At 44.4% G+C, this 254,789-nt stretch overlaps 1 protein-coding gene across 7 annotated transcripts; it reads right to left on the bottom strand.

Annotated features, from left to right (window-relative positions):
* Window positions 1-98,530: 98,530 nt before the first annotated feature.
* Window positions 98,531-248,320, bottom strand: DYRK1A (dual specificity tyrosine phosphorylation regulated kinase 1A). Of its 7 annotated transcripts, none has more exons than XM_047874945.1 (12): window positions 248,302-248,320; window positions 194,143-194,228; window positions 139,114-139,310; window positions 132,700-132,819; window positions 130,511-130,699; window positions 126,219-126,366; window positions 121,787-122,073; window positions 119,099-119,245; window positions 116,911-117,051; window positions 108,123-108,429; window positions 107,283-107,407; window positions 98,531-101,869 (listed from the first exon to the last, which is right to left on the bottom strand). In XM_047874945.1, the coding sequence occupies exons 2-12, from the start codon at window positions 194,150-194,152 to the stop codon at window positions 101,249-101,251; spliced, it is 2,292 nt and encodes a 763-aa protein (XP_047730901.1). In that variant the 5' UTR covers window positions 194,153-194,228; window positions 248,302-248,320; the 3' UTR covers window positions 98,531-101,248. The 7 variants fall into 7 exon arrangements, with proteins under 7 accessions (XP_047730901.1, XP_047730900.1, XP_047730903.1 ...); XM_047874944.1 differs by lacking the exon at window positions 248,302-248,320 and adding an exon at window positions 246,848-247,558; XM_047874947.1 differs by lacking the exon at window positions 248,302-248,320 and adding an exon at window positions 246,848-247,558 and having other exon boundaries at window positions 132,700-132,792.
* Between the last annotated feature and the right edge of the window lie 6,469 nt (window positions 248,321-254,789).

The following is a 254,789-nucleotide window of genomic DNA, read 5'->3' as shown; positions in this document are numbered from 1 at the left end:
CCCTGCACTAGATAGCCCCAGATGGCTTAGCTTTCAGTATTCGCTGTTTTTAATAGTTTCACTAATTCCTATGTTGGCAGCAATGAAATTTTGCCACCATCCATACCCTTGCCTCCAGGGTCTCCTTACCAAACACATCCTTCTCTCGTCTCCTCTCCCACCACTAAGTCCCATAGCAAATAGACAAGTTATGAGTTAGGTGCCTTCTAGACAAATGAGGTGCTACTGTACAAGCACTATAGTCTCCTTTACAGTAGGAGAAAAAGCCCCCAAAGTGGTTGGGACCTTTGACCGAAAATAAGTGCATGACTACATCTTGCCAGCTCATCCATAAATACTTCAATCAGCTCCAGCAGGTTATTGGCAACTTGCTTTTAACCTGAATCCGTCTCTACCTTCCCTGAAGCATGCACTTAGGACCCCAGGACAAAAAAATTAATGCTAAATCAAGTAGAACAAAATTAGGGAGGCAAAGAGATTAAACCATAACACTTTAATTCAATGGCTTTATTTCAGCCACATCCCTCTTTTCCACTATTAATTGAAAGATAATTCACTGTATTTGTCTTCCCTAATAAAGTATCACCATACGAAGGCCTGAAATATTTAATATGGCCCAATAAAACATGAAGTCATTCTGTGAGCCATTTCCTAAGATAGAAAGAACATTATTCTGGAAGGTTCATCAGTTCAAAAGTCCAAAGAAAGCAGTGCCTAAACTTTGGTAGTCTTTTTAATCCTGAATCTATGAAACTGAGGATAAATCTTAATCTGGTTTCAGGGCTGCGTGTCTTGCAGACATTCCTGTTTCTATTAGCCTGGAAGTTCTCGTTCTTACCATCACACAGAACTGTCAGGAATTGTTTGAACAAATCCTAGCCACTCTTAGATCCAACTCATCAAGCTGGGGTGTCATTGGGGCACATGTTGGTGTTCCAGTTCCAGTATCCACTCCTAGAGAGAATAAGTCTTCTAAAAAGAAACAAGGCACACACATAATTGACCTTCAGCATTGTTCCCAGAAATCCTTTTAAGAAGCTGAGTTTTTGATAAGATGCTCACATTCCACAGAGAAATAAAACGCTTGGTTTTCAAGGTGTATGAAATTCGCTGATGCTGGGAGCAGGCACATACGTGTACCACCATTCTCAGGGATCTAAGCTGCCAACGAAAACTAGACAAGGAGAGAATTCCACTCAAAAGATTCTGAAAGCTAGTAGATGCCCCATATTTTACTGTTCTAGATTAATATTTGTTTGACTGAGTATTGACCCGTGAACATTTTAGCACAGTGGGCAATGTCCTAGGCAGGTTGTTCTAAAGATCAAGAAATAATGACATCTTCCTCTGCCCTCAACAAGCCTATAACCTCACGGCAACCAGCTCTTACCAGGTGACCACACTGTGTTGAGTGAATCAACCCACAAACCGCACAAAAGCCCTGTGAGCAAATACTGACGCCTACTTTACAAATAAAGAAACTGAGGCATAAAGAGAAAAATGAACTCACTCTAGTTTTAGAAATCAGACAACCTAACGGAGAGGGTACAACAATGTTCTGAAATGTAAAAAAGCAAACCTGTTTCTATGTAAGCAATCACGAATCATTTCCCAGGGAATAAAGGGACATTTGTCCTGACGTTCTTGGAGACTGGGCAGGATGTAGAAGACACAGACCCAGAAGGGAGACTTCCTTACAGTCTGAGGAGCCAACATGGGAGAGAGGCCAAAGATAGGCACGCACAAAGCAAGATTGGGGGAGAGTGCCTAGGCCCCCCTGGATGGGATGGATGGCTTGTTGTAGGATTTGATAAAATATGCATTTTGAAAACTGGTGCTAAACTGTAGAAGACTGGGAATTGCAGGATAAGGAAGAGAGACGAAAGTAAGCACAGTAGGGCAGCATTAATTAATAAATCCACCATAGCACTTAAAAGGCTCTTAAGTCTGAGGATTGGTTTTTCAAAACAATAACTTTCAGTGGAAAAAAGCAAGACGTCCCTGCCAAAACTGCCAAACACTTTGAAATGATTCAGGGAATCTATACAAAATGGAATAAATCATTGGTGGGATTTCAGTAACAATTGGTAGTAAGCTACATGGCCAGAAAAATCACAAAACAAGAATTATTATAGGAGACATTTATAGATATTACATAATACAATGCACAAAATAAAGTTTTATTCAGACAAAACCTTTAGATGACTCTTTAGAGATGAACAGACAGAAAATAAGGAAAGGCACCTTTCAGAAAATCCTACCAAGGCCGCTGACTTTTCCTCCTGATAAGTAACTAAGATTTGCTCCTGAAGTCAGTGTCGTCAACCTTCCCACCATGCTTTTTGGAAAGGAAAGCCAGGAAGGCCTCAAGTACTGGTTTGGCTCCTGACCCACCTTTTGGTCTTTTTGTAACTCCCTTTATTCAACTCCAAGTACATCTGTGCACGGACAATGAGACGAAAGCATGCTACATGCGAAAGCACAAATTATGTATTGAGAAATCACTACAATGCCAAATTTTTTTAGAAGAAAAAACTGTATCTTTAAGAACTCGCTGTGTTAGGGAAACTGTTTACATATTGAGGTGTTCCTCTTTTTTTTGACTGGAACAATAAAAAAGAAATTTGATATGGCCTTGGTTTCTTGTGTGTGTGTGTGTGTGTGTGTGTGTGTGTGTGTCCAAAGAGTCAGCCTTTTCTGCCGATGAGAACATAGAGTCAGCCTTTTCTATAGGTAGGAACAGGAATTGTCTTCGAAGCACCATATCCCGCCACAGGACCAGTCAGGATGCTGGACTTCCCACCATACAGTCCAAGAAGAGTATCACAGGTTTGAAATGATCTCTTCTCTCTCTCTCTCCCCTCCCCTTCCTCTCCCCTTCCTCTCTCCCACCTCACCTTCACCTCTCTCCATACTCTGCCTATGGCCAGATCCCGGCAATGAGTCAGCTCTGCTCCATCCCACACGTGCCCACCCAAGCGGGACCCATTCAATACCCATTTACCATTCGAACCTTCTGGAACTCAATTTTTTAAATATTTATTTATTTATTTATTTATTTATTTATTTATTTAGAGAAAACATGAGCAGGGAAGGGGCCGAGAAAGAGGGAGAGGGAGAGAATCCCAAGCAGGCTCCGGGCTGTCAGTGCAGAGCCCGACACGGGGCTCGAGCCCACAAACCGTGACATCACGACCTGAGCCGAAACCAAGAGTTGGACACTCAGCCGACTGAGCCACCCAGGAGCCCCCCTCATGGAACTTGAAATAATGAAGGGGACCTGGGGACCTGCAAGGCAGTTCATCTGGTCACTTGCCACAGCTCAAAGTGTCCGGAGAACTTTAACAACACATGACAAAGTCCAACGTTCAACAAAAGAAACGTTCCTAAAAGAGATTTTCGTGCTCTCGGTTGTCCATTTTGCATGGGGTTGGCTTTGCCTGACCCCAGCACCTCAGCTCTGGCTCCTCAGATTCTCCAGGAGGAAGCCAGTGGCTTGGCCAGCCAGCCCTCTCCACGGAGGCCTGAAGGAAGCCTGTGAGTCCAGCCAAGTTTTCAAGTGACGTGCTGGTCGCCTTACACTGTAAGGTGAATGAAAGAACTGCCATGAAATATACTTAGGTTCCATTCTTTCCCAGAGGCTTCCAGGTGCTGAGACAAGACACTTAGGACACCCTCACTATCTCGTCCCATTTTTCCTAATGGGACCCCTGCCCAGTATCACTGTTGTGCCCGACAGAGTTATTAATCTGTCATCTGTCATCTGCACCCCTGTGCGCATCAGTCCCACTTAGCGCTCACCATGCCCCACAGAGACCCACAGAGGTGCGTCCATTCCCTGGGGTACCCAAAGGAGGAGCCCCCATCTCTGCTTCTGGCTGACTCCCATGGAACCACCCTCCACATTGCCACAGAGGCATTGTCTAGAGCAACTCCCTGACTGAAGCCATACCTGGAGCCACACCATCCACTCCAGTGGTTTTCAGACCAAGCTGTAGACACTTTCCTCTGAAGGAACTCTCAAACGGAAGCTCAATATTTAAATCAGACAAAAGCAGAGTTCCCCTGTTGCAGCAGGAGTAGAGATTCAGAGGCCAGTGCCTCAAACCCAAGTACCCTGGGGCCCCTGTCCTCAGAGCACAGATTAATAATCACCACTGTGCAGCATTATGTCCAAAGTCCTTGGCTGGGCCTACAAGGATGGGCAGGTTCTGGGCCCCAGGACACTCTCCAAACCAATATTCCACCTTATTACACTCCTTCTTAAATGTCTACATCCCCTGACAGGGCACCCCTTCCCAGGCCACCTAGACTTTGAAAACACTGTTCTTTTGTCCTGGAATGTGAATCCAGAGCCACCAGGAGGGCTCAGACATCTTTACCGAACTCTCCCTGATCTCAGATGGCTTCTGAAGCTAGGTCTTCAGAGCTCATAAACCAGCACTGCACTGTGTTTTAACTTTCTTATCCATCTTATGCAGTAGACAATAAACTCACAGTCAAAGATTATTTCACTCTTCTTTGTCCCCAGCACCTTCCATAATGCTTGGCACTTAGTTGGTGCTCAATGCTTATTTGTTGGATGGATGGATGGTTGGATGGGTGGGTGGATGGATGAGTATGTGAGTAGTGGATGAGTGGGTGGATGGATATTTGAGTAGTGGGTGAGTGAGTGGATGGCTGAATAGACAGGTAGATGGGTTGGCAGGTGGATGGATTGATGGATGGGTGGGTGGATGGAGGAACTGGCAGGTGGGCAAGCAGATGGGAAGGTAAATGGAGGAAGAGAAAGAGTAGGACATTCATAGTTTGTCATTCAAGTGACTACAGCAGCCACTGAAACACCTACTATTGGTTCACGGTTGCATTATAGTTTGAAAATCTCACTCTTTGCTAGCTGGGAAGAATCTGGTGCTTCCTTCATCTATGGTAGGGTGGTTTCTTCTACCAAATCACATCATCTGACATTTTGGCAAAACATGCTATACTGCCCATATCTTGGCACACCCTTATGAGTGACTTCTATGAAATTCATTAATTTACAATTTTAAAGAAGTCCTCTTGTCTTATCATTGTTCATGACGGTGACCCATCTATTTAAAACCAGTAGGCTGCAATTCAGCCCCAAAGATCAATATATACCCCACAGCAAGGCAAGTGCGTCCACATTCATCACTTGGGCAGGCCCCATCAGGAGGGATAGACACTGTAGCCAATGGGACTCAGAAGAGCACAGTCAAGGGAGATTCTGAACATCGAGCATCTCCCCACTGCTAATACGTTCCTACGTGTTACTTTGGGTTTTCTTTAGCCAGCACGATGCACACATCCTTTTACACGTGTTGCTCAAACGGTATGATCTTTCTTCTTTCATAAAGAAATATATTATTTTGGGTCTTCTCGACAACTGCTTGGGTTACAACTTTTCTAAATCACAATGTCATGCTTCATTTTCTCAAAATCCCAAAGTCATCTCTAGAAAGAAGACTTCGGAGCTAACTTCCATCCCCAAGGGATCCTTCGAGCAGACCACGCCCCGCCTCCCCTTGACTCCTGCATCAAGGAATCCCAAGGCAAGAAAACGACAAGACCAGCTCCTCAAACCATGCTTGTCCCTACCAGAGCTGGGTACACTAATGACAAAGCAGTCTTTCTGAAGGCCACAGTCAGTACATTTTAAATCTCAAGTCCAGCTTCTTTCCCACCAGGGTAGTCTCAAAAAAACACTGTTTTTTATAGACTCGAGGCAAGCAGATGACTCCTCTCCTTTTTGGACTCTGGCTGTATCATGGGCGCAAGCCACAACAATAACAACCACCACTCATGAGCACATTAGCATATGGGTGCAGCGTATTCCATATACATTACCTTTAATCCTTCCAGCCCTGCATGATCAGTAACAAGAGTTCCATTTTCTAACTGAGAAAACAGAGGTTCAGAGATTACAATACTCAGTCCAAAATTACATTGCAAGCTGCAATTATAATCGCTCCATTATAATGCTGAATTGAAAGTTATACCGTCAGTTACAGAGCATACTGAGATGATCCAGTGTCTTCATCCTTTCAGGTTGAGAGGAAGAAACAGCACCAACCAGCACTGCCCACGTGATGACAGGGTCATTAAGGTCGAGCCAGGAGGGGGCAGCAGAACAGTGGCCAAGGAGTCAAGGCCAGCAGGGGCTCAACGCTGGCTAACGTTGGAGGAAAGCAGCTGGTGGGGTGTCAGCGACTTCCTCAGTAGGGCCATTCCGCTAGGCCTGGCTGGGTCTCTCTCCAAGCTGGCCATCAAGTAGGATGTCCCAGAGCGTCAGCAGGCAGAGATGGCACAGACGGACCAGGACATGAGCAGGTCTGAAGACCAAACTCCCAGCATGCCCACCCCTACTCCAATGCTACCCCACATGTGGGCAGTGACTCTACTCTGCGTTGGCCTTCCTCTCCAGGGGACATGCAGGGATTTCTTGGGACTGGTCACTGCACTGTAAGTCCCTGAGAGGCCCGGTTGGGTCTCTTTTGGCTCCTCTTGCCTCAATGTACCTAGTAGGTACATGCTTAGTAGGCATCTGCTAAGTGGTGAAACCAATGTTGAGGCCTTGGGCATGTGGATCTTGTATGTTCATTGTTCTAAGCGCCCTGCTCATGCCCAGAGGCAGCGAGATCGGGGTCTCATCCAGGCCCGCACAGGGATGATTCACCAGACCCCTGTCTTCACCTTTACCTGGACAACAGCGGAAATCTTTATCTACCATTTCATTGGGCATCTTTCCTTACGGCGTCCTCCCCAAGCCAGCTGGGTGACCAGTCTCATCTTGACTAAATGTCCCAGTTAGGATTCCATGTGAATCCACTCCAAACTCAGAGCCTTCAATCAATCATTCATTTTGTTCATGGTTTTGTGAGTCAGGAATTTGGAGAGGATGTGCCAGGATGGTGTGTCTCAGATCCTTGGGCCATCAGCTGGCTGCCTCAGTTTCCTTAGCTTGTTCTTTCCCCGGGTGGCAGCTCATGGCCCAGGACGTCCACAGGACATGAGCTTTTCACAGCGTGGACATCTCCAGGTGACCCACCTCTCACAAGATCGAACCTCCAGGAAGCAAGAAGCCCCAGCTGCTCCGTGAAGGGCAGCACCAGGACATGAGCAACTTGTCACCACACCGCGTTGGCCACAGTCCCTATCCCGACCCCAGACTCTAGGAGGCCGAGACCCCACTGTACCGTGGCGGAGGGGCAAGTTCATACACCACTGCGGTCACCTCAGAAAAGCCCCAACCTGCCACATCGAAGCTCACAGCAATTCCCTTCCACTCCGACGCTGGGCTTGGAAGGACGCGGTGAAAGGCTTAACTCTCTCGGCCCAGGGCGGCCACTGTCACTGCCCCCTTCTACACCTGCCTGGTCAGCACCCACCTTGACTTCATCCCCCATAGTTCACATACCTCTTCTCCCACAAAAAAAAGGGGGCGATGAGAAAAACAGAACCTCATCATATTAATAACATTCCCGTTAGAGCAGTGTAGAGGCTCCCTGATGACAACAGTCAGGATCGCTATTCCTGTCATCCCTGAGTTTTTACCTTATTGTGGAAGCCACAATAAGCTTGACCGATAAAACTGTATGCACATAAGAGATAAGCAACCGGCTAATGGGCCTTAACAAGCCGTGGATGGGAGAAGCCCGAGATGAGAAATGCAGGCCGACAGCTGTTCAGAACGGCCCTGGGACGCAGCTTGACCAAGGTAATTGACGTCAACCGGAATCCAAACAAACGGTCTCTGGGGTCTTGTCCACTCTTTGAAATGTAACAGGGAGGCTTCCAAGGCCAAAGATCCTAGAGAAACAAATTAGGTGAAACCTCCCCGCCCCAACCAACCATATTGCCAGAAATTGGAGAACCAGTATCTTGGGCTGTGCCTTCACCCACCACAGTCCAGGCCAAATGGGATGCTTAGTCACCTGCAACTAACATATCTGTGCATGGGGAGATAGTCCTCTAGGCGACAAATTCTGCCTCTAGGCAGTGATGAGTTGCATAAGGGCATACGAGCTCCTAAAAGGAAGGGAGCCTTGGCCACAATTACTTGCCAGAGCCTGGTCCCTAAGGGCTCCCAGGACCTAGAAGCCTATGATGTTTGCACAAAGCAGGCAGCCGGGGATCCCCGCAGAACCCAAGAGGGGTGCAGAGATGGACAGCAGAGCTGACAGGGGACAGAACAGAAAGACTCTGGCGTGAGCCCCCCACCAATTTCTCGGTTTATACATTGTGACTGTCTCAGGGATCTTTTCGACTTAAAAACATTTGGCTTTTAACGTGTTGTTGTGTTGTTGTTGTTGTTTTTAATTTTCATTGTCTCAGGAACCACAGAATTCAGACCATGGCTTTGGTTTAATCATAGGCTGCTTGAAATGACAGGAATAAGGACGATCTCAAAACACACACCTGCAAGAAGAATCAGGGAGAGGCCAGAGGGGAGCAAGAAAGACCTCGGGGCTCCCTTGGAGCTGGAGGAGGGAAGCAGAGGGACACTCTTCCGTCCACTCAGTGTCAGTGGGCCTGTCTCGGGCCCCAGAGGAAGGAGCTAGCTGGCCACTGAGACTTGAATGTCCCACTACCCCACATTGACCCCCCCCCCACTAGCACCTGTAGTAGGTTGAATGGTTTTCCCGAGAAATTCACGTCCACCCAGAACCTCAGAATGTGATCTTAATCGGAAATAGGGTCTTTGCAGATGTGATCAGTGAAGGATCAAGGTGAGGGTATGGGGTGGGCCCTAAATCCGATGACCAGTGTCTTATAGGAAGAGGAAAAGACACACGATACGACGAAGGCCAAGGGAAGACAGAGGCAGAGCCCGGAGAGCTGCGGCCTCAAGCCACAGAACCCGTGGAGATGCTGGAAGCTGGAAGAGGCCTAGGAACCGAATACATCAAAACCCCACACGTCAGATCCGCAAAGAAAGGGAAATCCGGAAACAGAACTACAGACACAAAGGAAGGCAGCCAAGACAGGGTTAGCCACACTGTGGGGTTCGGGTTCTAACGTGGCTTCCCTGATCTCGGGCGACACCAAGTCCGTAATTCTCCCACCTGAACTGGAGCCATTTGAGTTGGGCGTGGGCTCCACCAAGAAGACACGGCTGTAGCGTCCTGAAGGGGCAGGAAGGCGTCAGGACAAGAACGGTCCGCCTCTGTAACTTTCCCTGACAGGCGCTGTCCCTCGTGTTTCGTGGGGGAATAAAGTGAATGAGAGAACTGGCAGTGTCTCTTCAGGCTCAACAGGAGGCGAGGTGGTTGCCGGGGGCACCCACTGTAGGCGAAGGTGAAAGCTGAGGGCTGAAGCGGCTGCCCGCCTAGAGCCTACGCCAAGGTCAAGCCCAAGGACAGCTCAGAGCACAAGGGCTGCAGGCATGTGGCATGACCCCCCCCCCCCCAAAGGGGATGCCGTGCATCCCCTGGAACACAATCCAAACGCGAGCCACGTGTATAGCATGCGGTGGTCTCCACTGTCGGGCAAATAAAAGGCACTAAACTCCCCTCCTTTGGAGGGAGATGATGAGAAGACGAGGAAGGTCAGTCATGCTCGGAAGCGCCTTCTAAAAAAGGAGAAACGAGCCCGTGGAGTGATACTCGCTCTTCTTGTAAGCCTTCGTCTTTAGTTACACTCTCCCAGCGCATTCTTATTTTATTTGTCCTTTATTTATTTTGAGAGAGAAAGAGAGCACAAGCAGAGGGGCAGAGGGAGAGGGAGAGAGAGGATCCCAAGCAGGGTCTGCCCTGTCCGCACGAACCGTGAGATCATGACCTGAGCCGAAGCCAAGGGCTGGACACTTAACTGACTGAGCCACCCAGGCGCCCCTCCCAGGGCATTTTTTAAAAGAAAAAAAATACACAGTGTTGAGGTCTGTTACGTCTTCCCTTCTGGCTACACCTGTCCTCTGGGGGCCAAGTCTGTCGGCGTGAAGTTCGAGCACAGGCTCAGGAGGGGCTTTCTGTGGGAAGCAAGGGTTCCCTTGTTACCCACAGACCTTACGGGGCCCCGTGAGGAAGAAGGGAGTCGGAGGTCCTTCTGGAGTCTTTATTCTTTGGAGGAAGGAGGGCAACGGGAAAGATTCCACCAAGAAGGAGGGAAGGTCATACGGATTTTGTGCCCCTGGGCACTGGAAGCAGGCCAGGTTCTGCTGGACTGCTGGACAAAGTCACCCTGCTTAGGTGGCACTGGGGCGTCACAGTCTTCCACTCACCGGGGGCTGCTCAAAGGGCAGGCCCGGGGTTCAACCAGGTAAGTACCAGGGGTCACCTGGAGTTGGGCCATGGCTCCCCTGGGGGCAAGACCAGGACTCCCCTGGGGTAGGGCCAGGACTTACTGGGGAGCAGGGTCAGGGCTCACGAGGGGACTGGACAAAGTCAGAATACTCTGGAAGACACATCATGTTGCCCGCTGTTTGGCAGAGGACATTACTACATCCTCAACATCATCTAGCAACGTGTGGCTTCCTTTTTCGTAAAACCCTATAGCACACAGAGATCTAGAGCTCTAAGGGCTTATACCAGGAGATCGTCCCACCTCTCATCTCCTAGCTGAAGGCCAGAAGGAGCCACAGGGGGCCGAATGTCACTTTTCCAGCAGTGACAGTCAGAAGCATGACCCAGCTCTCCTGCCATCAGTACCCCCGCATGTTTGTGTGCACCTCGCACTCACAGCCAGGCTGTTCCATGGCGCCAAGCACACCAACCCTACCAGTTCTTTGAACACAAGGTTCAGGTGGCTCATGGCCCAGGAAGGAGGCCCAGCTGTCAGTGTGTCTGGTCTGAGTTTTCCGAGGTCACCGGAGGGGAGCTGACGGCAGAGGGAGAGACTTGGAGGACAGACACGGCGCGGGGCTTACGTGCACCCGCTCCGAGCTCAGGGAGGAGGTAGGTTTGCGTCTGCCCCGCTCGGTGCACCTCTGGGCAAGTCAGTCAACCTCCTTGAGCCTCGGCATCTCAGCAGAACCTATCCCCTATCCTGTGTTGCCAGCACGGATGAGATGCTATGAGCACACGCTTAGCTAAGTGCCTGGACCACACTAGCGTTCAACAATTACGGTCAAGAAATAGTATCACCAATCACTTCCGAGTTGCTGCGCTGGAAAAATCCAAGCTGGCATCCTGAATTCCCACCCAAGAGAGGCTAAGCAGAGAACCCCAGAGGAGGGACAGAAGAGTGACCCATGGTTACCATCTCATCCCACGGCCGGCCTTCCATTACCCGTCCTCCTACCCTCATCGCCCAATGGAAACCAAGTGGAACCATGCTCGGGGTCATCGCCCCCTGGTCCTCCCTGGCACTGTCCCCTCACGCAGGGCTGACAGCGGCATTCACAGCACGGAGGAGAAAGGTTGCCCAACTCAAATTCAAAGGCAGATCCATTTTTTTATGACCCTGAAAAGTTTGGGATCACATCCCCAGAGGCTAAATATCCCCTTCTGGAACGTGCAAAGGGAGAAAGCGGATTCCACACTCTGACATTCCAGCTCTTCCAGACTTTAATGTCAACAACCTCCTGGAGGCCCTGCCTGCAGCAAGGAACTGAAGCTGAGGGAGGAGTCTGAACCCCTTTTCTCAGCCTTCCTTCAAAGACAGTCATTTGGACAAAGCGAAGCAGGCTGGCCACGTGTATGCTTAGCACAGAAAATTCCGCGTGTGAGAGCCTCGTGTGTAGGGCACACACAGCCACGCCACGAGGTGGCTTCACGAACAGCACCCGGTGGGCTAGCTTTACTCGTCCCCATTTCTGAGATGAGATAACTGAGCTCTGAGGGGTTCAGTGGCCTGTCCCCGGCTTCAAAGTTAGCAAGCGAGGGAGCTGGGAGCCTAGTCTACATTCTGACCCGGCCAGCGTCCACACAGTGCAACCCGGGCGCGCTCCCGTGTATGTGCAGCCCCCTCCCACGTCTGAAACTAAGATCTCCACGCACCCAGTGCCCATTAGCCGACAGAAAGTTCTGGGAGCTTTGAATGCCTGAATGGTAATAACTTATCGGTAAAATAATTGTTCCTGGTGCGTCTGGCTGTCGAAAAGGCCTGTCGGTCTCATCTGTCAGCCCAAATTAAGAATGTCAGCATTATTAAGACCGAGCGAACTTCAAGCAGCAACTTCCAATTATTTCATTAGCAACCCTTTGCTGCGTGTCACCACCCGAGACGAATCTTTTGGGCACGATCGAAAGTTATCATTTCTTCCCCAACGTGGCTCTCATGTTAGCTAATTCAGCCCCTAAAATAAGAAGATGATGCATATTGGGTTAAAAAGGACTGAGAATCCTGCAGAAATAAAAAGCACCCTTCTGCTTTCTAAGAGAGCTCTCTTCTCAGAGAGATGGCACCCAGTCCTGCGTGGATGAAGCATGTGGCTGCGGTGGGCACCAGAGAAGTCAGGATGCTCAGCGTTTCGTCACCCAGTTCGGCCCGGATTGCCCAAAGCCCCCAAATCCTGGCAGCGGTATAAGAACAGGGACAGTGCCTGGGCATACACCCCCGAAGAACTGAAAGCGGAAGATCTAAGACTGTCCCCCTGGGCCCTGAGCTGTGGTTTCAGCACGAGGGGGAGCACAGCAGAGGCCCCAGGACGCCCAGCCTCCCGACCCGACGTGATAGGGTCGAGCCAGTCTGCGGGACCCCCCCGTGGGGCCACCCCTTTCAGCCACCTCGGCTCATTTTCACAGGGGGAAACTGAGGCCCAGAGAAAGACGAATGCGCAGCAGGCTCAGGACACAGGGCCACCAGGCTCCAACTCCACCTGGCCCCTGAGGCCAAGGCTGAGGGGCTGGGGCCATGGCAACCCTTACAGAAGGCACGGCCGGGCTCGTGCTGTGCGTGGAGAAGGTTCCTCTGGGAGCAGAGGAGGCTGGGGCTAACGAAGGCCGACAGTGGAGGGGTGCCCGGGTGGCTCCGTCGGCGAGGCGTCCGATTCTCGGTGTCGGCTCAGGTCACGGTCACATTCTCTGGCTTTCGTGAGTTCCAGCCCCGCATCCGGCTCTGTGCTGGTGGCACGGAGCCTGCTTGGGATTCGCTGTCTCCCAGTCGCTCTCCGCCCCTCCCCTACTCACACTGTCTCTGTCTCTCTCCAAAATAAATAAACTCTCCAAAATAAGTAAGTAAGCTGACAGGAGGCTCCCCAGGACGTGGTGCTGGCGGCCCGGGACAGGAAAACAGAGGCAGGAGTCGGGGTGACCCGGGCTGGAGAAACAGGGGAGTGATGTGACAGGTGGGGTGAGTCTCACAGTGATCTAAGGTCAATTCGGGGCAGGCCAAAAGCCCGCTGAGCATCTGACATTTGAGACTCGGCTTACGGATTCCATTAGCCGGCTCTCCCTCCCCATCTGCTAAGTGCAAACCCTGTGTTCACTTAAGTCCTCGGGAGGCACATTGTTTCAACTCTGCACGAAGAAAGCCTGCCTTGGATGGAGGTGCAACACACGATGCTCTCAGCTTCCACAGAGAACCACGCTGCACCCTCAGGGGGTCCCCGGGGCGCCCACCTCCCCACAAGGCTGAGGGCGGCTCAACGCAGCAGATGCTGGGGCGGGGGGTTCCACGACTTTGCCAAACTGCAGCTGAAGACCGCGGTCATCGCCCTACTTCTGAGGCTTTTATGCTTTATGTTTAAATAATTAGCTCACGGAACTAATAAAGAGTCCCTCTCTTCTGGGGCGCCTGGGTGGCTCAGTTGGTTAAGCGTCTGACTTCGGCTCTGGGCACGATCTCACAGTCCGCGGGTTCGAGCCCCGCGTCGGACTCTGTGCTGACGGCTGGGACCCTGGAGCCTGCTTTGGATTCTGCGCCTCCCTCTCTCTTTGCCCCTCCACCACCCCATCCCACCCCCCGGCACCGCACTGCCTCTCTCAAATATAAAGAAACTTAAAAAAAAAAAAAAAAAGGAGAAGAGACACAGACCCACAGAGAGAGGAGCGCCATGTGCCGACAAAGACCCACAAGGGAAGGTGGCCGTGGGACGGTGGAGCCAGAGACTGGAGTGCTGTGTCTACAGCCAAGGAGAGCCGAGGGCTGCTGATGGCCACCAGAAGTTCGGAGAGGGGGCAGGGCCCTGCCAACACCTTGATTTCAGGCCTCTCGGCTCCAAAAGTGAGAGAGAATACATTTCTGTCGTTTCAAGCCACCCGGTTTGTGGTCCTTTGTTACAAGAAATGAACACAGTCCTTCACATGGGAGCCAACACCTCCATGACCTCCAGGCCCCTCACACCGCTGCCAGGGTCCAGAGCCTCCCACCTGCCGGGCCACTCTTCCTCCTGATACCCTCAGGGCTTGCTGCCTCCTTTCAGGTCTCAGCTCAGATAACACCTTTTAACACGTCCCTGACCACTCTCTCTAGACACAAAAGCCTACCCTCGCTTGGCTCTCCGTATTCTTCTCTAGTACCTGTCTATTATGGGCTGAATTCCCCCCCACAAAAAAATTAGAGTTCTAGGGGCGCCTGGGTGGCGCAGTCAGTTAGGCGTCCGACTTCGGCCAGGTCACGATCTTGCAGTCCGTGAGTTCGAGCCCCGCGTCAGGCTCTGGGCTGATGGCTCGGAGCCTGGAGCCTGTTTCCGATTCTGTGTCTCCCTCTCTCTCTGCCTCTCCCCCGTTCATGCTCTGTCTCTCTCTGTCCCAAAAATAAATAAACGTTGAAAAAAAAAAATTAGAGTTCTAACCCCCATTTACTCACAGAGTGGCCTTATTTGGAGATAGGATCTTTACCGAGGTGGCCAAGTTAAAATGAGGTCATTAAGGGTGGCCTTAATCCAATGTGACTGGTGTCTTTATACAAGAGGAAATTTGGGGGGCACCTGGGTAGCTTAGTCAGTTAAGCGTCTGACATCAGCTCAGGTCACGATGTAGTGGTTCACGAGTTTGAGCCCCACATCGGGCTCTGCTGACAGCTCAGAGCCTGGAACCTTCTTCGGAATCTGTGTCTCCCTCCCTCTTTGCCCCTCCCCTGCCCACACTCTGTCTCTGTCTCTGTCTGTCTCTCTCTCAAAAATAAACATTTTTTAATGTTTATTTATTTATTTAGAGAGACAGAGAGAGAGACTGGGGGAAGGGCAGGGAGAGAGACAGAGACAGAGACAGACAGAGAATCATCCCAAGCAGGCTCTGAGCTGTCAGCATAGAGCCTGATGCAGGGCTCAGTCTCATGAACCATGAGATCATGACCTGAGCCAAGGTGAAGAGTCAGACGCTTAACCGACTGAGCCACCCAGGTGCCCCTTAAAAATAAATAGACATTAAAAAAAAATTTTTTTAAGGGGGGAAATTTGGACAGAGAGAGACACAGGGAGGGGAGACAATGTGAAGACACAGGAGAAGCCGAACGCCAACAAGCCAAGGGAAGAGATCTGGAATAGCTCCCCCTCACAGCCCTCAGAAGGAATCACCCTTGTTGAGCCCTTGATCTCAGACTTCTGGCCTCCAGAAATGTGAGACAAACTTTTCTGCTGGTTTGAGCCACCTAGTCCATGGTATTTGGTTTAGGCAGCCCTGGAAAACTAATACACCAGGGGCACCCGGGGGGCTCAGTCAGTTAAGCGTCTGCCTTTGGCTCAGGTCATGATCTCAGTTCGTGAGTTCGGGCCCCGCATTGGGCTCTGTGCTGACAGCTTGGAGCCTGGAGCCTGCTTTGGATTCTGTGTCTCCTTCTCTGTCTGACCCTGCCCCGCTCCTGCTCTGTCTCTCAAAAAGGAAACTAATACACTGTTTGACCTGTGGCATGGTTATTTATTTTCTCTTTCCTCCCTATTAGAATCTAAGCCCATCTGGGCAGGGACATTTCATATTTTATTCACCACCCAAGTGCCTGGATCCGTGTCTGGTGTGAAACTGTTGTGCAAAAAATATTTGTGGAATAAATGAATGAATTTGTAGATTGCTCACTCTGTGACTGGCACGACACATATGTTATATACAATCCTGAGGCTTTTTTCTTCCCGACACCAAATACCTGGGGTCTTTTCTACCACCGCTTCTCCGATCGTCCAACACCAACTGGGTGTCCAACGAATCAACTCAACTTGACAACATGTCCCTGGCGTTAGCATCAGCTCCCATGAGCTAAAGGGCTCAGTTCCTCAAGATGGCTCCCCAGTTCAGGCATCACTCACAAATCCCAAGCCCCCAGTCTTCTGACCAACCAAGAAATCAGAGCTTCTCAAGACCACCACCCGTCAGGTTTGGTAATCCTTTGGAATGACTCACAGAACTCAGGAAGGCACTTTACTTACTATTACCAGTTTGTTATACAGGATACAACTCTGGAACGGCCAAATGGGAGAGATGCAGGGGAGGGGAGGAGGACACAGAACTTCGCGCCTTCTCTGGGTATCCCACCCTCCCGGCACCTCAACAGTGCTCAGCAATGTGGACACTCCCTAAATCCCATTGCTTAGGGCATTTCATGGAGATTCCATTCTGCAGCCATGATTGATGAGATCACTGGCCGTTGGTGATTAATTCAACCTCCAGCCCCCCTCCCTCCCCAGAGGCGGGCAGAGAGGGACTGAAAGATCCAGGCTTCTGCTGTGGTCTTTCTGGCGACCAGCCCTCGTCTGCTGAGTCACCTCATTAGGATGAACACTGCTCCTGTCACTTTTATCACTTTTATTCCAAGGCTACCAAGGAGCTCTGTGCCAGGGACTCTGGACAAAGACCAAATATTTTTCCCGTGATGCCACAAAGCCCCCCAAGCCTGCAAAGCGAGCAGGATTTTCCTTGTGCAAGGCCCCAGAACTCTCTGCGGCACACCGCAGCACATGGTCAGGTGGGAATTCAAAGCTGGGTTTGACTTCTTTCCTCAGGTTTTACACCAGGGACACGACAACTAGAAGCTGGTTCTTAAGCAGAGGGAGAAGAGTGACAGGTTCAAGACGCAAGTAGAGAGACCTTTGTTACCAGCCATGCACTAGGGCACAAGTGCGGTCACCATCCATATTACATATCCGAGACTCTTAGGTGGGATAAGGATGACTGTGTAGGCTTGATTAGTGCTCTGCTTTTCAGAGTTTTCACGCCTGAAATGCTGAGTTTACCAACAGCTGCTCCAGGTTATATTATACTAATGGGACGTGAAATGTATAGCACCAATTTTAATATTTATTCATACAAATTAAGAGAGATCGTGTAAGAGAAGAAGGTATAACGCAGCCAGCCTCCTGGTTCTGCTAGAGAAGAACCTGGTTCATTTCTCTTTTTGTTAGGAAGCAGAAGCTGCCTGCCCAGGTCAGGACCTGTCCTGTGAATGGCTGGTGAATCAGTCAGAGGACCCAGGGCTCATCCCATGCCCAGCACCATCCTGTAGCTGTTTCTTCCCCAGTTGTGATTGGACTCTGCCAGTTGGCAAATAAGGAGCATTTTCCTCCACGAGCATCTCACCTGCTCAGAATGATGCTAGGAAGGAGCCTGTTTGTAGCGCATTGTATGTCTAAGATATCTGCTCCTACCAAATTACTCCCATAAGCTCTAAATCATAGAGACCTGGGCTGTATTAAGCATCATCCTGGGGGATCTTGGAAAGGTGGGGATTTGCCTGGGTCCTTTGTCTCTCTACAGATTGAGAGGAAAACGGTATTAGTGAGGGTTTTCAAGAGAATCAGAACCAATATAGATATATAGACTTATTATAGAAACTGGCTTACATGACTACCGAGGCCAAGAAATCCCACCATCTGCTATCTGCAAGTTGGAGAATCGAGAAGACAATGGCGTAATTCAGTCTGAGTCTGAAGGTGTGACAACCAGAGGAGTGGCTGGTGTAACTCCCGCTCCAAGTCCAAAGGCTGAGAACCAGGAGAGTCAATGTCAAAGGCCAAGAGAAGATAGACGTCCTAACTCAAGGAGAGAACAGATTCGACATTCTTCTGCCTTTTTGTTCTGCTCAGGACTGCTGTGGGTTAGATGATGCCCACCGGTGAGGGCAATCTTCTTTACTCAGTCTGCTGATTCAAATGCTAATCTCTCCTGGAGACACACCCAGAAATTGTTTCTCCAGCTATCTGGGCACCCTGTCCCTTAGCCCAGTCAGGCTGACACGTACAACCAACCATCACAAGAACACAGCCCTAAGCCTACAGTCCTGAGCGCCCTGAAGCCCCGACTCAGGTTCCTCCAGCATCGGGGATTTGAAGTGCTGATAAGTTTGGCCTCAGAGACCCCAGGGATGGAAGCACATCTCCTCTTGCCTCGGCATCCTCTCCTATTTGAGTGAATAGGGGACCCCACTCAGAACTGGCATGCATCCCCTTTTCCCTTGGTTACAGGTAACTTAGACACCCAGGACGGCTTTGAAAAGGAGATGTGTGACACGGTACGTAAGAGTAAGTTGGAATCATTATTATTGTGCCTGCCTTTGTTTTTGTGCAAGCAAAATGGGTCTGCAAGGTTGTGCAGGTAACTGCAACTTAGGTTTTCCCATTAGGAATCCACAAGGCCCCTGCATCCTTAGAATCAGGAAGGAGGCAGGGCCTGCTACCAAATCCTCACCCCCCACCCCTTCTCCCCTTCTTCTCCTTTCCCTGCTCAGTCACAGAGGTTCTAACTTCTTTTTTTTTTAATGTTTATTTATTTTTGAGAGAGAGATAGCATCGAGTGGGGGAGGGGCAGGCACAGAATCGGAAGCAGGCTCCAGGCTCTGAGCAGTCAGCACAGAGCCTAATGCGGGGCTCGAACCCACAAGCCATGAGATCATGACCTGAGCTGAAGTCGGACACTTAACAGACTGAGCCACCCAGGTGCCCCTGGAGGTTATAACTTCCGTGTGAACCACACCTTCTGACAGCTACTGATTCAAATGAGCATCTGTCACTGACTCAGGCCAAATGGCCAAATCCAAATTACTTAAGTTTGAAGAAGGTCTCAAAGTAGCCATCAAGCAAACACAAACCTGGAGACACACAGACCCAAGTGGCTTCAGGACTGGAACCTGTCACCACCAGCATTCTCATACACAGCTCTATCTTCCTGGGCAGGAGGGTCACAGACCCAGGTACTGGAGCCCCTGGAATGAGAATGCTGCCTTGTGAGGGGACCTGGCAGGCCACAGGTGCTTTGAGAGTGAGACAGTTAGGAGTTTAAGAATGCCAAGGCCCATGGAAGGGGGCAAGGTAAGGTTCAAGATCACCAGAGCACGATCGTAAGGCCTGGGAGCCAAAATCAGGGGGCCTCTAGGACAGGAAGGGCTGGGAAAACCCACAGACAACAAGAAACACGTGGCTTAAGTTCTCCTGGAGAAGTAAGTTCTCCTTAATCAGAGAATTGTAAAATAAAAGTTGAAATGCACAGTGCAGGTCCTATGCTGGTATCCTATGACATAGGTCATACGCTTATCTCAGTGAAGAATTTTGTCAATAATACTGAAAAATATGTTGCCTTACTTGTCAGGATGCTTTACATTTGCTATAGTTCAGGGGGAACTTGCTAAGAACTGGAAAAATATATTTACCTCCAGGAGGTCAGAGACTTCCTGCCTTGAAACGGGTGAAGAATATCACCAGTGTTGGGTCGACAGATTTTTTTTTGGTTTGCAATGTATATAAAATTCCATGTTCTTAATTCAGCTTTGTACTTCTTACCTCTATGGGGTAGGTACAGTAAACTACCTGTAAGAAATAGAGGATGGGAATAATATTAGCTTCTATGGCAAGAAAGCTGGGTGCCCAGAAACTTATCCCACTGAGTGTGGGGTTCGGCAACATTGCTTATAAGGATGAGAAGGTGTAAAACTAGCCTGCTTTAGTTAGGTAACCTGGGCAAAATTAATTGTGTTCACTTTTTGTACATTATCCACATAATGATCTCAAAACTACAATTTGCTTTCCTAGAGGCCACAGCATCTTTTATAATTTCTGGGTTTTGTCCCTGACATCACTAATTGAGTCACTGTGCATCTTTCATTCAAAACACGGTTTTGATTGTCAGCTCTGAGCCAGGCGTGTGCTGGAGAAGAGGTTACTGACCTAGGAGACCAGTCCAGGAAGTCAACAGTGGAAATCAGGAAGTGATCAGCACCTTGGTTACACTCAGTGTAGAGGAAAGAGGGGGCCTAATTCACATTTGTTTTGTGAAAGGGTACATCAGCTATAAATGGTCCCTAACCACATAATTGATGTCTTCCAAAATCCAGTGAGTAAGTCAATTTTGTCAAACACCATTCCTCTGAAGATCAAGTAAGGTGGCCATCAACAGTTAAGCAGAAAAGAAGACTGAGACCTTTGTCTAGAAATTCAATTCTATTCGATAAATATTTACCTTCCTTGTAATAGGTATTGTTTCCTGGCACTAAAACTTCCATAGTGAACAAAATAGGGAAAAATATTTGCCCTTCAAGAGGTATACTCTACCCAAGGAGACAAACAACAAATAAACTAAATATGTAAGATACATAGTATTTTTAGATAGTGCTCAGTTCTAAGGAGAAGAATAAAACAAAGAAGGAGGATAGCAAAGTAGGGGGTAAGCAGCGAAAATTTTAGATGGCGTGGCTGTGGAAACCAGTAGAAGAGATAAAATAAAATTTTAAAAAAGAAGTCAAACGTAAATTGGGCAGGAAAGGAAGAAAAAAGGAACAAAGAACAGTTGGGACAAATAGCAAGATTAACAGCAAGATGGTAGATTTCAACCCATTCATATCAATAATTATATTAAATATAAATGATCTAAACACTCCAATTAAAAGTAAAGATTATCAACTTGATAAAATAAGCAACACCCAACTATATGGTGTCCATAAAAAAATGCATTTTAAACATAGAGACACAAATAGATGAAACATTAAAAAATGGGAAGAAGTATGCCAAGCAAATAATAGTCATGAAATAACTGAAATGATTACATTAAAATTAGATATAGTAGATGTCAAGATCAGGGATATTACCTGAGATACAGAGAGAGATTTTATAAAGATAAAAGGACCAATTAAACATGATTAATTACAAAGCTTAAAACTATATGAAGTAAAAATAAGAGAACTGAAGAAGTAGACAAAGCTGCAATTATAGTTGTATATTTCAAAAATACTGGCATAAGAAGAAAGAGGAAAAAAAGAAAAATATATATGATACTGAATTTGTAGTTTAAGTTCTCACACATTATTTGTCAATTACACTTCAATTTAAAAGAAAAAAAGGTTGGGGCACCTGGGTGACTCAGTTGGTTAAGCATCCGACTTTGGCTTAGGTCATGATCTTGTGGTTTGTGAGTTTGAGCCCCACGTCGGGCTCTGTGCTGACAGCTCAGAGCCTGGAGCCTCCTTCGGATTCTGTCTCTCCCTCTCTCTTTCTCTGCCTCTCCCCTGCTCATATACTCTCTCTCTCTCTCTCTTTCTCTCTCAAAAATAAATAAACATTAAAAAAATTTTTTTAATAAATAAAGAAAAGAAAAGAAAAAAAATTCCTCACAAAAAAGTCACCAGGTCTGGATGGCTTCACTAGTAAATTAGACGAAATAAGAAACAAAATGCCAGTCTCTTCCAGAAACATGTAGGAGGAAACACTTCCCTACTCATTTTATGACAAAGATAAAATGAGAAAAGAAAACTATAGTACAATATCCCTCATAAGGTTAGATCCAAAAATCTGTAACAAAATAATACCAAATAAAATCCAAGAAATATATTTTTAAAAAATTACATCAGGACCAGTGGAGTTCATTCCAGGAACACAAGGTTGCTTTCCCCCTTATATTGATAATAAGACAAAGGTGTTCACTCACTGTTTCTATGCAGCATTCAGACCTCAGAAGATCCCTCTGGGAGCTCTGAAGCTAGGATGGCCCTTCAGAGACGTCCAGAATTAACAGCTAATGGGTAGCTGGGTGGGGTGCCTGGGTGGTTCAGGCGGCTAAGAGTCTGACTCTTGATTTCAGCTCAGGTCATGATCTCCCAGTTGGTGAGATCCAACCCCACATTGGTCTCTGCACTGTTAGCACAGAGCCTGCTTGGAATTCTCTCTCCCTCCCTCTCTCTCTGACCCTACCCCACTTGATCTCTCTCTCTCTCTCTCTCTCTCTCTCTCTGTCTCTTAAAATAAATAAATAAACTTTACAACATGGTAGCTGGGCTTTTCTATCCCCACATCTATCATTCATTGTGTCTAGAATGCCACAAGGCGAGGGGTATATGGTTTAGCCAGGCAGCTCCCTTCAGCTGAGCTCAATGCCTAGGTCGAGTGTCAGCTGAGATCCATTATCAACCAAACTCCTGACGGGTGGGGGTGAGCACTCGGTCATGAAGGGGGGATCCGGGCGGCATCCCTATGGGAAGCATTTACTAAAGCTAAGCGTATGTGTGCCCTAGAACCCAGCATTTCCTCTCCTCATGCACCAAAAGACACGTATCAGAATGTTCACAGCAGCACTATTCATAATTGCCCAAAAATGGAAATTACCTAGATATTTTTAACAGTCAAATGGCTTCGTGAATATAATGCATGCATAGAATGAAACGTTAAATAGCAATGCAAAATAAACAATCACTGCTATAGTCGATATTATAAATTAATCTCACAAATATAGCATTGACTGAAAAAAAAAAAACAAAACCAGAAACCAAAGTATGTGTACTAGAAGAGTTCATTTATTTGAAGTTGAAAACAGGACAAAATTACTCAGAAGCCTACATATGCTCACTTCTGGAGCGTGGCAGATCTTGGAAAAGTCAGAAGCGGGAGGTAGTTTTATTCTAATTCCTCATCTGGGTCGTTATTACATGGGTGTTTTCACTTTGTAAAAAAAAAATAATAATTGGGCTCTACACTTACGATCTGTGCATTTTGTGTACATATTATATAATTCTACTTAAAGTATTTACTAAAAAACAGTAAGTCACAGGCTGGGACTTTTGCAAACGTATAACTGAAAAAAAACAAAAGGATTCATATCTGTAATATATAAAGAACTCTTGAGAACTGGTAGGAAACAAACCCAATGGGAAAATACAAGGCAAAAGATACGAACAGCCCATTCAGAAGACAGCGAGATACAAGGCCAAGAAACCTATAAAAAGACACCCAATATAAATACTAATTAGGGAAACACAGATGGAAACACGGTGAAATATCTCATAACTATCCACTTTGAAAATATTTCAAAGTCTACCAGGTCCGCTATCGTCGCAGATGTAGAGCAATAAGACAGCTCCCACCCCTGGGTCATTTGGTGAAGAGTAATTTGGCGCAATCTCTCTGGAAAGAAAACACCTGCTCCTCGATCTACTTCTGGGAAAGTAATAAACTCTTGCAGAAGTTCCATAGGGAAAATGGCACAAGAAGGTTATTGCGTTATTTGTTTGACAATAGAAAAAAACCCATCCAGTATGACATTAATAAATTTTGAAAACATGCAAAAAAAAACATGGATTCCCACATGGGATGCTAATAGAATTTTTTTGTTCATTTTTTTTATTTAAAAATAATTTTTTTATGTTTTAGTTTTGAGAGAGAGAGAGAAAGGGTGAGTGGGGGGAGGGGCAGAGAGAGATGGAGGCACAGAATCCCAAGCGGGCTGCGGGCTGTCAGCACAGAGCCCGACGCGGGGCTCGAACTCACGCACCGTGAGATCATGACCGGAGCCGAAGTCAGATGCTTACCCGGCTGAGCCACCCAGGCGCCCCATCCGCAGGATCGTTAAATGCCGTTAAAAACAAACATCACGTTCAAGACGGCGGTTACCTCTGGGTGGGGGACTGGGACGAGGAAAGGATCCTAGAAGGGTATACTGGGAGCTATGCCAGCGTGTGCGCCGTGTTGCTTCTTGAAGAAATAGGATGCACGTGTGACAAAATGTTAGCACTCCACAGAGCTGGCTGGTAAATGTGTTGAGTGTGTTATGAACTTTCCTGAATATTTGAAATACTGCACATTTTAAGAAAACCGTTCACCAATATGCCTCTTACTCCGGTGACTCTCTCTCATGCAGATCCTCTCTCCCCAGCCACCCATCATCACAGCACGTGCAGTGTCTCACGTCCTGTGTCTCCCCCCGCCATGTCTCACGTCCTGTGCTTCACATGGCCTGGGTCACTGTCAACAGGGAGGAAAGAATGAACAGATAACAGACCTTCAGGCTTCTGCCCAGCAGAAGATCATATGAGTTGCCGTCTATCTCTTTTTGAAATGGGCTATCTCCCGCTGACCACTAGGTGGGACAGCAGCTTGCCAGTTGCTGGATGAATAGAACGCATATAGAATTCTCGAAACAGCCTCTGTTTCTGCAGAGAAGACCATACTCGGAAAGCAGTTAGCAGAACAGCTTAGGGAGGTGCTTCCTGAGTTGGGAAGCAGCACCTCTTCAAATTCCTGCCGATGATATTTATTTTGGGGTGCAGTAAGTAATACGCTCCTACTCTACACAAATGCCAACTGATATTCAACTAACTGGAATTCTCTCTGGTCCAGAATCGTTCTTTTCTGGCTAACTATGGTTGGGACAAGGAAGAGAAAAAATGGAAAACGGCACTTATTTGGTTTATGCGCCAGGAAGCAAATTAGAGCTTTATCTCATAATAACCCTCACGCCCACCCTTCAAAAAGGGACATCATTTCACTGTTACAAAGAAGGAAGCAAAGGCTCAGAGATGTTAGGTGCCTTACCAGCATCCCAAAAGGGAACAGCAGACTAAAGGTTTGAACCCACTTCTCTCCACCAACATAGCCCCCTTACTTTCTACCAAGCTCCCTCTCCAGAAAGCCCTTGGAGAGAAACTCTGAGAGGGGGTGGGGAGGGGAATGCAGAGAATATATTTAATATTATTTAAACACTTCTAGGGGCACCTGGGTGGCTCAGTTGGTTAAGCGTCTGACTTCAGCTCAGGTCATGATCTCACGGCTCGCGAGTTCGAGCCCCGCGTCGGGCTCTGTGCTGACAGCTCAGAGCCTGGAGCCTGCTTCGGATTCTGAGTCCCCCCCGCCCTCTCTACCCCTCCCTGTCTCATGCTCTGTCTCTCTCTGTCTCAAAACTAAATGAACATTTTTTAAAAAATTTAAACACTTCTAGGCATAGCTATAATAAGAACAGGTAGTAAGAAAATCTAAAAGGTCAAATAAAATAAAAATTATTATAACTTATTCTTTCCACAAAATGGTTTTTAAAGAAGTGAAATGTCTACAGAACTCTTCTTAGATATCAAAACTGAAAACAGAGCCCTGGTATAATCTTTCAACACAGGGCTTGGTGAACCAGAAACAGACTTCCACAAGCATGTCAGATTCTCCCAAGCACTGGGTGTGTGTGTGTGTGTGTGTGTGTGTGTGTGTGTGTGTGTGAAAGAGAGAGAGAGAGGAGAGAAAATTAGTTTGCTAAGGTGGCCATAACAAAATACCCCAGACTGGATGGTTTAAACAAAAGACACTTATTTGCTCACAGATCTGAAGGCTGGGAGTCGGAGATCAAGGGGTCAGCATGGTTGGAGTTTCTCCTGAGGCCTCTCCTTGCTTCTCTCATAGGCCATCTCCCTGTGTCTTCACGAAGTCTTTCCTCTGCATGTGTCTGTGTCCTAATCTTCTCTTCTTCTAATAAGGATACAGTCAGACAGGACTAGGACCCACCCATCTTACCTCACTTTAACTTAATTACCCATTTAGACAGTCTGCCTCCAAACATAGTCACTTTCTGCGGTACTGGGGGTCAGAACTTCGACACAATATGGGGAAAACACAATTCAGCTCATAACAGACAAATCGTAAGATGTGAAGGACCCAGATCAGGGCTTTTTGGGGAGGAGGGTCCATCCAAACAGTCATAGATGGTGACGTGGCCTTGTCTAGCCACCAAACTAGGAGACAGCCATCCTCTCTAGAATTATCCCAAATGACTGGCATCAGAAGGGCATCATCACTAAACTCCTTTTTTGTTCTCTTAATCCTTTAAAGATAATTATAACGATACGGGCGCCTGGGTATCAGTCAGTTAAGCATGGACGTCGGCTCAGGTCATGATCTCACCATTTGTGAGGTCTAGCCCCACATCAGGCTCTGTGCTGACAGGTCAGAGCCTTGACCCTGCTTCGGATTCTGTGTCCTCCTCTCTCTCTGCCCCTCCCCCGCTCGCTTGCTCTCTCTCGCTCTCTCTCTCTCTCAAAAACAAACATATTTTAAACTTTTAAGGTGATTGTGACAAGGATCCTCTCTAGGCTCTCTAGAGAGATTCTAGAGCATTATACGTTCATGTCCCCAAGTTCCCACATAAAAAAAGAGACCAGGCAACTTGTATATTACAATCAAAGATGTGGAACTCCTACAGCAAAACAGGTGACAAGGTATCCCAGTGAATCTTACAAAATGAGCACCTAGGGTAAGCCATCAACGGCCAAACAACCTGTATGAGTTGAGAATCTGAGTGGGAGGGAAAGGAGGGATTCCAACAGTCCAGACAACAGGAAAACCACACCGATGGCCCATATTCACTGAAAACACAGAGGTCTAATCTGAGAATAGTAGGATCCAGTTCACGGGCGAGGACAAGGGGACCATGATACGCTATTCTGACCATGATGGACCAGACTATAAGCCCTCAAATATAGCATACTGAACCTTCCTGTCAAGACAAACGCCACAGTGGGAAGAATAGGAACGAATAGGCACAGAGAAAAGATCCAGCACAGAAAAAAGAGGGGGGAGGGATCAGAACGTCAGATCTCAGGAAACACAAGGCAATATTTTTTTCTTCACTTTGCAAAATCAGAGGAGGAGGGAGTACTGGAGTCATGAAGCTAGAAGACCTATCCTGACCTATCCTTCACTCTTATACACAAGCACACATTTCACTTAGAAAGAAAGAAAGGAAGAGAGAGAGAGAGAGAGAGAGAGAGAGAGAAAGGAAGGATGGAAGGAAGGAAGGAAGAAAAGAAAAGAAAAGAAAAGAAAAGAAAGAAGGAAGGAAGGAAGAAAGAAAGAAAGAAAGAAAGAAAGAAAGAAAGAAAGAAAAGGAAGGAAGGAAGGAAGGAAGGAAGGAAGGAAGGGGGGAGGGAGAAAGGAAGGAAGGAAGGGGCAAATTTTTCAGAAATAAAAACTAAATTAGAAAGGACATCAGAACCAATACACAAAACAAATAATGGCTTAAAAGAAACAATGTGTAAAAGAGGGAATTTTAGAAAATCAAAAAGAAACGAAGAGGTTCCACTGCTGGTCAGGATGTAAGAGATCACAAAAGACACCACTGAGCAATGAGGAAGCACTCGATAAGCTTTCAGATTGTTTTTCTTTAAAGTCACTGAAGATCCGCAGATTCAAAGTTTAAGTAAAGTAAAAATTAGAGAGAGATTAGCTCGTCTTAGTGAGTGCGACCCAGTGGTCCCTTGCATTCCTGGGGCAAGTTGTTAAGCACGGGAGCAGGGGTGGGCAGAAAAGCAATTGTCAGGGATAAGGGGAAGCTAACTGAGAATTTAACAGCCGATGTGTAGACTTGAATCTGGAGGAACCCAAACACGGGTTGGACATCCCTGAGTGCCGACAACTCTCTCTCACAGAAATTTACTGAGTGAATGGTGGCCAGGAAGTCAAAGGATGACACAGGAAAGAAGAGAGCAATTTTGTGGTGTCATGGTGCTTACTTCTCACAGGTGCCGGAGGGAGGGGGATCCCATTCTCAAGACATTTCAAATTGAAGGTGAGCTAAATTAACTAGAGTGGCAGCCAGGAGTCTTAAATCAGCTCAACTGAATTAGTCCTAATCCAGCTCAAAGATTAGACTGTAAAGATCACATCCTGCCCCAAGATACCCAACTCACAAAAGGACAAGCACTTTCCAGAAACAATTATTACTACTTTCAGTCTCCACTACTCTATTATATGCAAACTGCAGCACTTAATTAAAAACCAAACAATAACAACAACGACGACAACAACAAATTACGAGACGTGTGAATAAGCCAGAAAATACGACCCACGATTAAAAGGGAAAAAATAGTCAGTGGAAACAGGCCCATAGATAACCCAGAATTGGCATGAGCAAATAAAGACTTTAAATTTATTAAGGTATAAGTGTGAACATTTTTAGTGGAAATATAGGCAAAATGGGGGAAAATATAAAGAATTTCAGCAAAGAAGTGAAAACCCCAAAAAAAGACCCAAATGGAAATTGTAGAACTAAAAAATACAGTACCAAAGTAAAGAATTTGATAAGTGGTCTTAATAGCAGACTAAACAAAGGGTCTAGTGAGCTTAAAAACATGTCAGTAGAAATTCTCTAAATTGAAACATAGAAAAAAGTACGAAAAAAGTGAGAGAAATGTGAGACAATATGGAACAATCCAACATACATGTAATTGGAGTCTCAGAGGAGAGGGGGTGGTGGGAGGAAGAGAGAGAGAAAAAAAATGAATCAAAATAACTATTTGGAAAGATATTAGCTGATATTTGTTTCCAAAACTGATGAATGACACCAATACATGGACCCAAGATTTAGACCACCATGGGGCACCTGGGGGGCTCAGTGAGTTAAGCCTTCGACTTCAGCTCAGGTCATGATCTCAGGGTTCGTGGGTTTGAGCCTCACGTCAGGCTCTGTGCTGATGGCTCGGAGCCTGGGGCCTGTTTCAGATTCTGTGTCTCCCCCCCTCTGCCCCTCCCCTGCTCGTGTTCTGTCTCTCTTTCTCTCTCTCTCTGTTTCAAGAATAAACATTAAAAAAAAAATTTTTTTTTTTTTAAAGAATTTGACCATGGTCTCTGTCCATTTCCACTTGTCCTGTGTCATACTTCCTCTCATGACTGGTAGAATGGGAGGAGCTACAGCAATTTTGGGTATCTCACTAAGGGGGTTGGGTTTACTATTAGTTTGGGTTTAATAATATAAACGTATGTGGTTCGCAATCACTTCCATGTCAAATTAAGTTATTACCAGCTAGTGTAGTGCATAAACGATTTCTAGGAATACTCCTGCCCACCGTAACAACTCACCTGGCTTGGTGACATGTATGTCACAATATATTTGCCTTGCATGCCTCATCTATACAGTCTTATAGGAGAAAAATCCACCTGAACAAGACCTAGAGTGGTTAACCAGCATGATATTTTGCAAGAGTTATGTGTTTTCAGGGAGACTGGGTGGCTCAGTTTGTTAAGTATCCAGCTCTTGGTTTCAGCTCAGTTCATGGTCTCACGGTTCATGGGTTTGAGCCCCACCTCGGGCCCTGGGCTGACAGTGCAGGGCCTGCGTGAAATTCTCTCCCTTTCTCTCTGCCCCTCCTCCATTTGCACACTCTGTTCTCTCTGTCTCTAGATAAATAAACTTTTAAAAAAGAAATAGGTATGTGTTTTCTTTACAGGTTCATTGATGGAGTATGTTTAACCACACGTATAAGCTGGCTTTTCTCTGAAGAGTCTAATTATAGAGAGATGCCATTACAAATCTGTCCAAGCCTTGCAACTTGGATATAATAATATTATAAGTGCTCTAGTCTATGTTTTTAAAGATTGAAGAGAGAAACCCAAACACAACAGGAATGCAAAAAAATTATTCAAAAAATTAATGAAGCTTAAATACGCCATTTAACTGCAATTTGAATGGATGTCTTGGAATGTTTCAATAAAACAAGTGAGAAATTATAGATCTCCCTTATATGTACAAAAAGTGTCTTTTTTGACACTTTAAAATTTTTTAAAGCACTGAGAGAAAAATACACATAAAAATTACTAGTGGGGGACCTGGGTGGCTCCGTCGGTTGAACATCCAACTCTTGATTTTGGTTCAGATCGTGATCTCATGGTTCATGGGTTCAAGCCCCGCATCAGGCTCCATGCTGACAGTGCAGAGCCTGCTTGAAATTACCTCTCCCTCTCTTTCTGCCCCTCTTCCACTCTCACTCTCTCTCTCTCCCGAAATAAATAAATAAACTATTTTTTTAATTACTAGGATACTTTAAAGCTATAAAGATGAAAATGCACAACAGAAATTACTCCAATATTGAATAGAGAATTTTACTAACAAAAAAAGTTTCGATTATACAAAAAAACAGTAAACCATTAAGACAAAGAAATAGATTCATAATAGAAATAGTACATTCTTGAATAATTTGATATCCAATCAATAATGAGAAGTGAATCAGAGGAACACATTGCAACCAGACTTCAATTTCTTGCTTATGGGACACTGATGCTGATAAAGATCATCTAAAAGCCCTAACATGGCACCATAACTGGGACATTGATGACCATCTGGTCAGTGAGAGATGTCAATTCAAAGAATATTTATGAATGGTCACTCACAAGAAAACTTGAAATGCCTTGAAATCGTAAAGCTCATGTGTGAAAGCAACTCACTAAATATTGTCCCATTTTCACAACAATCCTGAAACTTTACCTGACATTGCCAATAATGAGTTGTAAGGCTAAAGCCAATCGATCGCTCTTTTCTCAACTGTCAATAATAAACACATGCTGGTCACAGATTCTAGGAAAGACTGAATTACCAATCTATTCTCTCTGTTTAAATGTATTTTTTAAAAAGGTTTATAATGTTTATTTATTTTTGAGAGAGAGAGAGACAGAGCGCGAGCGGGGGAGGGAAAGAGAGACAGAGGGAGACACAGAATCCGAAGCAGGCTCCAGGCTCTGAGCTGTCAGCACGGAGCCCGACACGGGGCTCAAACTCGGGAACGGCGAGATCATGACCTGAGCTGAAGTCAGACGCTTAACCAACGGAGCCACCCACGCGTCCCTGTTTAAATGTATTTTAAAATTGTTGCCATATGAGGAGGAGAGCAAAGAAAATGCAGTCCAAAAAAATATATAAAGAGGGAAAGATAGATAGGGTGCCTGGGTGGCTCAGTTGGTTGAGCTGAAGTCAGAGGCTCATGAATCATGAGGTCAAGATCTCACGGTCGGTGAGTTCGTGCCCCATGGGACTCCGTGCTGACAGCTCAGAGCCTGGAGCCTGCTTCGGATTCTGTGTCCCTCTCTTTGCCCCTTCCCCGCCCGAGCTCTGTCTCTCTGTCTCTCTCTCTCAAGATAAATAAACATTAAAAAAAGAGAGAGAGGGGCGCCTGGGTGGCGCAGTCGGTTAAGCGTCCGACTTCAGCCAGGTCATGATCTTACGGCCGTGAGTTCGAGCCCCGCGTCGGGCTCTGGGCTGATGGCTCAGAGCCTGGAGCCAGTTTCTGATTCTGTGTTTCCCTCTCTCTCTGCCCCTCCCCCGTTCATGCTTTGTCTCTCTCTGTCCCAAAAATAAATAAACGTTGAAAAAAAAAATTTTTTAAAAAGAGAGAGAAAAAGTGGTGGTTGAGGCAGTTAATTAATAAAATATTTGGTTACTTTTCTGGACTTTTTACTGTGTGTGTTATTAAATTTATGATTGATAGCGATTTTTTTCTCTCTTACATAAATGTGTACTGTCATACCAAACCCTACATTCATAATTTAATACTATTTGTTTTTAAAGCTGGTCCCCCAAATACTACAAGCTTCGGGACTCACAAACCTAGACCCACCCACGCGGAGGGCTGGCCCAGTCTCTGTGGGACCGGCCACACTCCCAGTGACGGTCGGGGGAGGGGATGTGAGGACACCCCCTCCAGGTTGTTTCAAATATATCGCCACTGTCTCTTATTTTTGTTTGCCAGTTTTCTTTTTATGATTTGTCTTTTTCCCCCAAAAACAGAGGTTCAGAAGGGGAGAATTTTCAATGATCTCAAGATCGTTGATCTCGTTTCACTGTTTTATAATTAAAGCCAGAGGACGGGACTTTGGGCAAAACCACGCCCAATGATCAGAAAGATTGTCAAATACAAAGAGAGTGAGACCATGGGATGAAAACTACCAGGAGTTGGGGGGTGCCTGGGTGGCTCAGTCAGTTAAGCATCCAATTCTTGATTTCAGCTCAGGTCACGATCTCATGGTTCGTGAGGTCGAGCTCTACATTGGGCTCCAGGCTAACAGAGCGGAGCCTGCTTATGATTCCCTCTCTCCCTCTCTCTCTGCCCCTCTCCAGCCGTCGCTCTCTTTCTCAGTCTCTCTCAAAATAAATAAATAAACATTAAAAAAAAAAAAAAACCCTACCAGGAGTGGTTTAAAACAATAGGGAAAATGTGAGTTGTTCTCTGTAGCGATCGGAGGGCACCATGGGGGCCACGGGGATGCCCACCCCTTTGAAGAACTCCAGCGAAGGGGCGCCTGGGTGGCGCAGTCGGTTAAGCGTCCGACTTCAGCCAGGTCACGATCTCGCGGTCCGTGAGTTCCAGCCCCGCGTCAGGCTCTGGGCTGATGGCTCAGAGCCTGGAGCCTGTTTCCGATTCTGTGTCTCCCTCTCTCTCTGCCCCTCCCCCGTTCATGCTCTGTCTCTCTCTGTCCCAAAAATAAATAAAAAAATGAAAAAAAAGAACTCCAGCGTGGCCACTCTCTCGTGAGGTTACTCCTGGGACCATTTACCTTGGATAGTTTCCACGATGGATAGTTTTCAAAACCATCTGTCTTGACAGCTGGGCCCACACCTCAGAAGTTCTCCTGAAGAGGTCAGGAGATGCTGGTGTAATCCAAGTAGACAGTGAATAGAGAGGAAACCTGTGTTGGCAGCAAAATACACAGACAGTGCGTTGTGTTCTGGAACAACTGGTAACGAAAGTCCACGGGGTGCTCACTCTGTGCCAGACAATTCGCGGGGCGTCTTCCCGACGTGCTACCAGAGTTAGTCTCTGCCCAAACCTCTGAGGTAGACGTGATCGTGAGGAGAGGCCCACACGTAGGTAGGCCCACACGTGAGGAAACGGACCCTGAGAGGGACAGGCTGGAAGGTCAACAGCGGGGACTGGACCGTCCCCCACCACGTTCCAGCTGCCCCCAATTCCAACCCTTCCTCCAGCCCAAGTGTTGGGTGAAGGCTGGGGTCTCTGCAAAACGGTGCCATATTCTTCCAGGCTGAGTAACGGACTTTCTCAGGAGCTCGTTTAAGCAGGTCCAGGACCCAAAGCCCAAAAGGAGGTGCGTCGTAAGTGGAAAAGTTAATTCCCCGGAGCGAGAAGACAAGGAGTCTAGGCTTCTAGAATGTGCCCCTTGCCAGCTGGGACCTGAATTTCACTCCCTCGGTGTCCCTCTTCCCACGAGCAAAACCAGAATGATGTCAGCCTACATGTATACAGACCGAAGAATGAGGCAGGCATTGATTGGGGCGCCTGGGTGGCTCAGGCAGCCAACTTCGGTTCAGGTCGTGATCTCGTGGTCTACGAGTTCGAGCCCTGCGTCGGGCTCTGTGCTGACAGCTCGGAGCCTGGAGCCTGCTTCGGATTCTGTGTCTCTTTCTCTCTCTTTCCCTCCCCTGCTCACACCCTGTCTCTCTCTCTTTCTCAAAAATAAATAAAAAACATTAAAAAAATAAAAAATAAAATAAAAAGAATGAGGCAGGCACCACTCCAACCTCTCACAACCCTACCATCATCCAACTTCACAGATGGGGAAACTGAGGCATAGAGAGGTTAAGGAACTTGCCCATGGCCGGGAATTGAGCCTGGAAGCCAGACCTCAGGTCTTCACTCCCAGCCACTGTGCGTGCATGTGCCTTATACGAGCGCGAGAACCGAGGAGGGTGGTCTCTATCACGGCTTCTCAGCATGGTCCCTGGGCCAGCAGCACGTGGGAACTTGGTAGGCATGCAAATTCTCAGGCCCCACCAGAGACCACTGGGTCAGCAACTCGGAGGTTTGGGATGGGACCCCGCACTCTGCCTTTAACAAAACCTCCGGGTAATTCCGATGCTTGCTCAAGTTTGAGGACCTCTGCTCTAAGTGACCTCTAAGGCTCTCTGAAAGCTGAGCTGAGGAGGGAAGGGGCAGAAGGCAGAGAAGTACCAGGTAAAGCAGGTCAACCAAGGGAGAAACAGAGATGACGTAAACACAGTTCACGGAAGCACAGGCGTCGATCATGACAAGGCCATTCTGCTCCAAGAAAAGCAGCGAGGGCGTCCCATGGCCAAGCAGGTGTCTGAGAGGCTGGCCGGAGGCGGAAGTGAGCGGGACGGGACAGCCAAGCATGCACGGATGAGGCCTCCAGTGAAACCTGGCTGATCTCACCACCCCAACCTCTCTCGGTGCTGCTGTCACTGCCCCTGACACTTTGAGCCCCAGGACGAAGGCTGTGAAAGTGACAGCATCCCAGAGTGGGAAGCATCCTGGGGACCATTTCACCCAGCAGGACCACTTCTAAAGCAGAGGGTAACAGCTGTGCCACCACCACCCAGAAGGGCCATGTGGAAAGACAGAACAAAAGCCACATGTTCGCTAAGAGAAATAAGCCAGGCTGGCCAGAGAAGCACCCCAGGAGGGGCTCCAGCCCCTGGGAATTCCCGAGCGGGTGGCAGGACCCACAAGTGAGGGAGATTGACGTTCTGTGCAGGGAACTTTGACAATGGGAGACAGAACAGGGCCCAGAGGATAAATCCTCCCTCCTTCCCTCCTGAAGGACGGTTCTGAGTCCACAATGGACCGGCCACCCACTTGGCCTCTTTGGCCGGGTTTGTGAAGACAAACCACCTTGACTGCTTGTTTTCCCTCCCTGCTCAGTCCCTTTATCCCTCCCTCCTGCTTCTCTGGGATTTTCACTCATACACCCTCTCCCCCCAAAAAGTGTTAATTCATCGTATCTGTTCTTCCACTTTTAAAAGGTGTATCAAGAAAACTGAGCTGGGGAGTCTAGATATAAAGTGCAGCCAAATCTCCAATCATTAGTCATGGAAAGCGTGATGATCATAAAATCAGAAAACAGTCCCTATTTTCCGCTGAAATTGGAAAAGGAAGTGCCTGCATGTGACATGGGCTCAGGGCTAAAGGCCAGGGTCACGGCGAGGCAGGAATGAGCACAGAGTGGCCGCAGCCAGGGAGGATCTGATGGCATGTGGGTGGGCTGGATTAAGGACCACAGCTAGGGAATGGTGAGCAGAATTGTGCAAATCAGGATGTAAGCAATGCAAAAGTAAGTTTCGGGCACAGGCTGAAATTGGGTTCTGCTGCAAACGCCAGAAAACTGCCATGAGCAACTTTTTCACAACTCTGGAAATTAACCAAAGACTTGCAGCAATTCCAGGGGATTTATTCCCAAAAAAATGACTGAATCTCGGTAAGAAATGGGAGCTCCGTAGCATTTTCACTTGGTCCCTAGACCCCTCCTCCTCTTCCCAGAGGAGGCCGTGGGGGCGTGGGGCTCCCCTCAAAGCCCCATTCCCAGACACTGTCCCGTCTGGAAGTTCCCTAGAAATCCCAGTGGCCCACGTGACCAAGAACAGAGACCACGTGCGTAAACACACACACAGCGGCTGCTGCCACCAGAGCCCGGGGGGTGTGATTTCCAGAGTCACCACGACATACCATTCGGTGTGTCCAGTTTTCAGAAAAAAAAAAAAAAAAATTACTAGACATGTAAAGACACAGGAAACATGGCCCACGGGGGGGAGAAAATCAACAACAGTCAGAAACTGCCCCCGAGGAGGCCCAGATGTTGAACTTTCCAAATCAAGATGTTAGCTCAGCTATGATAAATACATTCAAAGAGCTGAAGGAGGCAGAGAAGACAGACCCGGGGAAGAGAGGAAGGTGTGAGTGTTACAGGAGGTGGGGGAGACGCCAGTCCTCGTGTCATGGAGTCAAAGCATGAATCTCGCCGACAGCAGAGAGTGAGCAGAGCCCCGGAGCCTATGGAGCGAAAGTACAAAGCTCTCAAGAGTGAGAGGGGTCCCGACTGGGTAGCCATCGAGGAGGTTTGTCCCTGACCTTTTATTGGGACCTTATCAGAAAGTCTGTGAGACTCCACACATGACCCGTAGCCCAGGCAGGTCTGGAATACCTTTGTCCTTTTTTTTTTCCCCACCCCCCCTCCCCCCACCCCATCGCTTCTTCACCCTCCCACCGCAGCACCTGCCTCCCCCTTATCTCTCCCTGCCTAATGTTAATCCCTTCCCTACTCACGAGCACCATGTCACGACAAATAGTTAATACTGATAAAGAAACGGGTCGGCCACCTGGGTCGGCTCGGTCGGTTAAGCGTCCGACTTCGGCTCAGGTCACGATCTCGTGGTTCACGAGTTCAAGCCCCGCATCGGGCCCTGTGCTGACAGCTCAGAGCCTGGGGCCTGCTGCGGATTCTGTGTCTGCCTCTCTCTCTGGCCCTCCCCGGCTTGCACTCTGTGTCTCTCTCAAAAAAAAAAAAAAAAAAAAAGAAATGGGGATTAACATATATCTATATATATATCTATATATATATATCAATTGATTACATATACTGAAAAGTACAATATCTACCATGAAAAATGGATTCGTGGGGGGACACCTGGGTGGCTCAATCAGTTAACCATCCTCCCCAGTGCATGCTATAAACAAAATAAAGAAGTAAGTAAGTAAATAGACTTTTAACAAAATGCATTAGTGAGGCTCAGGTTTGAAGACAGGTCAGTTGAGATTACACAGGCTGAGGAAGAGAAGATTCTCAGTCAACTCAGACACTATGACAGAAGACCACGAACCAGGTGGCTCAAACAACAGACCGTGATTTGTCACAGCTCTGAAGGCTGAAAGTCCCCGATCAGAGAGCCTGCATGGTCGGATTTTTGGTGAGAGCTCTCTTCCTAGTTTACAGATAGCCGTTTTCTTGCTGTGTCCTCAAGGGGCAGAGACAGCTCTGGTCCCTTTATCCCCTTATAAGGCCACCAATCTCATCATGGGGCTCCACTCCCATGGGCTCATCTAAACCCAGTTACCTCCCAAAGGCCCCATCTCCAAACACCATCACACTGATGAGCAGGGCTTCAAGATATGAATTAGGGGGACCGAGGAAGATGTAAACATTCAGTTCACAGAAGCAAGAAAAGAGAATTTTTTTTTTTTTTTTTAATGAATAGAGCCTCAGAGACCTGTGGGACACCATCAAGTGTACTAACATACACGTAATGGAAATCCCTGAAGGCGTCCTACGCCACAGGACATTTGCACCTACGACTCCTCTGCCTGAGTTGCTCTCCCTTACACAGCATCAGCATGGGCTCCCTCACTCCCGTCTTCCAGGTCTCTGCTCAGCTATCACCTCAACACTGAGGCCTTTCCTGAGCTCCTCATAGGAAACAGCCACTCCGTACCCCTCCTCGCCGCCCACAGGCACCTCGGGTCCTCCTACCCTACCTTATTTTTCTCCGTGGCCGTCACGCATGTGCTATTCTCTGTATCCACTTGTTTATTGGATTGTGGTCTTCTCCCTCCACTGGAGGTCGGCTCCAGGAAGGCTGAGAGTTTGCTGTTTGGTTCCCTGCGAGACTGCCAGCTCCCGGCACGGCCCTGCACACCAACGGATGTGCACTAAGTCTTTTCCGAAAGAATGAACTCTGTCAGCCCTAAAAACGTCTATCTGCTTTGATCCGGCAAACTCACTCCTGGGAATTTAAGGAAAAACTTCAAGAGAAACATCACATGAATGCAAATGTTCATTGCCACCAAACTGTGTTTGTTAGGTCTCATTTTACCAACCGCATAGGGAAGGCTAATTATAAGAAACCAGCATATGGAGCCAGGTTTTTAGGAAAGGTTCCTTGGAAGAGAGAGTTCTGAACAGACTCTTGAAGAGGCAGATTTGGTTGAGCAGAAGAAAGACCCCAGGGGAGCAATGTGTCTGACAAAGGAACGAAACCCCGGAAAGATACCTGTCATCTGCATCATTGTCCCCCTACCCCGGGGGTGGGGGTTGGGGGGGTGGAGTTTCAGGACCAGAGAGAAGTTAGTGGGTGAGGGGGCCGGCAGGTCACAGATCGCACCTGAAATTCAGTGTGAACCTGACCGAGCTCTCCTCTCAACACATATTGGAGAATCCCAAGATGCTATAAATGGAAGGTTTGCACCTTACGACAACTGTTTTAAAATACCTGCAAATGTGTAAAATATCTGTGACTTCCTCTCCCACATCAGGAAAGTCACTCTGCACTTGCTGGGGGATCTTGTCAAACACAACACCCACCGGGGCTTCTGACACAGAAGCTGGTGGATACGCAGGGGTGGGGCTTCTGCCCCTGCCACACACCCCCGCACCTATTAAGGGTCCCTTATCAGATCATTTGGGGGCGTGTTTGCGACTGTCGGAAAAGATTTTCGAGTAATCTCAACAGAAAGAACGAAAGTCATTCCTCTAGATGAGGAAAGCCTTTGACGGGCAAACTGTTCAGACGAAAATATTTGAGGACACATTAACAACAACAAAATTCTCAGGCCGTGGGCTAAATCGATCAAAAGGCACTTCCAGGGGAATCTGTCTTCAGGGGTGAGTAAATTACTTGGGCACACGTAAATCTGAGCAGTCACGTGAATTTATGAGCACCTACACATTTCCTCAGTGCGTCTTTATGGGGACCTGTGTCAAATCGGGTCACAGGCTTCGTGGTCCGGCAGAGCCCATGAGAGCAGTTTCTGTGTTCAGCAAGTCTAGAGACATACAAGGTGTACAGGTCCCAAATCCCTCACCTGAAACTCTTGGGTGCTTTGTAATTCAGAATGTTTCAGATTTCAAGAAGATGGTGGTACAGAACTTTTTTTTAATTCAAGTTAGTTAACATACAATGTAGTCTTGGCTTCAGGAGTAGAACCCCACGATTCATCACTTACATAGGACACCCGGTGCTCGTCCCAACAGGTGCCCCCCTTAATGCCCATCCCCCATTTAGCCCATCCCCCACGCACCTCCCCTCCAGCAGCCCTCAGTTTGTTCTCGGTATCGAAGAGTCTCTTATGGTCTGCCTCCCTCTCTCTTTTTATCTTATCTTTCCTTCCCTTCCCCTAGGTTCATCTGTTGTGTTTCTCAAATTCCACATTTAAGTGAAATCATATGATACTTGTCTTTCTCTGACTTATTTCACTTAGGGCTACACTCTAGTTCCATCCATGTTGTTGCAAATGGCAAGATTTCGTTCTTTTTCACTTACACGTAAGTGGTGCAGACTGTATATTTATGGCGGTCCAGGAAAGTCCGCCCCAGCACCGTGTAATCAAATACATCAGCATTTCCATAGCGAGACACAAATATTCCCACTAAGTGAGATGTACGTAGCCTGAGTGCGGGTCATGAAGTGCTACCAAAAGAGCTTGCTGCAATGTTATGGAACTCTTCCTTTAAAATCCAGAATTTTTTTTTTTTTTTTTCAAAAAAGAAAAAATCCAGAGCTTTCTGGACTTTAGGATTGTGGGTAAGCGGTGGTGGGTTGAGGAAATGAGCTGTTTCCAGAAAGGCCTGGAACTGTGGGAGACAGCGCATGTGATGCAGCTGAATGGGGATCAGAGGACCTCGAATGCTCAGGCCCTCAGCCCCACAGGCCACATAACGTTCACACACAACACACGTGTGATCGAGTGAGGCGACGAAGCGCCTGTGATCACCAGCCCCGGGAGGACCTCGGGTAGGCTGACAGTCCAACTGGAGAGAACGGGGGTTGGCGGCCGTGGGATCTGGGGCGATCAGGGCCTACTCCGGGGCGGGGTGGGGGGGGGAGGCAGGTAGAGAGCAACAGCAGATCTCAGTCTGGGAGAGAACCCAGAGCAGGACCGGAAGCCAGTTTGAGGGCAGTTTTGCTTTAGAGCTTGCAATTTCAGGCCTTTCCTGCCTCCCCACAAAAACCAATGGCAAAGTCTTCCATATCTTATTAATCCGTTACAGCGTTGGATTTAATTCTGGGGCACGTTGAACTGCCGAGCTCTGCCTCAGGGTGAGCGTGAGCCAAGGTCAGAGTGGTCCCGCCAACACCCAGGCCGCACCCACCCATCACCTGCACCCCACATCAGTGACCAGTGTCTACAACTCAGCCTGATGTCCGCCACAGGAGCCCCCGGCTGCAGGAATGGTTTGTAACTATGCTTGGCAACGGGAAGGTGTGGTGTTGTTTCCCAGTGTAAGGATACCTACGTGAGTTCGCCAACAATTACACAAAGGAAGCCAGGCCCCGCGAGGTGAGGCTAACAACAGCCGTTACTGTCTAGCGGCTTCCGGGCACCTGACAAAGAAGAACTCACTGGTCCTCACAACAGGCCGGCCAGGCGGGCACTGTTGTACTTCCATTTTACAGAGGAGGAAACTGAGGCATAGAAAGGTTTAATGACTTGGAGAGGTGCTGCTGGGATTTACACTCGGGTGCCCATGCTATTAACGAATACACGAACTGTGGTTCAGAGACCCCCATTCGTGCACTTTCCACCCAAAAGCTTCTGCTGGGCTTGCCGCCTGTACGCTGACAGGTGACGGAGAGGAAAGGTCATGAAAGACTACGGTGGGTTTTTGAAAATATTCCTCAAAGAAAACAGCCCACTATTGTCTTCAGCCTCTTCTCAGCAAACCCAAAGGTAAGGCATCCAAGCGATTTGGAAGGTCTCCACTTGTCAGTCTTACGAGTTTAACCCCAGGGGAGTCCCTGAGTCCCTCCTCAGCACAAGCTTTGCCTCCTTTCTTACTCCCTGGACCTTCATGCAAACCCCACAGCCTGGGGCGCCTGGGTGGCGCAGTCGGTTAAGCATCCAACTTTGGCTCAGGTCATAATCACTTGGCCCGTGAGTTTGAGCCCCGCGTCGGGCTCTGTGCTGATGGCTCAGAGCCTGGAGCCTGTTTCAGATTCTGGGTCTCCCTCTCTCTCTCTGCCCCTCCCCCACTCAGGCTGTCTGTCTGTCTCTCTCTCAAAAATAAATGAGGATTAAAAAAAAAAACAAAAACCCACAGCCTTCACAGATTCTGCTCACGGCAGCAAAGGGGCTCCAGACCAAGCTCCTTGGAGAGACACCAACAATTTTATATTTGTGGCCTGCACCACATCTAGAGACAGATGAAGGCCTGCTGAGTCTCCTCCCAGAGCTACTCAACTGTACTTCACTTAGAGAAGAAAATCAACTCTACTCAAGTGATCTGAGGTCTATTTAAGTGCATTTTTTAAATGTTTTTATTTATTTTTGAGACAGAGAGAGACAGAGCATGGGCAGGGGAGGGGCAAAGAGAGAGGGAGACACAGAATCCCAAGCAGGCTCCAGGCTCTGAGCCATCAGCACAGAGCCCGACGTGGGGCTCGAACTTACAGACTGTGAGATCATGACCTGAGCCGAAGTGGGACGCTCAACCGACTGAGCCACCCAGGCGCCCCTTAAGTGCATTTTTAAGGTTGTATTCTGATAAAGTTAGGAAGCCAGAACATAGCCACGGTGCCTTAAAGTCTTCCTCTGGGGGTTGAAGCAAAAATAAATAAATTAAATAAAATAATAAAATATAAAATGAAATAAGTCAACCCCTGAAGTCTTGAAGGATCATGTGGACTCTCCTGTAGGAATTTTTGAGGCATTAACACAGCACTTTACATTGCAAATACTCTAAATTCCCCTCTCTCCCTCTCTCTCTCCCTTCCATCCTCCATGGAGCTCCCTTCTGGCCCTGTAGCCCTCACTTTTTCCACCTCTGGCCCCCAGCAGGTCCGCCTAGACACTCTCTCCTGGGTCAAGGACACCCCCCCAACCCCACCGTGCCATCGGCAGCCCACTGGGAAATATAGTCTGGTCTCCTGCCCCAGCTGCTTTTGTCGCACATTGGAGTCGTGGAGTTCTATGGAATGAAGTGTCCACCTTGTTGTCCATAGAGTGCAACCAGAAGTTCTAGAGGCACTTCTATAATGCATTAGGCAAAAAGGCCAGTGAAAACAGGGGGCCCCTGGGGGTTTTGAGGAAATACTGATTATATCATTGATTAGAAAGCGGAGGGGACCCCAAAGGACTCCAACCACTTATAACTAAAACGGGCAGAACCTCAGAAGTTGTCTGGGTGGGAGGAAAACTCGAATGGAGGTTTCTTAAGGTCTAATCAATGCTGCTCCTTGTGAACAAGGAGGTAAGAAGAGAGCAGAGCCAAGACGCTTCTCCTGTGGGGACACAGCCCCCTGGCTGGGGGCTTGGTCAGGGGGCTGATTCTCACGACCTGGCTCATGGGTCGGTGGTCAGTGCCCAAAAGGTCAGCTGCCATGCAGTGGGCAGCATGTCAGGCCACCGTGAAGAACACAAAAATGCCAAAGGTCTGGATTCTGAGTCAAGATGCATGCTCCAGCAACCACGTGCAAGCCAGGGCACGAGGCAACCACAAGCATCTGGGGACGACGCCACTGTGGAATCTAGGCTGGATACTGAAGAGCAGACACTCCGTTTAGTAGGTGTCAGCAGGAGCAAGGATTTGAGGCCGAAAGGCACGAGGCTGGCTTGAGACGAGAGCAAGCACCCGTGTTGGGGGGGGGGGGGGGGGGGAGCATGGAAGTAACGCATGGAGAAGTTTTGAACATCAGTGTGCTGCTGGTTAGTCAGCTCGTGGCCCTCAGCTGCCAATGCACCTTCCCTCCTGGGCTTCGTGGTGCCGGGGCTGGAGGTCCGCAAGCCACCTTCCTGCTCTGCCAGCTGCTCCCTGCGCTGACAAAGGGGGCGCCGGAGGGAGACTGCAGGGCTGGAGGGGGAGGCGGGGAAGGGCTGTTTCCTGTCTGCTTCCTGTTCCTGCCGGCCTCACCCGGGCAGCCCTTCGGCATCCTGGGAAACGGCGTTGTTGCTTCCGTTTGGACCCAGTTCTGGAGCTTTCGATCAGCAAAACCAGCCTCATTACGCACCCCGGGCGAGGCGTCAGCCCAGGCTTCAGGACCTCCTCCTTAGAGCCTTAGAACCTCAGAGGTTCAACTCCACGGCGCCCTCTGCCAGTCTCCTAAATTTTAATTCCAATTTCTTCACTTCCTACCCCCAACTGAAGGGAAGGAGCGGCTTCCTGCCGTGGCTTCCTCCACAATATGGAGCTTCACCCTTCAATCACCTCGTTAATAAAGAACTTAACATCTCCTTGACAGATATTTATATTAAATTCTACTAACACAACGGCTTTGATTTCTGTTTCCTGCTTAGACTCTAATAAAACCAGAAAGGGAAATCACATCTCTATGTGACAAGAACTCTAAATCCACAAATTTAGAATTTCCAACCTTCTACTTAAAACAAGTTAAATCCCACGTCGTGTGTGTTCCACCCGTCAGGTTAGACATTATCAGGGCCCTATCTCCCAGTCCAGAGGCAAGTAAGGACTGAGGGAGGCTTACACAGCACCGGCACATTCATCGGTGAGTTCACTCAGCGGTATATACAACCTAGCCACTTTGAGATTCCTGCTGTCCACCCACTGGCTCATGAAAGCCCGTGCTTTAGAATAATGGCTAATCTGGTTAAAGACTGTGGCTATTCTAGACCTGCCACAACAAAGATTACAAACAGGGATTGAAAAAAAAAAATCTAGCCAAACTACAAGCAGATTAACCACTTGCCAGAATAACGATGTGCACTATTCAAAGGAAGACAACAAAAGCCAGATACTCAACAATGTGACATTCACAACCACAAATCACAGCAAATTAAAACCACGATGAGATATCACCACATACCTATTAGAACAGTAAAAGTTAAGACCCTGGCGATACCAGGCATTGGTGATATTGTCAGAAACTAACTCTCATCCACTGCTGGTAAAAATGTGAAATGGGGGCGCCTGGGTGGCTCAGTCGGTTAAGCTTCTGACTTCGGCTCAGGTCACGATCTCACAGTTCACGAGTTCGAGCCCCATGTCAGGCTCTGTGCTGACAGCCCAGAGCCTGCAGTCTGCTTCAGATTCTGTGTCTCCCTCTCTCTCTCTGCCCCTCCCCTGCTCGCACTCTGTCTCTCTCAAAAATGAACAAGTGTTAAAAAAAAATTTTTTTTAATGTAAAATGGAACAACCACTTGGAAAAGTTTGACAGTTTCTTGTGAAGTTGCATTTACACTTACTATATGACCCAGACATCCCACCTCTAGGTATTAATCCAAACAAAATGGAAATACGCTCACAAAAAGATGCATCCTCGTATGTTCCTACCAGGCTTATTCATAATAACCAAGAATTGGAAACAATTCAAATGTCCATCAATAGGTGAATGGGTAAACAGATTTTAGTGTATTTACACAGTGTGATACCACATGGCAAAAACTAGTTCTGATACACAGAGGAAATTCACAAACACGCTGAGTGGAAGAAGTCACGCACAGAAGAGTACAGTTGACCCTCAAACAATGGAGGTTAGTGGCGCTACCCCCCTACACAGTCAAAACACTATGTATAACTTTCGACTCCCCCAAAACTTAACTACTAATAGCCTACTGTTGGTCATAATCCTTACCAGTAACATAAATAGTCAATTAACACATATTTTGTATTGTTACGTGTATTACGTGCCATATTCTTATAATAAAGTAAGCTAAAGAAAATGTTACTGAGAAAAGACATTTACGGTACTGTAAAAAATCCACATACAGGTGGATGCCTGCAGATCAAACTCATGTTGTTCAAGGTCAACTGTACACACTGCATGACATTTATGGGAAATTAACCCGTAGTGATAAAAATCAGATCAATTACACAAGTCCAGGATGTGGTATAAATTAGTTGGGAAAAGACACTAGGGGATTTGGAGATGGGAGTGGAAATATTTTGTCTGTCACTGTGGGTAGTGGTTACTACAATGTGGACAGTAAGTTTTTATAAGTCACCAAACTGTACGTTGAAAAGAGTGCATTTTTATAGAACTATCCTACGACCCAGTAATTGCACAACTAGGTATTTATGCAAAGGATACAAAAATGCTGACTCAGAGGGGCACATGCACCCCAATGTTTACAGCAGCGCTGTGAACAATAACCAAAGTACAGAAAGAGCCCAAATGTCCATCGAGTGACAAATGAATAAAGAAGATGTGGCATATATACATACAGTCAAATGTGAGTCCACGATCAAAAAGAATGAAATCTTGGCCATTCGCAACAACATGGATGGACCAGAGTGCATTATGCTAAGCGAAATAAGCCAGTCAGAGAAAGATAAATATCATACGATTTCACTCATATGTGGAATTTGAGAAACAAATTTATATTTGTTTACATAAACAGATGAATACAGGAGAAAGGAAGGAAAAATAAGATAAAAATAGAGAAGGAGGCAAACCATAAGAGGCTCTTCAATACAGAGAACAAAGTGAGGGTTGCTGGAGGGGGGATGGGCTAAATGGGGGATGGGCATTAGGGAGGACCCTCGTTAGGATGAGCACTGGGTGTTGTGTGTAAGCGATGACTAACTAAATTCCACTCCTGAAAAAAAAAATAATTAAAAAAGTGAAAAAGAAAAAAAAATAAAAATAAACAGTGCATTTTTATATGTTAATTATGCCAATACAGTTAAAATATATGTCTACTGGAGGAAAATTTGTCCTTTCAGTGAGTTGAAGATGGGTCAGAAAGGAATGAGACTAGAGGCAGTGGTCTCAGGTCACCACCCCCCCCCCCCCCCCAGCAAGCGGGAAACCCAGGCATCCTTCCTGGGTTTGGTCTTTCCAACCAAGCCCAGGCTCAGAGCGCAGAGTAAAAGGACACGCAAATTAGCAATCAGGGATGAAGGTGGTACAAACACCCAGCAACTGATACAGGTTCCGCAAAAGGAAAAGAGTGAATTTGATTAGTCACTGGTACACCCAGCCAGGCCCTACGGGCGCCACGCAGTGCGCATAAACAGGAAAAACAGTTTGCTGGCTACCGCACTAAGCCTGCTGTCACAAGGCAGTGGAGATGGAAATCACTAGAGTTTGGCAAACGCGTGGATGTGAGAAGGAGCTTCGGAGACAACCTGGTCTCGGCAGCCTGGGTTCCTACAAGAACGTCAGGGTGCGGGGAGGTCATGAACCAGAGAGATCCACTCAGAAGACAGGCTGTGGCAGAGAAGGGGAAGTAGTTAGCCTGGGAAATTCTGAGCTCAAGGTGCCCACAGGACAACCAGGCGATGCCCAGCAGTGACTCAGAACATGAAACACAGGAAAGGCCATTGGAACAACACATGCGGGTTCAAAGGCCACTAGCATAATCCTTGTTCTTTTATACTGAGTGCCTTGGCAACTGCTGTTTCTTTTGTGTGAAACACTTTCCCTCTCCCCCACATCTTTTCTACTTTGTCTAAAAGACCAGTTCAAATGAAACCATAAAAGTGGTCCTGCACTTATGCAGGCAAAGTCAACAGCTTTGGCCCCCGGGCATCTTACCGTGCTAATTGGGAGGGAGTGGAAAGGCTGGACTGAGAAGAGCCTGAACTCTGGGGTCAGAGTGATCTGGGTTTGAATCCCCTGCCAATCATACTGGCTGTGTGATCCTGAATAATTCACCGCGTCTGGAGTCTCAGAGTCCTCCTCGAAATGGAGAGAACATCAAACTCAAAAGGTCATTGTATTTAACGAATAAACGCCTAACTGCGGCTGCCTGGCTGTGGAAACCGTGACATCGTGTGTTGTAATTGTTTAAAAGACCTGTTCTCTCTCCCCTTCTAGACCGAGTGCCCCACTGGGCTCCCTGGGTCTCCTTGAGTAGGCGCTCACATCATGCTTGGCGCTACACAGAGCTGGAAAAAGACGTGGAGGAGGGACCCCCGTGGTCCATTCAAGCCGGGGTCATTGGAATCCTGAGCAGGTTCCGCTGTGAATTCACTCAGAAGCCACATCTGTGTTTTGGAAGACGCAGCAATGAGGCCAGCAGCAGCCTGCCACCTTCTGCCAGAAAGGAGAGAGAGAATGTCTGCAACTGTGAGTCACTGTATAGGTTTCACTGCAGATCCACCTTGGGGAGCCCGGAGGCGGAGCCGGGAGCGGGGAGGGGTCTTGAGGGTCGATCCGTGTTCCCCAGGGGGAACCAGAGTAGAAGGCAATTCAGCCTGGGCTCGGGTACTGCGGGGAGGAGAGGGTGGCCTCTGCAAGGATGTTCCTGGGAGGGTGCCCTCGGGGCGGCGACAACCTCCCTCAAGCACCACGACAGCAGGGACAACGAGGATGTGACGCCGCATGGCAGAGTTGCATCCCCAGAGCACCTCTGGGACCCTGGATCCTTCTCTGGAAAGCCCCACTCTGGGGAGCTAGACTGCACGTTGCTGGGGACCAAGGAACAGAGTCCCACAGGACAGGAAGCAAGGCACAGTTAAGGTGCCGGCAAGCCGCAGACTTAGCAGCTCGGAGGCCAACTGCGACCCGAACCGCGAGACGCCCAGCGCGACCCCACCGAAGTGCGCGCGAGGACACAATTCCGCCGGCAGCGCCCCTCCTCCCCGGAGCGACGGCCCGGCCCTCGGGGCGTGGCCCGGAAGCTACCGACCAATCCGTGTCGCGAGGCTTGGTCGCGTGACCGCCGGTCGGGCGAGGGTTTCCTGCCTTCCGCCTCGCAGCTCCGCCCAACGCGGCGAAAGGCCGCTGCCACCACGCCGGCGAGGAGCTTCTCGCGAGAGCAACGCAGACATCCTGGCCTCCCGTTGGTCCGGCGCTGGCTGGCACCGCGCCCTCGAACCGAGAGCCGTCAAGTGCCGTGGCTCCGGTACAAGTGATGGAGGCGCCCCCAGGACAGCAGGCACGTCGGGGCTGCCTTGGCTTCTTCTTGCCGCATCCAGCCAGGCCCCGGGGACCCCGAGGCCCTTGTACGTGCACTTCCCGGGGCCGGAAGCGGCGACCGGGTTTGCAGGCGTCGGTGGGGGCCTCGGCTCGCATGATTTCCCGGCTTCTCAGAATCTTTGTCGCCACTTGCCACTACACCCACTGAAAATCTGAGGCACGAGAGAACATTCCAGCAGGAAATACGGGGTCAACCTCATCTGAGATGTGATATGAGCACAGCTCGTGTTTGCGCGTTCCACGGTGCTCAAGCGTCTCCCCAGAAGGGTTCACCTGTCCTTTAACCACCCTGCAGGGCGCGCTTTGTCCTCCCCATTTTAGAGACAAGGAAACCGAGGTGCAGACAGGTTTGAGGAACTTGTCCATTGCACAAAGCCAGGCTTCGCATCTCAGCGTCTCCGACCGGAACCCTCCCCACCTTCCGGCTGCTTCTGAATGAGCAGCCTCAGGACCTTGCTGTCTGGGGGGAAAGGTTTGGCCAAATGCCACCATGCACTGGTCAGGGAACCGGCTGCGCACTTGATCCCGTGTCCCCGAGGCGCCAGCCACCGAGCCTAACCTCAGATGTCCAGTAGAAGACAGCCTGTCACCGGTACCCACCAGAGCCCCTTCCGTGTTTCCAGCCTCCCCTGCTGCACCTGGTTCCCCAGTGCCAAGCTGGCGTGGACCTGGAGGAAGGAGGAGGCAGACCGTGGACCCCAGCTGTGGAGACAGTGCCCTGGCTATGAAAGGGCCACTTCGTAGCCACGGAGTGCAAAAAATGGGCTTCCTCAGATAAACTTCTCCGAGGGAACTCCTAAGGGGATATTAAAATTGTCCCATTTATATTCATTCATATCAGATGAACATTCGTTTCAGGCCCAACATGATACCTTCGTGGAGCCAAACAAATCTACGTAAGCCACTTGCAGGTGAGTCAGAGCCCACTACCACTACCATTTAAAACATCCCCTGGAGGGGCGCCTGGGGGGCTCAGTCGGTTAAGCATCTGACTTTGGCTCAGGTCATGATCTCACGGTTTGGGAGTTGGAGCCCAGAGTCGGGCTCTGTGCCGACACCGCGGAGCCTGGAGCCCGTGCTTCGAGTTCTGGGTCTCCCTCTCTCTCTGCCACTCCCCACCCCGCACTCTCTCTAAAAAATAAAAAACATTTAAAAAAAAAAAAAACATTCCCTGGAAATGCCTGAAGTTACCATTAGCAGTTCTCTGAGATTAAGAATCATCCTGTCTAGATTCATTGACAAATGAGATGTATTAAAGCCCTGAGTTTCTGATAGAGGGGAGGTAAATTAAAGCACTGGGTTCCTAGGAAGAGGGAAGAGAGAACACAAGGGGAAAGGGCCCCCCCCCCTCCCAGGAGGGACTCTAGAGAGATCTAAGCGGGATCTCTCCGCTTAGTGCAAATCCTTCGGAAAGTGCAAATCCCTAGTCAGTACTCCCCAAGCCTTAGAAGGGTGCTCTTTTGCCCTCTGGGGTTCTGAGACCAGATGAACCTACTCAGTGTTCACAGCCACCTGTGGTCACACTCTGGGGATATGAATCCGAAGGCTCTCTGCTAACCAAACTTCCCTCTGAGCAGCAGAAATCAGAACCATTTCTTTCTCCCGTTCCAGGAAGCAAAGCACAGCCATATTCAGAAAATAATGAGAAAGACCATTAAGTCAAAGGAAAAAGGAAAACAAGTCAATAAATCAACTGTGTATGGCACTACAGAAAAGATTAAGAACGCCAAGGTGACATAAGCATTAAACATTGTTATTAATCTGGGGAAACTTGATTCCAGTCACAATGTTCTTTCCTCTACCAGGCAGTGTGCACCTCTACGTGAATTAGGAAAAGGCATCCCTTCCTCAAGATACGTTATTGCTGTCGGCCGGAAAAAACCTAGGACGACCTCTATGAGAATGGTGTCCCTGAAGTTGCTCAGTGCGTGACATGCGCCACTGTACAGGGTGGCCGGGAATGCAAAGCACACTTGGATATCCTTCATGGCAGAGGGTCATACAGGCCACTGATCAGGCTGAAGCTTCCCAAGCGCCAACTACAGTTTCCTTTGTGATCAGGAGCTGAGATAAAAGACAGGTGTCACAGATGTCTGAGCAGCCCCTATATCTGTAGGGCTCAAAGAAGTAGGGTCTCCTTTGGTGACCTCAGGGGCACTCACAATACATAATCACAGAGGGGCTGTGCATCCTGGCTTGTATGCAGCTGCTGCTTGCCATCATATGACACTTAATATTGTAGGTACTGTGAAAAAAAAAAAAAAAACCAGGGTGCCTGGGTGGCTCAGTCAGTTAAGCATCTGATTTCAGCTCAGGTCACAATCTTGCAGTCTGTGAGTTCCAGCCCCACATCAGGCTCTGTGCTGACAGCTCAGAGCCTGGAGCCTGTTTCGGATTCTGGGTCTCCCCCTCTCTCTGCCCCTCCTCTGCCCATGCTCTGTCTCTCAATAATAAATTAACGTTAAATTTTTTTTAATAAATAAAAAACACATAATTTATTAGGTTTGCCTTTTGCCCAAATAATCTGAGGCTTGTATTTGATGCTGATTTGGGTCAACTGGTCCACATGCTACGTATCATACTATAGTTATGTTGTGTAGAATTATTTATTTTCAAAGGCGTGGATTTTGAAACAAAATCCACACAGGGGTCGTGGGGAGTGGTTATAGTCTGCATAGCCGTTGACCCATTATCAGTCTTCTCGTGAAACGAAAGTCTGTCAAGAGTGCTTTATATTTTCTCAGACGATGAAAACAAATACTCAAGGATATTTAGAAAGAGCAACCATTTCTGGATGTATCCTTCGAAGGAAAAGATTATTTTAAAAACAGTTTTTCTAACACTAAGCAAAGAAAAAGAGATAAGGTCATATAAAATAAAGACAGCAGGAAGGGGACTAACACGAGACACAAGGGCTCCCGGAGGCTCGTGCTGGTGTTGTCCATGGACACAGGAAAGCACACGCTGCATCTGGGGATACGGTGAAAAGCAAGTGGCATTGAGTAAAACAAGTAATTTTTTTTATTCAGCTACCACCAGTCTATTAGAGAACAAATTTCTTCTTTGGGGACACAACTGTGTTACGCTGTACCGTAGATTAGCATTTTCCGAGATTGGTGACTGTAATATTTCTGTCCTCACATGTTCTTCCCGGATGTTGCCGTACTCCCTTCAGGAGGTGATGTCTCTGTCCGCCTCCCCTTGAAACTCCCCTTGGAACACAGAGCCTTCGTGAATAGAATTCGATGTCTAGAGTGCCTCGGGAGCAGCACTGCCCACTCCCAGGGCCAGGCCACAAAGGCAGTTAGGGGCTCGGCCAGTGTCCTCAGTGCTCTGGAGTTTGTCCTTTCTCCACCGCGCCCCACACACACCTCTCCTCTCTCTCCGTATCTTTCCTTCCCCATCTCTGCCTCTCTCTCTCCCCCTTGAAACCCAAGCACCTTGCTGTGAGGTGCCCAGAGCACAGCCTGGCCCTGAAAGAGCTGAGGTCCAGGGGCTCTTGGAGGAGGAAAGGCTCTGGGAGAAACAGGGGAGTAAACTGCAGGACAGAGATAAAGGCAACTAGAAGTCCAGGGAGAAAATGTTCTCCAGGAGAGGGAATGAAATCTCAGTAAATGAGTTGGCTCTGCAGGAAACAATTATTCCACTGTCTTAATACTGAGAGTAGATGGCGGGGGTGGACGGGGGGTGGGGGAGGAACAGGTGGGGCAAATAGAAATTCTACTCTCGTAATAGAAAAATCAGCAGGTCATGTGAAAAAGAGGGGTCTGAGGAAATAACAGTATAAGCTCATATGGAGGTATGATTGGCAGACTAAAGGTCTCCAAAGATGACCAGGTCCTAATCCCTGGAACCTAACATGACAAAAGGGATTTTGCAGATATGATGAAGTCCGTGACCTTGAGGCAGGGAGCTGATCCCAGATCATCCAGCGAACCCAGTGTACTCACAAGAGGCCTTGAAAGACAGAGGGGGGGAGGCAGGAGGGTCGGAGAAGAAGAGCCACAGAAGCAGAGGTCCAAGGGACGTGCCTGATGGAGGAAGGGGCATGAGCCAAGGAACACGGGTGGCCTCTAGAAGCTGGAAAAGGCAAAAAGACACAGATTTTCCCCTGGAACTTCTAGAAGGAACCATCCCCACCAACACCTTGACATTAGCCCAGTGACACACATTTCAGACTTCGGACCTCCAGAACTGTAAGACAATAAACCTGTGTTGTTTTAAGCCACTAAGTTTTTGGTAAGTTTAAAAGCAGCCATGGGAAACCAACACAGGAAGAAACGCCCAGAAGGAAGAACAAGAAGGGTTGGAAGAATGTCCTGGGAAGTGTGATCATGTGGGGAGAGGGACTCTAGTCCGTTACCCTTCCACTATATGCCTCTGATAACTTTGGTAAAAACTGTACAAATTCAACAAGGGATCCTGACGTAGCAGTGACTCAGAGAGGAAGACGTGAGCAAACTGTCTGTAGTCCCCATAAGGAGGGAGCCTGAACACTTAAAACCACAGGGTTCCACGCGCACCTTCTGTGTGCCCCCCCCCCCAACACACGCAAGGCATTAGGAGGGACTTCAAAAGATGCTCAGGCCCCAGCACTCGGGGGTCCGTCACTCCCACTTGCCTCCCACCTTGGAAGAGCCAGAGCCAGGCAGCACCACCCCGGTGGCAGGGCCCCAAGGCCAGCAAGCGCTGGGAGTCAGCGAAGATGGGGATGGGTTGGTCAGAAGGAACTGCTCGAGCTGCCCTGGAAGAACTGGAGTTGGGGGATCCAGGCACAAGAAGACAAACGCCAGAAGAAGGAAGCGAGAATCGTGTGTTGGGGGACACTGGAGACGAGCGGAAGGCTCCATGTGGACGGGACCCGCCCCGAGGACAAGGTGTAGAGGAAGCATACAACCCACAGCTGCAGGTTTGCACACTGTCGTGTACAGCTAGGCGTGCCAGGGACGCTGACATGGCTCAGACCCATTCAGAGCAGTAACCTCCGGTGGGCAGGTCCCAGCTTGAGCCCGTGACCCTTCCCGTGAGATGCCATCTACTGAGAATTCACTCTCTAGGCACTGGGAATCCTGTGACAAGCGGCACAGCCTGGGAGCCTCCCTGGGGCTCACATTCCAGAAGGGACTTGATGGTGAACACCTGCGTTAATGCCCGAGGGCGCTGAGTGCTTTGAAGGCAGGCAAGGGAAGCGGGTGTGCTGTTTCAGATGGTGGAACCAAGAAATGACTGAGAAAATGACACTCGAGCCAGAGGGCACGGCAGTTAGCTGCTTGGGACCTGCCTCAACTTACCTATCGTGGCCCCGTGGGTTAGCTATCCTCCAGAACCAAACGAGGTTCCTTCGTATCTGTCAGTAACACTGATGACAGCCCCATTGCCACAAAAACCCATTCCAGATGTTTGCTCCCATTTGCAAAAGCTACGGCTCAGCTGCCCCACTCTGCTCGCCACCGGCACTTATGAGCTGTTTGCCACACTAGGCTGGGCGATCTCCAAAGACAGACGCAGACACATGGTGACCTTCCATATCAGGGCGTTGAGAACATGGCACGTTCAGGAGCTCACTGAACACGCTGTTCTCCCGCCGATCCCTCCTGCAGCCCCTGCTCGCTATATAAGGCTGTGCAGCCACACTCATATAGACACACAGTCATCAGCACGGGTTTGGTGTTGCTATCTTTGGAAATAGTACACGTCTTTTGAGCCTCACTGAGGGCATGTCCACCTGTGGCTATCTTTTGGCAGGGCGTCAGCCTTACAGAGGCACGTACATGCCCACGCCACTCAGCAGAAGGAATTCGGGCACGTGGCATTGGAGCCCTGAAGTGGTCCTCCCCTTTTTTAGGGACAGAGGAGGTAAGACTGGGTTGAGAGTTCAAGTCGACTTTCTGAGCGTTAGCAGCAGTGGCTCCTATCCACTGTGCTTAAAGATCAATTAGGTGCGTATTGAAAATGCAGATCCTGAGGTCGCAAGACCCAGAGCTTCAGATTCAGTCTTGTCTGAAGAGGAGGCTGGACTTCTGCCATGCCCAGGATGCCCCGGAGCTCCAGATGCTGGTGGTCCACACGCCTCGAAATCTGTTTTACCACCAAAACCTAGTGTTGGGGGCAAGTTTTTTGAGATGCCACCCCCAAGGCTGCCACAGTCAGCTGTAAAGAACACGGAACAGTTTCGTGTTAAAACCAAAGCACAGGGGCACCTGGGTGTCAGTTAAGCGTCCGAATTCGACTCAGGTCATGATCTCACGGTTCGTGGGTTTGAGCCTCATATCAGGCTCTGTGCTGACAGCTCAGAGCCTGGAGCCTGCTTCGGATTCTGTGTCCCCCTGTCTCTCTGTCCCACTCCTGCCTGTGCTCGCTCTCTCTGTGTGTCTTTCAAAAATGAATAAACATTAAAAAAATAAAAATAAATTTTAAAAAAACCAAAGTGCAAACCCCGCCCGAAGTTTAAGCAAAGAAGAGGTCTAGAGAGATGCTTGTAGAGAGGGTCATGTTTTTCAACTTACATCCCGGAGTCCCAGGCTCCTCCCTCCAAGATCTGCCTTCCCCTTGGAGTTAATGGAGTTTTTTTTTTTAAACCAAGATTTCCAGGGGCTTCTGGCTGGCGCAGTCAGTTAAGCATCCAACTCTCGATCTCGGCTCAGGTCATGATCTCACAGTCCATGAGTTCAAGCCCCGAGTCGGGCTCTGAGCTGATGGTGCAGAGCCTGCTTGGGATTCTGTCTCTCCCTCTCTCTGCCCCTCCCCTGCTTGTGCTCTCTCAAAATAAATAAAAAATTAAAAATAAATAAATAAAACTCAGATTTCCATTATACCCACCAAAATTCCAATCCTAGATCAAAGTCTCTTTCCTTTTATCTCCTGAGTATCACCAAAATTAGCTGATATTTGCAAAAGAATGTTAATAAAACGCTGCAGAAAACTAGGGGAATCCTTAAAAATGCAAATAGCCACGAAGGTGCAAGTTTCCAACATGTAGGTTTCTGGTGCTAACACGAGCCCCCCCCCCACCCCCACACACCCCTCCCCCCGGCCCCTGGGCTGCTGCTGGCCTCCTGCTGGCCTCCATCTGTCTCCCAACCCTTCTCTCCTCCGAGAACCACTGAGGCCGGAAACAGAAAGATGGCTTCTTACCCCACGTGCCCACCCACCCCTACCCTCCCCTGCCGGTGCCCCCAAGGCGCTCTGGTCTCTCTGGCCCCAAGCTCTGGGCTCCAGGCTCTGCAGGGATGATTTCACGCACCCCCCATTCAGCACACGCCTGTCCCTGCGTGGGTAAGCACGATATACCTGCCACAACAAGCCACATGTGTGTCCCCTGCAGAACCGCTCTGGCACTGCATGGGGCGCTGCATCCGTGGAATACAGCAAAGACTTGAGAGCCGATCCCTTGGAATCACGGCCAGTAAAAAAAAATGTCAACGTCTGCAGGTCAAGAAGGTCAAGAAGTTGAAGACTACTCTCCCCTTCGCCGTCTCTCGGGGTTCCCTGCTTCGGACACACGCCGACCTGAAGTCTTAGCCTCGCAACCAGCTCTTAGCCGGTCGGAAGAGACCACGGCCGGCCACAGCGATGAGATTTCCATAGCAAAAAAAGAAAGACAAGAAGTCCTGACACGATCAAGTGTTTATGTGGCTTTAGTGAGTGAATTCACGCGCGATATCGTGTAACTCCATAACATTCGATTGCATTTGGACATTTAACGGATCACCTTCACTGAAAAGAATCGGGTCCCACCGAAGGGAGGCTGTCCTGGAAAATCCCGGATGTGTGGTTGCCGTAGTAATCGATGCCTTCTAGAACAAATCCACGCTTGGCTAATTACAGCCTTCTATTTTTAAACTCATCTACATTCTTGTCCCCCCCCCCCCCCCCCAACATTTCTCACGCTACTTCAGCAATAAAATACTGTTACTCTTATCTGTACAGCCTGTGCTGATCTCAAAATAACTTGTTTCCAGTTAGCCCCTGCGGGAGGCAGCGGCGCTCAGTCGGACAAGAGACACCTTTGAATGAGCCCCGAACGCTTTACGCCATAGGGATACAAGGGCAGCACCGATCCAGGGGCACAGCCACCTCCTGAGCACCTGGGGTCTGGGGGTCGGGGAGAGGCCTGCTCAGCGGTCTGCCCACCACCTCCCTGAGCCAGGCCCAGGCCCCCACCGCCTCATGGGAGGTCCTTTGGTCACCAGCTGCAGAAGGGACGGCAGAATAGCCCCGGGGCCCACATGATCAGTCCGGAGCCTGTCAGGGCATCACCCGGCCAGGTCAGAGCCCCACACCCCCAGCCTGAGAAAATGCTTCCTGCAGCCCCCTACTCTCTGGGCTTCTGACAAAAAGCCTGGCCGCCCGGGGTCCTGCTAACTCCGTCTGAAGGCCTGGCCCTCCCACGGCAGGGCGGTGGGTGTTGTGGAAATAGACGAAGACCGGTGGTGAGAGCAGGCAAAGATCATCATTTACCCGCAGCTTGCTCTAGCAAGGGAGTCGGCCACCGTCACCTGCTGCCTTCGCTGCGAGGTCTCTGCTGACAACGTACCACAAAGCACGTGCCTCCGACAGTCCAAATTTACACGTTCAGAGAGTTCTAGAAGGCAGGAGTCTGAGATCATGGTCTCTGAAGAGCCAGGCTCCCTCTGAAGGTGCCAGGGAGAATCTGTTCCAGGCCTCTCTCCTAGCGGCTGGTGGCTTGTAGGCACACTTCGACATGCCTTGGCTGGTGAATGCCTCACCCAGGCCTCCGTCTTCGTGTTCACACAGCGTTCTCATCTGGGTCCAAATGTCCCCTTTTTATAAGGATACCAGTCATATTGGATTAGGGGCCCCCTCTACCCCAGTATGACCTCATCTTAACTAATTACATCTGCGGTGATCTTATTTCCAAATAAGGCCCCATTCTGAGAGAGGGAGGATCAGGACTTCAACACACGAATTTCTGGGGGACACAGCCCGTAACACTTGCTCTGGCAGAGACTCAAAAGCAAGCAAAGCAGGGAGTGGCAAAGCTTTATACTGGACCAGGGGGAAGGCTCCGTGTGGGCCTTGGTCAGAGGGTGTGCGGGCAGCTAACCAGAAGGGCGGGATCCTTTGGGATGGGTTTCTCAGGTTGGCTGAGTTAGAAACAGAGGCAAAATCTAGGGGAGCTGCGAGTCACTGACCAAGTCCTGACTGTTTGGGGCTGGTTGCTGCAGACGTTTTATGTTGGTTTTTTGGGCTTGTTTGTTTGTTTGTTTTTTTAATGCTTGTTTATTTTTGAGAAAGAGTGCGAGCAGGGGAGGGGCAGAGAGAGAGAGGGAGACACAGAATCCGAAGTGGGCTCCAGGCTCCGAGCTGTCCGTACAGAGCCCAACACGGGGCTTGAACCCACAAACCACGAGATCGTGACCTGGGTGGAAGTCGGACGCTCAGCTGACTGAGCCACCCAGGCAGCCCGAGGTTTTATGTCTATATATATAGACAGAGACTATATATATATATATATAGTCTCTCCATTGTCCATTTGTATATTAATTCTCTCAGTGCAAATGCCACATTCTGCCAGCCTCAGGCTGCTGCTGGGGCCGGTGACCTGGAAGGACCTGCAGAGAGAGTCTGGAGCAGGTGGTCTGCAAAGCCCAGCACTGGAAAGGCTCAGTGCCCCCCCCACCCCCCACCCCCCCCCCACCCCCCCCACCAAGAGCAGACCCACGATGGCGCAGCCCCACAGCGCAGACCTACTCAGGACCTCACCAGAGCAGAGGCTGAGTACCCAGGGCCCCTTCCATAATCTTCTCTTTCTCTTCCCACCAGTCTGAGCAGCTGTGGGGGAGGAAAGTGTAGGCACACTGGCCAGCCGTCCTCAGGCTTCCAGATCGTAGCACCCCTTTCAGGACTCCAAAGAGCTTTTGTTTATGTGGGAGACAACCATCGGTATTTACCACGTTAGAAGGGAGAAATTTGGGGGGCGCCTGGGTGGCTCAGTCGGCTAAGCGTCCGACTTCGGCTCAGGTCATGATCTTGTAGTTCGTGGGTTTGAACCCTGCGTCTGGTTCTGTGTTGACAGCCAAGAGCCAGGAGCCTGCTTCGGATTCTGCGTCTCCCCCTCTCTCTACTCCTCCCCCGCTCATGCTCTGTCTCTCAAAAATGAATAAACATTAAAAAAAATTTTTTTGGGGAGGGCGCCTGGGTGGCGCAGTCGGTTAGGCGTCCAACTTCAGCCAGGTCACGATCTCGCGGTCCGGGAGTTCGAGCCCCGCGTCAGGCTCTGGGCTGATGGCTCAGAGCCTGGAGCCTGTTTCCGATTCTGTGTCTCCCTCTCTCTCTGCCCCTCCCCCGTTCATGCTCTGTCTCTCTCTGTCCCAAAAATAAATAAACGTTCAAAAAAAGAAAATTAAAAAAAAAAAATTTTTTTAAGGAAGTGAGAAACCTTTCAAATATTAAGCCCATTACGTGTTAATGTACGTAACTTATTTTTATGAAAAACATTTGTTTATTTATATTTTCCAAAAGAAAAAAATTCCAGAGATGGTAGTATTTTAAATGTATGCAAGGCTCTTGAATGTCTGGCTGAATAGAAGCCGAAGTCTCATGTCTGCCTCTGCATTTCAACTGTTGTGATGTCACACATCACGCAGCCTCTGGAAAACCCCACGTCCTGCTCGTGTGAACAAAAGCTTATAGCGTGGTAGAATTACCAGGAAAAGGAGTTCAGCCTAGTCCCCAGGCTCTGCCATAGACTCATGCTCAGTAGCTGAAGCAGAGATCAATCAGCAAGCCTGCAGGGAGGAGGGGGAGGGGTGTCTGGCAATGTGGGAGGAGGATTAGAAACCATCCAGGCCAAATAGACTCAAGTCTCACAAGTTAGGGAAATGCTCCAAACCTGAGCGAATAGAGAAGAAATTTTAGACCTGAGTCAAAATTGGGGACTTTCAAGATCTTAACCTCCCGCTTGAAAACGCAAAGGTGCTTGCTCGCCCATTCTCTCTCTCTCTCTCTTTCTCTCTCTCTCTCTCTCTCAAAAAAAAAGTGAGGGGCTCCTGGGTGGCTCCGTCGGTCGAGCTTCCCACTCTTGATTTCCGCTCAGGTCATAATCTCAGGGTCATGAGTTGAGCCCCACATCAGGCTCTGACTGGGTATGGAGCCTACTTAAGACTCTCTCTCTCTCTCCCTCTCTCTACCACTCATGCTCTCTCGCTCTCTCTCTCTAAAAAAAAAAAAAGCAAAGGCAAATGAAAAAAATAAATAATGTTTGTTAGTTCAATTTTCCCCCCACTAGTTCCTAGATTATATGCAATTAGAAACTGACTTAAGTAATGGATGCTGGGGGTGCCGACGTTGTCTGGGTGGCTCTGGGGGCATCCGGGCCCTGGTTCGACCCACCACAGCCCATGGAGCCCAGGGCTGTGAGCAGAGGGACAGCCACAGAGTCCACACCATGTGGACAGCCACACCATGTGGGAGTGTCTTCCTTTTCCAGCCTTCTCTCTCCTGGTCCTACCTTCTCTCCTTCTTCTTGAACTCCTCTTGGCATTTTCTTCTCCTCTCCCCCTCTGACTCTACGTGTACCCCAAATCGTAGTTACCCTGACATTTAAGATGCAAGCAATAGCCAGCCACTTACTAGAGTAGATTAAACTAATGCCCTTCTTTAAAACGGTTGGTTCTATGTTATATAAATTTCACCTCATTTTTTTTTAATTTTTTTTTTCAACGTTTTATTTTATTTTTGGGACAGAGAGAGACAGAGCATGAACGGGGGAGGGGCAGAGAGAGAGGGAGACACAGAATCGGAAACAGGCTCCAGGCTCCGAGCCATCAGCCCAGAGCCTGACGCGGGGCTCGAACTCACGGACCGCGAGATCGTGACCTGGCTGAAGTCGGACGCTTAACTGACTGCGCCACCCAGGCGCCCCTAAATTTCACCTCATTTAAGAAATATATGAATGCCTTATTTTAAGCCAAGTTTATTTTTTAATTGTTTAATCCTAGGAAAAGTATTTCATCCATTGGTTTATTTATTTATTATTTTCTAAATTTTTTTCATCCATTGGTTTAAATAAGGAAGAGTGATTTGGAACTTCAGAGTTCATAAAATATGATATACAATATATGTGTTAATTTAAAATTTTTTTTAATGTTTATTTTTGAGAGAGAGTGAGAGAGCACGTGTGCACGCGCATGAGTAGGGGAGGGGCAGAGAGAGAGGGAGACCCAGAATCCGAAGCAGGCTCCAGGCTCCCAGCTGTCAACACAGAGCCTGACATGGTGCTCAAATTCACAAACTGCTAGATCATGACCTGAGCAGAAGTCAGAAGCTTAACCGACTGAGCCACCCAGGTGCCCCTATGTGTGTTAATTTTTAAAGAAAATTTAATGAATCATGTAATGTTTCCAGAGGCTGTGTTCCAAATTATTTTATTTTATTTTAAAATTTTTAATGCATTTTTTATTTATTTTGAGAGACAGAGCAGAGCACAAGTGGGGAAGGGGCAGAGAGAGAGGGAGACACAGAATCAGAAGCAAACTCCAGGCTCTGAGCTGTCAGCACAGAGCCTGATGCGGGGTTTGAACTCACATACTGTGAGATCATGACCTGAGCCAAAGTCAGACACTTAACAGACTGAGCCACCCAGGTGCCCCCCAAATTATTTTAAAAGAAAAGAACAACAGGGCCGCCTGGATGGCTCAGTCAGTTGGGTGTCTGACTTTGGCTCAGGGCATGATCTCATAATTCATGAGTTCAAGCCCTGCATGGGGCTCCATACTGACAGTACAGAGCCTACTTCAGATCCTCTGTCTCTCTCTTTCTCTCTGACCCTTCCCTACACCACCCCCCTTAAAAATAAAAATAAACATTAAAAATTAAAATGTCTAAAAAAATATAAAGAACAAATTAAGCATGGACACAACCATAGAGAATCAAAGATACTCAACTCAATTCTCAAAATGCAGGCTTGGTCACTAGAAGTCACCTGCTTGACCAACCTGTCACAACCAAAAAAAAAAAAGGATGTCCAAGCAAGGCATCTATCTCTATCCCAAAAGCACAAAGATAATCATGATGAATTTGGGGGAAAAGTAGACATATACAAGGATAAAATTAGAAATTGGAAGTAATGGTCAGCTACTGCTACAATAATGCTGCATAACAAACAACCCCAATAGCCAGTATCTTGTTCATTGAGTCTTAATCGTGGTGTTGCAGGTTGGCTGTGCTTTGGCCGATCCAGGCTGCAGTTTGGGCTGCAGTTTGTGTTGTGGTCTCTTCCCCATGTTCTTTGCATGATAAATAGCAGGGGCACAAGAGGCAAGGAAAACCATACAGGCACATCTAAGACCTCTGCTTGCATCACATTTGCTAACATTCCTTTGGCTGAAGCCAGCCAACCTGGTTTCACCCAACATCAATGGTGTGTTGTATCCGCAGTGAGAGGGGAATTGTTGCCAACCGATAATCCATCAACTTGGGGCAGAGAGAGCAGGCGAGACAAAATTGGTAGAGCAACATCTTCCAGAAAACTTGAACAACATGTTGCTTTGATTTAAAGGCTGGTAAGGAAGAGACCCTGTAGGGGAACCGTTCACTGAGATTCTTCTAAAACACTAGTATCTTGAAAACGGAGATTTGTCTCTAACTCTGCATTTTGGAACACGTATATTAAATTATATCAAATAGAAAGAATGTACTTTTTGTAAGAAAAATTCTAAATCAAGTCACCCCGCCCGAGGACAAAGAGTGACTAGTGGCCATCGTCACTCATGCATTTTTCATCCACACTTGAGTGTTACTGGACGAAAGTTGTGTGCCAAGTGCTATGCTGGGGCTTGGCGGGTTGGGGGGGGGGAGGTGGCGGGATACAAGGATGGAAAAGACACCCTGCCAAGAGCACTTAGTCCAGTTGGGGAGGGGGTAAAAAAGAAATAAATGTCCATGAATAACTGGAACTTAAGACAGAAAGTGATAAATGTCCATTTTTAACACATAGATAAAATGCTCCGGGGAGTTAGCAGAGGGAGCATTACTTCCAGATGCTGAATAATGACCATATCTGGTTGACGTGATTACAAGAAACTCCCAGAACTTTTGAACCAGCCGATAATCCATTCAAACTCTTTGTTTTACAGAAGAGGAGACTGAGACTCAGGAAACGCAGGAAGTAATGCAGGGGTAAGAGAAGTTTTCCCTCCTTCCCTTCTAAGTGCTTTGGCTGCTCTAATAATTAAATAGACATGAGGCAGGAGATACTAAGAAGAGAAAATCAAACAAAAGTTTAGTAATCTGTATACCTCCTGGTTACATGAGAGAGACCCAGGAAAACTGAGTAACTCTCACAAACAGGCAAAGCCACCACCTTAAATCCCACCTTCAGCCAAAGTCCAAAGATGCTGGGCAGCTGGGGGGAGTCAGTTATGGGAGGTGGCCCAGAAAAGCACAGTGAACACAGTAAGGTTGTTTTATAGATTTAGGTCCCCGCCTGCTCCAGTGATAACGGTCCGGAGATCTAGCCCTCCTGCTCTTCCTGGTACCTGGAAGGAGACACCTTACACGTGGAGACCTCCCTCATGGACGCAAATCTCTCTCTTTTTTTTTTTAACGTTTATTTATTTTTGAGACAGAGAGAGACCGAGCATGAACGGGGGAGGGGCAGAGAGAGGGAGACACAGAATCTGAAACAGGCTCCAGGCTCTGAGCGGTCAGCACAGAGCCCGATGCGGGGCTTGAACTCACGGACCGCGAGGTCATGACCCGAGCCGAAGTCGGCCGCTTAACCGACTGAGCCACCCAGGTGCCCCAAATATCTCTTATAAAAGGGTAACTTCCACTCGGTTTTCAGAGTTTCTCAAAAACAACCAGCCTGAAATCATCCCTGTGCCAAAGAGACACATGGTGGGGGGGGGGGGGGGGGATATTTTCTCCTCCTTCAGTCCCGCTTTTGAAACTTTAAAGAATTTTCACAGTCCAGAAGCTGAATTGGTAGGTTGCTCCCTATCTCGCTGAACAAATCACTCAGTCCTGAGAACAGGTCAGTTCAGTTAAACAGCTGTGTCCCGTTCCAGGAGAATGTCTTAAAGGTGGACCCCCAAAGTTAGGAGAAATCAGGTGTCTAAGAAGGCATTTCCATGGGAACAAAAGAAAAACAAAGGCTAGTGATTGGAACAAATTATAAATCAGTTTCTGAGCCCAGGGGGCATCCAGTCAAGAACATTTCTAGATGTCAGGCCGGTAGCATCTTCAGATAGTGAGCGCAGGTGCTGGCAATCTGACAGATCTCTTTGAATTTGCAGTTTGCCTCTGGTGATCCTTCTGATGGGTCTTCCACAGGCATCACGATTGTGTAAACATGAGCTTTTACTTTGATTTCTGTGACGTTTATATCAAGTTGTTCATATTCAGTTTGTGGGACTTTGGGCGAAAGGGTAGTTTTTGGTTTTAGTGATTCCAAGTCAAAAGGTGGGAGAGACCTGGAAATGGGAGTTTGGAGATCTGTGGCCAGGTATTTGAAGGAGCTGGAAGAATTCAGGATCCAGTCCAGTTCCAGGTAAATAAAACTTTAAACAGAATTGGAACTTAATATCCACCAGTTGCATTAATAGTTCTTATTGAAGTAAGTTTTCACTCCAAAATAACCCTATTTCTACCAAAGATAATTACAGTAAAATTAATTTGTTTGAAAAATAAGTCTAGTCTGGGGCGCCTGGGTGGCTCAGTTGGTTAAACGTCTGACTTTGGCTCGGGTCGTGATCTCATGGTTTGTGGGTTTGAGCCCCACGTTGGGCTCTGTGCTGACAGCTCAGAGCCTGGAGCCTGCTTCACATTCTGTGTCTCCCTCTCTCTCTGCCCCTCCCCCGCTCATGCTCTCTCTCTCTCTCTCTCTCAAAAATAAACAAACATTAAAAAAAGAAAGAAAAAGAAGTGTAGTCTGAATAAACTTGACCTGATTATTTATATAAGTATAGCAAGAATAGTACCTAACCATATAGACTCTTAGTCTGTTTCACTGGAACTTTTCATAAGGAACCTCAAATGGGACTTTTAAAAGCCTCCAAAGGCCGGGAAGCCAAACCAAGGACTTGCCAGACTGGCCTGCAATACCTATAGATTTAGGTGAATTCCTCGCTTAAGGATCCCAAAATATCCTAAGGTTCCTGCACTTGCCAGGAAGTGACCTTCCTTAGGCACCTGGCAAGACTTCTGGGAAGTCTGTAAGCAGGGTACTAGACCGTTTTTCCAAGGGACTTCATTGGCTCCATAAAGTCAACTTTAGTTCCTTAAAGCTATTTGGTCATATCTGAATCTACGTACATCTCTCTCAAATATGCCATTCTAGTCAAAGCCTTGGTAATAGAACCAATTTCCAACTGTTAGAGAACAGGAGAATAAAGAGAACAGGTTCTTATTAAACTTACGCAAATAACTATCTTGCCATAAAAATAAGAATACTCAGTGAGAGTTTCTGAATTCTGGAGAGATTAGGTAGGGAGAAAAAGATAAATGTTTCATCTTTGTTCACAAAGGTGCACTTTACCAAGTTACTCTGAGATATATAGGCAGCTAGATCAATGATCTGATCCTAAAGTTATCAGACACCTGAATTCAAGGGTTCTTTCCACGAGCCTCACTAAAGATGAAACCAAAATAATAATAGTAAAATTTTAAAAATAACAAAAAGATGCTTGCAAAAGCATTACAGTAAAACAATAACTGTAAATGGCAAAAGATTTTTATTTTATTACTATTATTTTTTTTAATGTTTATTCATTTTGAGAGAGAGAGACAGAGCACGAACAGGGGAGGGGCAGAGAGAGAGGGAGACACAGAATCCGAAGCAGGTCCCAGGCTCCAAGCTGTCAGCACAGAGCCTAACGCAGGGCTGGAACCCACAAACCATGAGATCATGACCTGAGCCGAAGTCAGACACCCAATCAACCGAGCCACCCAGCAGCCCCTGGCACAAGATTTTTAAATGGCCATGGACCTTTTATTTTATTTTATTTTTTTCAACGTTTATTTATTTTTGGGACAGAGAGAGACAGAGCATGAACGGGGGAGGGGCAGAGAGAGAGGGAGACACAGAATCGGAAACAGGCTCCAGGCTCCGAGCCATCAGCCCAGAGCCTGACGCGGGGCTCGAACTCACGGGCCGCGAGACCATGACCTGGCTGAAGTCGGACGCTTAACCGACTGCGCCACCCAGGCGCCCCCACCATGGACCTTTTAAAGATCTGATGAGAGTTCATTATCAAATTTGCGTATTTCTGTAACATGCAACATTTCCAGATAATAATCGAATTACAAGTGATAACATTGTACTAGGACATATCAGAATTCTAGGAATTTCATAAAATTTCCAAAACACCTATGTTAATAACATTGTCCACACAAACATCACAAATCATTATGAAACAATACTTAATTATCTCTTTGACCAAAGTGGTAATAAAAGATTTCAAAGGTTACATAGCCGTGGGCAAAATTAACTCTTAATATTAAGACCCAGTTTTCTCAAGCAATCAAAGACCTGCTGGTAAGGAACACAGGAAATCATTTTTAAATGTTTACTTATTTATTTGGGGAGAGTGCGCACAAGCAGGGGAGGGGCAGAGAGAGGGAGGGAGGGAGAGAATCCTAAGCAGGCTCTTCACTTCGGCACAGAGCAATGGGGCTCAGTCGCATGAGTCATGAGATCATGACCTGAGCTGAAATCAAGAGTCAGACACTTAACCGAGGGAGCCACCCAGGCGCCCCAGAAAATCATTTTGATAAAACACGAAGTCTTTGCTTTTTAGGCAGATTACTTCAAAGGTAAAGAAAAACAAATCTCTTATCAGGAGCGGATCAATAGTCCAAGAAAAGTTTATCCTTTTAGTAGCTGAAAGAAAATCAGGTTTTAGCTTTACATAAATACGCTACTGATTTTAAGCTTAATTTTATAATCCTTATAATCAACTCAGTACATTTTTAGCCCCCTTGACCACACAAAATAAAATTCTCTTTCTCTTCCCAACTTTTTTTACTAATTTTACTTTAGGACAATTTTACCTTCTTTTCCCTTCACAAAAATCCATCTTCATATCTTATACATTTTCTTATCCAAAAACATCTTACCTTCCTTGCATACAGACTTGTTTTCCTTATTACTTCTAGTAGCTGTAATCACATATGTTAGAATTCGTAACCCTTAGAAACCTTAATTTCTAGCAAAACTAAGAAGTAAGCACTTGTGAACAGCCTGTTACACCCACATTCTTTAGATTGGCAAATTTATGAATACATTTCATAATTTCTAGAAACATATGCCTTTTTAAAAAATAGTACCATCTTTCAGCATGGCGCAAGACATGTTTACTAACAGACCCGAATATCTTTAGTTCTTCTGTAAGAAGAAGCCAAAAACAGATAAACTTAGGTTCAGTAATTGATTGGGTATTCAACGACTTTTTCATCATCTAACTCCGCAAAACTTTAAAGTTTCAAGTTAGAAAGAGAATTGAAATTATTTCTAAGGACACATACCATAAAATATAATTATTGCTAAAAAGTTTACCTAAAAACTCCTTTCCACTAACTCATTTGCTCCCAACGATGATGCTTAGATTACTCACAAAAACTCGACAAGATATCAGCCATCATCCAGGTTACTTTTCTTGCTGATGAGTTTTGTAAAAGATAACATGAATTTGATTAGTCCACACAAGTAGTTGTTAATCTGAATTACATTTGATGTCTCCATGAGGACACACATATTAGACTAACAGACTTCAACAAGCTTTCATTTACCAAAGATTATCCTGCATCACGAAATTCATGAATTTGAAAAGCATTTGGCTTGGCTTCTATATTTCTGAGAGTTTTAGAATACCCAGTCCTTAATTTCTATAAGTCCTTGTTTGTTTTTAACAAGTTTGTTTTTGTCCAAGTTTGTCCAAGTCCAAGTTTGTTTTTGAATAGAACTCTTCACAAATGAATGTTGCCAATACCATTCAGAGGTAGAAAAATATCACATCTATAACATACGTACAGAGACACACATGAATATATAGACACAAATGAATATTAGAGCTTTCGTTTTAAAATTTTAGCCATGAAATGAGTATAATAATGCAAAACCCCCTCATATAGGAAAGAGCAGTTGGGGCCAAACTGAATTTCTGGCAGATGGAATAAATTAAGGTTACCTGTTGAGATGGCTAAAGCTTCCTCTACTAGTATTGGTGGAGAAGACATTTAAGATTTTTCATTTGCCCAATTTCCAAAAACTTTCTTTTTTCCCCTCTCTCTTATGGGAGAAACATCTCCCTAAAGTTTGAATTTCAAAGAGTGGCTCTTAGGTCCTAGACAAGATGGAGATAGAAAGTCTATATCACAAAGGCACAGAGAAAGTATCCAAGTTTTCCCAAACATGGAGTTTGGGGGGGCATATTTGCCTATAACCAGGGGTCTAGGACAATTTAAAGTTTTCCTTCTTTTCCTTTTTAATGTTTACTTATTTTTGAGAGGGAGACACACACACAGTGAGAGTGAGGGAGGAGCAGAGAGAGGGAAACAGAATCCCAAGCAAGCTCCAGGCTCCGAACTGTCAGCACAGAGCCTGACATGGGACTCGAACCCACGAACCGTGATCTTGTATGACCCGAGCTGAAACCAGACACTCAACCGACTGAGCCACCGAGGTGCTCTGAGCTTTCCTTCTTTTTCTTAAGGTCAAGACGATTCTGTTTCCCATGTCTCAATGTCTACAAGCATTCTGAGATGAAGAGGTGACGTCTGGGGACTGGTAAAGCCAGGTGGGATGGAATTGCTTCTAGAGCCACGTTTCAGGTTTTGTAGAGCCCGGCAAGACAAAGCAATTGTTTCCAACTGCCCCCCAAATTGAGTGGTGGTCTGAATGATAGAAGTGTGATACATCCATCCAACTGTATTTCCTTTCATTTGCTTCTCTATCTCAGGGAGATTTCCAGCGAAGATGGCAATCAAATGATTTTTTTTGTTTAATGTTCTAGAAACTCAGGGTTTAATACATTACATCTTCCAAAAGCTGATGTAAAGTATTTAACAAGGGTCTGCAGATGCTCTCCTCCTTTCTGGTGCAAAATTCAACCTTAGGCCAATTTATTTTAGGGGGGAAAGCCTCTAATGCTTCTATCAAGCCTTGAATATCAGCCTCCAGCTGAGCCATTTCCTGGTCACTTGTAGGAGGACCTGAGATGTTCTGGCCATCTGTCTCCTCTGTGAGAGGGTTTTCCCCAGGGGGGCAGCTGACTTGTCTGATAACCATAGTGTAACCATGGGAGGAAAGGACAACCATTAGCAGCCAATCCGGGTCCTAGTGTGTGGGGTTATGAACGGCCGCTCATCTTCCCAACTCCTCTCTGCACTTGGTAGGATCTTCTGAAAGAGGAGGCAAAAGGCTTTATAATTTAGAAGATCTGTTGCTGCCCAGGTGACGTGAAGTCTTTGTGGCGGGGGGTCCAGGATACATCTATCAAGAACATTGTATGGGAAGGCCTGAAGCTGGTGGGGCCTGATTACAGAGGCCTGGAAAGTAGGAGGAATTGTAAGGAACAGCAAAGTGAGCCCTGCCTCCGGTCCCGAGAGCTTCTGCTAAAGCCACTTCCTGGCACTTCATACACCTCAAGCCTGGAGAGCAGACCCTGCTCTCTATAAATCTTAGGAAGAAAGGGAAGTTGAAACAGGCAGCTGGGTGTTTATGGGATTGTCTGGGGATGTTACAGGAGTCCTGGGATGTAAGGGAATTTGCTGAGGAGGTGGGGCTAGATTTGAGGGGGGTTAGACCAGGGGCTCAGAGACTCAAAAGATCTTCTGAAGGGTCAAGGACAGGGATTTGGGGGTAAAGGGGTATATGGGAGCGGGGAGAGGAGCGGGGAGAGTCCATTAGATGTGGACTCTAATTTTTGCTCTAAGTCTAATTTCTGTTCTGTCATCTTTTGAAGAGAGTCCCTAAGGCTAGCTGCTAATACTTCTTTGTGTCCACTTTTAATTTGGTCTTTCCATAGGTACCAGTAAGACCACTGTTTAGGATAAGAGCGCTCTAAAACTTTTTTTCAGATATAGCAATTTGTCCAATAAAAGGATTCAGCTTCTGGCCTTTGACAAGTAGGCAGTTAGGATCATCTTTCAATCTCGATCTGCAGCTGAAACCAATAAGCCTTTGAACCACTTAACCATGGACGCAGGAGGCGGCCCAAAGGAGAGGGCTAAAGATGCAGTCCTCACAAGATCCAGAAGGTTCGTCAGATCCCAGCGTGAGTCCAGAAAGCAAAGATGTCACAGGCAGTAAGAATGCTGTATCAAAAACGGTGTCTCCAGTCCCCCATGGGAGCGTGAGACGGGGGTGCCCGGGTGGCCCGGTTGGTTAAGGGTCTGACTCTCGATTTCGGCTCAAGTCATGATCTCAAGGTCGTGAGATGGAACCCCAATTGGACTCCATGCTGGCAGCGTGGAGCCTGCTTGGGATTCTCTCTCTCCCTCTGTCTCTGCCTCTCTCTCTCTTTCTCAAAAAACAAGAGACAGAGAGGAAATGTGAGAGGCCTCCAGTCATGGAGCCAGTAATCTGTGGCACTGGGGGGCCGGCCGAGGGGGGGACCCTGCCGGAGGGGGATTTTCCAGCACTCAGCCCACGTTGAGACAGCGGTCCATTATGGACAGGAGCCCTCATGGCGAACTCCCCTGAGAGCTGGTACCATCAGAGAGAAGGGACGCCAGCCACAAGTCCAAGTGTGGCCTGTACTCCGACCCGGCTGGCTAAAATCAGGGGGGCCCATGCCCCCCCCCCTTCCAGATCCAGTCAGCTTAACATCCTCTGGCTGGCACAGACCAGAGACAACATCCTCACTGGTCACAAAGCCAAGGTCCGGAGACACAGAGCAAGACAAAAGGGAAACCTCATCCGGATTTTCTCACGCCGCACATTAAGAGCGTTAGCTAAAGCCTTGGGTGTCTCCGAGCCAAACTAAAACCCAGAGTGCCGCTGGGTTGAGGACTGCTTGATGTTCTCCGGGTCACCTCTTTGTACAGTCTTCTCTTGCGACTGCCGGGTGACCTAATGTCAATCTAACCCGTGAGCAACGTACCCTACCGTGAGAGCCTTAGAGGTAGGTGACACGGGCCCTAACAGCTCTGAAGGGCTTGACCCGTGCCCACCACCTGCGTGGCATGGCTTCTAACATATCCTTTAGCAACGGCCTTTCCCTCACGTGCACATCAACCACGGCCAAGTTTATCTAAACAGACACAGGTCTGATGAGGCCGGCTCAAACAGCAGGCCGCGGTGGGGCCTGGGCCTGTGTCCTGCCCTCTGCTGTCCCGCCTTATGACAAAGGACACAACAGACAGACAAAAACAGCATTTGGGTGAGGCACATGTTCAATAAACAAGACCTTTTTTTTTTTAACACGGAGTTGCCATGCCCAAGGAACGAGCTCCACAAAGATTTTCTCCTACTAATCTAACTTGAGAAAAATGCTCACTTCCACTGCACCTGGCAGGCAGAGGGCTGGGAGACGGACGAGGTAAGAATCTTTGCTTCTGCCGTAGGGGCGGCAAAGCTTTCCCTCCTTCCCTTCTGGGTGCCTTGGCTGCTCCAATTAGATTGAGAGAAGACAGAGTAACAGGAAAAAACCAACCAACAAACAAGAGCTTCATAACACGTATACCTCCCGGTTACGTGGGCGAGCCCCAGGACAAAGAAACAACGGTCAGAAATGGCCAAAGCCGTCACTTTAAGCTAAAGATAAAGATGCTGGGCAGCTGGGGGGCGTTGGTTAGGGGAAGTGACCAGGAAAAGCACAGTGAAGAGGTTGTTTTGTGGATGTAAGTCCCCACCAGCTCTGGGGATAAGAGTTTCTGGAGATTTAGCCCTCCCCCTCTTCGTGGTACAGGGAGGGAGACACCTCACGCGTGGAGATGTCCCTCAGACACGCAAATGTGGCTTATAAAAGGGTAACTTCGCGGGGCGCCTGGGTGGCTCAGTCAGTTAAGCGTCTGACTTCGGCTCAGGTCACGATCTCACGGTCCGTGAGTTCCAGCCCCGCGTCGGGCTCTGGGCTGATGGCTCAGAGCCTGGAGCCTGCTTCCGATTCTGTGTCTCCCTCTCTCTCTGCCCCTCCCCGTTCATGCTCTGTCTCTGTCTCAAAAATAAAATAAACGTTAAAAAAAATTAAAAAGAAAAAAAGGGTAACTTCGCTTGGGTTTTGGAGTCTCTCAGAAACAACTAGCCTGAAACAATCCCTGTGCCAAAGAGGCACATATTGGGGGGCATCCTCTGCCCCCCTCCGGTGACATTCCTACAATCACACAGCCTGCAGTAAAGGGGCCAGGACTCAAACGAAGTCTACTGCCCCCCTTCTGGGCCTCCTTCCGCTGTTTGCTGTGGCGCTGTTTCTAGGATCCCCGAAGCTGCTTCAGTTCAGCAACAGTTCAATTCCACACAGTGACAAATGAGAGTCCTAAGCGGAAGGCGGTTACAAGAACTGGGTTAAATAAATACCAACCCATCAGAAAACAACAAAGAAAACATCAGCCCCAAATTTACGACCTGCAAGGGTTTTCCCTACTTTTTTCTGCCATGGATATTCATCCAGACCCCTTGTTCTCTGACTGAAACACCCAGAAACACACCGGTCTTTTCCTGGCACGCGGAAGGGAGATGTTTTGAACGATCCAACGTGTCTCTTGTTCTAAGAACCCTTTAAGGATGTGAGTTATGGGGCCTTTCTTCCCGCCTTGGTTCCTTTAAATTATGCTCATAGCTTGGCAAAGAACTCTTAACTGCCTGGCCCATTAATCAGGCCGAGCCATAAATTTCCTGCCTCATTGCCCTGTGGAGAATCCGTCTGGAAGATGTTCACGCTGGAGTAGTTTGGGAAGCTCCCACAACATCAATGGCCTGGTCGGGTCAGCACCCCCCTGCACTCCAGAGCCCAGGGGGAGTGGGCGGGGCCAGCCAGGACACCCGCCTCGGCCCTCCACCGTGGCTGTGTGGCCCCGACCAGCCACTTGACCACGTGGGGCTCCACATCTGCAAAATGGGAAGACTCACATTTCTCTTTCTGGATTGTTTTGAAGGTTAATGAGATAAAGTGTATGAACCAGAAGGTGATGGTTAAAAGACCCGGTAATGACAGCAGTCTATCCAGGGATGCAGCACAGCCTTCCCCCCAAGGCCTCCTTAGCCTTTGGTCTCGCTCGGCTGGAGAAGGCCCTTCCTTCCCTGCCTTGCTGCAACCTCCACCTTTGTCATTCAGCTGCTGCTTGAGGGTGCCCGGCAGGCTGAGTCGGTGAAGTTGGATCTCAGGGTGGTGAGTGAGAGCCCCACACTGGGCCTGGGGCTTGCTCAAACGGGAAGCCCCTGCACCATAATGGCCGAAGAAACGGTGGGCCTGGAATCTGCTGAGAGACCCCAACCGATCCTGTCTCTTCCTGTCTCCCTGAAGTGCATAACAGGCCGAACAGGCCACCCAGAGGACCGTGAAATTTGCAAACCCCAGCTTGAGAGGCTGGTCCTGGTTTCCAGGGACACCTTCCTGCAGGAGCACCAGAGACCCTCACAGCCCGAGGGCACTACTTTTCCTTTTCCTCCAGTATCTTCGGCCACTGCCCCGAGTTTTTCCCGAAGGGGCACCTCTCAGGGTGAGTCTTCAATGGCTGAAGCGTCTTTGCTCTGTTCAGTTGTGAAATAGTAATACTAGGATTTCAACCCAGATGTGTAGGGCATGGGTACGGATTGAGACTAAAGTTTATTTTACTTTATTTTATTAAGTTTTTGTTTATTTTGTGTGTTGGGGGGGGGGCAGGGGCAGAGAGAGAGGGAGAGAGAGAATCCCAAGCAGGTTCCACACTGTCAGCGCAGAGCCCAATGCGCGGCTCGATCCCATGAATAGTGAGATCACGACCTGAGCGGAAATCAAGAGAAGGATGCTTGACCAACTGAGCCACCCAGATGCCTCCCGACTAAATTTTAGTTCTGGCCACAGCATCCGATGGGTACCACCCCAGAAGGGCTGCCTACTTCCAAGGAAAGCTGTCACATCTCTCAGAATGAGCTCTTAGGGGCGCGTAACTGGCATATACTTAAACATGTAACTAGATGGGTGGGGGAAGCAGGGCCAGAATGAGCACGGATCTAAGATTAGCAGATTAAGCTTGACTGAATACAAGAGCTCTGTGCCTTCAGAGCTCCCAAACGCTTGCCCCTACGCGGGAATGCTGCGGTGCCCTGCTCTTGGTACATCTGTAAGGCCTAGTCTTTGGCCAGAAGCTCTGGATCTCTCTCTCTCTCTCTCTGGGCAGAGAGTCCGACACAGCCATCCTAAAGAGAGCACATCTCTAGCACCTATTAACCTTCAAAACAAAACTGCCAGTTTTTTTACCGGCAAAAATGGATTTACTTGGGATTAGCAGAGAATTGCAATCGGGGACAAGCCACAGCAAAACCGGAGGCAAGTCCAATGAACAAAGGGGAGGACCGCTCTTCTAGAGAGGAAAGGAGCTGTGATCAACAAAAAGCCCATCGGGGTAAATGGGAGTTCAACTGTCGCGGCTTCTCATTGGCTGAGTGGTGACTGTCTCTCATTGGCTGGGCCAGGGCAGGAGAAAACCTTCCTTCCTCCCTCTGGGTAGCAAGACAGTATCTCCGCGCAAGGTACCTCTCTTCCGGTTGGGTCTGGGCGTGAGAGGTCCCCCTGGCGGCCTCCCGACTCCATTCTAAATGAGGATTCCTGATTTTCACGCACCCATCTGAAAGTCAAGGTCATGTGGATTCCTAACCCTACCTCAAAGAAAAGCGTGTGTACTAAAAATATATATATATTTAGTTTAGATAGATTAGTTTCACATTTGCTGTTACAGGATTCTATAATAAATGTAAATGAAGTAAAAAGACTCCTTCCACTTTATTACACGTCCAAAGTCAGTAAAGCAAGTGTAGTGTGGTTCGCTGTAGACCTCTGGCTTCCCCAAATCTTTCTCAGAACGTACTCATGGCCCTGTATCTCTTCTTAAATTAATTCCTGCTTCCTCCCCTAATTATTGCATAATTCAGAGGCGTCGCTTTTTAAAATCAAGTCATTATTCCACCAGCAGCAAACGATAAGAGAAAGAGGGGGGATATGTATAATTTTTTAAAAAACATATTTTGGTGCCTCTTGCATCTCAAACATGGCCTCGCCAAGGATTACACATATGAGACTTAACCCCTCATCTTTTTTGATTTTTTTCAAGGTGTTAGATCTTTTCTTTACCGGTTGTTTTCTAAGTTAAAGTGTACATAAAGTGGGATGCACGGACCTTAAGTATACCATCCAATGAGTTCTGACAAATGGATGAGGCTGCGTGACTCAAGCCCTTATCGTAATACAGAGCATTTCCATCACTGAGGAAAGTTGACTCCTATCGTTCCCATGAATCTTCCTGCCTACCCCCAGCCCCAGAGACAGCCGCTGCGGTGGCTTCCGTCAGCATAAATGGACTTCATACGTAGAATCAGTGTGCACTCTCTTGTGTCTGGTTTGTTTCACGCCACATAATGCTTTTAAGATGCCTACGGTTTCATGTATCAGGAGTTTGTTCCTTTCTGCAGCTGAGTAGCATTCCATTGTATGAACACATCACGGTTCCTTCATCCACTCTCCTATGGATGGAAATTTGGGTCGTTTCCAGTTTTTAGCTGATAGTAATAAAGCTGCTATGAAGGTCCTTGTACAAATGTCTTTCTTAGTGGATATGTTTTTACTTCTCATGGGTAATCTGGAAGTGGCATTGCTTGGTCATAGCGAAGGTGAGTGGTTAGCGTGAAATGAAACAGCCATTTCCCCAAAGCATGGCGCCCATGATGACATATGACAGCCGTGGTGACCACATCCACCACGACACTGAGTGTTGTCCGTCTTTAATGTTAGCCATTCTCCTGCAGCGTAGGGGAGAGAAGCTCATTATGGCTTTAATTTGCATATTATTGATGAATATTGAACACTCTTTTAATGAGCTTATTGGCTATTGATATTGTTTCCTTTGTGAAGTCTATGTGCAAGTATTTTTTTTAATATTTTTTTTTTTATTTTTTGAAGGAGAGAGAGACAGAACATGAGCAGGGGAGGAGCAGAGAAAGAGGCAGACATAGAATTCGAAGCAGGCTCCAGGCTCCGAGCCATCAGCACAGAGCCTGACGCGGGGCTCGAACTCACAAACCATGAGATTGTGACCTGAGCCGAAGTCGGACGCTCAACCGACTGAGCCACCCAGACGCCCCGTGCAAGTATTTTTTTAATGTTTATTGTTGAGGGCGGGGGGGGGGGGGGGGGGAGAGAGAGAGAGAGAGAGAATCCAAGTGGAGGAAGGGCAGAGATACAGAGGGAGACAGAGAATCCCAAACAGGCTCCAAGCTGTCAGCACAGAGCCCGACAGGGGGCTCCAACTCATGAACGGAGAGACCACGATCTGAGGTGAATCCAAGAGTCGGACACTTATCCAGCTGAGCCACCCAGGGACACCTCTGTGTAAGTACCTTGCCCCCTTTTTAATTGGGTGGTCTGTATTCTCATTATTGAGTTGTAAAAGTTATTTTCCTAGTTTTTTCCTCTATGCTTTCCTTTACAAATGTTATAGTTTTAGCACTCATATTCAGGTCAAGGATCCACTTCAAGTTAACTTTTTTGCATGATGTGAGATAGGACTTGAGGCTCATTTTTTCCACATGGAAATCCTGTTGCCCATTCATTGGAAAGACTATTTTCCCCCCATTGAACTATCTCGTCACCTTTGTGGAAAGTCAATGGGCCATGGAAGTGTGGATCTACTTCCAGAGTCTATATTCCATGCCAATGACCTATCTGTCTACCTGTCTGTTGACACACAGTCTCAGGTGCTATATGTAGAGACAGCGATGAATCAATAAGTTGACAGTGGTTGAAGCTGAGTAATGGGCACAGGTAGTGAGTTCATTACCCTATCCTATTTTTGTATAATAAAATGCTTTCTAAAAGAGAAAGTTTTAAAACGCATGGGGGTGGGGGGAGGGATGGGACGTCTGGCTGGCTCAGTAGGTGGAGCATGTGACTCTTGATCTTGGGGTTGTGAGTTTGAGCCCCACGTTGAGTGTAGATAGTACTTAAAAATAAATGTTTTAAAACAATAAAAATAAAAAGCACGGGGAGGGGGCGGTGGAAAGGTTAACTAACCTCCCTTGAAATACCAGAAACGCAAATTAGGACACTCTATTTTCACATCACCACTTTGATACTTCACAGCAATCCTCCATTTATCTTGGTAATGCTGAGTTGTAGTTTTATGTCCCCACACAGAGACACACGCCATCTGCTCCAAATAGATGGAATATTTCAATGCAAACAATATCACACAAGAACATTTTGGACAGTGCTTATATTATCCTGAGGTGAAGAGGCCTTTCTTAGCAGGACAGAAAAATCCAAAACTATAGAGGAAATGCTTGACTTCTAATGACATGAAAACATATCACCTCCATACGTCAAAAAACAAAATCACAGACAAATTAAAAGATGAAGGGCAAGCAGGAAAGCATTTGCAATATATAAAACAGCCACCTGGTAGTTACCGTAATCTCTTAAAGTCTCTTTAAAATTCATTAAGAGATGTAGGGGAGCCTGGCTGGCTTAATCAGTGGAGCGTGCAACTCTCCACCTCAGGGTGGTGAGTTCGAGTCCCACGCTGGGTGCAGAGATTACTTACACAATAAAATCTTATTTTTTTTAATTTTTTTTCACAATAAAATCTTAAAAAAAAAAATTAAGAGGTGCAGACTTCCACTGCATTCGTAATGTTATTTGTACGTGTCTGCTGAGTCGATCTGCAGATCTGCAGATCTAAGTTGATCTGCAGAATTTTTATACCTTTTTTTTAATGAGACATTTGATAGTAAATCCAGGATGATGAAAACGAACCAAAACAACAGAGGAGCAACCCCTTAGGAGACCGACAAAGAGGTGAATGAACGCTCCTACCACTAACCAAATGTGATACAGTGATTTGCAAGAAGAAATACGTATCTGGCCTTTGTCCACTGTTCCCGGCACACAGTTCCAAAACTTGGAATCTCCTATACAGGAACCGCAGGGGCCTCTTTTGTTACAACACTTAGTTTTGTCCCCAGTCCCCGAAACAGCTCCAGAGTGGCAAAGGGGAAGTGGGAGGCTTTTGTTATTTATAACAAACCCCTCTCCGCGGAGTGACTTTTGGAGAGCCCCCGAGGGCGGGGGCTGGTTGCCAGGGTAACCATTCTGCGATCACAGGGTTGGAACTCCAAGCCCCGCCCCCAGCTCTACGGAGGGGAGAGGGGAGAGGGGCTGGAGATCTGAGCTCGGTCGCCAGTCCCACCTTTGTAGTGAAGCCCCCACCGGAGCCCAGGAGGACAGACAGGGCCCAGCGCTTCCCGGCTGGTGAAGATGGAGAAGGACGCACCAGGACGGGTCTTGGGTGCTGTGCCCCCTCCCACATCCAGTGCCCTACACATCAGTTCCAGCGGGCTCTCCCTGAGTTACACCCTTTTTCCAATAAACAGGTAATCTAGGAAGTAAACTGTTTGCCTGAGTTCTGTGAGCCACTCTGGCAAATCAGTCAAACCCAAGGAGGGGGTCATGGGAGCCTTCTGATTTATGGCCGACTGGCCAGAGACAGGTGACAACCCGGACTCACCAGGGGTGTCTGGGGTTGGGGGGGGGGGTGGGCAGTCCTGTGGGACAGAGCCCTACACCCGCGGGATCTGACGCTACTTTTAGGGAGACAGTATCCGAACTGAGTTGGCCCACAGGACACCCGGCTGGCGTCTGGAACATTCCTCGGACGTGGGGGGAACCCCTCTCCCCACGGCAGAATTTGCTGTCGGAACTTTTACCTCGATTCTAAAAAGCTCATTCCTTCCACATCACGACGATTCTAATATTAGCACAAGTCCCACAGACTGTGGGGTCCATTCGTGTCATGGCTTTTATTTTCATTCTTCCCACGTTTCTCTTACAAATTAATGGTCCAGGTGACACTGGCAATATGTGAGACTCGAGGACATACGGACAGCGGTAGGTATTAAGCGGCCACTTATCGTACTAACAGAATTACTGCCTTGAAACAATAAATGGCTAATACTTTTGGCTAAGGGAACAGAAAAGCCCGTCCCCACGAACTGAATTCCTCATGGTGACCCCTGCCGAACAGCTTTGTCACTGGTCCCCAAGCGCCCGGATCCTCATCTTAAGGACTTTTCCTCCAAAGGCAGTGAGTCTCTGAGTCCGCGGGAAGAAGGCTCGGTTCCTCCATCGCCCGGAGCACAGGACCGGGAGGGGATGAGCCACAGGTGGATGGGAGGCCCCTGGCTGGAGGGCCTGCGGGCGGCCTCCCTACATGCACTCCTGCCTCCACAGCAGCGCCCGTGACAGTGGCCCTGCTCACGTGGGCCGTGGTCAGGCCCCCCTACCGTTCCTTGCCCTGTAGAAACACGTCAGCCCCTCCCTTCCCTGCAGTTTCAATGAGACGCCCGAATACTTCGATTTTACAACAGAGAACGTAGACGCCGAGAGGCTTTTCCCCCAACGTCTGGTTGTCCGTCCAAATGGTCAACATCTTTCTGGTTTTAGACCGAAAATGCCCGAATGCCCACATCTCCGACCCGGCTCCTGGGTTTACTGCGCTTCCAGAAATATGGAACGGTTTGGATGCCGGACCCGGAAAAGCCTCGTGTCAACTTTATTTTGCCTACTTGTTTCTCTCATCCCCTCCCGGGTGCTCAGGAGGAGGGGACCGACCTCGGGTGCCCTGGGTAACACCTGGGCCCAGCTGGGACCCTCAGATCCTGATCAGACACGCCACCCACAGCCCGGGCCCGGGGAGCATCCCTGCCTTCTGTTCTCCACCTCGGCCTCCTCCACACCCGTTCTAACTATTCTCCCTTTGCCCACATGGATTGGCATGAAACCCTCAACTTCTGCATTTTCTCAAGAGACGCCCAGAAGCGCGTCAGGAGGGGAGTGGGTCCCCGTACCCCCTTGAGCACCCAACAGATCACAGAAGGGAAGAGATCCCAGCTCGTCACCTTATCACCGCTCTTCCCTTCTCTCCTCGCGGAGGGGCTTCGAGCGGGAGCCGAAGACCCCGGCAGCCCCTGCTCAGTCGCCCTCGCCACCTGCTTCAGGACTAACGACGGCACCACCGCCCTCTGTCTCAGCACACGGCTGTCGCCGAGGGTCACCCGGAGTGAAGTCAGGAGGGCCGAGGGGGCCTCGGCGTCCGTCCAGCTCTGATCTCACGAGGCAGGGCGTCCAAGGACTCCCGATCAGCTCAAGAAGGGCAGCCTCTTGCTAGGGAGTGCACCTGTTACTAGTGAGCCCCAGACCCACTGCACTTAAGAGAACCACACTGCGTAAACCAGCGGCTCCTGGGGCTGACGTGACCGAGCTCTGTTTGCCACCAAGTGACAAACACGTGGCTCGCTGTCTGCAACAAAAATCCTTTGGAGTCAACACAAAAATAATTATGGGCTGACCTGCCCGAGCCCTAGACTTAAATTGGGTTAGACGAACTTTAGAAAGGAGACTTATATACGATGAGTGTAATAACAAGCCCGTCCCCCCTTACCCACGGAGGGCACATTCCAAGAAACCTCAGGGATGCCCAAAACCCGGATAGTACTGAACCCTATAGATACTATGTGTTTTCTTTTTTTTTCTAATGTCTATTTTTGAGAGACAGAGAGAGAGAGAGAGAGACAGTGAGTGAGTGGGGGAGGGGCAGAGAGAAAGGGAGAGACAGAAACCGAAGCAGGCTCCAGGCTCTGAGCTGTCAGCACAGAGCCCGACGCGGGGCTCGAACTCACGCACTGTCCTTCATGCACAAGGACAGTAATTCCCGGAGAGACTGTCACGAAGAGTGAGGTGGCCAATATGAAAACTGCATCACTGGGTAAGAAAGAGTGCGCTCCCTGCCTCTCTGCCTCCAAACCCTCTGGCCAATGTGATGACCCTAAAACAGGCGTCACTGCCCTCTCCTGTGGCACCAGCCCCTTAGACGACATCTCAGGAGCCCATGGTGTGGCCTCGGGCGCCCACTCTGCCCTTGCCCCCTCCGTTTCCCCTTTGGATTTGATGCTCCACCAGTCTGATTTATTCAGTGCTTGTGTCGGTTTCCTTGGAGGCTCTAACAAGTTACCACAGCTTGAGAGGCTTCACACGATACCAATGTATCATCTTCCAGTTCGGGAAGTCCCAAGTCCAAAATGGGACTTGTTGGGTTCCAATCAAGGTGTTGGCTGGCCCGTGTTCCTTTCTGGAAGCTCTAAAAGAAAATCCACTGACTTGCCTTTTCCAGCCTCTAGAGGCCACATGTACTCCTTGGTCTGTGGCCCTTCCGCCATCTTGAAAACCAGCAACACGGGCCAAGAGCTTCTCATGCCGCCATTGCTCTGGCTCTCCGTCTTCTGCCTCCTCCTCCACTTACAGGAACTTTTATGATTATGTCGAGCCCATCCAGATAACCTGAAAAACTCTGCATCTCAAGGTCATCTGATCAACCTCAAATTTCATATGCTACCTTAATTCTTCATTGGCACGTAACTTAACATATCAAAGGTTCCGGGGACCAGAACACAGACGTCTTTGGCCGGGTTGGGGGGACATTATTCTACCTCCGTCAAAACACCGTGGCACTCACATCTCTCTGCCTTTACCTACGCAGCTCCTTCTGCTGAGAATGCCAACTCCCCAATGCCCATTCCCATTCCTCAGACTCATGTATTGTTGAAGATACTTCTCAGGTGTTACCTCCTCTGTTAGTCTATTCCTCTTCTGAACCAGTAAAACTTTGAATCATGCTGATCCTGTGTTACGACGGTTATTTATGCGCACCAGCCCCATTAGACGGAGAACACCCAGTGTCCACCGTGTCAGGACCTTTGCTCACTCAACAGAACTTTGGCACTACGAGGTATTTATTACTTTCCTCTTTGTGGATGGAGGGCCGTATTTCCAGCTTGTCTGTCCTTCCTGGGATCTACTTGTCTGCTCCTAGACGACCACCACCACGCTGGTTTTATCGCAGTGGCTTTATAGAACGTCCTGACACCTGGGAAAGCAAGTTCCCCACCGCCACTCACCCTGTGCCCTACTGTTCGTCTTCCTCCTGCGTTTCGTGGCTATTCTCTCAGGCGCGGCCTCTCCTATCCTGATGGTGGTGGCCACCCAGGTGTGTCCGTGCACCAATACTGATCAAAGCGCACACTTGAAATACGTCCATCAACGAGAGTCTACGCTGAATGCAGCTACCACTTTGGGAATTTCGCAAATACGCAGGTGGTTAGACTAAAACTAAGAATCTTTCTTTTCCTTCTTTATGAAACTAAGTACTTGACCCCATGTTAATAATTTGGCTCCTTTGGGGGTGCCTGGGTGGCTCAGTCAGTTAAGCGTCCAACTTTGGCTCAGGTTGTGATCTTACTGCTTGTGCGTTCGAGCCCCACGAACACAAGCAGTAAGTGCCGACAGCTCAGAGCCTGGAGCCCGCTTCAGATTCTGTCTTCTCTCTGCCCCTCCCCTTCTCATGCACGGCCTCTCTCTCTCTCAAATGTACACATAAAACATCTTTTAGAAATAATAATTTGGCCCCTTTGGTACTAGTCAGTGCTGTTGGCTAAGCACCCCGCCCTGGAAGCCTTCTCGGGTACACCCAGCAGCTTGCAGGGAGTGCCCTGCAAACGGCTTCCGTGGCACCCCCCTACCCTGGGTGGCTCACAGTAAAGTGCCAGCAACCGGGGGGGGGGGGGGGGGGGGGAGGGGGAGGGGGAGGCCTGTCACTCGCCTTCCCTCAAGCAGTGTCAGGGAAGAGAGCGGCCAGCCAGGCTCCTCCTCTTGCGGGGCTCGTGGGGCACCTCCTGGAGCAGCCTCGAGGATTCTGAGATGCGATGCCTCCCTCCGGCCAGCTTCCCACCACAGAAGGTGGATCTCACGTGAGCCCTTCTGGTGAAGCACCTCGGCAAACAGAGCAGAGCCCCGCCTCGGTCTGTGGAGCACAGTCATGACTGCACCCCCTCCAGGAGGTCTGGAGGTTAGCTCCGGGAGGGGGTCCCTCTCAGTCCCAGGTGCAGAGACCGCTGCCTATACCGTATACTCTTACGGCTCTTAGAGTTCTCTCACTAGCCAATCACCCATTACTCTGGTTAATAATTCTTTTTAATTTTTTTTAATGTTTATTTTTGAGAGAGACAGAGGGTGAGCAGGGGAGGGGCAGAGAGAGAGGGAGACATGGAATCCAAAGCGGGCAGCAGGCTCTGAGCTGTCAGCCCAGAGCCCCACCCGGGGCTCGGACTCACAGACCGCGAGATCGTGACCTGAGCTGAAGCTGGACGCTCAACCGACGGAGCCCCCCGGGGGCCCCTGGGTTCCATCTTCTGATGGGACCCCGACTGACGCATGGCTGGGAAAACGATTCTGCAGTGAACGTCAGTGGTCTTTCACGGAAAAGGAAGGACGACGGAGAAAGTGGTGCCACGAGCCCAGAAGAACCAACCGCTGTGGACGTGGCCCCCGAGGATCCCCGAGTCCTGGTCCTCATGCTGCTTTGCAGTCCCCTCCCACACTGAATACGGCTGACCCGGTGGCCCAGGAAGATACTGTAGATGTGGCACGTTGTCAGCACAAGCCACAGACATTTGTGGCTTCCGCCTTGTGCTCCTCATGTGGCTGAAGTGAGGTGCTATGTCATGAGGCCGCTGCAGGAGCCCTCTGGAGAGGCCCACGTGGGGAGGAATGGAGCCTCCTGCCCACGGTCAGTGGACGGCTGAGGCCTCCAGATAAGAGCCCATAAGGGAGCTGCCTTGGCAGGGACCCTCCAGCCCCAGTCAAACCTTCAGATGACCGTCGCCTCCACTTGAGCGACCCCACCCCGAGGTCATCCAGTGGAGCTGCTCCCAACTCCTGGCCCAAGGAAACCAAGAATAATAAATTATTTGTTTCTTAAAGCCACTAATTTGGGAGTGGGGAGGGAATTTGTCATATACGTTACGTAGCATTAAATACCAAATATGCATGGTCTCAGGGCGTCTCCCACAAAACGCCTGCTACTTACAAAGGGAAAATCAGTAAGTTTACAATGGAGAAAATGGAAAAATACCACTTTAACGAAGCGATCAAAGCATCACCAGTACTGAGATATAAGAAAAGCATACGCCTCCTGATATGAATTACTGAAAACAGCACGTCATCATTTCCTGGTGTTCTTGCCCGAAACGTGCAGTCATGATTCAATCACAAGAAGCATCTCACGAGCCAAAACTGAGGAAAATTCTACAAAATAACTAGTCAGAGCTCTTCAAAAATGCCAAGGTCATGGAGGGGGGGGAAAACAAGACCAAGGCGATGTCTCAGGAGGAGACTAGAGATATGTGACAAATCAAGGCAGCGTGTGGCCCTGGGTGGGACCTGGTCCAGAAACCAGGTGAAGTTTGAAGAGATCTGTAGATTAGCTGTGTCAGCTAGTTCCCCACTTTCGTGACTGTATTAATGACCACATAGTACGTTCAATGTTGAAGACACAGGATGAAAAGTATCTGGGAACTCCCTGTCCTACGTTCATAACTTCTTAAAAATCCTGACGGTATTTAAAAATTAGAAGTGGAAACTAGTATCTTTCAAGAATGAAGGTACGACTTGTTTCCAAATATCAAAAAGCAAAACAATTTACTGCTGCAACAAAGAGGAAACGAAAAGGTGTTCTGCACGCAGAATGAAAATAGTCCCAATTAGAAGTTCAGGGATGCGGGAAGAAATAAGGAGTAAGAAAGAGGGTAAATCTGAATTTGGGTGAACCCTACTGAGTGCTGACTGTATAAAAAGCAAGCATAAGTCTATTGTGGGTTAAAATTATCCAGAATTAAAATATGGTAACAGCATGTAAATTGAGGAGTGTTTACAGTTTAGAATATTCTGAAGCCCCTGCAACGTCTAGGAAAAGGGGAGACACGCTTAAGTAACGTTAGTCTTTGATAAACAAACGTCACACTTTAAATCTCTATAGTAACCACCAACGATAGAGTAGAACACTGTATAACTTACAGACTAATGAGGGAATTGAAAAATTGAAATGGAAAAATACAGTTGAAAATAGAATTGCAAAATATACAGTCAATCCAAAAGAAGAAGAAAATGCACAGGAATAGACACAAGGAGGGGCGGGGGGGAGAAAGAGGAGATAGACGGTGCAATCCCAAATGACAGATAATTCCAAACATATCAGTACTTACATTAAATCCAAGTGGACAGAAGGTCCGGTTAAAAACAAAAAGACTTGCAGACTGGATCAAGAACACATCCATGATATATACGAGACACTGTTTTTGCAAAGACACATCAAAAACATAAGGATATAAAAAGGCTACGAGTAAAAGGGTGGCAAAGGTTACGCGGTGCAAATACGAATCAAAAGAGGGCCGCCGTGGCTGTACTAATTACAAAGTAAAGCTGAAGGCAAAAATGGTGACCAGACAAAGACGGGACATTTTCTTCTCGGGGGAACCCCGGATGCATTCTCACTGAAGTGAGGAATAAGAAAGATACCGCTACGTCTCCACAACCGCACTGCCCAGTATCGTTAGACGCGGGCGAATGACAAACAGATAAGCACCGGCGGGCAGGTACAAAATATCTGCAGGTGGCATCGCCACATTCTGGAAAAATACGAAGATCCCACGGACAAAACCATTACGACACAATGAAAGAATTTTGTGAGACGGCGGGATCTAAAACTAACGTAAAAGCCAACGGCCTTGGGACGCCAGAGTGGCTCAGCTGGTTAACCGACTGACTCTGGGTTTTGGCTCAGGTCACGATCTCACAGTCGGTGAGACACTGATAGCCGGGAGCCTACTTGGGATTCTGTCTCCCTCTCTCCCTACCCCTCCCCTGCTTGTCCTATCTATCTAAATTAATATTTCTTTTTTTTTTTTTTAATTTTTTTTTCCAACTTTTTTTTTTAATTTATTTTTGGGACAGAGACAGACAGAGCATGAACGGGGGAGGGGCAGAGAGAGAGGGAGACACAGAACCGGAAACAAGCTCCAGGCTCCGAGCCATCCGCCCAGAGCCTGACGCGGGGCTCGAACTCACGGACCGCGAGATCGTGACCTGGCCGCAGTCGGACACTTAACCGACTGCGCCACCCAGGCGCCCTAAATTAATATTTCTTAACAAGCCAATGGCCTTCATGCGTTCATAAAACAACCGGCTAGAAGATATGTGGAAGAGAAAAACCCCACTGAGAGCGGAAACAAAGAAAAACCACCTCGGTGTAAAAATAACATGCAACATGGAAAGCTTTTATGCAAAGAACTTTGAAAGACTCCTGAAAGACACGGAAAGTGAGGTTCACAAATGAAAAGACGTACCATGTTCCGGGATACAATGCTAATTTCACATCAAAAGAAGTCCAATCTCCCAGCTCATGATGTACAGCATTTTCTTCTGAAATTAGTTATTCAAAAACTCACATGGCGGAGAACGAGCCAGGAAGGACGACCTGAAGGGAAGAGGGTGGGGCTGCCAGATGTCACACAGCCTCAACATCAAGACTGCGTGGTTGTGGCAGGTGGACGGACTTACAAACCAGCGTCTGGAAGATCCCAGGAACTGTGTGTCACCGTACGACAGATGACAAATGCGGGATCTTTAGCGGATGGCGAAAGATGGGCTTTTTAATGAATGGTGTGGGGACACCAGGGTAGCCGCCTGGGAAAACAATACAGTTGAATCCGTGCCTCACCCAACACACAATGAGAGCAACTCCAAACGGATCGAAGATTTAAATGGAAAAAAAAAATGAAACCATGAAACGATAGTAGAGTGGGGAGAACTTTTCTATTGCCCCAAATACAGAGTACAGACGGTTCTAGGTTTAAGGGGACTTAAGTAACGGAATGAAACGCAACGTCTGGGCCCTAATGGGATCCTACTTTGAACAGACCAGCACTAAAATGTTATATTGGGGACGGTGGGGAAACTTTGACTTTGGACCTGTCGACAGGAACTGTTCATTTTGTTCGGTGTGATAATTATATTGTTTAAGCAAGAAACTGCCGTTAAAAAAAGAAGATGCTTACTGAAGTAACGTGGGGTGAAATGTCACGTCTCCAGCGAAGAAAAGATTATAAAGTCGAGGTGATGTCGGCAGATTATCGCAGGGACTCATAAAGTCTCTGAACACTTCTGGTTTGGGAAGTCTGTCTTTGCCCAAAGTTTGCCTGTTTGTCCTCAGCACAGTTAGGAACTGCTTTACAGTCTGGATTTTGTCAGAGCGGACATCATTCTAGAAAATACCAAAGACAGCACGAATCGAATGCTGATGCGGACACACACCCCCAGCTGTGCTGCATGCGGCCGGTGCCCGAAGCCCCAGGATCGCCACTGTCCCGGCGGCCGGCCAGGGCACCTGCCAGGTGTTGTACGAAAGGGAAGGAGGAAACCATTCCTCCCGAGGACAGAGCGAGGCCCCGAAGCCAGGTGGGAGGACAGCAAACGGGCGGAATCGTCCAGGAGGAGTCCTGCACGGGCTGCGCGCCCAGAGCTTTCCGGGAGCAGCCTGGGGACGTGTTGGGGTCCTGGGCTGCTCCACTTTCTTGCCTCTGCAGGGTTGAGGCCCAGGCCAGGGAGGGGGACAGACCAGCGGGTCCTGCAGGAGAGCCGACCGGGAGGCCTGGAGACAGGGCCCTTCCAGCTGCAGCAAAGAGAACTTAACTCCCCCCACCAGTCTTGGGGAGAACTGGGGGGGGGGGTCGTAGGGTGGGTAGGGGGACTAGAGAAATTCCGTTTTGTCACCAAAACCGTGCTTTATTCGCGGGCTGGTGTGGTTTGGGAGAATTTGGTCATGCAAGAACAAATCCTTCCTCAGGGTAGACGGTCCAAGGTAAGGAAGAAGCAAAGACAGACTCACTGGAAGCATCTCACGTGGGCAGCCGGCTGGTCCCCTGCAGTCCTTCCAGAAAGACAGAGTCGGTCAAGGTCCTGGAGGTGGTTTTAAGCCCCTGAAGTTTCCTTTGACCATATGCTGACCCTTGCTGTCACCTCCCCAACCCAGGTTTGTATATTTAACCTGGAAGGGCGTTGCTTTTCATCTTTACGAACCCCTGAGCTGCCGCCGTGACACGCTGGCACGTGGCCATTTCTTAAAAATCGGCTTTGGGTCCAAAACGCAACATCCTCTTGGTGCGGTTCTCCCCGATTTCCCGGTTCCCCTTCACCCACTTTCCCAGTCCTGGGCCGTGGCCCCCTTCAGGCCACAGCCCCTCGCCCGTCCACGCTGACCCCGCGGCGGCTGGCACCCTGCCTTTGGCAGGCTCCCCCCACCCGCCCCCGCCTCAATGGCCCACGGGACTGGCTGGGGTAGCTGGTGCCTCTCTCCAGCCTGAGAATGTTCCGCCAGGTACCAGAAGGAAACAGCATCTCCATCCTTGATGCCCTAGCAGATTCCCTGCTGGAGGGATTCACTTCCAGCTTGATTAGCAAAAACCACTTTCAAAAAGCTTTTTGGGGAGAGACCTTACTGGTCTGGCCGGATTCCAAGATTCAACAGGCCGGGCATCTCACACCTACTTTTTACACCAAGCTTTGGAGAGAGCAGAAGGGGGGAGGAGGTGGGGGGCGGGGGCAGACGTTAACTCTGACACAGGTACTGGGGCGCCGAGGGGGCACACGCAGGTGCCACCCAAGGGTCCTGGACCGGGGGGGGGGGGGGGACGCCGGCGAGGACCAGAAGCGCATCACAGGCGGAGGCTGAAGCAGGCACATTTGAGAGGCTCGGGATCAGGAAGGCAGGAGGCTGTGGGTGGGGGTCAGGTCTTGGATGAATCTTCCAGAACCTCCAATGATGTCCGGGCGGTGGCACGGGTAGGGTCTTAAATAGAACAGGCCAACGTCAGTATGCGACAACTGTCAGGGAAGGGTGGGCGGGGCACGAGCGGTGGCAGGCGGCTCCAGGAGGCAGTTTGGGGGAAAGGGGAGTAGACTTCAGTCTACAAACCGTGTCCTTGGGCGGGGTGCTCAGCGTGGCTCCACGCAGCACGCTGTTCTAAGAGTTTTGGGTGTATCCACTCATGTCATCCCTGGGAACCCACCGGGTAGGCAATATTCTCATCCTCACTTTTTTTTTTTTCTTATTTAAAAAAGTTGTATTTCTTTTTGAGAGAGAGACAGAGCGCGAGCAGGGGAGGGGCAGAGAGAGAGGGAGACACGGAATCCGAAGCAGGCTCCGAGCTGTCGGCACAGAGCCCGACGCGGGGCTGGAACCCACGAACCGCGAGATCGTGGCCTGAGCCGAAGTCGGACGCTCAACAGACTCGCCACCCAGGCGCCCCTTGTGCCCGTTTGAAAGACGAGGAGGCAGAGACCCAGGGAGGTCGAGTACCCTGGCCAGTCCGGGACGAGGAAGGCATGCGGTGTCCGGCCCAGACTGGCACGTAATGGACACGTAACGGTGGGAACCCCCACCCCCCCCGGATGGTGTCAGGCCAGGCCAAGATGGGGGGTGGGGGGGAGACTGGCACAGAACGGGCGTGTTGCCCGCCGGCGGAAAACGCTCCCGTTGACTGCTTCCGGCCCCAAGAAAAGGGCTTCTACAGACGCTCACAATGGGGATGCCACCCCGGGCTCCCAGAGAAGACCAGTGAAACACCGCCTGGTAATTCAGGGGTTTTTACAGTCCTCGAATCACTCCCCCGCCTCTTCCCTCTGACCTTGCCAGCAACGCCCGTAAACCAGGGACACTGTCTGGGGGCCCCACCACTCCCGTCCCAGGGGAGAGCAGGATGGGGCTTAGCGCTGAACACACACCAGAGCGCCTCAGACTCCCTACCCCTCGGTAGGTCCTCACATCTCACGCTGAGGACGCTCCGAGGCAGGTGTCCCCGTCCCCGTTTTAGAGTTGAGGGAGACTAGGGCTCAGAGAGGCCAAGCAACTTGCCGGAGGACACACAACCAGTACAGGGCAGACCTGGGATTCCAACCAGCCTGACTCCAAAGCCGGTTTGCTCACCACTGACTGTGCTAGGGACAGAGAAAGGTCTCCCGTGCGGGGCATCTGTTCTGAGCAGTCCCTATAAAGGAGTTTGCAGAGGCGTTAAGAGCAGTTTCTGGTCTGCTTGCCTGGGCTTGGGGGCTGGCCTCATCGCTGCCACTCAGGGACACTCTTTCCTTGGGGCTTCAATCTCCTCCATCTGGGAAATGAAGGTCAGGACAGGACCCACCCCCCCTCGCCGGGAGGTTGTGTGCATTAAACGCAACGTGCCCAGAGCTTTTGTTGCTTCTGAACAGGGACTGTTGCGGTATCACAGAAAGAGGCTTGGTCTCTGTCCCCCGTGTCTGACCCAGAAACCCTAAGTCCCTTGTCACTCCTTGAGTGACAGGAGCATCGCTGGTTCTAACATGATGACCCTTGGGGGGCCCTGGACAGCTTCAGGATGGGGGCTGGTCTTTCTAGAGAAAAACCAAGCTTTGACTAGAAGCCTAGATCTTACTTTCCGCTCACCCCCTGACCTCCAGGGGAGGAAGGCTGGAAACTGATGTGATGAATCCTCCCTAAGACCCACCCCCACCCCCGAACGAGAGGATTTAGAGCCTCTGAGCTGGTGAACATCCATGTGCCAGGAGGCTGGTGTCCCCCAACTCCACGCGACAGAAGCTCCCGCACTCGTGACCCCTCTGGATCGCACGCTCTTCATCTGGCTATTCGTTCGTGTCCTGCATAATAGCCAATAAACATAAATAACGCGCCCTCTTGAGTGCTGTGCACTGTTCTAGCAAATCACTGAACCAGAGGAGATCGCGGGCACTGCTTCACAGCTAGTCGCTCGGAAGCTGGCTCGGGACTCGCGACTGGCGTCTGAAGTGGGGGCTGTCCTGTGGGGCCGAGCCCCCTGCCCGGTGGGCTCCCGCGCCGACTCCAGGTAGACAGCGTCAGAACTGAATTCTTGGGACACCCGGCCGGTGTGTGCAGGGGGTCAGAGAATCGGTTGGTATCGGGAGGAAAAAATAAACGCCTCCACTGCCCTTGTGCAGGCAAACCGACGGCTACGCGAGCTGAGGGCAGACGGTGCCAGCACACAAACTGGGAGCCGCAAGCTGGTCGTCGGGCTGGCCTTCCTCGCTGCGGGACACGCAGCTGTCCTGTAGGTGGTTCCCGCGTCAGAACTTGCTCCTGTACCAACAGACGGAGGCACAGAGGTGGCATCCTCCTCCCGGCTCAGAGACTCTCTGAGGAGCAGAGGCAAGTCCCCAGGAGCAGGGCCAGAGGGTCGTGGATCCCTGCCCCAGACTTGCCCTTCGGCCGCACTGACAGGGGAGGCCGAACCCCCGCCCACCCCTCAACGCTTTTGCTCCATCGATTGAAGGGGGAGGCAGAATTTTTCCTGAAGAGGCCAGATGTAAAATATTTTGAGGTTTTCTGGGTCAAAAGCCAACAATCTAGGATACTGTGGATTTACGTCACAAAAGGAAAAAAAATTAATTGGCGAAACTCAAATATAATTATTGAGCACATTTCTTGAGGTCCACTAATGAGTGCAATTTTCATTCTTTTTAGCGGGGGCTTAACATTTCACTGAATTGAGGCGCAAAGCTAGAGTTGCCTCTCGTCAAAATCGGCTGCCCGTGTGTATCTGTTAATGCTGACCTGTAATAAGACTTCACAGGTTTCATCGCGGAGACAGCCTTCACGTGGATGGGTGCCTCACATCCGTACCGGGCCGTAAGCACGGGATTTTTAGCCAAGCACACTGACCATCTGAAAGGCACTTGTGGAACTCTGCTAGATTTTTCTCTCGAGGCTTATTTACCTTGGGGCAGATTAATCGCTTCCACTGAAGGGTCAGGCAGGAGTTCCGCAATGGAGGCTGGGTGGATTTTGCAACATGGGAATTTCTTGTGGGTTCGCATTCACGTCTACAAGAGCACCTGCTCGAACTGCGGTGGGAGGTCCTACACCTGCTGCAAATGCGTGTGGAACGGAGCCCTCGCTTTCGGTGTTAACTCCTGACAACACGGCAAGTGTAATGAAGCAGGGTGATGTTATTCTGACATTAGCTCCTGTGGAGAGGACTCTACCTGGTCTGAATCCCGCGTAGAAAACACTGCTTTGCTTTGTGATTTTAGACGGAATCAGTGAAGAGGGTCAGGTCTGCAGCCAAAGCTAATTTCCAAAGCTCTTCGGGGTTGGGGAGCGGTGGTTGAGGGCCGTGCTTCCCATTCAGAGAAAGTGCAATCTTCTTGGTCCTCAGCTCAAAGACTGAAATAAAACCTCACCTGAAAAAAAACTACTACACCAGCGAACTGTCGTGGGGCAGCCCATGTCCGGATATCACGCTCCTCCTGCTGATAAAACTCCACAGACCCGGGGATGGTTCAGTCCACAAGAGCGAACGCAGCTCACTGTTGACAATACTGGGTTCGAGAACGCTGGACTCGAATGTTCTCCGCAAAACACCTGCTGATTTAAGCGATACAGTAAATAGCCAGAGGCTCTAAAATCTGGTATCATCACAAGCTTTGGAAGCCTTTTCTATTCCCCACGTATTTTTTTCCACCGTCGATTGCGACGCATCTTGAGTCAACCTCAGGTTGTACGGAACCCGTTTCCTCCACTTGGAGAACGTTTTTGGCCGTCGATGTTCCACCCAGGTTGTCGACGGAGCTGGAGTCTTGAGTAACTCGTCACTCGGCACAGACTCGTCAAACCACCGAGCCTTGCTGGTGCCACAGGTCACCCCCTGTACCAAGAGTCAGGGAAAGCCACTCAAAATCACTCGCCTGGCTTTTCAACGGGCTGTTGGCATCGCCCACAATATCCTCAACCCTTGGAGAGGCCGTCGTCAGAGAAAGGCTAACAGTCCTACACGAATTCACTTTCCCTGGGCACAGTTCTCCAGCCGCCGCATCAAAACATGGTTTAACTGACCCACTGCGGGTCTGTGGTTTCCCCTGCTTGGCTAACGAACGAGCCAATCAGAAACGCTGGTTGTAGCAACACTATCGTTTGTGTGTGTGTGTGTGTGAAGAAATTCTGTGATTAGATACTCAATTTTAAACTTTCCCATTTTTCTGGCCACTGCTTTCTCGTGAGTTAGAGATATTTCGGTTCAGAGGCGTCACGCCAGCATCTATGGCATTCTTTAGGACAGCCACCAACCACATCAAGGCACTTTATCAGTAACGAACCAATCCACACTCCACCACGCCTGAGAGGCATGGAGATATCCGAAGTTTCCTTTCCACCCTCCTTGTTTTGACACGATGGGAAACACTGGTGAGAAAAAAACAAAACGTGGAGGCACGGCCACACGCGCGGCACTCAGAAGCCCAACGGGTTACAGCCGTGTCCCAGCTCTTTGTGATCCCCCAGGCAGGAAAACGACCCGTGCCACACGCTCTCTGTGGCAGCTCCTCAACTCTGCCACCATAGCATGAAAGCAACCGCAGAAAAAAACGCAAATTAAAAAAAGGAATAATCTGATGGTCTTCCAATAAACTTCACTCACGGATTCTGAAGTTTAAATGTCACGCGATTTTCACATCGTGAAGTATTCGCCGGACGTTTCCCGACCGGTTAAAAGGTACAAACCACTCTTACCTGGATGGGCCATGGGAACACAGACTGGCTGTGACGTGCTGATACTTAGTCTATGGCAACGGCAGGAAGCAGAGGCCAGTCAGCCCGGCCTTTCTAGAGCTCTCCCGCTCCTGAAGGACCCACCACCGTGGAAGGAGTGCCAAGGGCCTGATGCCAGCCACGGATTGGGAAATGCAGGTAACAGTAGCAAGAAAGCAAGCGGAAACATTTCAGGGAGACAAAAAAAAAAAAAAAAAAAGTGAGGCTTCCCTGGCGATCGCTGGAACATGACACATCTATTTTCTCTTCCACCCCGAGCCTATTTTTTTACCTTTGTTCAGAGAATCCTAGAGGGCCTCCCTACCTCTTGGTCCAGAGCTACGGCCCAGGGTCCCTCCCACATGGCAAGGTCTGGATGAAGGATAACATACGGTGCCTGGAGTTGTGGGCACGGATGGGGACCGAACGCCACACGGGACAACCAGTTGCTGTGAAGGGCTACCGGGCTTTTGGGTCACAACACCCCGGAGCTGCCGCCAGGTGAGGGATTGCTGGACCCTGGAAACCAGAAGCAGGGAAGATGACCCAGGGAAGAGGGGGAGGGGGAGGGGAAGGAAGCAGCACATTCTCCGTCTGGATTCTTCAGAGCCTCCTGGAAGCTATTTTAGTTGCCCAGTTGGGTGAAAAACTCCAGATACATCTGTTCATTTCCAAGTTCACGAAAAGCCTGTCAGAATAAAAACTTTTAAGCACCACGGTGATTCATCAGGACAATGCAGGCGGTCTTAAATAACTAAGCTTCTCTTAGCCCCTAAGCTGAGAATCTGGATTAATTGAGATTAAATTAGTCTCACCCAGAACTCTGCTTCTGGTGGTCCGACAACTGGAGGGGGCAGCCAGCGGTCGGTTGTCCTGGGGATCTCAAGGTCAAAGTCAACATGGAGAACTTCCAGCAGGCTGCCCTAGAGGCCAGTCGCGGGCCAGTCGGGCCATCTTGACCAAGTTGCTTAAACTCTTCGGTTGTCTCAAATGTAAAGGGGGGCGCTGACCACTGCTTCTCGAGCGATCACGCTTACTTGCCGCCCGAGGACCCTCGTAAGATGCGGATTCTGAGGCTGACGTGGCCAGTCCCCGGACCACCGAGTGCTGAGGGACGAGACCATCTCCACCTCCCCGAGACACCCTCAGGGTCATGGAAGGCATGATGGGTAATAAGTCTTGGAACAGACAGGCTTCTCGTGTTGAAGTGCCCAGGCTCTGCTCTTAACCCCCTTTCCATCACCTCATTCACCATCACCTGCCTGACGAGGACCCACACCTCCCACCCCAGGCCGGACTTTCCCACCCTCAATCCGTTCTCTGGCACAAAATTGCCCACTGGACTTCTCCCCTCAGATGCCCTGCAGGCCCTCAATGCTCCGACTCCTGTGACCGAACACATGAGCATCCGGCCCGCCGGCTCTCCCTCAAGTGCCCCAGGGCCCCGCGGCCGGCAAGCACTCTGCCCCTGCAAAGCCGCCGAGTCGACAAGTTGGAAGAAGCCCGGCTTGTCTCCCTCACCACCTCTCTCTGCCCCCAATCCCAGAGATCGATCAACTCTCCTTCCCAAGTATGTGGACCCTACCCGTGTATCAACAGACACTGGCAAGGCCTCTCGATTCCTCATTACACCGGGCCTCGAACACCCTGTTGTCTTGTCCTAGGTTCTAGAACATTTCCACCACCCCATTTGCCCATTGCATGACTCCCATCTGCCCATTAGATATCCGCTTCGGCCTCGATTCCGCAGGGAAACTTCCCTCAGCACCTGGACCAGAATACACTTGACTTCCCGGGAGGTGTTCGCCATCTATCTGCTTCCGCTCCCCAAACCAAACAGTGACATGCCGGTTGGTGTCACCCCTCGGACACAGCTAAGTGCCTTGCACATGACAGGTGTCGGGACTCCTCTCCTAGAGTCCTCACATCAGTTGCCCCAAGATCCCCGTTAATGTTCTCCTCCAGGATGAACTGACTGCTATCTTTGGTTTGGGGTGTCTTCCGTAGGAAGTAGGAGGGATGTTTCTCCTGGTCTTCATCCAACCAGTAAAGGAGAGCGCAGCCTCGCTCCTCGTACCCGGCCGCTCCTGGTCACCCTCTGCTAGGGCCAACGAGACAGGACTCGCAGGGGCAGGGCCGAGCCGGGGAGAAAGGCCGGTTGGTAATCATGCACGTGGGAAGGCCTCAAGCTTGAATCTTCGCAGCCCCTACACGATGGGCGGGGGACACCTCCGGAAAAGCTCTCAGCTCCGGGAAGGAGGGGACCAGTCTTGCCAGCGTCCACACCCCACACGTGGAGGAAGCCCTCGGAGAGAGTCAGACTCGGGTCAGAGGGCAGTGGGAAGCAGGTACGTGCCGGGTAGGCACTGTGCAAACAGCAAAGCACCAGGCAAGTCTGGGATTGGCGAGGGAGGCCAGCCCTGCCCACGCTGCCCCAGAGGGGTGAGGTCGGAGCTGCACCCCTGCAGGCCAGGCCCCAAGGGGCAGCCACGTGCAAACAGGGCAGGCCCAAGACCGAGAGCTGTCAAGAGGTTTGCTTTACAGGTAGACGGCCGTCTGTTACCTGAACTTTAGCTGGGGGTGGGATGGGGTGGGGGGTTTCTGCTGCTCCCCAAAGAGTCGTCTCTACCTCAGGTGAACACTTAGACCCCATTATCAGATCTATGGTTTTCATCTTTATCCAAAGCCACAGGCCCATGTAGTGCACATGTCCCGGTGAGGGAACGCCAGTCATGTATATTCTAAAGCGAATGAACTGGCTTTTTGCCCTAAGAAAGTGTTGTCCTTAGGCTTGTTCTAAGGAAGGGAATGAAAAGGGAATCACGTTGAGGGACTCCAAGATGTGGAGGTAGACAGTCTCCTACCGTATCAACAAAATGAATAGAAAAGAAAAACAGAAAACCAGCAGTAGCTAGCCCCTCATGCTTTCAAAATGTGGGTTATAACCAGTTAAGTTCTAAAAGCTTCCCCACGGTTATCAGTTTATGAACCCAGGAACCGATCGTCTACTTCTCCTGTTTTCCCCCTAACTCTGAAGGCTAACCACTCGACACGTCTGCCTCGGGGTGGCGACAGGGACGAGCGGAGAGGGGCCGCTGGACGCAAGACGACCAGGTCTAGCCACACTGCCTTTCCACAGTTACTCCTCCAGCCTCCTTGAAGCTGTAGAGGAAAATTCTACTTGAAAACCGTCCTTTATGAGACATTTAAATGTCACACGTTATCTCAAAGCAAACTACAAAACGTACAACCTCAGAATCGTAAGACAGAGGTAAGTAGCAGCAAAACGAAGTACCGAAGGAGAAGTTACGACCCAGTGGCAGACTCCAGGAATAAAAGAAAACTGGAAAATAATCCTGTTGAATCATCCACAGAAAACACTACTCACCTGAGTTCCCGGGGTGGCTGCTATATTCACATACAGAAAAAGGAGACTGATTCGTGCTGCAGAGGCGAGCTCTGTATTCAGTTACGGATTCCATCTTTCGAGTGCTTCCCATGCCGAGCTATGATCCTTACGTTCGTTACCAGCTCACTGAAGCCTGTGTAGAATCCCATAGAGTGGATACTACGGTTACTCCTCCTCTACTGAAGAGGAAAGGGAGGCTCGGAGAGGCAAAGCCACTTGCCCAGAAGAGCAAGGACGGGACCCGATTCTGAGCGGACAACCACGGGGCTTCCCCAACGTCTGCTTGCTCAGACCAGGGGGCCAGCGGCCCGGAGAACTCCTGCGCTTCACAAAGACCAAGTGGGGCCAAGGCGTGAAGGACGATGTCCCCGGCCCGCTGTTGGGACACTTAACACGTGTCATTCTCACGGGACCTCCGAGGGCTGCGGAGAGGTCACGTCAACCCAGTTCCAAAAGGGAAGATGCCAGAAAGACACAGACTGTTAAAGTCTGAGGCCCTTACATCTGACCATTTCTGACTCTGTTGGAGGCTTGTCTGTGACATTTTATAATGCTGTGTAAGTGATGAGTCTTAGTTGCTCGTTTATATATATTTTATACATCTATATGTATAAAATCTGCAATAATAAATCTACACTTTAAAATCTCTTTACTAGAGACTTCTGTCAGAGGAGCCGCAGGCACCTCCTCGCCCTGAGAGGCGCCTGGCTATACAGGTGCAGGATCACCCGGAAAGCTTCCCCTAAACCACAGCTGCCCAGGCCCCACCCCCACCTCCTCCATCCGTCACCAGCAACTCTGCCATGATTTCTCCTCCCCGCTTAAAAAAAAATGCGTATTAGCCAAGAAGATTCCCACTCTGGTCCTCCGCTCCTTCAGAAGCCAGGGGAGCTGAACCTGACCGCGGCGGGGGGCGGGGGCAGAGGGCGGCGAGGCTCAGGCCCCGCCCGTGGGGGGCGGGGAACTCCCGACACGAAATTCACACGCCTGAATCCCCACCCCTCCGACTTCTCAGGAAGAGGACATCATCTCAAGGTGGGAAACCACGAACATCAAACCGCCTTCAGGTTCAGGTCAGGAGACCACTAGGTGTGCAGTCACAGGTTTCCGCCCGCCGAAAACCTTCCCACGTCCGAAATGGCCGAAGACCCCCCCCACCCCACCCCCCCACCCCCCGGAGTCCTGGTGTTCGCTGACCCGGGAAATGAGGAGTTTCGCTCTCACAAAAAAGGCCGTTACCGTGCTACCACGGGTCTTTTTGCAAACACGAGCGGCACAATGCAAACGTGCAGAAAGCGAGGGATACTCGCCCCTGGTTATCCCGCGTGTGCTGAAATCCGAACGTTTTGGTTGGCGACGTAGCTTTCTTTTTGTCTTTGGACAAGATTTAGGGTAAGAAAGTGGAAACAAATTAATATCGATAAATACCTGGTGCTCACCGAAAGTCGTGCAAGAGCACCCTGGTGCTCACCGCTCACTTGGAGCAACCGAAACCCGGGCGGGACACAGGCTGCGCGCACACCAGCGAGGAGGACACACACAAACCGATGGTCCACTTACCTTGCTCAAGGAGTCTGCACAAAAAATATCTAGTGCTTGAAACACAGGGACATGTAAAACTACGAGGCCAGGTGACCCCCAGGGGGACGAATGTCGGACACAGGGTACTGCTATGCATTTTGAGGGACGACAAAGAAAATAAGCTATTTTCTTCGGGTCTCTTTTCTTGCTCCTTGTCCTAAAAATTACTTACTGTTATGTTTTCACCCTGGGAAATGAAGTCTAGCGAAGGAGATCCAAGATTAAGAAAATGAGAGCTTCTGCTCTACTCTGACACCAAGGGCTTCTCAATGCGGGGCCACCTGCTGTCCCAGGGAGGGTTCGAAGACATCTGAAGACCATCTCAGGATACCACAATGGGCCCTGCCCGCGCCTTAATCTTAAAATTTCAAACTGTCTTCATATATGGCACTAAAAACCAACCTCTGGTATCTGGAACAAACCATCTGACCTATCAGTTCCGGTCACCACTACAGAACTGGACATAAAAACGAGTACTGAGCTTGTATTCTGAGAGCAAAGTAAAGGCCAAAAGGAAACTGGAGAAGTGCCCTGGAAAAAATTTGGCATTTGCTATCCTGTCTTTGTATTTTGTTTATGTATTTTTTATCATATGACTTACTGCAACAGTCAGTTTCACAACACAGGAGCTGAGGAGGAGGGTACAGGGACAAATGCAACAGGCATTTCGTGGGTCTTCTAGAATTACCGCAGCCTTAAGGATTTTTTTGCAGGTCATTCTAATACTCCTTAAATAAAAATATGCTTAGGATTTTTGGAGTCTGATCCCATATAAACGTGCCACTTACCGAAGTTAAACAAAATGCTCAGATCCTAAGAAAAAAACTAAAGCCAGGTTTTTTTTTTTTCTTTCTGATGAAGTCTAACTTTGTGCGGCCAACTTGCCTTTTACGGAATCACATTTAACTTTTAAAGTTAAGTTTTCTGCCTTCCTGAAAGCCACCCTCATATATACTTACATATTAATTTATAAAAGGAAAAGACTTTAGGTTACACGTTAATTCACTGTGGCAGGGGTTCCAGACTCCACACAACAAAGTCCCTGATTCGCCCCCCCACGTGGATCTGGGGAAGGAGGGACAAGATGACGTGTATTTCCTCTTGTTTCCCAGAAGGTCCAACCCTATTCAAAGAAAAACCACCGAACCCTCACATCCATTCTAAAAACTACAAGCTATTAGCACTCTGAATAGGAGAGAAACCGAATATAGTAATCACTCATATAAAGAAATGATTTTGAAAATCAAAATGATCAAAACCAAAACCTCCAATTTTCACCTTCCGGGATTTGGGAAGCCTAGGTCCACGCCGCTACCATTTCCTTCTGACACATTTGACCAAACTTATACTCAGTATACCTACCAGACCCATTACCTGGACCAGGTTAATTGCATAGGAAGATTTTTTTTACTATGTTTACATCTTTCTTAATTTTAAAAAAGCATAGTAAAGAGTCTGAGGACAAATTATTCAACTGTTTATCATACATAAGACCGCATGACTATGATACAAAGGGGGGTTCTTTTTCATTTAACGTTACAATATACACAGCAAGTCCGGACCAGATCTTACAATCTGCACACAGGTATTTAACCTTTTCCATGCTGTTTATGTTTTACAATGCACAGAAGTCCTGTAACCAAACCGTGTAGTAAAGCACACAAAACTGGACTGTAACATAACACAGTATGCAGAAGCATTGGATTTTATGATTTCCTTTATGTAAATAGCGGTTTAAAAACTGCTTTCGTTTTTGGTGCTTGCTAAGATGTGGCAACCAGCACAGAAAAAAATGACCTGACCCATATAATATCTTCCCCTTATAGTCCTAAACAGCAGTAACTACTGATTCCTTTTGATATTGCTATACTCAAGATGATATCCTTTTATTCACTGTAAACTTTTATGAACTACCAAGTTCAAAAATCATCCACAGGCTTGACATTTAATTACAAAATAAATATGGATTTCCTGATTAACAACAAAAAAATTTTGTGGATTATAAAAACGGTATTTCCAAGTTTCCATTCACATTCACATAGTTTTAAGCCTTTCTTTTTGTCACTGTTTACATATAAAAACCTGCTTTTTGTTCAGAAAAAATTGACCTAGTCAGCCACATGGAATTGACCAATAAAAAGTAATGTGGTGTTCTGCTGAGTTGTTTTGAACAGGGTTATCGGCAGAGGTAGATTACTGCTTCTTTCCTAGGCTTCTTTTGATCCTGGACAGATAAATTACTTATCTTCATTCTCCCAATTCAACCGCTCAAAAGTATAACACCCTAAAATTGGTCAATTTAAAATGGGAACACAAATTTAGCAACTGCCAGACTGTGTTACATTAAGGCAGCATAATCTCAAAACTAGGCACCTGTTAAACACCAGCCTGTTCACTTCAGGTCACGCATGAGAGTTTTGCTTTACTCGTGCTCATATTTTGGACCTGTTGGTGCAATCAAGGTCTTGCTTTCAAGTTTACAAGTAGGTTAATCAGGAATACAAGAATCGACTGCTGGTTCCATAGCTTCTGGATCCAGTGTCCCTTTACCTTCAGAAGCCTGAACACATTTAGAATGTAACAGATGCTGTCATCTTGAATTAGATGTCAATCGATTATGTTCAGAACACAGATTGCTGTAGGTGTATTGGCTATGGATTCAACAACAGTTCCAGTTTTGTTTAAGCAATAGTACAGCCATAATTTTCAACTGACATTTAAAAATGGTCTAGTTACACCTTGTGTCAAAGTGCAGGACTGCTACATTATTGGTTACAGACATCTATGTGCTATAAAAACAGCTTTGGTACAATAAATTATCAAAAAAGAAAATAAATTTTTGTAAAATTCACAGCATAATTGTGAGGCAAAAAAGCAGTCACATAAAATTCTGCATTTTTTAAAAATGTTCAGGATGAACAGAAGACATCTTTGTGCAGAAGAAATGGTGGAGATACCACGTGCCGAGAAAAAAAGCAAAAACGAAACAAAAAAAAAACAAAAACAAAAAAAAAAAAACAAAAAAAGTAAAAAGCAGGAAGGGACACAGCTGTAGCTATTTCCATCAAAGCAAACCACTACTTCTGTGACCTTCAACCAATAAGGAAGTCAACTTTATGACACACGCAAAGTGACCTTGCAATACCTTACAATTAGTGGGTCACAAAAGTCTATTTTAAAAGAAAGGCCTCTTGAATTACCCATTCTCTGTGTTTTCAGCATTAAGGACTGTCTGCAAAAGCATGTCCAAAAGTGATTGCATCTGAAATGGTAGGCTCTTCTAATTTCGAGTCCAAATCCATAAGGCCAAAGGTTATCCCAAAGACCACCACTCAGACCTCCCCAGGACTGGCCACGACTGACCCGTTGATTGCTTCTCAGTGCACCTCGGTTAGGAGACCAGTCACGTTCCATTACTATCTACCGTGGCCTCTCCAACAGGAGACCCACGGGATCCCATGTAATTGCTGCTTTGCTCCTCAGTAGGTTCAGACAGGAGAGTTCTGATCCCCGCCACTTAGCATGCTCACTGTGCCTTACAAACAAACTCCAAAACAACCGTCCCTTCCATACAGCTGAAGGTGATGTTTGTGTCAGCTGGAGGTCCCTCTTCCTTACAGTACTGCGTTTCCGTGCCCAAGTGTGTTTAGAGGACTTAAAAACCCAAATATCCCACCCCCCACCCAAAACAAAACAAACGAGGGGGGGGGGAGGGGGGTAAAGGGAGGAAAAAGGAAAAAACAAAAAGGAAAAAAAACACCCTCGTGGGGCCCTTTATGCAAATTATGTGCAGTGCCTTTTTATTTTAAAATTAGTTGGCAAATGACCAAGACCAACATCTGAACATTAACTTCTGTGGAACAGAAAAGACAAAAAAACCCACTACGGCTGGGGTGTGGCAAGTTAAAATGGGGGAGGCGAAAAGAGGACACCTCTGCGCTCTCCGTGACGACGGGTTTGTGGACATGGCTCTTTGAAAAACTTCATTGTCCCTTTGCAATCTTTTCAAGTTAAAAAAAAAAAAAAGAAAAAGAAAAAAAAGTCAGCTTTGCCCTCTTGTAGCGGTTCAGTGTGTTAATCTCCTTCTGATGCAAGCAGCTTTGCACTTTGTTTTTTGGAAAAAAACACCACTTCTATAAAAACACACAAGAAACAAACTCAAGTTTCAATTTAGTCACGAGCTAGCTACAGAACTCTGTTGCACACAAACTCCTGTCATGGGGGACTCTTCTCTGTCAGCTCCTTGCCTCATCGTCAGATGTCCCTCAGTCATGTAATGTGTAGAACCTGTATTAGCAGAAAATTGGTACGCTGAATGTCCAGCTAGGCCAGTCTCTTGGCGGGGATTGGAGTAGACGGTCAAATTAACGTCCATAGCTCCATTCTGTCCAAAGTCCAAGGTGTTAGCAGCCACCGGGCGATTCTGGTAGGCCTGGTTGCCTTGATTACCGGTAGAGGAGGAGGACGTAGAGGAAGAAGTAGTTGAGGAAGACAGGGATGTCATGGAGTGGTGACTATGGCCAACCTCCATAGAATCCTGGGTAGAGGAGCTATTCGTTGGAGAATTGTAGACCCTTGGCCTGGTCCGGTTACCCAAGGCTTGTTGTCCGTGGTGGTGGTGGTGGTGGTGGTGGTGGTGATGGTGATGGGAACTATTTCCATGGTGATGATGCAATGCATTCTGTTGAGGGGCTACATGAAAGGTTGTTTCTTGAACGGGATGAGTTTCAACAGTAACCTGTGTAGGAGCTTCAGTGCCTGACCAACCAAGGGGAGCAGGAAATTGTTGACGCACCTGTAAGAAGATTTTCGAAGCATTTATTCAGAGTACTGTTTCCAAGCTTTACTTAATTTTCAATCGAAAGCTAGGACACCAGCATTTATGTTAATTAGAGAGAGGGGATTTTTGAAACTTTTAATGTGTCACTTCTAGAACACAAAATCCCGGGCCGCCTGGGTGGCTCAGTAGGTTGAGCATCCGACTTTGGCTCAGGTCATGATCTCACCGTTCCTGAGTTCGAGCCCCGCCTCGGGCTCTGTGCTGACAGCTTGGAGCCTGGAGCCTGCTTGGGATTCTGGGTCTCCCCCCTTCTCTCTGCCCCTTCCCCGCTCACACTCTGTCTGTCTGTCTCTCTCTCTCAAAATTAAACATTAAAAACAAAAAAATTAGAACGCAAAATTCCAAGTTATGTTTGAGTGAACCAGTATTTTACTGTGAAAGCTGCAATTTTTAGCAAGCTATACCCATAAACAGGCTCATGTATTTCACTGGCCACTTTCTTTCCTGGGATGCATTGTTTGGGCCAGGGATCAGCAAACTTTTTCTGGAAAGGATCAGATAATAAACATTCTTGACAGGTTCGAAATGAATTCCTGGCTTTCCTGTAAAGCCCCTCTTCTCTCCATCTTTCCCGTTTCAGTAAGAGCACTCTTTTCATCAGCGGCTCAGTAACTCCTGCATCCACACCATCAGCAAGTACCACGGAGCGTGCCTTCGAAAAGGCTCCAGCCTGGCTGCTTCCCTGGTCTCCACCACCATCCCTTCTCCCAGGCTCCTACCGTCCACCGCTCACCCACACTGCACAACCGCCTCCTAAATCAGCTCCCACCTTCCATCCTTGTGCCTTTGTTCCAATCCATTCTTCATAACAAGAAAAATCTTCTCAAAACACAAATCCAATCACTCTCCTATTTAAATTCAAATCCTTTAATGATTTCTCCGTGCACTTATTAGAAAAACAAAATAATGCAAAATCCATAGGTGGTCTGCCTCAGGGGCCACCGTTCGCCTCGCCAACCTTGTCCTCCAGCCATCCTTCCTCTTGCTACCTGGGCTCCAATACCGGGTCCTCCTCCTATTCCTCCACCCGGTAGTCGTATCTTTCCAACGTCTCAGGGCATCTGTGCCTACTGTTCCTTCCTGCCTAAAATGCTCTGACTTCTAATTTCTGCTCGGGTGCTTCCTTCCCATTTCAGTTCGAGTCTTCTCTGACCACTCTGGCTAACACTGCCTCAACTCCTGTGGCAGCAGCTACCAGCTGTCCACATGGCGGCACTACACTTCCCAGCCTCCCCCGTCCTCAGGTATGGCCACGGGACTGAGTTCTAGTCCGTGCAACACGAATGAACGTTTTGATGTTTTTATGTCACGGCCGGACCTGGCCCACCAACCAACACCTCCCACGTCCCGCCTGGTGGATGCCAGCAGACAGCCAGGCCCTAAGGGCCGGAGTTATTCGCCCAGGACACGGGAGACAGCCATGCCACTGACCTGAAAGCCCTCCCGGGACCGCTACCCAAAAAAGAGACTTCATACTCCCTTTGGCTACCATATTTTGTGGGGTCTATTACCAGCCTGGCTTACTCAAATCCTCATGCATCCCACCCAACAAATCGCCATCCTAGATCACATCCTGATACCTTTTATCAGCAGTACTTGCAATTTCTATTAATTTGACTCATTTTGTTTATCTACTCTGTCCTTATGAGCTGGAAAATATGTCTTTTACCAGGAGCTGACATAAAGCGTTTCTTTCTCAGCGGAAGTGGTCTGGAGAGTCAAACTTTAAGACACACCACTGAAAACAATCCAGTAGAAAAAGAGGCAGAAAGTTCTCAGAAAATACTGACGGCTCTTAAACTACAACACTACTCAAATTCATGTATAAATAGAAAATAAGCAGGGTTGCCTGGGTGGCTCAACTGGTTAGACATTGGACTCTTGATTTCGGCTCAGGTCATGATCTCACGGTTTGTGGGATCGAGCCCTGTATCGGGCTCTGCACTGACAGTGTGGAGCCTGTTTGGGATTCTCATTCTCTCATTCTCTCATTCTCTCATTCTCTCTCTCTCTCTCTCTCTCTCTCTCTCCTCTCTCTGTCTCTTCCATAAAAAGTAAATAAACTTAAAAAAAATTTTTTTAAAGAAAAAAGAAAAACAAATAAGCAAAATAAAAATATCTTCTGTCCAATACCATTTTTCATTTCAGACTGATCAAAGGTGATCACCCCCCCCTCCCTGATTGTTCCTCCAAAGTCTTGCTGGTGGAAGGCTAAACTGGCAAAACTAAATGGAGAGCAACTGACAGCAATTATAAAACTTACAGATCACATCACTCTCTGACCTGCGATTTCACATTTAGGGGTTCCTATCACAGGTACACTTAATGTGTATGAGTGACAGGTCTGTGGCATTCTACCATCATCTGTAATAGTAAAAAAGACTGGAAATTAACAGGGGAAATGACTTATGGAATATCTAAACACGGGAGTATCATGTGAAGAAGAAGGAAGAAAAAGTTCTCCAGGTACTGATGTAGAAAGAGCTCCAAATATATATTAAAAATACACATAAAACATATAACGACCCCCCCAAAAAACAAGCAAAAAAAACAAACTCAAAACATCAACTTGTGCATGGCACGCTATCGTTTGTGTACAAAGATTAGGAATCTATATCTGTATGTGGATATGCATACACTATCTCAAAAAGGATACAAAAACCAATAGCGACATTTAAGTGAAGGTCTGAAGTGTAAGTGGCAGTGACCAAAGCCGAGAGAGGGGAAAAGTGTTCCAGGCTGAGCACAGAACATGTGAGAAACAAGAAAGAACGTGGTATATTCCAAAAAAATGACAAAAATCCAGTAAGACCAGAGCAAATAAAGAGGAGAAAGAATGCCCTGAAAAGGACCAGACCGTGGCAATCACTGAGACCTTCGCAGGAAGTCTAAATTCCCTTTTAAGTACAAAGGAAAGGCCAAACACTGGTTTAAAGTAGGGAAAAGCCACATCAGACTGCTTTACTGAATGTTCATGTGCCTGCAGAGAAGAAAATGGCGTTGACTGCTGAATGGAGTTAGATGCTGGAAGACCAGGTTAGAACATTCTTTACAGTAAGGCGGGCTGGAGACGGTTGTAGCAATGGGATGAAGTGAAGAAAATAAAAGCACATTTAGGATATTCAGAATTCACACAATTTACTATTTGATTCAACTGTGGGATGAGGAAAAGACGAGTCAAGGATCAGCTCCCCAACCTAACCCCGGGTGTAAGGCTTGAACAAATGGGTGAATCTAGGGCCATCTGTACGAGGAACACAAAAGAGAAACAGAGGCCCAGGGCTCAGGAGCGAGGTCCAGGTCAGAAACAAAGCTGGAGGAGGGACCGGTGCCAAGACGGTACTGAGGCATCGGACAGGGTGGGCGAGGTCAACCGGCAAGTGGGCAAGCCTTGGGAACATCCGTGTCTACAGGGTGGGCAGAAGAGAATCCAGGAAAAGAGATAGGGAAGGAAAGGCCAGACAAGTGAGGGAAACTCAGGGGGCATCCTGTCGAGGGAAAAAGAGGGCAAGTGCCTCAAAGGGCAGGGAGGAGCCAAAATTGCCCACGTGGGTGAGGAGCAAAAAAAGACAAGCCTCTGAATGCCCGGCACCGGCCTCCTCAGTGGCGGCCGCAGGTGACACTTGCAGCAACGGTGTCCCCCGCCGGAGCAGACCGAGGAACTCTTCACGGGTCCAACACAGCCACCACAGGCTAGCACGACGTAGGGCCAAACAGACACCAGACAGACACGGGCCAGGAGGAGGGCTGGCTCCAGCTGGGAGAGACCTGGGGGGATCAGATGCTGACAGAAGAAAATCAAGCGGACCCAGGAGCCAGAGGCTGAGCAAGAGGTCAGTTTCTAAAAAGAGTAGAAGGGGCAGTGGAAACAGTGCCTACAGAGAACAGGGGAGACACGAGGAATGGCGAGCCCGCCCAGAGGCTGGGCACTAGGAACTGGCAACGGCACCGACCATGCCAGCTTGCTGCTTGTGGTCTTCTCCCGCAGCGCCCAGCAGCCCCAGCCACGAGAATGGGGCGTGATATCCAGCAACCTGTTCTGACTTCGCTTTTACCAAGTGATACGCCGGCCCCTGGTCACACAGCACCGTGACACAGTGCCCAGTGTGAGTTAGTATTTTACAAAGAGTATTTCATAAATATTTTTACTACCAACATCTACTTCATCCCATTAAAAATACCCGATTACAGACTCTTCTTTAACACATTTCAAAAACAAACGAGGGGGGCCTGCATGGCTGTCGGTTGAGTGCCCAACTTCGGTTCAGGTCACGATCTCACCGTCCGTGAGTTCGAGCCCCATGTCGGGCTCTATGCTGACAGCTCGGAGCCTGGAGCCTGCTTCAGTGTCCTGTGTCTCCCTCGCTCTCTGCCCCTCCCCGCCTCAGTCTCTGTCTCTCAAAAGTAAATAGATATTAAAAACAAAAGCATGTCCATCAACCGATGAATGGATAAAGAAATTGTGGTTTATATACACAATGGAATATTACGTGGCAATGAGAAAAAATGAAATATGGCCTTTTGTAGCAACGTGGATGGAACTGGAGAGTGTGATGCTAAGTGAAATAAGCCATACAGAGAAAGACAGATACCATATGGTTTCACTCTTATGTGGATCCTGAGAAACTGAACAGGAACCCATGGGGGAGGGGAAGGAAAAAAAAAATAAAAGAGGTTAGATTGGGAGAGAGCCAAAGCATAAGAGACTGTTAAAAACTGAGAACAAACTGAGGGTTGATGGGGGGTGGGAGGGAGGAGAGGGTGGGTGATGGGTATTGAGGAGGGCACCTTTTGGGATGAGCACTGGGTGTTGTATGGAAACCAATTTGTCAATAAATTTCATAAAAAAAAATAAATAAAATAAAAATAAAAACAAAAGCAAAAAAAAAAAAAAAAAAAAAAACCCCAAAATAACCCCAAAACAACATGGAGGTGAGAGACCACAAACTGATTCGGAATCAAGGACCATTAGTGACCAAAGATCACAGGAAGCGGTCGGAGCACAGTAATGAAGAGCACAAGCCAGGGAAAGTTACTGAACCCATCAAGGGTCAGTTCCCAAAGTTAAAAGGGAAACTCAAACAGCGTAAGGCTCCAAGTGCTACTGTCGTAAATGAGATAAACACAGCGAATAACAACTGGAACAGTGGCTGGTATGCACCCAAGAAATGTTAGCTGCTTCTACAGAACGAGGGAGAAAACTGCAAAGACGTGCTTCCTTAGTTACGGACAGGGCGGAATTCCCTACACACGTGGAAGCTACTGAGACCCCGTGGGGTAAACGACACGACCATCGGAAGTGCGCTTGGTGCCCACCGCGGCCCCGGCCGGCTGCTGCGGGGCCGGGCCTCCACGGCGGGGAGCTCACCTGGGGACTGTGAGTCTCACAGTCCATGGCCTGGACGGCAGCTGTGAAGTGCCCGCCGCTGTGCCGGTGCTGGTGCGTCGGGTCTGACCTGGCTCTCCCACTGTTGCTCGTCCCCGACGATCCACCTTCGGGATCACAACACAGTACTTGTAAGTCTGAAGTTAACTTTGCTCAAGTATGTATTCCAACACTCACTTAACACCGAAGGTACGGCACGCACAAAAAGCTGTATGAACCTCAAAGCGTATCAGGAAGTCATCCAATTCTCTAAGTTCTTTCACACCGACCAGTGAACTAATACACGACAGTCTGGTTTGGGTTAAGTTAGGGGAAAGTTCAAGCACATGAACAAAGTATCTCTACTTAAGAAACCAAAGGAAAACTTTGGCTAAGAGGGGCGCCTGTGGGGCTCAGTCGGTTGAGCGCCCAACTTCGGCTCAGGTCACGATCTCGCAGTCTGTGGGTTCGAGCCCCGTGTCGGGCTCTGTGCGGACAGCTCAGAGCCTGGAGCCCGCTTCGGATTCTGTCTCCCTTTCTCTCTGCCCCTCCCCTGCTCATGCTCTGTCTCAAAAATAAATACAAACATTAAAAAAAAAACATTAAAAAAAAAAAAGAAAGAAAGGGTGTCGTTTCCAACTGCCAAGCAGAATTTATCACGGGTAATTAAGTATCAGAGCTTGGGGTGAGGTGAAATGTTTCACTAACTACAAAGGGTAGATTTAGGTAAAACAATGCCTCCCTATCCCCACAACCAATTCTTCAAAGACTTTACAGTAACCCCCACCTTGGAACAAAAATAAGAAACGCTTCCAGGCCTCCCCGAGTATCAGAAGGACCGACCTGAGCTGGAGGACGTGCTGGAGGTGGTTCCGGAGGACTGTGACTGCTCCATCGCGGGACTCGTGGACACGCTGTTACTTGTGTTTGTACCTTCGTCAGCTGTCTTCTTGAAAAAACTGTGCTGCAGGGCATAGTATGGTTGAATTCGAGTTTTGGGGTCATAATCAAGCATCCTTAAAATGAGGTCTTTGAACTTCAAGTAGTCAGCCACGGTATGACCCGATTCCCCAGCACGACGCCCACCAGGTCCTCCTGTTTCTACTCCGAGAATATTATGAAGTTTACGGGTTCCTGGTGGTTTATACTCCTGAAGAGAAGATAAAAAAAAAAGCTTTCTCTAAATGTGATGGAGTATGTAAAAGCCTGCATAACTTCAAATATGCTTAAATATGTTATATATTGAGACCTTTATTAAAAAGAACGCTTTATACTCAGATTCTCTGGATTTTCACACATCACTATTCCAAATGCGCTTGTTGTTGGAGAAATTCAAAATAATTTCAAGACCAAAAATGACTATAAAGACCATGTAGCCCAGGGGTCAGCAAACAAAGGCCTAGCCTGGGCTGTTTTTCTACAGCTTCAGCGATGAATGGGTTTTATATTTTTAAAGGTTGTAAAAACAAACAAACACAACCACATAATATGCAATAGAAGCCCACAAAAGCCTTAAGCTTTTACCTTCTGGTGCGACCGCTGCTCCGGCCCAGTGGTCTGAATCGCTTTTCTGCCTGATACACGTGACCTTGGATGCACTTCCTTTCCTAACAGTGGCTCTCCAAAGCTGTGGTAATCGCTCCAAGTGAAGATTCACTGGTTTAACCCTACACGCTCGGATTTACCGTTCTCATTTCGTTTATTTTTTTAAGTAATCTCTACACCCAGTGTGGGGCTGAACTCATGACCCCAAGACCAAGAGTTGCATGGTCTTCAGGCTGGGCCAGCCAGGCGCTCCCCCACCACTTTCATATTTAGATAAAGAAATTAAAAGCATTTAGAATATGCTGAGTAATAAATTAACACGTGTTGAGATTTTTCTGAAAACTCCTTTTTTAAGAGATGGTGGTAGAACCCTTAAGACGCTTATGAATATTGAATTTATTCAGAATGGCATCACCGATTTTTGCTTCTAGTGACAACGCAGAAATTCGTAAGAGACCAGGCTCTCACTCTGAAAGCAAAAACAAGCCGGCAGGTAGGCCACAAAATCATTCCATTTAAAAAACCCATCTGAGTGCCAAGAACTAAACAAATCAGAGTTGACTGAATTCCAGAAAATGAGAAGCCCTTTCTAGGAGAGAAGAGACCTAAGGTGAGGGAAGGAGCAAATGCCAGAGATGTGGGTAAGAAGAATCCAGCCCAACTCTGAACCAACTCCTGGCAGTGTGGACGGGCCAAAGGCGGAGGGCAGGCGGAGAGCCCAGACATGAGCCCCCGGGGAACTGAGCGGCAGGACGGACAGACTGCCTGGGGCAGCAGGGCTGCAGAGAGAGCACTCAGGTCTCCACAGACACTGCTTAAAACCTAGGAAGACAGTGGAGAAGAGAATCTAGGTGGAGCGAGCAAACAAACAAAGCAAGGCCCAGATTCAGCTCAGCTACAAAGGAGATGGACGGAGTCCCATATGACGGAGTAAGAGGCGCATCTCTTTCTGGAGGGAGGGTTTACTTCCATCACAACTGTTCTCAGATACAAAGTCCAGCGTGCATTTAAAAAACTACAGACACAAGAAATTTTAAAAAGATGGGTCCATAATCAAAGTGAAAAAATCAGTCAGAAGACCCACATAAGTAAACCACCCAGATGCTGAAACTGGCAGGCCGGCATTACAAATAACCATGATAAACAAATAGGTAAAAGAATTTAGTTCAAAAGGTGCACATGTGTGAATAGATGGGGGGTTACAGAAGACCCAATGAAACCTTTCCCTGAAAGGTAAGTGGAAATGCGGAAATGTTAGAACTAAAATATGCAATATCAGAAACCAAGAATTCACGTAATGGTTTTAACGGCAGACTGGACTCAGCAGAAGAAAAAAAAAAATCAGTGAATCAGAAGACAGAGCAAAGGAATTATCCAAACTAAAACAAAAAAGAAAACAGCATGAACAAACTGGAGACCTCTGAGATCATGCAAGGCCTGTCACACACATTTCAGTAGAGAACTAGAAGGAGAAGAAAGACTGAAGCAACACATACTGGAAAAGACACAGTCTTAGGAAAAGCTGACGAAAGCGATCAACCCACAGACCCAAGAACTTAGCAACTCCAAGGAAAATAAATACAAAGAAAGCTATACCTGGAGACATAAGAGTCAAATTATTGAATAACTGAACAAAAACAGAAAACATCAAAATCAGCCAGAAGGAAGGGGGAAAGGGAGAAACATTACATATAGGGAAGGACACTTAGAAAAGCCACTGGCTTCTCTTTAGAAACAACGTGATACACAAAGCAATGTTATAACCTCTTTTCTCTTTTGCTGAAATGTCAACCTAGAATTCTACATCCATGGAAATGTCCATTATCTTCCTTAAGAAAGTAAATAAAGATATTTTCAGATAAACAACTGCTGAGAGACACCATCAGCAAAAGTTATTCCCTACAAAATAAAAAAGTTAGACGAAGTTCTTCAGGCCGGAAGCCAAGAAGGGTGGGAAGGAATCAAGAACATACATAGGTAAACAGAGAAAAGACCTTTTTAGTATCTTTATTTTGTGTGTGTTTCAAAATTTCTTTAAAAGTCCCTTTTTATTTAAGCAGTCGATGTGTCTGCTGTGAGGGTTATAACATATGCAGAAGTGACGTATGATGCCACGTGCACAAGAGGTAGACAGTTAGACAAAAGGGCATGCTTGATCGAGTGGTGTTACGTGAACGTCAACTGATGCATTAAGGGTACACATAACACTAAAAATTACACACAGGGTAAGAGCTAAAGGGTCAAGAGAGGAGATGAAATAAAATACCAGAACACCAGAAAGTACTCCATTGACCCAAAAGAAGGCAGGAAAGAAGGAATGGGGGAAAAAGGTGAGACAGAGAACAAATATAACAGTTAAAACCTAAACTTCCGAATAACTAAATGGGTTAAAAACTGAACGTGAAAAAAAGAGACTATCTGACTGGATTAAAAGGCTTGACAACTAAATGTTGCATACAAAAGCCGTATTTCAAATATAAATACAGACAGATTTGACGTTAAAGGGCACAAAAAGTACAGACTATGAAAATGTTACGAATAAGAAGGTTGGTACAGATAGTGTAATACCAGACAAGTCTGACTTAACAATTAGAAATATTACTAGAGATAAAAAGAGACATTTTCTCATAATGAAAAAGTCAATTTATCACAGTCACAACAATACTAAATGGGTACACACCTACTAAGCGAGCTTTGAAACACATAAAGCAACGAAAGGGAGATTAAGACAAATCCAGAATTACCACTAAAGGTTAACGTTCCCCTCTGTCATTGATAAAACAAATATCCACAGGCAGACACATGTACACACACATATAAAATAAGGATGTAAGAGATATGAAAAAAAAAAAAAAATCGAACAACCTGACCTATACTGACATCGGTAGACCACTACACCAAACAACTGTATAAAATGCAATTCTTTGCAACGGCACACAGGACATTCACAAGGTGAGATTACCTGCTATATTCTAAAACAAGTCTCAATGAATTTCATTTAAAGGAGTGAAATCATGTTTTCTGACCCATGATGCTATTGAATTAGAAATCAGCTAACAATAAGATACCTAGAAAATCCTCAAATATTTTGAAATTATACAACAACATTCTAAATAACAATGAGTAAAAAGAAATCACAAGGGAAATTAGAAATGTTTCAAAATCAATGAGACTTAAAATATATCAAAAGTTGCTGCATGCAGCTAAAGCAATAGTTAGAGGGACATTTATACCATTAAATGCTATGAGAAGAAAGTTTTAAATGAATGATCTAAGGTTCCACCTTCAGAAGCTAGAAAAAGCCAATTTAGCCTAAAGTAAGGAGAAGAAAAAGAACTAACAGAGAAAAGCACCAGTGAAATAGAAACAAGACGAAGCAACAGTAAAAACAAAACAAAAGACTGGTTGTTTGAAAAGACTGGCAAATTTGACAACCACTAGCAAGAGTAATGGGAGAAAGGAGAAAACAGGAATGACCGATATTAGGAATACAAGAGAGACTGTATCACTACAGATCCTCTAGAAACTACAAAGATAATAATGAAATATTAGGGGTCATTTTATGCTGACGAAGCCAACAACTTAGATGAGGACAAGTTGCTTGAAATCCATACCTACCAAAATGGACTCAAAAAAGAAACTCCAAATAGCCACATATTTACCAAAAAATGTGAGCTACAATCAATAACCTTCTAACAAAGAACATCTCCAGTCCTGATAGCTTCATCGATGAACTCTATTAAACATTTACAAAAGAAATAATGCCAATCTTATACAAACTCTTTCAGAAAAATCAAGAAAGAATACTTCCCCAATAGTTTTATGAGACCAGCAGAATCCTGGAATCAAAACCTAATGAAGGCATTATATTAAAACTTTAGACAAATATTCCTACCAATGTAGACTAGCAAACTGAACCCAGCAATATGTAGGAAGTGTGGTTTATCATAGGTTGAGCTTAATATTCTAAGAGTTATTGATGTATTTTACCACGTAACAGGGAAAAAACCATATGATCATCTCTACAGGTGCAGAAAGCATGTGACAACATTCAAAACCCACTCATGATTTAGAAAAACAAACAAGCAAGACACTTCCCTAAAAACACAGGAAACTACTCCTTCAACCCGACAGAGCTACGAGACACATACACGACGAGCACCATACTTAAATAGGTATGCTTTCCCACAAGATTGAGAACACGGGGAGATGTCCGTTCTCACCAAAACTACTCAATATACGGAGGTCCTAGTCAGTATGATAAAACAAGAAAAATAAATAAAGGCATACAGACTGAAAGAATAAAACTGTTCATTTGTGGAGGATGTAAGTAGAAAGCCCTACAGAATCTAAAAACAAATAAAAAACTAGAACAAATAGGTAAATGTAGCACGATCTTAGGATACGAGTTAATATACAAACTCAATTCTATTTCCACATATTTTCAATGAAAGTAGAAAACGATACTTTAAAAATGACATTTTAATGACATTTAACGATACTTTAAAAATTGTATCAAAAAAATCAGAAATTAAATAAAATGAACTAAAAATATGTGTGAAATTTCTGCACTAAACCCTACAAAATGTTGTTGAGAAGAATGAAAGACTAAATAAATGGGTAAACCATGATCACAGACTGAAGACACAATACTGTTAAGATGTCCATTCTCCTGGATGGACCCTTAATGCAATCCAAACAGAAACTCGAGCAAGATTTTTTTTTTTTTTTTTTTTTTTTTTACAGACTTATAAGCTGATTCTAAAATCTCTACATAAATAAAAAGGACCTGGGGAACAGGGAGGGGAAAAAAAAAACTGAAACGGAAGAAAAGATGCTGGTGAATTTACACTACCTGCATTGGGGACTTCCCACACGGTATGGAACCAGCACTGTCGTACTGGTTCAAGGACTGACAAAGCAATGTAACAGAACAGGGTGCAAATACAAGCCCGCACAAAAAAGAACAATAACTGAATAAAAGCACCCAGATTGACGGGGAAAGGCAAGTATCCAACAAACGATGCTGTAACTCTAAGGCAGGCATCTGGGGGTGTGAACATCAACTCCTACACCTCATTCCATCCTTAAAACTTAATTCGAGATGAACCCCAGGACTAACCATAAAAGCTAGGATCAAAAAATCTTTTTAAAGAAAGCACAGAATACCCTCACAAACTTGAGGAAAGCAAAGATTTCTTCAGATACAAAGCCTTCGCTAAAAAAAGTTGACAAATTTGATTTCATTTGAAAATAGTAAAATTTCCCACTCATCGAAAAAACACCACTAAGAAAAGAAATAGTAAACTACAGTCCAGGGAAAAAATATGGACGCATGTATGACGAAGCACTTATATTCATTATGTGTAAAACAAGAACAAAAAAAACTCCAACTCAATTAAACAACTCAACAATAAATGAGTAAAAGACTGGAAAGATGGTCACAAAAAAAGCTCTACGAATGCTTAAAAAGCTCATACCATTAGTCATGGGGAAATAAATGCAAATGAAACCGCTACGTACGTCCGCCCGTCAGAATGGCTAAGTTCAGAAAGAGAGACCACGTCAAATGGGGAGGATGTCACACAACTAGAACCCTCATACTCAGTAGGGATGTAAAATGATGAAAAAATTTGGAGAAGTGTATTTTCTCATGAAGATCAACACTCATATACCCTATGACCTGGCAATTCTACCTCTAGGCAATGACCCTAGAGAAATGACAACACACGTGTACAAAAGATTTATGCAATAATGTTCCCAGAACTCTTATTCATAATAGTTCCAAACTGGAAACAACCCAAACGTCCACGGACAGGTACATACAGATAAACGACAACATTTTAATTCGATAGAATACTATGAAGCAGTAAAATGAAATAACTGTTGACACACACAACACGCATGAATTTCCAAAAATGATGTTTGTTAAAGTGAAGGAAACAAAACAGTAAATACTATAGGACTACATTCATATGAATTTTGCCTATGAACAGGCAAAAACTAACCTAGGACGAGAGAAATCAGAAAGTAGGGGTGGGATGACAAAGGGTCACAACAACATTCTGTTATCTTATTCTAGCTAGTGGTTATATTATTGTATCTAAACCATACTTCAACAAATCAGCATCTTAATTCTTCATCCACTTTCCCCACCAAAAAAACACATACACAGAGTATAGATATCATTACTAGGCAGCTAAAAGGGGCTCTTGACACATAGGTGAGAAATAACAAGTAAAAATAAAATCACTGAGAAAATAAACAGTACAAAGATACCCAACGACAGCACATGCAATGAGTTCATACTTATGGTTAAACTCCCGAGTGCAGCCTTCATAAAGTAATCGTTTGGTTCTGGATTTGAGTTTTTGGTTGGTGCAAAATTTACCTATGTCCAAAGACAAATACTTATTTTATACTTTAAGTTTCTTAAATGAGTTGCTAATTGCAACTAAGGGAAATCTTATAAAACCCACAGTTAAGTAAGAGGTATTAAATACAGGTTAAGATACTTTCAATTTTAAGAAGGGAAAAGATTTATCTACTCTTTTCTGAAATGCCCCCCCCCCATAATTTTGTTAAAAAGTAATTATAGCTCAGTTTGGGAGAAATAATAGGTTCCAGCCCATAGTAGCTTCACTGTGGTTTTATAAGGCAGAGATGTGCATGGGATGGGATGAATGTTTTCTTTAGAAAAAAAGAAAAAACTGGCAGAAAAAAAACAACAAAAAACAAAAAGATTCCAAATGGAGAAAGCAGTAGCCGCCTGTACTGCGGAGAGAGAAAACACGAAGGAGGTTTCATGCCCTCCAACTCTATTTCAAATCGACTGGCTGGAGCTACCTTGAATGCTGGTGAAGCTAAGGATCCCCAGGCTGTGCTCTGGTTCAAGGGGAAAGGGGCCATGACTGAGAAGCTCGCTCCGTGGATAAAGGCAAAAGGATTCAGGATGCTTGCGTGGTGTCTGCCATCCCTTCCTTAGCGGGAGGAGGCTGACTGTGACTGCCAGATATTGCCCTGCCTAGAGCTCAGAGAATAAGGCAGAGTGCAGTAAGTTACAACCAGGTATGAAAGATACAATTACGGATGTATTTTTAAATCTTCTAAAGAAAATCGTTTGGTATTAAAAGCCTACGTGAAGGTGAATTAAAGCCAAGAACCATCACCTTCAGTTCACTGGAAAGGACACCTGGTGGCAGCATCGCTAAAACGCAAGGGGCAAAATACAAAGTGGCGCGGAAATCGTCCTAGGTGGCAACAACGTGTTTTAACTACAACCCCAAGGTGTCTGGTGCAAAGATCACACACCATCGGGTATTGATACATCACGTTCATCTTACACCAGAGACAAACTGGATTACAAAACACATGATTATTTTCACATTTATATAAAACAAAAAGTAGATCAGGATGCGAAACTGCCATCGTTCACTCTGTTAAACTGACGCAGTCTAGCGATCTGAAACCAGAAGAAAATTACTACAACAACCTAACATTTTGAAAACCTTAATTGCAAGGGTTTTGGACCGACATCCCTGCCGTCCATGCCACCGAGCTAGGAACCAGAACTGAAATCTGCCGAAGGATTACGGAGTCGGTTGATACTCTTGCCACAAATCGCCCAAGTCAAAAATTCTTTTCTCCCGTCGGAACTAATTGTTTTGAAAAAGCCGTTTACTGCAATCCTGACCTCTACTGCCCACAGCTGCAGTACTGTTTACTGTGACGTCGTTATGTACACTCACTGTGACAGACAGAGGCTGAACTTTCGGATTCTACTGCTGAAATGAGGCACGGTGATTTGATCAGCTGTGTCACACGGCAGACATACGGTTTCCAACATGAAGCCTTAACTCTGCCCATTAAACACACACTCGTCCATACAGACAGTCCAGGGCAAACTATACCCAACTTTTGAAGAAAGCAGACGCCTAGGTTATTAATGAAATTGTTAACGGAGACACTGATTTCAAGTAAATACAAAGTGAGCTACCAACAGCTGCAGTGAAATAAGTAACACAGGCTAAATAAATAAATATATATGTAAAAATATAAATAAATAAATCAAGTTTCCCTATTTTACCCGTTTTCCATCTTTGGTCTTCTTTAAGTTCCAAGTGCCATCTGGCAACTTCTCAAAGAACTTTCTTGCTTTTGGTGCTTGGTCAAGAATGTGAGCAGGTGGAATACTCAGAACTTCCACTATTTTATTCATCTGATCTACCTGTATTAAAAATAAAAACAAAAACGCCTGTAACTTCTGTAGTACATCCTGCTTCTCCTCACCAGTTCATTCGTTCATCCATAAATTTTATTATTTTCTTTTTAATTTTTTTTGTAACACTTTATTCATTTTTGAGACAGAGAGAGACAGAGCATGAACAGGGGAGGGTCAGAGAGAGAGGGAGACACAGAATCTAAAACAGGCTCCAGGCTCTGAGCTGTCAGCACAGAGCCCGACACGGGGCTCAAACCCACAGACCATGAGATCATGACCTGGGCCGAAGTTGGATGCTCAACCGACTGAGCCACCCAGGTGCCCCTCATCCATAAATTTTAAACAGAGCATCTTGCGTGTGTCAGGCACTCCTCTTAGGCATTGAGCACACGATAATGAACAAAAGAGATACAGTCCCTGCCCTCCTGGAGCCCACCATTCCACACAGGGCAGGGCAGACAATTAAACAAATGAACACATAAAATCAAATAACCATCCAAAAAAAAAAATCCCACAGGCTTAATAAAGTGTGGACCAAATAAAGTATATTTTTAAGTGCAGGTTCATTCACTCAAATACCAAGTGTCTCCTATATGCTAGAAGCCATGCTCAGTAGAACATAGCAGTAAACAAAACAGATAAAAAAAATCCCTGCCAAAAAGTTCATATGATAGGGGAAGAGATCACTAATGAACAAACACATAATGAAATACATTATGTCAGATGACGACGAAGAACCATGAGGAAATTCAAAGATGGAGGGTGAGAAGGGCACTGCAACCGAAAGCAGGGTGTCACCAAGAAGAGGGTATGACAGCAAAGACCCAGGCAGGGAGGGAAGGAGCCACGCGCTCCCTGGGGAAAGGGCATTTCAGGCACGGAGAAGCACTAATGCAAAGGCCTTAGTACTATGGGCCTGTGGCTACTGTTTCCAAGGGACCACAGAGTAAGGCTGCGTGCTGGTCCAGAGAGAGCGAGGGGAGGCAAGGTCGCAGAGAGAGCGCAGGAGTCACAGGGAATGGGGATTCTTTGAACCACTCAAAGAACTTGGCTCTTACAATGGGTGAGGTGGAAGCCACTGAAGTTTCACATGATTTAATAAAATACGGTTAATTGTATCTCATTATGTTTTAGTTAGAATTAATACAATTGAATTTAATACCGTGTAAGCTCATGAGAAAGATCCTGATTTACAGAATAATATTAAGGATAACAAAACAATACCAAACACACACTATGCCAGTTACTGCCCAGGAGTAGCTCACTACTCCTGTAGTTCAAGTGAATTAAAAGGATGGAAGGGACAAGTTTCCGACGCCATATTAAGAGTTGTATAACCCTGTGTAAGTCATGGTCTTTCTTTTCTTATTTATAAATGCATGGACTGATCAAGATCTGTAATGGTTAACTTTTCCTCAAAACACAAAAAAACCCACAAGGTTTTAAAGCCAATGGAAGTCCAATTCCTCTGACTACAAGAGAGCATGGCCTCTCCCGTGCCCTCCTAGGCACTGCCTCTGACTTTCCAACACCTTCTGAGAACAGACCGGAAACCCATGAATTAAAAGAATTACATATAGCCTGTAGCTCTAAAATTCTATAATCGTAATTCACCCTAAATTACTCAGATCAAATCTCATCAAGGCTGCCAGCCATCACTTCTTAAATTCTAAGTCGTACCCTCAAAATTTACAGCAATGTTGACACTGTTTTCATAGTGGCCCTCGTGCCTTTGTTACCTTTTTCCGTTATATCATACTTAAAATCTGCAACATTTAAACCAAAATGCCAAACATTTTCTAATCTAACTTATTGTTCTCCTTATTAGCAGATGAAAAGATCTCACTTCCCATCTCAAAATCCTAAACTCACCATTATAATAATTGAAAAAGTTTTTAAATGAACAATATAAATTCAAAACTGACCCAACATTTGAATATTTAGCTTGATTATAAGCAGACGTCTTTTCCTAAAAAAAATTTTAAGATTACACAAAGATTAAAAAGGAAATTATGAAAACAGAAACAGAATTTAGAAAGCAATCATCATATACCTCATTGGCTCCACTGAACAGAGGTTCTCCAGTGTGCATTTCAACCAAAATACACCCAAGGGACCACATGTCGATAGCAAGGTCATAAGGCATTCCCAGTAGCACCTCTGGAGACCGATAAAAGCGACTCTGAATATACTGGTATATCTGAAATATATTGCAATATCATATTAATTCCAACATAAGTTTTGTTTAATTGTGCTCAACACTGAATTAAGAACATTTATCTGGTATCAACAGAAAAAATAATTGGCTAACTCCTAAGTTGGGGTTCCATTTACTGATTTCACCTTTATGCTACAAGTATCATTTAAATAAACATTTCAAGAGAGTGGTTAATCACACTGTGAAATGCAAAACATACAATTCAAGCCCTTTCATTTAGTCCAATCCTAACTGGCAATCAAGATACACCTTAAAACAATTATGTTTTGTTAGAAAAAAGACATTATTGAGAATAGGGTCTCCCTATTAATTACTCTTTCCTGCCATGGATAGCACTTGGTTTGCCACTAATTTAAGGACTAAACTGTATTTTAATTAACCTACAGAATGTATTTCAGCATCAAGTCAAATAAACTCAGTACAATGTAAATGAAAATTCAGACATCTACGACTGTACTGGTTTCACAGATGTATCTGAGAAACACCCCCATATAAAATGCAACCGGAGGTCATTCCTGATCAATCACTTCTTCTCTGCCCTGTCCTCCTCCACCTCCATTTGAGAATTCTTAGGGAAAAAAATCTTGAAATGGATAATTTTCAATGAAGTAATCTGAGAATGTCTCTAGAGACCAATTCATTTTCAGCCATCATAAATTTGTATTTAGAAACATCAGGAAAGCAAACAAAGTTTTATTCAAAAAGAGAAAGAAAGAAACAAAATCCTCCTAACTAAAGCTCTTCACGCTTAACAGTCCAATTAGGTGGCCAGCGGCGTGGTGCTTTCTCACGGATGCTTTTGTGGCTCCCACCTAAAACTCTAGCTGAGTCCCCAAAAACAATTTGATGCCCCATAAGCAGATCAACCCCAAACCTAAGGCCTTGTCAGAATGAAGAAAGTGAAATTCAAAGGGAGAGGTAAGAAGTATTACGTTTCCGAGTTTGTGGAGGGCCAACAGCATCGGTAAGCCCCAACAACTCCCTACATCTCAAAGGTCTCATTTCCCAGCTTACGTCTGTCACTCGTCTATTCGGTTTGGTCAAAGCAGCGGCTGGGTCATCTACAAGGTTGTGCACCCAAATCCCCTGCAACACACCTGCCCGGCCACCTTCTGAGACGGAACCAGTAAGTGCAGGGCAGGGCCACTGGGTGCGCGGCTCAGAAAGGATCTCTCACTCTCACCTGACACGCTCACATAGTTTAAACCTCACGGAGCTAAAGGGATAGTTGTCTCAATTTGGCTGGAGAGGCACAGTAGTGTTTGATATTAGATCACAACATAGGATTTAGGTTTAAAAGGTGAGGGCGTAGAAATTTTCCAAATCTAAATCTATTCAAATGACGTTCAAGATGGGCATGTATTTCCCATTCACAATATACTTCATCCCCATCAACAACTACGCACATCTCTTGATTTTCAGAGGCATCTGAAACCCCAAACTTTGCTTCCCACTCCCCTAAATCTCAATCAGTGATCTACAGAACACTGCTACCGTAAGACAAGTTGTAGAAAGTAACAAAAAGCCTGATAGTCCTGTTAACTGGCTATGAACCTCCACGATTAAATTAACCAGCCATGCTTAAAACACAAAAAGATTGTGCAACAGAAAAGTTGCACAGGATAAGAAATCCAATCGGGAAAAACAAAAAGCGGGAAGCCAACATGAAATAGTATCTGAAAGTCAGTTGTGGCCTTTCCTTTTTTCCCCCGCTAAGAAGTGCAGTTTCAATACTTTCAAGTAAATAGAAACAGTGTCTGAAGTGAGTAAAACATCATCAGATGGGGATCTGACTTCCTTTCAAGAAGAGAGCAACCTATCCCTCCTATTCTATATGCAAAACCTGCTGTTAAGGGTAGCTTTCATTAACGCCAGAAAGAATAGCAGGAAAAATCTTTCCTCCATCAGCTAAATCTAAATCCATTTATTGCTATAGACAGGTCTGTCTTCAGCAGTCTGAGAAAAACCAGTTTGGACATGTGTCAGAATGTATACAGGGCAAAAAAGATTTAAACTTATTTATCAACACAAGTATACTAACCAACTCTGTAATTTCTATACAAGATCACCATGTGTAATGTAAAATTACCCGTATTTTTCTTAACTTACCAGTTTTTGGAGAAACACATTTATCTTGATCTTTAGAGAACTATTTCATAGCAAGGATTCAATGCTCTAGTATTGGAATAGCCCCAAATTTATACTAAAACCTCTACTTGGAAAATACACAGATCCACGTGATATTTAATTCGCTCATCTCCTATTCTCTCTTTTAGGCACACAGGTCATTTTTTAAACCCCGTTTTAAAAAACCAGTACCTTCTCATTCAAAACCTAACTATTTGCATTTGAAGAGATACTTCCCCCAGACAGGTTTCAACACAATGCGATCCAAGCAGCACATTTTAAAGATAACCATCCTGTGATTACCTCTGAATTGTATACACATTAATAACATCTCAAACATCTACCTACACTTTTACCTAATTCTACTTTAATACACAAGTCCTGAAATACACTTACCCTCTGCCCCAACTGACAGGAACTGCCAAAGTCAACGATCTTGATTGCACTGCGTTTGGGGTTACAAAGAAGGATATTCTCAGGTTTTAGGTCACAGTGAATGATACTAAGTTCTGGGGTCGCGAGGAAAAGCAGCGCAGTGCACATCTGTTGTGCAAACTTTCGTGTTAGGTTCAAAGAGACACCTCGAAAATTGGTGTTCCTCAGCAAGTCATAGAGGTTGTAGGACAGCATTTCAAAAACTAAACAGAGATGGTTTCGAAACATAAAGTGGCGCTTCAAATGCACTGAAAGAGGAAGAAAAAGTTTCATTTTAAATTATATATACCAATAAGATGAGAATAAGGTATGCATGCATGAACTCTCAAACAGTCTAACAACATTTCCACGTCAAATGTAGAGTGAAAACCAAGTTAAAATTTGGAGATCGGCATTCTGCACTAACAGCACATTCTGTAACCAGTCAGGAATATCTAGATTGTTCACCTGCTAATTAAACAGGTGTTGTGCCTGCCAATCAGCAATATAACGTGAGAAGTATCACCAAAATGCTTAGTTTAAAAAAAAAAAAAAAAAAGAAAGAAATCAGGTCTGAAAACACACATAGCAAACTGACAAACAATACTGAGAATACTTCAGTGACTTTCTGCTCATTTCTATGAGAAAGTATTTTTTACTCCCTGAGAGCCCAACCTCACAACTTCGTATAAAGCCCCACCCACTGGGATCTCCAGGTTGTGACCATGCTGCTGTAGGCGGCTCTCAGGCTCTGATATATATCCATATTCCGCTTTGCTGAGCCTTGGATCTCACTAGTAATTTCCTGTAACAATTGTCAAAGGAAGGCACAGATCTTTTTTCTTTTAGGCAAATACAACAAGTATGTGAAAAGCATGCTTTACAAGAATTAGAGTTCATAATCAAGGCATTTGATTATGTTCATCAAACTGGTACATGGGATATCTTGTGCACAACTGAAGGTTTGGGAAAACTTGAAAATAAAGCTCAATCACAAGAAGAAATTGTAAGCAAGCTCATGAATGAGAAAAAAGAGTATAGAAGCCATTATATGTGATCGGTGTTGACCTCTAAAAAGGCTTAATACACACTAAATTGCTTCAAAGATTGTGCTTTTAGTATTAACACTGACTGCACATCAGATGAGGTCATTCAATAAAGTGCTGCCCTTCACTATAAAATTCTTATATATACCAAGCTGAACACTTGTTACTCAACTGGAATGACATAAAACAACCATCTGTCAAGGTTACCTTCATTTTGGTCTCTTAGTTTCATAAAAAAAAACAGGTTTCTCTACAGATCTATCTGGAGTAACTATGACGGTATTCAATCTCTGGTCCCCCAAAATGGGGGATACATTGTGTGCTCCTGAATGGCCTCCCCAGAAGCAGGGCCCGTCAACATTGGTTTCACATCATCCTTGATACAAACAATCCAAAGCTGGGATAAATAATACAAATGCTAAACGGCTCTATAGGAGTCTACAGTACAACTCAACACTCTGAAAATAAAAAGAATCCTTAAAGGTTACATAAGAACGTATAACATCTGGGGCTCCTGGGTGGCTCGGTTGGTTAAACGTCCGACTTCGGCTCAGGTCACCATCTCCCTGTTAGTGGGTTCGAGCCCCACATCAGGTTCTGTGCTGACAGCTCAGAGCCTGGAGCCTCTTTTGAATTCTCTGTCTCCCTCTTTCTAACCCTCCTCTGCTTGCTCTCTCTCTCTCTCTCTGTCTCAATAATAATAAAAAAAATTAAGAAAAATTAAAAAAAAAAAAGAATGTATAATATCTGCTCTTAATCAGTGAAGTGCATAGGTTTAATACTATAAACAGAGCTCCATGGGCAAGAAGACACCCCAGCAACATGGTCAAGAGTTTTAATTTGATGAAGCAGTAGCCACAAAAAGAATGTAGAAAGTAACTGATGTCAAAATTCCAGTGTAATTACAAAAATTCCTTTAAGAAACTCTGTGATTACAAAGTTCTTCGAATGGAAGATCAATCCACTTGGTTCCACCTGACTTCCCAATTCATTACTCATTTACTGAGTAACTACAATGGGCTGAGCACTAAAGACATTGTCAAAGAAAGCTCAAACACAAGTATATTTATGTATCTTTTTCACCGAACTTTGGAGATACAGTTGTGTTATCTTTTTAACTGAACTTTGTTGAGGGTCAGCAAGACTTTGTTCTAAACCTAAAGTGAATTTTAACTAGACCCATGACAGACACCAAATAATCCACGTGAGCAATTATGCTGCATGCTAAAGAAGACTTTTTTTTTTTTTAAGTCTCAAAGACCTAGGACTACAAACTATTAGAATAAATTATTCTTATCAATTACTTCAAAACAAAAAGAAGTTACTGACATCACAAAAGAGCAATATGACTTTGAGACATCTTAAATTTTAAGTATCAATTCTCCTGGCAGGGCTATGTCTAATTTTAAAGTTTTTGCTTGTTTTCCAATATAGAGCCTCAGTTTCTTGAAACACTGTGCATTCACCACCTTCCTAAATAAAAACTTAAAAAAAAAAAAAAACACGCATCCCCAAAGCATCTATAATAATTAATGCCATTAATAATCATTAAAGTCAGTTTATTAAAAACAAATTGACAGCCATTATTATATACAACTAAATAACTAACATTTATTGAATGCTTACTATAAATTTGCCATGTTTTCTTTCCGTAAGACAGAATTCAAATGTAATGCCATCAACATTTTCTCTACTACTTAAGCAAACACTCAAAACACAAAACACAAGAGTGAGGAGGAAGATGTTCACAGATTATGAGTCAAGTATCCTTCAAATGTCCTTCTTGAGCTTCTAAGCCCTTTGAATGAAAACAGGCTCAAATTTACACGTTATAACTGACACTGAACAGTAAATGTTCAGTGAGTATGAAAAGTTTTAGGGGCACCTGGGTGGTTCAGTCAGTTAAGCATCCGACTTTGTGGCTCAGGTCATGATCTCACAGATCGTGGGTTGCAGCCCCGCGTCAGGCTCTGTGCCGACACCTCAGAGCCCGGAGCCTGCTTCGGATTCTGTGTCTCTGTCTCTCTGTCTCTCTCTGTCTCTGTCTCTCTCTCCCCCTCCCCCACTTGTGTTTCTCTCTCTCTCTCTCAAAAATAAATAAACAAAAAAAAAAAAAAAAAGAAAAGGGTTTAAATAGACATGTTATTACTATGGATTAGATCAGGTTTTCCCTACAGAGAGGAAATTAAGAAAAAATAATAATATTAAGGTCATTTTACTGTAACACTAGGGAATGAAGGCGGTTTCATAAAGGAAATCTGATCTTGGTATCTGAAACTTACATCTTTAAACATTTTTTGTTTCCACCATTTTGGGCACACTAAAGAATCATAATGCCCACTTATTCATAAAAAGATATTTATTAAATAAAATTTAACCTCATGTTTATCAAGTCAGGCCAGCATTTCTGGAAATGAGTTGCTATGTATACATGCCTAGAGAAACTTCTATAGTTAGTTGATCCTAAGGTCTCAATCTTAAAACTTGATGGTATTTTATATTTACTCTTGGTAGCAATTTGTTTCTTGGCACATAGAATAATGGGATCTTACAATCCTTGGCATCTTAGATTTGACTGAGAACAGTATTAAACAAGGTATATTCAGATGTTGTTGGGCCCATATATCAACTGACTTCACTATTTCCAGAATTTTTCTCTTTTTTGTTTTCAGGAAAAACACTGTAAGACAAGGAAACAAACACAGGGTCTAGATTCCAGCAGAGGTAGGTTCAGATGCTAGCTGCAGAGCCCCTGGGATCCTGGGTATGTTACACTTTGTAAACACAGTCTATAATCTAAGGACCCCACCGCTTTCCTTACAGGACTACTCTATTACAGATGATGGAAGAAAAGCACAAGGAATATGATAGGAGTTCAAGAAATAGTGGCTATTACCTCTTTTCTGTTGTAATAAGTCTTAACAGCATCTAATGCTGTCAAACTGACAAATAGCCGGAGGAGGAGTCTGAGAACTTGGCTCAGACATTCCAAAACTAGTTCTATTATTATAATATATTTGGCTTACTTCTAATTTCTGAGGGTAGGAGAAACAGTTAAAGTTGCTAAAAAGAGGACCCCTGGATAAAGTGCATCATTACAGCAAACAAATGGCACTAGTAAGTTGCAAAACATGATACTATTCTTGTGTTTCTAAATTATACACCAGGAGGAATGCACATTCCCCAAGATTTAGAATATTACTGCCAGATCGAGCAACCGACAAAAATCTATGCCCTCCAATAGAAATAAACAGTTGAATTTTTAACCTATCACTTTAAAAATTAACATATTCTCATTCAAAAACAACCATGAACTCAAACTTCTGGCCCATGTGAGGGCACATGGCTTTGTGTGCCTGTTTGTTTACCTATGTAGTATTTCATTTCAGTGTCATGTTTGTTCATGAGCTCAAGAAGTCGCACTTCTATCTGGGCTTGATTCAGAAAAGCCTTCTTGTTCTTTATTATTTTAATGGCAACCCATTCTTGCTCCACACGATCATATGCTTTTACAACCTAAAAGAGAAAAAAGATAAATAATTCTCTACTAATGGCAACAACTGCACGACATTCTACATTTAACTTTAATTGTACATTTACCTAATTCTCATTCTTCTCATCTCCCTAAGATGAGGTCCTGTTCGTTTCCATTCAGTCTCATCCATTTACTACTTTACAGTCAACTTTAAGTCAACCTTTTCAGTTACATTTCTTTTGTATCCTTACAGTATTTCTAAATATCCACAATATTGCCTTCTTAACAAAAGCTAGATTTCTCCAGAAACAAATTTACATCATGACAAGTGCTTTGCTTTTTTACCTTTTTTACTAAATGACACTATAAAACAATTCTCCTAACCTTTTAATGGGAGAAAAACCTGGTTTAAATCTCAAGTATATGTGTAAATTATTTATTTTTTAAAGTTTTTTTTAATGTTTATTTATTTTTGAGAGAGAGTACGCATGAGTGGTGGAGAGGCAGACAGAGAGGAAGACAGAGAATCCGAAGCAGGCTCCACGCTGTCAGGGCAAAGCCCAAAGTGGGGTTCAAACTCACAAACTGTTGAGATCATGACCTGGGCCAACGTTGGACACTCAACTGACTGAGCCACCCAGGCACCCCTCAGGTAAAATATTTAAAATAAGGTTCTGAGTCATTTGAAAAATGCAGAAAGCTTCCTAACCTTAAGTTAGATTTTCACAAACACGGGTATATAACAAAAGAATAGGTTTACTTAAAAAAAATAAATCTAATACAAATTACTCAGAAAGTTCCATGATATAAGGTAAAAGCCACAATTAGTGGATTTTGATAGTTTTAAAGTAGGAATCAATGCTAAGGAAAGTGGAGTGTTCATAAGCAAATCACCATGTACACCTCTCATCTTAATTTTACTCATTTAAAAGGAGTTTCACATTACTAACAAAGAGAGTTACATAAAAATTAGGAAATCGGGGCGCCTGGGTGGCTTAGTCAGAAACATCCAACTCTTGATTTTGGCTCAGGTCATGATCTCACGGTTTGTGAGATCAAGCCCCAAGCTGGGCTCTGGGCCAACAGGGTTGAGTCTGCTTGGGATTCTCTCTTTCCCTCTCTCCTTGCCCCTCCCCCATTCACGTACTATCTCTTTCGCACACACACAAAATAAACATTTAAAAAACTCAGGAAATCAATACATTGATAAAAGAGAACTATCCACAAATCAGAAAGAGCAATCTGATTAAATGTTAATTTATATTTATAATACATACAATCTGAATAGGCAAGAGTTTTTATACATTTTCTAGCATATTCAGAAAGCCTGGAGATAGATGTAGGTAGAACTCCAGGTAATTCCAATTTGGAGGCTGAGTACCACTAGAGGAGAGGAAGAGAATGGGATGCATGAAGATTTACATCAGTCACGGTTAAATATATCGTCAATGGTATATTATAAATGGTCCAATTAAAATCAAACTTGGAGGGGTGCCTGGATGGCTCAGTCGGTTAAGCGACCGACTCTTGGTTTCAGCTCCAGTCACGATCTCGCGGTTTCGTGGGTTCAAGCCTCACATCAGGCTCTGTGCTGCCAGCTTGGGATTCTGTCTCCCTTTCTCTCTGCCCCTCCCCCACTTGCGCCATCTCTGTGTCTCTCAAAAAAATAAATAACTTGTTAAAAAAAATTTTTTTTAATCAAACTTGGAATGAAAAATGCAATTATTTCTGGTTTCATCCAATTCTAGAAAAGAGTATCTACTGTCTTTAAAATCGGAGGCTACCCCTATAAACATCTGACCAAGCGGTTTTGATATTCTTCTGTTTCACTGACTATATTGACGGCACCAAGAGTTGCAGTTCTATGCCCGGATCCTAATGGTCTCCAGGACAAAGGCCACTAATGGGCCCAACTATTTACTGACTTAGCAAATAGTTAACCAGCTAAATGCTAAAGCAATGGTTTCCGACCCTGAATTACACATTCAACAGGCAGCCTGAAAAAATACAAACACGCAGAATCCAGCCACAGAGATTCTGGTTTAATTGGTTTACAGCCCAGGTAGCAGTCCTTCCCCCCCAACATCCCCCCCCCCCAACCCCCTGCCAAAGCTCCCTGGGAAATTTCAATGTGCAATCAAGACTCCTAACCATTGGTTAAAGAAATGAAGGAGCACCTTACTTGATAAGGATCTGGCAGAGTTCAGAGAAAATCTGATCAAGTCATTATGGAAGACATTACCTGGTGAGTGACGGGTCCTGAACCTGAACACGCGTGAGCCTAAGGCAGGCATCAGTCTAACCTGATGAGATGGGAGTTTGAGGTCAACGGGTCTCAATTTTCAATCGTTTAACTATGCTCACTTGCTCTTAGGAATTAAAGTATGAGAAAATCAAAGTGAAGGGGAGGAGAAAAACATCACTCTGAACTCAAAAGACTACATATTTAGGGAAAACCAAATAACCAAAATGGAAAACGAAGTTTAGAGAGTCGGCTGTATGGCACAATTTCCACGGTGAACAACACAGGGGTTAGAAAACTGTCCTACTGAAGGCAGCTGCCCAAGTAGCTGGTGTGATTTTCAAGGTGGAGCCAGCAATCCCTGGATCTAGGGTGCGTGCGGCCTTACTAAAAGCTGGGCCTCAGACACGCCTTTCCTTAGGAGACCCTGAGAGAGAAGGAGCTGCTTCTGACAAAAGAAGTAATACTTCATAAAGAGGGACTCCCCCAACACTGAGAAACCCCTAACTCAAAGAAAAAGAGGTTACAAATCAAGGAGAAGGTCCCTGAGTTCTTTACAAGTACTGCAACTACTTGGAATTTGAAAGCGGGAAGGGGCAGATACTATACACAGGTGGCACCAGGGCCTTGAAGAGCCACACTGGAATTACAGAGGCCTCCTAGCAACCTTGTACATATTTCCTTACAGGTTTAATAGCTGAAGATTTTTCTGGGTCTTTTCTGGGTGGCTGCTAATGGCCCACAGTACATTTTTTGTCCTAAGTGTGATCAGACGCATGCACAGGCTGAAAAAAAGGCATTATTTTTCCTTCTCTCAGAGCAGGAATGGGTAAACAGGAGCACGCGGGTTCCATAGTTTTAAAAGGCCCCAAAACAAAACAAAACCATTTTTCTTTAAAGGTGGTTCAGGAAAGTCATTTTGAAACCCATTCTATCCTCATCAATGAAAAGTCCAAAGAAGTGTTTGAACTGCAGGTTAGTAATGGCCTCACCACACAAAGGGCGTGAGGCAAAGGAGACTGGGATCAGCAGTAAATCATACCTCACACCAAACAGAGCTTGGGGACTCAATGAGATAGGACTGACAAGTGGGAGCAGCTAGCTGGGCAGGTCCACAGCCACAGAAAAAGTTTCTTAATGTGCAAGGACGAAGGTGTGATGGCTCTCGGTCTGAGCACAACTGATGCAAGAGACCGCCATATTTAGGGTTTTGTGCTCTACGCTGAGGCTGGGTGGGCAGGTGAGGACGGAAGGGCTGTGGGTGGAGACGAGGCCAGGAATAAAGAGAAACACCGAGTTCTATTGGGGAGCCCCTTCCTCTCTTTTCCTGCTAGAAGCTGCTAGAAGCTGCTAGAAGCTAGAAGCTAGAAGCTGCTGAATGATCCTTTCCATCACAGTCACGGTATCAGCCGTGCTGGTACTGGGAGAACGGGAAGAGGAAACCCTGAAGACCATGTGCCCACTTCAAGGCCTGATAACAGAAGGTAAGTTGAGAGAAAAACCAGGACACAGCCCCTGGCTTTCCCAGCCTCTAAAAAAGTGGCAGGGCACCTGCTGTGCCAACTGAACTCTTTTCTTTTTGAAGAGGCGTATCAGATAGGAAGGTAATTATCTCTTGCATCCATAGTGAAGAATCATCCAGAGACCATACACAATCCATATGAAAGGGGCAATACTACCTGTTAGCGATTCCGATCAACTCATGTATCAGTAAGGTAAGTAACTTGATAGCTCTGGAAAGTAAATATGGGAAGTCTAATGGAGTTTTTAGAGCTGATGCAGTTTTACTGCCTTTGAAGGACCATGATAACCCCAAATACTCACATATCTGTTGTTTACATCTATTTACAGACATTGAAAGTGTACTACTGAGGAAAAGGCATAACAACATGATTCACTAGGAAGCTCTAATTTAGGAAATACAGCATTTTCCATTAAATTACCTGTCCAAAGGAACCTTTGCCTATCAAGGAGTCAATTTCGTAACGATCCATCCACTTCTCTCCGTTTTTTACAATATAATCATAGTTATCATCATCATAACCATCATTGTAAACCTTCCGCTCCTTCTTATGACTAGAATCGTCTCCCTGGCCCTGTTGGTGTCTTCGCTTCTTTTTTGCATAGTAAACCTGAAATGAGAATGTACCGGTGTTAAGTGTAGAATTTAAATCTTTGGGGGTGAGGAGGCGCCATGTGCACGTGCGTGTGTGTGAGATATAGATCAAGAGTATACGTGAGACAAATGTGCCATCAGGAAGAAACTGATGAATTTTTATTCCTTAGAACAAATACAAAAAAATGAAATAAAGAATTTTCTATAGTTGCTATTTGAATTACATAATGACACTGATATATAACCACTGAAAAACGTCTATGGTGAAATTCACCTTTAAATTATATTGTTTATACATCTTATCAACAGATGCTAAGTGACTAGTCAAAGTATCCCATTCAAGAAGACTAACAGAGTCTGATTTATATTGATTTCTTAAACTAGGATATAACTTGTATACAATGAGATGGCATAGCTTGTACGAGTATAATATGAGGGATGGGGCAGGGAAGGGGGTGTGTGTGTAGATACTGATGTAATCAACACATGCCAAACCAAATAAAGAGCTTTTTCATCCTATCAACTTCCTGCATCCCCATTTTATATTTGGTCTTAAGACAAAAGGTTTTAAAAATGAAAGTTTAGATGGGTGTGAACTAAGATTTTCCTAATACAAAAGGCCGTCTGAGACATTCCGGTTTTGAAGCCTATAATAACGTAACAATTAATGAAAACCGGCCGCTCCTTCCCCTTCCCCTTCCCCATACTAAGGGCCGTAAACCCTGTGGCTGATCACAGTTGAGTTCTTCTCCTTCTATCTATTTTTCTTACAAAATTGTTTCTAAAGCCAGTTAAAAAATTACAGGTAGACTAGGCAATAGTTCAAGTAATTGGTAACTGAGGAAATTATAAATTACACTGCACAGAATAACACCAGAAAAATTCTAGTTTACAAGGTGCCAAAATGGTTAAAAACCTGCTTCAGCAAAGCTACTGGGAAACTCTGATTTCACCACAGGTTAACAGCAGCTTTGTTAATAACCTCCCAGATGTTAACAAACTGACATTAATAAACTGTTAACAATTTTCCAGATAATCAAAACTAGTTTGGCACATCTTTTCTAACACACTGTGTACAAAATCCAACGCAGAAATGTTCATCATTGAGTGCATACTAATCTTATCTTGCCACACTGCCACAGTAATACAACTATACTGGCATTAAACAGCATCAAACTGATATAAACTGTACACATGCATAAGAACATGCTTTTAGTTAAATGGCTCCAGAGCTGGAACGGGGCAAGCCTTTAGTATGAAAGGAGACAGGGCTCACATGAAGAGGAAAGGAAGCATAGACACATCCACTCTTCTCCAGAAAAGCTCATTTCATAATGAATTACGGAGCTAGAGCTGCGGCTAGAAGCAGATGGCAACCAAGCCAAAGGTCTAAGACACCAGAAAAATAATTTTTGGAGCCAAAGGGCCAAGGTGATATGAGTAATTCCAAGTGCTATGTTTTTTACTCTATTTACATCCACCAAAAACGCTTTCAAATATTTACAATAAAGCCACACACATAAAAATTTAAAAGACAATTTAAAGCCACAGAAATAGAGACCTATCAAATAAAGTAGGCCAAATGCCTGTTAACTGGGTATTAGATCTCACTCTGAGTTTCCTGACATCCATGGCAAAAACAGAAAGACATATAATAATTTACACAAAATTCTAACATATGCATAATTTTACAGTGTCATTATTCCCTCCTTTTCTCCTTTCTTGCTTTAGAGAAGAGTTATTACAGAAACATGATCTCAGCATATATTAAATACAACTTGGAAAAAAGGGAAGTCATCCTACAATTATCTTAATTTTTTGCAGTCCTTGTTAATATAGTTTTTTTCTTTTACACAATTATATTACCTATAAATCATTAACACTCTGGTCTACACAATAATCATCAATATTATAATCACTGGGAATAAAGTTTAGTATATTTAAAAAGGCCACAAAATAACTTTTCTTCCCTGCTCTATTGCAAGATATGCTATTAAAAGAAATCAGTCATCTTACCTCATTAATATGCTTATATGTTTTGATCAAGTCAACAGAAAGTTTTCTCAGGGGAGCAGTTGCTGGATCACGGAAGGTTTGGGGCATCCGCCTCTGTAACATGACAATATCAGGCATCACCTTAAATAGACAGAAAAGACTAGCACTTTAACTATACTGTACTGGTATAAATCCCCTCTCTTCTGTAACCTGTGTACAGGTATTAAAAAAAAAAAAAGACATCTACATTAGAAGATCATACATTCTCTCTCAGTTATCTCTTTCGCCTGGATTCCAATGAAGACCACTGGAACAAAGAAGTGAAATTAGAAGATAATGTGCCAGCTGTGGCTTTCGATCCCGTTCCCCAAATTAAAGTGGGATCACAGACACACCCATGAGTCCAGGAGACACACACGCCACTGCCCAAGAGGGCTTCTCCATCATACAAGGAAAAAGTTCTTCCGAATTATTCCTAAAGCCCGATCTGGTTGACAAAAGGCAAAGACAAATCCAACTTTCAGCTTCCTAGGACATGGTGTCGGGACCCGCTGGCACCACAAAGCAAGGCGGCCACGGGGCAAGACTGGAGCCCGGCACTAAGGCGTGCAGCCCCCCACACCCTCGACCCTGCCTTCTGACAAACACCTGCCCTGTAAGCAAGGCGGAAACCTGCGTTTGTTTCTTTAACAAAACATGCTCTCCCCGGTAACACGCCCCAGCTTACTGTCCGCATTCCCTCCTCGCCTTAGCACTTAGCGCCACCTGACATACTATATTTACGCATTTACTGGTTCTAGTTTTTTCCCCTTCTCCTCCCATTACAAGAAAAACTCCATGAAGTCAGGGATTCCTTTGCTCAGTGGTGTATTTATTCCCTTTGCCTAAAACAGTGGTGGGCACATACGATATGTTTCATAAATACCTGCTGAATAAACCAACGAATCCACAATACCGAAATCTCTACTTACAATTACACTAGGAGGGGACCCCAAGTAAGTTCCAGAGAACACTTTAAAGCTCGTGAAACTCTTTTAAAAACTAATTCCAACCACATTCGATTAACAACCTCCCCACTCGAATCCTAAACGGTATCCCTTTTATCCTGTAACAGGTGGTCAGAGTTCAGCTGTGAGCTTCCTGCTCGATGGGAGGGGGACCAGAGCAGGGGCATCCTCCGTACATACACCAGGAATGCCTCCACTAGTGCGCCATGATCCTGGACTGTGGTCCCAACAGGGCTTCTTGCCATCAACAGATCCTCAAAACCGATGACGTGCATCAAGGTACCTACAGTCACCATCACCAGCCATTCACGGATTCCTGTCTAGCTCTTGCAGACAGCGATGCCACAAAATCTAATGACTGAGCCAGATCCCCTGGCACAGCCCCTCTCCAAGGACACTCAGGTCAAGGCGAGGGGCTGAGAGACAGCAAATGCATCATACCAAGGCCTCACCGAAATGTCTGGGGTCTTGGGATAATTAACCACGTCAACCCACACCAACAAAACAGAGGGTTGGTCTGTAAGGTGATGGTGGACTTAAGAGTCACCATCCCCTTGGTAAGACAAGATGGGAGCGATCGTGGCAGTTTTCCAGGTGCATTTTCTCTAAAACTAACATTAACATTGGTTTCCTCTGCCTCTATACTCAAACTCTAAAAAGCTATTATCCAGAGAGTAATTTCACTGAATTACTGTAGTAGGCTATTAATTCATTCTCTGTCCTCATGATCTTTCCCTCCTTAAAGTTCGAAATAAAGTTTAAGGGGGTAAAACTCTTTGGTGGTTAGAACTATTTGTCTGCAAAGATGTCAGCAATTAATAAGAAAATCCAAAGTACTTAATTTTTCAAATATATGTTGTTTTATCTTGCTAAATATAAAGAGCAGGTACAGTGAGATGCACAGGATATTTTATTCTTATACTGTTCCTTGGAGATGTAATTTAATCGAGTAACAATACTGGTAATAAGCATGTCAATTATTTTTATGTGAATGAATGCTATAAGCAGTTAAGATAATGAAAAAGGTTTGCCTTAACATATTTCCTTCTTTATTTTTTAAGACCCTGGCAACGTTTTCTCATGCAGGGAATTAACTCGGCAAGACCATCCTTAGAGCACCGGAATGCGGCTAAACCCCACCATGAGATCTTACAGAACCTCAACCAGTGAGGTATTTCGTTACTACTCTAAGAAAAGTTTGGCGGGAGGCGTAGCTGCGGTTAGAAACAAATGAATGACTTAAGTGGTTGACAGTAAAATAAGAGAAGCAAGTACTTGCTCCACGCCCTGTCAGAAGCATACACAGATTTCTGCATCGCTCATGGAATCCTCTCAACGATCTCCTAAGAACGAGCAGTGTTCTTGTCACCAGCTTGCAAGTGGGAGACCGGAGTCTAGGATGTGAAATGCTCGGCCGGAGTTCTGCAGCTCGTAAAGGGCACCTGTGAGATGGGAACTGAGACCGTGCGAAGTCCTGGGCCCTGAACCACACGACACTGGGCCAGGAGCTCCTTCCTGGTCAGGGGAAGGCCTCAATTCTACCCTCTTGGCCGAGTCGCTTTTAGGCTATTTGTAGGGCAACATCACGGAGTTGTGCTTAATAAATATCAAAAAAAAATAAGCATGTGGATTTATTACAATTAGTTACACACAAAACTGTGACTGGGTTCTTTAAATTTTTAACTTGTCCATTTACAGTTCCACTGGTGTTTCAAACATGGGACAAACAGAACCAGTGACTCCATCTTTCCAGGAGCAATTATGCTCACTCAAAAACACCAAAATCACACAATCAAGACAACGATTTCAAATGTACAGGACATACAAGAAATTCGACAAGAAGGTAACTTGGACTCAGTAGCGATGGTTTTCCCACACTCGACAGGAGTGTGCGCTAGGTGCTTGCATTTTATAAAATATCACCAACCCCTTCCACAGTTGGCCAACTCTGTCTATGAGGCCAAACTGCCCAGCTAATTCTAAATACCGTGCTTTTCTTATATACTTCTTGCAAAAGAAGTTAGTACTTTGGGAGCATCTGTATATGTAAACCAGAGGTATTCTGCCCACCAACAATCAGCCTTCAGACCAGACTGCGTTTCATTGCTTCAAATGGCACCTCGTACAAGCAGGTGCTCAAACTATGTGGAAAGAACAAACCAAGTAACACTCCCTCCACTAACTTTCACGGCGATTTCAGGCTCGGCAGCCAAATCTTCTGTGTTTTGATACCGTGCTGCTTGCTAGAGCACAAACCCAAAATTAGGAAGTGACTTTTCCAAACACTCGGTTACGCATCTATGCTAGACTCAAAGCTGAATCCTGAGCGTTTGACATTTTTTCTCCCTTTCCTGCTTCTTGTCACAAAGCCAGGAGCACAGAGAGGACCGGAGCGAGCTCCCTTCTTCCCTGGAGCCGGAGAAACCCACACCCCCAGGGCTCATAGCTCCTGGACCCCTCTGGGCAAAGACACAGATCACAAAGCTCAGGAAAGCATAATGTGCATCTCCTGCTTAAATCAGTTCTGAGAGCTCAAACTGTTTTTTTCCTGAAAAGATTACACAGCGTAAGCTCCAGGACGTTACTTAAAAATTGTCTTCTAGCTTAATAATACCTATTCCATCCATTTTATTTAATATTTACCTCATAGTTTCATATAGAATGAAGAACTAGAAACCCACATTCTGCCTTTCTTGCTGTTTTGAGAGCTACTGAAACAGCTGAAAAGCACAGGTAGGGCATACCTTAGTCTAGTCTGAGGACTGTGCAAGGTATGAGAAAATTCTAACAGCACAAAGGGACTCAGCAATCCCAACACCAAGCATACTTTTCTACAATTGCTTTTACTGCGTTTCTCTTGCTTCCTGAATTTACCTTTTGGACAAAACTGTTTAAAAACCTGTATAAAACACACCACTCGCATAACCAGAAATAAAATGTTAAAGTTATTAGCTCATTTCAACTTACTTATATAATAAACCTTAAAAACAAACAAACTAGGATGTTAACAAGAAACAACAGAAATCAAATAATAAAATTATCCAAGTTTATAGCCAGAGATAAGTTTAGAGCAGTGTAGTGTAAGGTCCCCATCATACATTCAAGGAGCAGACAGAAGGGCCACCTCCTGCAACTACGTGAGTCAAGACCCCGGGCCCATGTCTTAGGACTTGCAGACCATATGCTACACCAGCCCACAGTTTCAGTGTTTTACGCTTCAGTTATAAGAAAAATCTCTTCTCATCTGCCTGATTAGGTTCAGAAATTTCTGGACTATGGTAGAAATACCTGGCTGAATACTGTTATTTAAAAGACAGCCTTTTTGGGTCGCCCGGCGGGGCTCAGTCTTAAGCGTCCGACTCTTGGTTTCGGCTCAGGCCGTGATCTCACGGTTCGGGAGTTCGAGCCCCACACTGGGCTCTGCACTGACAGTGACACTGACAGCAGAGCCTGCTTGGGATTCTCTCTCACTGCTTCTCCTATTCTCTCTCTCAGAATAAATTTAAAAAAATAAATAAATAAAAATTTAAAAAGACAGTCTTTTTACATCATATGAATCCTTTAAAAACATTTTGTAACTAAAAAACAGAAATATTAAGTGAATTATTTCTGACTTTAAAATAACCCACAAATAAGATGTCAGTTGTATCTCAAAACAGGTGCTGTGCGGACCGAATTACCTACTACAATTACCTACTACAACTAAAGGACTAGAATTTTTTCTAGCCCTCCATAGATGCCAGGGGTCATACAATAGAAAGGGCACTGTGTCTAAGAAGAAAGAACCTGGGCTGCACCCCCAAGTCTACGGCGTCAACACCTGGAGAAGTCACAGGTGGGAGCTCAGGCCCTTCAGCTGGAAAACAATAAAAACAGGCACCCTGCCTGACAGGCTGCTTTTGAACATGTGAGAAAATGAATCCAAACATACTCTGTTTCTTAAAAGTACAGGTGATTCTTGAACAACATGGGAGTCAGGGACACTAGCCACGCTCCCTGTGCAGTTGAAAATCCACACATAACTTCTGACTCTCCAAAAATTTAGTTACTGATTAGCCTACTGTCAGCCAGAAGCTCTGCCAATAAACAATTAACACATATTTTGTATATTATGCACTCTATTCTTACTATGAACAAAGTCAGCTATTAAGAAAATCCTAAGGAAGGGAAAATACATTCACAGTACTGGGCTGTACGTATCAAAAAGATCCACATCTAAGTGGGTCTGCGCAATTCAAGCCCATGTTGCTCAAGGGTCAGCTGCACAATGCAAACGAATCATTGTGCTTTTACTATTTTTTGGATGTACCACGGAGCTGTCTTCTGGTACACACTTGCCAAGTTTGAACACTCGGACCACATGCTCCAATTCTCAAACACGCAACTTCTCAACTTACTGCATAAAACAAATTCTTAAGCCTTGCCATAATTCGTCTTAACTATGAATGTTATTCACGCGCTATATATATTTTATGAATGTAAAGCCAGCTCAACTGTTGACAAAATTCTTCTTATAACACATACAAGGGTGTCCCTTCATCATGATGTTACTTAACTGGAGCCAGGTGCTCATTAAAACCACATACTATGGAATTAGAAATAAATAATCCAGTGTAAGAAATATATTGAAATTTCCCAAGGTTCTGATCATCACTTGATATATTAAAAGGCCTAAAAAACAGAGGCAACCCAAATTCCTAAGGGCCTTTTTCAGTGGTCATCACACCCTCCATCTAAGTGGGGAAAGAAACTTTACCACAACTATAGTCAGTACAAAAATTCTCCCCAAACCAAAAATCAACGTAGTGAATGCAGTTAATTCAGGAAATATGCAAAACACACACGTACATACACACACGTATATGTGTGCATACCAAGAGATTTCTGCATTTATTCTGTTACACTGTCCATTTTATAAACAACTGTTGAAATCTCTAGTCTGAATATTAAAATGACCAGTGCGGTTAATTTGCATTACATTTTTCTCTTCTCCATTTTAAGGAGTTTCATATTTATTGCAATGCCTGCGCGCTGAAGTTGTTTATAATGGCATAAAATCCGCTCTGCTTAAGTTTGGAATCTGACCTGTTTTCCTCTAACTTATAGTCTTCTCCTTAACCACCTTTCTATAAAAATAAGCTCTCAGTTTCTTTATTTTAACAGACATTCTTTAAAATGAACTTTTCCCCTCCCTATTACAGAAGGAGAGAATGTGGCTATGGTTGGTGTATAAGTGTTTTTTAATCGAGTGGAAGAGACAGAAAAAAGAAAAAGCTGACAAACTTGAACGCAAACTTCCTGACATCCTATCTCATCAATCCAGAATCTCGCGTATGGCACGAAAAAGTGAAAACCGTCAAGCCGTTTTTGCCTATTTACCATTCTACCACACTCCCAACAAATCACTTCTGAAACATCACGCACTTACCTGGTTAGTGAGAGGTTGCTGAATCTGGTCAGAATAAGATAAGGCAGAAACCTGTTGGTCACTTATGTTTGGCTGGCGACGGTCACTGTACTGATGTGAATGGGGCATCTGTCCAGCCATCTGAAGGCCAGCAGCATGGAATGAAAATGACGGTGCGAGCCGAACAGATGAAGGTTTGCATGCTGAAGTCTCTCCTCCTACGAGAAGACAGTAAGTGAGGTTGAAAGGATGTATTTATATCCCAGTGTCCCCATCCTTTGACCTAGCTGACAGTCCTCTCCACAAGGACCTTAGGATTTGGGAGTTTCAGTAATAGTAAAAGTTTTTAAAACCACACACTGCAAACAAATAACTATACTCAACACAACAGTTCTAGATTCAATGGGATAAAATACAGTGACTAAGGTGTCTATAAATCTGTGGTAAGAGAAAATCTTGTCTTTTCATAAACCACTAGGAGTAACAACCCTTAATACTTATTTTCACATAGGAGGTTTCCATCGAGAACTTTGAGTTAAGTAAGTAATCTTTGATTTTCTGAGAAGGGCCTCTCCAGTGGATCAGCTCCAGAGAAACTAACTCAGACGAGATCGGGCGTGTTCAGGGTGCTGTGGCTGTAGACACAGAAACCAATTCAAAGGAACGCCCCTAGGATGCCGCTTCGCAGCCACCGGGTGTACGCGATCGATATTCCAGCACCCCCCAAACAAGTGAAAGATCTGTCCTCAAGGTGCTCACCACCGACACGGGTCATTAACACCTGAGCATACAAATACACGGATACAAATTCACAGGATGCTGGGTTCCTCCAACTCTTCCGACACAGTCCCGAGAGGATCCAGACCCCGCAAGCTCCCCGCGAGTACGAACGGCCAATAATCATCCCACAGGTAAGGCTGGGACCACGGTCACGATTTTCACGGTAGAAATGGAAAATGAACACTTGGTCCATACAAGCATTGGGTAGCTGGCAAATAAAAGTTCATTCTTCCTTGAAAAGAAGACGTTTCTTCTTAAATTTAACCACACTTGTAATCTCAGACGAAAGCCAAAAGGTGAAGCGCCGAACCCTGGCCAACAAACCGAGGGCCCAGAATTCCCGTGCTGGCCTTCCTGAACAAACCAGCTAACTCCAACCAGACAACAGGCCATGTCGTTCAGCACCTGGGTACTTTTCCTCAAGTACTGTTTTTGAGACCTACAACAGCGCAGGCCCCACGGTAAAGAGCCCGGACACTCGGCCAGGCTGCTGCACTTTGGAACCTGAGCTCCACGCTCCTCGACCGCGTGGCCTTGCACACCTCATTTCGCCAAACGTGCAAAGGCTGTGGGGACGGTGTGTAAAATACTCGGAACAGCTCTGGCGGCTCATGAACGGCCCACACCGGCCACGATGCTGCCCTGGGCCGTGCGGTAACGGCTGGTGGGAACAGCACCCGTCTGGCGGGGCGAACAGCCTCTTCCTTGACGGTCGCCTAGACTCCCCAAACCGGAGAGAGCAAAGCTCGGCGCCCTCCAAACACAAGTGCCACTTCTCTGCTCCACCAGAGCACACGGCACCGCCTTCCACCCAGTCACCCGGAACCAGAGCTCCTGCAGTCAGAGTTCTCTGCCCCCAGAGACCAGCCTCGGGCAAACAGCTGCCCAATCTGGCTGCCTCCACCTCCCGTAGAACATTCAAATACAGCCCCTCTCTTCATCTCCATGAACCCCTGTCTCACTCAGAGGACTACAACAGATCCCCACGAGCTCTTTTTTGTCTTTATTCTGCCCATTTGCAGCTCTGGATCCCTTCAGTAAAATGCTAGAGTGACTCTTCGAAGCAGCAAACCTCGAGTCCTCTCCCCATTACTGAAACTGGAACATAACCTGCCTTGGCACGGCTCTTAGACCTTAGCTTCTGTCCCCTCCGTTACAGCCTGAGGTCCTTAACTGACCCACAGGGCATGATCAATAAATAGTTGCTGAATAAGTGAAAGGACAATGCCACTATCATGATAGATGGGGTGATTTTCTAAACATTTCATTACTCATACTAAAAAAATACAGTCCATTCAGATACACGGGACAACTCTGTTCAGCTAAAAAACAAAACAAAACTAAACTGGGAATTTAGCCTAAGGATATAATCGATGACGTGCACAAAGACACGGAAGAATGTTTATCCTGGTATTGTCCGCAACCATTTAAAAAAAAAAAAAAAAACACGGAAACCTAAATGTCAAATAATGGGGGGAAAAGGAGGCTTTACATCTACATGACAAAAATACAAAAACCAAACAAACTGGGAAGGAATATAAATAAATTTAAATATATATAAATAGGATTAAGTTCTTTGATATATAAATAGCTCTTATAAACAGTAAAAACACTAAGGCACTGAAAGGCAAGTTACTTAACCACTCTAGGTCTTAGCTTCCCTATCTATGAAACAGAGATACTATTACACTAACCCTATTCCCTTAGGTTTATTATGAAGTTTTCAAAAAATAAGACACAAGAAAGCACAAATAATGGATCTTGGTACTTTACAAAATACTAGCTTCTGCTTCTACTACCAGTGTCCTTATATACTAGGTTTAAACTCACTTATTGTAATATAGCAAAAAAAGGATAAAAATCATGAGTATAGAGCTTAAATAATTATCAATTGAACTTGTTAAAGGGGAGAGGGGAGAAACATGGGCATCATCCCAGAAACCCCCCACATCACTCTCTGACCCCTCTCAATCAATACCCAATTCTCTCTACCCCAAAGTTGCTATCTTGACCTCCAAACCCAGATCAGTTATAACTTTATGTAAGTGGGTTTGTTCACTTCATGTTGCGCCTATAAGCTGCAGTCTGGTCGTGATCGTTACTTCATGGTAACCCGTCTGTCCTACTTCCGACCGACACTTGGATTATTTCCAGTTCAGAGCTATTATGAACCACGTCATTAGGACGAGTCTTGAGTCTTGTTAAGGGTCTTTCGGCACATACAGAGATGCTGTTCTGTTGCTCTTCTGATTGCTGTAGTTTCTAATTTCTGTAGTGTTTTTAATTGCTCCGTTTCTCCCCTGGAAGTTTATGAAAGTCCCTTCTGCTCTGTTCCTTCACTGACACCTGGAACCCTCAGTCTTCCTAATCTCAGCCACTGCTGGAGGTATGTGGTGGCTCTCCACCAACACATGAGCGTGTACAAATTTCCTGGTGGCTACGAGCAGCTTTTCATCTATTTAAGGCTGCTTAAAGATCCACTTAGGTTGCTTTTCCATTTTTCTATCAAGAAAGACTATTCCTGATACATTTCTAAAATTTAAAACATCCTATTTTTAACACATATTAGGTACGAGCCCTTTGTCGGTTGTAAGTGGTCTGCATGGTCACTCTCTTAAGGGTGTTTTTTTGATGAGTACAATCTACTAATTTTATCAACTTTTGCTTTAGAATTCGTATTTTTGGTGTCCGTTTAAGAAATGTTCCCTTATATCCAAGTCATCAAGAAGTGCTGTTATCTTCTAGCAGGTGAGTTTTCACCATTCACATCTAGATGGGCAGTGCTCTTGGATTTGATTTCTGTGCATGTGTACCACAGGAATTCGGCTGCATCCCCCCCCCCCCCCCATAATGGATATTCAACTGACTCAGGACCAATTATTACAAAGACAAACTTTCCCTGCTGCTCTGCAAGGCATGTGTATCATAAATCACATGCCCGTGCACGCTTGGATCTGGTTTTGGATTCTCTACGCTATTCTACTGGATACAGACCTACCTCGATTTCTTTCAACCTTGTGCCAGAACCAGCTTTACAAGTTTTAATATCCAGTAGAGAATTCTGTACTTCCTCAACAATGGTTTGGGTTATTCGTAGTCCTCTGCATGTCCGTATATGGTTTAGAATTAGCTCCCCAAAATCACAAAACAAATAAGCCTATGTTGGCATTGTGGTTGAAACTGCACAGCGTCTCTCTTCAACGGTGCTGCTCGACAGAATTTCTGGCCATGATGAATTGATCGGCATCGTGTAACAGGCTGCCATAGCCACTAGCACTTCTGGACGTTTGAACGGTAGTTTTGCCTTCCCATTCCTTATTCTTACCCCCACCTCATTCTTCTTGCCACTGTCCCTCGAACCCGGCAGTGCTCAGAGAGGGACACAGGTACTTACTTTCCTGTCTTATTCCCAATCTCAGAAAGTAAGCTTTCAACGTATCTCTAGTACTGCGGTTGATGTAGGTTTTGTTTTTCCTTGATGACCATTAACAAATGAATCAAGTTCCTTTCTAATCATAGTTTGCTAAAACCTTTCCCTCACAAATGGATGCTAAATTTTATTAAATGCTTCTTCTGCATCCATTGAAATGACAGGAGTTTTCTGATCCACTGTTAATGTGGTAAAATATACAGATTGATTTTTGAATGTTAAACCGACTATGCATTTCCTGGAACACAATTTGGTCATAATCATCCTTTTGTGATGGACTCACTGATGAAACCATCTTGACTTGGAATTTCCTTTGTGGGTAGTTTAAAAGCTAATAATTACTTGAAAGTTGTATTTCTTTAAGAGGACTATTCAAATTTTGTATTTCTTGGTATGTCTGGTAAATTGTATTTTTCTAAGAGTATGGCTCCTTCGTCTACATTTCATATGCACTGGCATCAAGTTTCATTACAGCCTCTAAGCTTTTCTATCAATGTAGGTGTAAATCTAGTGCTATCTCCTTCAACTCAGGACTGGCTAATGAGGCCATCTCCTATCTTTTGAGTTTGCTAATTTTATTAAGTATCCTCTCTTATGTGGGTTTTCTATTTCTGCTCTCGTCTTGTTCTATCAGTTAGCAAGAGAGGTGTATTAAAAATATCCTGGGGCATTTGGGTGGCTCGGTCAGGAACCGTCTGACTCTAGACTTCAGCTCAGGTCATAATCTCACGGTTCATGGGTTCGAGCCCCATGTGGGGTTCTACGCTGACAGGGCGCAGAACCTGCCTGGGATTCTCTCTCCCCCTCTCTCTGCCCTTCCCCTGCTTGTACTCTCTCTCTCAAAATAAATAGGTAAACTTAAATAAAAACCTTTTATCATCATAAACAGCCCTTCTTTATTTCCAATAATGCTTCCCTTTTTTAATATGGCCACACCACACTTTCTCATTCTTTGTGTGGTATGCCTTTTGTCCACTTTTCGCTGCCAACTTTCCATTCTCTTACATTTTAGGTTTGTCTCTTGTAAACAGTATGTACCTGGGTTTCATTTGTGTATGTACACTTATAACCCTTCTATTTACTCCAACTATTTCATGTTCCTTTCTTACCTTCTGCTGGACTGAGATTTTTATACCTCCCAGACACACAAATTATTTTATTACTTTTTAGAGATCTTTTTTTTTTTTAATGTTAATTTTTGAGAGAGAACGAGCACCTGGGGGGGGGGGGGGGGCAGGGGACAGAAGATCCGAAGCAGGCTCTGTGCTGACAGCAGACAGCCCGATGCGGGGCTAGAACCTATGAACCTTGAGATCACGACCTGAGCTGAAGTCAGATACCTAACAGACTGAGCCACCCAGAGCCCCCACTTTTCAGTTATTTTATATGCTACAGTATAGATTACCATCCTTGACTCATCAAACTCTCATTACTCCTTTAATTTGTATACTGTTGTTGCCTCGGGCATGTACACACACACCTACGCACACATACTCACAATCACAAAATATCAACAAATCATCCAGCATGAGTACAATCAGACTCAAGGATACGCTTTGAGGAAGGGATGGACAATTCTGTGACATCCAGATAGCTATGAAAGAAATACAAAGAAACTGACAGCTGCTGCTTGATTATTGTAACTATCCTCCCAAAATATCTGTTTCATTTTCTCAATCTAGATCCCATCAATTAACGGATTAACTGCGTGCATTAAATTCACCAAGCACCGAGAGGTTAACGTGACACTGTTTGGAGGTGACAATGCCACCCATGATCTAGAACAGTACTTCACAAACATTAATGTGCTTACAAATCGCCTCTGAATCTTGTTAAAAATGCAGGTTCTGATTCAGTACATCTAGGGTAGGGCCTGAGGGTCTACATTTCTAACAGGCCACCACCAGACGATGCCAAAGCGGCTTCGAACATCATCTAAAAAACAATTTAATTGCTTAACTTAATGAAAGAAAGCTATTTCCAACTAATCCAAGTGGCACATAACCAAACCTCAGCTAGAATTGTGACTATACAATACACCATAGGGCTGGTTTCCCCCCCAGAGATTTGCCTTCCTGGTTAATTATTTGGGGCTTTATATTATTATTAAAACACTAATACACACTCCTGTACGTAAGGGTGGTATGTTAGGTGACAAAGAATCCAATGTTCTTTTTAAATTTTGCTGTAGGTAATCAAAACATGGACTAACAAGAAATCACTTTATGTTTTTCACTTGTAGTACTATTTTTTTTTTTAGCTACTTACTATACCATCTATCACAACTACTAACAGTCCCAGTGATGGGGCCTCGTAACTATGGTCTGTATATAGGTGTGTTTGCCACATGCTCACTGTCTCCTTTCTGAGTTCAACTGTTATGCGTGCAACGCAGAAAGATACTCAAGTTTCATTTCCTGCCACAAGTATTTAAGTTATCCATTCATTCATTCTTCTCCTATGACAAGATTCCATTCAGGAAGACAAACTAATACGAGAATTCCTTCTTTACCTGATTTTATAATCAGGCCCATCGCCACGGTTTTTAGTCTTTCCAAAGTTTCCCTCTTCCCTTTCTTTTCTTTTATGTTTATTTTTGAAGGAGAAAGAGAAGAGAGAGACAGGATGCACTAGCATGAGCAGGGGAGGGACAGAGAGAAGGAGTCAGAATCCAAAGCAGGCTCCAGTCTCTGAGCTGTCAGCACAGAGCTCGATGCGGGGCTTGAACTCACGAGCTGAGCTGTGAGATCATGACCTGAGCCGAAGTCAGATGCTCAACTGACTGAGCCCCCCAGGCGCCCCTGCATCTTCCCTTTCAAGTCAAATGTTAAAAAGAACAAGGACTCAGTTCATCCTATGATGTTAATAAAGTATTAGGCTGACCTGTAGGAAACTGCTAATCTTAGACCTCCTCTGGCCTACAAAACAGCCATTTCATATGGTTTAACGTGACATCTATCTATACCATACTATATGTAATCCTTGTCCAACTAAACTAAAAATTAGCTTTAATATTTTAGCTCAAGAATGTGTCAAAATACATGCTGTAGTATCAAGTCTTATAATATTTAATTCAAAATTATCTTCATAATCATTATTTGGAGTTCAGTACCAAAATAGTATTTTAAATTGCTGCCAAATAGTGTAAAAGTATGGAAGCTGGAAAAAGTATGCAAGTGGGGTCCTGTGCGCATTTTTATATCCTTCTGAACTATATGGAGCTTTTTTACCGTAAGTATGTTTTTGAATTTTCATAAAAATTTTGTTGGTAGTTTACAGGAAGGAAGGGAGGGAGGGAGGGAGGGAGGGAGGGAGGAGAAAAAGGAAGAACAACTAGCAGTAGCTTTCTCATTCTACTCCAGTTACGATGTTTCAGCAAACACCTAAACCAGGGACCATAACACTATAGAAATTAGCGGTGATTCTTCAGAGAAGCATTCCATGAACAGATCTGAGAGACTGGGAGATGGCGAGACTCAAACAGGCAGCCGGACACAGAGAGCACACGTCAAAGAGAAAAGCCTAGGAGAAGACCCTCGGCAAAGAAAAAAGCCATTTATTTATCTCAGATGTGAGACCCACAAGTAGCTCCACCTGTAGCTAGCTTGAATTTCTTTTGTTGTTAATACGTTGATAGGGGACCATCCTTGTGACATCTTAAACCACATTTGATTTTAAAGAGAAAGTACGGTATTAAAGACCAAAAATAAATGAAAATAATCCAAGCTAATTAAAACTATAACATCCACAAAATGTGGAAACTCTTAGGAGGCCAAGCTTCTGAGACAGACTCCCCTGAGAAAGGAGGGGAGGGCAACCAAGATTATGTAGGAAAATGTGCCAAGATCACTTGCAACAAGGCACACCCATAACAAAGGAGAAGAATGTTAAAGGAATAGCTGACTGCACTTAAATGATGGCTACAAACACAGGTCTGTGATGAAGAGGGTAACTGGATAGGAGTTCATGAAGAAAGTTTTATTCATCAAGGTATCATCAGTACCAAGAACAGTGCCTGCCACGTGGCCTGCATTCAACAAATATTTGTTCAGTGAAATAATGAACTGAATCTATCAGGAATATTTAGAATATGAAGAAATGGTTGAGAAGGGAGAGAGCTGAAGGGAGTAAGGATGGAAGAAGTATTTTTAAAATGAGGGGCTCATGAGTCAGAAATAAAGAATAGTCTAATCACCGCACAGGCTAGAGCTGTTGCTCGACAATTTCTCTTACTCGTTTTTATATCCCGAGCACATAGCACACTGCATGGCTCCACGGGTGTTAAAGAAATACATATTAAAGTAAAACTATGAAAATAAGATACAGTCAAACTACATTAGGGCTCCGTAAATTACCTAATGATAAGGACAAATAGATTTTTTATTCCCTTCTAGTTAGTGGACAGTATATGTCATGACAAAATGAGTGTACATACATAACGTGTACACACACACACACACACACACACTTGCTTTAACCTACAAGCCAAAATAGCATATTCAGTTGTCTACAAACACAACGAATTTGCTCATGTAAGATCCAAATAAATGTTGAAATTTTTCAGTCTGAAACTTTAATTCAATTGTGAAGAATAACTGTGGGATAGGGATAAAAACACGTACTTTTAAAAGCCTATCACATCAATGCCTCGTAACTGACCTACCTCACGCACCATGAGCAAAACTGGGCAGCTGCACAAAAGCACTGTTTTCAGACCCAAGACGACAGGCCGTGCAGATCTGTGATCCCTGAGAAAAATGAAACAAACCTGGGGGGCCCCACAATCACTCTGGCTTTCTATCTGGAGACAATTTCCACAGTCCAGTGTGGGGAGAGGGGGCCCAAACACAACAGAGGGGTCTTGCTGAGTGGGGAGGATGGAGATGGGAGGTCCAGGCTGGAACTGGTAAGGCAGGCCACAGAAAGGAGGGAGCTCTGCACAGAAGGAGCTCCATTACCCTACACCTAGAAATCCCCTTGATTCTTTGGCCAAATACTAAGCTGCTCAAGTGCTGGGTACAGGCCCCTGCGGGAGGCGAGGCAAAAAGCATGCGCCAGGAGCTAGGAGCTGAACAGCTATTAGAACTCGCACAGCACCAGGAAACGTAAGTGCTCCAATCGGCTAGGGTGGAGAAACCCAAAAACACCACGGACATTCAAAGCAGACTTCCCCCACAAAAAACATCCAAGCTTCAGCAGTAGAGCCATCCTGGCTGCCTTCTGCCTGTCCCAACAGACACTGAAACATACCTTCAAGAATCAAGACAGTGTGCAGCCTGCCAGGGCAAAATTCAACACCTTTCTAAGGACAACAAAACCCAGAAGCTCAACTACCTAGTATTTCTAATGCCTGTATCCAATCAAAAATCACTTGATAGAGGGCGTCTGGCTGGCTCAGTCAGTAGAGCATGCGACTCTTAATCTGAGTTGTGAGTTCAAACCCCATGTTGGGCATGGAACCTACTTAAAAAAATTAAAATCACTAGGCACACAAAGAAGCAGAAAAAGGAGGCCTGCTTCAGGAGGAAAACAAATCCACCTATAGATCCAGAAATGACAGAAATAATGAAATTGGCAGAGGAAAAAACAGGCATACAAAGGCTTCAAAATAGAAGGAAAATGTAGACAAAATAAGAAAAAACAGCAAATCTTCTAAGTTTATTTATTTAAACAATCTCTACACCCAAGACGGGGCTCCAACTCACGACCCAGAGATCAATAGCTGCACGCTCCTCTGAGCCAGCCAAGTGCCCCCAAACAGCAAAACTGAATAAAGAGAAAACTATAAAAAGGAATCAAATGGTAATTCTAGAAATAAATAATATTTGAAATGGGGATGCCTGGTTGGCTCAGTTGGTAGACTGTGCAACTTTTGATCTCAATGTCATGAGTTCAAGCCCTACGCTGGGTGCACAGATTACTTACAGAATGAAAAACTATGAAAAATTCACTGGATGGATCAAACAGCAGATTAAACACTGCAGAAGATCAGTGAATGTAAAAACGATGCAACAGAAATTAACCTAACTGAAAACAAGTATAAAATACAATGGAAAAAATAATAATAAATGAGACAAGCATCTAAAACCTTCACAACAAAATCAAGCAAACATTCCTATCTAGAGGAAGTATTAAAAGGAGAGAAAAATTGGGGAATGAAAATTTATGAAGAAATAACAGTTGAAAATTTTCCCAAATTCAATGAAAAGTATCAACCCACAGATCCAAAATCAATCAACCCAAGCAGTATAAAAATACATAGGAGCATCTGAGTGGCTCAGTCAGTTGAGTGCCTGACTCTTGATTTCGGCTCAAGTCATGATCCCATAGTCGTGGGATCAAGCCCTGGGTCAGGTTCTGCACTGAGCACGGAGCCTGCTTGGGAGTCTCTGTCTCTGTCTCTCTCTCTTCCCCTCACCCTGCTCACATGTGTGAGCACCCTCTCTCTTAAAAAAAAAAAAAAAAGCATGTGCGCACACCCACACAAAGGCACTCAATTGTTAAAAGCACTGATGAAGAAAAAACCATAAAAGCAGTCAGAATGGGGGGAAAATACACATTCACATACAGAACCACTGACTTCTCATCAGAAACCATGCACACCAGAAAAAAAAAAAACAAAGCAACATCTTAAAATGATAAAAGAAGGGGCACCTGGGTGGCTCAGTCAGTTAAGCGCTGGACTTCGGGTCAGGTCATGATCTCACCGTTATTGAGTTCAAGCCCTGCACAGGGCCCTGTGCTGACAGCTCAGAGCCTGGAGCCTGCTTCCAATTCTGTGTCTCCCTCTCTCTGTGCCCTTCCCCTGCTTGCAGTCTCTCTCTCTCTCTCTCTCTCTCTCTCTCTGCCCCTTCCCAGTTCACGATCTCGATCTCTCTCTCTCTCTCTCTCTCAGAAATATACAGTAAAAAAAATTTTTTAATTAAAATGATAAAAGAAAAAAACCTTTAACCTACAATTCTGTATCCACCAAAACAAGCCTTCAAAAGGCGGGCAAAACTCTTCCACAGACAAATGAAAATAAAAAAAGTCTTCAGTAGCAGACTTGGCACTCCAAAAATGTCCACAGTTCACAGAAGGAAAATGACACCAGACAGAAACGGAGATCCACACTAAGGAATAAAGACCAACAGAAATGGCAGATACGTAGACAAATAGTAAAGATATTTCTTGTCGGTAGTGTTAAGAGAGAACTCATTGTTTACAGCAAAAATAACAACAAACTGTAGAGTTTACATCATTTACAAAAGTCATGCAGATGACAACCACAGCACCAGGTATAGGACAGATAAAAGGCAAATACACCACCGTGTAAGTTAAGGGTGCACGTGCTAAGCTCGCAAGCAACCACTAAGACGGACCAGATGGACAAACAGACAACTGGAACACACAAATTCTTACTTAACTCTACACTAAACGGGTCTTAACCCTTTCAATTACAGAAGGCAAATTACATTCTTGCAGCAGAAATAAGAAGTCAAGAACTTATTTTTAGGAATAGCATCTGGAACACACACAAAAAAGATGAAAATAGCCACCCAAAATATAGCTGCTGGATTCCATAAATTATTACACCATACAAGGTATAACATGTAATATGTTTATATTTATATGGCCCCCAATATTCTAAAATTATAAAACATTTTTAAGTGGTAAAAATAAAGAAGCAGATAATAATACCTCCTGGTATTTTATGGGTTATCAGTAATCATGAAAATTCCAGGTAGAGAAAGCAATATTTTTTTTCTTACAGTACCCAGAATATAAAAATGTTTCATCAGTAATCAGCCCATTTAAATAAAAGTTTTCCCCACTTTGTCAGAAACAAGGTGTTAAGTAACCTTTGATCCTTTAATTTCTAGAAATAAGGTGGGGGAGGGGTCTTGAAACAAAAAACAGGTAGACAAAGATAAGTTTATGTCTAGAGACACTGTAACAGGTGAGATTAACCTCTTAAGAAATCAAGTCCAACCTCTTGGAGAAAATAAAGATCTGTGACTATGTAACTCAGCCTGGTGGCTGGTTGGTGGCCGGTGGTGTGATCGGAAGCCCAAGGTCTACCTCCTAGTGCAACGGGACTGAGACGTAAACCCCACCAGGACATCCCCCTTCGTCCAGCTTTGTTCACTGTTGAATCTCCGGGACTTACAACAGTGCTCAGCACACAGAAGAAGCTCCAGAAGGAAGTGCTGCCCAAGTGACTAAATGAGCAGTTGAACATAAAGAGCACAGACAGTCATAAACATAAATGTGCACCCGCCGTTTGTAAAGTGTATCTGCCACTAGATTTAGAAATCCCAGAACAAGATGGAAGGTTATTAATACGCTGCAATATATTAAACATAGAAGTTGCAGAATTTTAGGTACGACTACCTGATACATGATTTTAAATAACTGTGACAAAACTTTTGAAAACTGAAAAAAGATACTTTACCAGAAAAAACATATGTGAAAGAAAGCAACGTATTTAACACAACAACTGAAGTAACGGTCGCTTGTACAAAGTGTTCACAAACATCCTGTTGAGGCAAATGCCGTAAAAAAGTTTATCTTCATGACTGCAGTCACATGATCCTTGCTGCCTTATAATTGTCTTAAATTTACAAATACTGTAACTACCCCCCCCCACACACACACCCCAATCCTTTGGGAGAACATAAAAAGTGAATTTGTTTCTAACCGAAGTTTAATTTTAGATGTTTCACTGGACAGCCTTGCAGAGGGGCAGAAAAAGATGCCTCCTGGACTAGCAGAATCCAGGTAACAGCACAAGGGAAGAGCTAATGAGCCAGGACCCGCTGAGGCAGACTTTTCAGGAAATATCAGTGCCATCACACCAAACCCGTGTGTTGGTCACATACACAAGACCTGAATTACGGGAGTTTCTTTCCAGCCGAGGATTAAAATAACATCATCAGGGGCGCCTGGGTGGCTCAGTCGGTTGAGTGTCTGACTTTGGCTCCGGTCACGATCTCACGGTTCGTGGGTTCCAGCCCCACGTCTGGCTCTGTGCTGACAGCTCGGAGCCTGCAGCCTGTTTCCGATTCTGTGTCTCCCTCTCTCTCTGCCCCTCCCCTGCTCATGCTCTGTTTCTCTCTCTCCCTCAAAAATAAACATTTAAAAAATATATGTATAAAATAAATAAAATTAAAATAAAATATAATATAAAATAAAATAAAATATCATTAATTCGACGGGTAACCAATCAGGGTAACCTGAGACCAAGCCGCTAAGAAAAACATCCACAACCACTGTTGAGAAGATCTAGAAGATCAGGGCACCTGGGTGGCTCAGTCAGTTAATTGTCTGACTTCAGCTCAGGTCATGATCTTGCAGTTCATGAGTTCAAGCCCCCCGTCAGGCTCTGTGCTGACAGCTCCAAACCTGGAGCCTGTTTCAGATCCCGCCTGTTTCAGATCCCATGTCCCCCTCTTTCTCTGCCCCACCCCTGCTCACACTCTGTTTCTGTCTCTCAAAAACAAATAAATGTTTAAAAAAAATAAACAAACAAATAAATAAAAGATCTAGAAGATCTACACAAGCTGTGACACTAGCTCCACCAAGCTTCCAGACGAACATCAGAGAAAATGGGCAGGTGACCGAGGTCCCGACTAGACGGCAGGTCCAAAAGCCAGCCTCTTCTTTAACGGGAGGAGGCACCCTCTCACCGCAGCCACTCGGGCCTTCAGGAAGTTCAACTTCCATAAACACTCCTAGTGTTTTACAAAGATGATGTCATTCATATCGACAAATTTATTAGTCATATTCAAAGAACGAATTCTTCCAAGCAAGCTGAGAAACTATGGCTCCGACCACACGGTGCGGCTGACCCTGAGATTCTGGCGTGGCTTCCAGTGAGAGGAATGACACCAGGGACCCTCCCCAGCTCAGCACGATTGGTCTAAGTCTCAGAGCGGTCTCTCATACAGGCCCCACCAGCTCAGGGACCCTTACTTGTGGTTTGGCGACTCCAGTCACCTACGCCAGGTTATCGCAGCGGTCGCCGGCATGCCAAACAGCAAAAGGGCAGCCAGACTGGCAAGAGCATGACAAGTGCATTCGACAAAGGCCACTCCCTACTTGCAGTCAGAAGAAAGGGTTTTCCCTCACTTCTCCCAGGTCAGTCATCTGTGGGACAGCTAAGGGGGAACACTGGAACAATCCAGACAGGTAAGTGCAGGTTCCAAGCTGTTCATAATCACTTTTGTCAAACCTTCTGGTCCCGGGCCCTGCTTTCTACATCCCTACAGATTCCTCTATAGCATGCAAATAGCACATTCATTTAGAACACAGAAAAAAATGAGGAATCCATCCGGAACATTCATCTTGCGATCCTGACATACGCTGGACTAGAATTTAAGCCCTCCGCTCGCCTGCCTTAGCACAAGCATCAAGTGCAGCATGGCAACAAACAGGTCCCTTTCCTCATACATGAAATAGGATTCGTCATCTAGTCCAATCACGTAAATCCAAAGCACAGAGGCCTTCCCTTGTACGATGCCATGGATGTGAAATGTTACAGACTGTTGCCAGAGAAAGAAAAGGCTGCTCAACAGTCTGTTTAGAGCTTAAAAGAGGCACTTTAAAGAACGGTGGTTAAAATCTGTTTCTTTTTTTCAAAAAAAATCTATACAGAAACACAGTAAAATGCTATTTATCTAGAAAAATGTTAGAATGTTATGTATACACCCATGTGCACACACATACATATGAAACTTGAATTACCCAGAGATGGGCCCTCTCCCACCCTGTTCCAGTTTTCTTCAGATCTCCTGACCATAACTTTGTCAAGGCCTACATAAGGCACACTGAAGTTGCCTTCCAAAAACCTGGAAGTACAGAAAGAAGAGAAACTATATATTACAATGCATCTAAAAGCTGAAATAGTATGAAGCCATTAAAAAGCTGAACACAGCCTGCTTAGCTGCCTTGCCCTCGAGGAGGAGCTGCTGTGCCCAAACACGGAAAGAGGCAGATAGAAATAGGCAGGAACGTCACCTACCACAGGCCGCCCATCACCTTCGACTATGCCACAACCACGGCATTTTAAGAAACGTCTAAAGATGCTACTAAGTTTCAGGCACAGAAGGTTTCTTTGGAAAGAAAGCTGCCTCAAACTTTCCCTGATCTTTATACCACAAGCAGGCACAGCAACAGCAGCTGGGGGGGGGGGGGGGGGGGGAACGACCCAAACCACAAAAACTCAACCCAACACATTAAAAAAAAACTTTCCCTCTCTCTCTCCTATCCCAAGCAGAAAAGAGAACCATACACACACCCCTCACTCTTTTTTAGTTCTGGCTAAACAGCTGTAACATACAAGATATTTTTAAATCTAGTTAAGTACTTGGGTACCTATATTGAATTGCAGCATAATACTTAAAATTACCCGATGAGGCAATCGTTTGGCTTTGTGATTCCAATTAAAACACTGTATATTTACGGGATTTTCCATTACAAAATGGCCAAAAGGCAAGATATTCATCTGACCAAAGACACTTTAAAAGTTAGGCATTGAGCAAACTGCTATAACCGTTCGATAGAAGTTATAAAATTTAATAACATAAAAAAAGGTAACCCTTCATTAAAAATATATTTATGTGGCAAATAAATACATCATTTTAGGGCTCATCGTTAGTTTTCCTCCTTCCAAGTCTGCTGTGCCAAAGTGCTTAAAACTTGTACCTGAGTTCTATGCCAGATGGAAACAGTACAGAACCCGTTACTGTCCAAAGTATTCTACAGTACCCTTAATATATTCTCTAATAATACAATTAACACCGAGATATGCCCCTCCCTTCAGAAAGGACAAAAGATGCAATTCTCACAAACGAATAATAAGTATATGAGAAAAGTAACCCGAAGTCAAAAAGTCAATCAATAATAAGTAACAAGGAGACTTCATTTTTACCTCTCCAACAGGCAAATTTTTTTTAGAGCACCCTGAATAATAACTATATGGATAAAACAAGTGTCCATGACCCTTTACTGGAATACTCTTAAGTAGTCAGAATTTTTGAAATGTAATGAAAGTGAAATTAGTGCTATTCACTGGACTTTCAGTCCGTGCCAAATACCGTTCCAGTGTGCCTTGGTACCCCCAGCAGCTCTATAAACGAGGTGGCATCATTATGGTACTCGTTGCATTTTACACGGAGAGAAGCTCCAGTCAAGCAGCTGGAGAGGGGCCCCAAGTTCCCAGGTTCACACATTAAGAAAGCCAGACTGACCGCCGTCTCCAGAGAACACTCTCGTCGCCACCCTGAGCCAGGCCCCAAAGCCAGGAGTGAGCGGAAGAGTGCTCAAGAGACATGGAAACCCCTCCTAAAAAGTGAGACTGCCGAAACCCTGCAAAGGAGCGAAGAAAAACTGAACCGGCGAGGAAACCAGGGGCCAGGAAGCGGCACCCAGCCTGCGTGCCCCTTCCCAAACACACCCTGCTTGAATTCAAGTGAAAACGGACCGGTGGGTGGCTGTGGCAGAAGAGAGAGGAAATTACACAGGAGTCTAGAGAAAACGAGTAGACTTCACATCAAGTTTCACAAAACAGAAAGGCCAGTTCTCTAGTGTCTCTAGTTTTGTAAAGAGCCCATGCAAATGTCCTGTGGGAGAAGGCAAGACTAGGGAGCGGGCCACACTCGGGCGCCAACCTCCCTTCGCAGACTAATCTTATGACACACTCCCTCCCTCGGAGGCACCGCCACACTCTCTCAAGCACACCCCCCTCCTCCTCTACTTCCAACCTGAGTGCCTCAATCACTTTGCCCCATCCACTCTCACTTGTCTTGCAAGGAGTTCAAATGTCGCCTCGACTTTGGCTTGGAGAATACAGACAAAGGAGCAGGTTAAGGACAGAAGGGCAAGCCGGGCCCAAGAGTCTTCTCGCCAAGCTAAGGAATTCAGACTGTGTGAAACCTGTTAAGAGAGTGCCAGGGAAGGTGTGCCAGGAGCGACACAACTCCAGCTGTGGCTTTGGTTCTAGCCATTCACATTCTAGAGTGCCGAGATTCAATTTTGCCACTTACTGCCTAGCTACTGTGTGACTTTGGGTAAGTTAATAAAATCTGCGCATCCCTTTTCTATCTGCAGAATGAGTTAATAATAGTACTTGCACCTTAAGATTATTATGAAAATTAAAGAGCTAATGTTTAAAGTGGTATCTGGCACATTTAAGTACTCAGTAACTGTTCTATTATTTAAGCTGATCATAACGGAACTGGTGTGTAATAGGGGCTAGAACAGGGAGAGCCCACAAGCAGAGATCAATCAGGGACTTATTTCAACAGTTCAAGCACAGGACTGTGGGAGCCTTCAGGAGGGAGGGTAATGATAGAAAAGGAAGGAGACATATGAACAGACCCTCGGAGGTAGAGGTGACAGGACCTGAGTGCTCGTCTAAATATGGAAGAGAGGAGACAAGCCAGATGCAAAAATGACTCAGAGGTTTTGAGCCTAGGTGACTGGGAAACCAGCGATGACGCTCAGAAAGGCAGGCAAGGGTACTAAGCTGAATGACGATAGTTCCTTAAACGTATTATGATCTGAACTTTAAAGACTGACTCCTCGTATTTCGCACTTTATGAGGCATGTGATAGTTAAAAAACTTTGTTGAAAAGAGAAAGGAGAGTGGGGCGCCCAGGTGGCTCAATTGGTTACGCATCTGATTTTGGCTCAGGTCACGGTCTCATGACTCGTGAGTCTGAGCGGGCCCTGTGCCGACAGCACGGGGCCTGCTTGAGACTCTCTCGCCCTCTCTGCCCCTCCCCCACTTGCACTGTCTCTCTCTCTCTCTCTCTCTCTCAAAATAAACTTAAAAAAAAAAAGAAAAAGAAAGAGGAAAAAGTACAAAAGCATGAAAGGAGAACGAAAAAGGTAGAGCCAAGAAAAAGAAAACTGGCCCTGGGAGCAGCCCGTGTAGCAGCTACATGACCGTGGTGGGATGCCCCGTGTCCAAACAGCCCCTCTCCGCCCCTCTCCGCGGGAATATCATCACTCTTCATCTGGGGCGGTTCCAAAGTACATACATCACTCTCCTCTCCTGTCTCCAGAGCACTGTCCTGGGGAGCCTCTGTTTCTGACTGAGTAACCCAACCTGCTCTAGATGCCTGGGCAGAAAAAAGAGGTTGAACGCCCCTGAATGACCATGTCCACAGTCGCTTCCAGTGCCGACATCACGCGACATGCCTGAGCAGACCACCGTCGGGAGTGTACGAAGATGTCGCGCTTCCCAGTGAGATGAGCACTATGTATCTATCTATACACACGGGAGAGGCGCCCAACTCCGCGCAGTCAGGAGCCTACCTCCACCATCAATACCAGTGACTTTGTGGTCACTGGATTTCCATCAAGTCCTCTAGGTTTGGGGCGCCTGGGTGGCTCAGTCGGTTGAGTGTCCAACTTGACTTCAGCTCAGGTCACGGTCTCATGGTTCTTGAGTTCGAGTCCCACATCGGGCTCCATGCTGCCAGTGCAGAGCCTGCTTGGGATTCTCTCTCTCCCCTCTGCCGTCTCTCTGCCCCTCTCTGCTCATGCTCTCTCTCAAAATAAATAAAAATAAACTTTAAAAAAATAGTAAAAATAAAGTCATCTAATCTTACCTCTTAAGTTGTTTTGGACACCACACTTTTTGACTCCCTGCACGATACCACACAGGGACATTGTGCCAATGACTTAAACATTTTAATATTAGAACCGTTGATGTTTTCTATTAATCCTACGGATATGTTCATAATTTCTATTTATTACAATACTTTTAAAGATGATCCTTAAAAGCTTTGTTTACAACATCAACGCCTGACACCGTGAAGCCGTAACCTCAAAAACTGGTGTTGTTTCTCTGCCTCGCTTTGTTCAGATTCGTTACATCCAGTGACCTCCACGAGCATCCAAAACTACTACAGAGGTGCTCCCATGCCTACGTCTCCCCCTCACACAGAACTTTACCTCCCATGAACAGTACGCCCCGTAACACGAGACACTATGTAAAATGCTGTTTAAGAACCCAACGTACGTAAGGGCTGAGGGATAATGTGGGGGAAATAATAACGGCTCTATATTCCAACATGTAACAGTACATAATTTTATAATGCCAAGTATCATCACAATGCTGAAAATCAGATTTGGTTAATTTTTAACACAGAAAATACTTCTTCTCATAGCTGAATGACACCAACGTAAAAATGGTGATACGTGCCAGTAACACTTCTTCCTACCTTCCACCTAAAAAGATGTTTTCCTTTCTTTTACAAATGTTTTTCTAGCTGAGGCATAAATGACATACATCAGTTTTTGGTACACGATATAATGATTCGGTCTTTTCTGTTTTTAAGTCGCTAGAGAAACCACTTTTGAGGCTTTTAAAATAACCCTCCACTCTCTACTACCTAAAATGAGGGAAAGGAGTAGTTATAACACAATCCAATCAGTTTATGCTAGGGGCGCCTGGGTAGCTCAGTCGGTTAAGTGTCTTGACTCTTGATTTCAATTCAGGTCATGATCTCACCGTTGGGTTTGTGGGGTCGAGCCCACTGGGCTCCACACTGACAGCACGCAACCTGCCTGAGAGTCTCTCTCTCCCGTCTTTCCCTCCCCTGCTCGTGCACCCTCTTGGCTCTCTCTTCCTCGAAATGAATAAACTCTATGCTAAACGAACTGGATTTGGGCCTCTTAAAATGGAATCAAAGAACATGCCTCTTCAAAGGAGAGGAGACAGCAAGACAACTCTCCTCCACTACCGGGGCTGCAGAATCCACTCCCCACCGCCTCCTCATAAGCGTCCTCCAGCAATTAACCCCTCAGTCTCCTGTTACCTTCCACCTCTCTCTCCCCGGTTCTATCAAACACAGAAACATGCCCTATGTCCTCACTATAAAAATAAAACCCTTCCTCGAATCTACATGCTCCTTTAACAACCAATGTATCTTCTTCTAATTCATTTACTCACTCATTCATTCAACAAGTATTTACTGAGCCCCTGCTATGCTCTAGGCCTGAGCTGTCCAATACCGTAGCCAATGGAGCACTTGAAATGAGACTAGTAGGAATTGAGATGTGTTGCAAATGTAAAACACACACAGGATTTCAAGGACTTGGTACAACACACACATACACACACACAAACACACACACACAGAATGTAAAACATCTTATAAATAACTTTTAATTTTGAGATACTGTATTTTAAATATATTGGGTGAAATAAAATATATTACTAAGGTTAATGGTACTGTATTTGCTGTTTTTTAAACTGTGACTCCTAGAAACTTTTTTTTTAATACTTATTTAAAAGAGAGAGAAAGAGACACGCACAAAGAGACAGAGTTCATGCATGTGGAGGAAGGGCACAGGGAGGGAGGGAGGGGGAGGGGGAGGGGGGAGGGGGAGGGGGAGGGGGAGGGGGAGGGGGAGGGGGAGGGAGAGGGAGAGGGAGAGGGAGAGGGAGAGGGAGAGGGAGAGGGAGAGGGAGAGGGAGAGGGAGAGGGAGAGAGAATATCCCAGGCAGGCTCTGTGCTGTCAGCACAGAGCCCAACGCAGGGCCCAATCCCACAAACCACGAGATCATGACCTGAGCTGAAATCAAGAGCCGGCTGCCCAACTGAGTGAGCCGCCCACAGTACAGTTCTAGACAAAGTCTGTGGCATTAAGGACATAATATGAAGATGAGCCAAGTCTCCAGCCTCCGAGAGCTGGTATTTTATTGCCAGTGATGGGCGGAACCCTCAAACAACAAACGAGTGAACGTGAGCATTTCAGAAAACGGTGTTCTGAAGGCAGTAAAACCGAGACAGAGAAAGTGGAGGGGGGAGGGGACCACACAGCAGCACAGGCCTCTCCCCCTCCATCCCTTACAACAGAGAAGGCAGCCAGGCTTCCTGTCCAGTACGACCTCCGCAGACCGCCAGTGGCCGTCTGGAACACGCCCGATCACAGATTCCAAGGCTCCACGGCTCCAAGGCTAAGCTGAGCTTCAGGTGGAAGGCACGCTCGCTCCGTCAGCCGCGCCCACCACGGCTGGGGAACAGGCACGAGGGCCAAGCACGACCCGCTTCTATCTGCCAGCGGCGCCTCCCATCCATCCACACAGGCTAGAAACCTCTGCCTTGGTCACTCTCTCACTTCCGCCTCCCTACGCGCCCGCCCGCACACACGCAATCACACTACGTTCTGTGGCTCCAGACTCAGAAACGTCCCCACAAAGCTATCTGCTCGCTTCCGCGTTCGGTCAACTACTTCTCAGAAGAATTTGAAGACAGGGGTGTCTCCAGTAACTGCTCCTTCTCTGGTCTCCGCGCCTGAATTCTCCCCAATGCTGTCACCTTCGTTTCCTCAGAAAGTTTCAAAACCCCCAACACTTTCAAACCCCAGAGCTTCCAGGTTGAAGCGTTTACACTTCTTGTCTCACGGACCGCCTTTCTCTCATCTGTTCTCTCGGCTGCACTGACGCTGCTCCCTGTCAAGAGGTCCTCCTCTTTTCTGCTCCTAGAAATCCTGAACTCACGCTTCAAGACCCAGATCGAATGTCAGCTTCCCTAAGGAATCTTCCCAGAAGCTTAGAGCGAACTGCTCCCCGGCTCCATTCTTCCCCGAGTCTTCTGCCGTTTCCACAGCAAGGGTGCTCTGTGCCCAGAAACGGCACCACCTCACAATCAGAACCCAGAGGGAAGGTCTGGTCTCAACTGCGCACTCCCCTAACGACAGCAATGCAAAGGCTTCACGCGGCCACACGATAAACGAGTGCGTGCGTGAAGCCGACGACGGCCTCTGCATCCCCTGCCCACGACACTCTCACCCCCTCGTCTGGAAGAGGCACTCCTCATGGGTGCCCTACCGCCCTGGGCTGGACTACTGAGAGCACCTCACCCAAGCTCTACGCAAATGATTTCTCTGCTCACCCACTGAACTATGGGAAGGCTGGGATATCTCACTCATCTCTACCAGGCCAGCACATAAAGGCACCCAATACATGTTTACTTAACGAGTGGATGAATAGATCCTATGAGTTATCGACTTCCCCGTCGCAATTTACATACAGAAGAGGCACCTGCTACCCAGAGAGGTTTAGGGACTTGTCCAAAAAGGTCAGTGGCCAAGTCCAGACTGGAACACAGTCTCCTATCATATACCATAACATGGGACCGTATCTCCTGATGGAAAGTTTCCTCAAGTGTTCGTCATTCCTTGGTCATGCATAATCTGGGCACTCACCACAGTTTGCGGGTATCATGAAAGAAAAAACGAAACAAAACAAAACTACACCACCGACTACAAAAGCCAAACGGCAACAAAAATTCACTCTTCTTACTCCTTGGTAACCAGGGCTTGCTGGTAACCAGAGCTTGAACAGTCCAATGTTCCTGTTCAGTCAGAGTTTAGAAACTTGAGGGGTCACTCCTGCAAGATGCAGGGACACTGAGAGCATAATCACACAGATACTCACTGCAAAGTGCCGGGAATGGCACCCCCACCAGACGGGCCTCTGGCTCAACCCTGGCTGTGTCCTCTGCTGCCTGGCTCTTTGGTTCCTACGTCTTTTTCTAGCATAGGCTCCAGCTTTCTAATCAATTCTGGGGCAAACGTATAGCCCTCCATGAAATTCACATTCTTCTACCCAAGTTTAACTGAGCATCAATTTCTGCTGTCTGCATCCAAAAACCTTGACTATCACATATAAATGAACAATGAACCATCACCCCCACCCCCAGAAAAAGATCATGGTGGGCGGGGCAGAGGGGATGTTATTTAGCAGAAACACGGGAGAATGAGCAAAGGAACAATGACAGTAGTAACTACATAGCATAAATCAGTGTCTAACTATGTTTAGTCACTTGCCATATGGACTAGATTGCTCATCAATAACCAAAGGCATTTCTTTTTCCTGACTGATGCAACTCGCCTCATTCAGCTTCCCTGCAGCTAGCCTCCCCTGCAGCTAACATGGCCCTGTGACTAAGATCCAGCCAATGGAAGATCAACATGTGATGTGTGGTGCAACCAGGCCTCACCCATAAAAATCTCCCCTGTACACATGCTTTTTCCCAACCCAGTAACTGGAAGCTAAAACCCAGGGTGATGACCTGTGGATACTCTATGTATAGAACATATGAAAAATCACCACCATCCCTGAATAACTGTAGAGAGCAGGACAATTTTCCCCTGGGGTAGAAGTCAGTGGGCTGTTACATGAGTAAGAAATAAATGTACAGATTTAAACCACTGATATGTTGGGTATTTTTATTACATCTGGTAGCCTACCAAAATGAATACAGATATTAATATCTACCTAGAAAGGCTAGTATATACTTAAATGTTGTTTCCAAGTTTGAAAACATTGATCACACTTATGCCACTTACAATTAGTAAGGGTCTGCACTAATACAAAGTTACCTCCCCAAAGTTAAGAAATTTGTTTTTGATTTTGAGAGGGTAGACTTTTTCTTAGAGAACAGGTAAAAAAGCAGAGGGTGAGACAGAAAGACTGACATGAGCCTTCAAACCAAATTAACCCCTGTTACTGATATATATCTGTTTTCAGTATCTGAATTCAAAAAATCTCAGTATACAATTTGTTTTTCCAGAAGAAATCATGACCTATTCTAGAAGCATGTTCTTATTTTCTATAAGTTTTCATAATGAAAACAGTTATAGTATAAAAAGTGCTATGTACTCAACAGCTTACTTGGGGAGTTTTAAAAATACAGAAGACACCCTAACCTCTAAAGATTTGGACTTTCTTAGGTCTGAAAGAGGACCAGACATCAATATTTTTCAAATACTTCCCAGGTGATCTGGTTACAGGGCCTCTCCATTAGAACAAGAATTTTGAGTCAGATTTGTAAGATTTAAAATAGTGATGATTATGGGACACCTGGGTGGCTCAGCTGGTTGAGTGTCTGACTCCTGATTTCGGCTCAGGTTACGATCCCAGGGTCATGAGATCAGGCCCTGCATCGGGCTCCACGCTGAGTGTGGCACCTCCTTAAAATTCTCTCTCTCTCCTTCTGCCCCTCTCTCCCCTGTTCGCATGCGTGCACGCGCTCTCTCTCTCTCTCTCTCTCTCTCTCTCTCTCTCTCTCAAACCAGTAATAATACAATAGCGATGATTAATATTTGGTATAAGGGATAATTTTAAAAATCTACAGTGTCTACTCATCAACAGAGAAGTTTCTATTAAAATCCTTTCTGCAATATTTTACATTAACAAGTAACAAATACTCAACTGTGCAATCATTATTCTTTGCATTTTGAGGAACAAAGTCAATGAAGAAGTCACAATGTGAAGATCAGAAATACAAATTTTTTTTGAATTATTTGGAAGAAGGTAATACAGACAGAAAAATCCATCTCTTAACAGCTCTTAATAACTAATACTTCTGAAAAGTGGGACCCTAGGGAAACAAGAGCAGCTTTCATTATCTACTTTATACATGCTTTTATTACTTTATCATTTTAACGCGCAGCTTTTAAATCACCATACACAACTCACACTTACTAGAAAACACCAACAATAAATGCTCTCAGAAAACATAAGAGACTCCCCACCTCAAAGCAAAATTAGTCACCCCCCACCTCTTGATTTACCACAGCGATCCATCCCAAACCCAGTGGACAGAAACTACCCCTTCACTCCCAAAGTTCCAACCATCTGTCATCACTGCTGGCTACTCAGATCAATCTTTATTTTCTAGCTTTGAAGCTGAACCGTACCTTCAAGAACAATGGCTGTCAAGGTCTTGAGCAGGGGTCAGTCAATTTTTTCTTAAAGCCAAAGTGTGAATATTTTAGACTTCGTGAAGCATAAAGTCTCTGTTGAAATTAATCAACTCTGCCCTTGTAGCACAAAGGCAGCCACAGACAATACCCAAACCAGTGAGCGTGGCTGTGTATTTATCAAAAAGAGCAGCAGGCGGGATTTGGGATCTTGAGGCATCAGAAGCAGTACGGTTAGTATGAGGCCCCCTGAAACTATCATTCATACACACACGCACACCCATACACACACACACGTGTATATATTTATACATTACACATAGTTACGTAATAGGAAATATTGTAGTTAGATAGGTAAATAAAACATGTGTTTGTGTTATCGTATCTTTCACCCCATCTATAATACAAGGTCCTTAAGGATGGAACTGCTGCTTCATTCACGGACAAATCTTTGGTGAACGAACATGTAACACTCAAAAACCATTACTGCCTGACTCAGCTCATGAGACTCAAAACACAGATTGAGGAGGGGGATACAAGAGTTAACTTCTGCTATTAGAAGACTAGAGAGATTATCACACGTAAAGCTGTGCCCTCTCTTCCCCTCCTAAGCCATCGCTGTCATGAACAAGGAGGACAAGTGCTAACAAGGAGGCATGGTCACCTAGACTAGTATCTACTGCTAGAACAGTGAATCTCATCAAAATCATGCACAAGAATTACAGACAGAACACCCGCAGGGCAGGAGCCCCTCCCACCTACCCTGGACACTATGCTTCAAGAGCAGGAAGTAGGGGTGGCCACAGTGCCTACAGCATACAACAGGCACTGAGCAAATATGGTATTAAGAAGCATAAACAGGGGCACCTGAGTGACTAGTCGGTTAAGCATCTGACTTCAGCTCAGGTCATGATCTCACTGTTCATGAGTTCGAGCCCCACGTCAGGCTCTGTGCTGACAGCTCAGAGCCTGGAGCCTGCTTCAGATTCTGTGTCTCCGTCTCTCTCTGCCCCTCCCCTGCTCATGCGCGCACGCGCGCTCTCTCTCTCTCTCTCAAAAATAAACATTAAAAAGAAAATAATTTTTAACACACATAATTCAATGTATTTTAGAAAAAAGTTAATATGCCTTTGTTTTTGAGATCCTACAATACTTGAGATAAATAAAATGAGGCAGTGCAGTGTAATCTATTTTATGCAAAATGAGTGAATTGAGAGGACAAGTGCTCGGGAAAACTTTTTCCAACTTTCAGTCCTAAAATGTTCTTCCACATTAACTGTTGAGAAATATGGAGACTACGTACGGGTCACTAGCAGGGATTTTCAGCAACAAAATTTTCCTGCATATCTTTGCATTCTTTTCCTAATGTCTAAGACATTTCTGATAGCAAAATCTACTCGAGGTTTTAAAAGCAGAGAAGCCCTTACCCCCAAACGAACAATAATGTTAAGACTGCCAATACTGAGGGTTGCCTGGGTGGCTCAATCGGTTGAGCTTCTGACTTGGGCGCAGGTCATGATCTTGCTGTTCCCGAGTTCGGACTCCGTGTGGGACATCTGTGCTGTCAGCTGGGAGCCTGGAGCCTGCTTCCGATTCTGTGTCTCCCTCTCTCTCTGCCCCTCCCCCACTTACACTCCGTCTGTCTCTCTCTCTCTCAAAAATAAATACACATCAAAAAAAATTAAAAAAAAAAAAAAGACTGCCAATATTGACACTAAATTCCCACCTCTTCCTTGGCTTTGTGACAAAATGGACAGCAATTACAAATCACTACTTTCCCGTCTGGCGCTGCCTGGGCTTTCGTACGCACAACTGTCGTTCCCCTACTCCAAGTGGGAAAAAAGTGTAAGTGGTTCAGGATACAAGAGCAGATTTTCAAGATCTTATGCATGACGGTGATTGTCACTATAAAATGGAATAACCCACAGACAAATGTATTCATCTGACACAAGTCAAATGAACCAGAGGTCAAGCACTCCCTTGGAGAGAACACCCCTGACCTTCCTCACAAAACACTGCACCTCCCCCTACTGTCTACTTGTTTAGCGGTTTGCTGTGTAGCTCTATCCGTTAGAATGTGAAGTTGCACGAAAGCAAGGGCTAGGTCTTATCTCCTAGTATATACCTAGAACCAAGACGAATTCTTGGCACAATAAATGCTCAATAAATATTTGTTGTTTCTATCACACACCATTTCATTATTTTAAACCAACTGACATCTATTCCTTAGTTACTGATCAAAAATAGTTCCATTATCTTCAGGTGTACATTCTGTACGTTGTCGAAATCAACAGAATTGCTTTGGATTTCTTACTTTTATTCCTCTTCTGTAAGTGACAAGTGAGGCTGGTATTCTAGTTGTCTGATAGTATTACAGTTTCTTTATGAAAGACTTAACACATTAAATGAGCAGCCTGAAAGAAAAATATCAGAGGCAAGCCTAGATGACCACCTGAAAGCACCATGATTATTGCCCACGTTTGAATTCTAGCTCCGTCACTTACTACCTACATCCTTCGGTACCTTTCTTAGTTTTCTGTGCCCCAGTTTCCTCATCAGCAAGACAGAAATGATCCTCCCAGTATCACCTGCCAGTTCTCTAGCCCTTTCACTCCTGCTGTGAACACTGGCAGTGCATCACCTACCCAGGAAGCCCCGCTCTTGATTCTATCATCCGTCGCGCTCTCTTTCATGGTAAAGCAAGGCCAACATTCATCAATTCACTATCCGTTTCTGAATTTTCTGCAATGTGAACTCAAGGAGTTGTCCCTTATTTCATCCACCTTCACCACCACCCCGCCCCAGAAAGAGAATGCCTTTACCTGACACTTCCCGTTTCTACTAACAATACTCTCCCACCCGGCCAGGAGTCACATCATGCTTCTTTAACTCTTCTTCATTCCATCCCCTGAAGGACTAATCATTTCTTCAAGTTCTGTCTAGGGTTCCTTAAGAAATTCCTTCGTACGCATCTTCTCTGTTCTCCTATCTCATAACTCTCCACAGGAAGTAAATTCCTTAAGGACAGGAAGCAGATCTGATATTTTCAACAGGTCTACCTAACACCTACTAAAGGATTCTGTACTGAGTAAGCTCAATGAGTACTTGTATAATAAATTCATGCATGTCGCACCTGCTGTGATCACCTAACTGGTTCCCTAACTCCAGATTCCTGAGCCTCCAACTCTTCCTAAATGTTTCTTAAAATGCTTCACTCCTACAACTTGCCTGCTTAGACACACTTCTTAATATAGTCAGTTCAAGTACCCACTAGTTATAAAATATTACAGGCGGTACTGGGATGGGAGCAAAGAACTGGAATACAATTCCAAAAATGAGTCCTCTCCAGTTGTTCAAAAAAAATTACAAGTCTGTGCAAGAAACAGCCATGTAAATACTTATAATAAAAGGCACAATAAAAATGCCTCTAAATATGATTGATTAGAATTAGTAGGGTCTTTTTAAGTAAGATAAGCAGAGGAAAGGAAAGCAGGCAGCCTAGGAGGAGTGAAAAACAAAAGACTCTAAGAACATAAAAGTGGTAGTTCAGGGGAGGGGGGTTAATTACAGGTTTAACTGTGTCCCCTCAAAATACATGTTGAAGTGCTAACCCCAAGTACTTCAGAATGTGACCTTACTTGGAAATAGGGTCACTGCAGACATAACTGGTTAAGATGAGGTCATTAGCGTGGGCCTTAATCTAGTATGACGGGTGCCCTTATAAGAAGACGACGTTTGGACAGAGGCATGCACAGAGCAAGTACCTCACGTGAAGATGAAGGCAGGGATCCAGATAACTCAGCAGAAGCCAAGGAATGCCAAAGATTGCCAGCAAACCCTGAAAAGCTGGGCAATAAACACAACCACCAGGCTAGGAAGCGAAGCATCAAGATAAATTACACAGGGTAGTATCTTCACAGGAGGGAGGAATAATTAGATTAAATACTTGCTGGTCTCACCTACAAAATCTCAGAAGTGTGACTCAAAAGACTGAATTATTTTCAAATAACCTATCCCAGAAAAAAGGGTCAAGAAAATCTGTAAGAATGTAAAAATACTCAGCACTCAACAAAGTTAGAATTCACAAATGTCTGGCACACAGTCAAAATTACCAGGCATGCAAAACACCAGGAAAACGCAACCCATAATGAGAGAAAAAAATTCATCTGGAATCAACACAGCTCTTACAATTCGCAGCTAAAGACATTCAAACAAGTATTATAACCAAATTCCACATACTCAAATAAAGGGGAATCACAGAAAATATTTTTTAAAAGACACAAACTGAACATGTACAAATGAAAACCACAATGTGTAAAATTAAAAACACTGGGTGAGATTAATATATTAGACACTGCAGAAGAAAAGATTAGTGAACTTGAAGACACAGCAATAAAAAGTACTGCAGAATTTCAACTGACTGCTCCACACCTAAAATAGCTGTCAAAACAGAAAAAAGGACTAAAATAAATTTAAGACATTCCTCAAATTCTGGGACAACCTCAAATACCCTAATGAGTATGTAACTTAATTTCCTCATAAAAGAAGGTAAGCAGAAAAAAATGCTAAATGAATTCACAGCCAAAATATTCCAATTTTGAAAAAAATTACAAATACAGATCCAGAAACTCAACAAATCCCAAGATCCAGAAACAAAGAAAGCTACATCAAGGTACATCATAATCAAATTGCTCTGCTTAAAACTGACGATAAAAAGAAACTCTTAAAAGCAGCAGGGAAGAAAGAAACATATATATATAGAAAGGAAGGAAAATGAGGAAAGAATTCTTATAAGAAACAATGCAAGCAAACAGAGCAACACCTTTAAATTCCTGAAAGAAAAAAAGTTAACACCTAGAATTTTTAGACCCACTGAAAACATCTGTCAAAAACAAAAGAGAAATAAAAACATCTTCAGATATACAAAAGGTGAAAGAATGTGTCCCTACTAGGCCTGCACTACAAAATATGTTAAAGGAAGCACTTATGACGAAGGAAAGAGTTCAGATATAGAGAGGAGCTAAACAAAACAATGAAGAACACAGGGAAAGGTATCTACAGGGGCAAATGTGTAACAGTTTTTCTAGTAAGTTAAGTCTCGTTAAAAGAGAACTATTAAACAACATTAAAAATAATGTAGTGTGGCATTTGTAACATATGTACAAATAAAATCTAGTTAAAAACAGCTGAAAACCAGTAAAAGATAAATGAAAGCACACGATGGTAAAGTCAATACACTACATGTGAAGGGATGTGGTATTATTTGGAAGTAGACTATGATAAGATAAAACGCAATCACTAAATTAAAAAACAAAGAGTTAAGTAAGCCAACATCAAATCATTAAAAAAAAAAAAAAATCAAAACATAAAAAATAACTCAGTTAATCCAGAGAACGCAGAAGAGGAAGTGGGGAATAAAGAACAGATGGGACAAATAGAAAATATACAGCAGTGTCATTTAAACCAAAACATACCACATCAGTGACTTGTTTTCTACCTTAATAGAAAAAATCCAAATGAAATTCAAAGTGAAAGAATAAAAAAAAAAAAAAAAAATGAACATCCAGAGTAGAAATCAATGAAACAGAAAACAAAAAACACAGAAAAGTCAATGAAACCCCAAGAACTTCCATGAACAGAAGATACAAAAATACTAAACAAAATTATAGTAAACGGAATCCTACAATGTAAAAACAGGGGACAATATGGGGCATCTGGGTGGCTCAGTCAGTTGAGCATCCCACTCTTGATTTCAGCTCAGGTCATGATCTCTCATGAGATCGAGCCCCAGCTTAAGATTCTCTCTTTTCCTGGGCATTTGGGTGGCTCAGTCAGTTAAGTGTCCGACTTCAGCTCAGGTCATGATCTCCTGGTTCATGAGTTCGAGCCCTGTATCGGGCACACTGCTCTCAGTGCAGAGCTCACTTGGGATCTTCTGTTCCCGCCCCCCCGCCCCCCCCGCCCCCCTCCACCCCTACCTTGTCCATGCTCTCTCAAAAATAAATCAACATTTAAAAAAAAAAAAAAAAAGATTCTCCCTCTCCTTTTGCCTATCCTGCTTGTACCTGCATGAGCACCGTGCTCTCTCAAAAAATAAAAATAAATTTAAAAAGAGACAATATATTATTACCAAGTGGCCATTATTTCAGAAACAGTTTAGCATTCAGAAATCAATGTTATTCACCAAATTAACTTAAAAAAAAAAAAAAACCACACTGGTGAATCTCAACAGATGCAGGAAAAAATGTGACAAAACCCAACAACCATTCTCAATTAAAAAAAAAAAAAAAAGACCTTTAGCAAACCGGGACTTGAAGGTATCTTCCTCAACCTGTTAAAGGGCAAAGACTAGCACCACACTCAGTGGTGGTGACTGAATGTTTCTCTGTAAAGATAAGGAAAAAGACAAGCCTCTTTAATCACTTCAACATTGTATTCTATGTTCTTTATGTATTCTACATTCCATGGAAGTTCCAGCCAGTGCAGAGAGGCAAGAAAAGAAATACAAGGTAATCAAACCGGAAAGGGAGAAGCAAACTGTCTCTAATCACAGACAACAGAATCATGTAGAAAATCTCATGGCATCTACCAAACAGCTATTAAAGATAAGTGATTCAGCAAGCTGGGGCGCCTGGGTGGCTGTGTCAGTTAAGCACTGGACTTCGCTCAGGTCACGTTTTCACTGTTCGTGAGTTCGAGCCCTGCGTCAGGCTCTGTGTGGACAGCTCAGACCCTCGAGTCTATTTTAGATTCTGTGTCTCCCTTTCTCTCTGCCCCTTCCCTGCTCATGCTCTGTCTCTCTTAAAAATAAATATTTAAAAAACATTTTTTAAGTGATTTAGCAAGGTTGCAGAAAACAAGATCAATATAACAAAACTCAGTTGTATTCCTATGTACCAGCAACTACAATCAGAAACTAAAAATTAAAAACCACTTATAGTATCAAAAATATGAAATACTTAGGTATAAATATGACAAAAATGTCACTGAAAGACCTGCACACTAAAAATTAGAAAAATTCGAGAAATTAAAGAAAAATCGAATCAGAGGGAGAGTTACACCACGTGCATGAGTCTGAAGAATCCATCCTGTCAGGATGTCAATTTTTCCCCAAACTATCTATAATTCAACACAATCCCAATCAACACAGAGTAGTCACAATTTTAAAAAAGAAGAAAACTGTAGGACTAACACTGATGTCAATACATGTTATTAGGCTATAGTAATAAAAACTACAGTATTGGCATCAAGATACACTAACAGATTAACAGAACAGAAAAGATGGAGACCCACGAATGATTTTCAACAAGGATACAAAGGTGGAGAGAGAACAGTCCTTTTGCCACATGGTTCTAGAATAACTGGATATCCATTTCCCAAAAAAAAAAAAAAAAAAAAAGTGATCTTTTAGCTACCCCTTGCAGAACCATAACAAATGTTAACTCCAAATGGATCACAGACTTAAATGTAAAACCTAAAACTATAAAATCTGTAGGTAAGGGGGGAAAAAAAAGAAAACCTTTTAGATCTTGGGACAATTAGGCAAGTGTTTTCCAAAGCATGACCCATAAAAAGATCAAATCAATGAATTATATTTCAGGGGCGCTTGGGTGGCTTAGTCGGTTAAGCCTCCGACTTCGGCTCAGGTCATGTTCTCACAGTTCATGAGTTGGAGCCCCGCGTCGGGCTCTGTGCTGACAGCCTGGAGCCTGGAGCCCACTTCCAGTTCTTTCTCTGTCTCTCTCTTTCTCTCTGCCCCTCCACTGCTCACGCTCTGTCTCTTTCTCTCTCTCAAAAATAAATAAACATTAAAAAATTTTTAAAGACATAAATTACACTTCATAAAAATTTTAAGTATCTGTTTTCCAAGATATTTTTTTAAGAAAATGAAAAGGTAAGCCATGGACTATGAGAAAATCTTTGTAAATCACATTATCTGATAAAGGACCTGTATCCAAAATAGATGAAGAATTCTCAAAGCTCCACAGTAGGAAGAAAAGTCAGACAAAGATCTGTACAAACACTTCACCAAAGACAACATATACAGAGCAAACAAGCATGTGCAAAGGTGTTCAACATCATTAATCACTGGGAAACACGAGTGAGATATCACTACACAACTATTAAAATGACTAAAATTAAAAAGAATGACCACACCGACTCCTGAAATCATTGTTTCACTATATGCTAACTAATTTGGATGTAAATTTTAAAAAATAAAAAATGAAATTAAAAAAAACTAAAATAAAAAAACTAAAAATAAAAATACATACATATATATACATATGTATATATGTGTGTGTGTATACACACACACACACACACACACACACACACACACACACACATATATATATATATATATATATATATATATATATATATATATATATATAAAAGAATGACCACACCAAATATGGCAAGATGTGGGGGAACGAACCGAAAGGCCCTCTACAATGCTGGTAGGAATGCAAACTGACACAACCACTTTGGAAAACAGTTTACCAGTTTCTTAAAAAAGGAAGCATACACCTGCCATATGATCCAGTCATGCCATTGTTAGGTGTTTTCATCCAAAACAAATAAAAACATGACCATGCAAAGACCTGTACATTAATATTCACGGCAACTTTATTTCTAACAACCAAAACTGTAAAATGAACTCAATGTCTTTTCAACAAGCGAATGGTAAATTTTTGTGATGTATCTACACAACGACTACTCAGTAATAAAAGAAATGAACTACCGACATGTACCACCATCATGGATGAACCTCAAAATGACTGTGCTGAGTCCAAACCAGACAAAAAACGCCAACCAGACAAAATGATTCCATTTATACAAAATTCTAGAAAAAGTAATGTGTACTGACAGAAAACAGACCAGCAGTCACCTAGGGATTGGGGGGAGGTGGGAACGAACAAGAAGCAGAACTACAAAAAACTACAAGGAAACTTTTGAGGGAGGAATGGATATGTTCACTATCCTGGTGGTGGTAAAAGTCTCACAGGCGGTACATGTGGATTTAAAGCCATCAAATCGTGTATTTAAATAGGAGGAAGCTTATTATATGACAATTATAATACAATAAAGCTGTTAAAAGAAGCTGTAGCCCATCCAAAACAGAACTTTTTATAGGCACACCCTCTCAAATCTGCTTCTTCGACAGCACATCCCATCTCATGTGATGGCAACTCAAACTTCCCAGTCACAAAGATCAAACACCTGGAAATTATTCAATGTTGTGTTTTAGTATTTTAAAATCAAAGAAATGTCTATTCTGAAATTTGTCAACATTCATAGAAGACATGTCTTCGTAAAACTGAAATACTGCTTTAAAAAGAATTTAAAAATCCATTTTTTTTTTTTACAAGAGAAACTTGAAAGTCAGTGCCATCCATCCTTCATGGCCCTCAATAACCGTCTCTTTACCATCAACCTTAGTCAACAAAATGTTCTGAAAGGGCCTCCACCTTCAACTAGATAGCATCAGCCACACCCTACTGACTTACACTGTCACCTACTAAAATCCTATCCATTACCCAACACCATGGGAAATACCACTTCCACCACGAATCTTTTCCTAGTCCTGATCCAAAAAGGATTATTCCCACTTCTGAATTTCCACTTCTCTTACAGTGTGCATACTCTGCCATGCGATAAAGTTGTGTACAGACATACCTCAACCACCATTCTAAATTCCCCGAGTCCAAGAGTCTATGTTCCTTCGACTATGTAGGTGAATGAAGTATATATGCCTAGGAAAGCATTTTACAAATCAAATGTTAATGTTTAATTGCTTTTATTCTTTCCAAGGCTGTAAGACTGTCCAATGAGCTTACCCATCTAATTTAACTAGCCTCTTGAAGACAGAACAAGTAAAGGGGTAAAAGTTCGTAGACTTGACAGACACCTAAATTCACACGAATTATTTTTGGTGCCATCTTGTATTTCACTGCTTCAGGGCCAAAAGGGAAGGAGGAAAAGAAGTTTAAAAGTCCTACGCTTTAACCGACAGACACAAAAGGGAAAAGCACTGCTTGCCACCAAACAAAGTGAAGAAAAGCCAAAGAAAATGAGAGCTAGAACACTACAACAGCAGCTCTTATTTTAAGGGAAGGACGACCAGCCCGCCTGGAAGCCCAGGCATTGAAATATCTAAGACACTGGGGGCCCTTGATCTATCAGTGTGACCATCTATATTGGACAACTGAAAAACACCAGAAAAATTACTTTCATTCAACTGCTATCTATTCTTCACACTCAAGTGTTCTTTCCCATTACTCTCCAGCTACTTGAATCCTAAGCCATGTTTAAAACCTTAACACAGGTGGTTCAGTCGATTTTGGCTCAAGTCATGATCTCAGTTGGTGACTTTGAGCCCCGAGTCAAGCTCTGTGCCGACAGCTCAGAGCCTGGAGCCTGCTTCGGATTCTGTGTCTCCTTCTCTCTCTGCCCCTCCCCTACTAGCGCTCTCTTTCTCTCTCTCTCAAAAATAAATAAAACATTAAAAAAAATTAAAACCTTAACAAGTTCTATGGGTTTCCTCTTTAAGCCTTCCCCGAACACTCAATCCATTCCCCATGTCCCTATTCTTAAAATGCCTGATTTTTTTTTTTTCCTGTACTCTTCTGGATAAATCCTTATGGCACTTTCTGTATGAATGCTCTCAATTTTATCTAACTTTGCAAGTATTTATTCTTTACCTCTTAATGTTCCTTGAACAAAGCACTGAGTTTTGTATTTCCTACAGAATCTGCCACCTAACAGCACCCGATAAAGACTCAATGTAAACCAAAAAATATATATAGTACAAGCAACAGTTAAAACATCTGACTTAAATTAGAAAGGCAGTAATAGCAGGAGGTGGTGAATAACACCTGATCTTCCAACTGAACAGAAGAACGTGAACCAGGAGTTCGAGTTTATGCTATTTGCTAGATTACATGGGCAGTACAAGACAAATTCTGCCCCAAAGCTTGCAGCAATTTATGAAAAACAAACATGTACCTTTATGAAAGGTTAACATCATGAGAAAAGTCAAGTATGTGACTTATTGCAATGGTACTATTTCTCATCTGGAGTAAAAAATGCTCAATTTTATTTAACAGGGTTTTAGAAAACCTGTGCATAGTGCTGCTACCGGAGTTATATTTTGAGACAAAGCTAAATATTTCCCTTTTATGCTCTAAAGTATTTAATTAGATGAAGATTTTATACAACTTAGCTTCTGTGATATAATATACATATTTTGGTTACAGGTATTTAGCAGAGCAATTAAATCCTTATTTCCACTTCTGTTCTAAAATCCGCCTGCCCGCAGTGAGTGGGAACTGCTGCAGATCATTAAACACTCATTTATCAATGTCTCTCACCAGGCAACACAATGCAGCAGAACAGCACACAGAAACCATCCAGAACCCCAGCAACAGCGGCTAATTAGCATAGCCTACCACTAAACCGACACCATATGATTGGAACTGTTAGTCGGAATGCTAGCCAATCAAACTAGGTTATGCAAATAGCCTATTTTAGTTGCCAGGGCAGAGCTACTTCCAATTGTCCAATAGGAAAACAAGCAATAAACAAGAAATGAAATTGAGCTTTGTCACATTTTCAAGTTGCTGTTAACACTTTCAGGTTTAGAGCAAAATTAACAGCAACTGTAAAGGATTAGAATCATATTTTACCTTCCACTCCAAAAGCAATCCAATGGTAATACACACAGAATACAAAGTAGTGTATTTGTTATCATTTTAACTTTTTACTCTAAAGATGAGTTTTTCTAACAGAAGCTGCAATCAACATTTCAACTTTTCCCCCACCTAGTCAAAAGCAAGCATTATGTAAATGTCTTTCTATACATTTAAAACGATTCTCAAACATTACATTTTTGAGGAATCCTACAAAGCATATTTATTCTATTATGGGAAGGCTAAATGAAAGGTGGGTATAACAGAACACATGGCTTGCTAGAAGTCTTAAGTTTTATCAGACTGAAGAAAAATAATATTTTGCTTCTGATTACGACACGTTACGATATAACTTCAAAAATAATTTAAAAATAATAAAACCCAAATTAAGTATTAACCTATAGGGCTTAGGATATGCAAATTGGGACCAAGTAAACAAGACTCTTTGGAACCAAGTTCAACTAAGATATAAGCATAATATAAACACGTTATATTCACATGTAAATTTTCTCATAAGGAATAAAACATTAAAGAAAACCTCTGTCAGTACATACTAACAACTACAAAGATAATTTTAAAGAACATCAGTGTTCAGACAATTCTTAGTTGTTGAGAGAATTTCTTCAATCTCACATATTCAGAGAAATGCTTTGAAACATGTCAAGGAGACACAGTTCCCATTTGTGCCTTATAATTCTATCTTCATAAAAGATACAATTTTATGTTAAAATAGATCAACTTGTCCCACCTATCCTAGCAATTATCTCCTTCTAAATGGAGTACAGATTCATCCCATACCAAGGAAGTTAGTGATTTTAAAATCTGTTTTTCCGCACAATGTCTGTAAATGTCTCCAGAAAGACTTTCAGCATTTGAAAACTACACTGAATTAAGACACAGAGCAGATTTTGAGCACGAGACTGAAAGAAAACAGCATGTTGGTCCTATATCACTGCATATTATCTTCCCCTTTAAGAAAACTGAAGCCACTTCACCATCTTCAAGCACCCACCACCCATAATTGTCTCCTAACTTCTTCTCATGTTCTCTCCACTTAGAGATTCTGGATGAAAACCACTTAAAGTCCAATAAAACCAAACCAGAGTCAGCTTCTTGGAGGAGAGAGATCAATTACTGAACTTTAAAGGTGGAAGAAAGCTTAAAGATCATCCAATACCTCTCATTCTATTAAAAAAGAAACTATGCTTTTTAGAAAAACAGTGCATAAAAGATCCTATCTGTAGATGAAAATCAAAGCCCTCTCAAACCATCTTCAAACAGTATCTATGAATAATCAATAGATCAGTCAGGTATCAATAAGCATCTTGGTTTACCCGCACATACGAAAATTATATTTAAATATAAGCTTTCAAAAAAGAGTAGCTCGGAATCATTCCCCATGCCATCACCTACAGCATCTACTAATCAAGGCTTAAGAAAGTTTGAAAATCACTCTCAAACCCAAAGCATTTAATCCATTCCCTGAAAGACTCAATGTCACTTCACTTCAAACTTTAGGTATCATCTGGTGTGTTTAACTACTTGGAATGCTTACAAACCTCCTTTAATAGTAAGGACAAAGGCAAGAAGAGAAATAAGAGAAAATTTTTAAATCCATTTAGTTCACATTTTTGTCCATGAGCCTTTAACATTTTGGCTAGTTCCCCCAGGTTCAGGCTTCTCTTATTCCCTCCACATTGGGAAAGCAATCCTAAGACTAGCTTCCAATCAACATCAGTAAACAAAGCATTTTCCATGTAAACAGGAATGTTTCCTAGTCCACCTCTTAAACATTCTTCATATCATGAAACTTTCCTGTCCTTGAAGGGGGAAAAATTAAAACCTTGGCACTTTTATTTTCTTTAGTGGCTTAGGGACCCAAGGAGACATCCTCTGCCTGGTTACAGGTACTCCAGGATAAAACACCCTGAATTTAAAATGTTTATCAAAAAAATTTTTAAGCTACTTAAATTGTGGAGTTTAGTTTAGGAAAGTGTCAATGACTACTACTATCAGATTCCAAAATTAAACACTTAAAATGTTTAAAAAGTTAACTCACTAAATAAACCTTCATTACTAAAATATATTTTAGAATTCAACTCCTACTAAAGAAAATAAGTTTTCTAAGAATAATTTAATCATTAATTTTTTATTTTAAATTTTTTTTTTCAACGTTTATTTATTTTTGGGACAGAGAGAGACAGAGCATGAACGGGGGAGGGGCAGAGAGAGGGAGACACAGAATCGGAAACAGGCTCCAGGCTCTGAGCCATCAGCCCAGAGCCTGACGCGGGGCTCGAACTCACGGACCGCGAGATCGTGACCTGGCTGAAGTCGGACGCTTAACCGACTGTGCCACCCAGGCGCCCCATAATCATTAATTTTTTAAATACAGTATCCCAATTACATTCTCCCCTATATGGTAAAAAGAAATATATTTAAATAACTTCTCATTGATAATTAATGATGCTCAATATATATAAAAAGCCTCCAATCTCTCAATGTCTGAACAGGCCATTATTAGGCCAAATAATAAATCATCCACGATTTTCTGAAATGACATCATACCATAACGATTTTGTATTTTAGGGAGATATACAATGTAACTTTATAATTCTAAAATATGGCAAGTAGATTAATTTGAAGCCATCTAATCTGGAAAAATATTCAAACATTTTTGGGCAACTACTTGAATCAAGTTTGTAAAACCTCATTCCATAAAATGAGCCTGCCACCATTCTGTTTTGCTAACCATCTTTCACGAAAGATTAAGCCAAGTATCTGTCGTCTCCAACTTAAGAGGAATCTCCATGCTTTCTTTTACCCCCTCCTTCTCATTAAGTCCACTTATAAAAACAGAAGGTAAACTTTTATTTAAATCTGTATCAAAGACATAAATTTTTAAAGCCTGGAATATTCTTTACCCTTGTGGATCAACTATTTCAATGTGGGGTATGGTTTCATCTTCTTCCTCCTTCCCCTGATGAAACAAAAAAGACTCCTAGAACATTATCAATACTCGTTATTTTATGTTAAATGTATTTTTGCCCCCTCATCCAAGTACTGTGGAAATATAAAAGTTGACTGATCAGGCCTTTATTTAACTGTTACCATTATTAACGCATATCGCTAAAACAAAAAAAAAAGATGCTCACAAATTAAGTTGAGGGTTAAAAACCCATTTCGCTTTGTGCTTATCAAGGCAATAAGAGTTTCATCTTTGTTAAGTGCCTTCACCTTAAACTGTATTAAATATTTACTTGTCAATTTCCATGTCATGTGAAAACAAGAGGACAGATTTATATTTATTCTTATTTTAAAAATGAACAATAAAGGGGCAACTGGGTGGCTCAGTCAGTTAAGCATCTAACTTCAGCTCAGGTCATGATCTTACGGTTCCCGAGTTCGAGCCTCAGATCGGGCTCTGTGCTGACAGCTCAGAGCCTGGAGCCTGCTTCGGATTCTGTGTCTCCCTCTCTCTCTGCCCCTCCCCAGCTCACACTCTGTCTCTCCCTCAAAAATAAATAAAAACATTTAAAAAAATTTTTTTTAATGAATATGAAAAATTCACTTTATTTTTTTTTTTTAGTAATCTCTACACCCAACATGGGGCTCAAACTCATGACCCCAAGATCAAGAGTTGCATAGTTGGGGCACCTGGGGTGGCTCAGTCGACTGAGCAGCCGATTTCAGCTCAGGTCATGATCTCATGGTTTGTGGGTTGGAGCCCCACACGGGGCTCTCTGCTGTCAGTGTGAAGCCCATTTGAACTCCTCTGTTCCCCACTCTCTTTCTCAAAAGCAAATAAACATTTAAAAAAAAAAAAAAAAGGTGTTGCATGCTCTTCTGAGACAGCCAGGCACCCCTGAAAATTTCACTTTCAAGAGCTTTGCGTGGGAAAGACCTGAAAGAGAAAAGCAGTCATCCTCCAAAACTCAAGGTAATAAAGAGAGGCCATGTATCTGTCCATGGGGAGGTAAAACATGTGAACAGATCAGGGACAGAGAAAAAAGTGCTTCCAAACAGAGCCCAAACCAAAAGTCACAAAGGCAGAAAATGAAGTACAGGTATTGACTTTCAACACAGCTGCTTCTCACATGGGCAAGTTTAAGTGCTACACTTAAAGTATACTACTTAAAGCAGGAATGTTTTCCTGAGACCCAAAAGGCCACCTACTTCTTTATACAGTTGACCTTTGAACAAGGGTTTGACTGCACAAATCCACTTATACATGATTTTTTTTTTATACAGAGTACTGTAAATGTATTTTCTCTTATGAGTTTCTTAGTAACATGGTCTTTTCTCTATCTTACTTTAAGAACACAGTATACAATACATACAACATACAAAACAAAACATGATAATCGATTGTTTACATTACCTGCAACAATTCTGGTCAACAGTAGTAGTTAAGTAGTTAACAGTAGTAGTAAAGTTCTTGGAGAGTCAAAAATTATACTTGAATTTTCGACTGCATCATTCGAGGGTCAACCGTGCTACCCGAATTCACCAGTAAACAGAGAACCAAGGCCATAATTGCAATAGTGCTTTAAAAAAATCCTCTTAGACTACCAGCAAGAAATCAATACCACACCTAGAAGTTCAGTTTCCTGAGATGGGAGAAGAGGGTCCTTTTAAAAAAGAAAATCTAGAGCACTAGCTAGACTGAGCATACTTATTCATATTGTCCATAATATCCACCAAAATGGTAGTAGGGAGTCACAAAAATAAAATCAATTAATTAAAGCACAGAATAGGGACTTGACAGTAAACCAAAGATTCTGACGGATTTCTTCAGGACAAAAGGCCAATGGGATCATACGAATGATCAAAGGAATGTCAGCCCTCCAGCTGAAAGCTGGCACCAGAAACCACAGTGGAAGTGGTAAGTGCCATCCTGGGTGAGAAAGGAAAACTGGAGAAAAAGAAGACAACTATCTGCCACATGGTCACTCCTCTCCGGGTGCCTCTAGGAAGTACCCACTAGTCAACACACGGGGTCTCAGCCACTGAAACACAGGCGCCCCCAGGCTAAGGCCAAAGAAAGACCCTGTGAGGATACTAAGTCACGTGCCTAGGAAGGTCTAGATGGGCAACCCAGCAGTCCATACTTCTCACTGGGGCCTCCTCAACCTGCCAATGGACAAATGAGTCCTTCTTGCCAAGACCCCAATTCACACTTGCTGAACTGAAGCCTGCAGGTCCAATGGCTCACCATAAACACCCAACCTGTCTGCAGTCCTCTCACAGGGGGAGAAGCTGACATGGCGGAGGAAGTGAAGTTCTTGAGCTGGGCAACAGGGGTACACAGGTATTTACTATTAGAATACTATTAAAAAAAGGGGGGGGGGGAGGGTCATGTATAGACCAAAGGTGACGAGTGTCATAAACAATTACTCTGCATCTGAGGCTTTTAAAAAAAGTTCTTTCTGGTGAAAGTTCAATGCATATCAACTCATACAGTATCAGACAATTAAATCCTCTTACAAAACCAACCATTATATTGCCAACACCACACCTCAGTCCCAGGGTTAGCATCTCACCTACGAGTGGAACAAAGTGACACAATATTTACATCTCCCTCTCTCCACTTTTCCAGGACAGTTTTTTGTTTTCAATTTTCAAAAGAATCTCAAAAACAAAACATGGGATTCAATTCTAGTTAAGGAAAGGTGCGTAAAAGTGTATATACTTACGTACATACAATGTAAAAGTGACCATCTGGTGGGTAAAGTCTGTGACGTAGTTAAGAAATATAACAAAGGCCCTAAAACCCTCACTGAGTATCTTGGGAAATCAAGAGAAATTGTCTAAAAGTGATGGATCAAGAAAGAGAGGTTTAAATCAGTTTTATAAAATTTTAGTCATAATCAACAGAAAAAAAACTTTAATTTTTTTTTAATGTTTATTTTTGAGAGAGAGAGAGAGAGAGAGACAGACAGACAGACAGACAGAGTGCAAGCAGGGAAGGGGCAGAGAGAGGGAGATACAGAATTGGAAGAAGGCTCCAGGCTCCAAGCTGTCAGCATAGGGCCCGACGTGGGGCTCGAACTCACGGACCACAAGATCATGACCTGAGCTAAAGTTGGATGCTTAACCAACTGAGCCACCCAAGCGCCCCCAGAAAAAAAACTTAGAAGACGACAAATTGGCAGGAAGAAAAGCAGCACAGAGAGCTATTCGATTTCGTCTTTCTGGGAGGACAGTCATTAGTTTTTTAAATAATAAAACAGAGCTATAAACACATTACTATATTTAAAGTTACAGAAGTAACCAAAGGAAGAATTGAAAAATTCAAGAATTGAAAAATTCAAGCTCAGTCAGTTAAATGTCCAACTTCGGCTCAGGTCATGATCTCACGGTTCATGGGTTCCAGAGCCTGGAGCCTACTTCAGATTCTGTGTCTCTCGCTCTCAGTCCCTTTTCCACTCAAGCTCTCTTGTCTCTCTCTCAAAATAAAAATAAATGTTAAAAAAAATTTTTTTAATTAAAAAAATAAAAATAAACGAAAATAAAAATTTAAGATTAAAAGCGATTTTACCACTAAGGAGAATAAGGAAAACTGATTATTTTTTCCTTTCATAATGAAGTACTAGCATACGCATGTAAACTGAGTAATTACTGCTTAATATAGAGGAAAAGTACAAATATGAATTTTTAACATGTCAGCTGAACATAGCCTAAAAAATACTACTTCTAATAGGAGGAAAGAACGCTGGTTGTAACGAGCAGGTTAGAGAAACAGCAAATATCCAACACATTTTTTTTTAACTTTTATAACTTTACAGAAAGGAGATCTAGGTTTACAATAAGAAGATAAATATTTACATTTTCAAGGGTCTGCTTTTTGGAGTACTTGATTCCATGGAGTGTATTTCGGGGATGGTGTATAAAAATGGGAGATAAATCTGTGTTTCTCTCTAATCCAATCTCTAATACAGAGATCCATTCAACGATATAGATGCTACATGTTTTTTTAAATTTTTTTGTAATGCTTATTTATTTTTGAGAGAGACAGAGACAGAGTGTGAGTGGGGGAGGGGCAGAGAGAAAGGGAGACAGAATCTGAAGCAGGCTCCAGGCTCTGAGCAAACTGTCAGCACAGAGCCCGACGCGGGGCTCGAACTCACAAACTGTGAGATCATGACTTGAGCCGAAGTCGGACGCTTAACTGACTGAGCCACCCAGGCGCCCCAAGATGCTACACGTTTTAAAAAGACTAGCATCAAGGATATACAGGTCTTGACCAAACTAAAGAAAGACTACAAAGTAGCCTGATGTCAAATATCAAAGGAAAAGGAAGACAAAATCTTTTAGAAAGAGGTAAAATCTTAAATTACACACCTTTGGAAAAAGTAATCTACAATATCCAAATCTTAAACCGTAATAACTTTTTACTTCGGCTTTCTTAGTTTGGGCTTTCCTTTTACGGCTTGTTACTTCTTAAAGTAAACCACAATTTATTCAAAAATCTTTTTAAACAGTGGCCAAATCTACCCATTTTCTAAAACTACAAAAACTAAACTTCATCAAATTATTCCTAGAACCAAAACACATATTTTATTTCACTTGAATTTACAATTCAAATCACTGTTGTTAATACACATTCTTCACAACTCATATTTGCTTAAGAACAATGTTCCTTTTTAAAGCAGCAGTTACTTCCACAGACTTTCCAGAAAAGCTAATACAGATAAGCTTATTATATTTTATCGAAACCAAAGAGTAAATTATTTATGAAACTCTTGGGAATCTCTTTAAAAGAGGAAATACAATCCAGAAAATAAAAGGTCACCACCATCAACAGATTATTAATGGGTTTGTTCTCATTTGTTCAAGAAATATTTGAGAATCTATTATGTCCCAGGTGTTACACTAATAAGACCTAGTTTCTCCATACAGAAACTTCAAAATCCTGTATAATGATACTGGGAACAAAAATTAAAAAGACAAAGGCAAACTGGAAAATGTCTGATTGGCAGTAACTAAGTAACTGGTTAAGAGTCTAGAGTCACGCTTGCTCCCAGGTTTGAATCGTAGCTACATTCACAGGATCAACCTGGGGCAGGCCCCCTAATCCCTGCTGGGCTTATCATGCCTATCTCAGAGTTACCATGAAGAGTAAACGCATTAAAAAAATGTAAATTGCTTGTAACAGTTCTTGGCATTACAATAAAGCTTCAATGAGGATCTCTTACAAATTAAAACAACAACAACAACAACAACAACAACAAAAACCTCAAAAAAATACCAGCAAAGAATATTGAAAGGAAACTCACATATGAATAACATAAAACGTAACACATGAATAACGTAGAACATACTCGGTCTCACTAACATTCAAACATGTGCAAGGGAAAATAATTAAGTTACTGTGTCTATCAAATTAACAAACATTTTGAAACCGCCAGGATTCTAGAGCATGGGAAAGTTCTGATGTGTAAGTGGTAGAAGTGACAATTGTACTTTAAAACATATTTGAAAATATGCATCATAAGTCTTTTAAAATGTACATATCCTTTAATTCAACAACTACAACTTCGAGGAATTAGACCTAAGGCAATAAATCAAAGAGGAACAAAAAGACTACATAATAATGTTCACTTAAACATTATTTATGAACTAATTAGCAACAATGGGGAATAGGTTAAATAGTAACTAATTTGTAGAATACCAATTAGCCATTAAAAATGATGCTATAAAAGAATATTAATGATGGAGAAGTGTTGAAATTGTAAAAGACTATAAAAAGTAAGTAAAATATGACCCCGATTTTGTTTCTTAAATATGGTCTAAAGGAGCCACAAAGCACACGAAGTAAATCTGAATGTTAGGATCACTGGTGACTTTCACTTTCTTCTTTAAAGAAGTTCTACCTGAACTTGAGTTATTTTTAAGTAACAGTATGTAAGCTGGATTGTGGTAGTGAGAGCTGCACAATCGTGCTAGTTCAACAAAAACTCAAATTTACTCATAAAATGAATAAATTTTTATGGCACATAAATTATGTTTCATGGAATAGTTACACACACACACGTGCGTGCGCCCCCGCCCCCCTCCCCCCACCTTATAAGAAAGGTGAGGGGATAGGAAAAAGTCCCTGCTGTCAAAGGAAGAAAAGAATTACAAACATGTTGCGTCTTACTCAATGGGGGAAAAAAAGAGCTTAAGTATTTCAGGTATCTTTCAATTTTGAAGGATATTGTTGAAAAATATAATAACTGCAACAAGATATTCATGTAAAAATGGATGTTATACATTCATCATTTCATAAGTATGAAAAAGCAAAATGTTAATTTTCAGCTATCTTGGTTCCAAGAATAACACCCTTTACCCATCACAGTTCTTCCCCTTCCGCCTACCCTGCTCCTGGAAATGCTTTCTGCCTAATTCCACAGTCCAAATCATAGGCCACAAAGTAGCATAATCCCAATAATAGATAAAACAGTCCTTCAACACAAATTTTAAGTTATGTAAATGAGATATGAATTCGAACGGACTGTTAACTCTGGTAATACAAGCCTAACAGACATAAAGTTTGAGACATTAACGTGTAATTTGAAAAGACATCCCAATTTCTCAAATTCAGGAGAAATTTAAGAAAATGCAAGCCCCCAATACACATAAATAGTACGGTAACGATTGGATGGGGTGAGAACACTAATCATAAAAATAAGAGCACATCTCCTGGGCACGTGCTATGTACACACCATGTACTCTGTGTATTACAAGGTATTCTTACCATCGTTATGCTTCTAGTTCTCCACAACAAACAGGTTTAGAGCTCCGTACTTTGTTCCGATAGTTAGTTCTATATTAACATATTTCTGGCATAGCCAGCCCCAAACCTCTTCTGTTTTCCTTCCCTCTCATTACGTGTCTTGAGTTGAAGAAGTAGGCCCCGCTGATTCCCCTACTTAAAATCCTCACCGAAATTTAATGAGTAACGGTCTCCCCTAAACTGTCCTCTCCTCCGAGCATCTCATTTGAGGTACTACCCTTTTACTCCCCATGAAGAACTAGGAAGCAATCACCAACTTTCTTCTTTCATTTTTCCAGTTATTTGAACTGCACCTTCACTGCAGAGAGCACGAGCATTCTAGAACACACTCACAGAGGGGCGCCTGGGTGGCGCAGTCGGTTAAGCGTCCGACTTCAGCCAGGTCACGATCTCGCGGTCCGTGAGTTCGAGCCCCACGTCGGGCTCTGGGCCGATGGCTCAGAGCCTGGAGCCTGTTTCGATTCTGTGTCTCCCTCTCTCTCTGCCCCTCCCCCGTTCATGCTCTGTCTCTCTCTGTCCCAAAAATAAATAAACGTTGAAAAAAAAAAAAATTTTAGAACACACTCACAGATAACCATCATTCACTTTCAGTTCCACAAGCATCTGTTTAACGCTCCCCTTCTATCCATGTCCCTGCAGTCTTTCTGGGTTGCCCAAGTTTATTCTCTAGTAGAGTCTTCAAGAAGTGCTCAAAAAGAAACCAAAGTTCCCCAAATTCATACCTGTGTTCCTAACACTTTGTCTGTTTTTATAGTTTAGTCCATTTAGCTGGATATAAAATTCCAGGCTTTCTTTTTTTGTTTTTGTTGAGAATACTAAATGTTACCCCACTGCTTCTGGCATAAAGTGTTACTATCAAAATCAAGTAATCTAATTATTCTTTCCCTTTATTTTTTTTTAAATCCTTAAAAAAATTTTTTAATGTTTTTTTTTGTTTGTTTTTTTGAGAAAGAGAGAGAGAGAGAAAGACAAACAGAGCACAAGTGGGGTAGGCACAGACAGAGGAACACAGAATCTGAAACAGGCTCCAGACTCTGAGCTGTCAGCCCGGCACCCAGTGTGGGGGCTTGAACTCCCGAACCATGAGATCATGACCTGAGCCGATGACAGATGCCTAACCAACTCAGCTACCCAGGCACCCCTATTCTTTCCCTTTAATAATGACTTATGTCTTTGCCTAGATACCCCAAGAATCTTTTTTATTTTTTTAATCTTTACTTTTGAGAGAGACAGACAGACAATGTGAGTGGGGGAGGAACAGAGAGAGAGGGAGACACAGAATCGAAAGCAGGCTCCAGGTTCTGAGCTGTCAGCACAGAGTCCAATGCAAGGCTCGAACTCACAGACTGCAACATCATGACCTGAAGCAAAGTCAGACGCTCAACTGATGAGCCACCCAGGCACCCCACCAAGAATCTTTTAAGTCCAGTAATTTTTAAAAAATATGTCTACATGTTGGGTCATTTCTGGACCCATATAACACAAGTACACAACATACCTTTTCAAAATGTGGTGGCAAATCCTTTCTTTTTTTTTTTAATTTCAGGAAATTTAACTTTTAGTATATATTAAGTTTCATTACTTTTGTTCTTCAGGATTTCTTATTACTATATGTTGAAACCTTACTGCCTGTCTTTAATAACTGTCACCTTTTTCTAGATGGTTATTTTTCTTCAGTTCTTTTTTAATTTTTTTTTTCTATTTATCTCCAGTTCGCTAAAGAAATTCTTTATTGTGTTTGTTCACTCTTGTGTTCCTTCTAAATTAGGCTTCTAGATTTTTATTAATGACTTTCTCCCCGTTTCTTCAGTTACCACCACATTTCTAGGATTTCTATCCGGATTTATATTCATATTCATATCGCTTTCTAAATTTGGGTTTGTTCTAAAACACTAGGTTATCGTTTTCATTAGCTTTATGGACATTTCTCGCTGTCACGCTTTCACTGTCTGCACAAATATTACTCTGCTCCTTATTCCTTTCTTCTTACAAAAGCTCTGTGGGAAATATGACTGCAATCCTTGACTGTTGCTCATTTTCATGTAAAATAAAAAACATTTATTTTTACTTTTTTTTTTAAAGTTTACTTATTTGTTCTGTGAAAGCAAGAGAAACCATGAGCACGGGAAGGGGCAGGGGCAGAGGCAGAGAGAGAGAGAGAGGGAGGGAGGGAGGGAGGGAGGGAGGGAGGGAGGGAGGGGGAGAATCCCAAGCAGGCTCCACGCTGTCAGTGCAGAGCGCAATGCAGGGCTCAAACCCACGAACCATGAGATCCTGACCTGAGCCGAAATCAAGAGTGAGACACTTAACCAACTGAGTCACCCAGGCACCCCTAAAATAAAAAAACTTAGAAAACTGAAGAACTTTTCTGGCTTTGGTCCTTTTATGTCTCCGTGAAGGGTACTGAAATACAGCCTCGTAAGTGAGATCTCCTGTGTGTTCACCTTCCCTCACTTCATCCGACCTTTTTTCCCTTTGCCTCCACCGTCGCCATCCTGCTTATTTTGGATTCCGTTCCCAGCAGTGTCTCCTCAAGTGCAGGGCTTTGGCCAGGAAAGGAGCTTCAACTGTCTTTGAAAGTTCATAGGGACCAGACGGCTCTGACCCTCAGAACTCGCCACACGCCCCATATATCCTGGAAACTTGAAAACATCTTTGTCTCCCCTACTGTTCTCAAATTTGCTGGCCACCCTTTCCAGGGAGTTTTTGCTGGCGATCCTGCGGTTCTCCTGTTCTCAGGCCCTTCAGACGGCCTGCTGCCTCCTTCTGTACAAGCACGGACACCATGCACGTCTTGTAGTTACTGGAGATGGGCCCTCACCCACTTGCACTGGGGTTTGTGGGGACACCGTTCACTTCATCTTGTAGAGGTGGTGTCCACGAGGTATCCGTTTTGCTGTTCTAGTTACTTTGTTTTTAGAGAAAACTGTGGAGATTCAAAAAAACTATGTCCTGCTGTCATCTTCCCAGAACTCAAACATTCTTTGGAGATACGTATAGTAAGTATCCCTAAAAGTCTAAAATTAACAAATGTAAGTTTATCTGCTCTCACCTGGGTCTTAGAACAAAGGCCCTAAGGACTAAGAAATTCAACTCTGCAATGTGGCTACCCTTAGGTTTCTCATCATTCCCATAAATATCATATGTTCTTTCATGTGATATTTAGTCATATCATCATTAACTGCTTCCACTTAGCGATTAGAAGCTGAAATAATACAAACATGAAATACTAAAGGGAGAGGAGAGGGAAGATAATGTGGAAGTCTTAAAGCCATTTTAAGAAATTTATCAGAGCAGACGCTCACATTAAAATATTATTTAGGGATAAGGATGGCAAAAGTTACTATTTTTGCAAAGAATTCACCAAGCCATTTTTATGTCCCAGGAACCCTGCTCAACAGACACAGGGTACACAAAGAGAATAAGCCATAGCCACCTGACCTTGGGGAACTGTCAAAGACCAGGTGGGACAAAACAACAGTTAAGCGAACGAGTGCAAATGCCATAAAAGCATTAAATAAAAATGACTTGCTAGAAAGATAGAACCTGGGAGGAGAATATCTACCAAACTATTAGCTTTGTTGCCTAATTTATGCATTTCTTCTTTTTTTTTAAGTTTTATTTATTTAAGTAATCTCCACACCTGCTGTGGGACTTGAACTCACGACCCCGAAATCAAGAGTCACATGCTCTTCCAACCAGCCAGGCACCAATTATTACTTTAGACATTTCTGAAGAACTTAAAACTTTTTCCTCTATTGAGTATACACTGTTACTTTTGTATTTCCTAAAATAGGAGATTCTTCTTTTTGCCAGCTGAATTAGAGTTATTTTTAACTGTAATACTCAACGCTCACAAAGATATATCAAAAGACACACATTCATGTAATGCGAGTGGGTATAAATTGGTATATATTACCAAAGAGTTTTCTGAAAAGTTGTATCAAGGGCCTTAAAAGTTTTCAAAACTCTATAACCCAATACTCACACTCCTAGGACTCAATTATAAGAAAGTAATTTAACACATAACCAAGCATTTGTGCACAGATGTTAGTACTTTAAAATAAAAAAGGAAAGGAAAAATTTAAAAACAATGTCAAATAGGAGATATCCAACTAGGAAATGATCACATAATGAAATATCCTCAAATCAGCACACTTTAAAGTGCATTTCTAAAAGTACTTCACCCTCAAAAAAGCTACAGTTCCGAATGCTCCAGATTTGCTTCAAGTTTCAAGTGATCTGACAGCAGATCACTAACTTAGCTAAGTTTTCGATGACACAGGGGAATATTTATGATCCAATGCTAAGCCAAAAAAAGAGAATATGTAAATAACATAAAATACATTCTAACCCAAGCACACCATCCTGAATGTCAAAAATGGCACAGAAAACAAAAACTTGAAAGGAAACGTGCCAGTGTGAACTGGACAGAACTTTGGGTCTACTTCCTCCTACTTCTCTCTATTCTTACAAATTTCCAAATTTCTTCAGTGTCTGTGTATTACTTAATAAACAGGGAGAAAAAGTAACAGACTGAGAGCAAAATATAAATCCACTGGATTTACCATTCACCAAAAACAATAAATTTGTTGAATTATTAGAAGTGGAATCTGATTGCCCAGGGTTAGAAATGAGTAGAAGCTACAGAAGGGAAAAACATAAAGACCAGATGCACAGGGCTGTGTGAAGAACAATCCCAAGAGGAGGCAAACTGGCAGTTATGTGCCAAAATATTAAAATGTGCAAACCCAATGCACCCTACATCTGAATGAGATTTAAAAGTTCATTTTTTCTTTTAATTTACAGATCTGACTTCTAACTGCTACCCTAATAATATGCCATACTCCTAGGACTATTAAATATGCAAACCTTGCCCTATAAAACTCACATTTTACAATGAATTAGAGGGGTGCCTGGGTGGTTCAGTCGGTTAAGTGTCCAACTTCAGCTCAGGTCATGATCTCACAGTTTGTGGGTTCGAGCCCCGCATCAGGCTCTGTGACAACAGCTTGGAGCCTGGAACCTGTTTCGGATTCTGTGATTCCCCTCTCTGCCCCTCCCCTGCTGGCACTCTGTCTCTCCCTCTCTCAAAAATAAATAAACATTAAATTTTTTTAAATAAATAAAGAATAAGATGAATTAGTGAATCTAAAGTTAAAATTCTGCCATATTAGTTTTAAGCACTTAAATTCATACGCTTAAGAAATATGACAAAGACCCTATGAGCAAATCAGCACAATTTAAAATAATTTCCAAGGCATTCCACCTAAAAGAGTTGTAGTTCTATATGTTCCAGAACTCTTTCAAGTTTTAAAATGACTAACCTATCACTATTGTTCGACAATCTTAATTGTTAAAGACGATGATGCCAACATCAAGAATGGTATCGACTGCTATATCCAACAGCTTTGCACAAATTATGTTCCATTGGATACTCACGAGCATAAATAACAAATCAGAGTGGGAGGTCCTTTTATCCAATAAACTGGAAAAAAACATGCAAGAGCTTTTATATTAATGTACACCAAAATCTCTGAGGCAGTGCATTTTCCAAATGCAATCTCAGAAGTAAGTGATTCTACATCTTTTATTTTTTTTAAGTAGGCTCATGCCCAGGGTGGAGCCCAACATGGGGCCCGAATTCATGACCCTGAGATCATGACTCGAGCTGAGATCAAGAGTCCGAAGCTCAACCAACGGAGCCACCCAAGTGCCCCTCTGCATCTTGAATAAGTGAAACGTGGTTACCTGTTAATTCAAAAGGATAAAGAATGCTCCGAGGCTCCGAGGAGGACGGTGTGCTTGGGTAGACTGTCACTCATCTCTAACGGGAATGAATGGGAGGGCAGGGATGTGCGCAGAACAGACAGCCAGGAGGCAGCCACGGAGTCTGGAGCTCAGGAGAAAGGAGTAGGACACGAAAGTAGATTCGCGAAACGTCGGCATGTGGGGGTCAGGTGAGGGCCAAGTACTGTGAATGCTGTTAACCAAAGAGAGCTTTCTGTTTTTACTCTAGATGCCTTGAATTCAATACAGAAGTTTCAAGAACTGATGACAAATATCCACTGCAGCGTTTGTTTACATATCTGCCCACTTCCCCAACTGAATGGGGCCATTAGCTTCTAGGCACAGGGATCCTTGTGGGCAGGCCACCTATCATGGTACGTTACAGTACCCGGTACAAGGCAAACGTGAGCCCAACAGTTGTTTGGCCACAGATAATTTTTTGTCCCCAAATTTAAAAACAATTCAATTTTACTTCATATAGTCTTATTTTTAAATATGCAAAAAGACCCTCAAATCTAAAGGGTATGAGAATACCCATATACACAAGTACCAGAGGTGCATCAAAGTTTGACTTTAGCTTGGTGCTCAAGAAAAATCTATTATTAAAGCCTTTGCTTTTGAAAGACCAATCATCAGTCAACACCTAGTTCAACACACTTTCTAGTAGCTCTGGACCCACACCTAACCACCCAAGTGGGATGACAGAGCAGGGCATCGTAGCATCTAACCAACAGAGAGTGTCAGTGCCATGAAAGCCTAGGGAGAACAGAACACCCACTTCCGAGTACGCAGCAGCATTCCAGAAATAGCTTTCACGGAAGAACTCCTCGTGAGCGTTTGTGTGGTCAAGTTCTATCAGGTGAAGTACAATAAAATGTGTGCACAGGAACCCAAGAGTGACTGCTGCCTTAATTAATGATGATCAGGACAGCTGCTAATTTCGTGCTCAAAAACAATTACTAACCTTTAAGTCATTAAAAGGGAAATACAGCAACAGCTAATACATATGTAGAGAAAGCCAGATCTTCCTTCTTGAGTTTTTCCCTCATAAGCCGCTAAGTGTTGATAACTTTTAAAGAACACAGGCCAAATGAGAGAGCCCGCGTTAGATCATAAATCGAATCTTCGTAGAATTTTTGTGTTCCGGCATTCATAAAAGTGACTAGGTAACCTTTATAATAAACTGTTTTTACTCTTTAGACACCTCATGCCATCCATAAGCCTTTCAAGAAAAAGGGCTGCTTGGGAACCCTTTGTATCTCATAGAGATTAAAGGAGAAAGAAAAGAGCAACTTTGCCACGACCTCAAAATTTCATGCAGGAACACCTCCAACCAAAATCATTAACTATTCATGGATAAATCCAGGAGATATCCCACAAATGCTTGGTGTCTCTACTGACCTCGGATGAAAGTGAACACCTACTTGGGAAAGCCAATGTGCCCTATGGTGCCCGACGAGCAATCCGCGGGCCGACAGTGCTGAAAACTGTTCCGGCACCAAAAGGTCAAACTTATAAAATCGGACAGTATTTTCATCAAATTCTAAAGTTTTTCTCCGTAAATATTCCTACTCGTTTCTCTAGGACAGTGACACTCAGCCTCGGCACCACGTTGACTTTACGAGCCCCTCAGCCAGAACGTGTTGTACACGGGGCAGCTCTAGGGCGCACGTCTGAGAGACGGATCAAAGAGGATTACCCAGTCACCTTTTACTTAAAAAAGAATTACCAGAAGATTCTGTGAATCCACATTAATGTAAAACATTATTTCATCTACAATTTCATTTAAAAATATATTCAAAACACATTTCTTCATTCAAAATAGTAGAGACATTTTTTTGAATCCCACTCTAAAGTCAAAAAGGTAATTTTTTTCCTTTAGAAAGCATAGATCACCAAAAACAAAAACCAGTCACAAAAACTTTAAGAGCTACACCAATAATGCAATTAAATCTCTATGTAAGGTTTATGTCATTACTTCTTTCCCAGTTAAAGACCACATTTTCAAACAGTTTATAAATATAATCCAATAAGACTATCCTGACAAAGTCTATAAATATAAGGCACTTGGTTCAACAAAAAGCCTCACAATCAGTGTGACTTAAAGAATATACAAGTTTAAAAATTACCACTTTATCCATCAGCCACCCTGTAGTTTCAAGAGTGTGAACACAGCCATAGATGGGCTAGCCTCCATTTTTCCGTTTTCCATTAATAAGATCACCTCAATTAATAACTCAATCAAAAATACTCTTTCAAAAATGCCTTTATACTGCTTCTCCCATGTAAATACAAATAACAAAAGGATGAAAGGAAAGAAGGAAGGAAGAAGAGAAAGAGAGAGGGCTGGAGGAAAGGATGAAGGAGGGAACAAGGGAAGAAAAAAACAAAATCCCAGACTTTATTTTTCCAAGGAATCATACATGCGGGTATAATATCCTTACTTTAACTGTCAGTCTGAATTTAGATACACGAACACCTACTCCGTATGCCCTTAAAAGATCTGCTCAATCCTAATGGGGAGCTGAAGGAAACATGCATTCAACCATAAAGGTGAATATTTTTTTGTTTTTGACAGAAGCGCTTCAATTTTACCAAAGTATTAGCCAACCAACCACTTTTGAAAAAGTCAAGTACTAGCAATTAGTATGCTGTACTTGTGTTAATACCACACTACTCAGTCACTAATATCAAACAGATTCCCAAAGTCAAGTTTATTAAATATCACAACTATCTTTGTATTTATCGATCTAAATATAATTCCCCCCACTACGATGTTTATCAGAAAGCACCCACATTCAAAATACAGCACCAGTTCCCACATTCGCTCAGACAGCCATAGCTTTACTGTATTTCAAAACTTGAGTCACCTGTATGCATCGTCTTCTTTCAAGTCTCATATCATCCTGATGGGGTGGGGGGAGGGAGGGAAGAGTCCAGCAGCAAAACTATAACACTGTGTGAAGAAAAACAGATTATGATAAGAGATAAGGATGCAAGACAATCACCCCTAATTGAGGAACATCTAACGTAACTACAATCCCCAAAACAGAGATACAGTGACTGTAAACTTGTACACTAACATTTATTAAGCTTACTTGAAAATAATTTTCATTAATGAAGATCCATTATACATATATATAATGTAATGTATTCCATTGCCAGGGAGAAAAGGTTTCAAAAATCTGTCTACCACCAATGAAAACTTCAGGCATTTCTAGGTATGAAATAAAGTCAATATTTCACTCTTCTATGTAATTTATCTGGGGGGAAATGCACATTTTGTAATATCCCTCAATTCACAAATCAGTATGAATGTGAATTCACTTCTCATCATGGCTTACTATCAGAGGTAGTTCGATTTGCCTGACGGTTAAGATTAACTTGTCAATCTACCAAGGTTATTTGTCAATGAAGTTCTGAGACACTGCTCAACTGCCCCCACCTAAGCCCACAGGCAGCTTCTGCTCCCCAAGTGGTTTCTCTTACTTTACTGTAAGTCTTGCCCCGGACTTCCTAGTTATTGCTTCCATTGGTATTTCACAAATGAGCAGCAAATTTTATAGTGACTGATGGGAAAGCAATGGCAACTGCAATGTTATCAGCTGAGAGCAGGTGATAACAGACGAGAGACAAGGACAAGGACAGGCTACAACCTAACTTATAAATGAGTTCAGTCTACAAACCTACTTTTTCAACGGATACTGTGGAATTCAGTAAATATTACTAATGAAGTAATGCTGCTCACGTTGGCCAAGTTCCCAGGCCAGCCAAAAGAAACTTAAGTGATACTGAAAGATATTATTGGTCATGGGCACTGAGGACCCCTTAGAATACAATTGCAGATCCTCTCCCTATCTGAACAAAGTCTAAACTAGGTTGTTTTTCTTTGTTAGCACTCTCTCCGATCCTGATGTCTGTAATTCCCTAAATTTTACATTAGGGAATCCCAATCATCCTGCTTCCTAATCCTTTCTCCTAAGTAAGTTCTGTGTTCCTAAATTATTATCTAAAACTTCTACTGCCTCAGTGTGATTCACGTCAGGTATGTGACAGAAAAAAATCAACTAGACGGAAATAATTCACTTTAGTATTTGCAACTTTCAACAAGGATGTGAGTTAGTCCAAATGAACCCCTAATTGGTAGAATTCTAATCATGTTACAAAATAAAGGTAAAAACAACCAAGCTTGTTTGAAGAAAAACGTTTGTAGGCAAATGGTCACAGATTTGAATGTGTATTTATTGCCCTCAAATATGTCTGCTTTTCACTCATTTCTCCTTCTATTTTTGAACTCCCAAGTTCTTTGAAAGCTTGACATTTGTACTCCAAATAGCAGCAACTGGAAAGAGCAGCTTAAACATTTAAGCAGAGGTTTAAATGTATGAATTATCTGTAACTTAGGAACCGCCTATGTCTAAAATCACTACCTACATTCCAGACTCCACTTCTAAAGAACCACTCTTCCAGTTTAGATTCTACGATAAAACCTCAGACATGGAACCGACTGGTACCCACTTTGAGGGGGTGGGTATGGACAGGTAGAGGGATGAACATTGAAGTACTATCTCAAAATAGTTTTATTTAAAAAATAATACTTGAAACCTCAAGATTAAGGATTTTTACATCAAAGACATACTCTTCTAAAAATTTTTCACTCATGAATGGCCAAGTCTTTACAATTCCAGCATAGACCATGGAGACAAGAAATGTGAATTAAATCTCTAGCTATGAATTATATACTGTCAAATCTCTTGGGTTCTCAACATCACATTCTTCACCTATAAAATGTTAACTTACAATGTTACCGACACTTTGCCAACTTCAATGGTTTCAAAAGGATAGACACTACTGATACGAGAGAAAAATACTTCATACTTCATACAAAAAAAAGCAAAAGTAGGTAAAGCATTAGCAGTCTTTTTATTCTACTAAAAGCAGTTAGAAATTAGCAGATTATTCCATCACTGTATTAAATATCTAAAGGTAAGAAATGCGGGCAGGCCAGCGGCACAACGGACTGCGTATCTGAGGATCGGAAGAAGCATGCCTCAAGCCTGTCCAATTGAGAAAAGTCATCCATTAATCACCACTCATTTGAAAAGCAGCCTTTAGCAACGGGGAAAGCATCTCTACAAGTTACGAAACTTGCTGAGGACACACGCGGCAACCAAACCGTCATCCACTGAGCGATAATAAACTCCGTAAGTCTTGACCTTGGACTACTTGAAATTAAGATTCTACCGATAATTCCATATATCCTTCAGGCCGGTCACTTTTCAAAAAAAATCTGCTCCTACGAGGTCAGGGTTTTATGACAATAAGTAGGTAACAGCGAACACCAGATGGACTTTGCAAACTACAAACACAATTTCCTTTCTAAAGTCTGAAAATCCAGTCATATTTTAAATTCTTCTGAGAAAAACCCACAGTGAATTTTTCACCTTTCCCCCTACAAATGGAGTCATTCACAAATGATGGCGCTCAATTAGATGCTAATGAAAAGCCTCTACTCTCCCTACCACAGGAACCTCCTATAATCCTCAAGAGCTTTTAGAGTATGTTTTAGCAAACATTTTGCCAAAGGCAATAAAACGGTCTATGAACAATCCAGAAACTGAGCTTAACTGATTTTTGAAGCTAAACCTACAAACCATTTGTTTAGTTGTCTGAAAATCACTGCATGAAAGTAACCTAGAGCACATCTGCAGAGACAGAATTTCAACGCACGGAAGTTTAAATGCACGGAATGCCCAGGTAGGGGTCAGACTCCATCTGTTAGTACGGGTCTCTCTCTACAGAGGGAAGGAGGGAGGGATAAGGTGAAGGAGAACGAGGGAGAACACTGAGACACCTAATTAAAAGCAGTGACGGACTGAGATTTAGAAAATTAATGCTAATCCTCAAAGATCAAGATCGGCAAAACTGTGTTTGAAATGAACGCATTAGCTTCATATGGCAAATCCAGATTAACTCAGGAGTTAATGAACTAAGTGGAAGATACAACGTCTCCTCTCTGATGTCACAATGTTTTATAATGACATACAACTAAAAAGTGTATGCAGTTTCAAAATAAATTAGTAGGTATATCACAAGCAGCAGGTGAAAAGAATCAGCCCGACACAGGCTTCGGAAGTACTGGTAGGGACTGTTTTATTTCTTAAGCCGTGTGGAAGCACACAGCTGTTTTTTAAACATCTTTTAATTTTGCATGGTATGTATATTCGCACATGTGTATTTCACAATTAAAAAATTTAATCCAGGGGCACCTGGGTGACTCAGTCAGTTGAGGGCCCGACTCTCGATTGTGGTTCAGGTCATGATTTCATTCATAGTTCGTGAGACTGAGCTCCGCACTGGGCTCTGAAAGGACCATGCAGAGCCTGCTGGGGTTCTCTCTCCCTCTCTCTGCCCCTCCTGCCCTCTCAAAATAAATAAACTTTAAAAAAAAATTAATCCACGTGAAAAAATAAAATACAATATACAATAGGGTTTAAAAGGGCAATTTAGATAGTTCAGAAGGTGCCAATCTGAAAATAAGCTACCCACTCCCAAAACAGAATAGGCTACAAAAATGAAATCGGGGACTACAATTTGATTCCATGCATTGAAATTACAACATGATTATCTAAAAACTATCCTGTGACTGGCGTTCCTTGTAAATTTCTGTTCATTTATGCTAACATTAAGGAAGAGACAGAAGAAATGTCTTCTTTTTCCACATAACAATTTTAGGAACACGTTTTCTAGAGTCATGATAACCAAAGGAGTCAAAGCAAAAAGAAAAGTTTTAAATACGGTTTTGATAACCTAACACAAGGAAAAGAAATCTATTAATTCTAATTCCCAGTAAGATGCCAAATAACACAGACAAAAAAGCATTTTCGCTAACCGGGATTTCAGGTGAAATCCTTAAAACCAAGACGATTTAGGACTCCACCAAAATCCCTAAAAACAGTCATAGTCTTAAAAAAATTAAGAAGGCAAAAAGCACAGGAGAATCCCAAAGAAATCTCGTGCAAAACGACAGGGAAAAAAAACGTTCGCTCAACACTACGCACCAACCACTCGACTGAGACACTGTACACAGGCTGACACACTTGATCTCCTGACAGCCCGACAAGTAGGCAATGTTACTTCCATTTCATCAATGAGGAGAGCGAACTCAGAGATCAGCCTACCTGGCCTAAGGTCACAGCTTGTGGACTCTGGTCTCACACCAAAATGCCCCTCGTTAATAAGCGCTGAAACAGTCATGAGAAAATTACAAAGATCCAAGAATCAAAGGGTGTCTGTGTCTGATTTCTAGACCCCATACTCAATCTTCCACCTCAACCGTCCCAAACATACAGTACAGTTCATAGGCAGTAAATTAATTTGTAAAAAGCATTTCAGTTTACAAGAAAAGAAACTCTCCTCTAGTCTAGCAGAGAAAATCTGATCACAGCATATAACGGACTGATATATAGATTCCCTTTACCAAACAATATTAAAGGAGGCAAACTAAAAAGAAGGTATAAACCAAAAGCAGGTAAGTCACTACAGCACCAACGCCTTGGGCAAGATAAAAAAAAAAAAAAAAGAAGGGTTACAATTATATGACTCCAATGGCATACTGGAAGTGAAGGTACCTGAGATACATACACGTTAAAGGAAAGAGGAAGATGTGATTTTTCATGAAACTATGTGAAAAAAACACAACCCTGAGTAAACATTAAAGAGAAGGTTGAAGAACTAAGAGCTGAGTGGATTACATAAACGTGGCCCCAAATTTTTGCTACTTCAAGCACCAAGTTACTTGGCCTCTCTGGAACTATCTACATCTGGGCTCAAATGCCAACAAAATTAGGCACTATTTGTATACAACAATACATACAGGAAAACAAGAGGGAAATGCCTCATGTGCATATTACTTGTAACATAATGCACTGACAAATGTCGTTTTTAAAACCAGAGAGGAGAGACTAGAAAGTTTCTAGGAGGAAGCCATGATCAGTAAGCGTCAAGTACAGGTGCCCTGTCACGAATTCAAAATAGGCCAACTACCAACATATTTACATCTAGTCTAAGTTCCTCAAATTCTCAGACCACAAAACTTTCCAGAAACCTAATTCCTACTATGAGAGAGTGACTACCAAATAAAATAGATACTAAGAAATATATCACAGGCAAACCTAAGTTCCAGAAGGCTCATTTTTAAGACAGCAGGATGAAAGTCCACCAGTATTGTAGTTATATGTGGAGCTACACGGGCTCTTACAAGGTACGGGGTTGGCTGCCTCTCTCTGCAGAGTTCCGGGACCACATTTCCACCCAGTAAACCAGGCTTGAATGTGCCAGGCATTACTGTTTCCTGGTTACCACTGAATAGAGGTCTTATCTTTACTGTACACATATTTTCCTTTAATTCACTTAACTCCCATAAATAATTATATAAGTAAGTAGTACTATTATCCCTGTTTTACAGGTGAGGAAACTAAAGCCCAGAGAAGTGGAGTCTCCACAAGTCGCACGAGACTAATGGTAAAGAGAAAATTCAAATCCAACCAAAAGGACTCCAAAGCCAGTGCTCCCAGGAGCATGTTAAACTGAATTTACAATCTCCTCAACCTTCTCCCCTGCTCAAAACAAAAAGGGGGGAAAGACCAGGCAGGACTGGGGGGAAAAAATCCATTTCTCCTTCCTGTATTCCCAGTCTCAGGTTACACGTGTCACCGTCACCCCCATCTCCCAACTAGAACCTTAATCACCTAGGATCTCTTTTTTATTGCTTGCGACACACATCCACTCCGCAAATTCTTAGGTCGGGTTCCCCTCAGAAAGGTCCAGCTGGCCTCATCGCTCCACCTCTTAGTGTTCCTGCCACGGTCAAGGCCCTCCCGGTCCTATCTGCACTCCCTGCTCCAGTCTCCCCATACAGCCCACTCTCATCAGAACTGCAGGCCTCAAAACATGCTGTCACCATTCCAGCCCAATCACGATCACAAAAACGACCACTTGCCAGCAGGCTGTCCTGAAGCTGGAACTGAACAACGATGGTCTTCTCTCCATTTAAAATTAAAGACCTCAGGGGAGCCTGGGCGGCTCAATCGGTTGGGCATCTGACTTCGGCTTGGTCATGATCTCACGGTTCATGAGCTCAAGCCCCATGTCAGGCTCTGTGCTGACAGCTCAGAGCCCGGAGCCTGCTTGAGATTCTGTGTCTCCCTCCCTCCCTCCCTCCCTCTCTCTCTCTCTCTCTCCCTCTCTCTCAAGAATAAACATTAAAAATTTTTAATTGAAGACCTCAAGGGGCGCCCGGATGGCCCAGTCAGTTGAGCATCAGCCTCTTTATTTCACCTTGGGTCATGATCCCACAGTTTGTGGGTTCAGGCCCCGCACCGGGCTCCACACTGGTGGTGCGGAGCCTGCTTGGGATTCTGTCTCCCTCTTTCTCTCTCTCTCAAAATAAATAAACATTAAAAATTAAAAAAAGATTAAGGACCTCAAGTTTTTCTCCCATCATTTATCTGAAATAAGCAGACTGCATTTCTAATTATAAAACACTACATTGTCCATTATTTTTTAAAAAGGGAATGAGAAGAAACTGAATAGGAACAACCAAAAGCCACACAAAATTCCGACATCCTATGGCATCTCTGCTCATTTTTTTCCACACCTTTACATCAACAATTTGTATCCGCGGCACCTTACTCTATGCTTGGAGCATACACCCCTGCACTGACCTAAATGTACTTTAAACAAATACCTATTGGGGGATATTTGGGTTATTTCCAGCTTCCCACAAGCATCAATTTTGAGCCTTGGAGCCTGTTTTCACCCACTTGCTAATTAAGGAATTAAAAAAAAAGTAATACGAACACCGAGACTTTTCCAACCGCTACTGCGGATGTGCCTGCTTAAAGACATATTTCATATCACCTACACATAATGTACTCAAACCTTCTATTATTCAAACCGATCCCAGGGCATAAAAGGAATTAAAAAGGAATTAAGGGACTTCTAGGTGCTCTGAGATTCACATCAGAGCGAGATCTAATGCTTAGTTATCCCTAGTGACCCCCCCCACCCCCGCCCCGCCACCAACCTGAACAGCTGGGTTCATCTCATTCATTTATATATTCCTATCAGACACAGGACTCTCAGGAAGAGTGTGTGTTCAATCGACAGCCTGCAAGTCCTTCTCATGACTAGTTTTTAAGAAGAACTCTGGAAAACCACTCTGCTCTATCCTTTCTGATAGCACTGACTTTTCTTCTACAGTGGTCATATATCTTTATATGACACACACATATAATTTTACTTATAAAACACACATTATGTATAATTAATTTACATAAGTGCACGCACACATATACTTAGTCGGCTGCATGTACCTTTATACATATATAATTATATACAATTTTATAAACCTCTGCTTTTAATTATCTTTACATTTCCAAAATACAGAAAAATAACCAGGCCCAGAAATAATCAAAAACACACACTGTTATTAGTAGCTTACATCTTCCTTCAACCAGCCCGTGACGATTACTAAGAGTAGTAAATGAGTTTTAGTTTCACTTCTTTTTCCCAGCCACACTTTTAAGAAAATTCCTAAAATGTGTGTGGCCTCGAGGCCCCCATGTCTCTTTCACTTGTAGCCCCAACCTCAGGTGTTACCTGCAGCCTCATCCCCTGCCCCCTCCGCTCAGTTCTCGATCCATCTCTCCCACCAAAAGAAATACTTCAAAGTCTTACTCTGGACTAACAATGCTGAAGTCTTTCCTCCACACTCACCTCCCGCTCAGTAGCTATTACAACGAGCGGCTGGGTGTCGCCTGTTACAGTGCCATGTCACTACCTCAACTCCCCACACTAAAGACGCACCCTCACCTCCTTCCTCACAGAGCTCACCTTCCCATCTTTGTCCCTAACACCAGCACTCTTCCAGCGACAGCACTAGAAACTGACGTCTTTAGCTACTTGAAGTGGTCTCACTAAGTCCTGGCCAATTTTCAAAATGCTTCATGCCTTAATTCTTCTCCATACCCACTGCCACCACCTTGGTCTAGGTCCTTATTGCATACTTGGTATTCTAGATCCTCCTCGAAAAGCATCTGCTGGGCCTGGTGGTATTCTCAGGAACACTAAGGGAGGTTCTCAAAACTCGACTGCAGACTCCACACCCAAAGATACTGATTCGGGAAGCATGCAGAAGAATCCACGAATTCTTTTTTTTTTTTTTTTTTTTTAAATCCAGGTGATTTCTGAGCACAGCCCACTTTGGAAACCACCGAACGTAAAGGCAGCTTATCCCCTATCTCAACTCATCTGGCATATAGCAGCCACACAGATCTTCCGGAAGCACAGCACTTTCAACCTGGATTTAACTTACCCTCTGTAACTTAAAAACATTCGCTCAAATCTCATTGTCCCAAACACAGAGTGTGGCATGGCATTCTATAAAATGCCGTTTTGGGGCGCCTGGGTGGCGCAGTCGGTTAAGCGTCCGACTTCAGCCAGGTCACGATCTCGCGGTCCGGGAGTTCGAGCCCCGCGTCAGGCTCTGGGCTGATGGCTCAGAGCCTGGAGCCTGTTTCCGATTCTGTGTCTCCCTCTCTCTCTGCCCCTCCCCCGTTCATGCTCTGTCTCTCTCTGTCCCAAAAATAAACAAACGTTGAAAAAAAAAAAAAATTTAAAATGCCGTTTTGCCTCCTTCTGCACCGACGCTCAAATCATTCCCCTACCTACAGTTTGCCCATTCTTCGCCTAACCCTTTACCTAAATCCTACCCATCCTTCAAGACCACCTCGATTCCCCCTCATCCAGCTGTAAGCCACTCCAGCCTCTCCTTGAATTTGCATTTAATGACCCACCACCATGCTCTGTTGGTTACTTCTGTTATACTCTTATTCCAGTGATATTATCTACTGCTTGGTGAGTTTCATATTTCTATTTTATCATGGTAGATGTTCAATAAACACATCGGTATCATGAAAAACAACATGGAAACTATTGTTCTATATAGAAAAAGTGAGTTATAAAGCAGGATGCAGACACCATATGATTACATTTTTAAAGGACAGAAAAATAGTTGTGTGCATAAAAAAATAAAATAAAACAAAACAAAACAAAACAAAATAAAATAAAATAAAATAAAATAAAATAAAATAAAATAAAATAAAAACCTGACAGGTTATCCATAAACCATAAATAGTAGTGATCTCCAGAGAGAGGAACTGAAGAAAACTGTTATTCTTATTTTTTGTACTTTCAAATTTTCCTTAAAGGAATATGCATTTTGTCATGAAACCAAATCTTCCTAGAATCCTAGACCTTAAAATCTTAACCTAGAATTTTTTTTTTTTAATCAATAGAAATCCTGTCAAAAGGAACGGCATGGATATCAGCAGTCACACTGCCACAATCTTAATACTCATGACTTGTTTGTTAATGTTAACATTTCCCAGCCTTTATACTTCAAATTCCATTGGCGTCACCAGGTGGATGTTCAACTTCCGGGACCCTGTTCACAGCTGTGCAAATCGATTTTATACATGAACATGCTACTTCTCTAGCTGTACAGGAGTGGCGTTTTGTTTGCGCTCTTGGTTTGTCCTTTCAATCAAAACTACACATCTTAACACAGTGTTACTGCTCTCTTATTTCCACATGAGACCAGGAGACACAGAATTGGTGAGAAAGCTGAAATTAATTTTAAAATAAATTTTAGGAATAAAGGTCTGGAAAAACCTTTAGAACACCATCTTAAGTACCCCTTTCTTCTTAAGCAGAAAAAAAAAAAAAAAAAAAAAACCCTAACAGTGAAAATCTCCCATCTCAAAGATTAATTCTCATGACAAACTATAGCAAAATGGTCCATCCGTAGTTAGAAATTCTATGCTAAATTCCCCTAGACAAACTTAAGTTCATGATGTTTCTTCTGCACACTGAAGAAACGGAAAAGAGCTGCACACAGCCTACAAAACCCTCTTCACGTGCACAAACGCTCCTCAGCTTTCCTCCAACTGAACACGAAGACACTCGACGTGTCTTAAACTGGATTAGCCAGCCTCAGTCCCTTTCTCCTGCTCAAGTCTCCTGCTTTCTCAATGTATGATCTCCAAATGTGTACACAGCCTACTTAAACGTGAGCCTTGCAACACTAAGTGCTGCTCCTACGCAGTGTTCCTTTCTTCACGCGGCTCTGATACGTGGTCCACTTGTGGTCTATTATGTCTCATGTTCCATCTCCAGGTGGATCCATTTCTAGATTTCATATCTAGAAATCCCTTTCATGATAGAAAATACGACATCTTTATATACAAGTCTCATTAAAAATAATTTAGAAATCAGAAAATAAAAGATTTCAACACTAAAAAGACAAGGTGACAGAGGTTATGGTACATTCACATGACAAAATATTATGTCTCTAAGTTAAGTTCTTACGATAACTATGACTTAAGGGAAAGAGTCACACACTGTATCAGAAAGAACACAAAACCTTCCCTCCGAAGCACAATCTCAGGAAAGTAAAATAAATACACTGAAAAATCTCTGAGGAAAAATATAGAAGATTAATAATGAATGTCTCTGGCTAATAAAATTCTGGGTGATTTTTAAATTTTCTTCTTTATACTTTTCTGTCCATCACAATTTTTATAAATAAGCACATCTCTTATAATCAGTCACAAACAAACAAACAAAAAGGCCCAAGAAATTCAACCGACACCTTAAACATGAAAGCCATCGTGCTATCTATAGCTCACAGCCACAACTATGAGAACCACCTCCAAGTACACCTAATTTTTAAAACTCCAATACAGGTAAAAAGCTCACGCTAACGAACTATTAAAGGTCTTTATTTTTTAAAAATCAGTTGATACACTGGCAGGTTATTGTCCGCAATAAGACCCAAAAAAGCACCTAGTGTCGCTTAACTTCGGGTTGCTGACTCAAGGCCCTGCAGCCAGCCTGCCCCAGTTTAACTCCAGGCTCCACAACTTAACGGGAGGGCTCGCGCCAGGTTCCAACTCCTAGATGACTGCGTGTCCGTCCTCACCCACAAGGGGAGGATAATCCCGTAAGGTTGTTATTATCAGTGACACAGCACGTGTGAAGCATTCACAACACTGCGGTCAGCTGTGCCGAGCGACTCTCTCCGCCGGTGCGTTTCACGCTACCGCTACCCTTCACCTTTCTAGTCTTCTCTCCTACCATCAATTTTCCCCAAGCTGACACTCCAGCCACAACGGGTAAGGCCACGTTGTTGCTGGGGCTGTTCCACGAACTTTCCTCATCCCGCTCTGGGTGTCCACACCAAGCTCCGAGCCCAACACCAGCGCTGCCTTCCACGGAAGTCTCCGGCCCACGCTGCCCGCAGACCCCTCTCTCCACAGCCCTGCGGAGCAGCGTTTACACCGAGACTCTCGGGCCTCACGCCACCGGCCTTGGACTGTAGCTACCTAACTGCACACGTGCCGGCTTCCAGCCCCGGAAAATGGGACGAGCCTTGCTCATCTCGCCCTTGGGGAAGGCCAGCCTCCTCAACTACAGCAGACTCTCAATACACAAGAGAAAAACCACGATCATCAAGCCGCATCATCTCCTAAAACACCTGCTTCGGGTTGCTTTGCTGAAACGAGTGAGTTAAAACTCTTCAGTATTTAAGACACGACGAGAAGTAGAGTTAGGTGGTACACGAAATCTAGTGGTGGAGCAACGGAGTTCGCCATGGCTGGCTTAGTTCTAGAACTCACTTCAGTGCAAAAAGCACAAAATCTAGCGGTTCCGCCACAGAGAATGTTGTCTGTGCTAAGAAATATGGGATTGTCAACTCCACATAAAGCTTGGGCACAGTTTTATTCCTGTTAAACACCAGAACTCTTTTTTAAAAAAGAATAATTTGGGGGCGCCTGGGTGGCTCATTCGGTTGAGCGTCCAACTCTTGATTTTGGCTCAGGTTGTGATCTCATGGTCGTGGGATTGAGCCCTGTGTCCAGCTCCATGCTGAGCGTGGAGCCTGCTTGGGATTCTTTCTTTTTCTCTCTCCCCCTCCCTCCCCTAATCGTGCTCTCTCTCAAAAAAAAAATTTTTTATTAAAAAAAAAAAAAAGAGGGGCGCCTGGGTGGCGCAGTCGGTTAAGCGTCCGACTTCAGCCAGGTCACGATCTCGCGGCCCGTGAGTTCGAGCCCCGCGTCAGGCTCTGGGCCGATGGCTCAGAGCCTGGAGCCTGTTTCCGATTCTGTGTCTCCCTCTCTCTCTGCCCCTCCCCCGTTCATGCTCTGTCTCTCTCTGTCCCAAAAATAAATAAATGTTGAAAAAAAAAAATTTTTTTTTAATTAAAAAAAAAAAAAAAGAATTATTTTTAATTACGGTATTACTTACACTGAAAATGCTCAAAAACCAGGCGGGCAAAATCCTGATCACTGCGGAAGCAAGGATGACAGGGACATGATGGTTCATTATGTTACTCTCCCTATGTATCTCTTAAGTCTTCCATAATTAAAAGTTCCTTTAAAAAATAAAGGGGTGGTCGAGTCTGGCGTCGGGCTCCGCGCTGACAGCCGGGAGCCTGGAGCCTGCTTCGGATTCTGTGTCTCCCTCTCTGCCCCTCCCCTGCTCATGCTCTGTCTCACTCTCTCTCAAAAATAATCATTAAAAGTAAATAAATAAAAGTGATGATAGGGGCTCCTGGGTGGCGCAGTCGGTTAAGCGTCCGACTTCAGCCAGGTCACAATCTCGCAGTCCATGAGTTCGAGCCCCGCGTCAGGCTCTGGGCTGATGGCTCAGAGCCTGGAGCCTGCTTCCGATTCTGTGTCTCCCTCTCTCTCTGCCCCTCCCCCGTTCATGCTCTGTCTCTCTCTGTCCCAAAAATAAATAAACATTGAAAAAAAAATTTAAAAAAAAAAAAATAAAAGTGATGATATATGAAAAAAGTATTAGAAATACAATTCTTTAATCCATACAATATGTGAGCTACTTGACAAAAGAAACTAAAAGAAATTGAAAGATTCTGCTGTATTTTATCACAAGAGAGCTTACAAACAAACCGTTAACTCAGCAAAATCTGCTTTTCTATTCTTGTTTGTTTCTCTTTGGGGAGAGGAGAAAGGGGTTAAAGTAGCCTGGGAAACTATTTTCTATAAAATATTTTTAAATAAATCACTAACAAAGATTTACCTGTGTAAGTTTTGGTTTCTACACAATCTTTCCAGAAGCATTCATTGTGTTACTAAATGTATAGCTGTGGTGTGAAAATCCAGGGAGCTAGGTAGAAATCCCCTTTAGGATACCATCAGCTACCTTCGCAAGATCGATACACCACCAACACCCTAGTGCCAAAGTCCCCAAAACAGATGATCCCACTACTCTTTTCAGCAACTACCACCATCCTCCAGCCACTCCTGGAGGACAAAACCTGAACACTGTAACAACTTACCCCAACATTTCCTTTTGCTACCCACAGTCATGTTCTTCATCTTCCTACGGTTTTTATATTATGCAGATAGCACATTTTTCATATCTAATATAGATGAATTATACAGTAACATCAAATTTAATTATCAGACAGTTACAAGGACTTCAATTTCACCTCATTCCAATCAATCCTTTAGCAGATGTGGAAACCAAAGTCTAGAAGTTATGTGCCTTACTTAGGATATCTGAAAGTAAAATAAACACTGAAAAAGATCTAATGATCAAATCAATGATAAAAGTCAAATAACACTTAATTGCCATTTTAACCGAGCATTTAAACCCCACTGCTACACAGAAGTATGTACAAAGATAGCATACGTATGTAATGACAACAAAAGCATACTTATACATAAATGAAAATACACAGGAAAGAGTCCAGAAAGATGAACTGCACAGCTGTAAGAGCAGTACCTCTAGTTAGGACAATGGGCCCGGGAAGGTGATGGGGTGGGAGTGGGGAGAAGTCAAAAGAGAGAGACATTCGTACATCTGTACACACTTCAGAAGTATCATCCTTTACACTTATAGAAACAAATGAAAAATAATGCCAAATAACGGCATATACGCAACTATCCTAAAAATCAGATGATGTCTTGACATAAGGAGACTTTTAAATTCACCATTTCTTCAATGATCACGTGCCGAGTACCAGAGACACAAGGGCACAATTGACTGTCACTACGCCTACCCTCAGAGAACTCATGACCCAACGTGGGAAACAGACAAAAATCACAGTAATATAGGACTGCAAACTGGGCTAACAGATATGAAATATGAATTACGAACAGAATATAAAAAGGGGAACCAATTTAGATTTGAGAAAGGAGTGTCAGAAACACTCCTGCCACGAATATGACAGGAGAGATCTGAATGTGTAGTCTTTGTATCCGTACAGCTTCTCAAGCTCACAAGTCTTTTAACTTCTAGATGCACACAATGAGTGGCAATGAGAAAACCTAAAACTTCTGAGAAAATAATAGATGGATGGGAATCTGGAAGGACCAAGGCTGATCAGCCAAGATCAGTGAAAGACTAGAGGAACAGTGAGTAGATGCCTTCAAATAATTAAGCAAGTCTCACAATTATGGAAAGAATTGACTAGCTTCCTGTGTTTCAAGAACACAGGACTAACATCAGAAATAAGTAGAACGTTACAGGAGAACACGTGGAGAAAGAATAAAAGAACGAAGCCATCCACTAATGGAGAGTTCATGAATGGCACCCCCCGTCGCTGCATGTTCCTGCAGAGCCTGGGACCCGTAACACCTGCCTCAGCCATGACTCTAACACTAAGCAGGAAGTGGAATTCGATTACTCTAGAGTCCAACCCTCTGGCCCAAAAGCCCACATCACTGCATTATTTAAAAATGTGCCCGCTCTATGAAATATAACCAGGGGAATAGCTACTATTTTGTAAGAACACTTTCCTCCACTGAGCCTGTTTTGCCCTTGTTCTCGGAGGACAACTTCTCAACAAGGCGGAAGGAGCTGGAGTCCAAGCAAAGCACGGGGGTCCTGCTGAGATGTGAAGTAAAGGTCTCAACAACGGAAGCAGCTGGAATCTTGGTGGACAGGGCAACAGAGAGAAGGAAGCTGTGCAAAAGGGGACCCAAGAGGACCAGAATTCACATGGGCAGAGTGAGTCTACTCAAAGCGTAGCAAAGAGTGACTGCTAAGACGTTGAGAACAGAACAGAAATGATGTAGAAGGAGCAGGCGTAGGCATGTGGGGAGTCCCTGCCCAGGCACCGTGGAAAGATCTAATTAATATCGTATAAAGGTTCATTTAAATGTGTCAACTTGACTGGGTCATGAGGCGTCCAGACATTCGGTCAAACATTTTTCTGGGTGTGTAGTGAGGGTGTTTCTGGATGAGGTTACCATCTGAATAAACTTCTCCCTAATGTGGGTGGCTTCATCCAGTTAGCTGAGGGCCTGAATAAAAAAATAAAAAGGCTGACCCTCCCACAAGAAGAGAGAACTCCTGTCTGACCACATTGAGCCGGGACACCAACCTTTTTCCTGCCTTTGGACTCAAACTGAAACACTGGCTCTTCTTAAGTCTAGCTAGAGCCTGTGGGTTTTCAGAATGGAACTTAAGTCATCAGCTCTTATGATTCCCAGGCCTCTGGACTCCAACTCAAACTACACCATCAGCTCTCCTGGGTCTCTAACTTGCCCTCAGCAGATCTTAGAGGACTTCCCAGTCTTGATAATCAGGTGAGCCAATTCCTTATAATAAGTCACGTATCTCCCTTTGGGTCTATTTCACTGGAAAACCAGGACAAACACATACTCTTAACTTCCTTTCCTCATTTCAAGACTAAGGGCCGGATCTCCTAGAATATAGCCTATGAACCAATAGTAATAGTGTCTAAAACCAAACCCAGGGCAAGACATGAAGGCTCAGTTTGGAAGTCACCCCCCATATTAGAGGGGATTCACCTTGAGCTTTCCATAGATCTTGCAAAATACAGTATAAAACCAAATATATATCAATTCAAAGTAACCAACCAGCCTTCGAGAATAAACATTAACACACTTAACAAGAAGAAAATAATATTTAGTCAAATATCAGTAAACAAGCAAAGGAAAAAACCACGTGATCCACAATCAAGGGGGGAAAAAAGGAGTCAATAGAACACCAACCCCAGGATGGACCAGATGTTAGATTTAGCAAAGACTCTAAAGCAGATGTCTTACACAAAGAATTAGAAGAAAACACATAAACTTTAAAAAAAAAAAATGCCCTTTAATGTGTGAACAGAGAGAATTATCTGAACAGCAGAAAAATTAAAACTACAAAAAAGAAAAAAAAAGGAATTCTAAGAGTGAAAAATATAATAACTAAATGAAAACTTTACTGGATGGATTTTAACAGCATACTGAAGACAGCAGGGGAAAAAAATCAGTAAAATGAGAGGTCAATAGAAATTACCCACTCTAAAACAGAGAAAACTGGGGCGCCTGGGGGGCTCAGTCGGTTAAGCGTCCAACTTCGGCTCAGGTCACGATCTCACGGTCCGTGAGTTCAAGCACCACGTCGGGCTCTGTGCTGACAGCTCAGAGCCTGGAGCCTGCCTCAGATTCTGTGTCTCCCTCTCTCTCTGACCCTCCCCTGTTCATGCTCTGTCTCTCTCTGTCTCAAAAATAAACATTTAAAAAAAAATTTTTTTAATAAAAAAAATAAACAAAACAGAGAAAACTGAAAAAAAAAAAAAAAACAGACCCTCAAAGACCTACAGAATATAAAATGTTCTGACACATGTAAGTGAAATCACAGAAAACTGTGAGGAGCAGGCAGATAAATGTGAAGAAATCATGGCTAAATACCTTTCAAATTATAAGCATACCCAGGCATATCATGGGCAAACAGCTTAACACCAAAGATAAAATCTTGAAAGCAGCCAGAGCACAAACAGACACTACATATACACAGAAGAACAATATAGTAAAATCAATAGCATCTCATCAGCAACAATGGGAGCCAGAGACTGGACCACCGCCCTTCATGTGCCAAATGACAAAAAATGATCAACCCGAAATTCCACGTGCAGTGAAAAGAACCCTCCGACACAAAGGTAAAATAAAGACATTTGCAAGATTGTTCAAAATCGGAGAGAATTCTCTGCCAGCAAACCTACCCAATGAAAAATACTAAAGAATTTCTTCAGACTGAAGAGAAATGAGAATGGATGGAAACACAAATCGACACAAAGGAATAAAAAGTGTCTGAAATGCAAATAAGTAAATTTTCATAAATATATTTTGCTTCTCATAATTTATTAAGACTTGATTGTTTAAAACAAAAACTTTTAAGTTGGAGTTTAAAACATGTACTCAAAACTCGTAAAAATTGTATGCTGGAGTTTATAATGTATAATGTAACATATGTAGCAGTAAAAAACCATGGCAACAACTGTACTCAGCGAGAGGCAGGTTAAACAGACTGATGTTTATGATTATCACATTTGGGAAATGGGTTATGAGAAGTGGAAAGTGTCGGTGACTTTCACATTTGAAAACAGAGAGGCACTGCCCTCAAAATACAGAACACCTTCAGAAGTCCCTGTGAAGATCTCATGCACAGTATTTACAACACACAAAAAAACCTTCCATCACAACAGAAATCCAACAGATAACCCAAGGAACTAGAAATAACAGGAGTAACTAAAAAGATCTTCAAAATATGTATCTTAAGATGTTCAGAAAAATAAAAGACTACTTTTTTAAAGGCTGACAAAACAATAGGCAGGTTCAAGAAAGAACCAGGTTTTAAAATTAATACACATGGGTGATCTGGGTGGCACCGTCAAACATCTGACCCTGGATTTGGGCTCAGGTCACGATCTCGCGGTCCTGAGATGGAGCCCCGCATTGGAATCTGCACAGCACGTGGGGCCTGCTTGGAATTCTCTCGCTCCCCCCCCCCCACCCCTCCCCTGCTCCCACTCACATGCACACTTTCTCTCTCTCTCTCTCAAAATAAATAAATATTTAAAAGTAAATAAAACCAAGGGCGTCTGGGTGGCTCAGTCAGTTAAGCGTCTGACTTCAGCTCAGTCATGATCTTGCGGTTCGTGAGTGCAAGCCCCGCATCGGGCTCTCAGCTGTCAGTGCAGGGCCTGCTTTGGATCCCGTCTTCCTCTCTCTCTCCCCTACCCCTCTTGCTCTCTCTCTCTCTCTCTCTCTCTCAAATAAACACACACACACACAAAGTTTTTATATAAATTAAATTAACACACACATACACACATTTATGTCCATGACTAGCTCACAACTTCAAAAACCCTCCACTGACACCATCCACTCTAAGTGCGAACATCTTTTCTTTTTTTTTTTTAATGCTGTTTAATATGTGTGTTCACAGTTTATCCACAATGAGCTAGCTGTATTTGTCCAAAATTAGCTAAAACAAAGGAGCAGAATAAAATAAAACAGGCCAACTATAACACATTTTCAAGTCTGATATAACCAAGCCACATTAGAAAAAGTATAATCATAGTATATTTTTCCCTCTATCCTGCAATCTGCACCCTCTCAGTCATTAAAATTCCTAGATTGCTAAATTAAGTGCCAACAATTTAATCATTTGCCTAAATTTAGATTCATTTTTAATAAATGCTTGATAAAAATTACCACTGTCAGCTTCAGCCAGCCCTAAAAGAATAACCCCCATTATTTAGAGACAAGTAGCTTAAAACCATTATTATAAATGACATGCAGCGTGGTGAAATTTGGGGTGAAGACTCCCAATTTGGATCCCAAATCTGGATCATCAAGCTAACACGGAAATGTTACAAGACATACTATGAACTCTTACTGTAACGGGAAACATACTCATGAGAGATCTAAAAGTTACTGTTTCAAAAGCCACCTTCCTACTCTCCAAATAATTTATAGGAGTGGAAGTTGAAAGATGTCACCCCCCCAAAAACTATCCACATCCTTACCTCTGAAACCTATAGGTGTTAGCATATTTGGAAAAGGGCCTTTGCTAATGTGATGATGGGTAAGTGAAAGATCTCGAGCTGAGGAGATATCCAGGTGCCCTGCCTGCCATCACAAGTGTCCGTGAAAGAGAAGGGCAGGGGGAGATTTGACACAGGAGAGGAAAAGGTGACGTGACCACACAGGGAGAGACTGGAGTGTCGCCGTGACCAGCCGCCAAGGAATGGCAGCAGCCTCCTAGAGACACCTGAGGAAGCACAGCCACGGCCCCGCAGACACTCTGAGTTCAGCCCAACGGGACGGATTCCAGACTTCCGGCGTGACTAAGTTTGTGGTGATTTGTCACAGCAGCCACAGCAAACTAACACAAGAAAGACATTCTATAAACGTCACCTCCGAACAATGTTCCAATCTGTATCTGTCTTCCTGGATCATGTAAAAAAGTGTGTTTCATTTACGGGCACCTCTCGCTCGGAACGATCTGCAATCTTACCGGTTTTTGGTAAGTTCATTCAAGCTTCTTGACAATAACCAGGGCGCCTGGGTGGCTCCGTCAGTTAAGCAAGTTAAGGTTCAGGGGATCCAGCCCCACATCGGACTCTGCGCTGAGAGCACAGAGCCTGCTTGGGATTCTCCCTCTCCCTCTCTCTCTGCCCCTCCCCCACTTGCTCGCTCCCTCTCTCTCTCCCTCTCAAAATAAATAAACTTAAAAAAAACAACTCAATAAATAATAAAGACAACCGCTAGGAGACAGACCGTGTAAAATCCCCCCCCCCACTCATGCTCATCAAAACCCGATAGGGAGCCCCCCAACCTGGAAGAGCTCATCAAGCAGGTCTCCCACATAATCTAACGCGAACAGCAAACGCTAAGGTGCTGTCAGTAACGTGAGGGCACCAACCATGTCTTTCTCCTTCTCACTACTTTAACCCTAACGTTTGGCACGCTGTCAAAGAAAACAACCTTCCCATTTCCCGTGGAGACTCACGGCCACCAAATGCCGCCTGTTTCCCCTCCTGCTCCTCCCGCTCCTCCCCGGCTACAAGCCCCGCAGCTTCCTACAGAGCCCGCGTCTCCAGCCGCAGCATCCCGCCAGGTCGCCCGGGCGAAAGGCTGCCCGGGCGAAAGCGAGGCAAATCCACCAGGCCGAAAGGAAGGATGGGTCTGAGATGTGCTGTGAAGCCGCCCCCCCAGGAACAGCCACGTTTTCGATTATCCGTGCAGAAGCCACAGCCGGCGCCAGCACCACCAAGTGCTTCTAGGCTGCGAGACCCACGCTCCTCCCACTAACGAACCCGGCCCGTGCCACTCGCGGGACCGCAGGAACGGCTACGGTGACACGCGTAGGGCCCAGCACAGGGTCCGCACCATCGAATTCGTTCTGCCTCCCTCTACTTCAGGGAAGGGGGCGCATCCGTAACCCCTGCAGGCTGGTCTAGCATCTCATCTGCCTCCCAGGTCCCGACGCGAGGGGGGAAAGGAGTCCTCCGAGGACCTGCCGGAGGCTGCTCTCTCTCAGGGAAGGGGGAGAGAAGAGGGAAGTCACTCCCGTCTCCAGCTGCGCCCTCCACCTCGCCGGACCTCTCCCTTCCTCTGAACGCGAACATCCGAACATCGTACTCAGATCCTGCCCTGTTATGGCTGCAGGATTAAGTCTTTAAAAAAAAAAAAAAAAAAAAAAAATGTTCCTAAGAACATGATCACGTTCTGTTCGGAAGTCTTCTCTATGAGGTTGTAACTTCCCAATGGGCAGAGACCGTGTCACATTCAGGCCGGCCTCGCCAAAGTGCAAAGCTCCAAGTTGCCCACACTGATGACACCGAACGTGTGTCACCAAGTTGACACATGGTATCTTAACCATGTGGAAACAAAAGTACGTAAGTTATCTGGCCGGCTTGTTCCCCTGTTGGTAGTTACGCTGGGAGATAACTTTTTCTGAATCCCCGTTCAATTACGCAGTATCAGGAAACCCAGATTTCTACCTTATAGTTATTTCTGGAGAGAACAGCACTTACCCCTTGGGTCTGTTGGGCAAATAAATAAGCTCGATTCCTGGAACGGACGTGACTTATAACACCACTCTAAATTCCCTAAATTCTGGATGGTACTTTTTAGTTGTGAAATAATTACAAATACAACTCATTTCGTGCTCTCTGAACCCTATGAAGCCACATAGGTATAATTTTGCACTTTCGCATGTGAGGCAAGTGAGGCACGGACTATGTACAGCCATGGTCCCCAGACGCCTCACAGCTCCAACTGAATCACCCTGAGGGGCTGGTTAAAAATTCAGATTCAGAAACCTAACCACCAGCACCTCCAGAGAGTAGGGCCAGAACACCCATTTCGAACAAGGGCCCTAAGGCGATTTTGACACAGGGCCAAATTTAGGGACTTCTGATAAGAATTCAGAGCCCAAGAGGCCTAATGGTATGTATTTAAGAAGGAGCTTCCTTCTACTGGGCTAGCTTACTGAAATGAACTATGGGCTACTCCTCCAGAAAACAGAGACGTGGTCTGTGACTGAATGTGTACCTGAATGTTCCTATGAACACAGAATGCCCCACAGATTAAACAACTCTTACCTAGCTTGTACTCTGAGGAGACAAAGGTGTCATCAGTTAGAGCTGGTTAGTTTTAGGTTTCTGGTTAATTTTAAAACTTGTCTTTTGATATATTCTACTTAGCATTTTAACCCATCACTTGCCAAAACTTCCTCTTTATAGTAATTACATAATTTTTTGCATATTTTTTTAATAAAGACCTTAAGTAAAAAAGCTTCCCCCAAAAGTATACTAAGAAAATTAAATAGCTTCACCTACACTATCTGTGGCAAAGACAGTCCCCTCCTTCTTCCATGATTGTAGCCAAGCCCATGGCTGCCCAGAGGGGTTACATTTCCCAGCCTCCCTTTCGCCTAAGTATGGCCATGGGACAAAGTTCTCACGGACAAATGAAAAGCGATAACAAGGGTGGGGTGCCACCTGTGGGCTGGAAGACACGGAGTGAACACTTCTGTGTCTCTCTGTAAACTGGGGCAAGGACAGCACAACTGACAGCCATACCTCGGGGTCTGGTGGCAAACCAAGATAAAAGAAATGTGCGTCTCTGAAAGACCAACTGAGGCAGTCACCCCCACCAACCAGGCCATTCACCTCCAGACGACTCTGTTCTTGGGGCCATCCATTAGCCGGCTCTCAGTTACGGCAGCTTAACTATGTACCCTGCTGTCTGTGTGGCAACTGGAACGAATTCCCTCTCACAACTCCATCAACCTGACGGTATTTCTAATGTGGTCACGATATTGGGTAATAAAATTCTGGACCCCGAAGGGCTCTTAAAAGATCATCTACAAAATAACTCAAGTTTGAAGACAAGGATCCTGATGGCTAGGGAGAGTCAAAAGCACGGCTCTTGTAGGAAAAACACTGGCCCCCAACATTCCTCTATCTTCCCAGTTCATTCTTCCTTCAACACTATTCTACAGACTGGATTCTAAAACCGTAGAAAACAGGGGCGCCTGGGTGGCTCAGTCAGTTGGGCGGCTGACTCCGGCTCAGGTCATGATCTCAGTTCGTGGGTTCAAGCCCCACGTCGGGCTCTATGCTGACAGCTCAGAGCCTGGAGCCTGCTTCGGATTCTGTGTCTCCCTCTCTCTCTGTCCCTTCACGCTCGCACTCTGTCTCTCTCTCAAAAATAAATAAACATTAAAAAAAATTAAAATTTTAAAAATAAAATCACAGAAAAGAAAACTACATTTTTCAAAATAACCTGTGGATGACTTTCATTCACTGATTCAACAGATAATCTAGCCCAGCATCTTGTCAGCTGCCAAGCAACGTGTTTTCAGGTGAATGCAGATTTTACAGAGGCCTTCAGTTTTCTGGATGTACTACTTCTTTAACTCTCCTGAGCCTGCACAAATTACACAGAAAACAAAACGAGTACAAATAATGTCAACACTCCCTCGAAGGACCTAGAAATACCCAAATCAAAATGTGGGCGTTTTCTTTACAGAAAGTAGTATATTGGAAACTTCTCTTCTACTTCTCCCACCACCATCCTCTCATACTCCACATCTTTTTGGAAGACTTTTTTACCCTAAGTAACCGTGGCGCTCGAACTCACAACCCCAAGATCAAGAGTTGCATGCTCTACTAAAGGAGTCAGTCAGGCGTCCCCACAAAAAAGCATTTCCATTTATACCTAGCCCAAAACAGAGGAAAAGGCCAGCAAACCCAGGGAACAGCATTACTCCTACACTCCTCCTCCCCACCCGCCGTGAACAGGGCCACTGGAGGTCCTGCCTTCCACCCCTCGCAGCCCTCCTCCCCCACCACGGCCTGCACCACACAGGAGACAGAAGCAAAGGGACAGGCCTCACTCCCTCGAGACAGGAACACCTCTTTCCTGTGGCATACAAGGGATCCTGGCGAGCTGTGTGTTAACAAGCTAAATAACACGAAGAGTTTTTGCTAATAGAGAGCTAAAAGGTTTTTAAATCCCAGAACAGAGTCCATTCCAGCAGTGCTTTGTTCATAAAGATAAAAATCAATCTACTTGGATGCAAAATGCCACAGAGTAAAATGTTTCCATTCTCTAGATATTTTAAAAGAAATTCCACTTAACGTCAGTAAAATCTTAGTCTTAAGAAACATTAACCAAATCACATACTACAGTTTCCCAGGATGGGGGAGGGGGGGGTCACAGGTCCTGTGGGGCAGGTATGATGTCAGGATATTTCTCACAGGACGATATTTCTCAACCTTTTTAAAAGTATTCCCACCCTCAGAGGTCGGGGCGGGGGGGGGAGAACTAAATCAAATTTAAATTAAATTTCTCCTTAATAAGAAAAATGAAACCTGAAATATTTTGTCAGATAGGGTTGACTTTCACAGAGCCACAAACCATCATTAATACCTAATTTTTTCACTCCCTCATCTCCAACAATTATTACCCTGGTGGGGGTGATATTACCCCCCATGGAGAATGCATTGCTCCTCAGACTTGACATCACCCAGATCCCTTCTAAGACTTCTGAATATGCTAAGTCTGGGGTCAACCCCCAAAATCTGCACCTCGCCTTAAGCTTTCCAAAGGATTGATTAGATGGTCTGTGGGCCACAATGTTTCTGATGAATTTCCGTGGTCATACCCAATGCCTAGTAGCAGAATGACCTCAAAATAGAATCCAGATGAGAGCCATTTAAATGAAATAGCTGTCACATCCTGCGCATTAAGGAAAAAGAGATCTGTTCGGGTTCCTTACAGAAGATCTGAGGACGGTCTACCTCTTCTTTCTCCGGGACTAAGACAAGCGCAGGATTACTGGAGAAAAGCCAGAGGTGTTTTATGGACTGTAACATGTGACCCAAAAGGAGATTTATGTCACCTATTTCACAAAGTACACATTCAAAGTTTCTATCTAGTACTTCGGTACTTACGCTTAGGTGTAAATTGGGGCCGAGCATCCCATAAAGTACTCATGATCTTTTCTTCCCCATCCCCAAATGTGGATTTATGAACCCTACCCATACACAATCTAACTGAATTTGACAAATTATACTAACACTACACAGCAATCGAGCAGAGCTCTAACAAACACTGCATCATCAAACGAATAAGCCAGTAAGATTAGACAAAACAAAAAGAACAGAGAAGTCATCTTTTTTCCCTTCTCCCCTTCAGAAAGATACTTGTTCGTGCGGTGGAATGTTCTTTGGTGGCCCCAATAAGCCACTCTTGCCAGTGACCACATCTTACAGTCTCCTCCGCCTGAATCCGGACGGGCCCAAGACTCACTGCGGGACTGAAGAAGCTGGCGACGATGACACTGTGCCGGGTCCGGGCCTAAGGCCTCAGGGGGCGCAGCAGTTCCTGCCGTCGGCACCTCTAGAATCCGGTCACCACCTCTGAAATCCAGTCAACCACGTACAAAGTCCAAGCACCCCAAGATCACGCCGTGAGAAAGCGCGTGTTGGAAGAAACAGCCGTGCAGAGGAAGACACACCAGACACCGTCCGTGTGAAAGACAAAGTCCTCTCAGACTCTCCAGTCCCCGCAGCTGCCACGCAGCATGGAGGAAGAAGCCCTGCCCAGATTGGAAAATTGTGAGCGAAGAAATGGTAAGCCACCAGGTTTGGCCTGGTTTGTGAAAAAGCCACAGATAAGCTCAACATTTTGCATGCAATCGCTTCTCGGCCTTTCGGCTAAGATCAAGTTTAACATTTTGTATGCAAATACAAAGGAAAATTACAATGTACCTGTCTGCAAAATGTTTGAAAGTAAATATTCTAGATCTTCTGAAATAATTTATCTTCTTGGACTTGAAAAAAAGGCTAGTAAATTCTAACAGACTGTATTAACGCACTTCTTTGACAAATAACACAGGCGCTACCAGATGGCTAATGCTGGACAGAGACGGGGTCAAGGCTCCACCTCAAGACTAGAGACCTCCAGACACATCCAGAAACAGAACAGCTGATTTATTAAACTGCACTAAAAACTAACCCGTAGATGACCTCTTTCAGAGTGTATGGAGTGGAGGTTTTGAAACTGATTTGTATCTTTACATAGAGTCAGTGGGGTAAGGAAGAGTATTGTTGCCTACTGTTAGGAAATGACAATCATGGGTAAAATGTCAATCTCTATCAACGAGTTCAGAGAATCATTGAGAATATTATACACGATGTGCCAAGCATCCTGGATACCAGGAAGAAAAAAAAAAACCAGTCTTGCCCACAGCAGTTCAACTTAGCAAAGGCCCCAAATACAAATAATGGTATTACAAACACTTTCTAGAATAAAGCTGTGTACACATAAACACAAAAGAACTAACGAGAACACAGAAGATGGAGCTGTTCTTTCTACCCCATTCCTGCCTCCTTCCAGGAGAGTTAGGAAAGACTAAAGGAGAGGACATCTGAGATGAGTAACTAAGGTTATGGAAGACCTCCCCTCAAACCCATCCCACAACAGCTGGAATTTAAGGACTCTAACGTTGGTCCCACGAGGGGCACGCTTATCAGCTTTGGTCCCCAAGGGTCTGTAGCATCTAAATCAGGGCTGGCCACATAATAAGATACACAAATGCCTGTTAAATGTCGTTGAACTCCTATGGACCTTGGGCAATACCATAGCATTCAGCAGCATTTATGTAAGATGAATAGTGGTGTACAGAGTTGCTTTGAAACTTATGTAAGCTACCATATGATACCATTAGGAAACGAAGGTGGATAAAAGCAGTTTGAATGGCGTTATTTTAGAGGAAGTATTATTTATTTAATGTACCAAGCACCCACTATATGCCAGGATCTGTGCTCTACGGAAAATGCCGTAAAAGAAGTACAGATAATGTGCTCCAAATGAAAGTTCAGAGAAAAGGAGAACGCAACACATGTGGGGAAATGTAAACTACTTAAATAGCTCTACATGGAACAAATACAGTAGGGCTGCAGAAAAAGAGATCAGAAAGGTAGACAGAGGTACAACTACAAAGAGAACCTGAATACTGGATCTTCATTCCATGGAAATGAGAATCATGAAAGATTATAGGCTGTGGAATAGCACAATCAGGGGGGAAGGCGAAAAAGGGTAGCAGTGCAAAAGATAATCAAAGACAAAGAGCAGTGCCAAAGATCTGAGAGGGGAATATTACAGCTTCAATAAATATACGTTCAACATAGACGGTAATCCATGCATTTACCTTTGCTCTCTCACAAAACTCCAATGAATATAAAATCTACTTAAAATCAATAAAGGAAAATAAAACAAGAAAGACAGTGATGGAGAAACAGGTTTCTCAACAGTGCAAAGAAGACGGACTGCGGTAGCGGACTTAGAGGAGAATGAAGGAAGCCACAGAATGAATGTTGACACTTGGAAGTACCAAGAAAACGAGGCACCCCGATCCTGGAAAGGTTCAGGACACACACATATTCTCTGGCTCTGTCCACTGAGAGCCTGGGAGCATGCACACCTTGAGAGCAGTGAGCATACCTAATGCCCGGCATTTGCGTATTAAATGCCATTTCCATGAAAAGAACCAGAGCTCTAGGCAGAGTTCTCCAACTTGACTCAAATGCACGAACCACTGAAGAAAAATTTACTAAACTGAACTTCATTAAAATTTAAAACGCTCACTCTGAAAAAAACTGCTAAGAGGATGAAGTGACAAGCTACGCGATACGCTACGGACTGGGAGAGAGCACGCGCAGACCACACAGTGAACAAAGACCCCGCACCTAGAATACGCGAAAGAACTTTCATAACTCAACAGCAGAAAAAAAAAAAACAATCCAATCAGAAAATGGGCAAAAGACATGAACAGTTACTTCACCGAAGAAGTGAGAGCAAATAAGCACATGAAAAGCTGTTCACCATCATCTGTCATTAGGGAAATGCAAATTAAAACCGCAACAGGATATCACTACACCTATCAGAACAGCTAAATGAAAAACAGTCGTAACACCAAATGGTGAGAAGGATATTGAGAAACGGGATCCCTCGTACTTTGCTGCTGGGAACAAAACGTGGTACAGACACTCTGGAAAGCAGTCTGGCAGCTGCTCACAAAACTAAACATGCATTCACCCTATGACCCAGCCATCTCAATCCCGGGCATATACCACCAAGAAACGGAACACTTACGTTTATACAAAAACCTGTACTCAAATGTTGAAAGCAGTTTTATTCATATTATTACGCAATATATTGGAAAACAACCTAAATGTCCCGCCAGAGGTGAGCGGCTGAACAAACTTGGTCCATCCATACTACGGAATACTACTTGGCAATAAAAAGAAATTAACTACTGATTCACTCAACAACAAATGGACCTCAAGGGCATTATGCTTAGTTAAAAGAGTTGATCTCAAAAGGCTACACACTGTATGCTTCCATTCATACAACATATGGAAATGACAAAACCACAGACATGGAGAATAAACTGATGGTTGTAGGGCTGTTGGGAATTCAAAGGGGTTGGATAGCAGAAGAGAGTTCTTATAAAGTGATGGAGCAGCTCTATTATCTTGATTGTGGGGATAGGTACACAAATCTAGACATGGTATAAAGTTACAAGGAACTACACACGCACACACGTAGGTTTAAAGAACACTAAAAACTGAATAAGGTCTGTCTGCTGTCTAGTTAACAGAAATGTACCAGATATGTCAATTTCCTGATTTGGGTATCCTGGTAGAGCTAACATAAAACTCACCATTGGGAGAAGCTGGATAAAGGAGGTACATGGGACTTTAAACTATGTTTGCAACTTCTTGTGAGTTTATGATTATTTCAAAACAAAGGATTATTTAAAAAATAAAAACAGGGCTCCTTGGAAAAATCGTCCAACTCCAATTCCAGACTGAGACAGAAGTTCAAGATAAGCCTGCAAAGTGCTCAAAACATATTTGAGACATGCCAAAAGGGCACAGACACCAACTTGAAGGAGCTTCTTCTTACAAAATCCTGGACAACTGGAGCATTAAAGTAAGTAACTAACTACAATTATGGATTATTACCCATTACATAAAATAGAAAATCAGGTACCCATAGTGATACAAAATAAGTGACTAAATTAGAAGTCTGATTACTAATAATGGGCTATTTACATAGTCTCAAAGTACCTCTACACAAAACACACACTAATTACAAGGGCGGGGATTAACTTTAAAATGAAGAAGTCTGAAGGCACCACCATAATCAAGTGATCAAAGTGAACATTATCAGAAAACAGGACAAAGTGAAATCATATGGCACAATAACGCTACCCCCCCCCCCAAAGGATGTCCACGTCCTGATCCTAAGAACCTGTGAACGTGTTACTTTACAGGGCGAAGGGTTGAATAAAGGTTGCAGGAGAAACTGAACTTGCTAATCAGATGACTTTAAAATAAAGAGATTAACCAGTATCATCACAACAGTCCTTAAAAGTGAAACAGGAAGGAGAGGGAGACGGCAGCAGACGGCAGCAGGCGATGGACAAGGTCCAGAGCGACTACTCTGAAAATGGAGGAAGAGGCCAGAGGTCAAAGAGTACGGACAGCCTCTAGAAGCTGCAAAAGAAGGACAGACATTGTCCAGCAGAGCCTTCGAAAGGAATGGAAGCTGGCTTGCACCTTGATTTGAGCCCAGGTGAGATCCATTTTGGACTTCTGAACTCCAGAACCGTACTATAATAAATTTGTGGTTTTTAAGCCTCTCAATCTGTGGTAATTTGTTACAGCAGAAACACAACGCCAGGAGTACACCACCTAACAATGCAATGAGAAAAATATAGCATCGCTGCCACGATATTCCTACAAAGATGCTTCACGTACCATCTAATACAAAGAAACATCAGACAAACACGCATAGGTGACTCTAAAATAACCAGCCTGTATTCTTCAAAAATATCAACGTCATAGAAGAACAGATGAGGAACTGTTCTAGATCAAGACGGTTGAAAAGACATGACGATAAGATGCATATCCTCGACTGTATCCTCTTCCCATAAAGAACACTCCCGGGACAACTGCCGCAACTTGAATGGGGTCTTAGGGATCAGACAGCTGTGATGTATCAATGTTAACTTCCTGCCTTTTGTGGTGGTATTACCGTTACGTTACGCAAGAGAGTGTCCCTGTTTGTAGGAATTATGCGCTACGATATTCAAAAAGAAAGAGACATCATGTCAACAACTTTCTCTCAAGTGGTTCAGGAAACGGAAGTTACTTGTATTATACCTGCAACATTTCTGAGTTCATTTCAGTAAACAAGTAAATAAAATAAGGCAGCAAGATCTCAAATTGCAGCCCAAGCTCTGTCCAGGCTGGCAACCGCCATGTCTGCCAAGAGCCCAAAGGCATAATCTATGGGGGACATGAACAGACGCTCTGGACCTGGAGACATCCAGTGCAACAGAGAACAGTTTTGAGGCGGGAAACGAAAACCGAATCCATGAAGAGTCTTGACACAGAACTGTGAACTCCAGTTCCCCTCCCCAGTTCTGCCTCCAGAACACCAGCAACAGGAATATCCCTTCCCTCTCCCCCAGGCATGGGGACAATCAGGCGACAGCCAGAGGCCTGGAGTGAAAGCACTGGGGACACTCCTATTCGTGGGTTCCTCGATCTCCACACCAAGCCTTCAGTAAAGAAGCCAGCCTCACACCTCACAAAGAGCTTCCATCCACTTTACCACACCTTACCCTGAAGTAAAAGCCACCAGCCCGAAAACGGCCAAATATCTGAGGAAAGGTGCCAACATTAAAGACAGAAACCAAAACAAGCAGAAAAATGGGAATCCAGAGGAAACTGAGGCAATGCCACAAAGAGGGAAAACAAACAACCAAAAAAACAATGGTGTTAAACTGTACTATCATGTGCTTGAGGAGGTAAAAGAATACATGTTATCGTGAAGTAGAACAAAACGCTAGTTTAACAGAAAACAAAACAAACACACAAAAAAGGCAGGGCGCCTGGATGGCTCAGTCGGTTAAGCGTCTGACTCTGATTTCACCTCATGGTTTGTGGGTTTGAGCCCCGCCACAAGCTCTGCACTGAGAGTGCAGAGCCTGGTTGGGATTCTCAATCTCTCCTTCTCTCTCTGTCCCTCCCCCACACTCTGTCTCAAAATAAGTAAATAAACTTCAAGGAAAAATAAAAAGCAAAGAACAAATGATAACCCTGATGGAAGATAAAAGTCGAAAAATATCTCCCAAGAAGAGTAAGAATTAACAAATAGCAAATAGACGAGATAACCAAAGTGTACGTCACTTGAGAAGACCAAAGAAAAGCAGTTATCAAGGAAAGCATACAAGAAACTTACCCATGTCTGAAGAACAGGTACCTCCAAAGTAAAAGGATGGGTCCAACATAATGAAACCAGCCACCAAAGCACATCACTACAAAGCTTCACACCAGAGACAAAGAACAGATCCTTAAAACTTCCAGAGAATGAACAACAACAACAAAACATGGGGGAGGGGTCATACAAAAAGGACCAGAATCTACTAATAAATTAATATGTAATGGCTGCCAACAGAGTCGAATATTGTATCCCTCCCAAAGGAAGCTGATCACCCACCCACGGAGTAGTCTCCCTACCTACCACCCTCCTCCCAACAAAAAACAAAGAGAAAGCATTACATATGGAATGTTATCAGGCCTTAGATCTTATTACCAAGTACCAGAAAATACAAGGGACAGGGGAACATGTCAGTGACACCACAGGGATTCACTCAACATCTAGACTAGAGGTAAAACAAGATAGAAGACACCATTTCTTCAACAAAGTCAAGGAGGAAAAAAAAAAAGATGCAGAGGAGCAATCAATCGATTAAGGGACCTTACTTAGATCCTGTTTGAATCACGCGTTTTAAAAACATACCATTATGAGGCAATCCAGGCCATCTGAATGCTTACTGGATATGTGAAAAATTACTGTTAATCTTTTTAAGGTATGATAATGGCACTGGGGTTATAGTTTAGAAATCAGCCCTTATCTTTTAGAGATATATACTGAAATAGTCACAACTGAAATCAGATATCTGGGTTTTTGTAAAAACTCAAGTGAAAGAGGGGTAGGCAGGAATACCGGTTTTTTGTTTTGGTTTTTTTTTTGAAAGCAGCCATGAATTGATAAATGATGATGCTGAGTGACAAGTATCTGGAAGCTCATTATGTTCTCTAACTTTTCCATAGTTTTTGTTTTAATAGAATCCAGAATACAAATTATATCTGCTACATGCAGCTAGAAGACCATGAAGTAATATACTCAGAAGTTTGCAGTAAAACCTATATTCAAACTACAATCCCATACCCAACCAAAACTTCTAATCAGGAGGGAAAACAGATTAAAGATACTTTCAGACAAGGTCTCAAAAAATTGACCTTTCATGCACCCTTCCAAAGGAAGCACTGAAAGCTGTACTCCAGCAAAATGAAAGATAAAAACAGGAAAGGTAAAGGTCAGAGAACCAGGAAACAGAAGACACAACCCTGCTGGAGATTTGCAAAAGTAATACTATTAGGCCCAAAGAGCAAGAATTTCATACAGGCAAGGCTTGATGAAGGGTCCCCTAAGAAGATTCTTGTGGGGACAGGAGAACTAGCTATCTGATATGTTTGTGCAAAAAACTATATTGAGAGCCTAATGGAAGGTATGGGAAAACTCAGTCACGCGGACCTAGAAAACAAAGCAAGCGGAAATACAATTGTTAATTCCAGGAAAAACAAAACTATACAAGGAGGGAAATGTAATCATAGTATACAATATAGCTCCATAGTGAACTTACATAATCATAAATACCAAATGCTTAATGAAAAAAAAATGTAACTATAATGGGTAGATGGAAAGAGAAAAGTATTAAGGCAGGGTTAAAGTTAAATGTTCACCTACCTTAATAGAAAGTCAACAAATAATATCTAAAATTTTAAGCTAAATACAAAAACAGAGTCAAGGTTACCTACCTAACCTACTCAGCCTCCAACCTCTCCTTTCTTCCTTTGTAACAGAAGCGGTTTTCGTTCAAGACCCATGTGCACATCACCCCAGTCAGGCACGTGCTCAGGGGACGGTGTAGCCAGCTCCACGATGATGCCCAACTGGTCAAAGGTAACCCCATTTCCCTTTCTAGTGAGTGTTTCAGAAACAGTCATACAACCCAGACAAGTCTACCAAAGAGTTTCTGGGCAGTTTCCACATTCTTACACAGCTATAAGAAAGAGTTCTCTCCTCTTCCTGTGGACACTGTTGTGTCTGGATACAACTCCTCCAACTGCTGCAGCCACCTAATTAATCTGTGCATGGAGCCAGCCAGTGACTCGAGGGGGGGATGGAAAAACTGGGTCCCTGAAGACATTACTGTGCCACCAAATCAATTAGCCCTAGAGGCCATCCTACCTCTGGACTTCCAACTGAATCTAGTCTGAGTCCGGATCTCTGTACCAGCATCCAAAAGCATCCTGACTAGTACAATAAGCATATCAGAGAGGTAAATAGAAGAAACCAAGAGCTGAGGTAAAAGCTCACCAACTAGTAGGCAGGGCACGCAGGGCCACGAATATTTCAGATGAGCCCAGATCCCGGAAAGACCTCGGGACCTAGACAGCCTCTTGTATTCTACCGTGCCCGTGTAGACCCTGAGGTGACAACGTTTGGGAAGACCTGCTCTACGGTGCAGGACTACTGAGGGGTGTGTCTGGGGACAACTTTTTTCATTAGAAACCTTTCATTAGTATTCAATTTGGATTATACGCATGTTACACTAAAAATTCCTTTTTTTATAACTTTTGTAAATGTTTATTTTTGAGAGAGAGACAGAGCACGAGCAGGAGGGGGCAGAGAGAGAGGGAGACAGAGAATCTGAAGCAGGCTCCAGGCTCTGAGCTGTCCGCACAGAACCCAACGTGGGGCTTGAACCCACGAACCACAAGATCATGACCTGAGCCAAAGTCGGACACCCAACCTACTGAGCCACCCAGGCACCCCAAAACTGAAAATTCTGAAGAAAACTAATGCAGTAAGCCTAAAAGAGACTAATCTGATCTCTGGAGAGATCATTAACAATAATGTGAAGAAAGAACTTAATTGAAGACTATTTCAGAAACAAAACTCAAGAGGGTTTGGTAATAAGAGTAAATTTAAAAGTGACAGGAGAGGAACCAAGACTACAAAAATGTTTCTTCTTTGGGGACAGAACTCTACTAGATCACCCGAAGTGAAAACATAAATTATTTTTTGTTATACATTATACTGGTTGGATTACACTAGCCGCTACCTACCAAACTCTCAAGTTTTACAAGTACAGCTGACTCTTGAACTACATGGTTTTAAACTCACGGGTCCACCTAAATGAGGATTTTTTTTCCAATAAATACACTGGAAAAATTTTTTGGAGATTTGTGACAATTTGAAAAAATTCACAGATGAACTGCAGAGCCGAGAACTACCAAAAAAATTAAGCAAACACTGAATAATAACGCTGAGTGAGGGCTGAGCCTGGTTTGAATCCTACCTTACCAACCACTACAAAAAATTACTTCAACTCTAAGCCTAAATTTTATCATCCATTAAATAAAATACTACCTTACTAGGTTGTGGTAGGCGTATACTCACACAGTGTGCAGAGCACGCTTGAGAAAGACTGTCCTTCCGCATTACCGGGTGACAAGAGGGTTTGCTATAACATGCTAATGGGCATGGTGAAGCTTCAGGAAGGCAATTTTCTCCGAGCGGATTTCCTCCACACCACAGCATCTTGAGGACGGGTCTGCAGAGCACATTTACAGAGAAGAGAAGCTTCCTACCGTGTACTCTGCTTCGGATCCACCAGGAGTGATTTTTATTAAGTCTTCGTCCCTTAGGCCTCTTAGTTCTCTTGCGTTTTTTTGGGTTTTTTAACCACTAGTTAGTGTCCACTCTGGAAACCCTTACCATCAGTTTAAAGACTACTATGCTTCAGTCTCCCCATGCTAGCTAGTGGGCAGGGCACACAGGACCACGAATGTTTCTAACCACTTATCTTTTAGGCTGACCACTCCAGTACCTGCGAAAACAGAGTACGGTGACACTAAAAACGCCTTCTCAAAGCAACAACACATGCATTTTCACCTCATTCTTTCAGTCACTCAACAAACATTTATGGAGTCTTCTATGTGCCAAGCCCTGAAGACACAGCAGTGAACAGAACAGACCCAACCCTTGCTTTCAAGCAGCTTAGGCTAAAGAAAGCAGATGCTACATAAATAAATAACCTCACAGCTATAAAATTCAGGTGGAAAACGTGTGAAGCGATGAGAAGAAAAAGTTCACGGTATTTTAAACCTAACGTAGACAGGAGGTTAGAAGGAGTCAAAGAGGAATCAGAGAAGGCCTCCCTAAATATATGAGATCTAAACTGAGACAGAAGAGATGAGTAGGAGCTGGTAGGATAAAGTCCTGAGCACTTTATACGCATTCACTTACTCTTCACGATACTGTGAATAGTAGACACCTATTATCCCAATTCTATACAAAGGAAAACCGAGGCTCAGTTTACACAGCTAGGAAGAGACAGGGCTAAGATTCAAAGCCAGGTTTCTAGATCAGACTCCACGGAACGCACTCTTCACCACTAAACACTGGACAGACCCTAGCATGGCTCCTATGACACGGCCTCATGCTGTTCGCGGCCTCGTGGCATGGCCCGCTCCTTGACCCGGGGCCCGGGACCTTGCTTCTAACCAAGAGAACGCAGGAGAAGTGATAGGACGTCACTTCTGCAGGTATGATACATAAGAGTGTACATCTGTCTTGTGAAGAGATGACACTCTCCTTTACTGTCTTTGAGAAAGTGAAGTGGCCCTGTTGGAAAGGACCATACGGCAAAAAACTAAGGGCAGATGCCTGCTAACAGTAACAAACTGAGACCCTCGTGCAATAGTAAACAAGAAACTGAATTCTACCAACGACCAAATGAGTCTCAAAGAGATCTTTCCCCAGTCATGCCTCACATGTTACCAGAGCCCCAGCCAACATCCTGACTGTATGTAGCCCTGAGACCCTAAAGCAGAGGACCCAGCTAAATTGTACCCAGGCCTCACACCCCCAAAATCTATGAGATCATACCTGTATGTTTTAAGTTTCTAACTCCGTGGAGAAACACTGTTACATACCAAAAAACAACTAAACGCTGTTGCATAATAAAGTTCGTCCATCATACCCCAGTGCTTTACTGAAATACTGATTTTCAACTACTCTTAACTACACATCAAGCCAAATTCAGGTAGCATTCACAATTGTTCTTTTCAAGCAAAATTCACGTATGAAGGTGTCGACGTTAACCATAATCTGACCCTACATTTCATAAAGCCATCTGAACTACCCTGTTTGCTAGTTCCATTATCTCTGTCATTTCTGTCTGTTTCTATTGAGTTTTCTCTTCTAGGTCTTCAAATTCATTAATCTTTTCTTTTGTAATGTCTAATCTGCCATTAATGCCATCCAATGTATTTTTCATCTCGCACATTACTTTTCACCTCTAAATGGTTTTATTTGGGTCTCTTTTTCACCTTTCCAGTCTCTACCTTTTTAAACATATGGGATACAGCTACAATAACTGCTTTAATGCCCTTGCCTGTCAATTCTAACACCTTTCAGTTCTGGGTTGGTTTCAAATGACTGATATCCTAACTATAAGCCAGGTGAACCTGCTTTTACACATATTTAGGAATTTCTGATTGGATGCTGGACATTTTAAACTGTTAAGTATTAGGTTTTGTTATATTTCTTTAAAGAGTATTGGACTTTGCAGGCAATTACATTCCGTTCAGATTAGTTTGTGCCTTTCGAGGCTTGTTTTTAAACATTTTCCAGTGAGATCTAGAGAAGCCTTTATTTGAGGACCAATTTGGCCCCACTACTAAGACATGACCCTTCTGGAGTCTCAATGAACACAGCATTTAACAAGAACTTTTGTCTTCTGGCTACAAGGTACTCAAATTATTTCCCAGCCCTATGTGAGCTCTGAGAATGGTTCTGCTTACAGTTTTCCAGTGGATTTCTTCCCCAGGAACTGTTCCTTTATGAAACTGCACCCTACATGTGCACAGATTAATCTTCAATCAATCATTGAAGAGGACCACTAAGAAGACTTATGCTCTGCCCAGCTCCCTTCTCTCCAGAACCCTGCTCCTCAAAACAGAACCATTCTGCTGGAGCAGAACCCCAACTCCAATCTTTGCTTCCTGAACTCAGTGAGGCCAAAGGCTCTATTTGGGATCCCCCTCCCTGCACTGAGATCTGAAAATTACCTCCAAGAAGAAAGCTGGGCCATCAAAGGGCTCACCTCATTTGCTCCCCATCTGTCAGGGATTACAGTTCTGTACTGCCTGTTGTTCAATACCTGAAAATAGTTGTTTCATGTATTTTGTCCAGTTTCCTAGGTGGTTACGGAAGGTGGGTAAATTCAGAATGTACTGCCTCATAGTCAAAAACCCAAGTCACGACTCCTGACAATGATTTTAAAGTAAATGTTTTATAAGACACATCTCCTAAACCTACCCACACCCCGTTATCTATCACATTACCCCACCTTTATTTTTATCTTGGCATTTATCACTCTTTGCCATTGTTATTTGCTCTCTTGCTTTCTCTACTTTTCACAACAGAATTAAGCTCTGTGAGGGCAGGGATCTTGTCTATCTTGTCACTCCTGTATCCCCAATACCTAGAAGAGGCAAATTCAAATCAGCAAATTCATTAAATCAATAAGCAGCCTGCATGTAACTATTTCACTTAATATACACGAGCTGTTCCCACTAATAAATTCTAATCTAGATGCAAGTAACCCTGACCCTGGAGTTTCTTGGAATTGTCAATTACCTTAATTAGCATCATCGAAGTAAAGGTTCTTAGTTGCAAACAAAAGAAACTAACCCTGGCTTTGCTGAAACTGAAAAGGAAGTTATTAAAGCATATTAGGCAACTCACAGAAAACCCCAGGAGGGCCAGACTGGAAGGCTACATAATGAAGAACACCCAAAATTCAAACCACAGATCTGGTCCAGTGGAGACAACACAGGGTTCAGTCACTGCAACGAGTACAGACGCCAGTGACACCAGGAACCAAACGCTACAGCTGAATCTTTGTTGCTGCCCACCTCCGGGAAACAGGTGCAGCTGCCATCCCCTTGCACTGCGGGACACAGATTTTACAAAGTGTCTGCTTCTGAAAATCACTAGCTTCTGAGGTAGTGGCCTGGAGGCCCCAGGTCACACGACCACGTCCCCACTCCAAAAGACGCAGAGAAAATGAGCAAATTTGGCTTTCAAAATTGAAGATTTCTACTTCCCCCCAAGACCCTTAAGATAAAGAATTCCTCAAATATAGAAAGCGTTTAGGGGTGCCTGAGTGGCTCAGTCGCTTGAGCGTCTGACTTCAACTCAGGTCACGATCTCGCGGTTTGTGAGTCCGAGCCCCGCGTCGGGCTCTGGCCTGACGGCTCGGAGCCTGGAGCCTGCTTCGGATTCTGTGTCTCCCTCTCTCTCTGCCCCTCCCCTGCTCGTGCTCTGTCTCTATCTGTCTCAAAAATAAACCAAACATTTAAAAAAAAAAAACAATTGGGGCGCCTGGGTGGCGCAGTCGGTTGAGCGTCCGACTTCAGCCAGGTCACGATCTCGCGGTCCATGAGTTTGAGCCCCGCGTCGGGCTCTGGGCTGATGGCTCAGAGCCTGGAGCCTGTTTCTGATTCTGTGTCTCCCTCTCTCTCTGCCCCTCCCCCGTTCATGCTCTGTCTCTCTCTGTCCCAAAAATAAATAAACGTTGAAAAAAAAAAATTTTTTTTTAAATAAATAAATAAATAATAAAATAAAAAATTTTTTTTTAAAAAGCGTTTACACATTTTTGTTTATTATTGGAAAAAACGAATGAACCAGTAGCACAAGGCATCAATCCCAGTATACCAGAACTTGTATCTATTTCTTCAATTAATGGATTATAGAAGCTCTATGTTTCTCTCTCTTTTCTCTCTAAATGTTTAACTTTACGGCACTTACCCGTTCAACTAAGTTTTCTATTATCTGGAGGCAGCATATGCAATCTGCTATGATGATCCTTAAGCAAACTTACTTCCCTACATCTCAACCTTCTAGCTTATAAAACAGAGATACGACCAATCACCTTGTAGAGTGGCTGAGAATATTAAAATAACTAATAATGAATATGTACAGTGTCTGGCCCATAGCAGGCAATCAATTAATAATAGCTATTGTTACTATCATTATTGTTAAATAGCTTATTTTTTAAGAGAATAAATTCACTGATCGACATTAACTTTTTTAAAAAGCTACCAACACCCTGAAGATCTAAATTTCTATTTTACATGGTACCATAAATGTTCCCCCCTTTACCTCCTTCCTATGTTATCAGAGATAAAGCAACACATAGCTTGAAGGACTCTTAACATGTTGCCACCAAAAACAAGTTCAAGAAATAAACAAAAGGAGGGAGGGAAGGAGGAAGTGCTCATGCTGAACGTGTTTCCTTTACATTTCTCTCCAGGGAGCTCCTGACTACACTGAAAAGCCTCATGAGGGCAAGGACGTGTATGTCCGTGTCACTCACTCCCAAGGGCCTAGCATGGCACCAGGCACAGAGAGGAGAGCTTCAATAGCTACTGAATAATTCTGAATATGTTTTCCTAAATATTTACAACAGACCTGTCACTGAGAAAGTTTTCAGAACTATTTTAAACAAATCCCTTATAAACTTTGAAAAGCTCATTCACCTGGGGGCACCTAAGTGGCTCAGTCAGTTAAGCGTCCGACTTCGGCTCAGGTCGTGATATCGCGGTTTGTGGGTTCAAGCCCCGCGTCGGGCTCTGTGCTGACAGCTTAGAGCCTGGAGCCTGCTTCAGATTCTGTGTCTCCCTCTCTCTCTCTGCCCCTCCCCTACTCATGCTCTGTCTCTCAACAATAAACAGATGTTAAAAAAAGATTTTTTTAAGGCTCATTCACCTGACAAGATCAACAGCTTCAATAATTTTCTAACTACGAAACTCATTCTTTAAAAAAAGAAAAAAAAAAATCCATCCATACAATGAACTTTCCCTAATCATTTTCATCCTGTTGTCCAAACTTGAAAAAGTTAAAGCCAAAAAAGCATCCAAACAAATCACCGTCTCCGCTTTTCCGTCACTTTTTAGATGAAGTCAAAGCTAGCACTTATTTTAAATGTGAACCCGACATTGGCTACTGCAAATGCCAGATTGACATTCCAGAGATCACTGGAGAATGAACCTCACTCTGCTGGCTAGGAACCGTGAAGAGTATCCAGGCTGATTCCCTCCACAATTTTTAAAACCTCTCCAGATGAACACTAAGGGCTGTACCTATTTCAATCAACTACGAAAATGATGTGCTCCTTCAATAAAGAAGACACAATCCAATACAGCATAGTCAAATAAACTTTAATAAAAAATAAAAAGGCACGATGTCTCTATTCCATATTCCGAACATCTGGCTTCTCACAAACAGTAGGTATTTCACAGGCATTGTTAAAGGAATCCAGGAGCAAATAATTCTTTTTCCTGGCTACATGGTTTTCTAGTCCTATCTTTAAGAAGACAGTTCTTGGGTCCTTGAGACCAAATAGTAAAGATCAAAACATGTAGTTCATTGATTCACTCAACAAATAAATGTTTACTTGGTGCTCAGTATGTGCCAAACGCTTGCCAATCCCAAAGAAGTGGGGAGGGGGCCAACCACTGTCCCTTCTCTCTGAAAGGCATTAGTCAACTAAGCACTAAAAAAAATGATCAAGTGTAATAAGCACTATAGAGAAAAATACAGCAAGACAGGAGATATTAAAAACGAAGAGGTGGCAGGGGATGGGGGGCAGCTTTCCCTGACAAGGTGACATGTGAGCTGAAAGTGAAGGAGGAAATGGAGCGGACTTCAAGAAAGGGGAGGACTACCAGCCGAAGAAGGAGCACAAGCCCAGACGGGGTCCGGAGACCCGGAAGGTAAGACTGTGGAAGTGAGCTGGGGCCACACCATCCAGTTGCGGGGTCCTGTGACTAGCAGGAGTCCCAATGTACCATTAAAAAGCTGTTCTTGGGGCGCCTGGGTGGCTGAGTCGGTTAGGCAACCGACTTCAGCTCAGGTCATGATCTCACGGTCAGTGGGTTCGAGCCCCACATCAGGCTCTGTGCTGACAGCTCAGAGCCTGCAGCTTGCTCGCTCGCTCGCTCTCTCTCTCTCTCTCTCTCTCCTCCCCCTGCCCTTGTGTTCTATGAAAAATAAACAGACGTTAAAAAAACAAAGTTGTTTCTTGCTCATCATTTGCTCAGATCACTCTTTCGTTCCTGCCCATGCTATTTAACTTTCCTTTTTTTCTCGACTCTCCCTCCATGCCTGCATCCTTTCTATGTCTGGATCTTCGTCTTACTCAGCAAGAAGCCTTCCTCCAAGCGGTCTCTCCTGAATCCTCAGGCTCCTGTCTTCAATTTCTTCCCTCTGCATAGCTGACTGGAATACTGCTGAGTAACCGCGGGCCTTCGGGCCAATTCTTAGGTAAATTCACCTAGCTTTCCTAATGTTTTGAACTGTACCATAGAACCATTATAGGGAAGTTGAAAAGGTGAGATTAGATAATAGTACGCTCAAATGAGATCCTAAAAATTTCCTACCACTGCTACTTTGAAAAAACTTTTACAAAATCTTTTGTACCACGGAAGTAATGTCATTCAGTAATGAATGTGTTTGATGTAAAGATGAAGTTAAAAAAAAAAAAACAAAAAACACTGAGATGACAGTTGTTCTTTTCAAGGAGAAATGATCAAATCGGAACAAATTTTTCAGCACACAGAATTCCTCTTAAAGACTAGAGTCCTATTTATATTCAAATAAACTTTAACTCAAAGTTAACTGCCAAAAGAACTCTAAAATGAGACCAAAAAATTGACCTTCAAAAGGCAACACCAAAATCACTCAATTTCATGGACTCTGTGTTCCCTTTAATGAAGATTCATGTCTACCCTAGACTAAGTCCATGAGCCTACTCTAGAGATCCCAAAAGATCTCCCACCAGATCCTGACTCCCATCAGGACACCCACAGTAGGCTTTGCTGTAGCACTGACGCCCAGGCCCCAGTTCCACGTATGGCACCAGGAGGTACTCCATAAATAATCCCAAACCCCTCACGAGATAAATACATTTTAGATTATTGGTATCCTGATAAGGATACACGTGAAAAGAAAGAGAAGATGAGACTTTTCAGGAAAACACAAAGACACTCTGTCACATGTTCAGCTACTCTATACTTCGCAAACCACATATTACGATACAACCTTTTCCTTTCCAGAGTCACACCTTCTAGCATTGCCTTCTCCCACTGCCCTATTTTTAAGCTCATCTTTAATGGTGCTACAAATGATTTCCAGCTGCCTTTAATGGAAGCCTGACTACACTAATAATTCCATCGTCTGTTCCTTGACAGTTCCTTCAGGCCTTCGGGAGGAAACGTTCTCAACCGTCCCGCTAAACCAATCATCCCGGTACCGTACTGCTACCTAAGTTCAATTCTCTCCTTTCTATCGCCACAAATTTGGCCACGCTGCTGTTTGAACACAGTGATATTCACTTGTCCTGCTGAAAAGTAAATAACTGAGAATTTTCAAGGCGCTCCAAACTTGGCTCTCCCATCTGACTTGTACCTTTTACCTCTTCGTATTCCTCCAAGCCTATACACCTAGAACGAGCTACCTTCCAGGCAGGCCCTGCTTCTCTCACTGTCATCTCCCTAACCCAGACCCATCATCACTGCCCTGTGGAAACTCCTTCAATTGCCCCAAATCAAATGCCTCACAATCTGTAAGACCCATCACTGTCATTTCTCAGTGCAACCGTCCCTATCCCTCCTCCCGGATCTCTCTCTCTCTCTCTCTCTCTCTCACTCACACACACACACACACACACACTGATACTCGGGGCTCACGAATCTGTCATTCTCCAGAGTCACCCCTCACTTCCCCTGCTACCACAGGTCACCCACAGGACAGCCCCCAGCAGACTGCCACTGCCCCAGGTTCCACCAAGACTCAGTCCCTCCTCCTCAAGGCTCACTCAAACCCCCAGAATCCTTACTTCGCTACATTCTTCCAGTCCTTCACGTGTCAACTCCTCTCCGCGTCAGCAGCCGTGGTCTCTACTATGATAATGGTGCCTGCACCCAACAGCTATGTCAACACTAACAGCACAGGTAACCAAATCTCACCCACCTCTGTAGTCAGAGCTCCTACCACCACGATGCGCAGGCCTCATACAGAGGCCAGCCAAACGTTTACTCAAATGATGAGGAACAAGAATCCCCTTGCACAATTTATCAAAGCATTTACAATTACAAGCATCTACAGGTTATCAAAACATCCATTTTTCATTCAACAGAACAAAGAAATGCAGGAAAATCAGAAAATATTTTTAATTATGTATCTGACAGAGAATAAGTATTTCGTTTTTTAAAGTACAAAACTCCGAGTACAACTTAAGATGTTCAAACTCACTCATAATTAAAGAAATGCAAATCCAAACAACTGAACATCATTACTCACCTATTAAACTGACAAAGATTTAAAATTCTGACGACACCAGTATTGGTGAGATCTGGAAAACTGAACTCTCAGACCCAGCTCATGAAGTAGAAATTGGTGCTACTTTTGAGAAGACACTTTCCCAAGACATATTCAAATGTGCATATACTTGGTGAACCAGTAATTTCCCTTTGAAATATGTAATCTAGGGCTAGTGTTCTAGAGAACACAGTTATAGGCACAAGGATGTATACTGGAACACTTTAAAACAAAAATACAAGAACAATTCAAATGTTCTTTAATAGAGATTGAGTAAATTGGGGTACATCCACAACACGGAATACTCCCTAACCATTTAAAAACAACAAGGAAATATCATATAGCCGATAGGGAAATACGGCCCAAAGAGATCAAGACACTTAAGATGCAAATCTGTGTGTCTGGCACGATCCCATTCGCTCTTAACTGCAGACACTATACACACACACACACACACACACACACACACACACACACACACATCCATCACAATGTCTGTGGACTTTAAAAAATAAATAGGATCAAGGGTGCCTGGCTGGCTCAGTCGGTGGAGTACACAACTCTTGATCTTGGGACTCGTGAGTTCAAGTCCCACACTGGAGGCAGAATTTCCTTAAAAAATACTAAATTTTAAAAAATAACAGGATCACACTGAACATACAGCTTTGTAACACACACATATAATAAACGTTTAATGTACATATATACAGTTGCACCTACATGCACAGGACATTTCTGGTAGGAAAACAACAACTATGACCTACGGAGCGTGAGGTGGAGGGGGGGGGGGTGATAAGGCACCATTCTATAGGGCTTGAACTTTTTTTTTTTCTTTTTTTTTTTTTTTATATCATGAGGACATTATTACTTGGTGATCTTTAGGAACTAAAATTCCCTAGGTCATCAGAACGATTCCTATATGTTTGACATGGTATAAGACTGCTCCAAAGGAATGATGAACGCTAATTTAAAAAAAAGCCTTCTACTCCCAATCAAGCAATCAAGTGGTCTTCCTCAAAATTATCCACAGTTTCATGACCAACACTCTTAGTGATAGGAGGCCAGCAGTCAGTCTAATACCACCAACCTCTGGCCACCAGAAAAGCCTCCCGCAACCTTTCCAGGACTTTACCACAAGCTGACACTTTTCAAAGACATGCCCTTCATTCTCCTCTGGCAAGGGCACACGTGCCCTGTTCTTCCCCCCACCCTTCCCACAAAGCTCTCTCATTAGTACAGGTGCTCATCTCCAATTTTTAAAATGACAGCCAGCTAATTCATAAGAATAAAGTGTTAACTTGATATACAGATAAAGCACATTCCTCTGGGAATATTTCCATCTTACATTAGGGAATCCAGCTCTTCGCTTCATCTAAAAGAATGAATCTGACAGTGAGAACTGCAGATTTTGAAAAAGAAAGTAAGAACAGGGACAAGACCTACTTGGTTCCTTCTCCTCGTGCCTGGCAGGCACCTACCTACCATCTCCCCTCACGCTGCCCGTCCACGACCCTGTCCACTACAGCGCTGAGAGTAACGACACCTTATTCAAAACCTCAACTTCCCACCTTTAAATATTCATCTGACTACCTCTATTTGTTAAAAGGACAATTAAGTGATCCAACCATTCACTACCAATGAGCTCACACATAAAAAAAACTATTTGAGAATGACCCATATCCCTATAAAATCCCAATGCAGTTGGTATTTCGTCCTCTCTTGCGTTTGTATGAAGAACAAAGAAACAGGAGTCGGGAAAACATACACCAGCCCTGGAGACCAGCCTATTCTGGGGCACTGGTTAGTCATTTAGCTTCTTTACATCCATTTCCTTCCCTAAAATGAAGAAGATGAACTCTATGAATGTTTCTCAAAATGTTTCTACTGTACCAGGATTACCTGGAGTCCTAATTAAGAAAGTAGACTCCTGCAGCGCCTGGGTGCCTCCGTCCATTAAGCTTCTGAATCTTGATTTTGGCTTGATTTTGGCTCAGGTCATGATCTCACGGTTCGGTTCGTGGGATCAAGCCCCGCATCTGGCTCCACGCTGACAGTGCGGAACCTGTTTAGGATTCTCTCTCCCTCTCTCTCTCTCTGCCCCTCCTGTGCACACTCACTCTAAGAATAAATTCAAAAGAAAGAGAAGAGAAGAGAAGAGAAAAGAAGAGAAAAGAAGAGAAAAGAAAAGTCGGGGCGCCTGGGTGGCGCAGTCGGTTAAGCGTCCGACTTCAGCCAGGTCACGATCTCGCGGTCCGTGAGTTCGAGCCCCGCGTCGGGCTCTGGGCTGATGGCTCGGAGCCTGGAGCCTGTTTCCGATTCTGTGTCTCCCTCTCTCTCTGCCCCTCCCCCGTTCATGCTCTGTCTCTCTCTGTCCCAAAAATAAATAAACGTTGAAAAGAAAAAAAAAGAAAAGAAAAGAAAAGAAAAGAAAAGAAAAGAAAGGGAAAAAGAAAGAAAGAAAAAGAAAGAGAGAAAGAGAAAGTCAATTCCAGAGCATCATCCCAAACCTATAGAAAGAGAAGTATCTGAGCTTGGGAAATCTCACAACTCTGAGAAGTTCTCCAGAAGCCTGTTTGAGAACCATTAGTTTCTCAGGTCTCCACTAGATCAAATAATAACACTCTCTAGTTCAAAGGAATCCTAGACTCTCTTTGTTCAAACCCACAGAAACCTAAGAGGAACATACTTGGATAGTAAACTTCTTTCTAAACATCACTGCTATCATCCTTACAACTTCAGGGGCTCAAACATTTACTGAAAACCTGACAAGACACAGGTGTTATTCCAGAACTGTCTGCTGAGAGTATGAGTATGAAAACATACCATAAGAATACCTACTAGGAAACTATGAAAATAAAACTCAAAAGCTGGGACTCCAAATACTGGTTACATAAAATACAGTCACAGCAATCAAGAACCATGTTTCTATTAGAAAACAGCGTCAGTAAAATAACGTGCCAAAATTCCTTCACTACTAAAAGTTTAGCTACGTGTTTTCTAATCTGACCATATATGCGTATATTGCAGATACTAAATAGTGATCTATTTAAATGTGCACACCACAGTTCAAAAGATTAATGACCAAATATGGAAAGTAAGTCTTATTAATTAGTGCAGTAAGTTGTCTTTTCAAGGTTTATTTCTGTATGTTTCTTCCAAAACATTTCAAGGTGTGACAGGAAATGCCTCATAATCCCCCCCCCCATTCTCTTCTTCAGTAGAAACAGATTTTCAACCAACCAGCTACCCTGCCAGAGACCACATATCCCAGCCTCCTTTGCAGCTAGCCACCTGACCCAGTCTGGACCAACAGATGTGAACAAAAGTCACGTATGCAACTTCCAGGTTTGTCTTCAAAAGGAGATGTGCTTTCCCCACATCTGTTCCTAGATGGTGGATATGGTGGGGAACGGTCTTCTACCATACAGAAAGTGGGGTTTCCCTAAGCACAGGGAAGGGACCAAGGTCCCCTCTACCATGGAGCCACCACATTAGCCTTAAAATTACTTCCAGGAGAGAGAAATAAACTTCTTGTTTAAGCTACTGTATTTAATCAGAACAAAGGCCCAATCTTGTATTCTAATTAATGCATATAGAAAGTTTAAGTGTATAACAAATATTAATAACTTCTTACTAATTCAGTAAAGCTGAAACTCTAATTATAAATTCTTGGGTAACCCCACCACTGAAATTATTGCTACTGTACCAACTTATGTTTAAATGGCATTTTACACTTTTGCAAAGCACCTCGTTACAGTATCTCATTCCACAGTCTCAAACTCCTGGGCAGGGCGGCTGGTGCTGTGCACGTCTGGCATATAAAACACCCGAGCCCAGAGAAGCTACTCTGCCCAAGACTGCACAATTATGGAGCGGTACTAGGACAGGACTCGGCAGATAGGTTCCTCATTCCATCCTCTATACACATATACGTCTATCTACCTCTGCTGTACTGGAAGGGTGATCAAAGAACTATTCCTGTCCAGGTGGATGTTACCATCTAATGGAGAGAAGAGACAGACGTTATGTAAGTAGAACTGTGAATATATACGAATAATCGTACAGCTATCTGCAATAAGAGCTATTAAAAAAAAAAAAAGCAGAGTCCTATAAGAACGCACAGCCAAAGAACCCTACCTAGACTGGGGTTTGGGGGAAAGCCTCTCTGAAGAAGTAGCATTTATCCTGGGACCATAACCATGAGTATGAATGCAGGAGGAAAAAGAGGGAGAAGCGAGAGGAGAAAGCTATTAAGAAATGTGCAGGTGCTGCCCCAACCTTCACAAGAGCCCTATGGGAAGTATCACAAACCCCGTGTTACAGAGGAAGAAACCAATGCTTACTTAGCAAAATCACACGGCCAGTGAGTGGCAGGACCTGCTGAGATTCCGGATCTGCCTGACTCTGGAGCCTCTGCCCAGCACCATCTCACAGGCCTGTACTCTGTCCACAGGACCACGCTGTCCCAATGGCCATCTGTAACTAGACATTATGCGCATTTTGGACGGGTGTCAGATGCAAACCCTAACCACAAATATCCATAAAACTTAAAAAAGAAAAATCAACTCTTGTCATTGGAAATTTGATATACTTAGAAAAATTACAGGGTTACTTAATGAACAGGGATGTTATGTAAAATAAAAGGGATGCTGAAAACCAGATTTGTTCCATGTTAAACCAGATCCCTAAGCTCCTCCCCACTGATTTACACAAGCATTTTAATTATGGGAACAGAAAATTCATAACAATTCTGAAGTAAAAATACACTTTAAGCTATCGTGCAGTATTACATACGAGCATATATCCCTCAAGCAAAAGGTAAGTACCTTGTCAAAACTTTAATGGTACTATAAATTTTTCAAAATCTCCTTCTGGGGCACCTGGGTGGCTCAGTTAAGCATCTGACTTTAGCTCAGGTCTTAATCTCAGTTTGGGAGTTCAAGCCCAGCACTGGGCTCTGTGCCGACAGCTCAGCACCTGGACGCTGCTTCAGGTTCTATGTCTCCCTCTCTGTCTGCTCCCCTCCCCCCCTTAAGCTCTGTATGTCTCCTTCTCAAAAACTGAATAAACATTTATAAAGATTTTTTAAGGGACACCTGGGTAGCTCAGTCAGTTAAGCATCTGCCTTCAGCTCAGGTCATAGGCTCAGGTCATGATCTCACCATTCGTGAGTTTGAGCCCTGCGTCGGGCTCTGAGCTGACAGCTCTGAGCCTGGGGCCTGCTTTGGATTCTGTGTGTGTGTGTGTGTGTGTGTGTGTGTGTGTGTCTCTCTCTCTCTGCCCCTCCCCTGTTCCTGCTCTGTCCCTGTCTCTCAAAACCTGAATAAAAGTTAAAAAGGAAAAAAAAAAAAAAAGATTTTTTTAATAAAGTAAAAATAAAATAAAATAAAATAAAATAAAATAAAGTAAAATAAAACAAAATAAAATAAAACAAAAATCCCCTTCTAGAACAGAGGTGCGTAGCTCTGGTAGAAAAATCAACCGTCAAAAATCCCAAAAGTGGTTCTACATTAGCACAAAGTATGCCCACCAGGAACCACATCACTTTAGACATTCAACGTACTGTAAGTTACTATCTCCAAAAGAAAATTTTAACTCATTATACAATTCTGAAAGGATTTCAAAGCAAAAGCTTAACTTCTGAAAAATGTTTAGCTGGCCTATATAATGCAATACTCCCAAACCATGTTCTTTCCATAGACTAAAAAATGAAACTCAGGCTGCCTGTAGCCACTAAGTTAGGAACACAACTTGTCTTTAATTACCTAATACGAATCTTTGATTAATTATTTTGTCCTGTGAAGCCAACATTTCATTTTCACATAACCAACGATAAACTTCACAGCTCCAGCTTAACACTGAAGGCAAGATTTCAAAAAATTTATTCATTTAGGGGCAACTGAGAAGTTTTAGATAACCTGAAATAATTTGATGATTCTTTTCCAAGTAATTAAACAAAAACTTTAGCCTCCCAAAATTTTTACTCAAAAACTGTATAAGCTGTGGTTAGGAATTACCACAATTTCTCTAGCCATCAAAACACTGACCAACGGTGAAGATAATACACGGTAAGAAGTCTTTTAAAAGGCATAGGGGTACCTGGGTGGCTCATTCAGTTAGGCATCTGACTTCAGCTCAGGTCATGATCTCAAAGTTCATGAGTTTGAGCCCTGTGTCCATCTCTGTGCTGACAGCTCAGAGCCTGGAGCCTGCTTCAGATCCTGTGTCTCCCTCTCTCTCTGTTGCCCCCCGACCCACTCATGTTTTGTCTCTGTCTCCCAAAAATAAATAAATGTTCAAAAAAAATTTTTTCAAAGGCATAATCACCATGCATACTCAAGTCCCACAATACCTTGACAAGGCCAACTGTGTTAGCACCAAGATTCAGGTGACCGTGTTTGATAACTTCAAGTAATATTTTTACTTGTAAATAGAAAACAGGTATACCTACCAAAACACTCAACAGAAAGTAGAGATTCTTAGCTCATAGCTGGAATTACTGATAAGGAATACAACAAAATTGTAAGAGCAATAAAATTCTGTGTAAGTGCTAAGTTCTTTGTAAAGACTCTTCCTGGAAGTTTCTGCGTTTTGCTGGGTTCAAATGTTTCATTTTTTTTCTTGGGGCAATGAGAGAAATTGCTTGGGGGTGTGGGCGTAGGAAATGTGAAAGTTCTCTGAAGTGAGAGAGAAGCTAATTCTGAAGCAAAAAGATTGACACCTTTATCACAAATACAAAGAAAGTCAAAAATGAAGACTCCTATTAAACTTACTTTTACTAAGCAATTCCCTTCGCACTCATAATAAAGTTACTTCTATCCAAATTTTCTTCCCCAAACAAGATACTTACCAACCATAAACACACATGTAAAAACATCCCTAGTAATCTAAATAGCTAAGCTGTTATTTTAAAAAAGAAAAAAAAAAAGTTTTCAAGTAGTACCCAAAATTCGATACAAATTAGCATATTCGTTTTTTTGCATATTAGTTTCAAAACAAAATGCAAGCCAACGGTCCTTCTATAACTCCTGTTGTAAGTTGTCTTTGACTTTGCTTTGGCAGATAAATATTCACAGCACCATAAAAACCTATGTATGTAAATTCTTTAAATACCAGTTCCCTAACCACCCCCCCAATCTTTAAGTCATCAACACAATAACTCTCCATAAACTGAAACCCACAGGACAGTCATCTGACAATATTCTAGGAGGTAAAAATATACTAACCAAGGATCTTTTTTTTTTTTTTTACTATACACATTCCCAAACAAGACACTGCATTAAAATGGAGTATTTTCATTTATTTTGAACATCAGTTCCCCTAAAAGACTGGACTAACGGGTTAATTTTTGAATCCCAACACACAGTAATTCTGTGTTATCTCTTAAGTTTCTAGTAAGTCCCACCAAAATGTCTTTAAAACATGTTTAAGAATCTTATACCCAAATTCCTTATAACAAAGATCCCACCAGCTCATCTGGTCCACTTCCCATCCCCTACCAATAATGACCATCCATTCATTCAAGTCTATTCCTTCAAATCATAATCATTTTTAGATTTTAAAGTGTGCCTGCTACCTTACACAGAGGTGACTCTAGAATAATGACTTTCTGAGCTTATGCCTCTTATGAACTTTTTATACTGTTTTACAACAGAACTTGGTACACATGTTAACAGGAGTCCTTAACTTTCTGATAAGGTTGGAAGTGTAAGTGAATTTGGACAGCTAACACAAGCACCGGGGCTATTTCAAGACGAATCTTCCAAAAGCACTGGGGTACTTTAAGTGTAAGTCATGTGTATATTAAAAATCTTAACTGTAACCGAGTAAACTTTTCTCTTAACTGCTGTTCCTTTGAAACCATCTTCTAGTCTCACATTTATAGTCTGTCTGAAGATAATTATTTCTCTCAAGGTAACTAAACAATCAAGACATGACAAATTTAGGAAAACAAAACCTAAAGGTAATTCCACTGAATTATTAGAACTCCCCCAAATCAAATTAAATATATCCATTCTTAAACATTTTGTGTATGTAAGGTACAAGAGGTCATACAGGAAATCTATTCAAAGATTTAAAAATTCCTAAAAATAACTTTACACAAAACTTTCTCATGACTCATCAATACTTAAGTGATGCCTACAGTTAAAATTAAGTGTGAAGAACAAAACGCACCAAAAAAATATTTCTTAATTCCTTCCATTCAAGAACTGCCTACATAGTTGGGTTTTTTTTTGGGGGGGGGGGGGAGGGAAGATCTGACAAGTTTCTTTAAGAGGGTCTCCTTTCAATCTTTCCACTTCCGCAAAGACAAAGTTAATTCCATGCTCAACACTGCCAGGGGCACAATCTCTGGGTTAGAACCCTGAGTCATTACACACAGATCGCTCCAAAATTTGCCAGTGTTTATAATAATCGGTTATAACCTAGTGATTATGAGCCCAGGCTGGCTACAGACTCCTGGCTCCTGGAGTCCCAGCTGTATGACCTTGGATGAGTCACAGCTCAGTTTCCTCATCTGTGAAATGGGTTAACAGTTCCTACCGGTAGGAAAAGCAAGTTCATACATGTAAAACCCCGACAATACTGCCTGGTACCCTTCGTCCTAATCTTTAAAAAATGCGTGTGAAAACAATGCCATCCGGTGTATTTTCTAGCAACTTGGGCGGAATTCAAAAACCAAACGGTGCTGGCATTCAAGTGCGGCACCTAGATTACGAGGACCATATAATCTAGTGCTGGACGAAAAGCAGAGCCCATTAGCCAGAATCACTCACTAATTTTGCCATTTTTAACTATTTCAGACTAGGGAGGGGCCTTTCGAGAGGTATTAAGAAATTCGGCAGCTTTGGTGGGTCCAAACGAGAGCGGGTTTGTGCCTGTAAATAGACTTGTGAAGTTTTGCTGCAATAGCCAGGTATCAATTATAATTTACGCATTCTCAACCACCAACTCCTCCGACTGCTAAACAGGTCATTACTCCACCTCGAGTGGCCGGGATCACTTGCACTCACTGCACAACTTCGGAGCACGCCGAGTGCCCCCGCTCCGGCACACACCCCAAGGGCCGCTGAGGCACCCGGCTCCCGACCTTCCCCGGCGCCTCGCCCAGCAGCCAGCCCCATTTTCTTAACCCGTGCATTGTCCTTGCGGAGAACCCCGGCGGATCCCACACTGGTGGGGACCGAGAGGAGGGACGAGGGAGGAGCTGGGGGAAGAGGATGAGGAGGAAGAGGAGGAGGAGGAGGAGGAGGAAGACAACCTCCTCCCCTCCGCTCGGGCGACCAGTGAAGGTCTGGCGCTTTCTCCGGCCCCCAGGCCCCGGCTCCCGGGAGGCCGTGGCCCCTGCTCCCACCCTCCGCCAACTTTCCCTCCGCTCGCACCCGCCTCTCCTCCGGGACCGGGCCTGTCGGGCTCCCTCCCCCGGCGGCCGGCCCCGGGCCGCGGCGCCTCCTCCTAAAATGGCAGGTCCCTCCCTCCGCCCGGCCGGCCTCGGCGCGGGCCCGGCTGCAGGCCGCGGGGGGAGCCGGGCGCCGGGCCGGGCGGGGCCGCGGCCGGGCCGGACACTCACCGGGACGATGGCGGGGCGCTCGCGCCGCTCCCTCCGGTGAGTCTCAGCCTCGGGCTCCCGCCGCTGCGCTCCCGCCGCGGCCTCCGCAGCCAGCGCCGCCCCGGCCGCTTCTCTCCGCCCCCGGCGCTCCCGGCTCCGCGGCCGAGCCGCAGCCTTCTCAGTCTCTCTCCGGCTCCGCGGTTCCAGCGGCGCCCGGGGCCGGGGAGGCGACAGCCCCCTCCCCGGCAAATACCGCAGTCCCCGGACCCCGACTCCCGGCGGCGGGGCCGCGCGGCCCGGCGCGGCGCGGAGGGCGGCGGCGGCGAGGCCGGGCGCCGAGTCGCGGCCGATCCCGGCGGCTTCTTCCCGAGGAGGATTTTGTAAATCTCACAAAATGGCGCGCGCTCCAAACCTGCGCAGCGAGAAGCGCCGGGGCCCGAGCGGCGGCGGCGGCGGCGGCGGCGGCGGCTCCTCCGCCAGGAGAGCCCGAACCGCCCGCCCCCGAGTCCCCGCACAGACAGACAGACACACACACACACTCACACACACACACACGCACGCACACTCGCCCTCGCACACGCTCACTCACACACACTCTCACACTCACACCGGTCCCGCCCGCTCGCCGGCGGCGGCAGCGGCACCAACAGCAGCAGCAGGAACAGCAGCAGCAGAAGCGGCGGCGGCGGCGGCGGCGCCCGCACCCCCCGCTCGAGGTGTCCGCTCCCAGAGCCCGACCTGGGCCGCGATCAGCAGCAGCGACGGCAGCAGTCTCCCCGAATCCCCCCGCCGCTCTTGCCGCCGCCACCCCCGCCTCACTCCAATGGGGCTTTTTATTATTATTCGGGCGGGAAGCGAAAGGGTTTAAAAAAAAACCAACCAACAAAATGGCGACGGACCGACCCGGTCGCTATAGCAACTGTCAATCAAAACGCAAAACCCCGGCTGACGTGCTGACGTCCTCCTCCCGCCCCCCGGCCCCAAGCCGGCGGGCGGGGCCTGTTGCTCGGGCAACGGCAGATTCCGTTCCCTCCTTTCCCTCTCCCCCTATGTCCCCAACCAACCACCCAACCCCCTCAGGTCACGTGAAGGATAAATTCGGAGCTCGGGCCCGCTACGAGTGTCAGAGGAGGGCGCGTGATTCGCTCGGGGGAGGGGAGAGGAGGGGGACGGCCGGGCCGAGGGAGGGAAGGGAAGCGAAGGGGGGCGAGGCGGCGGCCGGGCCTGTGCGCGAGCGCCCGCCGCCTCCCCGGCCTCCTGGCCGCGCCCCGCCCCGCGCCCGCGCCCGCGCCCGCGCCCGCGCCGACTGCGGCCCGGGGAGCGCGCGCGGCCTCCGCGCCGCCGCCCCCGGAACCCCGCGCTTCCGCGTCGTGCGCCCGCAGCCCCGCCCGCGCCGAGGGGGAGGGGGCCGGGCTCTGCGGCCGCGCGGGGACCCGGGAAGCCCACCCCCTGGCGCCCGGGCCCGGGGCTCTCACCTTCATCCCCGGGGAGCGCGCCGGCCGCGGGAGGGCGGCCCGGGTGCGCACGGCCGCGCGTTTCAACTGTTCTTCGAAGGGTTCGCGTGCCCCCCTCGCCGGAAAATGCCCACGGAGGCCGCGGCGGGGGTGGGGAAGAGGCCGCCTCCGCGTTTCAGACATCTCAGGAATTCCGGACGCTTCGCCCGAATCCGGGATGCCCCTGCGGCTGACACCTTGATTAAATCCTGCCTCTCGATTTTTGCGGCAACCAATGCCAACGATCAGATATTATGCACGGAGCCATCATAAAAACTTTTTTAGGCTGTGCACGCTCTCCCAGGCTTTCCCACCTATTCCAAACCCCTCCCCACCTTTCTGGGCGCAGCCTTTCCTTCTGGAACGGAATGCCCCCAACATTCATCCTCTTGAGCTATTACTGTATCCTGGTTGCCCAACTCCCTGTTTTCCTCTTTGATGCACCATCTCCGCTTCCCGATTCTTTTCGCCCACCGCTCTTCATTAATATTCTGGCTTCCGTGCGTTTTTATTTTATATACCCCTTCCGCCTGGCTAGATATCGCTAGGTGTGCTTCCCAGGCATTAAAATCTAGATATGCTAGTAGCCATGCTGTGCTGGCTACATTGTAAGCAGTAGACAGCCACTGGCTAAAAATTATATTCTGTACCAATGCTAATAAAATGGCACTTAAAAATGTTACGCTAAAAAGGATGATATAGGTGTTATTTTACACCAAGTCACAAATTTATTGATTTCTAAGCTTATTTTCCCATCATATAATAGTGTTCCAGTTTTTTTTTAAGCTGTTCACAAATACATTAGCAACAGATATGATCTTGTTAGTGTACAGAAAGGCCCCATAATAAGTACTGGTCTCTATCCTATGTGACTCAAGGAAAGATACTTGCTTTAAATGATTTACAACAAACGTTTCCCTCCTACACTTACCAGAACATTGGTATAAGGCAACAATTCAAATTAGCCAGGCCCTGAAAAAAATCAGACTAAACCTGAAATAAATTAGCTAAAAAGTAGTCAGGCAAATAGCTTACTTCAGACTGATTCTCCGTGTTACCAAAAGTTCACTTGGGGGGCACCTGGGTGGTTCAGTTAAGCATCACACCCTTGGGTTCTGCTCAGGTCATGATCTCAGGGTTCTTGGGTTGGAGCCCCACTTCCTCCCAGGGCGCAGCCTGCTTGGAATTCTCTCTGCCCCTACCCTCCCTCTCTCCTCCCCCTCCCCGCCCCCCCCCCCCGCAAAAATAAATAAATTTTTTTAAGTTCTTTTGGATTGCTGCTCCTCAAAATTGACTCACTAATGCAATTAAAATCCACATTCAACTTGATTGTTTTTGAAGGAAGTAGCCAAGCATGTCCCTACTGAGGTGAAAGATCCTACCTTGATTCTTCCCAAGCTCACACTTCTCCTTACACAACTTACACAATCAACTTCTTCCTCCACTGGCTCGTCTTCTCCCTGCTCCCCACCCCACCCTGATTCACCAGTTTCACTTCTATCAGAACACTTAAGCATTTACAACCGGTAACACTAGATTTGAGTCAAATTTTTATTGCTGGTGATGAAGGAAACTTGCATAATTAAACTTCTAGGTAACCTGCAAAATTTTATGGCAATGTCTCAGGAAATGTGTCCTTGTCTTCAGTCAAATCAATCTGGAAGATCAGGTTGAGGCAGAATCTTGAGCTAAGATCAGGTTGAGGCAGGATCTTGAGCTAATAGTCATGCATCATAGAAAGTATTGATGGTCTTCATATCTAGAAGGCTATATCCCTTCTCCCCAACACTCCTACCCCCAGCCTGACAGCCTTACACAATATTGATCAATGAACTATCGTGTCCAGGTTGGAGTGCTGTAAAATTAGTTTTATACAGGGCTTCACCTAAAAAGGAACATGTAAGTTGTACTGACTCCAAACAAGTGAACACAGGTAGGCAGGAAGGACTCTGGTAGAAATGCCAGTTCAGTGTTGACCAGGTTCATCACTGTCATCTGAGACTTAGCCCTAGCAGACCCTGTGGCAGATATATCCAATCATAGAAGTGAACCTCTAAAAGCAGAGACCCCCCCCCAACTCACAAATAATAATAGCCTCCATTTACCCAGTACATTCTGGGGTAGCTCCAATCTCATAGCAGCATTACATCCCCACTATACAGATGAGAAAATAAGTTCTGAGTAATTCAAAAAACTTTCCCAAGGTCATACCCCCAGTACCTGGTAAAGCCAACATTGAAACCCATGTGTAATTATAAAGCCCATATTCTTTCCACACCAAGATGGCTCAAGAGTATTTGGAGATTGGGTTCTTACCAGAGGTAAGCAAGAGTAAGCCCTAATCGAATATGACTTATGTCCTTTTAAAAACGGGAAATTTGGACAGAGACAGAAACACACACAGGGAAGACAAAGGAAAACACCTTCTACAAGCCAAGGGATAACTGCCAGAAACTAAAAAAGAAGTTGGGATTATTGCTCACAGCCTTTAGAAGAAACCAGCCTCCTGGGGTGCCTGGGCGGCTTAGTCGGTTAAGCGTCCAACTTCAGCTCAGGTCATGATCTCACAGTTCGTGGGTTCAAGCCCCACGTCGGGCTCTATGCCCATAGCTCAGAGTCTAGAGCCTGCTGTGGATTCTGTGTCTCCCTCTCTCTCTGCTCCTCCCCCACTCATGCTCCGTCTCTCTCTCTCTCAGAAATATACATTAAAAAAAAATTTTTTTTAGAAGAAACCAACCTCCTGACACCAGAATTTTGGAGTTGTAGCCTCCAGAACTGTGAGGCAGTAAATTTCTGTCCAGCCACCTGGTTGGTGGTGCTTTGTTTTGGCAACCCTAGCAAACTAATTCACAGATCCAAGCCAAGATGCCCGGATTTTTTGTTTGTTTCCACTTGTGTTAATGACCAATCTTGGTGGTGCACCTACTAAGCCCAGGAGTTCACTAGTTGGAGCCCTGCCAGGAATTAGAACCCAAATTTTCCAAGGACAAACTAACAAATATTCCTATCTCTGCCCCTCCTACCAGATGAGAAGGTGGACTATTGACAACTTATCCCTGCACAGTGGTGTGGCTGCAATCTGACACCCATGCTCTTCTCATAGACTTCTGAATGAAGGTCCTTGATTGATCCGTTTATACAAGTTTTACTGTTTGCTCTGAATTTAATAGTAATTCATGTGTATAAAACATTAAAAACAAACAAAATAAGACAAGAGACGGGCATTATTTAAACTGACAATGGTAGTATGTTATGAACCAAGAAGTTAATACAGTTGGCCCTCGATCAACACAGGGTTAGGGATGCAGACACCCCCTTCCCATTACAGCCAACACAGAGAACTTTTGACTCTCCCAAAATTTAACTCTTAAGAGTCTATTGTTGACCAGAAGCCTTACCAATAACATAAACATACAATTAATACATATTTTGTATGTCATGTGTATTATTAACTGTATTCCTACAATAAGCTAGAGAAAGAAAAAAAATTTTTTTAATTTTTTTTAATGTTTACTTATTTTTGAGACAGAGCACACGGGGCAGAGAGAGAGGAAGACACAGAAGCTGAAAAAGGCTCCAGGCTCTGAGCTGTCAGCACAGAGCCCGACACGGGGCTCGAACTCAAGGACAGCGAGACCGTGACCTGAGCTGAAGTCGGACACTCAACCGACCTAGCCATCCAGGCGCCCCAAGAAAATTGTAATTTTTTTTAAAGATTATCAGGGGCTCTCCCATTATTATTTTTTTTTAATTTTGTTAATGTTTACTGATTTTTGAAGGAGAGAGAAACAGAGTGTGAGGGGGCAGGGGCAGGGGCAGAGACAGAGGGAGACATGGAATCCAAAGCAGGCTCCAGGCTCTGAGCTGTGGGCACAGAGCCCGACGTGAGGCTTGAACCCACAAGCCATGAGGTCATGACCTGAGCTGAAGTCGGGTGCTTAACCAACTGAGCCACCCAAGTGCCACAATTGTTTTTAAAAAATCACAAGAGGGGAGCCTGGCTCAGTCGGTTAAGCACCTGACCTCAGCTCAGGTCATGATCTCAAAGTTTGTGGATTCAAGCCCCACATAAGGCTCTGTGCTGACAGCTTGAAGCCTGCAACCTGCTTCAGATTCTCTCTCTCTCTCTCTCTCTCTCTCTCTCTCTCTCTCTCTCCCCCTCCCTTGCTTGTACTCTGCCTCTCTCTCTCTCTCTCAAAAATAAATAAACATTAAAATTTGCTTTTAAGTCACAAGAGAAAATACATTTACGGGATCAGCTGTACTCAGTTCTCTACATCAGAGATCCAAAAAAAATAAAAGTGATATATGGTCACTGCAAACAGTTTTACGAAATGGAAAACAGTAAAGAGGTACAGATCATTCGTAGGTGTCCCCAGAGATAAACCTTATTCATATCTTCATATTGACATATACCCTCCCAGACATTCTTAGGAATGAATGCATACACACATAGAGGTGCATTTCATGCCTTCTTTACTTACAATTCTGTTATGAACACATTTTTCTGTTAATCAGGTAACATTGAGGTGATTGTTTCAACAGCTGCAAGCATGCTATCAGTTGAGTGGGCCGTAATTCATTTAACTGTTCCTTTATCGTTTAAGGAAGTTTTCCCTTTTTTATTACAACTAAAGCTGTACAGAGGTGCCTGGGTGGCTCTGTCAGTTACACATCCAACTCCTAGTTTCGATCTCACGTTTTGTGAGTTCAAGCCTCACGTAGGGACTTGGGATTCTCTCTCTCTCTCTCTCTCTCTCTCTCTCTCCCCCCCCGCCCCTCCCCCGCTCTCACATTTTTTTTCTCTTTCTCTCTCTCTCAAAATAAATATTTAAAACAAATAAATAAGTAAAGCTGCATAAACATCGCATAAATACATTTAACACGCCTGTCCAGCTATTATTCCTCAGGGTGAGGTAAGGGCATACATCCTTAAAAAGCTTTGATTCCTGTTGCCAAGATATCCCTCAGAAGCGATTTCACCAATCTGCAGTCGTAAAAGTCATGTGTGAGAATGATTTTTCCCACTCTCTACCACTCTCTTGTTTTAATTTACCTTTCTTTGATTATTTAAGGTCTTCTGTCTTTTATATGTCTATTGGCTATTTATTCCCTGCCTGTATATATATTCATTCCATGCTCATCTGGGAGAGAGGTGGGATTTTATTGATTTTATTTTTCTAATTTTAATTTTTCTATTTCTATTTCTTTTAACTTTACTGCAAAAAAAGAAATAAAAGGGAACAAAGGAAAGGAAACTGGAAAGCTATATGTAATGGTTAGGCTAGTGTTAGATGCCCATCACCCTGATTTATCTGTGGCCATCTCTATTCCTGTCTCCCCGGGGGATCTAACCTGGACCTTTTCCCTGCCTCAGCCTCTGCCCTCCCCCTCCTACCTCCTCTTGATGAGACCTTTGACCAAATGCTCCATTCTCCTAGCATCAGGAGGTTGCTTACAAGGTTGTTCGATGCCAAGATTTGGATCTAACGGTGCCATCTTTAAAAAGGAGGACAATATTCATAACTTTCCTATCATGTAAGAATGTTTACCAAGTATTATCGCACGAATTATAGTTAACGTTTTCTTTTCCTGTGACATCAAGATAAAGGCTAAATAGAAAATGTGAATGGTTAAATAGAATATGTAATAGTATAGATTTTGCACTGTTTGAGAATAGCTTGAAACAGTATTTAAAAAAATTTTTTTTAATGTTTATTTATATTTGAGAGAGAGAGAGACAGTGCATGAGTTGGGGAGGGGCTGAGAGAGAGAGACACAGAATCCGAAGCAGTCTCCAGCCTCTGAGCTGTCAGCACAGAGCCCGACGTGGGGCTCGAACCGCAAGCTGTGACATTATGACCTGAGCCTAAGTCAGTCAACCGACTGAGCCACCCAGGCGCCCCGAAACAGTATTTTGCAACATTTTGGCAAGACTTGAAAAGGAATGCACTTTAAAATATTGATTCATAGGTATGTAATAGCTTCAACAGGTTGGGAGAAAATGCCCTAATGAAACTGAAAAACAATTAAGTACGTGGAATTAAAAATTAGGTAGAAGACACAGAAATCTACAAAGGTCACTTACTTCAATGCTTCGTTAGCTCAACAATGCTTCGTGAGTTGGGGATTATTTTTTTGGCTTTTTAATGTAGCTACGTAATGGACATCATTGAATATTCCTACAGTGTTTACTGATATGTGCATTTCCTGCTACCGTCTTCAACATTTTTGCTGTTTTGCTTCTACCCAATTCAAAAGACGTCTGTAACTGTGGCAGTGGCGTCACTTTATTATACTGCGTTTGCATGCCTGTCTCTTAACCACCAGCGTGCTCGTAGGGCAAGGATCCTACACTTTCAGCCTTTCATCCACTACCACTGTATCTGGTCCACCATAAATACAATATCGTTTTGTATTTTTTAAATGAATGGTGAGCTCTAGCCATTTGCTTCCTATTTTCCTCCATC

This window comes from Prionailurus viverrinus, chromosome C2 (assembly GCF_022837055.1).
Source record: "Prionailurus viverrinus isolate Anna chromosome C2, UM_Priviv_1.0, whole genome shotgun sequence".
Classification (NCBI taxonomy): Eukaryota; Metazoa; Chordata; class Mammalia; order Carnivora; family Felidae; genus Prionailurus; species Prionailurus viverrinus.
Note: the sequence above shows the minus strand (reverse complement) of the source record. Positions and strands in the feature narration are given on the sequence as shown.

Coding starts and splice junctions, on each gene's coding strand:
- DYRK1A (XM_047874945.1), bottom strand. Junction 119,246..121,786: donor CCTGTCAGTTGGGGCAGAGG/GTAAGTGTATTT, acceptor AATATATTTCAG/ATATACCAGTATATTCAGAG. Junction 117,052..119,098: donor TGTTCAGTGGAGCCAATGAG/GTATATGATGAT, acceptor TTTTTAATACAG/GTAGATCAGATGAATAAAAT.